Here is a 288,358-nt window from a genome sequence, read left to right as displayed (position 1 = left end):
AGGTGTGGGACAATGGGGTCCTGTAGCCAGTTTTCCTTATTGGAACACCGTACATAGGTGAAAGCACCCCTGGTTCTGGTTTCAAAACAATATTTGAGTTTGGACACGAAAGGAGACGAGTTAAGAGTAATTAGACAAATTCCTGTGAGATCTCAAAATATGTTAGAATTGCTTAAGGAAATGTTTGATTTATTAAATAGAACAGCCCCGGAGGGAAAAAAAAATTGGACGGAGGGGCCACATGAATTTAGTGCGGACAAGGTACCCATGGTCAGGCCTGTTGAAGGGGTTAAGGCATGACTAAGGAAAATTTTGGTACTGAAAGTGTTAAGTAAGTGGCACGTGCAGGGGCCAGAAGGGAGGGGGTAATTACCCTCCCTTAGGGGTATATAAGGAAGGGTCGTGGCCTATAGGGGCAACCATTTTAAAGAAAATTTTACCTTTTGTCTTGCAGGTTCCAGATGGCTTCCAGTATGGACTCCCTGCTCCGGGAACTTCAGGAGGCTGCCGGGGGTGATGTCGAGTGGCTCCGGGAACGGCTGTCCGGGGTCCTGTCCTCTTCGCCTGCTCCGGGCCCTTCGTCTGCTCCTGGTTCGTCGAGGTCCGGTCGATCCAGGGTCTCCCGTCCCCCCGTCAGACTGAGCCCGGAGGTGTCTGGCCCGTCCTTCGGCCCGTTCGGGGCCTACCAAGCGCCGGGGTTCCCGCCCGGCGAGATCCAGGAGGGCCGGCAGGCCTCGCCCGGAGGTGCAGCCGCACCGTTCATCCCCGCTGCAGTCTCCCTCCAGCTCCGGGGAGGAGCTGGGCGGCGCGGTTGAGGGATCCGTTGCCGGGGTGTCCGGAGCTGCTGGGGCCGCTGGCGCGGTTCCCTCGAGTTCCGGCGATGCAGGCCGCGACCGCGGCATTGATTCTCGGCGCCCCGGTGCTCGCGCCCGGGTGCGATCTTCGCGGGGAGACGCTTCCCCGCCGAGGGCTCCAACCTCCACGCAGGCCGGATCGCGGCCTCGCTTGCGGGCCAGTGCAGGGACCCCTGGAGTGCTGGGTGGCCGTGGAGGGTCAGGAGAGGCTGCTGCTGGCCGTCGCTCGGTTGCTCCACGCACCGAGGCGGAGGATGAGCTGCTGGACACTCCTGCTGCTTTCCAGCCCATTGATTCTGCTGCACATTCTCCGGAGGCTGTGCCTTCTACATCCACCGCTGGGGGCGCTGCATCTCAGGGTGAGCATTTGGTTCCACTGTTTTCTCCTATTTCTTTGCACTCTGCACCTGTTAGTGGGTTGGCTGGGAGTGGTGGGAGTTCTTCTGTGTTGCTGGGGAACTCGCCTGCGGTTTCTGGGGATAGCTCGGCGGTAGCGCTCCAATTGCTTTCGGTTTTTCGTGATTTGGTTGCGACATGTGGTTTGGGGGGTCAGGGTGCATCGCCGGCGCAGGTGTGGGGGACATGTGGGGCGCCTGGGGCTGGAGGTCTCAGTGCTTTGCGGAGTGGTGGTGTTGCACCGGCTGTGACTGGCGTGCCGTCTGTTCCTGTTACTGCGCCTGTTGCTGCGCCTGTTGCTGCGCCTGTTGCTGCGCCTGTTGGCGCTAGCAGCGTGTCTGCCGACCCGGCCGCTGGGGGTTCGCGCGCTGACGTTGATTCTGTTAGGCTGGCTGACGCTGCCCGTGGAGAGGTGTATGTTTGTTTTGAGGCTCCTTTGGGTACGCATTTAAAGCAAGAAGTGAGGGACAAGATTTGGAAGGGGGAATATGTAGAGATCTTTTCGCTCCTTCCTCTGGAGAAGTTCAATCTGGATAGGCCTTCTAAAAATGAGGCCACTAAGAAAGAGGATGAGGAGAAGCGGCGATACCGTTTGATTCCTCGCACCTTTTCTAATTGGCTGCAGGCTTTTGCAATTTTGGCCAGTGTAATTGGTCAGAAGGCGCCTGAGCATTGTTCTGGGTTGTTTTGCTACCTTGACTCGATTGGGGAAGCGTATCGGGTTTATGGTGGGCAGGCGTGGCTGCGGTATGATGAGCAGTTCCGTCAGCGCATGGCGGTGCGTCCTGGGGTCCGTTGGGACCATAAAGATATAGCACTGTGGCTGCGTGTGATGACGCCGGGTCGTCCTGGGTCTCAGCCTTTTCAGGCGGGTGCCGGCACTTCCGGATCTGGGGTGTCGGCTGGGCAACAGAAGGGGTACTGCTGGAAGTTTAACGAGGGTCAGTGCAAGTGGGGCACGTTGTGTCGATTTAAGCACGAATGCTCCGGCTGTAGTGGCGCACACCCGCTTACTAAGTGCCTCAAGCGGCAGAAAGGCGGCAAGGCCGGTGCTGGAAAAAGGGGTGACTCCGGTGCGGCTGGAGATGATGCTACCGTGGCTGATTAAATACCCCGATCGGGATGCTGCCCGGTTGCTGGAGGAGGGTTTTCGGGACGGTTTTCGCATTCCATCTAGGGTTGGGGGTTTATCTGCTCGGTCGCGGAACCTTAGGTCGGCGTTGGCCAACCCGGCTGTTGTTTCTGACAAGTTGCTAAAGGAGGTGCGGTTGGGTAGGATGGCGGGTCCGTTTCCTTCCCCTCCTATCCCTGAGTTACGGGTGTCCCCGTTGGGCCTGGTGCCCAAGAAGGAGCCGAACAAGTTTCGGTTGATCCATCATCTGTCATATCCCAAAGGGCAGTCGGTGAATGATGGTATTGACCCGGCTCTGTGTACGGTCTCTTACGCGTCGTTTGACAGGGCGGCGCATTGGGTGAGGGTGTCGGGTAGGGGGGCGTTGTTGGCGAAAGTTGATATTGAGGCTGCTTTCCATCTCCTGCCTGTGCATCCGGCTAGTTTTCATTTGTTGGGGTGTTTTTGGGGTGATGGGTTTTTTGTTGACAGGTGTCTTCCTATGGGTTGCTCCATTTCTTGCTCGTACTTTGAGAAGTTTAGCACATTCCTGGAGTGGGTGGTTAGGGAAGTTGCGGGTCTCCCTTCCATTATTCATTATTTGGATGATTTTTTGTGTGTGGGTCCGGCGGGTTCTTCTCAGTGTGCGGTTTTGTTGGCCACGATGCAACAGGTGGCGCGTCTTTTCGGTGTCCCTCTGGCTCCTGACAAAACTGAGGGGCCGTGTAGTTCCTTGTGTTTCTTGGGTATTGAAATCGATTCGGGGGACATGTCTTATCGGCTCCCTGAGGCAAAAGTGGTTGAGCTTCGTTTTTTGGTTGCGAGTTTTCGGCGGCTGCACAAGGTCACTTTGCGGCAGTTGCAGTCCTTGTTGGGAAAGTTGAATTTTGCGTCGCGGGTTATGCCGATGGGCAGGGTTTTTTCACGGTGTTTGTCGTTAGCGACTGCTGGGGTATCGGCCCCGCATCATTTTGTGCGGCTTACGGGTTCCCTGAAGGAGGATCTTGAGGTGTGGGATTTGTTTCTGCGGGACTATAATGGTCGGACGTTGTGGATGGAGGAGCCGGTCACTAACGTGGACCTGGAGTTGTGGACGGATTCCGCGGGAGCGGTGGGGTTCGGTGCTTATTTTAGGGGTAGTTGGTGTGTGGGGAGCTGGCCGGCCGGCTGGGCTCGCGCAGGTTTGACTAGGAATTTGACTTTTCTGGAGTTGTTTCCCATTTTGGTGGCGGTGGAGGTTTGGGGTGATCGGCTCGCTAATCGCCAGGTTCGCTTTTGGTGTGACAACCTTGCGGTGGTTCAGGCAATTTCTAACCTTACCTCTTCCTCGGTTCCCGTGTTGCGCTTGTTGCGGCGCTTGGTGTTGCGTTGTCTTCAGCTTAATATGTGCCTTCGGGCTTCTCATGTTCCTGGTGTTGACAATTGTATAGCTGACTCCCTTTCTCGTTTGCAGTGGGACCGATTCTTCGCTTTGGCGCCCGGGGCAGACAAGGTGGGCACGGTTTTTCCGGCTTGGATGTGGAGTCTGGGCGAGCTGGTGTAGATGTCCTTCTGCAACGTTCTCTGGTCCCTGCTACTCGTGGTTTTTACGATCAGGTTTGGGGTGAATGGAGTGCGTTTTGGGCTGAGGCTTCTGGCCTGGAACAGGGTCTCAGTAGGGCGGAGGGCCTGTTGTGGCTGGTGGGTTTTTGGTTTAGTAGTGGGGTATCTGTTTCGGGTTTGGGTCGCCGGATGGCGGCGCTGGCTTTCCATTTTAAGGCTGGGGGTGAGCCTGATTTCACGAAGCACTTCCTGGTCCGTCAGGCTCTGCGGGGGTACCGGCGGGGTGCTGTTAGCCGGGATACTAGGAGGCCGGTTTCATTCCCCCTGCTGTTGGATTTGGTTACTTTTCTTGACGGGGCTTGTGTGTCGCGGGAGGAGTTCTTGTTGTTTCGGCTGGCGTTTGTTCTCGCCTTTTTTGGTGCCTTCCGTATTGGTGAGTTGGTGAGCCCCAGCAAGACTGTCCCTGGGGGCCTGATGTTTGATGATGTTTTGCTCTCCAGTGGGGGTGTCCGGTTGGGTCTTCGGAGGTCCAAGACAGATCAGGAGGCGTTTTATTGTTTTGCAGTCTCTTCCCGGCTCTGCGGTTTGTCCGTGTGGCTGTCTGGAGGCTTATCTTGCGGTTCGTCCTCGGGTTGGGGGGCCTTTGCTGTTACATATGGATGGTTCCCCTTTGTCTCGGTTCCAGTTTATTGCCTTGTTTCGGCGGGCTCTTGTTAGCCTCGGTTTGTCGGTTAGTGAGTTTGGGTCCCATTCCTTCCGGATTGGGGCGGCTACGGAGGCGGCGCGATGGGGGTTGCGTCAGGAGGTGATTATGCGGTTGGGTAGGTGGGAGTCTAGCCGTTTTCAGTCGTATGTTCGTCCTCATTTGCTGTGATGGTTGATTTTTTTCTTTATTTTTTTTTTGACGGTTGTTTTTCTTTGTTGTTTTAGGAGCAGTTTGGATCCTGGGGCACTCCTATGTCTTCTGGGCGGCGCGTCGGGCTGCTGTGCGGCCGAATGGGAGGCAGCTGGGTCTTGATCCCGCGCTATTGCAGGTCCGCTGGCTCGGTTTCCGAGGTATGCGTTGGGATCGTGTGTCCCGGGAGGTGTCTCGCCACGTTCGGATCCATGGAGTGCCTCGGATCCTGCTCCTTCATGTCGGTGGGAACGATTTATGTTCGGTCCCTATCCGGGTGCTGATAGCCGATATTAAGGCGTGCCTGCTCCAGCTTTGGGCCGCTTACCCGGAGACTGTGTTTGTTTGGTCAGAGATAGTTCGCCGTTTGCGTTGGCGTGGTGCCAACTCATTGGCTGGTATTGAGAGGGCGCGCAAGCAGGTTAATAGGTCAGTTTCGCGTTTTGTGGCTTTTAGGGGGGGTGTTGTAGTTCGGCATAGGGACTTGGAGGGCGACGTTACGGGGTTGTTCCGTGACGACGGTGTTCATTTGTCCGACATTGGTCTGGACATTTGGCTGCTGGATCTTCGGTCCGGCCTGGAGAGAGACGCGGCTGTGTTGGGGAGCCGGTGAAGCGCAAGGGGGTCGCGTTCTCCGGTCTTGGCCGGGTACTCTGGTTTTAAGCTGGTACGGCGCAGGAGTTAACCATCTAGGTGCGGTTACTTGTGGTGCACAGAGGTGTAAGTGCAGGACACTCCAGGGGCATGCGCCTCTGTGAATCGTAAGGTCATGTGACTGCCGCGCTAGGGGACGCCGGCAGTTTCAGCAGGGATACAGGTGGACACGCCCATACCAGCAGGTTACTTATTTGGTTATTAAGTTGGTTATTAAGTGGTTATTAAAAGGTTTACAATTGGTTATGTTATTTATATATATTGTGTCAAATTGGTTGTGGTAATAATATTTGACACTTTGTAACATGTTAATAAAGGTTGAGTGTCGCGGTGCTGAAGTTATTTCAAGTCCGCACCGCGGACAAATAATTCCATATCTGACATTTAATAAAGCTTGTAAAATAAAGAAGTGTCTCTTGTTTTATTTTGTAAAGAGGTACCGAAACTGGACGCTACTACATTCATGATTCTTCAACATAAATGAATACATTGACAAATAAGCTGATGTTATGTCTTGTTACACTAATCTTAAATAATTCCTGGGGATATAAATTGAAATTAGTTTTGTATACAACAAACTGACTTCTATATGTGATCCTATTTCTCTCTCGTGCCTTCGACTTCCTAGGTCCTACTGAAGCTTGGATCTCCTCCGACACCACCTCCTCTGCCGTACTTTCCTTAGGGGAGACTTCAGCCACACTCCTAGGCCTGGTGATTGCTATCCCCCAAAGATCAGTCCTTCGACCTCTGCTCAATTTGGCTTTCAGTATCCGTTAACAGCAAGACTATCTCTCCTACTAACCAGACCCAATGCCTTTTGGCCATCTTTGACTCAACCCTCATATTCTATACCTAGCCGGATCCTGCTGTTTGCACTTAAAAAACATCTCTCGCATCCACCCATTCCACTCTATTAGTGGACTCCTAATGAGCATATCCAATGCAGCTACCAACTGTCCCAATTTTCCAGGGACAGTCCCAAAAACCAGGCTTAGATGCCAGCTGTCCTGGAAAATGCATGCAAAGTGCCCATGTGGTTGGGGAAAAGGACCTGGAGGATTCGGGTGTTGAACCGGAGAACCGGCGCTTGACCCAGAGATCTCCAGGTCATACCTGGGTGAGTTCCCAGGTATGATTTCTGGCACAAACACATGTGATGAAAGTATGTCACACCAAAGCACTAAATCAAGAGCTTTGGAGTCCATACCAGATTTTGGGCAACCATGCAACTCTGGTCCAAGTTAACTAAATGCAACAATAGGGAAATTATAACAAATATATATGACTTCAAAACTAATTTTGGAAACCGCTGGGTTCATGATTAACATTTTTAGATGTAAAATACTATTCTAGCCAAAAGCAGAATAGCCCTTGAATACATAGATTATATTTCTACATTTAATTGCAAAAATAATTCATAATAACGGCTACAGCCATGTAGAAATGAATTATGTATAATAAAATGTATTAAAACTTTTTTTTCTGAGTCTATTTCAGGTACAGAGTGACTGATTATTGCATTATACATACACTTTTTCTAATATCTATTACCGCTGGCAAGGTTTTCCGTAGGTGCTGGAAGCTTTGGCTTATTTCAATAAATTAAATTAAATTTGGGTGAAAAGGTAAGATATAATTGATTTCCAGAGCAGTTGTAGATTGGATTTTTTTTCATGTAAGGGTGTATGCTAACAGCTTACAGGTACAAATTGGAGGCGTAGTATAATTTAACTTAAAGGGGACAGGTCATACTTTCCTTTTAATAACATATGAAAACCGCTTAAAATCTAGTCTTTAATGTGCCTTTTTATGGCAACTTTTATAGTACAATAAGGGCGATGTGGAGTAAAGAATGTTATTTTATTTCAATGTTTTATTAAAAACTACATGAATTGTGTAAATATATATATATATATATATATATATATACCGATCAGCTATAATATTATTATGGCATTACACATATCATACACGTATATTAAAACTGAAGAATAACATTATAAAGATGCTTAAAACAGTTATTAGTTCAAAAACGACGGCAGTTGAGCACTCATTCTTTTGAAATACGCACCATAAACACATTCCCACTTAACAACATAAAAGCTTATGATACATTCATAACATAATACATAATATAACGTTATTAAACATTGTTTTTAACCCGCCTAGCAGGGGCGGTCTGGGCTGGGGGCAATTGCCCCCAGGCCGCCTGAAATGGCCGCCTAGTGATGGGAGCAGGGTGAAAGGGGTGAAAGACTGCTGGAGCACCGGATGTCGGGTCAGTGACTTCCTGTCAGCATAGAGAATGGCGGCCTGCAGCTACCAGAGGACGGAGGTCTAGACCAGGGGTGGGCAATTAATTTTCCCATGGGGCCACATGAGAAATTGGAATGGTTTTAGAGGGCCAGACCAACATACGAAGGCTTCATGCACATTGCCGTAATGGGGCCGTATTCCAGCCGCCCGATTTGCGGCCAGAATACGGCCGCCATTGAAAATGAATGGCGCTGTAATACGGCGCGGTGAGCAACCGGTGTTTCACCCCGTTTTACGGCGCGGCCCCCGTGTCTGCCAATGGAGAGGGGAGCGGTAAGGAGCACTCCCATCTCCTCTCCGCAGCAGCACGCCGTAGTTTCGCCTGGGTTACGGCCCGGGCGAAACTACAGCAGTGTGCATGAGCCCTTAACTTCATTCTACCAATACCTGTATACTGCATACATATACTATCCCTTCTTAAAAAAATGGTAAATGACGAGCGTGGAACGATTGTCCTGGCACTCCCCAAGGTCCGCAACGAGCATCCTGGCACTCAGAAGTTACAGTGGCATCACTTACTCAGCATCGGGAAGCAGTGAAACTACAAACTCCGAAGCCTTGTCCATTTTGTTAACTTATGTGCTGTTCAATAAAGTTATTCAAGCCTACGTCATTGGTAGAGGTGCTTGAATAAGTAAGGCCTGAATAACTATTAGCACAGCACAGAAGTGAACAAAATGAACAAGGCTTCGGAGTGCATAGTTTCGCTGCTTCCCGTTGCTGACACCGGACTCATTGGTGAGTCACCAGGACACTCTTTGCGGGCCGGTCCGAGCTATTCAGCGGGCCGGATGTGGCCCGCGGGCCGTGCTTTGCCCAGGTCTGGTCTAGACGAAACCCCCCCAAAGTGGAAGAAGTAGAAGGTCAGTAAACTAATTTATTTTTGTACAAACTGTATAATATTTTTTTGTATTCGTTAAAAACAAAACAAAAATCGGTATGTGTGTGTATGTAAGTGTGTCCGTGGGGGACAAACAACATAATGCTTTTTTAAATTATTAAACAAAAAAAGAAATCTCTGTGTCTGTATGTGTTCACAAGTTCAGCTCCCCAGTGTCACCTCTGTCCCCTTTCAGGCCCCCATGTCATTGCTGTCCCAATTCAGCCCCCATGACACCTCTGTCTCAATTCAGCCCCCCATGTAATTGCTGTCCCAATCAGCCCACTTTAAAGTATGATCCTGGTAGGGTACTCATATTAGCCTTTACAATTTTCCTGCTGCTGTGTACTACACTTCCCATAATCCTCAGCCAGTATCATGGGGGGGCATTTTTTTTAATTTTTTTTTTACTCAAATTCCGTTTATTGATGGTACAATAAATGCATGACAGTATCCACAGACATGGAAAGTAAACAATAGAGATACAAATTCCGACAGGTATACAGAAGTATAAGCAGTGCTTACATATGGTGAAATATACAGCAAGTAGGCATAGCAAAACCTGCGCAGATAAAAGGTACAATGTGTGTGTATCCTAAATTAAAAGAGTGGTGCAACAAAAAGGGCACCTAATTCGAAAGGAGTAACAGACGTCCCCCGTCGAAGCCTACACATCCTCTGTGGAGTATTGCAGACTAAGGGAATAACAAAAGGTACCATCCTGAGAAAAATGATCATGGGGGCATTTAACTGGCTGAGCATCAGGGGGACATTAGGTTTTGCCATCTTTTGTTGCTATCAAATTTACTTTTGTTAAACCACATTTGAATCATATTTGTATTTTTATAATCAATATGTGTTAGAAAATCAGGAAAAGATGGGCATGGATGGTGGATGATTCGGTGGCACAATGGGCCACTTGACTTGACTTGCCCCCCAGGCCTTAGGCTGCCAGCCCTCCCCTGCCGCCTAGTATAGCAGGAGAGAGCAGACACGGTTTACGTTTTGTATTAATAGTTTCTTGTACTTAATTCTGCCCAAACCTCCTTATTAGTAATTACCCTATGCCAAGTCCCTGCGCCACCTACTGTCCAAGAGGTAGAATAGCATCTGAGCAGCGCTTTATATGTAAGACTGAATCAGATAATTAGAATAAAGAAAGAATGGGTGTTTATTTTCCTCAATTTTTTTTAGCATTACCTCTACTATACCAGAGGTCCTCCCCAAACTTAAAATCTGGAGCGGATTAGTCTATATTACTTAAGAGGTAAAGGTGCCAATGTTTGAGACCATTCTTGGTCTGAGATGAGGCTCCCGTGTTGTTTTTCTTGCCCTAGATTATTCAGGGTATGTCCAGACGTGGATCCCTGGCTCACTGAGCCTAGAGGAATATCAGCCCCACCACACTGATGAGGCCTATGAGAGGCTGAAGCGTATGTCTGTGGTTGCTACTAGACTTGGCCACCAGGGGGGGGTCTTCGTGCTCGTCTTCGGCAAAAAAAAAAAATCTTCGTGTTCCGCGAATATTCCTGTCTTCTCTTCGGGCGAATATTTGTGGACATTCTTCGTCCCTGCAGGCGACCAATAGGCTCACTCGCACTGCCCTGTAACCCCTGACGGCGAACCTGCGGATTTCCACTTCCGTCAACTCCTGCGATGACGCGAAGATAAGGTAGGCTAGATGGGGAAGGGTAGATAGTAGACAAAGACGATCACGAAGATCTTCGTGGGGTGTGTCTTCGTCTTCGCCTACGTTTTACCGCCGCTCTCTTCTCTTCTTTGTGTCTTCGGAACGAACACGAAAACGCACTCTTTGTGTTCGTTTTCATGTTCACCCAAAGAAGAATGCACAAGTTTAGTTGCTACGTCCCTCGTGCAGGGGAGGCTTACCATGCATTTAGGGTCTGGACTGCCTTGACGGGTGGGAGAAATCTGATATACGAATGGAAAAGTCTCCTCTGTAATGGTGCAAGTGAGCATTAAAACGGTGATGCCCATCCAGAGTAAGCACCGTACTACAAGGCAGGATATTTTAGCATTGTCCGTTCTTGGTCTGAGATGGGGCTCCCATGTTGTTTTTCTTGCTAATGATTGAGACAGACAAGCCATCAAAAAATGTCCATTGTAAACACTTAAATACACACAATAATTGGTCCACCCCTACTCTATACAGCTTCTGCACTTCAGAGTGCTCTGCTCACTCGTACATTCTAACACTATATGCAAAAACTCAGTGCTAACACACTATACACCGAATTTACACTAACACACACACACACTGTAACACGTACATAGACACTTCATTACTCTATTACTGACTCCCTCACATACACCTTCCCTCCAACACCATACATTGACACCCAACACAGTCTAACACTATACACTGACAACCCACACATTCACTCTAACAACATACATTGTCAAGGGGAATGTATGCTAACACCCCCTCAGTCTAACACGGTAAAATCATACCCCACACGCTCACTCTAACACCATACACTAACACACTCTAACATTGTACACTGAAACTACCAAGGAAACACTGTACACTGACACACACACACACACACACACAGTTTAACACTATACACTGACATCCCACACATAAACACTCATTTAAACACAGTACACTGACACACCAGACACAGTCTGGCATTGTACACTAACACGCATACACTCATTGTAGCACTCTACTATGAGGGGCCGTTTATTATACATTATTTTAGTTTTTTATTGTTTGCGTTTCGGGAATTATATATGCGTTTCACTATATGATATATGTGAAATAAAAAAACTAAAATAATGTCCCTAACGGCCCCTCATACTCTACACTGAAACATTGTCTAACACTATACACTGACCGTTACCCAGTTTAACTTGTACACACACATAGTTATTCTAACTCTGTATACACATACTTATTTTATCCTTGTACACTGACACACACACACTCATTTTAACCAGGGATAGGCATGGTTCGTGGCAGATATTTTCACTCAGCGAAGAATCCCTGTTTATAGTAGTGCCCGTGGGTTCAAGTGTGCTAGAATTAATCATTGTATTCCCTTTAGACCCAAAATATCAATAGTAATGGATAAAATACACACATACACACTGCCTGCCTATACAAATGCATGCCCATACACACAAGTGCACACACCCTTACACTCAACCATCTTGGCTTACACTTGCCTTACAGCCACATGCTTACTTGCCCTAAGATACAAACAATTTCAAAACACACACTCTCTCCCCTTCCTCATGATCTCTTCCCTTTCACAATAACTCTTTTATTTCTCATTAGCACTCACTATCTCTCTCCTTCCTTATTTTCTCTCCTCTTTCTCATTATCCTGCCCCTTTCTCCCTCCTTTTTTTCTTTTTAACATAGCGCTCCCGCGGTAGGAGCCCAAGGTCCGTTCCTACAAACCTCTGTTTCGGTGCAAGCGAACACTGAAGCAAAGGTCTCAAGCTCCCTTAATTTTGGGCCGGTTAGAGGGAGATCCATGATGCCAGGAAGGGGAGATTATAGGTAATGTTTTTAGGATGTCGGTGGCAGTTTTTTGACTGAATGTGAGTTGTGAATAGGAGGACAGAATCAATTATAACTGAAGGCAGCGTGTGTGAGTGGGGAAGGGGTAATTATTGCACCACCGAAATGAAAGGAGACTGTTGAGTCATTTTGTGGGGCACACTAAGACATTTTATCTTTTTTACTCCTTTTATATTTTTTTTCTAATCACTCAATCCACACAAATCTATTTTTCCTTTTAAATCTCTCTTTGTGTTTATTTTGTCTTCTATTTCCATTTTAAGTCAGTTTTTAGCCTTTTCAGTACTTCTCCTTTTGCTCCCAGTCAAACACCAGGCTATTCCCTCGTTATCTTTTTTTGCATTCTGTTTTATCGGGTTAATGTAAATGTTAGTTCAGTACATTTCATTAAACATATGTTATTCTGGCATGTTTTGCTCCTCACAAGCTGATTCCAAGTCTAGTTCCTTTGTACCCTATGCCAAATATTTCATTCCCTGGGAGGATGAGTAAGGAGAAAAAAAGAGAGAGAAAAAAAAAGAAATTGTCATTATTTCTGCCAGATTATGAAATTCTCTGGTAACAAGTAGCAGAAAATGTTTTATTTATCGCTAATGAAACAAATTCCCTGACTGTAGTGAAGCCCTGAAAGGGTTATAAAAAATGTTATGTTTTATTTAAATAAGCTTTAAAAATTAAAAACCGGTTATTCTTTTCTATTGTATAGCGAATACAAAAATTCACTCCTTACAATAAAATTGTATGTACTTTATTTCATTAACTATAATATTGTTGACATGTGATACCATTTTACAAATCTTAATCAGCAATTTAACAACAGGGTAGAGATAGGTTTATGGGGAGAAATAATGTGTATTTATAGAATAGGAAGTGTAGATGATTGCTCCCATGGTATACTTCGAAGGTGGGTATTTTAATACATGTATATTGCATATTTAATTAAATATACACAGGAGTAAATGTTTATGGTAATAATAAAACTCATAATCACATAATAAAGGTGTTGCTGTATCTACACAAAACATACATTATCCTGTGTTATAAAAATAATAGAACATATTCATTATCTATTAACTTTAAGCACATTCCAAAACTTACCCGATCATTTATTTTATATTTTATTGTAACAGAAGCTTTAATTACATTGTAACAAGTATATGTGATAACAACCTAGCAGAAGCCACTTTTGTGTCACATGACAATTCAGTGTTCCCTGCAAAGCGTATGAATGGTACATGATTAAAGAATTATTTCGGGGAAAATGTTTGGCCATTCACCATAACTAGGAACTAGACATGTGCACGTGGACCAAAACCCATTTGTTTTTGGGGGAAAAAAAGAGTTTCAGGCCCTTTCAGCTCAAACGAAATTTGTAGTGGTTTTTTGCACTTTCATTCCCTCTCGGCCTATTTTTTCAACCCCCCCTATTGGTCCAACCTTTGTCTGGAATCATGCAGAATTAATATTAATATTATTTATTGTTTTTTATAGCGCCATCATATTCCACAGAGCTGTACAATGGGTAGACAGGACATAACAAGTAGTATATAACATAACAATTTGACTTACAGAGGAGCTTACAATCTAGAGAATCACTCCTTTTAAAATAGATAGCATACTGTTATAGTGATAAAATTTATTTTCAATGGTAGATGAAGGCACGGTATTTTATATTAGCCTTATTATAAACCTTATCACATACGATATATTTTGTTACGAAAGTTCTGTGACGGTGGTTTCGAAAAAGAACTGTCATCAACAAATTACATCATAAATTTCAGTCCGGAATTAATTTTTATTTTTTCCCAGTGATGATAAAGTGTGTGCAATTAATTCTCCTGTACCAAGCTGATTCAAATGCTAATTAAAACTTCAATTTGACATAAACACCCGATCTTAAAGTAGGGCTGTGCAAAAGTAGCAAAAAAAAAATACTACATTAAATATTAAATACATTAAAAAGAAAAAGTATTCAATGACATTGCTAAAAGAAAATATATAGTTAGATTAGTCAGTAACTAAGGACATTTTTACTTTTGGGTGAAGTCCATCCAGATCTTTGAAGGGGATCTCCCACAGTGTGCTTCTTACCTTACATTTTGAATGGATGTCCTTGGTTCCTGATCCCCTCCATAGGCACACCTTGCAGTAAATTCTGTCTTCGTTGCTCTTCAGGGTCGACTTTCCCAACTGGACTTAATGGGACAGATGCCCCATACATGAAGCCACATATTGGCAAAAATAATGCTACCCATATGAAACATTAAGGCACTAAGTATGTGTAACTTACAGTCAAACTGAACTTCCAAGAGACAACGATGTTCTAAATCAAGATATCTCCGTTGTCTTGATAAGGCGATGTCAATAAGCTTGAAAGCTTGTTCTAAAAGTAAGTGTCAGTTCAATAAAGAAGGAATCGATACATACTGTGATACTCATCTTTTGAATTTATACCAATAAACAATGGCATCGCTACAGGGGGGAAATTGCCCCCCCTAGGATATTACTTGCCCCCCCGCCGAATTTGGAGCCACCCAGGACAGTCTCCTTGACTGCTAACGACGGCATGGTGCCGTCGCTAGCAGTCCCAGTCAGGTGCTAACGACGGCACCATGCCGTCACTAGCACTATCTTACCTTGATGGAGGTCTGTGGACCCCCATCACCACCTACCCCAGCGATCTGCCCCTCACACTGAAGAGCATCACCAGGGCCACCCGATCCGGCCGGTGACGGCACGCACAATGACGCGATGACGTCACCGTGCAACTTTATTAATAACTGACAATTGTCAGTTAAAGCGGTATGGGGGCATGCTGCTTAGATGCCTGTATCTCAGGCATCTAAGCAGCTACAGACCCCCAGCATATACTGTTTTAAAAAATTTAAAAAAATTACATTAAAAAATTTAAAAAAAAAATGATTAAAACATAAAGTAGTTAAACTTTAAAAAACAAAAAAAAAAGTATTCTAGCTAAATGATCACTGTGGTAGCCAATGTGACCACAGCGATCATATAGCTATAAAAAGTCACATTCCCTTTTTAAAAATGGCCGATACTAATTTTTAATCCCATGACCCCTTTGATCATGGGATTAAATTTAGCCAATGGTAGAGGGAGGCAATTTTTGAAATCCTGATGAACTGCAAATATTATTAAAATCAGCCATTTAGCCTGTGCGGTACGTGAGTAACCATCTCATCCCTGGAGCTCCTTGCATTTTTACTGCAAAACTTATTTTTGCTGTAAAAGTGATTTTTTTTTTCTCCCTTTACCATCATTTCTTTGGAATTGTAAGGGGAAAGAATGGTGTGTGCTTCTGCGAGTGAATGTATGGAAAGTTTGGCGTGTGCTTCTGCGAGTGAATGGAGATATGAAAGGCATGTGAATGATCAGTAATTAGGGTTGAAGCCTTGACGCTCATGTAGGAAATTAAATTATGGCACAAAAAGTACAAATTTGCAAGAACTACACCCCTTGGCGCATCAAATGAGGGCCTGCATGTGTTTCTAGTACAAACCTGGAGTGCGCAATACACAAATGAACATGTCGCTATGGTTAGTCAAGCCCTGGATATTAAGAGGAAGGGCTGCATGACTGGGCCTAGTCTAACAGAAAGCTTGTTGCCAGTCCTTAGGGGGTCAGATAAAGGACACCCTATGGGGTTCCCCGGCTGGTTGGGTGGGGTTTTTTGGCTGTCTATTTAGGTGACCCCCTTTTTCCCGCCGCTGGTCAGATACTTTGACCAGCGCTTAAAGCAGTGAATCCCCGCCCTCCCTCCCCTTTTTTACTTGTCTCCTTCTTAATTTTAATTTAGCTATGGCGGATGTTTTGAGATAGGTATGCTGTGTTTTATTGGTTGTTATACCATTCAGTTATGTGTATTTCAGTTTCTCCACGGGTTCAGTCCCTGGGGGAACTTTAAAGGGTAGGGTGTTCCGACCCAGCGGTCTCCGCATGGTATTTGGCGGGATATCCCTACAAAATGTTATCTGGTTTTAAAATGTGATGTATGCATAACCTATCTCATATCTTCTTTTATTTCTTTATTTGTCACAGTAATAAAGCGCTGTGGCCTTACACTTTTCCAACGACCTCATGTCTCACGTGTTTTATTTTATGTATTCAGCTGTATGTTATAGATAGTGCCCGAGTCAAGGAAAAACCTATTTTCTAGCCAAAGCGACATATTCCATCAATATTTGTGCACTCAACTTTTGTCCTAGAAATACATGTAGCCCCTCATTTGAAGCTCCAAGGGGCGTAGTTTCTTAAAATGGATGAATTGTCTGAATGAGGGAGAGCATGAGTTAATGTGTGGATGCATTGTCTGAATGAGGGAGAGCATGCGTTAATGTGTTTGTGTGTATCATAGATGTATAATTGTGGAAGGGCAAAGATGGCACTAGCAGGATGTTTGAGCCTTGGGGACCGAGATGGCACAGGCAAGGTGTATATGGGACAAACATGGCAAATCGTATGTGTGTTATCTGGGTGCTGGCCAGGTTCTATGTGGACAGTGTGGATGCCAGGGCTGGCTTTGGGGTGTGCAACCTGTGATCTATGCCTGTAATTTAGGGGGTTTTAAATAAACCCTTTAATGCTGTGTTTTTATGTGAATTCCAATTGATCTGTACCTGCAAAGCTGGGTTTCTGTGTTATTCTGTAGATCCATATCTGCTATGCTATGTTTCCATACATTATTTATGTATACCTGCAAATACAGGGTTTGTATGTCTTGTTCAGTTGATTAATACCTGCAATGCTGTTTCCATGTATTTATTTGATCTATACCTGCGATGCTACGTTTCATATATTATTATTGTATACCTGCAAATACAGGATTTGTATGTCTGATTCTGTTTATTTGATATATACCTTCAGTGCTGAGATCACAAGTGAATTTCAATTGACCTATACATGCAAAGCTAGGTTTGTGTGTTAATGTATTGATCTATACCTGCTATCGGCAGCAGGGTCTAATATTTATATATATATATATTTATATATATATCGGCAGCAGGGACTAATATTAATATATATCGGCAACTGGGGCTAATATTAATATATATGGGCAGCAGGGGCTAATATATATATATATATATATATCAGCAGCAGGATCTAATATTAGGCCCTGAAATCATTTAGTGCAAACGTTAAGGTATTGTGTTGTTTAAAGGATTTCAAGGATTAGTCGTACTAAATTGTGGCTTCAGGCTTCCCATGTTGAATGATCAAATATTGTATTGCCCAATAACAAAAGTATCATTCCATAGCACATTACTTTTGGCAATATATATATATATAAATATATATATATGTTTTTTCGGTGGTATGATTTAATGGTGGAAATTATTAATGCCCCCCCCAGTTTGACTGTGGTATCTTGTGTGCCCCCCCTATATACTGTTTCTAGAGTCGCCACTGCCAATAAACCAATAAGGACAATCCCCAATGTCACGAGAACCCCCTGAGTCATTTGTACATGTGCTTGAAAGAATCACCAGAGGTTTCTACTCAGTGTGAGGTTGGGGAAAATAATCCAGCGTCTCGTTAGAGAGAGATTTTGTCCTTGACCAAAAAAGCTAATCATCGCTACATCATAAGTGTACAAACACGTGTAGCTAGACATTGTTTGTAAATGTATAATAAATATGTTTTATTGATGATGTTCTTTTCTCTTCCTTGGCCTTGACATAAAAAGCAGACACTAAAATCTTTCGAATTCTCCGGTTTCTTCTGACATTCTCTTTGGAACACCCATTGGGTTCCAATCTTTTCAGAAGCAATCTTGCGCTTCTTGGGAATGCATATGGCGCCCCTATGGCATCCAATGTGTTAACTGGTAATGAAGAAAGCGGAGGATAGAACTGTTATTTCAATTTCTTCACAGATTGTACTTCCTATGTACGGTGAAAAAAAGAATTAAATATTTATAGCACTGCCCTGGTGTGATCTCTTGAGGTACCTCGAGCTTCCGAGGGACTCTCCAGATGGTGCCGTTATTTCAGGCTATGTTCCTCCTGCAGGTCGCTAGCTGATTCAGTTCGTTTTGATTTTAATGAAAGTTATTCAGCGTCTCAGAGTATTGGCAGCTGTATGAAACACCTGTGAATTTGTAGTAGCATGTCTGGAGTGCCATGGTGTTAATTCAAAAGGGAGCCTTTTTATAATTGATTAAATCATTAATCATGTATGATGTAAAAAAAAACAACAACATACATTTTAAAGATTTCCTGAAGAGACATACCTATTATTTTAAAGTATGTTGACTCTTTAAATACGACTCTTTAAATCAATAATTTTTTTAAAGAATGACAAGAAATCCTGTCGTGAGTAGCATATTAGATATTATTTGTAAAAAAAATAATGAAATATAAAGAGGGCATATATATATATAAAAAAAAACAGTGTCAGAAATAACATCAAAAGGTGATATAAGTCAATAGTTGTAGCATATCAAATAATTTGAGAACTTTTTGTGTGACAATGTTTGTTTATTAAATTTGTCTCTTTGTTATAAAGCCATATAAATAAATAATATACTGTATTGGCTCGATTATAGGCCGCAACCCTAAAAGTTTGGTGCTATTTTGAAGAATTTTTTTTTTTTTAAAGAAAAAATATACATTAGTGTAATGGTAAAACAGTATTTTACCTAATACACAGGAATACATGTATTTTAACATTTTTGGTACCTATTATGCAGTTAGTCAGCATACGTTATACACAAACAGAAACTTGGAAAACCAATCCTCTCTTAATTCATAATGCACATTACTTATAGATATTCCCCTCTGCCCCCCAGATATGCCAGTCTGTCCCCCCAGATATGCTTAATGCCTCTAGAAATGCCAATCTGCTCCCCAGATATACTTTATGCCCCCCTGAAATGCCAATCTGCCCCCCAGATATGCTTTATGCCCCCCCCTGAAATTCCACTCAGCTCTCTAGATATGCCCCCCCCCCAACTTACCAATTCACCCCCAGACTCCCTGGTGTCTAGCGGGGCCAGCAGGTGGACGTCTGCATGATACACTTAGACAACCTCCGCTGCCGTCACATCCGCCTGGGCTTCTATGATGGAGCACCGGAAGGTTATGAAACGCATCTATATCCTACCTTAATTACAGTAATAAATATCTTTATCCACATTTTCTTCAAAGGAGAGAAAGAAAAATCCTTTGTGACTCTATGGTTATTCAGAATAAAACCTGGATCAACAAATTTCAAATTACAATGTGTACCCATGTAAATACTCAGGGCCGGCCCGACAATGGAGCCGAGTGGGGCAACCGCTCCAGGCGGCACTTTTGAAGGGGTGGCACTTTGCCGCCCCAAGCCCTTTTTTTTTTTAAACCCGAGAAGAGAGAAAGAGAGGGCGCCGAGTGGTTTTATGTTACCAAGTTGTCAGTGCCCGCTCGGCGCCCCTCTCTCTCTCCTCTGCGAGCCCTCTAGCTCGGTCTTGGTGCCGGCTTTTAATGTTGAGCGCCGGAAGATGACGTCATTTCCAACGCTCAGCATTACAAGCCGGCACCGAGACTGAGCAGGGAGACTCGCCACAGGACTGCTGAAAGGTAAGTACGGGGGGGGGAAGAGGAAGGGTAGATAATGGGGGGGCGGCAGGGAGAGGAAGGGTAGATAATGGGGGGGGGGCATTTTAAACTTCGCCCCAGGCGGCATTTTGTCTTGGGCCGGCCCTGTAAATACTTTCCTGCTAAAAAGACATGCAGTTTTTTGTTGAACATCTTCACAATACTGGAAGTCAGCCCTTGCATAGGTAGAACAATGAAGGCAGTTAAAGCCCTTACTGTTGAGGACATCCATCCATCGCTGTTAAGCTCTTCTAAACATAAAAAGTTGCCTCTTTTGTCATGTGCTCGGTCTAAAGGGTGAAGATTTCCTTCCAAGAAACTTCTCGCAGGATAGGGAGATCGGATGCCCCCATTTTCAAGGGACAGACACCCAATTGAGCCTTTCGTCCTTGCAAATATCCACTCAACCGCTCCTAAATCTAGCGCTAAATAAGATTTCATATTATGCACAGATATTTTGCTTTAAACCCTTTCAAGGCATTAAATATATCCGCTATGGTCAAAAATAAAAGTCCAAATATTTTATTGTATTGAATGTCAGTCTTAATATTAATAATATCGATTTTGAGAAAAACACATGATTATCGTAAATATTACTAAGTGTAGTTCTCCTCTGTTCCGATTGGAATAAGTAATATGGGCAGAGACCCTAAACTATACTATATCGACATTCTGTCCTCACATTACTTATATAACCGAATAAATAATGTCCTCTGATTTTCCTTACCTCTGGAGATCATGAAAAATGTATTTCGACACTGTGCATTATTCTGTATTCTTGAATATTGCACTAATAAGAATGTAAATATTTAACAAAAAGCTGGTAGGCGCTGCGCCCTGCTGTTTTCTGTTGTAATTAAAAAGTGATCTATAAAGCGCCTACATAATTAACGTTGTTTGTTTTAGGTCTCGAAAGCTACACTTAGCTTCAGAAATAACCAGAGGTGACATTTTCCCATTCTTTTTTTGTGTTTCCGCTACATAAGGTTCCAGTGGCGTATTATTCATTGAATTTTTTTGTGAACTTTAACTTCTTAATATACATTGTTTATGTTTTCTTCAAATTTTAGTCTATTGGTTAGTGCTGCATTGATCATGTCAACAATGTATCAAGCTAGTTCCAGAAGAGACTCCAGAAAACTGCCTGCAAGTTCAGAGTTTTATATCTGGCAAGTCGTTTAAAGTTTGTTTATCTGATTAATGATCAGAAGAGGGCTGGCAACATTTGGCTTGGGGGCAAATCCAGCCAAGTGGCCCAGAAATAAAGTACCCCACATCTGGCAGACAATACGCATTCCTCACTAGCCAATCCAGACTGCAAAGGCCAACATGGTCCTCTATATCCCCCGGTGGCTCTATATGGTATTGCAATGTAAAGTATAATAAAGTATAAGTCTTTAGCAGTGGCTCCAAGTATCTAAATCAGATCAGAAAGTCCCATACTCCCCCCTTGCACGTACTCCCCCCTTTCCAACCATCCCCCATGATAATGATATTTAGCCAGTAAATGTCCAAACATTTAACACAAACTCAGCATTATATGATGGGTGGGTGTTGGTATGAGATGTTTTAAATACAGATCTGAGCAGCTATGACTGTAGTATTTGATTCTGTGAATTATCTCTGCTTGAGATTTATTTATTTATTTATTTTCACAAGAAGAGGAATATTTTGGTAAAATTGAGAATCAGTTTATGTAACTTTTTTTCATAGTTCAATACTTTACTTTCAATTATTTTTCTCCTTTCTATTTTCACGTTAAGCAATGTGCTGATTTGCTGACTTTTCTTTTTAAATCAGATAAATATTTGAGTTTGATTATGTTCCTTTCCAAAACCACTGCTACCGATTCCCATTTGTTCTCCAATCCTCACCGCAGACAGAAACGAACGTGAGATCTAGCAAAGTTCCGAAAAAGGGACTAAACGGTTACATGGATAAAAATCCGATACAATTTCCGAAACTTTTAAGTCGAAGCTCCACATTTTCCAGAGTTATCTATGATCCTGTGCAGAAATGTAATGCCACATGTGTGGACACAGATGCTGACGAAAGGCTACGCTGAACATTGCGTGATTAAAACCCGGTAGCATGACTAATGAATTTAATATCCAATTACTATAGCTGTGTGAATTGCAGAGGGGAAGGATATCAGGTCAGTTTATCTAAAAATAATGTTCGCAAATTGCAGAATTAAAAAAAAAAAAAAGTTTAGAAGTACAGAAGTCAAAAAGAGTTTAGATTAGTCATTTTGCTTTGAAAACGTAATTGTGTTAAATGTGGGCTTTGGTTAAAAAGATTAATCCTATTGGAGAGGATTGTAGAGATTTATTTTACCTGCAAAGAGGTGAAATATGACAACGTACAACCCAAATGCAGCACCAAATTAAGTCTGCTGGGCCTGGAATACAGATGTCAGATAACCCACAGATATAAACATATTTATAGAATGCACTGAATGGAATAGCCATTAGTGGGACATAGAAAGGATCCAGGCATGGTATAAATACCACCTAAAGCCCTTATTGCTCTAGGCGGCTATATGTGGTGGCTATATGTGGAAACGCATATAAAAAAACATAAATCCAACGCAGGCCAATAGGGAATTTCCCCCCTGTCTCCCTTGACACCTCTTATATGGATAAATATCTGTTACAATGTGACACACATTTTAATGTGCAGCTCAAGATAAATGGAAAATTAAATTCTCTAGCATTTAGCATGTGCCCTTTTATCTTTCTTCAAAAGCAAGATTCGGTTTGCATGGTATCCATGGCAACTACCCTTTTAATAGTCTCAATATATAATATATATTATCAAATGAACACTTTATGTAAAGGTCCTGATCCTTCATCACAGTCGAGTGATTACATACCGCACAGGTTCTTACACAATTTACACGTTTCCAGAATAATGATCCTAATGGCCCTACAGCTTGTACGGTGTTACGCAGTGAATTACTTGGTTTAGTCCATGCCCAGTCTTTTTATATTAGACCTATTAAATTAATCATTTATTAATTTTAAACATAATATTCTCATGCTCGCATTGCTGGGATAGGCTTCCGATGCAACATTGGCCTCTAAGTATCGTCTAAAATAAATGTTTGCCATTAAATAATTGATTGTGAGAAAAAATATGTCTTATGATATAGGACAAGGGCGTCCAACATGCGGCCCGCGGGACCTTGAGGTGCGGCCCGCGTGAGATCGGCAGCCAGGATCACAAGAGCCCTGCTGCTTACTTGTGGGAGGTCTTATTGTCCTGCACAGAGGAAGCGGGAGGCCACGCCCCCTGCTGAAGTCTGTGAGCGGCATCGAGAGCAGGGCCGGCCTTTGGGGTGTGCGACCTGTGCGACCGCACAGGGCGCCACACTCCAGGGGGCGCCGCCGCCACACTCCAGGGGGCGCCGCCGCCACCATAGCGTACCGCTGCCGCCAGCAGCGTACCTAGCGGGGGGGGGCGAGCGGCACCCGGTGCCGCTCATCAGGGGGGCACCCGTCACCCCTCCAGAGACGGACAGTAATGTCCGCCGCTGGAGGAGCAGGCTCGCAAGGGAGCGGTATCGGAGGTCTTTAACAGACCTCCGGCTCCCTTGAGTGATTTTAATCCGGTTCAAGGTCCCGGCTTAAAATCACTCAAGGGAGCCGGAGGTCTGTTAAAGACCTCCGATACCGCTCCCTTGTGATCCGCGCGGCAACAGCTGCTGTGTGCCGGGGTTTGTTGTCAGATCCTGGCGCACAACACTGAAGCCGCGCCCACCGCTGTCCGTGCCCTCTGACCCGGAAGAAGACAGAAGAACTGAAGAAGAAGAGCGAAGAGAAGGAAAAGGAGCTGTAAGGAGAAAAGAGGAAAGGTAGGAAAGCATTCAGTGAGAGTGGATTGGTATGTGTGTGGATTGGTATATATGTGTGGATTAGTGTATATGTGTGGATTGGTATATATGTGTGGATTGGTATATATGTGTGGATTGGTATATATGTGTGGATTGGTATACGTGTGGATTGGTATACGTGTGGATTGGTATATGTGTGGATTGGTATATATGTGTGGATTGGTATATATGTGTGGATTGGTATACGTGTGGATTGGTATACGTGTGGATTGGTATACGTGTGGATTGGTATGCGTGTGGATTAGTATATGTGTGGATTGGTAAGTGTGTGAGAGTGATGGGTGTTATGCTGTACCATTTCCAATGTCTTTTTCATGATCTAATTATGCTCTAAAAGTACATCATAACTCCCATCATTCTATACTGTTCCATACAGTGGCAGAGCTGGGAGGCAGAGGCCTTGTACCCCCACCGCAGGACTCCTGAAAGGTAAGTGAACTTCAAAGAAGGGAGTGAGACAGGGGAAAGGGGGTAGATAGGGAGAAGGGAGTGAGAAGGGGTAGATACGGCAGAAGAGAGTGAGAAGGGGTAGATAGGGCAATCATACTCCTATCATGCCAAGTCTGCGAGTAAATCCTGGAATCTGGGTATGCCTGGGCATGATAGGAATGTGATTGCTGTTAATCATATATATATATGATATATATAGACCTGAAAACCGAGGTTGTTTGTGTGGTTATTTGGAAAGTCCCTGGAGTGCCGGTAACTATTTTTGGACTTTATATATATATATATATATATATATATATAATATTATTTAATTGTTTTCTCCTATTTTGGTGTGTTATTTACTTTAAATAAAAGTGTTAGATTTTTTATGGTGTTGGGGGGGGTCATATTCGGTTTTGGCCAGGTAAATGCTGCACTTTCGGTTTCAGTCCAGAATTCGTTTCGGTGCATCCCTACTACTAAGCCAGACAATTAAGTGGTAGGCCTAGACCACATCAATGTTTGGCGTAGTATATAGTGATTGGGGTTTTGTTACAAGTTTTGTTACAAGTTTTTATTCCTTTCTTTTTTTAGGATGGGGGGCGCCAGATGAGTAGTCCTCACAGGGCGCCAGAACACCTAAGGCCGGCTCTGATCGAGAGCTGTAGTGCAGGTAAGGGGGTGGGGGTGTTTGAATGAGTATGCCTGATTGAGGGAATGAATCTGTGAATGAATGAATTTGTGTGTGTATGTGTGTGATAGCATGGATGTGTAAGTGCTGGAATCTAGGCATGATGGGACTGTGATTGCTGTTAGCAATCACACTCCTATCATGCCAAGTCAGCCAGTACATGCTGAAACCTGGCTAGCTGCCCCTTGTGTATTAATGCTGCCAGCAGTATGGGGTCTGCACATCACTTACAGCCACCCTTTACCAGCATGTCCTGGCTGACTTGGGATGATAGGAGTGTGATTGCTAACAGCAATCGGCTAACAGCAGTCAAGTCCCATCATGCCTAGGTTCTAGCATTTACTGGTTGCCTGGGTATAAAAAGAGTGTGTTTGCTGTTAGCAATCACACTCCTATCATGCGAGGTCAGCCAGTACATGCTGAAACCTGGCTAGCTGCCCCCCTTGTGTATTGATGCTGCCAGCAGTATGGGGTCTGCACTTACAGCCACCATGTACTGGCTGACTTGGGATGGTAGGAGTGTTATTGCTAACAGCAATCTGCTAACAGCAGTCACAGTCCCATCATGCCTAGGTTCCAGCATTTACTGGTTGCCTGGTATAAAAAGAGTGTGTTTGCTGTTAGCAATCACACTCCTATCATGCCAAGTCAAATTGTTGATTTATTTTTTTTGTCCAATTGTGGTGTTACTTTTAACAAGTGTGGTTACCGCACTAAAATTGGACAAAAAAATACAATAACCATTTATTTATATATGATTGTTGACAGCAATCACAGCAATTTTGGGTTGTAAGAGCTTCTTTTTTGTCCTGCAGGGTGGTTCCAGCGGCAGAGGGATTGTTGGAGGGGATTTGTGCAGCTACGAGGCAGAGAGGATTGGTGTTATCAGTTTAAGCAGTGCCTATCTGTAAATCTGGAGAATTTGGTGGGACCAGATGGACCTGCTGTTGTGGATGATACTAATGATGGCACAGAAGGGTCAAGTAGCAGGGGGTCAGCGGGGGGACTAATGGCCTTTAAGCAAAACGGCTACTGTTACCCAATGTAACAGGGGTAAGGGATATAAGTTTAAGCACGAGTGCTCAGGATGTGGAGGTGCCCACAGTCTCAGAAGGTGTTTTAAGACAAGAAGGTCCTCCTCCACGGTGGGTGCAACCCGGGCAACTGGGACAGCTGTGAACTTAAGCACGATGCTTCTGTGGTTAAACTGGCATGGCAATTGGGAGTATGCAGCCTTGCATGCAGCCTTGCTGAAGGGCGTTTTTGCGAACAGGTTTTATATATCACTTTGTGATCATGTTAGTGGAGGGTGTCCTTTGAAATAAACTCCCCCCCGGTACTTAGTCAAATCCCTTTTAAATATTAAAATGTTTCTATCGCATTTCCCTGTCTCTTCTTTCCTCCAAGCTATAGAACTGCGGAGTACAATTCAGTCTTGACTTGGTTATATACCGTATTTGCTCGATTATAAGACGACCCTGATTATAAGACGACCCCCCAAAATCTGAATATTAACTTAGGAAAAAAAGAAAAAGCCTGAATATAAGACGACCCTAAAGGAAAAAAGTTTTACCAGTAAATGTTAATTCATGTAAACTATTTTTTTTAATAAAAGCTATGATTGAGAAAAATATTTTTTTTGTTTTTATTTCTTGTATTTTCCAACCTGTCCCCCAGTTACGCACATCTGCCCCCAGGCTTGCCACTCCAATATGGCACTGTGGCCCATGATATGCCTTTTAACCCTCTATATGCCACTGTGCCCCATGGTATGCCTTTTGACCCCCTATGTGCCACTCTGCCTCCAGAAATGCCTTATACCCCTATATGCCACTCTGCCTCCAGAAATGCCTTATACCCCTATATCCCATTCTGGCATTTAGGGGGTTAAAATGCATATTATGGGGCAGAGTGGCATATAGGGAGGTATAAGGCATTTCAGGAGGCAGAGTGGCATTAAGGGAGTTAAAAGGCATTGTATAGAGCACTCTGCCTCCAGAAATGCCTTATACCCCTATATGCCACTCTGGCATTTAGGGGGTTAAAATGCATATTATGGGGCAGAGTGGCATATAGGTGTATAAGGCATTTCAGGAGGCAGAGTGCTCTATTAAATGCCCCCTTAACGCCACTCCAGAAATGCCCTATGCCCCCATTTAACACACACACACACACACACACACACACACACCCTATACCCCCATTTAACTAACACACACACACTCTCCCCTCCCCTCCCCTCTCAGCCCTCTCTTACCGGTGCTTCCAGCCGGGGCAGCGGGTTGACGTCGCCTTCTGCTGCAGCCGGAAGGAGGTGGAGTTGGCAGCGGGGGGTTGTCTGCGTCCGTCGCGTATACTTTCCCCGGCTGTCAGAGATCAGAGTTCCCCGCACCGGTGCGGGGAACTCTGATCTCTGACAGTCGGGGAAGGTTTGCGCGACGGACGCAGACAACCCCCGCTGCTAGCCACACCTCCTTCCGGCTGCAGCGGACGTTGTCTACGCGGATCGCGTAGACGTCAACCCGCTGCCCCGGCAATACAGCAGGAAGCACCGGTAAGTGTGTGTATGATGGGGGGGGGGGGTGAGACAGGAGGATCCAGGTCCCCTGCAGCGGTGCGGGGGATCTGGATCTTAGTCTCCTAATCAGACTCTATTTGAGGTCTGATTAGAAGACGACCCCGATTAGAAGACGAGGGGTATTTTTCAGAGCATTTGCTCTGAAAAAAACCTCGTCTTATAATCGAGCAAATACGGTATTTTCCCAAGTGGGACTTGTTGGAGAAACTGTCAATAGTTTTACCTTACCAGAACCCTAGGTGCCAAGGGACTAGTAAAGTTTATAACCCACTTTGGCTCAAGTAGTATTAAGTTGTTAATCTTACCTATTTGGGTCTTTTCGCTAAATAGACACACAATATACACCCTCCCAGCATTCAACTACCGTTTTATAGCCCATCAGCAAAGTGATGACACTTTGAAACCGCAATCAGGGCCGGCCCGACAATGGAGCCGAGTGGGGCAACCGATCCAGGCGGCACTTTGCCGCCCTAAGCCCTTTTTTTTTTTTTAAGCCGAGAAGAGAGAGAGAGGGCGCCGAGTAGTTTTATCTTACCAAGTTGTCAGTACCGGCTCGGCGCCCCTCTCTCTCTCCTCTGCGAGCCCTCTAGCGAAGGGGGGGGAGGAAGGGTAGATAATGGGGGGGGGCGGGATTTTAAACTTCGCCCCAGGCGGCATTTTGTCTTGGGCCGGCCCTGACCGCAATTTCTATTTCCCTTATCCTGGACAACGCTCCCTTTTTTTCCTTTGTAATTGTAAAATTGTGAAAAAGAGTTTTTTTTATAGAATTTGTAGGTTTGGTTTTCTTTTGAGCCGTCCCTATCTGAATACACAACTGCTCCCACCTACAAAGAAAAGTTACGTTTTACATTTTGGGGGGAGATTTGATAGAAATGTCAAATAATGAATATGCTTGAAATCCCTAAAGAAGAATAACAAGGCATGACTGACATTTTTTTCAGTTAGTGAAAAAATATTAGGTTATGGTTTTTAATCATGGTGTATCCAATTGACATTTAAAACCCCGATAAACTCTTTCTTACCTTTGTTGTTGTACAGAGTCATGGGATATAATTGACATAATGTTGATAATTATGTGAAATTATATGCTTTCAAACATTCACTTCAACTCAGTAACCTTCTGAACGGTTCATTACAAAAAATAAAGTATATACAGGTTAAAATATTGTGCATATGACAGGGGAAAAAGGGCAAACTATACAGACGGAATGGTTCTTATCTGTCATCAAAGTCTATGTTTCTGTGTCCTAAATGGCTCAAACCAATAGTGATATTACAAATATAGTCTTTGATATAAATACTAAATGGCAGATTTTTTTGGCACCATACCTGGCTGTTGTCAGGGCTTGTCCCAAAGGCTCAGGGTTTTTCACCTCGATCTCAGGGTGAACGAGAAGAATTCTTTCCTACACTCCTCAAGGTCAGGTTTTTGAACCATATGGTCGCTACAATTCTTCTGTCTTGGAAGGGTTTCAGGGTCGGTTCACTTGGAATGTTTAGATGGTATTCTCAATGCCATCAAGCGCCCTGCCAATGCCATGGGGGGTGTTGTTATAGTTTGGTCTGGTCACCTATCAGCAGCTACTCTGTTGGCTTTGACGCTTCTTGTGTCTTCTTCACATTAATGTAGATTGGTTTAACGCACCAAACTAAACACACTGGGGACCAGAAAATTTTACATTAAATTTTAAAGGACCAAAATCAATTGATCTACCATCCACCACCGCCATGGTCTGAATTTAGAGAGAGGTTCGTAGATGCATGGACTCATCTTCCAGCTTAACTGGTGGAACTGTTATGTGTATTTTGAGACACACAGTTGTCCTGTTCAATTTATGTGATCAAGAGTCAAGACCAGTTGGTCCAGTTGTACAGGGAACAGGCAAACACATCCAAGGATTCTGAAGTACCATCCAAACTTTCCAGGTTTCCCAGGGACAGCTCCATGACGCTTCATCCTCCAACGGCAGAGTTTCTGAAATTGTATCAGTGTCATTTTATTGGTCTCACAATAGGGGGGGACCTATTCCCCTAAACTACTTATCCATGTTAGCATGTTTTCACACACAGTGAATTTTGCTCTGGCTACCGTTTTCGGAATGCCATGAATTATGTATTGTAATCTTTTTTTTCTCCAGGAATCTATTTTAGCATTACTAGAAGAAACAAGGGGGCATTTAAATAGTCGCACTAGCTTCCTCGGATCTGTGTGGTATTAGTGGTCTTCTCACTTTTGTATTTGTAAGTTTAGTATTCAGATGAATGCTAAATAAATGATTATCCTGGCAGCGAACGTAAGCTGGTTTATTTATTTTTTTGTCGTACCAGCACCATGAAAATGTTAAGGTTTTCTGTTTATTGAATTAATTAATTTTATAACATTAATAATAAAACAGTAGCCAACAGCAGCAATACAATTCTTCTATTTTTCCATTATGGAACATTCTTTTTGAGCTCCATGGATTTATTACTATTATTCAAAATGGAACTGTCACTCAAATCCATATATATAACATTGTATATTTTCATGTCGTGCACAAAAAAGAAACATGTATTACAGTAAATGCCAGTGCGGGGCCAGTAAAATGATACATAAAATTAAAAGGAATAGCATGCACTAGAAAATGGTGCTGCAACTTGTTTATAACACACCATCAGATTCTGTAGGGGAAAAGTGAAAATCAACAATTGACAATATGCAAAATTGACAATAACATTTACATACGATAGGGGGTATGGGGACAGTAGGAGAAGAGAAGAGGGCCGTTGTCCTGTGATCTTTCCATCCATTGTGTAGTTGAGGGTACCAAGCATGACTATGTAGATAAAAGAGGCTTGCTAGAGAGTTAGTAAGGGCAGAAATGGGCCATTATGCATTAGGCACAGTATTAGTACTAGGTCTTTACTGAACTTCGGAGCCCCTAGGCATGTGCCATGCCTAGGGGCTCCGAAGTTCAGCGAAGCCCTATTTCGCTAATGGATAATCTGCCCATGCACCACATTGAATGCATGGCAGTCAGCATGTGTGTCATGCAGCAAATGCAATTTTCAAGTTTGTTCAAAGTAAGCCTCTAACTCAACAAGAAAACTCTAATTAAACTTGAACAGTCTGCTTAATAAAGAATGGGAGCATTTTTTTTTTCTATTAAACTTGATAATACAATTGTGGGTAGGTGGGAAAAGAATGCTTCATGTACCAATTTGAAGAAGAAAAAGCAGCCAATCACAGAATTTAATATTTAATGGTCATTATTTATTGTTTAATATTTTAATATAGCGTCGACATACTCTGTAGCGCTGGGCAAACAGGACATAATCAAGTAGTTTATAACATAACAATTCAACTTACAGAAACGACAGGTACCTTCATTAACACAAAAACAAGACTAAGAAAATGTAACATTGCTGTTGCGTTGATTGCGGTCAAGATGGACCTTGGCTCTGACTGTGATCTGTTGAGTTAGCTTCGCGTTACGTTGAAGTTCAATAGACTGCTGCCAAACGAAGACTGACTTGTAAAGTTACAATGTGAGTTAGCGGTCAAGCTGGTTGTTGAGTCGTTTGTTTGTTTTTTTAGTTTAATTAAGTTGTGGATCAATAAGTCTGTTTTGTTATTTTTCTTTTTAGAGTTGAAGCGCTTTAGAGTTAGCTTTAACTTGACACTTTGTAACAGACCCTCTAGTTAAATCAAAAAAGATATGTAAAAAAAAAATACACTGCCAAAAAAATGCAAAACATGGTGAAGTTAACCTTCCCCTAATAATAATGCAGGACGAGTCTTGCATCCAGACCCAACCTGGCCGTTTGGCACACCAGGTAAATGCCCGATGGGCCACTTGCTGACACTCATCCAATCTGGTGCTTCAGTGGTAAGCCACAGGCTGAATATGTTGAGTGGCACACTACGTGAGTGTAAGAACGTAGTATATGGTCACACATTTACAGCCTTCGGCAACTCTTACGTCATCAGGCAACTGCTGGCCTTAAGGTGTCGGGCCGCCTTGTCTTTACAAGTGTGGCCCTCAGGGCCGGCCCGACAATGGAGCCGAGTGGGGCAACCGCTCCAGACGGCACTTTTGAAGCCCTTTTTTTTTTTTTAAAGCTGAGAAGAGAGAGAGAAGGTGCCAAGTGGGCACCGAGACTGAGCAGGGAGACTCACCGCAGGACTGCTGAAAGGTAAGTACGGGGGGGAGAGGAAGGGTAGATAGTGGGGGGGGCGGCATTTTAAACTTCGCCCCAAGCGGCATTTTGTCTTGGGCCGGCCCTGGTGGCCCTCATTCCATCGCTCTAGATAAAGGCATATCGTTGTGCTATGCCCAATGCAGCTACTATGGAGAGAGGCAAAACAGATCCTCTCTGCGGACAGACCACCACACAAGGAGGCGTTTGCAACACTTCTTGTAGGCGGCTTGAAGAAATACATCACTGTCATTCTGTAGAGAACATTAATTTCTCAGAAACATTCTTAAAAGCTTCTGTGACTTTATATTTCTTGAACAATAGAGCAATATCTGTTTTCAGAAAATATGGAGGACAATATTCTGAAACACTCACATTTTTACTTTTATTAGAGCATTTCTTCTCTGTTGCTGTAATTACCCGATGTTTATTTTGCCACAGCTGCCTGTGATTAAGGATCTCTGTATACCAAACATATGTTTTTCGAATTTGCATTTGATGAAGGCAGCCAGTATATCTGTAGAAACTCGCCGACTTTCATATTTGTTATTTTAATAAAGTAGTTTAATTTTTGTTATCTCTTTATGTGCCATATGCTCTTACACAGAGGACACCCCTGTTTCTGAGAGCAGTAATTTAGGTGCAGTTCTAATTATTCACATATATTGCCTCTGTGGCAGGTACATTTCCTTTCATCCTAATGAAGAATGTAATTCCTTCTTGTAAGAGACAATCTTTAACATTTGCAGAGGGCAATCTTCAAATTACTTTTTGTCTTCATAAGCATATTTATATATAGATATATATATAGCATATATCTAGAGGGTTAATGATTCAGATGGTAATGTACAGCAATTAGATGAGTGTATTTAATCTGAAAAGTTCATAGTAAAACTTATGTTAACTAGTGTATGTGCATCATTAAATTACATGCATCTTCTCTCTCTCCCCCCTCACTGTTCCTTTTTTTCCCCGTTTGCCTTCTTTCACTCTCTCTTATTTTCTCCCTTTCTTCTCTCCTTTTTTTTCATTCTCCCTCTGAGCAAATAACACCGTCATCTTCGCGCTGCACATAACATCAGGTAGCCCCTCTCACGCTCTGACACAATAATACCCCCTACCACTCTCCCACATAATAAAATCCAACAGCCCCTCTCCTCCCTGCACATAATGTGACCCAGCAGCTCCTCTCTTCCACTCCGCACTATGCAGCAGAGCGTTCATGGGAATACGTAGTCACACTGAGCAGGGCATTCAGTAAAGCTCCCATTTTGATTTATTTCCTACCCAGTGTGATTGACAATGTCCACGGTGTCAAGGCTTTTATATCTCTGAAGATCCCGGTGTGTTAATGTAAGATAAATAGCTCAAGGCTTTGCCAGTGATCTTGGAACATAGGGCTTGATATGCGAGCCCCTGTTCTTTTGCTTATCTAAACTTAGAACTTAGTGAAAGTAGTGAATGTTACTGGTAGATCTGCTTTCAGTCCAGCCGCTGGTACGTGACACCCAATGCCAACAGTGAATGAATTACTTTTCATTCATAGCTTGTATCCGTGGAAACAATGGTGCTGTGATATTCTTCCTGGTTTGATACTGGGTGAGCTCATTACTGAGCTCATTACAAATTTTTTTTCAAGTTTATGATAAACCATTTAAAATGGAAGGATATAGACACTCAAAAAAACCAAAAAAACGTTGCTTTATACAACACTTTAAAAAATAAAATGCTTGGCTCCATTTTAAAACAGCTAAAACTGCAAGACCTGTAGTTGGAGATCTCTGTGTCGCTGACACAAGTTGGAGTTTTCTATGTGGTCCTGAACATGAATCCAATCTTAATGCATGCTGGAAGTTTACGAGGAAACGGGCAACTTAAGAATATACAAAATTAAGTATTTGCCTGAAACCTAATGACCTGCTATCTTATATTTTAAACAATTCGACCACAATAGCTCTAGAAATTTTGGAGGGAAAAATAAAAACCAATTCTATCTATTATCATCATTTTAACATTGGAGGCTCTTGTCAAGGTAATCATTTTGGGCTGAAATTTGTTTTTATAGGTAAACCATTAAATGTTGATTTCCCTAACATCATTTTTTTTTTTATTTATACTGAAATATTGTTAAGATGTTACTGAAAACCCTTCTCTGACTATATTTCTAAAGAACAATTTGTAAAAAGGATACATTTCTTAAGCAGGAAACACTCTATTCTCATCATTTCTGATCCGTTCCTCGTTCCTTTTTTTCTTTCCTATTATCCAATAGATATAATAATTCAACTCATTTCACCAAAAACGCTAGAAAACGTATAAAATGCAGTTTATGGCCAAATACCTTGATATATCTTTTCAGCGGACAAATTGTACACAGAGCTCAAAGCACTTCCTTGAAAAATGCTTATTAAATGCTGACTAATTGATAATTAAATGCCAGGTTTGATGATGAACAATGAATCTGACATTTCAGGTGTAAAATGGGCTAATTGCGAGCTGTGCAGCTCATTTTGTCAAGAAGTTAAATGGCAGAAATAGGTTTTCAGCCAAAAGCCGGTCTTGTTGGCATAATATCAAATAATAAGGTAATCGTCTGTGGCAGATTGCTACTAAGAGTGGAGATTCCTGCCCAATACATCTTCTACGCGTCCTGTTGTAAGAAACAGCTGTTACCGTAATTACATTAATGAGGCTGTTGGTAGTCAAGGTATTTATATGAAAATAAAAAGAAAATATACCCTTAGTTGGAAATGGTAATTGGCATATTTTTACTGAAACAACTATAATATAACCGTATCTTTCATTTAGCTACTTAATATCCTGGGTGCTTATTTCACAATGAATGCGTATCCAACATATGCCCAAAAACACATCAGATAAAATAGGTTTGTTTTTTTACTGTAAATTGTTATTTTTTGAGCATTATTTTTTTGAGCATTAAATTTTTTCAGAAAAAGGAGGAAACCAGTGGTGGAAACAGAGAATCTGCATGGAACTTTGACATTTGTGTTAGAAAAGAATGATTAAAGTGACAATAATGTGATGAATGAGGATATTACTGCAGGTGAATAGACCATCAAGCCTAAAAAGAACAGAGGTAAAGATTACCTAAAACAAGATAAGATTGGAGTTTTTTTAACGACCGCCTAAATTAATAGTGAATAGAAAGCAAATTAACACTTTCTTTTTAAGAGGCTTCAATAAATGTAATTCGTTACTAGTGTAAGTCATGATACATTATTGCCATTTATACAATGTTTATAAAAAATGTACTTACCTTTCAGTAATACCGACGGGAAATTGAGAGAAACATGATCAAAATATAACATATCATGGAAGCTGCAATAGAACAGCATTAAAGCCGTTAAATAATTCACAAATAGTTATTTTCTATTCACTTTGTTATATTCTATATACTATATAAGGCAATGTCAGATGAAATTAATGACGTGGCGAAATGTATCTGAAAACTTTTTTGAGTTCATCTTACTCTCTATTGTCGAATCTTCTCGTTTTTCAGGAGAAGTTCACACCATGCACCGTGATTTAAGATAAAGTGGGAACTACTTTCTTTAGTATTATTATGTGTTTTAGTAGAAAATCAAATAATTATTGAAAAAGTTCTGAATAGATTTTCTCATAAGGCAAGTGAAAAAGTAAAATATTTTACAGATAAAGACTCTTGTTTGTATTGGCATGTCCGCGGATGAAGCCGATGTACCCAACTTGCTGCCGCTTTGTATGTGTCGTAGGCCAGAGCTAATATGGTTGACTCTGTGGGTTTGCACTGTAAGATCCAGGAATCACAGTGGATTTTGGGGCCCCTGCGCTAGCATGTAAGGTCTTGGTGCGGTGTTGCACTCTACCCTTGCTCACTCTGTTGAAGTTTATACCTTTTATTGGGCCAACACTGAAAAAATGTGCATCTGGAGAAGGCACCTGAGAGTTCCAGAAAGATTATAGAACTTTACATCTGTTTCTATGCTGGCTCAATAATGAGTGTTTAATATAATGCCTCTGCTCCAAACCTCGAGCAGTAAGCCAGTATCCCACTTCATGCTGTCCCGTTAAGAATGAGCGATTATCTGGCTTCTGCATCCGTGGAGATCCAACGTTTCGGCTCCAAGCCTTTCTTAATGGTGATCTCTTGATTTTTTTTTCTGTGCTTTCTCTGCTCTCTTGAATAATTTTTAGTATTTTTGGATTTTAGTGGATTGTGTGCACCTCCTGATTTAGCTTTTTGTCTGTTATTCAAGCTGCCTGATTGGTCTTGTTTGCTCTTTTACGTGTGCCTCTCCGTGACATATAGTTTTTAAGGCTTATATTTGCTCCAAGGGGTCCATGTATAAAGCAGAAATAGAGGCAAAAGGTGATCATTGTTGGCCGTACAGTACTTACATATACCTACCCAGAATCCCCTGCAGCACTACAAGATTTATGTGAGAAAAGCAGGTCTTCTGGCTTGCCTGGTGGATGATAATGGATTAAGAATGCCTCTTCTACCCGCTCGATAAAAGGCATTCACTTTTCTCTTTTTCCCTTTCCTCTACTTTCTGTTGGACTGTAATTAGGAGTAGATGTGGGCATACCCAAACTCATATCCCTGGAGAAAGTGTAAAGTGGCCCCGGAGACCCAGGAACAATCCTTCACCCAGAGACTCCCCGTCAAACCATGACGGTTTCCGCGTGTCGAAATACGGTTACGTCAAATATTTCTTATCAGAGTTAAATGCAATTTAATCAGCGCCAAGTTCTCTCAAACCTACCGAAGACGCCGGAGTTGAGAAACCCCGCCAAACCGCAGAGTCGTTTTCAAGAGAAACAAAACTAAAAGTCTCCAGCTGCCCCACATATTTGCCTCTCTGTTTCAAAAATGTTCTTTTATTTCATCGACTTCAGTAACAATGTGCGTTCTCCGGGAACTTGCAAATTAAAATGTTTGCTTTGACTGCTGCTTCTGAACATTGATCAATATCACTATCCCACTTGGCTGCCGTTAAATTGATGTTTCGTTTTACCCGCGCACTTATTCCTCCCCATTTATTTATTTATTTTGCGAGCGGAACATTTTTATATGTACGTGCGTCAGACTGAAGAGCGTTCTAGCATACTGCGTGGGATTAGCGCTTAGCATCTTCTTTCTTTCCTGATAAATGACGATATTCCCCTAAGAAGTATGTCGGCGCGGCCGACAAAAGATTGAATCAGTGGAACAAAAGGAATGAATTCTTCAGCCTCAGAAGAGAAACTACAATAATAATGTTTTGTCACTATTTTGTTTATTCCTGCACTACGCCAGATTCATGTCTGACGTTCGATAGCAATGGATTTTGTGACAAGTGATCTACTTTGTGTAGGGAGACAGTTTTTGAAGTTCGGCTCAATGAGAAATTAAAGGGATCTGTGTGTGCGAACCAGAATAACAGGATAATTCTATTATTCCCGAAATTGTAAAATATTAACCATATTCATGTCTACTTTGTCAGCCCCATGGGGTTCTTCCTTATGTTATTATGGAAGGATACGCTGGGGAGAGCGCTAAAAACCCTCGGGGCTGTCTCTGTTATTAATGGGCGCACGCGGAGGTGATAAGCAGAAGCTTCGATGCACACATTATACAGGTATATATAAAAAAGAAGATTCTTCTATAGAGGGAACAGTGCTGCTTATGTGAGCGTAAGTCAATTGTCAACTCGCATTCCCTTGCCGCGTTTCTCAGGAACCGAGGGGAGCCTGGCAAGTGCCCCCTCTTTCCGCTGGTGGGGGGGGGTGTCTGATAATTTGCCCTCTGGGCATCCCGGTCTCTCCCTCACCCCCTATAGAGTAGGATGAGCAGATAAAAAAGCAATTAACCCTCTGGATGGAATTAAGCCACTAATATATATATATATTTATATATATATATACAGGGGATTCATTATAATTTCTTTTTTCCACTAGTTTTTTCAGCATGGGGGGAGGCAAACTTGAGCAAGCAATTGAATGATGTATGCTCACTGGGCCTATTTTCCTTTTTGGCTGGGGGAATATTTTGGGATTTGTGCTTCCTTGTTCCAAAAATATTTTTATATTTCAGAAATTATTCAGCTAATTGATCCAATATGTATTCCAGCAACCCTTACAATGTCAATCTATAACTGGAGTACTAGCCATTCAATATATATACTGGGAATGTCAGTGCCTTAAAGCTCCTCACCCCTGGACCGGATACCAACCGGCCCGAGCTCACTCAGTCCCTGCACTCTAACTGAGTCTGAACAGTTCATGGTGCTGAGACGCAACTGAGGGCTGCGCGAGGGCTGCGAGGGAGCAAGAGAGCAGCCGGTGACGTCCCCTTTCTCAGCAAAAAAATCTGCGGTACAAATGAAAGGAAGTATACTGTATATTAGTGTGTGTGTTAGTATGTGTGTGTGTGTGACTGTGTTATGCTGTGTGTGTGTGTGTAAGTATGTTACTGTGTTTGTGTTAGTATGTGTGTAAGCATGTTTGTTAATGTGTTCCTAAAGTATGTTACTGTATGTGTGTATACTACATATAATTATTTGTAAGATATATGTATATATATATATATTAAACAGAAACACACATAAAGCAAGGTTACATAATGAGCAGTTGATGAAAAAGGGGGGAACAGAAAGACCCTGTAGTTTCCCCTTGGTGCAATGGTTCAATAGTCACTAATTTGGTATTCACGGCAACTTTATAACACATAAGAGCAGCGGATAGCGAGAATGTACTGTATACGGTTTATAAGTGTTTTTTCTGCCCCTTAAATGTCTGCCGTTTTCATCTCCCGTTTATGTTATAGTGGCTGAGATGCATAATTACTGTATCAGTCTGGCATTCATTTCTCAACTTCTTTTTATTGAAAAACTTTTTATGCTGCTATTGAGAAATTAGAGCGGACATTACTTTAATAGCCAAAGCCTATAAACCTACAGCATTGTCGATAATATACCTAGCATAACGTTGTGTTCTATCCTTAATAGGCCAATTTTTCATAAGGAAATTAAGTGTTAACCAAGATTCCATTTAATACAGTTTGTAAAACACTTTTCTTTTCTCTTTCTGAAACTTTGACAACCGCTAAGCTGCAGCATCCATTTATCCTGATATAACTTGTTAAGAAAGAAGAAAGCTGGTCCTTTTCTCCTCCACCCCAAATAAGACAGCGACAGCTTCACATTTTACTTAGTCTTTTAAAAAGATTTCCATTAATAATTCAGGCCTTTTTTTTTTATTTTTTAGCTTTTTTTACTTTAGAGGAAGATGTATAAGGAACAAAACAGCCAATGTTCTGTCCTTGAACCGATTTCAAATATATACATATAACAATTTGCCACGCGTTTAGCAACAAAACAAATGGAAAATATCCATTCCAAAAAGAGACAATACAAGCAAAATCCCTTTTAGGACATCATTCATCAAGAGATATTTTTATTCATCCCAGTGGTTTGCTTCCATTGCATTGTGATGCTGGCAGGTTATAATGGGTTAATATAATATATTTTTTTATTTATTTTTTTTGGTAGGGCAGACACAAGTAAAATGCTTCGGCTTCATCATCATTCTGGCTGAGGGTCATGGAAGATCATGTCCACAAAGCCCAGAATGTCAGGTATGAACCAAGGCAGTACAGAGACAGGCGGCAGTACGTGGAAATAGTTGTTTTCTTGTTTTTAATGACTTTTTATTGATTTGATTTTCTTTTGTATGCATCTCTAATGCTGATGGTTGCTGTCTAAGTTTATATGGGGAAATAATGTTTATTTTTCTTCATTTTTCTATTTTATTTTTTTTTTATTTTTTTTTTAGAATTTGCCTTGTCTATCAATTACTTAATTTGTCCTGGAAAACAAAACATTGATTTTAGTAAGTTAAGTGAAAATCACTATCCAGCCCATTGACTGCACTTTTCAGGTCCCAACCAGCAATAATCTGCCAAGCCCTCAAGCCTTCATCTTTTGACTCGGGGGAAAGGAGCCATCCAAAAAAAAAGTAACAAAAAAGTAAAAAAAAAAAAAAAAAAAAAAAGCCATATGCAAAAACCAAAGCAATGAAAGAAAAAAGCCATGACAGCTGGTTGTGCAGGAACATGTATAGTATATATACTCCTATGCACAGGTGGCCCTAAGTGGTTGCAAGATGGATGGACCTCCCACCAGGAGCACCGGGTATAAATGCCCCCCCAGGGGATTTTTAACTAGGTATAACCCCTTAATCCATCTTGGAGTAGGAGGGTGATCCATAACTTTCTCATGTAAGATATATTCATATATTTTGAGCCCCCATCCCTCTTTCACTTGGTGTCTATACACCAAAGGTAGCATTTCATTTGTCCTCATCTCACTACACACAGGGTGGTGATCATGGCCCCTCTTGGTTAAATTCGGGTCCTGGGGACCTTGTTTTCACTATCTTTAAAGTTATTATTTAATTTTATTTATTTTATTTTTTTCTGGGGGATGGGGGAGTCGGAAAGCAGAAGACCTTTGTCCAACAAGTACAAGTTCTCCGATGCAAAGCAAATTCACAAGCATTCGCAGTTTAGGGAATAGACCCCTTTGTGCCTCCCGCAGCATTGAATCGAGGGGTTTATACCCCACAGAGCTGAAAATTTTGAGGGCACACAACTGTTAAGAATTTTTTTCCAGAAAAAAAAAACAACTTTGATTGTAAGCTCATTTGATCCGTGCCCTCCTTGCCTCAATCAATAAATAAATGAACACTAATAGCAGTAGAGCTTGCCTGGCCTTTGTTAAGAATAGCCTTATGCCTGTCCCATGTATGCTTAAATCACATAGTTTAACAAGTCCTGACCTTTAGAATATAATAAATATATTTCAAATATCTCAAACCCTTCCCCATTGTCCTAGACAACGCTTACAATTTCCTATTGTTCAGAATGTAACTGACATCCAACCGATAACTAGAATAAAAACAATAATTTTATGCAAATTATTGTAATTGCATATTGCAAATTAACTTGTATCAGGCCTTTCGGGATAGTATAGGAATCAGATCAGAACTCAATTTCCATGCAGTGTCTCCTGTACATTTTCATAAATTAACATTTATAATAATTTTTATTATAATGGAGAAACAAACTGTGCCAAATTCAATCTGGCTCAACGGATCTGACCTTCTTTAGAGTTTGTATTTCATTTTGCTTTTATATTGCATAAGAAAGGGGAAAAAAAACTCTATACCATTAAATGCGAACTTTTTTTCTTATTAATATAACAAATAATTGCTATAAATTGATAGAAGCTTGGCTAACTCTATTTCCTGCACTAGTCAAAGTTTATCGTCCATTAGAAGAAAATGTGAGTATATGAGAGATATGTAAAAAAAAGCAGCTTCTCCAATCCACCTCACAATAGCACATTTTCTGCACCAAAATTAACTATTTATTAACTTGCAGTTTGATAGGTGAGCAACGGCCATCACTCTCAGCCTATGCTAAGCTAACCGTCACTGTCTCACACGCCAACTCTCATCAGTCTGGAACTGCTGCTACAGCTGTCGCTCATTGATGTCTATCACACACAGTCAGGGCCGGCCCAAGGCAAAATGCCGCCTGGGGCGAATTTTAAAATGCCGCCCCCCCCCTTATCTACCCTTCCTCTCTCTCCGTCCCTGCCGCCCCCCCCATTATCTACCCTTCCTCTCCCCCTCTCATCTACCCCCCCCCCCCCCCTTGTACTTACCTTTCAGCAGTCCTGCGGCGAGTCTCCCTGTTCGGTCTTGGTGCCGGCTTGTAATGCTGAGCGCCGGAAATGAGGTAATCTTCCGGCACTCAGCATTACAAGCCGGCGCCAAGATCAAACAGGGAGACTCGCCGCAGAGGAGAGAGAGAGGGGAGCCGAGCGGGTACTGACAGCTTGGTAAGCGAAAACCACTCGGCGCCCCTTTCTCTCTCTTTCACTTTAAAAAAAAAAAGGGCTTGGGGCGGCAAAGTGCCGCCCCTTCAAAAGTGCCGCCTGGAGCGGTTGCCCCACTCGGCTCTATTGTCGGGCCGGCCCTGCACACAGTCCCTTACACTTTACCTCGTCAAGGAGCCCCAAAATGGCTTGTAATGGCACCAAAATGGCAGCTACACGTGGCAACTTTTGCAGTTTGTTTTTGGCAGTTTCATCGGGTATTGAATGCACGAAACAGACGATTTTCATAAAAAAAAAAACAAGTTTGTCCAAATCCACAAGTCTACTACTATCATAAGAGGGCAGCAACAGGATGAGACAAGGTAGCCGAGATACAGGACAGGTCCCCAGAATACGGGACTGTACTAGGCAACTGGGGACCTATTTTTTTTATTTTTTTAAAATTAATTTTCATCTAAGTAAAGTTTCATTTACAGAAAAAGGCAGTTATAATGTTACAAAACAAAGTATTTCTGCCTTAAAAAAAACAAAACAAGCTCACTCACTCTTACTGCCGCTGGATCAAGCAACCTCATTTTGTACGAGACCCCGATAAGCCCCAGACTATATAGTCCATAAGCCATAGGACTTCACCAGAATCCTCATGTGGCTGTTCAGACGGTGATTACCCACGAATGCCTGATCTGTTAAGCTTTCAATAAGTATCGGTATTTGGATTTTGATATTTTTTGCAAGAGCCAAATCCTATTTACTTGGAAATTTCTTGGATGGAAAATATTAGACATAAAATTTGATTATAAATTATAAATCTACCAAATTTAAATTCGTATTGCACCGGTAATTATTAAATACAAATGTCATAAAACATAAATGTCAGTTATGACTGATTCTATACACATAAGTGGGAATAGTCAGCGTTTAGTCCCAAGTTCTCAGGGTCACAAAGTCAGGAGCTGACTAATTCCCATTCTTCTCTGAATTAATGATATCTGAGCATCTCAGCTGGTGTTTTTCTGTCTGTATTATCATAAATGAAATCACAGTTCGAATGCAGGTGACTTCATTCAGAATATATTTTCTGTCTAACAAGTTATGGTTTTCATGAAGACCAATTTTAGAGCCATTTTGGCTTCCACCATTAGCAAACCACCGTAACCGAATGTTTCTGATGGACGTTAATAGGTTTAATCCTCTGGGAGGAAGACCCTGCAGGTGACCAATAGGGCTCACTCGCACGGCTTTTTTAACTCCTGATTTCCACTCCCGTTAACCCCTGCGATGCTGCGTTGGATAACGGGAGCAGAAATCCGTAGGTTAAAGGGCCGTGCAAGCGACCAATAGGCTCACTCGCACGGCCCCTGACCACTGGTTGCTAGGCAGAAAAGAAAAAAAACCAACAACCTGGGACCCTTCTGCAACAGTTAAAAGTCCGTGCCAGCAACAAAGTCCCGGTACGGACATTAAACTGACACAGCGGGGACACCGCTGATCTCCCCGCTGTGTCAGTTTAATGTCCGTGCCAGCGACCAACCAAGTCGCTGGTATGGACGTTTAACTTGGCATAATAACTTATTATAACTTTGGGCAGAATGCTGCCTTTTATTAGTAAGATACATTGAGTAGCTTCATAAATTATTATGCTACTCAATGTATAACCAACAGAGGGCAGCATTCTGCCCAAAGATATATTAGCCATATGTGGCTGTGTGTTCATTTTCATTTATTAATTATTTAAATAAAATATATTCCCATGATCCGCTGGTCTCCCCGCTGCAACGGTTAAATGTCCGCACTGAAAATCCACTAATTTTATATAGAATGTAATGGTTAATCTGTGAGATGTTCCCTAAATTAGGAGAGGTTTCTACAAAGTATTAGAGGGAAATCAGTAAAGAAAATTATTTTATTATTTTTTTAAAAATATTAATCATACAAAATCCTGACGTTCTCTGCATCTCTTTTATTAGAAAATGTCATCAGTCTGTACGTTAAACATGCGCGGGAAAATCATACGGCTCCTGAATCCGAGACGAGACCAAGCACTGATTAAGTAGCAGGAGAAACGGGCGACTAGACGGGGGCCGGGTGGGGCCGATCCGCCGGCGGGTTTCTAATGAATGGAATTGAATTAAATGTTTGCTCTTTATAGGGTATATATTACGGGTCATGAAGGGGTTAATGTAAAAACCTATAAACTCATGGAATGGATGCTAAGGCGTTACCATGGAAACCTATGACATCCAAGCATCCTAAAGCTTTGTCTGCTCCAATCAGAGCTGCTTACCGTGACATCAAGCCAATGATGTCATAATAGCCTCTTTCACAACAAGTGAGGAGCTCAGCGAGAAGCAGATCGCTTGTGAAAATGGGAGGCTGCGGCTCTATCTCAGAGCTCCTGATCGCCCTGCTTTTAGTTTTGATCCCGTTACAGATCGATGGCGGAGGAGGCGAAACGGGGTCTTCTGGGGAGGAATCACAGCAGAAATACGCCGAGAAGTGTTTGCTGGTTGTCTGCTTGTTTGTCGTCCTGCTGTATTTGTTTCTGAACGTTCTGTTCTGTGTCATGTACCGCATGCTCATTGCGGGTAATAATAAGTAAGTTCCCCCGTTAATAATATTCTTATAAGTCTAAATCAGGCCCGGTGCGGGGCAGTAAGGGGGGTGCGGGGCAGTAAGGGGGGGCATTTACCAAAAAATAACTTATTTCACCCCTCGGTATTTTTAATATATTGAAGCAGAAGGTGGGGTTTTAGTAACTTTGGTTTTATTGAATATTTTCTAATGTGAGGCGGTCAGTCTGCCGTCAATCTCCCCGCACAGGGGCGGCCGGCGCGTCCCGGTACCGATGGTGTATTCGGTGATGACGGTGACAGCGCCTCCTCCGGGTGACAGCAGGAAGTCACCGGGGACTATCGGCCGTTACAATGTTACTCGCTGCTTCGCTTGTTTCTGCCATTAACTTCCAAACATTCTTTATCTCAGCCGCGGACCCAATGAATGTGAGAGAGGAGAAGCCGGACAAACGGGGGACATCGCGGCACCAGACTCCATTACACCGGAGACGGACTCACCGCAGTCCGGACTTGAGACCGAGACGGAGGACAGCGGCATAACGGACTCCTCGTCATCAGCCACAGGGTCTGAAAAGTCCAGTTCCGGTGAGTGGGTCACGGAAGAAATCATTGAAATGGACGACTCCTCAACATCAATGGAGTCGGCTCTCTCTCACCTGGAGGATGGCGCCCCCTAGTGTGCGGCGTGCGAGGCGTCTGCACGTTTGTCACGGATCGTCTCTGAATGTTATTTTATGATGAGTTAATAAATTAGTTGTTAGTTGTTGAGATGTTTCCTTTCTTGTTTCCGGCCCCCGGGTTCCGCGTCTCTAACAGATTTACCAGAGAGATCCAGAAGAACCAGAACCCCACATTGAAGAGATTTCCAGTTGGGCTTCAAAAAAGGTGCAAAACTCCTTCCTGCCTCCAAAAGAATCCTTGCCTGCCCAGCCCGTCAGTGGCGGATCTACCGGGGTCGCAGGGGTCGCGACTGCGACCGGGCCCTGGCGGCAGGGGGGCCCAAGCCAAGGGGCCGCCCGAAATCTTTTTTACGTTTTTTTTTTTTTTTTTTAAATAAGGCAGGGGCGTCCAACATGCGGCCCGCGGGCCCTCGAGGTGCGGCCCGCGTAAGATCGGCAGCCAGGGCAACCATTCGTACACGAGCCGCACCTCAAGCCCTGCTACTTACTTGTGGGAGGGTCTTCTGGACAGCACAGAGGAAGCGGAGTTCACGTGACATCCTACTTCCTCTGTGCTTTAGCAGAGAACGCAGAGGGAGGCCGCGCCCCCTGCTGAAGTCTGTGAGCGGCATCGAAGGGAGATGCAGTGCAGGTAAGGGGGTGGGGAGGGTGTTTGAATGAGTGTGTGTGATTGAGGGAATGAATCTGTGAATTAATGATTATATGAATAAATGAGTGTGTGTGTGTGTGTGTGTGTGATAGCATGGATGTGTAAGTGCTGGAACCTAGGCATGATGGGACTGTGATTGCTGTTAGCTTATCATGCTAAGTCAGCCAGTACATGCTGAAACCAGCCAGCTGCCCCCCTTGTGTAGTGATGCTGCCAGCAGTATGGGGTCTGCACTTACAGCCACCCTGTACCAGCATGTACTGGCTGACTTGGCATGATAGGAGTGTGATTGCTAACAGCAATCACAGTCCCATAATGCCTAGGTTCCAGCATTTACTGGATGGATGTGTAAGTGCTGGAACCTAGGCATGATGGGACTGTGATTGCTGTTAGCAATCACACTCCTATCATGCCAAGTCAGCCAGTACATGCTGAAACCTGGCTAGCTGCCCCCCTTGTGTATTGATGCTGCCAGCAGTATGGGGTCTGCACATCACTTACAGCCATCCTGTACCAGCGTGTATTGGCTGACTTGGCATGATAGGAGTGTGATTGCTAATAGCAATCAGAGTCCCATCATGCCTAGGTTCCAGCATTTACTGGATGGATGTGTAAGTGCTGGAACCTAGGCATGATGGGACTGTGACTACTGTTAGCAATCACACTCCTATCATGCCAAGTCAGCCAGTACATGCTGAAACCTAGCTAGCTGCCCCCCTTGTGTAGTGATACTGCCAGCAGTATGGGGTCTGCACATCACTTACAGCCACCCTGTACCAGCATGTACTGGCTGACTTGGCATGATAGGAGTGTGATTGCTAACAGCAATCACAGCGAGCACAGTCCCATCATGCCTAGGTACCAGCATTTACTGGTTGCCTGGGTATGATAGGAGTGTGATTGCTGTTAGCAATCACACTCCTATCATGCCAAGTCATATTGCTAATTTTGTCCAATTGTGTGTTACCTACTTTTATTAAACATGTGAGTTTTTATTATTATTTTTAAAGGTGGGGGTCATTTTCAGTTTTGGCTAAGTGAACCCTGAATGTTTTGGTCCAGAATTTTCATTTTAGTTCATCCCTAGAATAAATCTAGGGAATCCTGAATTTGTAGTTGCAAAACTTTCAAGGCCCAGAAATCAGTGAGAGGAAGAGTAAAGGTTTTGTGTCATTTTACTTTATTTTAATCTGCATATTTTATTAAAGGCCATATTTTTTGTCACAGTGAAAAATGAGTGGGGCCCGCGCACGTATACAATTCTGATGAAGTGGCCCACTGCAGAAAAAACTTGGACACCCCTGGATTATGCCCTTTGTACATGCGCCCCTTTTTCTTAGATTTTTTTACAGATATGATTCAATATGTAAATTGAATTTGTTGAATTAGTTGAAAAAAAATTGTTGGGTAAAAATCATGTTTTTTTGGGGGGGGGTGAGGGGGTGGGGGGGCCCTTAACAGATTCTCGCACCCGGGCCCTGAGGCGTCTAGTTACGCCCCTGCAGCCCGTTCTTATGTCTAAGTCACCTTATGCTCATTGGGGGGCACAGGATGATCGGAAAAATCTGTCTGGTCTGACCTAACCATGGACTCGTCGCCTATGGGGGTCCGAGACGCTCCATGGGCCTGACCGGGACGTAGCCACAAATCCATGGAACTTCAACATCTGCTGGGAGGCTGTTCCATTTATCTACCATCGGGACGATGATCCCTGCATGAGAGCAGTCAATGGATGTCCAATCCTATACCAACTATTCTGCCTGATCAGAGCTATTCCAGCAGAGGTTATTATTTACAGACAATGCGGTAGATAAGTGAAACAGCCTCCCAGCAGAAGTGGTAGAGGGCAATACAGTGATGGCTTTTAAACATGCGTGGGATAGGCAGACGGCTCCTGAATCTAAGATGAGACCAACGACTGATTAAGGTTTTGAGTCTAGACGGGGGCCGAATCCACCTACTGTCCATCTACTCTGCGCAGAAAGCTTCCATGTCCTGTTTGAGGATTCCTTCTGCCCTCATTTATTCCAAGAAGTGACTGTATATACTAAATACACACGCGTTATGGATATACAGATATACTACGGTCACTTAGAAATGTCCTTGTTTTTGAAAGAAAAGGCAATTTTGTCCATCAAAATAACAAGAAATGGATCAGTAATCCCATTTATCACTCCCATCACTCCTGTGTTCCAATGGCCCTTTATAACTCCCATCACTCCTGTGTTCCAATGGCTCTTTATCACTCCCATCACTCCTGTGTTCCAATGGCTCTTTATCACTCCCATCACTCCTATGTTCCAATGGCACGTTGTGTTCACTGATCCAAGTTTAAGTGTAAAAGGCTAATTGACAAAATATATATACCGTATTGGCTCGGATATAGGCCGCCCCCGTATATAGGCCGCACCCTAAAAGTTTGGTGCTTTTTTAAAGAAAAAGTTTTTTTCTTTAAAAAAGCACCAAAAAAACATGCTGCCACTCTGCCCCCCCCCGCGATATGCTGTCACTGTCCTCCCTCCCCAAGATATGCTGCCACTGTCCTCCTCTGCCCCCCGAGATATGCTGCCACTGTCCTCCTCTGCCCCCCGACTTACCGGAGCTGACTCCCGGGTGTCTTGCGAGGCCGGCGGGGGACATCTACGCAATACGCGTATACAACTTCCGGTGCCGGATGTGCCGGCACCGGAAGTTGTATACGCGTATTGCGTAGATGTCCCCCGCCGGCCCCGCAAGACACCCGGGAGTCTGCTCCGGTAAGTCAGGCGGGGGGCCAGAGGTAAAACGCATCGTGCGGTTAGACAACCGCACGATGCGCTTAGACAACCTCCCGTGCCGGCACCCCCCCCGTGGGAAGTGCTGGCAGGGGAGGCTGTCTGAGCGTATTGGGGAGTAGGATGCAGGTCCCCTGCACCGCTGCGGGGGATCTGTATCCTAACCCCGCTGCCTGCCCGGCGCCCGGGACTGCATGTCCCGGGCGTCGGGCGCTAGACCCCGAATATAGGCCGCACCCCCACTTTAAAGACTTAAAGTGGGGGAAAAAAGTGCGGCCTATATCCGAGCCAATACGGTACATTTAAATTAAATAATTAATAAAATCGTGATGAAGGCTGAACGCACGACCAAAAGTCCATAAACCGTCAACAACACTTTCTATGCTCAGAATGTTTGTATAAATAAATAAATAATCAAAACATCCAAATATACAGAAAAAGGTATTTCAGGTACGCGAGGCGCTCGTCCCAAACGTCTTACACTTCCGTGTTGCGATCACTGAATGGGCGGGGGGTCTGGCAGACGTAAGGGATCCTTTCTGGGCTCCGGCAGGTGGAGGAGGCAGTTTTTTCTTAGTTAACGGAGACTTGTTCTTGCTCTTAAATAACTTGTTTGGATCCAGCTTGTTGACAAAGGGTTAATACTGCTTTATGAAAGATGACCCAACATGAAATGAGTTTTTTTGTTCACATGACACTTTTACATCATTTTAAACTTGCTTCTATTCTATATCTGGCAAAAAATTTATTTTGGTTCCCACACAATCCTTGGTTTCGTCGGTCGAGGTCATTTCAGAACGACACTTTACTGGAAAATAATATACGGTAAAACAATTACCTATCTCCATGGGGATTGGGGAAAGTGTATAATATATAACGGCCAGGTAAAACGGAGTTTTGTCAGAGATTCATAATATGTAAACTGAAAATATTTGTATCATTTTTTTGTAGCGATTTTAAGTCATCTAATTCGCATGGAAAAATTGGATTTTTTCCAAATTTTGATTTATTGTAACCTTATTCGGGATAAATACATATTTTTATATATTTTTTTACAAATAAAAAAAAAAATTGTTCTGCTTATTTGGTTTAGCGTATACTGGGGAACAATGGGGGAAATATGCTTTATCTGATCACGGTGCGACAGTTTGCTTAAACTAAAAATTTATGAAAAGTTTTACTTGTCTTGAAACAGTATTTGTTTCCATAAGCTAGCTTTTTATATGGATACATATCCAGTTCCCAGGCACTTAAAGGGTTAAACGCAATGATTAGTGTTACCATAAAATTAACCAAAATGAGTATAAGGAATTATGCAATGAAAAATCCAAACCATTTGTATCTAATATTTATAATAATTATTACTATTATTATTATTTTTTTTTATTTTTTTTTAGTATTACTATTATTATTATTTCTTTTTTAGCATTATTCTAAGTTTTTTTTAGCAAATTAAGCAAATTTTGTCTCTTAATCTAGCTATGGAAATAATAGCTATGGTTCTATACCAGTTTTAAATTAATGGCTGAAAAAGGTAAAGAGACTATTAGCCAACAACATAGATGGAGCAGGCAAAATAAAGAACTTTTTCAGATGTTTCTTACGTTCATGACTTTTGACTTTTTGTAATATCTTTCCTGTAGGTTCGCTTAGGTTCCCTTTGCTTTAAACCCCATGCGATAGTGAATAAGATGAGGGTGAGGGGGGTGCACCCCCCAGGTACTTTAATTACCTCCCACCATACTGTGCCCAGAGTGGGGGAAGTTAATTGTCTGCCCCCCTTGGTTAATGGGGCGTTCTGGGGTCCCGTGTTAATTGCATTTAATTTTAATATAGCCAGGGATCGGAGGGACTTGCAAATCACCAGACAGCCGTATGTGGTTGAAAAGTGAAGTTTGGAGTAAATGTTGTAGGCAGTTGATGAATTTGCGATTTGCTTGCATTTTACAATCTCTACATGCAAGCAACGCTAAAGAACAGCCCCGGAGCATGAAATAGGTGTAGGGGCACCATGACCGGGTAAGGAACAAGGAGCACACCATGACCTAACAAAGGGTTAAGGGCTTGTTACATTTAAGCATCCTGTATAACTGTTTGCCCCCTGAGTGAACTTTTGCCCTCTAGTCTGAATATTCAGCGACAGGATGAAGGGGTGGGTACTGAGGTGCAAAAAGCAAATAAATTTGGGAACCTATGCTCAGTTAAGGTCGTAGGTTTTAATAAGTAGGCGGAATTGCACGTTATTCCAGAGAATTTATTCTACTATACCATGGAAGCCTTGCTGCAGGAGCTTCATTCCAGGCTGTCGACTGAAGGGACTGGCTTACTGAGAGATCGTGTGGCTGAGCTGTTGTCCGAGTCCCAACCCGATGTGCCGGTGTCCCCTGAGCAGTCTAGGGGCCTGCGCTCTACCAGGACCCGGGTGTCTCGCCCCCCGTCGCGCCTTAGCCCAGAGGCTTCTGGGCGCTCTAGACCCGTTTCTGGCGAGACCGGGAGTCCAGGCCACCCCACCGCCAAGCGGAGCAGAGCATCTACAAGGACTGGACGTTCCAGGGCGTCGCGGGCAACAAGACGCACGAGTCCGGAGGTTCCACCTACCTTCGTTCCCCCTAGCAGTGCTTCCGAGGATGAGATGGCGGGCGTGTCTGAGGATCCGGTGCGGCGTGCTCCGGCTGCGTCGTCTGTTCCGGCTGTGGATGTCCATCGTGGAGGTGGTTCCCGTTCATCACGCTCCGGGCCCCTGCCCGGAGGCAGCAGGAGTCCGGGGGTAGTCTCAGCGGCGGCCGGGATTCGCGTCGTCGCGGCAGAGTGGGCGGTCCTCGCGAGGGCAGAGCTGGTGACGGACGTCAGGATGAAGCCGTTCCTGCCAGTACAGCCGAGGACCCCGGTACGCCTGAGCTGTTCACGCCGGTGCCTGTCAATGTGTCAGCAGGAGAGGCTATGCCCTCTACATCTTCCCCTGCAGCTGGCCAGGCGAGGGGTGAGCATACTGTTGATCATTCTCTTCCTCTTTTATCTTCCCATCTTTCTAATGTTCCCAGTAGTTTTGGGGGGTATGCTGGGTCACAGGGGCAATTGGGGTCTCATAATTTTGGGGGTTCAGTGGTTGCTAGTAGTTTGTTGGGGTTTGCAGGGCCTTCAGGTGTGCATAGGGCTTTACCCCCTGGGGCTTTGGTGGTTTTTCTGTGCCTCAAGTTTCATCTGGGGTTCCGGTTATTGCACCTGGCCTTGTCTTACCTGTGCAGCAGGGTGCGGCCATTTCTGGGCAGACTCAGGGCGCTCATGTGACTCCGCACGCGGCCGTTCTGCCTGCTTTATCTCAATTTGTCGATGGTTTTAGAGATTTGTTGGTTCGTTGTGGTTTGCAGGGCTCTGGAACCCCTGCGCAGGCTTGGGGATCTTATGGCGTGGCAGGCGGTCAGGCGGTGTCGGGGCCCCCAGTGACGACCGTGGCGGGGGTTGGATCTCCTGTGGGTACTGCATTACAAGGTCCTGCCGGACCTGCGACACCTGTGGTGCCTGTTCCCTCAGGGCCTAGTGGTTCGGGTCCTGTTGTGGGGGACAAGCAAGGTGATCAGGCTGCTGTCCGTCTGGCTGATGCGGCCAGGGGTGAGGTTTACGTATGCTTTGAGGCACCCTTAGGTGCCCATCTGAAAGATGAAGTTAGGAAGAAAATTTGGAAGGGGGAGTATGTTGAGATTTTTCAGGAAAGGTTTGCGCTGGGATCATAAGGATATTTCATTGTGGCTCAGGGTTATGACACCTGGCCGCGGTCAATCCCAGCCCTTTCCAGCGGCGGCCGGTGACAATTCCAGTTCTGGCTCATCGGCCGGCATGCAAAAGGGCTATTGCTGGAAATACAATGAGCGGTTGTGCAAATGGGGATCCATGTGCAGATTCAAGCACGAGTGCTCCGGGTGCAATGGGTCCCATCCCCTCTCCAAGTGCTTTAAGAAGCAAAAGAAAGGGAAAGGGGTGGCTGGGGCAAAAGGGGGTGACTCCGGTGCTGGTAGAGAAGATGGTACCGTGGCTGAGTAGATATAGTGATCAGGAGGCGGCTTCGTTGTTGCTTTCCGGTTTTAGGGATGGTTTTCGGATCCCCTTTAGGGAGGGGGTGTCTACTACGGTTGTTCGTAATTTGCGTTCTGCTTTGTCCTTTCCCGGTGTTGTGTCCGATAAGTTGGGTAAGGAAGTGGCGTTGGGGCGGATGGCAGGCCCTTTCCAGACTTGTCCTTTGCCTAATTTACGTTTATCCCCTTTGGGTGTTGTCCCCAAGAAGGAGCCTGGCAAGTTCCGTCTTATACACCATTTGTCTTACCCGAAAGGGCAATCGGTTAATGATGGGATTGACCCGGAATTGTGCACGGTTTCTTATATCTCTTTTGACCGGGCCGTGGAGTGGGTGCGTTCCTTTGGTCGGGGGGCTTTGATGGCCAAGACAGATGTTGAAGCGGCTTTCCGTTTATTGCCGGTCCATCCGGATTGTTTCCATTTGCTGGGGTGTAAATGGGATGGGCAGTTTTACGTGGACAAATGCCTTCCGATGGGCTGTTCCATATCTTGTAGAGTTTTTGAAGTTTTTAGTTCGTTTGTCGAATGGGTTGTTCGGGAGGTGTCGGGTCTGCAGTCTGTTATTCATTATCTCGACGATTTTTTGTGTATTGGTCCTCCTTCTGGGTCTCAATGTGGGGTTTTGTTGGCTACTGTCGTACAGGTGTCTCGGGATTTTGGGATCCCTTTGGCCCCGGACAAGACGGTGCACCCTTGTACATGTTTACGTTTTCTTGGCATTGAGTTAGATTCCGTGGAAATGGTCTGTCGGCTGCCGTTGGATAAAGTTTCTGATATGCGTTTCGTGGTTGCCAGTTTCTTGCAGGTCCCGAAGGTCACTTTGAAACAGCTCCAGTCCTTGATTGGCAAGCTTAACTTTGCCTGCCGTATTATGCCCATGGGGAGGGTTTTCTTGCGGCGGTTGTCGCTGGCTACGGCTGGAGTCAGGGCTCCTCATCATTTTGTCAGGCTGACCGTGGCCTTAAAGGATGACCTGAGGGTATGGGATACGTTTCTATGTGGGTATAACGGTCGTTCACTATGGCTTGCGCCTCCGGTTTCGAGTTCTGACCTCGAGCTGTGGACGGATGCTTCGGGTAGCTTAGGTTTCGGCGCTTATTTTAAGGGCGAGTGGTGTGCGGGTCCTTGGCCTTCGGACTGGGAGGCAAGAGGTTTGACGAGGAATTTGACATTTCTCGAGCTCTTTCCAATTTTGGTGTCTTTGGAGCTGTGGGGGGTCCAATTAGCTGACAAACATGTTAAATTTCGGTGCGATAATTTATCCGTGGTTCATGCTGTCAATAATATTTCCTCCTCTTCGTTGCCTGTTTTGAAGTTGCTGCGGTGGTTGGTTTTACGTTGCCTTCAGTTGAACATTTATTTTCGGGCTAGTCATGTACCAGGGGTTGATAATGGTGTGGCTGACTCTTTGTCTCGTTCACAGTGGGACAGGTTTTTCCAGTTGGTGCCCAATGCTGCCCGCGAGGGCAGTCGATTTCCAGATTGGATGTGGACGCTGGCAGATTGACGGCGGAGCAGCTACGGTCACGATCGCTGGTTCCCTCTACGCGGGCTTTTTATGACAAGACGTGGAGGGAGTGGGAGTGCTTTGAGCGACTGGCCGTGGAGTCTGACGGTGAGGTGGACAGGGCTGAGGTGTTATCATGGTTCATTGGGTATCTTTTCAGCAGGAAGGTGTCTGTGTCCAGTTTAGATCGTCGTTTGGCAGCCTTGGCTTTTATGTTTAAGGACACGGGTGTTCCTGATGTGACTAAGGTTTTTTCTGTACGTCAAGCGGTCAGAGGATTTAAGAGGGGCCCCAGGGTGGGGGATTCCAGGCGTCCTGTGTCATATGGGATGTTGGTGGATATGGTGAGTAAGCTTCAGGAGATTTGTTCGTCCTCGTTTGAAGTATTGCTATTTCGCTGTGCTTTTTCCTTGGCTTTCTTCGGTGCCTTTCGGATCGGAGAGTTGGTCAGTCCCTCGCGGATCCTTCATGGTGGGATCCAGGCTGTTGATGTGGTTTGCAGCGGGCAGGGCGTTAGGATTTTGATTAGGCGCTCCAAGACTGATCAAGGAGGTAAGGGGCTGTGTGTAGAACTTATGGAATTTCCGGGTGGCCCGGTTTGTCCAGTAGCCTGCTTAAGGGATTATGGGGTTGTACGGCCTGATGGACCGTCATCCTTTTTGGTTCATGCCGATGGTTCCGCGTTGTCACGTTTTCAATTTCGTTCTGTTTTTAAGCGTACTTTGCGGGCTTTGGGTCTGGTGGACGCAGACTTTGGGACACATTCCTTTCGTATAGGTGCGGCCACCGAGGCTTCAAGGTGGGGGTTAAGTAAGGACTTGATCAAGAAAATCGGTCGTTAGGAGTCTACTAGATTTAGATCCTACATTCGTCCCCATTTGTTGCTGTGATTTGGTTTGTGTTGGGCCGTGCTATTTTTGTTTATTTTCTTTTGCAGGTGCTGTTCGTCGGGAGGTTTGGATTTTAGGGCATTCGTATGTGTTTTGGGCGGCCAGACGGGCTTCGGTTCGACCTTCTGGGCGTCAGCTGGGTTTCGACAGGGATAAGGTTTCTGTAAGATGGCTTGGATTTAGAGGTATGCGCTGGGACAGGGTTTCCCGAGAATTGTCTTGGCACATTCATGTGCATGGCGTACCTCATGTTGTAATTTTCCATGTGGGGGGTAATGATTTATGCTATGTCCCGCTGCGAGTGTTGGTGGGCAATATTAAGGCTGATCTTCGTCAATTTTGGACTGCCTACCCGCATACGATCTTCGTCTGGTCCCATATCGTCACTAGGAAGGTTTGGAAGGGCGCCAATTCACGGGATGGTATAGAGAGGGCCAGGCGTCAGGTGAACAAAACCATCTCCCGTTTTGTTGCTTTTCAGGGGGGGTATTGTGGTGAGGCATGTTGATTTGGAGGGCGATTTGTCGGGTCTCTATCGCAGCGATGGCGTCCACTTATCGGATGTTGGTTTAGATTTATGGAATCTGGCCATTCAATCCGGGATTGAGCAGGCCTTGGAGGTTTTGGGGGGCCAGTAACGGTGCAAGGAGTCGCACGTTACAGGCTGTGGCGTTTGGTATTATGTTGTGGTCATTGTTCAAATGTGGTTGGCTGGTTCGGTGCTTGAGACAACTATCTAAGGTATGGTTGTACTCGTGGTGCACATGCCTAAGGGCGGAAGTGCAGAACACTCCCTGGGCGCGTGCTCAGGTGATACGTTGGTTGGCGTGTGGTTGCTGGGCTTTGGACGCCGGCAGCCTCTACAAGTGACGTGGAGGATTTACGCCCTTACCAGCCTTATGGATCTAATGTGTTATACGGTTGGCGTTTTTAGCCAAGTTTGTGGTTAATTATGGATTTTAATAAATACGTTGAAGAATTATGATATAAGGAGTGTCACGGTTGGGGAGAATATTTTATGTTGACCGTGGCCAAATTTTATCCAAAATCGAATGATTAAATAAAGCATTTTATTTCACACACTGTGTTTATTTGTCTTATTGGGAATGGGGCCGAAGTTGACGATACTAAGGTCATGTGAATTGGCTGCAAACTCACATTGTTTGCCAACTCACAAATGTACATCTCATGTTAAAAATATACAATTTTACTATTTGGCCCAGGACAGAGCTATAGAGTATGAGTGTCAACTTGTCAGCGGTTAAGGCAACTCAACCCAGTTTAATGCATAACTCAATATGTCAACGCTACTCAACCTCTGTCAACAGATGAGTTGCAGTCATTAGATCTGTAACTGGAGGGAAAGATCGGACCCAACTCACAAAACTCAATGTCACGGTCATTACAGGGATGGAAGGTCCATGCGTACATATTTAATTATAAGAAAGAATGACTTTGTTACATATGATTAACCCTTCCCTTAAGTAAAAGTGTGCTACATTTATAAGTAGTTCTGAGGCAAAATTCTAAATGTAGAGAAAGCTCCATGAAAACCAACAGAATTTTTCCCGCTGATTGCTTTACATTTAGAATTTTGCCCGGCTCTCTGTAAATAGGGTCCAGAGTTTCCATAATAAATCCATTCTCCTGAAGCTTATTTTCCTGCAGCTACGTTTAGTCTTTCAAATAAAAATTCTATGCGTGTGACGAGTTTCCCAAATTAACCCAAAGTTAAGAAATCAAAGGAGAAATCAGTAAAAAAAAAGATTATTTTATTTTCCCTTTTTAAAAAAAAATATGAAATATAAATAATCCTGATGCTTTCTGCGTCTTTTATTAGAAAATATCATCAGTCTGTACGTTAAACATGCGCAGGAAAATCATACAGGACCAAGTTTGGAGGCTGGAAGGAGTTTTGCCCCTTTTTTGAAGCCCAACTGGAAATCTCTTCAATGTGGGGTTCTGGTTCTTCTGGATCTCTCTGGTAACTCTGTTAGAGACGCGGACCGCTGGGGCCGGAAACAAGAAAGGAAACATCTCAACAACTAACAACTAATTTATTAACTCATCATAAAATAACATTCGGAGACGATCCGTGACAGACGTGCAGACGCCTCGCACGCCGCACACTAGGGGGCGCCATCCTCCAGGTGAGAGAGAGCCGACTCCATTGATGTTGAGGAGTCGTCCATTTCAATGATTTCTTCCGTGACCCACTCACCGGAACTGGACTTTTCAGACCCCGTGGCTGATGACGAGGAGTCCGTTATGCCGCTGTCCTCCGTCTCGGTCTCAAGTCCGGAGTGCGGTGAGTCCGTCTGCGGTGTAATGGAGTCTGGTGCAGCGATGCCCCCCGTTGGTCCGGCTTCTCCTCTCTCACATTCATTGGGTCCGCGGCTGAGATAAAGAACGTTTGGAAGTTAATGGCAGAAACAAGCGAAGCAGCGAGTAACATTGTAACGGCCGATAGTCCCCGGTGACTTCCTGCTGTCACCCGGAGGAGGCGCTGTCACCGTCATCACCGAATACACCATCAGGGTACCGGGACGCGCCGGCCGCCCCTGTGGACGGCAGACTGACCGCCTCACATTGGAAAATATTCAATAAAACCAAAGTTACTAAAACCTCACCTTCTGCTTCAATATATTAAAAATACAGAGGGGTGAAATAAGTTATTTTTTGGTGAATGCCCCCCCTTACTGCCCCGCACCCCCCTTACTGCCCCGCACCGGGCCTGATTTAGACTTATAAGAATATTAACGGGGGAACTTACTTATTATTACCCGCAATGCGCATGCGGTACATGACACAGAACAGAACGTTCAGAAACAAATACAGCAGGACGACAAACAAGCAGACAACCAGCAAACACTTCTCGGCATGTTTCTGCTGTGATTCCTCCCCAGAAGACCCCGTTTCACCTCCTCCGCCATCGATCTGTAACGGGATCAAAACTAAAAGCAGGGTGATCAGGAGCTCTGAGATAGAGCCGCAGCCTCCCATTTTCACAAGCGATCTGCTTCTCGCTGAGCTCCTCACTTGTTGTGAAAGAGGCTATTATGACATCATTGGCTTGATGTCACGGTAAGCAGCTCTGATTGGAGCAGACAAAGCTTTAGGATGCTTGGATGTCATAGGTTTCCATGGTAACGCCTTAGCATCCATTCCATGAGTTTATAGGTTTTTACATTAACCCCTTCATGACCCGTAATATATACCCTATAAAGAGCAAACAGTTAATTCAATTCCATTTATTAGAAACCCGCCGGCAGATCGGCCCCATCCGGCCCCCGTCACCCGTGCGGCTCCTGAATCTAAGATGAGACTGATTAAGGTTTTGAGTCTAGACGGGGGCCGAATCCACCTACTGTCCATCTACGCTGCGCAGAAAGCTTCCATGTCCTGTTTGAGGATTCCTTCTGCCCTCATTTATTCCAAGAAGTGACTGTATATACTAAATACACACGCGTTATGGATATATAGATATACTATGGTCCAAAAGTTTGGGGTCACTTAGAAATGTCCTTGTTTTTGAAAGAAAAGGCAATTTTGTCCATTAAAATAACAAGAAATGGATCAGTAATCCAATTTATCACTCCCATCACTCCTTTGTTCCAATGGCTCTTTATCACTCCCATCACTCCTGCGTTCCAATGGCCCTTTATCACTCCCATCACTCCTGTGTTCCAATGGCCCTTTATCACTCCCATCACTCCTGTGTTCCAATGGCCCTTTATCACTCCCATCACTCCTGTGTTCCAATGGCCCTTTATCACTCCCATCACTCCTGTGTTCCAATGGCTCTTTATCACTCCCATCACTCCTGTGTTCCAATGGCACATTGTGTTCACTGATCCAAGTTTAAGTGTAAAGGGCTAATTGACAAAATATATATACATTTAAATTAAATAATTAATAAAATCGTGATGAAGGCTGAACGCACGACCTGTGCAGTCGGTGCAGATTTTCCCAAAAGTCCATAAATCGTCAACACTTTCTATGCTTTGTATAAATAAATAAATAATCAAAACATCCAAATATACAGAAAAAGGTATTCCAGGTACGCGAGGCGCTCCTCCCAAACGTCTTATACTTCCGTGTGGCGATCACTGAATGGGCGGGGGGTCTGGCAGACGTAAGGGATCCTTTCTGGGCTCCGGCAGGTGGAGGAGGCAGTTTTTTCTTAGTAAACGGAGTCTTGTTCTTGCTCTTAAATAACTTGTTTGGATCCAGCTTCTTGACAAAGGGTTAATACTAAACTTGTGCATTCGTCTTCGGGCGAACATGAAAAACACGAAGAGTGCCGAAGACACACACCACGAAGATCTTCATGATCATCTTTGTCTACTAATCTCCCCGGTCCCTTCCCCATCTACCCTACCATATCTTCCCGGCATCGCAGGCGTTCGCACGTTCGCCGTCAGGGGTTACAGGGCAGTGCGAGTGAGCCTATTGGTCACCTGCAGGGTCTTCCTCTGGCATTAACCAATTGGTTGATGCCAGAGGAAGACCCTGCAGGTGACCAATAGGCTCACTTGCATGGCTTTTTTAACTCCTGATTTCCGCTCCCGTTAACCCCTGCGATGCTGCGTTGGATAACGGGAGCAGAAATCCGTAGATTAAAGGGCTGTGCAAGCGACCAACAAAAAACAACAACCTGGGACCTTGCTGCAATAGTTAAAAGTCCGTGCCAGCGACCAAAAAAGTACGGACATTTAACTTAGCATAATAACTTATTATAACTTCGGGCGGAATGCTGCCATCTATTGGTCAGATACATTGAGTAGCATTGTTCCATATGCTTGAAATCCAAAGTTATTATGCTACTCAATGTATCTTACCAACAGAGGGCAGCATTCTGTCCGAACATATATTAGCCATATGTGGCAGTGAGCTCATTTGCATTTATTCCCATGATCCTTTCGTCTAACAGTTTAATACAAAAAATCCCAACATAAATAGAAAAAAAAAGTTTGAAAGTTCGACAGAATTAATGTCTGCGAGTGCGGACATTTAACCGTTGCAGCGGGGAGACCAGCGGATCATGGGAATATATTTTATTTAAATAATTAATAAATGAAAATGAGCACACTGCCACATATGGCTAATATATCTTCGGACAGAATGCTGCCCTCTATTGGTTATACATTGAGTAGCCTAATAACTTTGGATTTCAAGCATATGGAACGATGCTACTCAATGTATAACCAATAGAGGGCAGCATTCTGCCCAAGACTATATTAGCTAGATATGGTAGTGTGCTCATTGGTCACCAGAGCTTGCTGCGGTACGCGTTAACCCCGTATTAACCCCTTAACCGGAAAAACGAAGAAAAAACGAACACGAAGAATGTCCACGAATATTCGCCCTTAGAGAAGACGAAGCACGAAGACGAAGAGCCCCCTGGTGCCCAAGTCTAGTAGACACCAACATTGGTGGACAATGGACAATTTAATGATCTTCTATAGACCTTCACAAACCTTGCCACAGACAATGGTGTCCTTGTACGGACACTTTGCCCATCCCTGCCTCCAATGGTCAATGGTACCCTTGCCAACTTGCTATATTTTCCATGCCCATGTTTTAATGGCCTTAGAAGATACCATGAAATATATTCTCCATTCTCCTCTCTGCTCGTGAGTTGATCTACTCGTTACAGTGTATCTAGGAATAGAGTTTTAATCCAGCTCTTTATTTTGTAGCAGTTTAATAACACTACGTTATATCTTATACTGATCTGTGTGCTCCTTTCCTTTTCGTCAGAGAGCCTACTACTAAGAATACATTAATGTGTTGTGATTGTGGGTTTAAAACAGGAAGGCTTGAGATAAATTTGATGTGTCTGAGGTTTTAATTTCAGGTTAGAGCATTCTCAGTAGGCATCGAGAGGAAACATATTGTGTGCTGACACAAAGGTGTTTTTAAAGCGAAACGCCAGGGGTGATAAACAGTGGGAGTCTAGGAAAAAAGCAGATTTCTCACAGTCTGCCAGGATCAAGGTATATCATTTGAATATCAACAGCACTTGCTCAGTTCCCTTCAGCGCGTTTATAGTTGCATTTTTTTTTATTTCTTTTTTCACATTTTTATTTGTAAGCAGTAACTGAAGTATTGATTCTGAACCAATTTGTACAGTTATGGTCAACACCGTGTACAATATATCTCCTTTAAAAAAAGGAAAGAGTCGTGAAACAGCTTTGATCTACATGAATTCACAGGACAGGATGAACAAAATAACAATTAAAAAAGAAATGGGAGGAAATAAAGTATAAAAAATGAAAACATTGCCATGATACGATTATTGTTATTATAGAACTAGAATGCCATTGCTGTGAAACTAGGCTCACCTGTGATAAAGTGTTGGTGGTAAATTAATCAATGATTGATTTGAGGCTTAAAAAGCTTTTTTTTTCACAATGGTGAGGAAAAGAAAGCTGTCTGAGATCATAAGAAATGCTATTATCACCAAACCTACATTCCTACATTCATCGTGACATTTGGTTAAAGGTCTATTGGTTTAAAAGAGACTGGACATGTTTGTAGGGGGATCAGACTGCTATGATGTAATACATAGAGAAGGAACTTTGGAAGAATGACAGGACTCCAGTGTCTCAATAAATGTTTTAATGCCGTCTTTAAGTGACTGTGAGCATTGAGAAGAAAAATAAAACGGCAGAGGGGTTTATTTTGCTTTTCGTGATATGACGCAGCACTTATCTGGTGATATTTTATAATATGAATATATTTATAAAATATTATGTTTATCTAAATATTAAAAACATGTTCGTGCCGCCAGCATAATGCATTAACCCTCTCACGCACTCAAAGCCGGGCCATGAACTATTTTTTGCCCAGATGTGTACCAATTTAATTTCCTAATCCGACACACGCCATAACTGTTTAACCTACCTCCTTCTCACTCAACTATTCTGTGATTGTGGTTCAAAGTTTGAAAGGTGGTCTTTCACCCAAATATCTAATGGAATACTCCAATTATTATTGTTTGCTAAGATAATAAGACTTTTTTTTTCTTAACATTAAAATAATAATCTCTTTATATGCAAAATTTCCCAAATGTCTTACAATTTAAGAATACAAATTTGGAGAACTTTACAGACCAATCAATATGTTTAGAGTTCTGGCACCCATGGCAGTCTGTTTTACAGACCTTAAAAAAAAAAAAAAAAAGCATATTTTTACCTTTAAAAAAAAATAAAAAAAGTGGATGTTTGATCCTGGGAACGTCCCATGGTGAGCTACCCATAGCGCTTCCTGTTCTGGGGGAGTGGCTTTGTTAAAAGGTGGAGCTAATGGTGTGTGGAGGTGGCCCTGACAGCCTTTAGTGTGAGGTAAGTGGCCGGAGAGTAGGGTGGAAGTGGGCGGAGAGTAGGGTGGAAGTGGGCGGAGAGTAGGGTGGAAGTGGGCATGACCCAACGCCACTACCCGGCCTGGATAAAAAAGATACTGACCCACAGACCCCGAATAACCTGTGCTTCACCTGGAGACTCTGCGCCAAACCTGGAGTATTCCCAAGTACGCCTCTCAAAACAAAGCAATCTAAACCTATTTAATCATTTAAAAATATAAAGTATAAGGGAACGATGATGAGACCACTATCTCAAAATTGTGAGACCCACCTAAATAATAATAATAATAATATTAGAGAAAACAAGTCAGTGAATGCCACACGTTCTTCGGCATCAGTTTATCAATTCCCAGAAATATTTCTCATACGATATGATTAACAGATAAAAAAAAAATAATATTTATCTGCACAAACCTGATTTTGAGCAAAACTGTAAGGATCTGAAATATCTCTGCCGCTGTATTTTACAGAATGAAATTCAAGGACATTCAAAGGGCTGTAACAATTTTACAACAGACCATGGCCGACAGCAATAAAAAGCCATATTGCATAGAAAATAAAATGGAAACCAGTGTGGGTCAGCAAAAAAAAAAAAGATAAAAAATAAATATTCTGCCTCGATATTAGCGGTATAATAATTAATGACTTCGCTTTCATACGTTATAATTATATAATTGGTGTTGCGTACAAGGTTTATGGATAGTGACATGCAAATTTGCACACAGTAGGTGTGAAAATCCTAGCTTCCCGTCAACATTTTCATAGAAATTCCCTAACGCTTTATCTGTTTAATTAGCAAACTTGCACATTAGCCCGGGTCCATGAAAACAGAAAATACATGGAACTATGACCTCATCGCTTCATCGCATGGATCGCTTGGTAACAACATGAGCTGCGGTTAGATCTGGAAGGAGTTCCAAAGATTTTTAACGAGAATCTTAAGGGGTCACGGCCCTAAAGTAAAAGGCTTGTGCCCACACATGCTGTGTAGTAAACATTTGTTTGAAAAGAAAGGAAAGTGTCAGTTGTTTTACTTCATCATAAATGATCTGTATTGACATATGACATCATCCTCTTAACATTTTAAATGAGATGTCTGCCCCATAGCGACCTATTGATGATTATTTAGTATTTATGTTACTGAGAAAGGCGTTAAAAGCGTTTATAAACCCATTTTTCTTTTTTTTTTTAATACATATTATTGTAACTTTTAGAGCTGTGGAACACTGTGATCTACTCATACTCAGCAAACATTCCGAGAGCCTAGAAAAGAGGGGCATTAGGAGAGGAAAAATTAACATTTGGGGAACATGTACTATATATACACGCAGCTTTAAATATATATTTATACTTATGAAGTGCACTATATGGACCTTCATTGTGTGCCCCTACCCAGCAAGATTGACAATTTACACCAAGGCTCTGGTTGTGTACAAGGAGGATCCGTCATATCTTATGTGCATGGAGGAGGGCTTGCACGTTGTGTGGAAGAGGGAGGTTGGACAGTGTTGTGTTCGGGGGCTGAAGGGCTATATAAGACAGAAGAAAGAGAGAGAGAGATGAAAGAAACAAAGAAGAAAGATAAGAGAGGAATTAAAGAGAAAAAAAGGAAAAAGAGAGGTTGAGAAAGAAAGAAGGAAGGAAAGAAAGAAAGAGAGAAAGAAAGAGAGATGAGCGTGGAGAAAGAAAGAGGGGAGAGAAGAAAGGAAGAATAGGGCCAATGAATCGCATAAATAAAGCAGTCAATAAATGACATAGGTGCAGAAGTCTGTTACATACCATACCTGGAAACTCTCTCAGCTTCACCCTCTCTGGGTGACCCCACTCCCCGGCGTGTGTCTAGCGGCGTCAGTAGGACCACAAGGGGGGCTCCGGAAGGCCGGAGCCAGAGAGTTTCCAGGTATGGTTACATACACACGGCCACACACTTACACCTATGCAGCCATATATTAATGGAGGGCATCTTCTATGTGAGCAGCGGTAAAGGTAAGAGGCCCGCCATCATGGCATTTGCACAGTTCCCCAAATAGTCGGTCCGGGTCTAGTAAGGAATGCCCTCTCTTTCTAGAACTTATTTAAGAATGTAATTTCTTTGTTGTTCCTCCACAGCCGTGGAATGTTTTCCTTTTGTCCCGTAATGTCTATTTTTCATTTAAGAGGCTTTTATCTCACGTTGTTCTTCATTGTAACAGTTCCATTTAACCACTGAGACTATCCAGCTAACTGTACGTGGATTAATGCGTCTGATTACTAGCCGACGTTTTGCGTGTCTCTAAAAGGCTATTATTGACTTTGAAACAAAACTGATTTGAATTTTGTTCGTTAAAAGCATCATCGATAATCTATATTACCAGGAATCTTATCCATTTGAATACAATGGGCATTATATAGAAAATAAAGTGATTCTGGTACATTTAACAAAATATTCACCATAACAGCCAATGGGGTGTTCCTGATGTAGTTACTATAGTGATTAAATCAATTTTTAAACGCTGTATGCATTTTCCCCCAATATGTAGCTTTAGGGAAATTTTCCCTAAAAACGTACTCAAATGCCCCAAAATATAGAAACAATACTAAAGGACTTTGTTAAAACTAGTTCACTTAACTTTTACATTTCTGACGGCGAGATTCAGGAGTCATATGCCGATCCCATACATGTTTAAATGATTACTCTTAAACCCATCGAGGATTTTATCCTAGTGCATGTTACAGGCTCCTAAATAATTGTAGTTTCACCTTGATAAGGGTGTTTGTTCACGCCAAAACCGGTCGGTGTTTTCAGAAATAAAGAAAAGAACTGCTTTGACCATTATCCTGGCTGATGTTCCATTTGTATCCAGTGAGCTACCTACAGAGTGGAGTCCACGTCATAAGCAGCTCCGGTGATCGTTGGCTATATATCCTAAATAACAGAGAACAGAAGCACAAGATAAATGAGATAAAAAGTAGCGGATCCTGTAAAAGTTGATTGAATAATTAAACAAGAAAAAACACTCCTAGATAATTTGAAAACAATTTACAGTTACTCGCCAGAAATGAGTTTTCAGGAGTTTAATCATTAAAGCGTGACTTGTCAGACAATCATTTCTTGCCTAGCAGCTTCTATAAGAGAGATAAAGCGTTATTGTCCAGCATCAAACCAGCGTCCAGTTATGCAATAGGATGCGCAAGACAGAAAACACATCAAAATGGGGTTATGATATTTAAATAAAATTAATTTATGCTTCATCATAATAACAAGTGTAAAATATATCTAAAGTACTGGAATAGAAAATATGAATTGGGATTTAACTATTGGATGTAATCGGTAAGACGTCAAGGGTTAAGTAAGCTAATCAGACAACTTCAGTCACATGCCCTCATGTACACCCACCAGTATGCAAATTGTTTGCGAGTACATGTGAGTTTCTCATCCTTTGCCTCTTCCTATGACCCTCATCAGATGGGATGGTGGGGGTTTAAAAAAGGGAAAAAATATCATTGGCATAGAAAGCATCTATACCCCCCCCCCCATACTCTGCCACTTGGGGTAGGGTTTAAGTTCCAAATTAACCCTTGGAGAGGCATACAAGTCAGTGGAGGATGTAATACATCAGCTTTGCAGATAAAACATGCCCCTGTGTATCCAGCACCCATTTTAGTATCTGTTCCATTGGAAGGGCATTTGTTACGTATGTTTGTTTAAGCTTCTGTATTTTTTTTGTTTTTGTTTAGTTTTTAGATGCCACTTTTTTTTTTATGGGCGAAGATGTGAACTCAAGAGCTTTCTTTATCTTGACTGGATGGTCCCTAAAAGTAAGTGGGGAATTTTATTTCCGAGGTGGTGGTCAGGGAACTTTCTTGCTGACACCACAAGGGTGTTTAGTTGGACCTCATCCTCCCATCAACTCATTTGTTCCCTCCACCTCAACCTTGGTTAACATAGGGAACCCCTGTTTCTATTTATTTATTTATTTATTATTATTTTTACTTTTTTAAGGGTTTCTGCAACTAAAAAGAAACTGGTGGGTTAATGAATCCACAAGTTGGTTGCATTTTGACTTGCTTCAAGTCTGCAGGCGAGTATATGTGAGTTGTGAGTTGAGTGTGTATTTCTGGGCGAGTGGGCATTCCTGAATTTGCAGCCTGGACTTTAGTTGGATCTGTTTAGTGAATAAAGCTGCCCGCCCAGCTTTTAAGAACTGTATCATTACAGTATCACCCCCTATTTAACTTATTTTCAGAAGGGCAAGTCATAGTTGGACACAATGTATAACCGAAACAAACAAACTGCGCGTTTCCATTAACAGAAGATGTTACTTCCAGTGTTATTTAAATGATATTTAAAACCTTAAATATCAGCAACTTGATATATAGTGTATTATATGTCAGCAAGTTTCTTAAAATCCAAGTTAATCCTATTAATGAGGTCATCGGATTCAGCTTCAGATTAATATAATTAACATCATATTTAGAACTAAGTTTGACTATATTTCACTTATGAAAACAGCTTCAATGGCAAATACAGAAATATTCACACGTTTGTAAATGTAGTCATAAACTTTTCCATCTCCGCAGCCGTCGTTCTCGCTGCTGGGCTCCGGGACATGACATCACATCAGGTCGTCTTATTACTCAACATGATCAGTCCATAATCAGCATATGGAAAAAACATAATGGAATGCTTATAGCAAAACTCTTGCGGTGGTATGAATTAGGAATAGCCAGTGCTCTTACCCATATGGGCAGTCTGCAGTGAGACCTTAAACGGGTGCAGCCGCTCTGGTTCCCCTCCGACGCCAAATCAAAGATAAACATCAGCAGATGCGGAAAAAAAATTGTGTAAATACGCCAGAACGTCCATTAAAACCATAAAGCCTTAAGAGCAAGACAAGGAATCCGTGTCTTTCGCGTTTCGCCCATATGGGCTTAATCATAGTCTAAGTAAGATGTGAATCCTCTAGATTGTAAACTTGCGAGCCGGGCTCTCTCCACCTAATGTATCGGTTTGTCTTAGTCTGTCAATTCTTGTCTTGTGGTACCCCTTGAATTTATGTATTGTATTAAGCGCTGCGTAAACTGTTGGCGCTATATAAATAAAGGATAATAATAATAATACATTTTCTGTCTTGCTCTTATGTTTGTGTAGAAGAACAATAAAGCTTTATGGTTTTAATGGACGTACTGGCGTATTTACGTAATTTTTATTCGGAGTGCGCTGCACAATCTGCTCAGGTTCCATAACCCAGTAACACTTGGGCCAGTCTAAAGACTGCAAAGATGGAGGATCTGGAGGTAATGCAGTTTCATGGTTAGTGATAGACAATGGGCCTGAGGCAAAAGTAATTAAAGTCTTCTTTAAGCGCAGACAATGAGCAATACTTATTGGTTATTATTATGGGAATCTGAATGTTTATGCCTTTTATGTTTTTTAGATCAGCAGTAGAATGGGTCGTACTGAAGAGCTCAGTGACTTTAAACGTGGCCATAGGATGCCATCATGTGTCAGTTCATAAAATTTCTGCCCTGCTAGATCTGCCCCCGTGCTCTGTATCTGCTATTATTGTGAAGTGAACAAAACCTCATTGGTCCAAACTGCCTCTGGAAACAACATTAGCACGAGCGCTGTGCGTCGGGAGCTTCATGAAACGGGTTTCCATGGCCAAGCAGCTGCACACGAGCCGAAGACCACTGTGCACAATGCCAAGCGACAGCTGGAGTGGCGTAAAGCCACCGCCACTGGACTCTGGAGCAGGGTAACATGTTCTCTGTAATGATGAACTATCTGGAGGCCTGTTGGACGAATCTGGGTAGGATGGATGCCAGGAGAGCGCTACTCACCGGAATGCATGGTGCATAATGTAAAGTTCCAGCATGACTGCGCCCCTGTGCATAAAGCAAGCTCTGAGTGAGTTTGGTGTGAAGGAACTCAAGTGGCCCTGACCTGATCCAAGTGAACACCTTTGGGATGAACTGGAAAGCTGATTGCGAGCCGGACGTCTCATCCAACATCATTGCCTGACCTTATAAATGCTTTACTGGATGAATGGGCACAAATCCCCACAGAAACCCTCCAAAATCTTGTTTTCCCAGAAGAGTGAAGGTAGCCACAAATGGGAGCCAACTTTATATTAATACCCAGGGTTTGGGAATGGGATGCCCAACAAGCTCATATCGGTGTGATGGTCAGGTGTCCACATACCTTTGGCCATATAGTATGCGTAGATAAGATGTACAAAATAATAATAATAATAATAATTTAGTATAAATATTCTTCTTATTATTATTACTACGTTAGAGTCACCTTTAGGCTGCATCTATTTTTATCTATTTTTTTTTTTAACCCTTCTAAACCAAAATGTGAATGTGTGCAAAGATAGTGTGAACACAAACATCAGTAGTAACAAATGCAAATAATTCCTTAGTAAACCGCAGCCTCCCGCTGACGCACTTCTCCCCAAGGCCAAAACCAGCGAAAAACAAAACCGAAAGGGGAGCCGGTTATTTTTGTTTTACGTATTGCGCTATTGTGTATTATTTATTGCTTTTCAGGTTGTCTTAGTGCCCCTGCACCATCCCCTTTCGGTTTTCTTTAAATCATTCTGAATAGCCCTCCAAAAAAAAAAAAAAAAAAATTCAAAAACCAAGAACAATACGTTTTGTATCAAAAACTTTATTCAATAAACAAAAGAATGCACCATTGGGTTTACATTTCTATAAAAAAATGAATATGAGACTGTTCTACAGTGCATTAAAAAACCCTTTTTTTCTCCTTGAAGTAGTATACAAGATTGTGTGTAGAAACAGTCAGTTTTTTTTTTAAACTAGAAGCAAGTTTCCTTTCTGAGAACAAAATGTACATTTAAATATTGAGATCACTAATCTAATTATGTTAACAATGCTAAAATTGGACAATTTTTAAGAAATCTACTGGCTCGAGTTCACTTTTGCAAGTTTTCTTGCTTTTTTTTTTTTGTTTTTGCTGGTTAAAGCTGACGTACACCCATTTTTTTTTTCCGGGTTAAAAAAAAAATAGATTTAGCCACAGTTTTCTTAAGTACATTAAGGACGACGACAAGTATCATTGCTTCAAAAAAATAGATCAATCACTTTAAAAGGACCGTGACGGACAAACATATTTTTTTTTTATTTTTTTTTTGTAACAGCACAAACTGCCAATTTAGACATGCAGCGAACTTTAAAATACGTCACGTGGAAATTGGAACTTTCATTTAAATGGATGAAAAAGAATTACGATATAAATTCCAGTCCCACGTAAAAGGTTTTGAAGGCTCTTTAAAGGTTCGGTGATATACCTGCACGGTTCGCATGCTCTCAGGCTGCCCATACGATGAAAATGGGTGTATTCTGACTCGATTTCACATTTTTTTCTTTTTTTTCCTATAGATCTATAAGAGAAGGGGACTTTTTGTCGGCCTGTAGATACAATGGCAACTTTGGTTACCCTAGGATGGCGGAAACAGGCATATCTCAAGCAATCAATATCTACGATCTTAGGGATTTATTCACTAAATGGCGAGTTAAGGCAAAATCATCTCCCCAATTTTTTCCCCACTCAGTTTCACTTGTTTCTCACTGTTTGCATCACTGATCCCTGCCATTCACCTAACAATAATAATGTTAATATTTCCAATGGGTATTTTCTGACATTATGCTGGTATTTCCTTTTTTTTTTTTTTACACAATTTAAATGCACCCCCCACCTTGTGTCAAGGTTATAGCAGAGGTGGGGGTAGAAGGGTCGCAGTAGGTCAAATACCTAATAAATACCTATTAAAACAGAATAAAATAAATAAAAATGAATGCCTGTTTCTTTTACGATGCACTATAAACCGCCATCCCCAGCGCGTTTTGCATTTAGATAACGTTAGTTAAATCTTTTCTAAATATTTAAGTATGCATTATCCAGGTCCATTTAGCCAAGCTAACATTGACTGTTTCTAATGAATTCTTCCAAAACCCACCGTTCAGTGAATACACTCCGACAGTCCCCAATACACCCGAACCAGTCCCTCTCTCTCTCCCTTTTATCAGGAAATTCAATTCTGTTATTAGGAAGAAAAGGATTAGGGCAAAGAATTACAATAACTGGGACAATCTTTGTTATTTAACACCCGATTTGCCGCATTTGGTGAATAGAAGCAAGGCTGCCATCGCAAGCAGAAAGCGCTGTCGGAACGTAAAGCATATCCACATTGGCCAGTTAAAAAACAACCGATTTTGGCTTTGCAGTCGAATTGCTGGAATTTACCGTAAGATTAAATAGATAAATACACTACTATAAAAAAGACAAAACAGGCTGTGTACCCCAGCTTTAAGATCCAGCGCTAGCTATTTCAGAGATAAATTAATTTAGCTAAAAAAGGAAACATACTAAATAATAAATTAAATTATACTTATAAAAAAGCACACCCTCCCTCTCCCCTCCCCCGATTTCTGACAATTCCCTAAGATGGGAACCGACAGATCGACTTTACAATTATAAAAAATGTTGTTTTTTTGTTTTGTTTTTATTAAATCTACCGCCATTCTCTCTTGCACCGAAGACATGTGCAGCATAACGTGGACCATACCAGTTTAATCATGAGGGGTGAACCAACGAGTGGAAGGAACGAGGACATGATTTGGAACCAAGAAAAACCATTTGCTTGTTCCGAAGACAAAAAGTACTTTAAGGAGGCAGACTTTTGGAAACCTTTCCAGGAACGTTTTTGAGTTAAATGTCCTATATTTTATATTTTTACATTTTCTTTTTGGGAGGTAGTTGCGGATAGAGAAGGGGGAAAAGCCAATCAGCTACATACAAAGTTTGAAAAGTGATCTTGCCACTATTAGAGGTTTTTGAAACCACCTCCAAAACCAGGCAGAAAGTAGCACTTTTGGCCACGGGGAAACTGACGCAAAATAATTCTGTTCCCGTGCCGGTAGCTATGGTTACAGCTACTTTTAACACTTTCCACCAGAATAACTCAAACTTTATTAACGCCAAACTCCCCCAACACCAAACTAAAAAAAAAAAGAATGGGACTAAATGAATGGGATATAATTGTGCCATCATTTTCCAAAAGAAGGAAAAAATTTTTTTTGACTGCGATACAAATGATCAGGTCCTCCTAGAAATCTATGAGAGAGCTGAACATATTTCCTATTCAGATCTCACTATGGAGTGCTACAGAACTAGACAAGAAAATAAAACTGCGATAAAAATGTGGACTAAAATGGACTAAAGTTAGTCTTTTGTAAATGGTCTGAGCACGAACCAGATCGAGTAAATACTGGAGTGCCAGGCGTTTACTGCCGGTTGGCAATGTTCTGGTTCCAAGTGGACTAGAATCGCAATCATCGTAATTCCTCAAAAAGCCTTTCGGAGCTCGAATCCAGCTAGCTGAAGAAATCCACACAAGCTATGGCAGGAGGACTATCGATTCACCTGACCGGCCTGGCTGGCTTAGAATATATACGCCGAGGCAATCGGCAGATCTCTGGAGTGTAACGGAATCTGAAGGAACGGTCAAGCGTTTGTCTAATGCTCAACCGGAATGGTAAAAAGTTTGATGCAGTTTTATGCATAGATGGTAAATGGACTCATCCTAATAGGTAGATGATTGCTCTAATGAGGTTAATTGGCCATAATAGCTGTTGTGGAAGCTTCTTCAGGTTTTATCTTTTTCGTTGCCGAGGCAGTTATATAAACCGGGCGATTTACTTCTGGATTCATTGATGGAGGCATCAATGTTACATCCAAAGCAGATAAGGCTTCTCTTGCATCACAATTCGTTAACATTAAATTATATTAAAACCTCTTCTTGTATCATTAGTAGAACTGGGGGGAACTTGGGTGTCAGTATGGGAAGAATTTCAGAGCTGAGCTGAACCTCCCATTCTAACTTTTGGAGGGCTATTCACTAACGGGAGAGTTGTTGTTTCAGCAACTTGGCTTCACTATAGCTTCTGAAGGCCCATCAAAGGTGACCTTCTGCTGCTGGAAGAGCTTGGCTAGCCCAATCAAATGATCCTCCCAGATGAAATTATGCATTATGTAGGGCCAGATCTGCCCCTCTTGCAGTAGAAGCTTGACAGGGTTGGCCCTTCATAATAAATAATGTAATGAGGGAGGTGCATCTTCTACTTTCCTGCCAACCCTCTCTTTAGTGAATAAACCCCTTTGGGTCATCACTCCAAGAATGCACACGAGGGAGATCCTTTCTCTGCAAGCGTACGTCTCTGAAAGTGACGATAGGGTCCGTCTCATACATGCCTCCACTGTCTGTCTCTCTCTGTCTTCTTATGCGTTTTCCCCTGACTGTCCTTGTTAAGGGAAGAAATGTCTATAGCCTGAGTTAAGCCTTTAAGAACGTTTGACTATTTAACAGTCGTGCCGGTAATTACTGTATGGCAAAAAAACCCAAAAAACGCAGTGTGATAAATTGTATCTGTTCCCTGTTCCTTAAGTCAGATAGCAGATCCAAGTTCACTTTCTTCTGTCTGATATCAGCCATGAATCTTAACTACTAAAAAAATGCATTCAAAGAACGATGTGTCGATATTTGTGCTGTTGGGAAGAATTAACTGAATTTTTGATGTCCCAGCTGTGAAAAATAAATAATGTGAATTCTGCAAATGTTTTTTTGTTGTTGTTTAAATTGGCAAACTCACATTGGTAATATAAACCCTTTGAGTGCAGGAGGGGCGAGCTCTTAATGCCTCGCCCTACTAGCTTTACAGGGCACTGGATGGTTCACCAAGCTGGCAACCAAAAGGCAACCAAAGACACACATATGGAATAATACTCGGTTTTTCAACCCAAATATTCAGTGTCACAAAGCACACGCTGACTGTGGAATAGTGATGAGGCGCAAGCGTCCGAGAGGCTTTTGGATCTTGTAGAAAACGAGGTGAGTCCACGAGCCCCCCCCCCAAAAAATCGATACTGTCGTTTCTATGAGGAACCAGGTCAGAAGTAATGAATTATTCTCCGAGGTAAGACGAATCTTCCTTGTGTAGAGTAAATGGTAACAGAGGTTCTTTGAAAGAATGTTGATCCATGAGCGGGATTTTAAAACACTGGTAATGCTGCAAATATTCCTGGGTATTCAATTCACTATTTTTCTTTTTTTTGTGTCACCAGAACAACCCACAATCCATCGCGCTGCAATAAACTGCAGGGCACTCTGGCATCTAAGGAGTTAATTTCCTCTTCAATGCAATTAGAAGGCAGAGCCTGTGATGGCATTAAGTTGCTTCATCAAACCCTCCAAGCTTGCCATCTGTTCACTTAAATCATCTTGCTCGTATACCTAAAAAAAAACAACAAAAAATAGACAAAAATTGGAATTTGTAGGTTGAAACATGTTTATTTTCCAGAAATCATTGAATAACTTTGATGGTTTATTTAAGGGGGTCCAGGACACCTTGCAGACCCCCGTGTCCCCTGCCGATCTTTTTTTGAGCAGAGTAAATGGCACTTAATAGCTATTATAGAGGTCTAATATCCCCCCGAATATAGATGGCAGGGATGGACTAGGGGCCAGGGGCCCCTAAATCTTGAGGGGGGGAGGATAGAGTGGCAGCATATCGGGGGGGGGACAGAGTGGCAGCATATCTCGGGGGGGTACAGAGTGGCAGCATATCGGGGGGGGACAGAGTGGCAGCATATCGGGGGGGGACAGAGTGGCAGCATATCGGGGGGGGGACAGAGTGGTAGCATATCGGGGGGGACAGAGTGGCAGCATATCGGGGGGGAAAGAGTGGCAGCATATCGGGGGGACAGAGTAGCAGCATATCTCGGGGGGGTACAGAGTGGCAGCATATTGGGGGGGACAGAGTGGCAGCATATTGGGGGGTACAGAGTGGCAGCATATCTCGGGGGACAGAGTGGCAGCATATCTCGGGGGGGACAGAGTGGCAGCATATCGGGGGGGACAGAGTGGCAGCATATCGGGGGGGGACAGAGTGGCAGCATATCGGGGGGGACAGAGTGGCAGCATATCGGGGGGGACAGAGTGGCAGCATATTGGGGGGGACAGAGTGGCAGCATATCTCAGGGGGGACAGAGTGGCAGCATATCTCGGGGGGGACAGAGTGGCAGCATATCGGGGGGGACAGAGTGGCAGCATATCGGGGGGGACAGAGTGGCAGCATATCGGGGGGGACAGAGTGGCAGCATATCGGGGGGGACAGAGTGGCAGCATATCGGGGGGGACAGAGTGGCAGCATATCGGGGGGGGACAGAGTGGCAGCATATCGCAGGGGGACAGAGTGGCAGCATATCGCAGGGGGACAGAGTGGCAGCATATCGGGGGGGGCAGAGTGGCAGCATATCGGGGGGGACAGAGTGGCAGCATATCGGGGGGTACAGAGTGGCAGCATATCGGGGGGGACAGAGTGGCAGCATATCGCAGGGGGACAGAGTGGCAGCATATCGGGGGGGCAGAGTGGCAACATATCGGGGGGGACAGAGTGGCAGCATATCGGGGGGGACAGAGTGGCAGCATATCGGGGGGGACAGAGTGGCAGCATATCGGGGGGGACAGAGTGGCAGCATATCGGGGGGGACAGAGTGGCAGCATATCGGGGGGGACAGAGTGGCAGCATATCGCAGGGGGACAGAGTGGCAGCATATCGCAGGGGGACAGAGTGGCAGCATATCGGGGGGGGGCAGAGTGGCAGCATATCGGGGGGGACAGAGTGGCAGCATATCGGGGGGTACAGAGTGGCAGCATATCGGGGGGGACAGAGTGGCAGCATATCGCAGGGGGACAGAGTGGCAGCATATCGGGGGGGCAGAGTGGCAACATATCGGGGGGGACAGAGTGGCAGCATATCGGGGGGGCAGATTGGCAGCATATCGCAGGGGGACAGAGTGGCAGCATATCGGGGGGGCAGAGTGGCAGCATATCGGGGGGGACAGAGTGGCAGCATATGTATTACAAAACTTTTTCTTTAAAAAAGCACCAAACATTTTAGGGTGTGGCCTATATCCGAGCCAATGCGGTAATTTTCTAATTTCCATACTGAGCTAAAAGTGTTAACGTAAACCTCAGAAAATGACTGAGCCCTGTCAAAGCAACAGAAACCACAGCCTGATGTTGGACTACGAGTCCCATCATCCTTGTCATTCAGTTTAGCGTGACAGAACTAACCCTATTTTAGTCGATAATGCTCCGTATTACTAAATAAATTAAATAAGTGGATATATGGAAGTTTGGTGTGACTCCGCGTTAAGACATGCGGGTCGGGCTATTAAAACACTTACTGCTTGACATTTCTACGGAAACTTACACTGGCCGGGTCATCTGTATGTTTGTGACCCTCTTCTGAAACATCTGGAGCTGTTGGAACTGAGACTGGGAGTAGCGGAGATCTTGCTTTTCCTGCCAGTCCGAGCGACGCCGTCTTTACTTGCGGCTTTGGAAGGCTGGACCCTGCGAAAGACACATTATGGGTTAATTATCACAATTCTTGCATTATTCAAAGACTTAAACCTTAATCAGTCCATTGTACAGCGCCTCGGAATACGATGGCGCTATATAAAACAATAATAATAATACTTGGTTTTGTTTTAGATTCAGGAGCCATATGCCTATCCCAAGCATGTTTAAACACCCTTCACTGTATTAACTACCGCAGTAGCGTACCTAGCGGGGGGCGGGGGGGGGAGGTCCGCACCGGGTGCCGCTTATCAGGGGGGTGCCGGTGACAGTAATGTCCGCCGCTGGAGGAGAAGGCTCGCAAGGGAGCGGTATCCCCTTGAACCGGCTTAAAATCACTCAAGGGAGCCGGAGGTCTGTTAAAGACCTCCGATACCGCTCCCTCGCGATCCACGCGGCAACAGCTGCTGTGCGCCGGGGTTTGTTGTCAGATCCCGGCGCACAACACTGAAGCCGCGCCCACTGCCGTCCGTGCCCTCTGACCCGGAAGAAGACAGAAGAAGAGGAGCGAAGAAGACAGAAGAAGAGGAAGAAAAGGAGCTTACTGCTGTAAGAAGAAATGAGGAAAGGTAGGAAATCATTCAGTGAGAGTGACAGTGAGAGTGGATTGGTATGTGTGGAATCTGTGGATTGGTATGTGTGGAATCTGTGGATTGGTATGTGTGTGGATTGGTAAATGTGGATTGGTAAATGTGGATTGGTAAATGTGTGAGAGTGATGGGTGTTATGCTGTACCATTTTCAATGTCTTTTTCATTATATAATAATGCTCTAAAGTACATCATAACTCCCATCACTCTATACTGTTCCATACAGTGGCAGAGCTGGGAGACAGAGGCCTTGCACCCCCACCGCAGGACTCCTGAAAGGTAAGTGAACTTCAAAGGGGGGAGAGGGTAGATAGGGAGAAGGGAGTGAGACGGGGGGATAGGGGGTAGATAGGGAGAAGGGAGTGAGAAGGGGTAGATAGGGCAGAAGGGGGTGAGAATGGGTAGATAGGGAGAAAGGAGGGTAGCAAGAATATTGAAATAAAGAGTCAGAATGAGAGAGCGAAAATGAATGGATTAATGTGTGGATGAATTGTTTGAATGAGTGAGAGAATTAATGAATTTGTGAGAATGCATCAATGAATATGTAAATAATTTGTGTGAAAGAATAAATGATTGTGTGAATGAATTGTGTGAATGAAAGTGAATTAGTGAGTGACTGTAAAAGTGTTTGTGTTAATCATAGGTGTATAGTTGATTTGTCAAAAAGGCAAAGATGGTAAAAACAGGGTGTTTATGGGACAAAAATGGCACAGGTAGCGTGTTTATGGGACAAAGATGGCACAGGTAGCGTGTTCATGGGACAAAGATGGCATACACTCGGCTGTTTGGGAACAATGCTGACTCATGCTGGGCTGTTTGGGGGCAAAGCTGGCACGTCCTATGTGTGTGTAATTTGGGTGCTGGTCAGGTTCTATGTGGGCAATGTGGACGCTGTTTTTTTTGGAGGGTTATTAAAGAAAGCACTATTATATGTTCAGTAAATGTTATTTAAACGTTTTTTTTTACTTATAAGTTATAAATTTATTTTTTCAGATTTCTTGTTGTTTACAGTTGACATACAGTTTACAAATTGGTGCAATAAATATTCTTAACATAATTTTGTAGATGTCTTTACATTTGGTGTGGGGGGGTGCCACTTACAGGATCCGCCCCGGGTGCCAAATACTCTAGGTATGCCCCTGAACTACCGCTTCTGCTGGGAGGCTGACTGTTTCTCTTATCCATTGCTTGAGTACCAAAAAGTATTAACATTTGAAACTAATGTATCAGTCATGTATCAAGAATGCAACACACTGTGTATTAAATAATGTGGATTTGTAAAAAAAAAAAAAAATGTTTTTAATTAAATTATCAAATTTTCTTTAGAATTTGCATTAGGGTTGGATTGTTGGTTTAATTGTGTCTCTAATTAAATCCTATCCCTAACAGAAACCGTACTTGTATATACAATAAATATACTGTATAAAAGAGCCCTATATACAGTGTATATATATATATATATAAAACAATAAATAAGTTATATATATATATAATATATATATATAAATAAATATATATATAAAATATATATAAATAAATAAATATATATATAAATATATATTATATATCCTCATTGTAAGAATAATGTGGAATCCGAGTAGAATCTAATGAAAATAACAATTTAATTATTAATAATTGAATCATTTAATTATAAATAATCATTAATCTGTATTCATCAGACTCTCTCAGTCCTATTACCCGCATTCTAGCCTCAACATGTTTCTATCCTCCTAAGAAATAATACTCAAAAATACTTCGATTATTAACTCCGTTCGCCTGGCAAAAAGTGGAATGTCATCATTTGAAAGAGCCCGAAAGTAAGGGAATTAATTCGGCTTGGGTTTGCAGATTCTGTGCCAAAGAACGTTTCCTTGTCATCCCAACTAATTACGAGGAGCGCGATGGCAGCCAGCGGGAGGGGGACCGGGAATGAGCACATAATGAGATTGTGTCGCCGTTTGATCCGAAGACGGTAGGCTGCCAATATATAACATCCGATTGTTGAAGGAACGTACGGGACTGCCAGCCATCTGAATAACAAACACGCCGCGCGGGCGATATAATAGTTACAACAGATTTAAGACAAAATAAATAGGAAAGAAGAAACAGCTGAGCCTTAGCGTTCGCTCGTTGGCAGGTTTTTCCTGCGAAGATTTAATAAGGAGAAGTAAGATCCAGGCTTTCAGAAGCGATGTCCTTACAGACTGCGTACAAGCAGCTACGCTATTAAGTCACAGCGCGATACAAATATTCTACGTTACCACGTGAACGGGGCAAACATCCTTCCTTCTTTCGAATCAGATGATGGTATATAATCCAAATGGGATCATTTAAACCCAAACATGGATCAGACCCATCCGGTCCATTTTTCCCCGACCTTGATCGGTTCTTGGTCTCGATTCTTTATGCCCATCCCGAGTAAATGCATACCCTCCAAGTGTCCTCATTTTTATTGGGCAGTCCTGGTTATCAAATCTCCCACTTGTGGTTATAATGGGCGGGTTGGGAAGATCCTCTGATCTCGCTGATGGATCCAGGCAGCAGCAAAAGCGGCGGAGGTCTGTGCCGTCGGAAGGCAAACCTGCGTTGCGGCTCTCATGCAGGTCACCAGGGCCGGCCCGACAATGGAGCCGAGTGGGGCAACCGCTCCAGGCAGCACTTTTGAAGCCTTTTTTTTTTTTTTTTTTTAAAGCGAAAGAGAGAGAAAGGGGCGCCGAGTGGTTTTCGCTTACCAAGCTGTCAGTACCCGCTCGGCGCCCCTCTCTCCTCTGCGGCGAGTCTTCCTGTTCGGTCTCGGTGCCGGCTTGTAATGCTGAGTGCCGGAAGATTTCCGGCGCTCAGCATTACAAGCCGGCACCGAGACCGAACAGGGAGACTCGCCGCAGGACTGCTGAAAGGTAAGTACAAGGGGGTGGCAGGGACGGAGGGAGAGGAAGGGTAGATAATGGGGGGGGGGCGGCAGGGACGGAGGGAGAGGAAGGGTAGATAAGGGGGGGGGCGGCATTTTGCCTTGGGCCGGCCCTGCAGATCACCATGCGCCATGCGATGCTCTGCAGCTGCACAGTGAAGTAGCTCTTCGGGTAAGGCGTGCAGGTGCAGTCCCTCTCACCCCACAACTATTCTGCCTCAGACCCCATTTCTAGCCCGACATATAGTTAGGTGTCCTGGTGTTGGGGGAGGGGGTATAGAAACGTGCCTCAGCACTGGTCTGTCTTCACATTTTAGACATTTTTTATATCCTAGTGAAAGTTCGCTATTTTGGCAGAATACTAAGTATATTGCAGGTATTCGTATCGGGGACATGTTCCTTTTTTGCATTGTTCTACCACGCGTTATATTACGGAACATTTGTAGAAATATTTCTAAAAATTAAAAATCTCGAAATTTTTGTTTTTACTTAGTACGTTTAAAAGGTTTTGTGGTTTCTCATGGGAAGTATCCCAGGCGCTCGCGTCGGTCCGTGCATTGGGTGCCCCATACAGTGATCGGTTCTCTTCCAGAACATCCTGCAAATGAACTTATTATCAGCGCACCGTCTTCCCTACGCTGCAATATAGGCGATAATTGTACCACCTTTTTAATTTAGGTTTCTGTGAGCGACACTCATTTTGATCTGCATTAAACTGACTTATAACATCCCACAGACTTTCTGTTATACAAAAGGCTCTTTGCTTTTCGGGAGAAAGATGTGTTGTCTGTCTGAATACTTCTGGTGGCACGGACATTGGGGGCCCAAAAGACTGTACCTACTAAAGAGGGATAGTTGGGATGTACACTACTGTTCAAAAGTTTGGGGTCACTCAGCTGTTTTCATTAAAACAAGGGAGTGATAAAGAGCCATTGGAACACAGGAGTGATGGGAGTGATAAAGGGCCACTGGAACACAGGAGTGATGGGAGTGATAAAGGGCCATTGGAACACAGGAGTGATGGGAGTGATAAAGGGCTATTGGAACACAGGAGTGATGGGAGTGATAAAGGGCCATTGGAACACAGGAGTGATGGGAGTGATAAAGGGCCATTGGAACACAGGAGTGATAGGAGTGATAAAGGGCCATTGGTGTTTCATGTAAAGAAATCAAGACACAGTAAGCTGTTGGTTTGAGGAATCATGTTGAACTGCATAACTGCATCCAGGTCAGAGGTTGGAACAGGAAACAGGAAGTACAAGGCAATGCAATATTACCATAAACAGACAGTCACAGTATTTGCATAATAACTCCATAACATCTCCCCTTTTTTGCATTCAATACAGAATTTGCAAGCAATTAACCAAAAACAGATCCTGAACAGTCTAAAACATAACATACTGTGTTACAGGTAGATACACTACAGATTGAGTCTATCTGGTGGTCTTGAAACTCGACCACTACGCAGGGCCACAGGGATTTTGCCTGGGGGAAGCTGTTCAGCTCCAAAAGGCGTTGATAAGGGGCTGCCATTGTTCCTGGCTGGTGTGTTTGGCACAGAAGAACATACTGGTACATGCGGCTGCATTATGTCATCCTCGTATCCTTCTGATATGACAGCAGTATTGTCTCTGCCTTGCTTACGTGGTCCAGTAGGACTAGGGGCATTGAGCGCCTCGGTAGGGTCCCGTGCAGGATGTTCATAGGTTTGTTCGGTGAGTTGTTCAGCCACTCGCAGGTCAATTCGATTGCGGCGGTAGAGACTGCCTTCCACATCCACAAGATATGAGCGAGGAGCAACCCTCTGAACACAGGTACCCAGTCTCCAGCGACCAGTCCTGTCACCAGGGAGTGGCTTCATACGGATTGGCTCTCCAACACTTAATTCAGGTAAGTCTTTGGCAGAGACATCATATGTCAGTTTGGAGAGCTGTTTCCTCCGTCGCAGTTTCTCCAGTACACCTGTTACCACACAAGGTTCAAGTAATTTGTTGGCAACTGGCAGTGAAGTCTTCAGTCTCCTCGACATCAAGCGCTGTGCAGGACTACTGTCCATGCCTTCGGTTGGGGTGTTCCTCCAATGTAGAATGGCTTTCCATGGGTCATTTCCATCATACTTGGCCTTCTTGCAAAGATTCTTTACTATCTTTACAGCTGATTCCGCTTTGCCGTTAGCTTGCGGGTGCCGTGGGGAAGAGGTAAGATGCTCAAACCCCCAATCTGTAGAGAACCGTCTAAATTGCTCACATGCAAATTGAGGTCCATTATCCGAGATTACCCTGTCCGGCTGTCCATGACGTGCAAACTGTGCTTTACAACGCTTGATCGTAGTTTCAGCAGACAGATCGGGAAGGAGCTCAATCTCCCAAAAGTCAGAATAGTGATCAACAATTACTAGAAGATCTTGCCCTGCATAATTCAATAAATCCATGCTTACAATTTGCCAAGGCCGGGTGGGCAGCACATGCGACATCATGGGTTCTTTCTGTTGTGCCTGTGCATATTCATTGCATGCTGAACAACGACTAACAAAGTCTCTAATCTCATTCTGCATGTTGGGCCAGTATAAGGTATCTCGTGCCTGCCTATAGCATGCTTCTCCACCAATGTGACTGGCATGTATACGTGTCAGCATCTCCGATCTTAATGATCTTGGAATGATGACCCTTGACCCTTTGTACAGTACGCCATCCTGAATGCCGATTTCATCTCGGAAAGTCCAGTATTCTCTCACAATTAATGGCACCTCTGCTTTCGAATCTGGCAAACCATAAACCATGGGAGGAGGTTTAATTGCACCTCCCCCAACACATTAATCTGGTTTTGGTAGCAGTATAAACTGCTTTGTGTGCCCACTATGTAGGAGGTGAGAGTAGGATCTCACCCTATTGAGAGTGTGCCTTGACGTGGCGGGTGAGCTTAATTATGCTTTGGCCAATTCATATAACCAAAACCTCTCATTTATATTATGTTTATATATTTGTTGCCAACTTTATTAGGGTGAGAAGCGCAGACAGTATTTTGTTTTTTGTATACATTGTACAGCCAACACACTGTATTTGCAGCATGCTCACACTGTTTGGTAGGCCTTATATTATACATTTGTATTATTTGAGCCTGAGACTAGCTTAGCGCACCGACATTTTTTCTTTTCCCTGTTTGCACATATTTGAGGTTGTTGGCTCCTCATCAGTCTGGTTGCAGCTTGCTGTCCAGGGGTTAAATGGGAGGAGGTTTAATTGCACCTCCCCCAACACATTAATCTGGTTTTGGTAGCAGTATAAACTGCTTTGTGTGCCCACTATGTAGGAGGTGAGAGTAGGATCTCACCCTATTGAGAGTGTGCCTTGACGTGGCGGGTGAGCTTAATTATGCTTTGGCCAATTCATATAACCAAAACCTCTCATTTATATTATGTTTATATATTTGTTGCCAACTTTATTAGGGTGAGAAGCGCAGACAGTATTTTGTTTTTTGCAACCATAAAGAACAACAGACTTAAGTGCTTGCAAGCTCTCGTCGATTTCTGTGTGCTGTCTTATCTGAAGCAATCGTTGGTCTGTGACATTTAAATAGTCTGAATGATTAATCTGCGACAGGTCATCCAGGTGCAGCTGAACATTGCAAACTGTGTGTTGTGCACACTCAGGTGTACCACCCGCTGCTGTAGCTCTGCTAAGAGTGTCACTAATGTACATTTCAGGTCCAGGTTTATAGACAACATTTAGGCAATAGTTTTGTAATGTGAGCAACATGCTCTGTAAGCGCTTGGGTGCACACAAAAGTGGTTTCTTAAAGATTGATATCAGAGGCTTATGGTCAGTTTCTGCTGTGATCTTGTCACGACCATAGAGGTAGTGATGAAAGCGCTGGCAGGCAAACACAATACTCAGACATTCCTTTTCGATCTGTGCGTAGTTTTGCTCAGTAAGGGTCAGTGCCCTTGAAGCAAAAGCGATAGGCTGGTCAGCTTGCAATAGGCAACACCCAAGTCCACTTTTGCTTGCGTCACTTTGAATAGTTACAGGTTTTGTAACGTCATAGTACTTCAGGACAGGCGTATCCGTGACCAAACGTTTGATCTCCTGCACCGCATTATCATGCTTAGGAAGCCAATGCCAAACTGCATCCTTGTCCAGAAGCCTTCTCAACGGCTCGCAAACCTCTGAGAGATGCGGCAGGAATTTTGCTAGGTAGGTAACAAACCCTATGAAGCGCTGCAGGGATTTCACATTCGCCGGCTGAGGCATATGCAGTATGGCTCTGATTTTGTCCGGGTCAGCCTTCAAACCCTCCAAGGATAGTATGTGTCCATGGAAGCGGACCTCTTTGACCTTGAACTGCAGTTTTTTCACGCCAAGTTTTAGTTTCACCTGTCTACAACGATTCATCAGGTCAAGCAGTTTGCCATCATGATCTTGCTCTGCTTCCTCATCTGTATCCCCACAACCAACCACAAGGATGTCATCAGCTATTGGTTCAATACCACTGAGTCCAGCCAATAGTTCATGTTGTTTTCGTTGATACACCTCTGGTGCAACGGATACTCCAAAAGGCAATTTGAGCCATCTTTTCCTGCCCCAGGGAGTCCAGAAGGTTGTCATGTAGCTACTTGCATCATCCAATTTACATTGTAAAAATGCATCCCGGGCATCAACAAGTGTGAACAGACGTGCCTTAGGCAGCTTGTACAAAACATCCTCAAGAGTTGGCATGATGTAGTGGGATCGCCTCAGTGCCAGATTCAAGAATTTGGGATCGATACATATTCTTAGCTTATCAGGCTTCTTTACAATCACCATGTTACTTATCCAATCAGTCGGTTCAGTCACCGGTGCAATATGTCCATCAGCTTCATACTGGTCGAGTTGTGCCTTAACTGCCTGCTTAATGGCTACTGGCACATTGCGTGGTGCACATTGGACTGGAGGGACACTCACGTCAAGGTCAAAATGAACTTCCCCTGGTACAGATTCTACAGGTCCAGTAAAAACATCACTAAATTCCTGTAATAGAAGTTGTTTTGTCAAGGGCCCTTTGAATTGATTGTCCATCACGTTGAGCTCTGCAGGGATGGAGAAATGTATCAGCCCTAGACGCTCACAGGTTGAGCCGGATAACAGTGGCTTTTGGCAGGCTTCCACAATTTCAAACTCTAGATTGTGCCTTAGTCCACGTATGACACATTCAGTCTTGAAGAGTCCCAAAGATTTCATAAGGTCACCTGAGTATAACTTTAGTCTGGTGTCACTTGGCAGTAGACGTGCTTCTGGTGCTAACTTCATTTTGTCTCTCAAGCACATCACATCACATGTTGCTCCTGAATCAAGCTGGCAGGATTGGGGCTTATTATTCAAATTTAAAGTGACAAACCATTTCTTTCCTCTGGTTTGCACAGCGCCGATCAATGCACTGCTGTATATCATTTCAGCGGTGTGTGGTTCTTCCTCATATGCAGATGCATTCTCCATGGTGTGTAACTTTCCTATTGATGGCTGTCTTTTACTTGACAAACATACTTTAGCAAAATGATTTGTTCTGCCACAAGACCTACAAGACGTCCCATAAGCTGGACACTGCTCTTTAATTCTTTGATGCAGAGTCCCACAATATTTACACGCTGTAGGGTCGGCAGCATTTGTGCTAAACAGGCGGCGTTGTTGCTGCGGTTTGCTTATGTGGTGTCGCTGCATTGCAATATTTATGCTGTCGGTCTGCTGTCTGTCCTGGTCCATAACTTTCATACGCCTGTCAGTGAGCTCCGCTGTACGGCACGTTTCAATGGCTGTGTTTAAAGTTAAGTCACGTTCTCTTAGGAGACGCCTGCGTGTGCTCTCACTAGCTATACCGAGAACAATTTTGTCCCTTATTAATTCATCCCTTAGTGTACCATATTCACAAGTTGCTGCCTTTTCTCTCAAGCGTGTTACAAAGTTATCAAGAGATTCTCCCTCTTCTTGTTTGCAGCATCCAAACACATATCTTTCATATATGACATTTTTAGCAGGTTTGAAATAAACTTCCAGTGCATCTAAAATTGCTGTAACATTCTCTTGCTGCCCTACTGTGAGGTTCAGATTGTGCTTATACACATGCCTACATTCACTGCCCATGATTCTCCTCAGAGTTGCTGCTTGCACTGCTGCAGATTTCTCATTCAACCCTGTAGCCAGGGAATAATCTTCAAATTCAGCTCTGAAAGTATCCCAATTGCTGCTCCAATCCCCACTGATTCTCATGCCCTCAGGGGGAGGTATGCAATTCATGGCTGCCATGTTTAAGCCTCTGAGCTCTTAAATGTCAGAAAATCCACAAAGCACAGTCTTAGGTTATAATTCACAAACCTGTGCAGTATCCCAAAGCTGCTGTGCTCCAAACAAGAGGCTCAGTTCTGAATCTAGCCACTTCTGACACCATGTTTCATGTAAAGAAATCAAGACACAGTAAGCTGTTGGTTTGAGGAATCATGTTGAACTGCATAACTGCATCCAGGTCAGAGGTTGGAACAGGAAACAGGAAGTACAAGGCAATGCAATATTACCATAAACAGACAGTCACAGTATTTGCATAATAACTCCATAACAATTGGAACACAGGAGTGATGGGAGTGATAAAGGGCCACTGGAACACAGGAGTGATGGGAGTGATAAAGGGCCACTGGAACACAGGAGTGATGGGAGTGATAAAGGGCCATTGGAACACAGGAGTGATGGGAGTGATAAAGGGCCATTGGGACAGAGGAGTGATGGGAGTGATAAAGGCCCTCTGTACGCCTATGAAGATATTCCATTAAAAATTTCCAGCTAAAATAGTCATTTCTAACATCTGCGCTGGATTTCTGATCCATTTCATGTTATTTTAATGGACAAAATCTGCTTTTCTTTTAAAAACAGGGACATTGCTCAAAGTTTTGAACGGTAGTGTATGTCAAAAGGGGGGCAAATATATAGGTTTGTAAGCCGATATATACATAGAAGTAGCTTAAAAAAAAACAAAAAAAAAACATCCAAAAACCAAGACAACAAAATGATAAAGTAGATTTAAAAAGTATAATTTAAGCAGATAATATAGATATATAGATAGGTTGGGTGAGTGTTTAGTGAATAGTTTGTAACAATGTATCAGCAGACTTTATTCTAAGCGGACCCTGCGTTCTCCGCACCTGTTTCTGCCCCGAGCTTGTAGTCGGGAGACATTGATAAACGGTTTCCTCGCTGTCTTGTCTATAAAACCTTCCCGGTTTCTCGTAATAAGTTTATCCCCCATTGTTTCATTAACAAAACATTCTCAGCAGTTTTCAGACATATTCTGCATCCTAAGCACCTTTAGACAATAAGAGGTATTTTTGGAAGTTTTTGTCTTTGTTTTTCTGGCTGGTTTTATTAATCTTGCTCGTGTTAACAAACGACTGCGGCTGCATAATTAGGATTTCTTTTTTCTTTCGGTGACCGTGTATCTGTACCAGCAAAAGCCAAAGACCCACCACGTAGCATTCGAAAACGACATAAAACATTCTAAATATTTACATTTATCCCCGAAAATGATTGGCAAATTTGGTAAAAATGATAACTTCATTGACTAACTGAAACAGATTGCAAGCTTTTGAGACTATCTAGTTCTCTTTCCATACTATTGAGGTCTGTTTTTTTTTTTTGTTAAATATGCCTGAAGAGCCCGAGATCGTCTTAAAAGCTTGCAATCTATTATACTTCAGTTATCTAACAAAAGCGTCATCTTTGCCAAATTTGCTCTTTTTCCCCTATGGCTAACAATATATAGCTATATACTTTTATCATCAATTATGAATCAGCGCTTGGGCCGACACAGTGCTTTATTATTTAATCGAATTCTGTGATAGATTATTAAAGTTAATTTTTATTGATAATATTTTATTTTATCCATTGTGAAAACATCGGGAAAATGTGTAAATTGCTTATTCTAACCCAGATTGACTCAAACGAACAAAGCAGAATGAATACCCCCTAAAACCCCAATTAATACACTCATTACTCATATGATCATGCCACCATACCTCCCAGGTGTCCCGGTTTTCGCAGGACAGTCCTGATTTACAGGTAAAATCAATGTACAAAAATACAACGTATACAGCGCATTCTCTAGAATACCGCTAGCGTTCTAGATTTATTCCTTCTTGTCGATCAAATACATAACTGGGGCTTAAATCTCGCATCCCAGTTGAAATTCCCATAAAGGCTAATTAGTCTTAATAAATACGAGAGTTTAAATATCCAAATTCAGCCTAATAGTTAGCAACCACCCGGTAACGTTGATGATAACTCTGACTTTTTAATATTGATATTGCAAATTGATTTTCGGAGAATTAATATCTTGAACGCACGAAGGTTGACATTTGCTGAAGCTTCAGTATAATCCGTACAGAAATATATAATCGGCGGCCTCCAAAAATCATCTCATTTACGCACCGAGAACATAATATCAAGACGGGCCAACGATTTGCTGTAAAATCTCTCCCTTTCTTTAATTTAATTGAAAACAGGTTTAAAAATTCTACATTTGGTATTTCGCGGCGTTGGCGCTCACACAAAACCCTTCTGCATTCCAGACATTCAATATTCGGAATAACTTCCCGATAAAAGCTTCAGACGATGATAAAAAGAACAGATAATACATCAGAGTCGGTGTACGATCTGGGTGTAAAAATACAATCTTTTGATAATGGGAATGACGCTTCTGTAAGTGTTTCAAACACACCTTGGTACTTTCTTTTATGAAGCCCACGTAACAGTGGGTTAGAAACATAGAATTAGCCAGAAGATCGGCCCCATTCGGCCCTATCTAGTCAGTAAGGACTCCAACCTTAATTAGTCGTTGGTCTCGTCTTAGATTTAGGAGCCGTATACCTCTCAAAGTCATATTTAAATCCCCCCCCACACACACACACACACTGTATTAGCCTCTACCACTTCTGCTGGGAGACTGTTCTGTGTATCTATCACCTTCGCCCACCCTTTTGTCCATATTTGTATGTATCCACCTCGAAACGTTGGTGACGTCTCTGTTTGGTGTTCGGTGAAACGCAGCAAAAGGCAATGAGGGCATAACCGTCAGTGAAGCAGGCCTTGGCAGCGGTGTGATCTGGCCTGGGGATCATTAACGAATTTATTGACTTCATTTTTTTCTAGTTTATTTACAGATTTCAGTTATTATTAGACTCATTGACAATAATCGTTGCCGCATTCACTGCTATCCGAAAGCCGGAGGTCGTTAGGGGAAGAAAAGCAATTAATGGGAGGCTTTTATTCTTCTGGTTCCCATGGAATAAAAAAACAAACAAACAAAAAAAAACATAAAAATGTAGTTTAAAAGTTTGATCTGTATTTTCAATAAAGTATTCATTTAAATGGCTCGAGTGTAGCAATCCATCTGATCGATTCCGATTAAAGGAAAGTAAGCTTCTGGCGTCTCCCCCCGTCAATAAAAAAACAAACAGCGAGGATGGAATATAGAAACACGACGGGTACCGCAGCTTCGATAAAGAAAAAAAAGCTCAGCTTTCTCTTAAACATAGAAGCGGGCTCAGCGAAAGGCACGTTGCTGACAATCTCTGCCGATTATTAGGGATTCGTACCGCAGGCCGATCATCACAGACTAAAAGCCACGCATTGATTGCTTCATCTGAATGTCAGCCTCGAAACGCAGTTATCGGAGTTGGCGGTGGTTCAGACTCTCATTTCATTCATCGTTTCAATCATTCCGGTATCGGTACATGGAAGGATTCAGATACGAATTAGAGAGCGGCGTAATGTAACATTCGGCACCAAAAAATCAGGACTGTCTTGCGAAAGCTGGGACGCTTGGGCGGTACTGTATTGATCATACGCGCAATCATTGTTTTTATTGAGGCTGTAGGGGGTATTCGGTGTGATTTAGTAGTTACAGCCTCAGCTGGTTAATCAAAAAAAGTTTTTTGGGTTTTTTTCTTTTTTTCCCGAAATGGGACTTAATGCGATGTTTTAAAGAATCCTCTAATTAGCGATCCTCAGGCAAGCGATAATCTAATTAATTACACTGGAGTCAAAATAACCCGGATTTATAAACATAGATCCTCGCACAACATTTTAAGTCGTTTTGGACATTTTCCCAGGAAAAAAGAAGAGCTTGAGTATTTGCCGGCAGATCGGCCCCTTTTGGCCCCCCGTCTAGCCGCCCGTTTCTCCTGCTGTAAAGACTCAAACCTTAATCAGTCGTTGGTCTCGTCAGGAGCCGTATGCCTTTCGCATGCATGTTTAAATCCCCTCGCTGTATTACCCTATACCACCTCTGATGGGAGGCTGCTTATCTCAGTAAAGTTAAACTTCCTTAAGTTCCTTACATTAAAAAAAATATGGGGCCAACAGTTTTTGAGGGTTTTTAAAAGCACCTCACTATTATTTAATAACATTTTGCTTGTAGATTTTTTTTCACAATTTTTAAAAAAATGCGCATAAATCTTTTTAACTAGAAATTAAAAGAGCGACAAACGTGAAGCCAGTATTTTATTGTTATTTTTAGCATTTATGCTTTAGATTTTTTACATTTTTTTTTTTAAACGACAATGTGCTGTCCCGTTCTCTGTTTTTCTCCATTTAGTTTAAGACTGTCATTTTGCTAAAAAAATGCCCTAAAAATAACCCAGGTCTTAGGTCAATCGCTATGTTTCTCTGAAGTCCTGCTGTGACCCATCCAAACGTTCAGAGCAAGCGAGGATGTGAGATCACGGAGAGCATTTCACAGAAACACAGACAAAAAATTACAAATACGTAAAAAAAATGACTAATCCTTTAAAAAAAAAAAAAAAAAAAAAAAAGAAAAGTATTCTTTTTTATATTTTTTTGCCCTCATTAATATGTATTAAAGATGTTTTATTAAATATAACTGAATAGAAATATAAACTGACAAATATATTTCTATATTTTTTTAAATTCTTTTAATTATTTTTTAATGTTCTTTGTCATTTTGTGATTGGTACACTAGAATGACCTTTTAATATGTAAATTATTATTATAAAAAAAAATAGAACAGTTAAGCAAATATTGTGCTTTTACTATTACATTTTTGTTAAGGTTTTGTTTCATTTGTTAAAAAAAATATATATATATTTCTATTTGATAGCGTTCAGTACAAATCTAATCTAATATAATATAATAATATTTTAACATGAAGGCAAAAAGGGCACAACATAGGCCTAAGTATTAACCCCTTAAGGACAATGGGTTGTCCCTTAAACCCATTAAAACAATGCATTGTGAGGCCGTACATGTACAGGCTTTGTCATGAAGGGGTTAAAAATTAAATATATCAAATACTTCATTCTGCAATATTTTTTCAAGAATGCCGATAGCGACTTTTTCTATGAATGTCACAGAAAAGCTTATACAATCACAGAAAAAAAATCACAATTTTAGTTTATGTGAAATGTGGATTGTTTTATTAGCTTAACCCCTTAAGGACAACTTTGTTGTGAAGGGGTTAACGGAATTTCCCAATGCATCGCACATGAATGTAGTTGATATCAGATCTATACTGCCGAACCAGAGTCACGGTGTCCGAACTCCCTACCCAAGGACAGGTCACGTCCCGATACACCTAGATATCTTAGAACGGATTGGTTTCAGAAAAGTCATTTGTTACCTGATTGAGACAAAAGTGGCGTGTATGGGACTTTGGGTTCCATTGCAGTCATTGGCGGAGGCAACATGGGGTTAGCAAAGCTGCGGAGCGGATGTGTTGGCCGTACGCAGGCGGTGGGGATGGTTCTGCTTGGGACATCTTCGTTACTGGGATGCTCTGGTTGTGAATGTGATAGCACAGATGGCTGCTGGGAAGGTGGACATTCACTCACTGCTGGAAGAAGATGGGTAGAATGTCAATAATGTGATTTCGGTTACATATATGTCGCTTGTTTAACAAGGTAATATGTGTATAAATTAGGGCTGAAACAACGAATCGATAAAATCGATAATAATCGATAACGGAAATCGTTATCGACGATTTCCGTTATCGATTAATCGAGTGATCGATTCGTTGTTGGAGCACTCGGCTCCTTTTACTTACCTCCGCGAGCGTTCCCCGCTTCCGCTGCACTCTCCGCCTTCTTTTAGTTGCGTGTGGCTCCGTTCGCACAGAGCGGTTCGCTCTGTGCGAGTGGCTCCATTCGCACAGAGCGATTCGCGGGGGCGGGGGTTTCAGGGGATGCAGGGCAGAGTGGGGGTGGGGGGGCAGGCCAGGGTAGGAGACTGAGTGCAGGGCAGAGTGGGGGTGGGGATGCAGGGCAGGGTGTGAGTGTGGGGGCAGGGCAGGAGACTGGGTGCAGGCCAGAGTTGGAGACTGGGTGCAGGGCAGAGTTGGAGACTGGGTGCAGGGCAGAGTGGGTGCAGGGTGTGAGTGTGGGTGCAGGGCAGAGTGGGTGCAGGGTGTGAGTGTGGGTGCAGGGCGTGAGTGTGGGGGCAGGGCAGAATGTGGGGGCAGGGCTGGGTGCAGGGCAGAGTTGGAGACTGGGTGCAGGGGCACAGTGCAAAGTGCTGGGTGCAAAGTGCCAGGGCTGGGTGCAAAGTGCCAGGGCTGGGTGCAAAGTGCCAGGGCTGGGTGCAAAGTGCCAGGGTGCAAAGTTCTGGGTGCAAAGTGCCAGGGCTGGGGCAAAGTGCTGGGTGCAAAGTGCTGGGTGCAAAGTGCCGGGTGCAAAGTGCCAGGGCTGGGTGCAAAGTGCCAGGGCTGGGTGCAAAGTGCCAGGGCTGGGTGCAAAGTTCTGGGTGCAAAGTGCCAGGGCTGGGTGCAAAGTGCTGGGTGCAAAGTGCTGGGTGCAAAGTGCCAGGGCTGGGTGCAAAGTGCCGGGTGCAAAGTGCCGGGTGCAAAGTGCTGGGTGCAAAGTGCTGGGTGCAAAGTGCCAGGGCTGGGGCAAAGTTTCTTGAACAGTAATAGTCCACCTCTTTTCAGAATGTTTGGGGTTATTTTGTTTCATAAATATTGTGTTTGGGTTTTTGTACTTTGAACATATTGTTTTTTTATTACATCATAACAAAATAAGAATGTTAATGTAAATTTTAAGTTGTTTTTTAACATCCAGTTCATTAAATTTTAAACAAAAAATTTGCATATTGTTTTTTTTTATCCGATTAATCGATTAATCGAAAAAATAATCGGCCAACTAATCGATTATTAAAATAATCGTTAGTTGCAGCCCTAGTATAAATTAACCAAAACAAAAAAAAATGGCAAAAAAATGTCATTTTGTGAGAATGGAATATTTTGAATAACAAATTTGGAAATGGAAGCATGAATGTTCAGCAAGAGGCATAAGCAGCGGAATGAGCGAAGGGGGCCGAGACAGATCACCGGTGAGACCTCACGTATTCGATACAATACCGGAGACCTCTTATCTCTAGAAAGACATTCTAGAGAGAGAGAGACAAGAAAAGGGCTACTAAGATGTGGAATGGTTTAAATGCTTACATCATAGCGTGGAATAATTAAATTATTTCAATGTATACGGCTATGAATGAGGAAAGGGAGTGTAGGTAGCCGAAAGCGATTCCTCCGGAGAGCCGCGAAAGCAGAGTTTTACCAGGAGACTCTGGGTCAAACCCGGAGAGATCTTACAGCAGTTAGAAAAATAATCTCATGTGACCTCATAAGTGACTTGGAAATCTATGAATAATGTATTTATAATCCTTTTTCATTCATAGAATGCTGAATTTTATGTTTTTTCAAAATTTCTAGTAATTTTCAGGTTTAAAGCACAATATTTTGTAAATTCTTTCAAAATGACAGCTAAATGAGTAAAAGGTTTAATAACTTTTAATAAACAGACTTTAAGAAAAAAGTTAAATGATCTCTAAAGGTTTGATAATCGGATAATTATTGTTATGTGTAAAAAATAATTACAGGCAAAATTACAGATAAAGCTCTTTTTTTTAAAATAGAAACATGAAAATATGACTCAAAATGCCCATAATGTTAAAAATGCTGTACTGCTAAACTCTAAAATACCATAAAATCCATTCATAGCCCCGGAGTTAACATTAAACCTTATATTACGTGGCATTTATAACAAATAAAAAATGTAATAGCCTAAAACACTAATGAATATACCAGTAATCTATAATCAAATGCATTATAATTAGACTTGTGCATTCGTCTTCGGGCGAACATGAAAACGAACACGAAGAGTGCGTTTTCGTGTTCGTTCCGAAGACATGAAGAAGAGAAGACAGTGCAGGTAAAACGTAGGCGAAGACGAAGACTCACACACGAAGAATCTTCGCCTTCGTCTACTATTCTCCCCGGTCCCTTCCCCATCTAACTTACCTTATCTTCAGAGCATCGCGGGAGTTGACTGAAGTGGAAATCCGCAGGTTCGTCATCAGGGGTTACAGGGCAGTGTGAGTGAGCCTATTGGTCACCTGCAGGGTCTTCCTCTGGCATCAACCAATTGGTTGATGCCAGAGGAAGACCCTGCAGGTGACCAATAGGGCTCACTCGCACGGCCTTTTTAACTCCTGATTTCCGCTCCCGTTAACCCCTGCGATGCTGCGTTGGATAACGGGAGCAGAAATCCGTAGGGTAAAGGGCTGTGCAAGCGACCAATAGGCTCACTCGCACGGCCCTTTACCACTAGTTGCTAGGCAGGAAAAAAAAAATCAACCTGGGACCCTGCTGCAACAGTTAAAAGTCCGTGCCAGCGACCAACAAAGTCGCCGGTACGGACATTTAACTGACACAGCAGGGACACCAGTGGTCTCCCCGCTGTGTCAGTTAAATGTCAGTGCCAGTGACCAACAAAGTCGCCGGTACGGACATTTAACTTAGCATAAATAACTTACTATAACTTCGGACACAATGCTGCCCTCTGTTGGTTTTACATTAAGTAGCATATGCTTGAAATCCAAAGTTATTATGCTACTCAGTGTAAAACCAACAGAGGGCAGCATTCTGTCCGAAGATATATTAGCCATATGTGGCAGTGTGTTCATTTTCATTTATTAATTATTTAAATAAAATATATCCCCATGATCCGCTGGTCTCCCCGCTGCAACAGTTAAATGTCCGCACTCGCGGACATTAATTCTGTCGAACTTGAAAACTCTTTTTTTCTATTTATTTTGGGGTTTTTTTGTATTAAACTGTTAGACGAAAGCATCATGGGAATGTATTTTATTTGAATAAATGCAAATGAGCACACTGCCACAGATGGCTAATATATGTTCGGACAGAATGCTGCCCTCTGTTGGTTTTACATTAAGTTGCATAATAACGTTGGATTTCTTTCAAGCATATGGAACAATGCTACTTAATGTAAAACCAACAGAGGGCAGCATTCTGTCCGAACATATATTAGCCATATGTCTTCGGACAGAATGCTGCCCTCTGTTGGTTTTACATTAAGTAGCATTGTTCCATATGCTTGAAATCCAGTTATTTATTATGCTACTTAATGTAAAACCAACAGAGGGCAGCATTCTGTCCGAACATATATTAGCCATATATGTTCGGACAGAATGCTGCCCTCTGTTGGTTTTACATTAAGTAGCATTGTTCCATATGCTTGAAATCCAGTTATTATGCTACTTAATGTAAAACCAACAGAGGGCAGCATTCTGTCCGAACATAAATTAGCCATATGTCTTCGGACAGAATGCTGCCCTCTGTTGGTTTTACATTAAGTAGCATAATAAATAACTGGATTTCAAGCATATGGAACAATGCTACTTAATGTAAAACCAACAGAGGGCAGCATTCTGTCCGAAGACATATGGCTAATATATGTTCGGACAGAATGCTGCCCTCTGTTGGTTTTACATTAAGTAGCATTGTTCCATATGCTTGAAAGAAATCCAGTTATTATGCTACTTAATGTAAAACCAACAGAGGGCAGCATTCTGTCCGAACATATATTAGCCATATGTGGCAGTGTGCTCATTTGCATTTATCCAAATAAGATATATTCCCATGATCCTTTCGTGTAATGGTTTAATACAAAAAAACCCCAAAATAAATAGAAAAAAAGAGTTTGCAAGTTCGACAGAATTAATGTCTGCGAGTGCGGACATTTAACTGTTGCAGCGGTGAGACCAGCGGATCATGGGGATATATTTTATTTAAATAATTATTAGATGAAAATGAACACACTGCCACATATGGCTAATATATCTTCGGACAGAATGCTGCCCTCTGTTGGTTTTACTCTGAGTAGCATAATATTCTGCCCGAGAATATATTAGCTATATATGGTAGTGAGCTCATTGGTCCCCAGCAGGAGGCCCCCTGCTGGCGACCAATAGAGTTGCAGCAGAGCTGCTGCAGTACGCGTTAACCCCGTATTAACCCCTTAACCGGAAAAAACGAAGAAAAAACGAATATTCGCCCGAAGAGAAGACAGGAACGGGCGAATATTCGCGGAATACGAAGATTTTTTTTTTGACGAAGACGAGCACGAAGACGAACACGAAGAGCCCCCTGGTGCCCAAGTCTAATTATAATTAAAGATAAAGTGCAGTCCATTAAACCTCCTTAAGTGGTATTTTTTTATTATAATAAATTGCATTTTTTGGGAACTGATCTACGTTATTTGTTTTGTCCCGCAGAAAATATTTTGTGTTTGTTTTGGATCTTTTTAAGGAATAATTACTACATTTTGTATTGCATTTTCTTTACAGGATGGTAATGGTAGTCAAAGGTTGTGATGGCTTTCAATCGTGGTGGAACTTAAACCCCCAATGAATCCTCGAGGAGACACAGGCTGATTAATAACTTAAATCGCTGGAAAGACATCCATTATAAGAATTCTGGGAATGCGGTCAGCCCTTGGGTTTCTAGTGTTGTTGTTGCCGGGGGGGCAAGTCAAGTGAAGTGGCTCCGCCCCCTCGCACTCACCTTTCACCCCTCACGCTGCTCCCATCACTATGCGGCCATCAGATTGTTGGAAATCGAATCTAAACGGCCGCTGGGTGCTGATGCCGCCGGCCGGCGCTACTTTAATACTTTATTTATTTATTTTTAATATGGCAAGCCGATCCGGCATATTAAATAAATAAAAAAAAGGATTAAAGTAGCTCCGGCCGGTGGCATCAGCACCCAGCGGCCGTTTAGATCAGTTTTCCAGCAGTCTGATGGCCGCATAGTGATGGGAGCAGCGTGAGGGGTGAAAGGTGAGTGCGAGGGGGCGGAGCCACTTCACTTGACTTGCCCCCCCAGGCCTTAGGCTGCCAGCCCTCCCCTGACCATATGCCTCTTTACATCCGCAACTGTGAGAGATTAACATAGAGACTTAAAATCTGATGGCAGATCAGACCCATTCTGTCCGTCTAGTCTCCCCGTTTCTCCTGCTGTAAAGACTCAAACCTTAATCAGTCGTTGGTCTCGTCTTAGATTTAGGAGCCGTATGCCGATCCCATGCGTGTTTAATACCCTCGCTGTATTACCCTCTACCACTTCTGCTGCAAGACTGTCCCCACATTACAATGAATATGTTGGGAAATGCTTTAGACCGTTACGTGACAACTCTAGATCGGACGTGGGAGAAAGACTTCACCATTCCGCCTCAGAGGTAAAGAGGTGACAGCTCCTTAAACCATTTTGTTTGCACTCGTTATATTTTGTCTACACAGCATAATAAGAAGTATTACTACCAGCAAAATGTTGTCTTTGTTTTGAAGGGTAATCTGCTGCCGTCAGATGTGAAATTATACTCCGTGGTTTGTCTATTCCTATTCCAAGCCCGTGCAGTGTCTTCAGGTGATGCATTGAAGAAATCTTCTTTTGAAGTTATGTCATAATTCTTAGCACAGAAGAATTTCTGAAATCATCCCCCAAGTGTTCCTAGCTTCAATAAGAAGACCCGTCTCCATACCTGGGAACTCTTCTGTTTGACCCAGAGATTGCCGGGTGAAGCACCGCTTCTCTGGTTCAAGACCCAAATCCCCCACATATTTTCCCTTTAAATGGGGGGACTCCCACCGACATCAGGTGGAACTCCTACCGACGTCAGTGGGCAGTCTTGACTACGGGTAGGCTCCAAGTAGGCTCCTGGTAGCTGGAGCCTGGTAGCCAGACCCCGGAAGTTCCCAGGTATGCTCGTCTCTTAGAAGAGTCTCACAGTAGCCAGGTGTATACTTACAAAGAAAGAAAGAACCCAACACACCTTATTGTAAAGCCAAAGGAGTGTATCGAGATCGGTACACAAATACATACCGGGCCCATACAGTACAACATGGTACAATGTGTATGCCGTACGTTGGAACCTAGTGGCTTAGTCAACGGTTGGGCTAGCCACGTGAGGCTCACCATCTGTAATGGCAGGACTAGCGCCAGGTAGCTTTAATCCGTATGGGAGTGGGAAGGGAATAAGGTGGGGAGCGAGCATGCTTTAACAGACCCAGGGACAGAGCATGGTGACCCAGAGACTCCGGAGAGTTCCTAAATATGGGGGGGGGGGGAGACAGGTGCCTTCATCAAGGGAAAATATCTGGTATAAGATATTAAGGGAAAGTTTAATATTAAAGAAGAAATGATGGGAAAAGTATAACAACCAACACTGGGGGGAAAAAAGAGTAGAATCTTTAGAAAAAAAGTGTCGTCGAATTATTACTGTATTCTAAATTTCTATTTTTTTTTGTAAAGTCTAACGTTTTTTTACAATATATAGAACACAATAGTTGCGGATTGTGATAGACACACAATGCTTTGTATTTCATGGTCCAAACTGTAGCACTCATAAGGAAAGAAAGGTAAAAATGGAATTCGATGATCTGCCTTCCTTGTCCTTTTTATGTCTATAAACCACTAATTCCTTTACTCTTGGTGATTTTAAATAAAATATATAACTTACCTCGCCCAGCACCAAATCCTCTGTCCACCGAAAGCGTGGGAAACGGTACCGGCCGCAGGGTGAACTGCGGATGGGGGTAGCCACATGTCGGAGATGGGAGGATTCCTGGGTACTGCGCACTCTCTAACGTTGGAACAGGAATGGCACTGACAACAGCTGTGGCGTAGAAAAAAAGTGAATTGTAATTAGCTGGACAAGTTGCATGAATAACAGTTTTTGCGCAATGAAAATAAATTTACTTTGATACCCAGTTTTTAAAACTATTCAATAAGTACACTTTTTTTTGCTTTGTCTTTTTTGAAGAAAGGTAAAAACAAAAAAAATCAATACCTGAAATATTTATACAGCTAAAAAAAAAAATACAATAAAATCATAATTTAAACACGTATTTTCTCTCCATATCGTTATCAATACTTTTCAAAACTCAACTTATTTTATCTTTTAGCAGAATTCTGTTTATAAAAGTTAATTTGTTTCCAATGCTAATCTTTGCCATGGCCTTCCATACCAGTGTATTTTATAGTAAAGTGTTATTATATATATTATCTTTTTTTATATAGCGCCAGCAACTTCCACAACGCTTCTTACAGTCCATACATTCAAAGGGTCTGACAAAACTAGAACCGACAGACTGAGATGAACCGACACATTAGATAACGAGGGCCCGGCTCGCAAGCTTACACTCTAGAGACATAATTTCAGATTTGCAATTTAAAGACAAATGTATTAGTACATAACTGGAGCGAATTGTGGAAATCTGGTGCAATGCCCATGGAAACCTAGTGCACTGTTTTGTTAAAAAGGTAGTTACCAGGCTAATAGAGCCATACAAGCAGTGGCGTCACTAGGGTTGGGGTCACCCAATGCGATGACACATAGTGTCACTGACGGGCGGTCCCGCTGACGTCGGGGGAGTTCCCGCTGACGTCGGTGGGCGGTCCCACTGACGGCCCCATTTGAAGGAAAAAATGGGCGGGGAGCGGGGCGTGTCAAGACCCAGCTCCCGTGACCCGGAGGATTCGGGTCTTGAATAGAGTTCCCTGCATGGTGTGGTGTCACCCACTGCACACAGGTCAATACAGCAGCAATGAAAACACAGATATGCATACAGGGCCACATTGTAGGGGCTCCCTAAGAGACTAAATATGTTTTTCCTTTATCTCTATGCTCTGACCCCCGGTATATACATCTGATCATGGTGCAGAATATCCCCCCACCGTACAACCTCATTGGCTAATTTATTTTCAATGCAAGGGGAACGCAGACAGAGTTCAAAACATTTTTCTTTTTTTTTTAAAGATATTTCTTGTAAAGTTTATTTATTCTACCTGTTTTTTTTTTCAAAAAGTTGGGTGGTAATACGGGAAAATCAGGACGATGATTAACCCCCTGTGTGATAAGGGGTTAAAGTTTTACATAGCCCTTTGCATTATGGAAGTGTTTAGTAGGATGATATCTCCATATGGTGAAAATTACAGAGCTAAATATGCTTTTTTTTGTTTCCTTTTTTCTCAGCTATAGTTCAAAAAATGAACTTCATCATCATCTGTTTGGCTCCGACGGCCTTCTGAAGGACTGCGAGTTCGGCCTATGTTGTCCTTGGAATGCACTCATAATAGCATTGGTTTCTGATTGAATCTATATTTTCTGGCTTCTGACCCCATTAGTTAGCTTTTACCATTACATCACTACAAAGTACCGGTCAGCGGGGTTTTTTTCCCCCACTAAGAGAACCGATAGCCTCTGCTCCGCCGTAGAATATGGAAAGAGGTTCTACAAGAAGTAAAAAGCAAAAAAGGTTGCCGGGCGCAAGGTCCGTAAACAATTCATCAGAGAGACAGGGCTGACGGCTGCTCTGATCCTTTCTATTATGATAGTTATCTATGGTTTGAAAGATGAAAAGGAATGAAAAATTCCTTTATGTGCCGGATGGAGATTCCCCCGCGCTTGGATAATGCATCTTGATTTCCTATACGAATGCTAAAAAAAGAGCGTGTGAAGTTGCCGTGGACGGTCTCCAAATATCAAACAAGAACAATAACAAAAAAAAAAAAGATTAAAGGCCAATTCTGGTCTCTGTACTGATTTTAGTATTCACCGGCAGTCTTCTTTTAGGTGAAAGCTCCGTCTATGTAGGACTTTTTGTAAGCTGATGAAAAACGAGCGTTTGGAATTAATGCTTTTGTTTAAGAACATGGCGTTAGGGCGATAGTGTGATAGACGCTGTTAATTGTAAGTCCTGATAAGCAGTGTGTGTGATTTTCACTGTTGATTATATGATTACTGTACCTCCCAACAGGTCTTGGTTTTTTGGGACAGTCCCACTGCCCTGGGTAGCTGCGTCATTAACCCGTTGGGGACATTCTCGGATCTCCGATGACTAGCCCTAAAATATATGGAGGGATGTGCTGATGGCCACTTCTGGCACTGGCTCTGACCCTTCATCTCTTGCCACCCGACACCAACGCTTGGACACCAACGCTTGGACACCAACGCTTGGACACCAACGCTTGGACACTTAGAATGCTGGGAGGGTATATGATATATTGACCTCTTTTGATTTTACAGATCCCAGGGCCAGACACCCGTACCTCCTTCCAAAGAGGAATTTCAGCAAGCAAAATGTTACAGTAATTGCATTTTACCATTCCCTTCTCTTGTCTTCACTCTCGACAACATCTCATCTGTCCGTAACGTGATGTTTTACTGAAATGTTCCTGAAAATGCCTAATATGTATTCTAAGCATGCGTGTCCTCCTCACGCCTTGCCGATAGAAACAGATTTCATGCATATTCTCCTAAAACTCCTATTTTAGCTGTAAAAAAATAATAAAGCAGATTGGCACTTACGAGGGTTACCGCTGGGTTGTGTGTCCATCGGAATCATAAGTTTAGCACGGGTCGCGCGGCGAGCGGCAAGGGAGCGCTCCAGCGTCGAAATGTTACTTCCAACTTCATCGGTGTCACCAGCTAGAGAACATATGAAATTAATTCAGGAAGTTTTTAAAGCTTATAATGTATCACGCTGCTGTCTTAACGGCATTTTTTTCAGACTTGTTTGGTTTACTAATTGGGAATTAATTAATAGGTTTAATAAAGTAAATCAATTTATTGTCATGTTTGGTGTATTGTAATAGTAATCAAAAATGTTGGCTAAAGATGCAAATTTCTATTGTTGGAGATGTAAATTTCCATTATTAGAGCAAACCGCAACAAAAGAAACATTTTTTAAAATTCAATTTTCTGAAAAAATTCGAGTTAAATATGGAAATTAATTTCTGAATTTATAAATGACAATATAAGTAAAATGAACGGTTACCTATACATTTTAATTTGTGGGGAAATGAGAAGTATGGTAATGGGAGTTGACCTTTGGTTTCGTAGCTATTACAGAAAGAATAATTTACATTATTTGTATGCGAAAGTCATGGAATGTTGCATTACCTGAATGGGATCCACTCTTGCTACCCAGCTGTGATTCTGATTGGCTGTGACTAACGGGAGTGGAGTCTTGACAGCTGGGTCTTGGGGAATCTCTTCCTTGTGTGTCGGATCCGGAGGGTTTTTCTATGTTCTTCATTTCCATCTCCTCGTGGTGGATCCAGAGATCTGGGGGTCTTAGATCTTTCTGGCTTCCCTTCCTTTTACCGATGCTATGTGTGGCACGTTTTCTTAAAAAGAAATAAAAAAAAAAATGTAAAAATGTAAAAAAATGTAAAAAATATTTACTAACCGACATTCAAAACCGCCACTCATGTTCATGATTTAATGATAATAAGATCATTGGTGCTGTTTGAATTTTCTATATAAACTGAAATGTAAATAAGATTTGGAATGTTGCAAGTTTCTGGATAATAATTTGCAAGGATGACATTTAAATCCCCCCAAGGATGGGCATCAGGTGTCATATGACGTTCTCACCAGCTGCTTTCTGATCCATGAAAGGGGCACGAGAAGACCTTAGGGGCTGTGAAACACACCAGTCTTACCGCAAACCACAAGGTTACGCAACGCAAGATTGGAAGCTATTCATGCTTAGAAAACGGAAAATACAACAGTTTGGTGACAAGGATGTGTCAGGCGCCATTAGGAGTCCTTTTTTCTCCCCGCTGACAGGCAAGGAAATTGTCAAGCTTTATGGCTGTCCGAGGAATTCCTCTTTAGAACAAACAGTAGAACATCTGACACGTACTCAAAATAAACAGATTCTGTTAAAAATGGGTCATTCTGCAGCACAGAAGAGCCAATTTATTGATGTTCAATGAATGGACATAACCAATCAACCAACAAAATCTACCCATGCTCATAAAATAGTTTTTTTTCCCCCGACAAATATGAAAGAATTGATTTGCTTTAAATTTGTTCTAGTTTTCTATGGTCGGTGTTGAAATTGTCAGTCCGGCTACCCAAACCCCTAGCAATAAAAGTGCCATTATGTATCAATAGCGGTTTTGTTGCGGTAAGGCAACCGAGAGAATTGTCTCAGTAAGTAGGATTGTGTGTTGAAGACGCCCATGTTCTCAAAAGGTTTAAAGGTATTTTTAATTGTGAGTTCTATTGGCAGAGAATATAATGTATATAAAGCACAATATACGCTGATACAATGTATCTACTGGATAAAGGAGATCTAGAATCTAGGATCACAAAGGAGCTATCAATAGTAGCGCAAAGTTTTGTGCGACGGACAAATCTTTTCTTTTTTCTTATATTCTATCCTCGGCCTTATCTCTTTTTTTTTGACCTAAAGGTCCACAAGGGTTCCCCATTACCATTTTCAGAACATCTATATTCTGTGAATTTCTCCTTATTGTGACCTTATCTGCCGGCCTGATATTCTGCCAGTTGCTTTGTAAAGAGATAGTTGGATTGATTTCAGGAGGAGGTCAGAAATATTTTCTTACATTCAGAAACATCGTTCTTGCTCGATATTAAACGTGGCGTCTCTGCACCGTTCCGCTACAGTATGTGCTGAGACAAAGTTACACCAGAACGTTTCCAGCAGGTGTTGTTCGTGATAAGAAATTCATATCTAGCTAAAATATTCAATTTATTAAGAAAAATGTATATTTGAACTACAATTATTATTATTATTACTGCTACTGACTTTATGTATTACCCCGATCATAAACGTGTTGATTTGATCCTTAATCGATTGACCAGAAAGTGCTCTCAGTGATAGACAGGAGCAGATTCTGGACTGGGGGGGGGTAAGGGCGTTATATCTCTAATGCTTGGCTAAAAGATACATATTAAATAACGTAAAAAATGGCTTATTGGTGAAGCCACATGGAGTACTGGAGTGCCTCTTTAACAAAGCTTGTTTATATATATATATATATATATATATATATATATATATATATATATATATATAAAAATTCTTTGAATACTTTGAATGTTGGGTATTGGGCATTTAGTTGAGGATTAAAAAATAGGGTGTTTTTCTTGACAATATTTGACCCCCCCTAAAAGCCAGGTTACCATTGGTGTCCTCAGCACATCGACTAAATCCAAAGAGAGAAATACATTTTGATGCCTAAAAGGAAAGGCTTACTTTCTCTGCTGTGCTGAAGACCTTCGTGTGCAGATTATGGCCACGATGACCACGACCACGATGGTTATAGCTCCTACGGTGACCACAATAATAACCAGGAGGTTGCTATTTTTCTGCGGTGTGACGCTGCCATGAGGTGGGTGCATCTGACCTATCGGAGGTTCTGAAATAAAAATAAAAAATAATAAAAAAAATTAGATGAAAATAAAACGCATATTACCATTTTGATTCTTGAGCTACCGTTTTCTGGTCGGCGACCAGAGATACTGCAAATCTAATTAAAGAAGTTTTAAATGCAGCAGGGCATCTAAGATAGTCACAAAATAGTGGAATTATGATATTTTATGATTTAAAAATCATAAATGTATGCAGTGCATTCAAAAATTACAATAGGACAGATATAAAGCAGATAATAAATGTAAAGAAAATAGATTGAAAGTACGCACCTACGTTGTGCTATATTAAAAAAAAAAAAAAGTCAAAAAAGCAGGAAATAATAATAAAAAGTGTGTACTGGGCTGAAAAGGCGACATATAAAATATCACGACAACACCAGAGAAACATAGGGAATAATGGACCTGCAAATTCAGCAAATCTCGGCCATATTTCTCAATTCTGGGCATTTTCCCTCTATAGGTGATTTATTTAAAAGCCTTGGGATACACAATGAAATTCACCTTTTCATCTCGCCGAGAAATAAATACCGAGTTCAGGGCTTTGTTGCGCAAGTATGCGTGATGGACGATGCGTGTCCATGTTAGCTAAAGCCAGGATGTACCGATATTCACTATCATATAAACTATTTCTACAGAATTATTGAACGGTAAACAAGTTAATACAAGAAATACATGTTATTATTATACTGCATCTCATCACAGCCAAGTTCTTGCACTCTATTATAAATTCTGGGGCTCATCTATGGACTTTTCCTTGCTTCACAATGTGGTTGTTTTTTTGTTTTTTAGAAAAATCATTGATACATTCATTTCCATCTTTTTTCCCCAATAACATCCAGCTTCACAGGTGTTATGGGTCTCTCTGCTCTCAGAATTGGGGCTGGACGGTCATGTTTGCCCATTTCGACAATGTTCTGTTTTACAAGAAGAACCCGACAAAGCAGGAATAAGCCTTAACTGAGCTCAAGATGGTCCCATTAAATCCAGGACAGTTGGCAGGTATACAGGGCCAACCGGAAGACCCTCAATAACGAAGGTGTAAAAATATGATTTGCGTAATTAAAAGAGACAGGGTCGATGTCCATTATTTCTGGGGTGAAGATAGTTACTTAAACCTCATATTTAAAAACTGATTATTAATATGTTACAATACTTTCAATCAATCCACAATACTTAATAATATATATATATATAAAATAGAATAAAAATACAATTTTTATTTTATTTTGATGTCAATTCTTAAACAAACTCAACGTTTTTTGTGTGGTTTTTTTTTTGCTTTTAAGATGTTCTGTATAGAAAAATGTCTCTGCCACCGCTACGGTTGCGGAGAGGGATCTTTTCAGACGTTCCCGTTTCATTTTATCAAGAAGAATAGAAAGCTTCAGACACCGTCGCTCCCTTCTGTTTTACTGAAGGCTGAAAGGCGCTGGACAGACATAAAGGCGCATGACGCTAAATTCCAGGCTTATTATCATACGCTCTTCAAAAACAGCCAGCGAAGTCACAGCGTCTCGATGCGACATCTCATCGCTTTGGTGGCATTAATCTATATTCACGATCACGCTGATATACGAGCTGGATCCACGATATTCCAATGGAAGGATAACAATTCTAATGGTGATTAATGATGTCGGTATATCTGTCTATTGATCTGACTGCTCTTATTTGTTTATTGATCTATAGATCGATCCCTGCTCGGGGTTCTAGATATTTTTTCTTTGCAGCCTGTTTAATAAAAAGGGGGAGGGGGATTGCATATAGGTCAAATTCTATGCCTCTATAGCGCAGTCCCATGCCGCAGCACTGTACAATGGGTAAACATGTCAAGAAGCGCAAAACTAAATTTGCAGGAGCAGAGTCCTGCTCAAGCGAGATAACAATCTAGAAGGATTGACCCCAAAGCGGGATGAGTGTTGAATAATTAATTGTACATAGGTAAACTAATAATGAGATGATTGCTGAACTGGAAACATCCCTGTGGTGTCTCAGCTGGGATTAAATAATGAATTAGTCTTTATCCGCCCCTCTTTATTTTGTAATTACTCCGTGGATTCCATTTGGGATTCACGTTACAAATTAACGCAAGGACCTTGGAGGATGCTTTCGGCTCGCGTAAGCATCCCGCCAAGAAGAGGGCGACACATTTAAAGCTGATCTTATAACGATCCCACGCAGTCTATCTGTTTTAATCATCATGCTTTCCGGCCATTTCTATAACGACTATCTTATACTTAACGAGCGTTCTCTCCCAGAGGACTTTTCAAGAAAAAGTAATATGTCATGCTCATATTCATTTTTAAGTTTAGCTGCCATGCCAGACGGAGCGTTGTAAAAAATATCAATATATAGATTATAAATCAATTAATAAATAATATGTATTTGAGACTAATATTTTGTCTTTTGACTAATATTTACGATTTTACTGAATCTTTCTATACCATTTAAAACGTACAGACTTTTATTTATCGGCTTGTCATCTATTATCTACAAGGGTAAGAGATGTTTATCCTTTTTATAAGTATAAAAATATTAGAAGTGACTCTGGAGCTAGGAATAAACCATGGAGTCCTGTATGGATACCATAGATGATTTTTACCCACCGGCCCAGGTTGCCTATAGCAGATGCCCCTTGAGCTCCATTAACCACCTCCCAACCTGGTTCTAGGTGGTAAATCCTCTTCAACCAAAAATTTTTGAAGAACAGTCTACTTCTGCGATGAGTCTCTTCAAGACTCAATTTCGAGTTCCCATCAACATCAAAATCAATAAGAACGCAATCAAACGGCCTGGTTCAGTATAAGGCTAAGGGTCGTACCCTGAAAATGAACTGTTATTCCCTTTTATAAGAGAGAAGCGCGGATAAAATATCCAGGGACGCCATTTCTAAAGAGGGCTTCAACGTTGGTGCGCCTCAAAGGATTCAAGAACATGAATGCGTATGAAACACAGAATGTAACCGTAATGCAAGTAAGGTATTGTTATCAAGATCACTCAACGGTTATGATCAACAAAATTAGGTTACAAAATAAGAGTAAGAGTATATGAGGCACTACGTACAGAGAATATTAACCCATGATATATATAAACCCATTATGTATATGAGTTGAATCCATTTCTTTCTATATTTGGTTATTCTCTTCCATTTTATGTATTTACTTAACAAGGCAAGAAAAAAGTTAGAGGCTTTGTTCTATAGCTTTTTAATAAATAGAAAATCTGAACTAGAACATTTGTTAATGAAATTCATTATTAACTATAATCGCGTTAGTTTGCTGGAGAAGTGAATGTTAGAAGGTAAAAGAACGAGAAATTATTTTAAATCAGACCAATAAAAACAAAAAAAAGTAATATTTCTTGCCTCTCGTCAGGTGAGAACAAAACCATTTGCAATCTTGGGAAGGAAAAATTATTCCGTGGTTGCATTTTGCAAAGCATTTTGTCTCATTTTGGTTTATAACTGCACATACTTCAGTACATAATAACTACTTAGGATAAGGAGCTGCCAGAGACTAATTAATTTTCTTCAATTATCTTTTTTTTCATTTTCCATTGTTAATCTCCTGGAACCCTTATATATTCACAAAGTCCATACGCAGCAGTAAAGATCTCTATTATGTACTTGGTAACAGGCCATCCAGCGTGATGTTGTCAATGTCAGCTTAATGCAACTGAACAAATAACAAAAAGTCTACACGTTATTATATATTTAAAAAAAGAAAGAAAGCAGAAAGGACTATTAGAATAAACAGAGGATGATTCAATGAAATTAGTTTTTACTTTAAAACAGCCTTCATCAGGTTCATACCATCATCTTCGAAAGGTCTCACTCTACTACATTAAAGTACATCGTTTTTTTTGCCCCGTTAGAAGTAAAGAAGGCGCTGCACTTATTTCTTCTATCTTTTCTTGCGATGGACGATGTTCACATAACTCAATATTTCAGGTATCCAAATGGGGACACTTGTAATAAGAAGGGTTTTAAGAGCATACCTCGGAACTCTCCGGGTTTTACCGGAGATTGCCGGGTGAAGCACCGCTTCTCCGGGTCACGGGAGCGGGGTCTTGACACGCCCCGCTCCCCGCCCATTTTCCCTTTAAATGGGGGTGTTTCTCCCACCGAGGTCACGGGACCGCCCGCTGATGTCAGAGGGCAGTCCTGGCTGCGTCCCGCAAGGGAAGGCTCCGGGTAGCCGGAGCCCAGAAGTTCCCAGGTATGGTTAAGAGGCATGGAGCCGGAAGTTGGTGGGATGACGTCCTGCCCATATTGGCCACCTCATGGCGCTCGGTTTTCCAACGTCATACATGTTCCCAATTCTCACTGTGTTGTTACAATTCCAAGGGGTATTTTAAAATAAAATTTAAATCCCCTTGACGGAAACTTACTGAAGCGCCACTTACAGGCCGACATTTATCCTTCCTACCGCATTTTCCATATTAATGTAGAATTTAACTGAAACAGGCATTCTTTAGAATTATAGGATAATACCATTCTCACCGTTAAGGCTGCTCCTGTCGATCAAACCGGTGTCGACTGGCCAATACACTCCATCTCCATGACGACCTGTTGCAATAAATGGGTATGTTAAAGAAGAAAATGAGGCTTAAACAGTTGGATTTTTTTTTGTTTTAATTTAGATGCAAAAACAAAGGTTAATAAACTCAGTTTAACAGTAAAATACCATAAAACATCACAAATTAAAATAGACATTTTTAAATACCTAGAGGAAGGCTGAAGAAGTTCATAGGAGCTCTAAAATCCAATAGAGCTTTAGACTTTTAACAGAATATGTTGATCAACTTTTAATAAGGACATGGGGGGGTAGAATCGTCTTAGACTTTCTAGATATTTTGCAAATATATGTGCAGACAAACACGTTCTGATTGTGATTTGCTCACGATATCCTATATGCTATTACATGCTTTTAGCCAAATTCACGCTTTCAAGCACTAAATTGCATATATGAGCCATGTAATAACATTCACTAATTTACCCTGGAAATTTTAATAAGGTTCTTAAATTGCATGAAGACATATAATTTGACTCGTGCCTAATGGGGCCTCTCTTATGCAATAGAAATTCTGTCTGGTAAAACGTAAATAAATATGTAAGCCGGATATTAATGCTTTTACTTCCCAACGTTGAATTTTACACCTCAACAATGTGAGAAATTAAAAAAAAAACAAAAAACTGTGAGAAATAAAAAACAGAAAAGAAAAAGAAATTTAAAAAAACTTGAAAAATAAAAAACAGAAAAGAAAAAGAAATTTAAAAAAAACCATGAGAAAAAAAAACAGAAAAAAACATGAGAAATACAAAAAAAACTAGAAAAATAACTGTAAACAAATAAAAAATAACAGTAATGTACTGTCACAGAACAAATTATTTGGCATGATTCTTATCAGAGTGACAGCGAGACTGTTATACTTTGGTTTTGATGGAGCTGATGGAACAGAGCTATCATGTAACAGATGACAGAAGTAATGCATATTCCTTTCACATTGTATTTACCCGGCGTCGATGACACTTCTCTCGCACAGAACTTGTCTTTATTATCTCAAATTGTGACAGCAAATCCCAGCTATGCTATCTTCCTGGACCAAGATTTACTTATCACGGAAAATATGGCTGATGTCTGCGTTATACCGGCGATACGCAGGCCCATATGCCCCAACGGAAAGGTTTGAGTTGGTAAAGAGCTGAACTTTTTGACATTCTATTACGCGAAAATCGCCTTCTATAGACGTGATAAGAAAAATGGATGCGGCCGTGTCAACTGAAGAGAAAATGGAGTCTTTAGTTGAAGTCGCTCCTTTTATTGGGCCAGCATAGAAGAAAATATAAACTTTCATGGTATCAGAGGTCTCTTCTACAGATGGAATTATTCCAATTAAAGAAACCTCATATAACGCCAACTTTTTTTTCTATGTTGGCCCAATAAAAGGTACCAACGTCAACTACAGATATATCCATCACACTCTACGGCGCCATTTTGAATTTGTGTTTGGATGTCGGCTACAGTTTAAAGGACAGATTAATTTGATGCTGGATAAAACTCCATAATTAGAAAAATATATATCATAATTTAAAAAAAAACCTTAATAAAATGTCTAAACCAAGCATTATATAATCATAATTTAAAAATCTTAAATAAAACGTCTAGCAAACATTAAGCATAACCCTATGTTTCCATTACAGGACAAACACCGTCTTAGAAAGGTGAAAATGATTTACAATTATTTCAAACGAATATCTGGGATTTTAATCTACGGCTCGTGAAAATTCTGCAGAGGCAGCTTGCAAATTACGGTGAGTTTAATTATACTTAATGTGAATTATTCAGAAGAGAAGGAAGAGAGACAAAAATGTATTTCATACAAAAGAAGCTTGACATTTTAATTGGTCCTTCAGAAAAAAAATAAAAAATAATTTCCTCTCAAGGAGATTTACATATTCCCTATCAAAGCTTCAGGAAGTCTGAGCCTCGTGGAACTTCATTAACGAGATTAATTAGCACATCGGGGTCTGCCTCATCAGGTGTGTAGACCAGGTGGGGGGGAAAAAAAAAAAAGCTACAGAATGCTCGCTGTACATTGACGTTACATCTCGAAGGGCATTGATTTTTTATTTTGTGGGGTGGAAAAATGTTGAGAAGAAGGCCAACCTACCTTGGTCATTAGCCATTTTATCAGGGTGTTCCACTGCAAAGGAGAGAGAGACATTATCATTGCATTAGGATGGTTCTTCATAAGAGGGTTGACATACTAAATCAGCAATTTTGTTAGCAGGACTCGTATCGAGAAGCAGCTTGAAGGCGCATTAGACAAGACGAAACGACACTTCGCTTTTCAAAGAACGTGGGATCGTTTTTGTCGCTTTGGAAAGTCATCAATGAGAGAAAATAAGACAACATACAAGCTCGTCTCGACGTGCAACGGAGCTTGGCGAACGTACATACACACTGGCAGATACAAACATAGACAGATACGATGATGGATACAAAAAGACTGATTTGAGGCCTTTGTTTCCACGTAAAAATGAACATTCAATAATTTAAGTGCAAGGGCCGCGTTATAACTTTTTCTAAACTGCCAGGGGCCACGCACGGCTTTTAACATTTCCTATATGTGTATCTAAACATTTGCAAGAATGGATATTCCCAGCACACCCTCCGTAGTCGGAGCGCCGAGACATGGCGCCATACGCCAGCGCTCAGCGCAGCGGGCGGCAGCTGCGGACGTATGTAGGAGCTGGCACCCGGGGTGATGTCCTGGGTCAACCAAAATCTAGAACTGGTGGAACTAAAATATCTACTGGAACCTATAAGCTACAAGCTATTTAGATCTTTTTTTGGGGCAATTCTAGTGCATCCCTCCACTTTCAAAATCTGAATATTAAAAACTCTACAATATGTATTATCTACCGGAACACTATAATCATGACCATTATCCGCAACCATTTAGGGTGCCCTCTTATATAATGGTGATCCATAAACAATGGGGAGTATAACAGATTAGAACTCAAGCAGCCAATCAGTGGTGGGAAAGCCGTTCCATTGAAATCAATGGGAAAACCTCACATATGTGCATGGGGGGCTCTCAGATTCCCTGGTAAATGTTTTTTTTTGGGGGGCATCCTACAGAATCAATCCATGCATTTGTAAAAGGGGAGAAGATAATTTAAAGGGGGTGCACTTTTCCACCATATGAGCAGAAGTGCAGATGATGTCTGCAGTGTCCCTTTAATAAAGCAAAATTACTTTTTTTAATAAAAAGGTAAGCAAAGTAATAACATTAATAAGAAAATAAGGTCTGACAGTCGAGTCTGTCATGTTGGCTGGTGTGACATTTTGAGGACGCGGTGACTTCATCACACATCATTAACCAAAACGATACAGCGACGTGAAATGTGTCAGTGAAATTTCACAAATTTCCTGTTAATAATAATGCGGGTGAGATAATTTCCTCACGTCTGGTGTATATATATATATATATATATATATATATATATTCGCTACTCAGTACCCAATCTTAATTTGTATCTCAATATCTCATCAGCAACAGGGATACGACAGGGCTGGCCACCCGGAGAAAGCAGCCAGTAACTTATAAAGGAACTCTATAGGGATGTTGTAACAAGAAAACATGAAATTCATGTTATTAAAAGATTATTTTAAGTTGTGTGGCATCCTCACATCTTATTCTGTCATTTTTAGTAAAAAAAAAACCAAAACATCAACCACTGTGTTTCTATGACTGTGAAGCTTCGTAAAGTTCATTTACATTGTTCCACGAAAAACACAGCACTGAATGCTATTTTCAGTAAAAAAAAAAAGAAAAAAAAAAATATCCCTAATTTGACTTTGCATTTAACGGTCCGGATTAAATTGCCAGAAATAAAATGTATTATAGGTGACAAAATAGTAATCCTCGCAAAAACTGAAATAAAAAAAATATATAAAAGCGATACATTTTCTTAATGAATGAATCTGACCCGTTTCCACATGTTCTCCGTAGCAGTCAATGGGTTGGCGGATTGGTATTTAATTACCCTTGGAAATGGAAGCAGCACGTAGGCATAATTTCAAAAACTTCATGTCACCAAGAGTCCTTATCTCGTCAATATGTGTATTTTTTTATATTAAAAAATGAATGTTACAGAAATACAATTATTAAAATCTCGTGTAGGTTCAGTATCTTGAATTGAAATTAAAGTGGCAATAAAACACCGTATGGGGTTCAGCATTAGGTGGCGCTATACAATTTAAAATGTAGCCCTGGTCAACTGAACATCAAATGCACAAGAGCTTACACTCTGCCACACGGCTTTCATTTTCATATGTATTTTTAGCTATACTGATCTTAATGCTTTTTTTTTTATTTAACATCAATTTGCAATATTTTAGTGAATTTGCACAGGATAAATCCGATGATCTTCTAACAAAAGACGATCAGATTAAAAGATAGAGATATTAACCAAACCAGGGCTTTTTGGAGGTGTTGTATCGGTGCGCTGGAAATCAGGTTTTGTTGGGAGATATATTTCACACCGCAGCAGTGTTTTTTGTTGGGAACACTTAATTGTGAATGGATACAAAAGCAATCATTGGTTATTGCCATAGACACTAAGAAAGCCTTGAGTATATTGTAAGATTGTAAGGACAAGCCTCCCAATGTCATGGTTTCAGAAAAGGCCAGACAGAACAATACAGGCTGCTCTATGTACACATTAGCGTGTAGACATGGCATGTGCTTAGGGCGCCATATTTATTAAGGGCGCTAGCATATCAGTAGCCCTGCCAAGTCCTACCCAAACTTTTCACTAACCACGGCATACATTCCGGGCTTTTAACTAATGTTTTATTGATCTAGATTTTCAAAAAAGTTGGTTAGACTCTTAACAGGATCTTCCGACTCCTACCCATGCGGTGCCTAAAAAATGTCCCCAAAAATCCAGTATTCAATTTTTAATTTTTTTTTTTTTTTTTTTTTTTTTTTTTTTAAGTGATTACCGTATATACTATTTTAACATTTTACCGTTAATAAAGATAATAATAATGGTTGATTAATGTTGTTAGTGTTACAACAATATAATAACCTAGACATGCTATTACAAAGAAAAAGAAACGGCTGCACATAAAATGTGTGCACTTTGAAGTTAATTTAAATCCCCCAGTCTTATATAACGATATCTTTTTAGTGTGTAAAATGACCAAAGTACAAACAAAGTGAAATTTGACATTACCATTTTAAAGTATGAATAACTTAGGCTTTTAATAATTTCTCTAAGGAACAAATGAAAGGGCATGTAAAAAGCACAAGTTTTTTTTGATATCTTATTTAAATTACTAAAACACGCAGCGGGCGGTTTGTCAATTAAAGGAACCGGGGTGGTTTTCAGATTCACACATCCATAAATTGGCTTTCAGAATATTGATTAAAATGCGTATTTTTTTTTTCAAAGGTAGTTATTGCTAGGAGCTGAGAAGACCCACAAATTAACAAAACTGAAGTGAAAATATACTCAAGATTTAACACCAAATCACCACCTTTCGTAGAAAAAAAAAAAAAGACTGACTAATTAAAATTGAGATATTCCATGAATACATGACATAAAAAATGTATGTGCTGGATTACTAATACAATAAAAAGTCATCACGTTTGAACCTAATATGCTTTTTATTTTAGATTTAAAAAATAAATGTAATTTAAATTGTTCCATAAAACTCCATTGAGCTAATTTTTTGGGGGGATTTGTCATTTTTTGTCACCTATCTCATGTAATCCAACCCGATATAGTATTTCACTAAATGATTGGCAGGTCAATGACAGCCTCAAAAAAATATAAAAAAATAAATAAAATAAAAATAAAATATTAAATTATAATATTTTTTAACCAATCAGGTTTCAAGAATTCATAAATTGTGAAAAATCACATATTAGAGAAGAGGCATTTTAGAGGAAAAGTTGAATCTCTGTTATTATAGGGCTACAAAAATAAAACTCTCACCTTTAGGAGTTCTGAAGGGGATCGGATCAGAAAGAGGTCCCAACCCTTTCGCATTTCGCGCTTGGATTCGAAAGTAATAGGCAGTATCTAGATTGAGGTCCAGAATTTCATGTGTCAGCCTGTCTCCGCTGATCGTCTCCATCACCCAGTCATCTATCTGTAGGTTCTTGTCCAAGGTGTAGAACAGAATATAAGCTAAAAATATAAAAATATATATTTAAATGTCTGGCTTCTGGCATAACGCCTTAAATATTTATTGCCGATCATTTATAATCAATTTGAAATTGATTTATAGTAGATAATATTTGTTGTAAACACACAATATCTAAATGCTAAAATTTATATCCCCATTTAGAAATAGTTCATGAATTTTAACAATGAATAAATTGCATACACATTTTTTTATTTTTTTTTTTGTAGTCATGGCATTTATGGTTCATTTTAGTGTGAAAAGTTTGTATTTATTCGTTTTTTCTAATGCTAAATTTATTATTATTTATTATTTATAAATTATTTCATTTTGCAAGATATTAAGTGGAATTTAGACACGCTTGAACTATCTAGGATTGGTTTTGTTGACTCTTTCTACTGTTTTTAATAGATATTCGTAGAACAAGAGTAACAAACTAAATTCCATTTTTCTGTAAATAATAATATTTCTTCTGTTTTTTGTTCCCTGAAAACGAAAGGAAATAGTGAAATGCCTCGTTTCGAAAATAAAACTGAAACTTCTGCTGAGCATGCAAATTTACCAGTAATTTTGCCGTTGGCTTCAATTGGAGGCTGCCAGCTAACAATAACAGCTCGGGGCTTTCTTTCCCTTGTGATAACGGTTAAGTCCTTCGGGGCAGATGTGGGAGCTTAAAATGTGAAAAAGAAAAAAAATATATATATCAACACTTGGCTAAGTATGAAGTATAAATTAACAGTACACCATTCAAGAAGTGGATACAAAAGATCACAAGAGAAGCTGCAGACGGAAACATCAAGCCGAGCTGAGATTTATGACATATCTGACATTTTCTTGCCCTGAAGTTTGAAGTTAATAGTCCAAGAAGGAGACATTGGGTAAAACCATCAAAGAAAGAAAAATGATATTTCGCTCATACAACTGTATAACCTTTTCGCAGCGTACGATACTTTTGTAGCCATTGGATTTGTCCGGTTTTACTCCCAACCTTAATAAATAGCCATCAGGCTGAGCAGGTTTCTAAACTTTTGTCGTAAATTATGTAGAATTGACATGAAAATACATTGAATCACGTAAACCAAAAAATCATGTTTGTTCAAGAACATTTTTTTTAAATTAGAATATGAGGGATAAAAATATTAGACATGAATATGTTTATATGTTTGAAAAATCTAATTAGCGTTGTTTCATAATGACCTTATTAAGTTGCCGTTATTTTCTCTCGCTTCGGCGAAAAGTTTATATGTCAGTTGAAGGCGTAGAAATAAATGTTTTAATCTGGATATTTACCTGTCTCATACGTTGTAGCGTGAGCAGTCATGCTCCACGTGCTCGATCGCCTGCCTTTCGTGACCATGACCGAAAACTCATACATGGTGTTTGGCTTCAGACCCGTCACCGTATGGCTTAAAGATGTTGTGTCCGCAGACTTAAAGAGAGAAGAGTCACGCGATACATCAAACACCTCCATGCTATCGTCGTAAATACATTTTTAACCCCTTAAGGACAATGGGCGGTCCCTGAACCCATGTACGGGCTTTGTCATTAAGGGGTTAAAAGGAAATCTTCTACAAAATACCTTGTACTTGGAGTTAGTAGAGTAGCTGGTCCTCCATCGTATGGTATAGAATCGTACTTCGGTGGTCTTCTGGTTCTTAAGGACAGAGTTGTCCGCCCAGCTGACTCTCACGGCATCGTGTGTAAGCGCGACGGCCTGAACACCTACTGGTGGGAGCATGGGGGTGGACATATCTGGGACTGAGGTAGGGAAATCATCAATAAAAGGATAAAACTCAATTTCTAATGGATCAATGGGATCTGGGTCAAAAAAAAAACGTACCAAATAATATTTAAAAAGAAAATGAAAATAAAAATTAATCGGCATGCATAGCACATCACAATGGGTTAAAAATAAAACGATATTTATAAAAGATGAAAAGGGGCATGAAGGGGACAGAGAGAAGAAAAATGAAGTAAATCTCAAAATACTGAAATATATTGGAAAACTTAAAAGTAATACTTAAGTATAATTGATCCCGGACCGCCGGTTCAAACGTCCGATTCTCATTTATTAAATAGTTATATTAAAGTTTCAACTCAATTTCTGAATGTCACATCACAGATATAACTATACATTATACATGGTCCGGAGAGCCCTTCTTGCATGAAAATGCTTTTGGGTAGTTGAAATGTTCTCGCTCATACCTACTGCTGTCGTTATACACATAAAGCTTACATCATTTACACCAGAAAAAAAAAGTTTATGTTTCTTGACACACTTAGACAAATGGATAAAATGTAAAATTACAAAACATCCAATACATTTATACATCAATGAGCAAAAAAAAATAAAAAAAAATAAATATGAATAGTATCTAACGAGAGGCTATATATGTGCCTTAATGAATCATTTAACATAATTATATACATGGATGCATGATGAATATTCTATAATGGTTTTTTAAACAATATGATAAAACATACTGATTACTATTAAATTATATTTATAATTATTATTTTATTATTGTTAATATTATTCATATTATTTATATTTATTATTTATTTTTATTTCTATAATGGTTTTTTAAACAATATGATAAAATATACTGATTACTATTATTAAATTATATTTATAATTATTATTTTATTATTGTTAATATTATTCATATTATTATTTATATTTATTATTTATTTTTATTATTACATGTGCTAATGAACTATTTGTAAAGTAATTAACTTTCGTAAAATATAGATCGTATATAGATCATAAAAAAAAAAAAAAAATCAGGCTAAATTTACGACGATAGGACCCTTCCCAATTTAACATCCATTGGCCTGATTGGGCATAAGTATAAAATACGAGCAATGTCAAATATTAATGTATGATTTCATGGAGTCTAGCTGGAAATACTTTCTATTGGTTGGCGTAGCTATAGGAAAACTTGAGTTTTTAATCAATTCTGGAAGTAATACATGCCAGTTTAGACTACGGTAAGGTCAACCAAGCGGGCAATCCTTAACAATAATGGCGGGTCTAAGTAATATAAGATGACACGCGGATGACCATGAATATTAACTAGAAGTTAAAATTGAGAGGAGCTATACCATCACTTACAGTTCTGGCCTCCGTCTACTGAACTTAACCTCGGAATGAAACAACTCTCATTATTTCAAATACAATGAGAGACAGCAGTGAAAAAGAAAAAAAAAAAAGAAAAACTTCAAAGACTAGGAGAAGGAGCGAGAGAAAAAAGGATGAAAGAGGAATATAAAGAAATGTTGTAAATGAAAGTGTAACCATGGCATTATGTGTATTGATTTGTGTATTACAAGATCTCTTAATGCAATTTTATCCAGGAACGTGATATTTGCTGTAATATTTCAGAATGAAAAATAAATGTTATATTGATTTGGTTTAGGTTTATGAACAGTTGTGTTCAGAACACTTATAATCCCTCGCAAATTTCTTTTGGGAATACTCTGCAATATTTCCATGATACAATATTGCAATTTTCATTTGGTCAAATATTCTTTTTTTAGTCCCCTTTTTTGTCGGTAGACTGGTGTGCTCTCAGTGACATATGGACTTATAAAAGGGGACCGTTAAGAATACCTGATCAAAGGTTTGATTCCGAAACAAAGAGGTTAAAAAAAAGTAATAAAAATTATTACACCAAATAAGGAATACATAAAGTCCTCAAAAATAAAAAATTTTTTTAAAGATTTTTGCCAAAAAAAATCCAAAACACCTACCTCTTTGTTCCACCAAATAAATGAATCTAAAAAAATGTGAAACTCTTACATATGAGTAAAGCAGACCAGAAATATTCTCTGAACTTACCAGTTTGAGATCTAGTGGTAGCGCTTTCATAAAGAGGAACACCTTCCCCGACATTATTAAAGGCTTTTAGAGAAATGACGTAATGAGAACTCGGCTCTGCAGAAAAAAATAAAATAAACATAACGGGAAAAAAGACTTATTTTCAGAACACCAAATTGACTTAAAACTTGAAAATTGATCATGGTGGCTCTCAGACAATACGAAAGAGTAAGAATTTCATAAAAATTTATATTAAAAAAAAAAGACATTTTTTTTGTAAAGCCTGGCATTGCTCTGAAATAGAATGTTCAGATCCAAAATGCTGTCTAAAAATAAAACCTTTTTCATTGGAATTGAAATTTGGGCACTGCAATCAATAGTTTGGAAAGGAATCCAGAAGTTGCAATTATGTGAGCTACAGAAGACAATGAGTCAAGAATGAGTAAGATACAGGGAATCGATTCTGACCTGAACTAAACCAACACCATTCTATTAAGAATGATTTTCTTTCTACTTGGCTATGATTCACTTTATAGCTTCAAAACAAAATGTCCTTTTCGGCTAGAGCAGCCGCCATATACCTGGATCATCACCTCCTTAATTCCAGGGGTTCCTTGGAAGGGCCTATTATTTTTGTAAACTATCCTAAAGAAGTCTCTAGAATTATAAAGGGTGTCTAAATGCCCCTAAAAAGGTAAGGAAACCCCCCATGTGTGATAATTCCCTGTCCTTCTGGCACATTACAAAGCAAAGCTGAAGTAGACATCCACGTGGGACTCATGTAAGGCCGCCATATTGGTTGGAAAGTATATGTGTTACCTCTCAAACTTTTCGACTATATGAAAAATGTAAAATTTCAATTTTTTTTAAAAAAAAGGCATATTGTTTTGACTCTTAGTATGCAGTTCTGCTCCAGTGAACTTGAATGCTATACAACTTAACATCAATACAAAGATCTGTTACAAAAAAACAAAATTGAGGAAGCCTTATTGTCAGGCGAAACGCGTCAGTGATTACATATTTAGGAAGTGGAGCAGTGGCATTAAATAATTTGCTCTCTATGAGCCTTCTTCTGGACTTTTTCAGCTGGGTTTTACTCTATATTTGTGAGTCACCGGGAGTGGCGCTCACCACTACGCTTTGTTAGCACAACAATTTTAAATATTTACATTTTCAAGAAATAAAATATATATCCTTTTATCGGATGAGTTCAGAGTCCTTCATCATCTGCAAGTTTTATTATTAGCCTTTGATGAATTCTTTACATGAGCATTTGGTGCTCCATCCTATACGAGAGATATTCTGTGAAGTCTTTAATTTAAAATACCAGGTCATGCTATGTTATGGTGCGTTTTCTTTTTATTTATGGTAATTGGAAAATCATGGAAGGGATCTGAAGATCTCCGGTGATCCTGGACAGAGGATTTTGGTTTAAAAGTTTGGTGACTATTTTTCCCCTTTGTGGTGTTGGTATCACTTAATTTGGTGCGGATATATTGATTATTTATGTTGTTCCTTTTTTATTTAACAGGGAGAAGGGGGATCTCTGTTTTTAGGGTTATTCAAGCACTTTTACTATAATGCGCTTTTTTTATTATTATTATTATGTCATCTGAATTTAAACCAAAGTTTGTTGGTTTTATATGACTTTGGCTCTTGTGTTAGATAGTTAAACACAAATTGTAACATGAACAATGCTACCTGGTGCACAGGAGAGTAATTGACTTTGCAGAGGTCACATATATGTGATATGGAAGCATGGTTTTCTAGTTCATAACCAGATGCTAATGACCCTTATCCTGCCTCGGTCATGCTTTGCAGCGAGGCGGCCATAATTACTGTAAATCCTCTCCGTGCGGACCGTCACAGCATCGTCTTCGAGATCTAAAGGGGTTTAATTGTATAGTCCTTCCTGCGAGATTACTGAATAATTAATTAGATCGTGGTGAATATCATTAGGATCGCTGCCAGATTAATTAATAAACAATAGGGGTTTGATGTGAAACATCGCTAGATGCTTGTTGGAAATTAATTTCCCATCCATGAAAACAGATCCATTTAAACCCTTGATTTAGTAATAATCTGATTTCCCTCGAAATAACTTAACAAAATATATATTTTTAATACCATAAAGAATTTGTTTAAATTCTACGGCGATCATATTTGTACCCACTATCGTCCTAATGGATAATTAAAGGTTAATGTCTACCTGGAAAAATTGATACACGGTCAACCTACTAGCCCTCATTCTTTCGCTACGTTCATGCCTATACCAAATGAATGCAGCTGAGAACATGAGAACATAATATATGTATTAAAAAAGGATCATCTCTATAAAAAAATAAAATAAAATGGGTAGGCAAACCTAACGATTTACAATCTATGAGGTTTTGCCAGCAAATGAAAATCCCAGCATCTTGCAAAGAATTAGGTCAATTACAGTTTGTCAAGGGCCGTGACATCACGGTTTGCTACCCATCGGAAGAGGTTTTGGGTTTTTTTACATAAAAATTCCCAAATTTAATAGGTCTCCTTATTACATGTACTCTGCTTGTTGATTGATGTCTTATCCGCTCACGTTCAAAGCGAGCTGACCTTGAAACAACACCAATATTAACCTTTTAACTGCCCATCACCAATGATTATATGGTTTCTTGCTGTTGACTCTCTAATTGTTACATGAATAATCTATGGAAAAATTATATAACTTTCCTGGAGGAAAATAATGTATTTGCACAGTTTATGCTATAAACCCAGAAGAAGAATATATTTTATTTCACTATTTACTATTGGTATTCACATTATCAGGGTTTTTAGGGGTGTATAACCCTGGGATACCCTCATACCCAGCAAACATTCCGAGCTCCTAGAAAAGAGGGGCATCGGGAGATGAAAGAGGGACAGAGGGATCTATGTCCGAAAGAGTTCCTGTTCCTCCTAAAGATGACCAATTGGAATCTATGCAAGCTATTTAAATTGACCTCTGGAATTCTAAGGCTATTTAAAAAATTAAATATAATATGAATATTTTAGGAAAATGACAACACACAACAATAAATTCTTATCTGAGTCATAATCCATTTTCTAAGTAAATATTAGAGCGCTTATACTAGTTTTAGCCTTTAATGCATACTATGCAGGTTTTAACCTATGTTAATATGGTGAGGTTACAGATCAGAGCCTTATGATGTAATTTGCATCATTTATTTTCCTTTATATCATATATTTCAAACAGCGCAAACTTCCAGAGCTTATCTTCTGATCTATATCAAAGATTTGCTATGCAGGTATTGTAGAGTTCTATTAATCAACTACAAATATAGTGACAATGAGACGTCTGTTGCAGATAATGTATGAACAATAGCCTTGTTTGTTTATTTCTGTTCTTACATAGCGCTTTTGTTTTCTTCTTGTCTCATTAAATGTGTCAAGACGTCCGTCTTTTGAGAAGAGACACAAACAGGGCACACTAGCTGTACAATCTTCAAAATGAGGATCTGCCGAGTGTATCATGGCTGAGAATACGTTTTGATAAATTAGTCTGGTTTGTGGAACACGGCTTGAAAATAAAAATTTTGTAAGGAAGAAGAAGTTAGAACTTGTATTGTTTATTGTTTCAGACTATTGTTCCTGGTGCCATGTACTGCCTATACCTTTTACATTGAGTCTAGGAGCATTTTGGATCAGCTCTACCCTACCAATATCTCAAAAATCTAAATTGGTTTCAATTCCAGTAATTCACCCAACGTTAAAATATCAGCTGGCAAAGCGAGTTTGAGTTACGATTGCTATTAAGGAGAATACTTGTATCGCACCCTAGCCGATCATTATCTACTAATGTAGCCACCATGTTGGCATCTAAAAGTAGCGATTCAGCAGTATAAATTTCCCTATCATTTTATATATAAATGATTTGGACTTTAGGGCTGTAGAAAACGATGATACCCTCATACCCAGCAAACGTTCTGAGCGCTTAGAAAAGAGGGAGTTGTCCATCCCACTGAAGGACACTTTGAAGCTATGTTATTATCTAAATGAAATAGCCAAATGTGTTTTTGATCAGGAGCCCATCACTGTGTATTGCACCAATATAATTGTAATACTTCCCCCGCATTAGAGGAGACTGAATTCATATTGTCCATTCTCCAATATCCATGAAAATGAGTGAATCCGTCGTCCGCCAACTGAATTACTCACCTCTACAAGGTAGGCATGGATAATGTAAATAATATGTCTCTAGACTCTTATAAAGCAGATACAGATTTTAAAATTCATGAATATACATCAAAGTGATATATTTCGCAGGGCTAGAGATACAGGAAAGCAATACTTCCTTTGCTCTATCTTCTAATTTAGGAACTGCGGTGATTTGTTTTAAAGAAATTTAAGGAACGCTATAGCGATGAGATACAAGGTTGCTGAGATTAATTGTAACAATCCCCATAGGACATGTTTGGAATTGCAACTGTTGAAAATGATGAAGGTTATGTATAAAAAAAATTTGATTTTGGGTGCAAAGTTGTTAACACAGCAACCAATGGAATGCTTCTGCTGATTGGTCAATTGATGTGGGTGCTATGGTGATAAGACCACTTTGCACCTGAATCACATTTTAGTTCCAGCAATCTAAAAGATTTGGGTGCTGCCCTAGGCTTGACCCAGGGCCGGGCGCCCCAACTCCGTCCATGGTGGCCGCCCTCATATATATATATGTATGTATATGTAGTCTTTTCACACAAACGTAAATTACTCAAGAGTGCAGATTAATTGGTTATCTTAGACAGCGATAATTTATTAGAAAAAACTGGACAATTCAGGAAAACAAACATAATTTGCATTTTAATAGCTTTTAGTATCCAGAGATAAGTGGTGGTTATTGTTCTACCATTTCAATAATGATTTTATTACCCATGATGTTAATAGAATGATAATAAGATTTCAAAGGAAGGGTTTTGTATTTACAGGGAGAGAGAGATTTCATTTTCTTTGTTTTTGCATTTATTTAATGAGACACATATCTGTTACTTTTAGGAAATTCCAGCTGTGCCATAAGCAAGGTATTGGATTACATCCATGTGAGCCAATATGTATCCATTGTAACCGATGTCATGTTATTCGTATTTAATTTATTATTAACACGTAACATGGGAACATGGATTCATACTTTCACTGTATTTGCAAAAGATGACCATACCGAAGAATTCTCAGGGTTTAACCCGGAGTCTCTGGGTGAAGCTCTGCTTCCCAGGGTCTCTGGGTTAGTTTCTTCTCTCTCTTGGAAGGTGAGTGGGATGTGGCAATGCCCACTCCCCGACCACTTTTCTCTGTCTCTCTACAAGTTTCCACCCCACTTTTATTTTTTTTTAGCTTGCCTCACCCCCACATGGCCATTCCAGCAATACTATGAATCCAGAGGACCATATGGAATCCTAATCCTAATAGTTTGTACTTAATATAATGTACTTTTAACACTAATGAGTTAGCTCTTAAAAATATAACTATTTAAATAAAATGGGGATTTCTCATTTTGAAACTCGAATTATTACTTCTAGTCTATAAAGTATTAGCTATATATATATAATGTATAATTTCACTTGTCAGCACATTCATGTTCTTTTCCCCACTGCATTTAAAATGAAATATTTGAGTACTGTGTTGGCATAAACAAGTCTGATCGAATACAAGTGGGTGAGAAAAAATAATGTCATTGCTTCTACTGTGTTCTCAAAAACTCGTAAGATTGATATACGGATGTATTAAAGTTGTAATACAACCTACAAGGCATCTTAAACCAGAACGCAGTCATTTGTAGATGAGAGATAAGATGTTTGCTTTATGTTTCTTGAAAACTCATCACATTGATAATGACCACATAGTAGTGGGAGGTAATGCAATACAGCTTTTCTAGGTACCCACAGAGCAATCTATTAAATTCAAAATGAAGGAGGTGGGGAGGGAAAAGAGTCTGCTGATCCCTGAATGCACTTAATGCATTGTTAAAAAATAGCTGTTCATATCCATGATATCCATGATAGACTGGTGCAAATGGTCCAAAACTGATTTGGTTTAATTTGTTGTTTCGTTTTTGCTCCATTCATTTTCAGATGACTTTCGTTTCCTGACCTTTTCAGAGGGCTATTCATATTCATAAAAAATTTGTTGCGACTCTCCCTCATTCACACTCTCATGCTCTTTCGCACTCTCATTCATGTTCTCATATTCTCATTCACTCTCTTTCATGCTCTCTCCGTAGGTTTCTCTTCCTTCTCCGACTGCTTCCATGTCCCTTGTCTCCCTGCGCAGCTCCACTTCTACTCTTGCATTTTCTTGTTCGTCCATCTTTTTCTTTGTCGCTGCTCCAAAAAGTCTTCTTTCTATGTCAGCTTATCAGCGAACAACTGGTTAGCATCTGCAAAAGTGCAGAGCCTCCGGGCACACCCTCTCCCCACGAATGGCAGACAAGTGGAGAGGCTGTGCCTGTGGATCCACCCGTTTGTGTATGTCCTCTGGGCACACCAAATCACTGTTCCTCCAATCCATGGAGAGGGTGTGTCCGGAGGCTCTACCCTTTTGCAGAAGTTCTGTCTGCTGCTTTGCGTGAGCTTTAAGTGCCATTACTATGATGCGCTCAAAAATTCGTTCATATGTTTTAGACCACTTCCCAGAAGGTAGGGAGACATTCAGAGAGAGCGTAAGAGAGTGTGAATGAGCACAAGAGAGTGAATGAGGGTAAGTGGAAAAAACAATGAATTTCAAACGAAAATTCAGAGCTCTTCATTTGATTTGTTGGGATTCCCTTCTCGTATTTGGAGATTCGTACAAATTGATAAAACTGACAAATTTAATTTTGCAAAAGGTCTAATCCATATTGAATATACTTCACAACATACTAGGACAAGGACACAACATACAAGGACTGACGATCTATGGCTCCTGTTCTATTCAGATATATTTTATGGTTTTTTTATAGATTAGCCTGGGGGATATTTGGAGAATGGAAGGGAAAAACATACATGATTCTTCATGGACTACTTTTCAGTCTTTACAAAATACTTACATGTTAAAATGTTTCAGGAATAGAAGATGTAGTGTTTCTTACCAATAACATTAAAAGAGAAAGTTTTGGTTTCCATAGACGCTAATTTTATTCAGTAATCCACTTATAGTAGGTACTTTATATCTAAAACATTAGGTAGGAAATATGATCCAAGACGATAAGAGTCGGATTTTGTCACTAAGTTTTGGGTTGATCATAAGTTGGGAAGAAAACATGATTTAAGAAGTATTCTATTTCACTGACTTATATATGTACCAAGGAGAACCGTGGCTGAGTGGGACCTGAATAATGCATGGCTTAATCAGTGAGATGTCTTGAAAGATTTAACTATATATCCTCCGGGAGAACATTCTCCCTTCTTGCAGAGGAAGCCTTCTCTTTGTCATGCATAGGTAAGTTGATGAGAAGACAAGCTCATGGGTTAGTAAATAAATCTCAAAGTCTAAAGTGAGAATGTGGCTGTGTTAGACAGCTGTAAAAAAATCTAAGTTATTTTAAAATGCCTATATACAATATTTTCACTAATCAGTCACTAACCTCCCAGATAACCTAGCCCTTAAAATGTCTAGCAGTCAGCACCATTCAAAAACCGATCATTCGACTTATATGTTTTAAACAAACTTCTAAAATACAAACTTTTAAAATACAATTTTTTTTTTTAAACTAATTGGCGAGCCAGCCAAGTAGCTTAGCTCCATTGGAAAATTATTTTTTAAGTAAAACCACTCACCTAAATTTTCAATTGAATAATAACGTTGTTTGTTATCCACTCTCACTGTCTCTGCGTAAGGGCTTCCAACTCCATATCCAATGATGTATCCTCTAACAACAATGTTTGGGTTCAGCGGCGGGGTCCAGCTCATAATTATGCTTGTTGATAGTGGTCTCACATGTAGAGAACTGGGCTGGTCGGGCACTTGGGATTCTGAGAGCCAAAAAAAATAAGGCTGTTAATACCGTATACTGTTACTAATATCATTCCAAGGTCTTGTTAAATAAAGCTCTTATGAGTAATTTATGACTCTGGACATTGACGGACAGTCCATGCATTAGCACTTGAAGCAGGGTATTAATTAGAAGCTAGTAACAGACATTATAGGATGTAGTGCATGAAATGATACATATGATTTAAGTAGAGAAAATGCTATTTAGAGACAATGTCCTCTACAAAAAATAAAAATCCCATTACAGAAAATATGCAATTTACATATCAGAGTCTCCCAGAGATTCATGCGTGTAATTGGTTTATTTATTATTAAAGAAAATCAACAGACAAAACACATATAATAATGTAATAATATATACAATAAATACAATACAATAAAGTATAATATATTCTCAACTGGATTGTTTGGGAAAATGGATTGGCTTTACATACATGGGGAGTGTTGATGTAAATCGCCTATGACTCTTAAGCAGCTCTACTTTATGAGGATGAAAGGGGCTGGAAATTTTCAAAAACTTAAAACGTTTATACTAGTCAATACATTTTCTACCATCAAGGTTTCTGAGTCAACCATTGGAATCTATTGTCAATAAACAGGAAGGAAGAAATGTTTGTGCAAGAGCTGGTGATACACATACAGAAACTTTTAAAAACAGTCCACACTGTGATTATGTGCCGCTATTAATGGAGCAGTATAATGTTTAAAGCTGACTAGGCTATGGTTAGAAAGATACAAACAAATATTTGTAAAAACCAAAGCTAAAGCATATCTTTAATTGGTATTAATTAAGAAATTGGGCTACCATATCCTTAGCGGCTCTAAAAGACTTCCATACAAGCTTGTCCCTTTGAGAGCAGAAGAGACATGCTAATATGACTCAATTGAAGAAACTAAAAATATAGTAGCTATATAGAAGTAATGTGTAACATACACATCTCAAACCAAGTAAAGACATACTTGTGATTGGTAAGGTATTCCCAAAAGAAATATTATTAACTATTAGTAAATATATAACTACTAAATTATGCGGTATGTTAAATGAAAAATGGTGTTTTGAAAACAAAGCAAAAAACCAAAAGACATTCATTTACATAAATTCAGTAAGTATCATTTAATCAGAGAATGTAAGGAAAAGTTTAAACCTCTTGACCTGCAGTTCCTCATTTGCCCACTGAGGGCAGCCATCCTTCTCTAACTTGCATTTTTTATATTCATCTCTTTTTACTAAGTCCTTTAGTTTTGTTGCTCATTTTAGAGAACTGATCAGCATGTTCAGCATGGATACCTTTTTTTCCCCATGCAAAATATGGTTTTGGATTACAATGTTCCCAGGCCCTTAGACGAGTATCCCTTATGCTAAGAGCAATTCTGTAATTTATGATATCATATACATGATTAAAAATTTACTATACCTGGTATTGCCTGTTATAGGTGACATTTGGTTATAAGCTGATGTGTGTGTGTGTGTGTGTGTGTGTGTGTGTGTGTGTGTGTATATATATATATATATATATACACTAATAATTTCATAGGAAACATTTATTCTTATGTCTTTTAGCACTCAAAGTTTTAAAGAGATGATAACTACAGATGATTTTACGTTATAAAATCTTAAAACTCAAAGAGAACCAAACGTTTTAACCCTTTAAGCGCCAGGTCTGGTATTATGCAAAGGAGAAATGTATTATTTACTAGTTAAGGGAAAATTTACTTCCGACACATCATGGGATATAATCTAGAGCCTCAAAATAAATATTTAAAAAACTTTCCAGATGTCAACGGGCACAGGGGATCCCTGCAGGGAGCCGCGACTCAGCAGTAGTATCTGGTTGTATAATCACTTTAACAAAACACACTAATTAAAATGGATATCCACAGAGATTTTACTTGAGCAGTTTCTCCAACATATTGTTTATCTCACGCGTATTTCAAATAGCAGTACAGTAAAAGCAAGAGAAACTACACTGAAAGTGAGCGGACTATAAACTTTACCGCAGTTAACAATCTGTCTGCTAACACTATACAGCCACGTGACATAGTCAACATTCTCCGTACATAATCGGTTAACGGCGTATTCTACTTTAAGCAAACCATTAGAGTAGTGCGAATGATGATGTCGAAAAACATAGAAATGGGTCCTGGTAAGACAGATGTTACTGATAGGTAAAAAGCTTTTCACATCTGGATAGGGCTACATCATTTTCAACTTGTGGGATTAAATGCTAGAGAGGTGTCATCTACATTAAAAAGGAATAGAGAGAGACGAGGGATAAAAAAAAGTCAAACAAGAGTAGTTAGAAGGACTCAGAACCCAACATGGATAGACGGAAAAAGCTGGCAGAAGCTTCGGGGTTTCATTTTACTGAATTTAATTTAAATTATGGAACGCCAACCCCAGTGAGCTTCAGTTCCAAAAATGGCTTGGATGGCCCTGTATAACGCATATATTCTTGAAAGTCATATGGAAACGTGAGATTCCTTGAAAGTCACCTCATTGATTGAAGTGATTGAACCTCGACTGAATGGCTGCAGTATACATGGCCAGTTAAGTCCTTCTTGACAGGGAGGACCATTTGCAACACATAATGAATTCAAAGCGGTAAAGCTTGAGCGTTGTAATCAGAAATAGCTAAATTAATCCACTAGTCTAGGAAGTAAAGAACCAAATGTGTGCTTCCTAAATTTTTCCTTGTAACGAGGAATAAGACAATTAAAATTGGGCACAGACATTTCATCGGGCATATAGAATGTTAAGCATCATTATTCCAAATAGCAAAGTAGTTATCGCTATATCATTCCAAGAGGAGATTGAGTCTTTAGTTGAAGGCAATTTATTAGGGCCAACATTAAAAAAAATAAGACGTATAGTATATATAATATGCACTTTGGAAGACTCGCGTACGCTTTCGGGTCCTTGGAGGTTTCTTTATTAGAAGGAAGGTCTCCATCTGAGGAAGAGACCCCTCATTTTTTCACTGTAGTATCCTCCTGTTAACAAACTATGCTAAAAACATTAAATACAAATGAATGTAGAAGTTACCATCAAGATCGTTCTCCGGCGTTTCAGCTGTAAACCAATCTGAAGAAGGGCCGGTTCCATTTACTGTCATGGCGGAGACTTGAAAACTGTATTGGCTTCCTTTTTCAAGTCCTGTAACAGAATAATATACAGAAACATTAAACATTTTTGGGGCTTTAAAATTAGTTAAAGTTAATTTCATTTTCTTCCTGGTGAAGCTTAAGATATGGGGGTCCCAGCCTCTTGGGCTTTGGGAATACAATGTTATCTCCACGGAGAAATGTAGGATTCTACTGAATGTAGACCTTGGATGAATGCGGCATAGCTCAAATTCTGCTAGAAGTGTTATCTACCGTAATCACGGCTACACTTATACATATACTTATTTAATGGGACCCAATTTTGAGTTTGAATGGTCCTGATCAAGAAGAGAATTCCACAGATTTTCTCCAATTCACAGAGAACATTTCAGCCGTTCTCTTTTTATATTGCGCACCGTACTGAATTGTATTAACATTCAGGCTAAATGCCAAGGAATTCATCAAGGAGAAAAGGAGATTCCATTTGAAAAGAGCACTTTAAAGTTTAGTTATAAGACATTTTACTATAAAACTAATGCTAGTATTTAAAATCGTAAGTGCGACTTGAATTACCGTGTTATGGCAGATGTCTCGTTATTCTCGAAAAAACACACACCCAGAAAAGAAACATACGCAACAAAAAAGCCAGAACATTTACATGACGCACTAAAACAGGTTTTAATGGAAACTAAAAATGTTACTTAAATCAGAGTGAGAATCGATACAAGGTAGATTTAGAATTCTATCAGGGCTTGGCTTCTTAAAGTGGGAAGTAGCTTTGTTATTTGAAAGCGCTTAATAAGAATAGTGATAAAAATATAACATGAAATTAAATCCAGTGTTATGGCCACCAAGGTATGCTGCAGTAGGCTTGACCTTGGTCAAATGGCAACCATCACTTTCATCCTGTATGCTAGGAGCTGTGGTATGACATCATATGTTAGCATGCTGTACAGGAACGCTGGAACCGCCATCTTTGACCTAGTTGGCTTAAGCCGGAATATGTCATTGGCAGCATCCACCCTAAAACTCACAACTACTACTTTGTCCTAAGTTATGGTTTGTGATGCTGTCCAAATAAGCCCAAGATTCCATGTCAAAAGTGATATTCTACCTATTTAAGCTGAATTTAAAATTTTTCCCAACTAAATCTAGCCTTAGAAACCTCATTCCTAGATAAACTTTTTTTTACATTTCAAATCTGCAAATCTTTACACTGAAATGTTCTTGAAACATTAGGAAATTTTGTATCTCTGTTTTTCTCACACTAATCCCAGAGACGTTTTTCTTTCTGATTCGCGAAGTAATTGTGTACGGCAATAGAAGGTCAGCTCTTTGGAATGATAGAGTAAAGCATTTCCTTTATCAATTTTTCTCGTTTTTTCAATTAATTTGATCCAACCTCCCTTTTCACATATTTTGACAGATAACTCCACCATTACATTGAATTCCGATAATATTAAGTAACATACAGATCCATCTTGGTGATACATGGAGTCAAGGTGAGAGCGACGTACACTAAAAGACAATTTATTTGAATGAATTATTTTAACCAACGTGAGACTCTGTTGATAAACTGCTTCAGCGAAAAATGCTAATTGGAAAATTGAAATGAAAGAAATGTTACTCCCTTATTTTAATGATGATTTAATATATATGATAAAGACAAGACCAAGCAAAGATTAAGGTTTGAGTCTTTATATCAGGGAAATGGGCAGACTAGATGGGCCGAATGGGACTTATTGGCCATTGAATTCTATGTTTCTACATAAAAGAAAAACTTTAGTTTTTCTTGAACATGAAATACATTAGGATACTTTTCCATTCGTTGGCCAACTTGAAACATAATAGATGGACTTCTATTCGCATCCACAGACTTTTTTGTTATGGAATTGACCTACAACACTTAATTTTATACTATTCCCAAAGCATTCTTTAATGGCTTCACTACAAGAAAATAAGGATCCATCTGGAAGAGATGTTTTATAGCTCAGAAAATATCACCTAGTAATAGAATTGCCAAGTTATGAATTCTCAGGGAAAAAGGCAAAGACTTGCAGGACACTTGCTCCGTAAAAAAAAAAAGACTGACCTGTGAACAGGTACCAAAGGTTGTTTGGCTCCAGAGTTTCAAATTCTCCCCTGCGGGTAGTTTTCCTGTGACGGATTTTGTAACCAGTAATAAATCCATTTTGTGTTCCTGACGGAGGAGGCAGCCAACTTACTTTGATGCTCTGGAAGAAAAAAATATGTCCGGATAAAAAAATATATATCACAGCAGGTTACTAGGAACATAGTTTTATAATTCAAATCATTGCCAAAATCTATTCATCCATTGACTAATTCTGGGATCTACTATGTTGGAATAGAAGCTGATAAAGATTAAACGTCTTCCGGAGGAGCCCCTCTATTTTTTTTTTGGACCTCCAGCTCCTTTAATTTGACTATACCTGGGAACGTCCCAGGGTAGGCTGCACATAGCTCTACTACTCCTGAGGGAGTGGCTTAGTGAAGAGGTGGGGCTAGCTGACCAGGTAGCCAGGGCTAGCCCCAGACAGTACTGAGTAGGAGAGAAAGTGGGTCTGGTGAAAAAAAAAAAAAAAAATTAAATAAAAGAATTGACCCATAGACCCGGGGAGGCAGAGCTTCACTCGAAGACTCCGGGGCAAACCTAGAGACTTCCCAGGTATCGATTTGACTCTTTTTTTTGTTTTGTTTTACACTTTGAAAACGGAAGGGCATGTGTACCCAAGAAAACAACTAAAGATGAAGAAACTGATGAGACTTCATAAAAATCTATTAACCATGTCACATGATGTTTTTGTGGAATAAACGTTTTCCCAATACCTTCAAGACACCTTGTGAATCAGTCTTTATTTTTTATTACATTTACGTGTACTAGGTGCATTGTTATAAATACGGTAGAATTACATGTTATACCGGACACTGAAATAGAACCAATCCCCTGACAAAAACTGGCCTACGGAGAAGTGAATCCAGCACTGGATCCCATTTAATGCCGTTTGGTATTATAGTCTTTATTTAAAGTCCTGTATTTAAGTTTTTTCAGACTTAAATTCTTCTGCAATCATACCCATCAAACGTAGAGCAGGCTAGTTCCGTGCAAAATTAAAATTGTTTACATTTCCCATAGTCCCTTATTGAAGATTTATTTCTACTGTCGGCCCAAGCAGGACGTTGGTATTGGTTAAAAAAAAAATAAAAAATAAATAAATAAAAAATAAAAAAAAAAATTCAGCAACTTTTGGCCAAATTCAATTAAAATAATTAGTGGTATAATTATAAGGCCTTCCATAATAATTATGGGTTTTGGTGCAGAAGGTAGCAGGGAAACATAATCTACATAGCAGTCAGACAGAATATTTTGGTCACGTCTGTTTTTCTGCATATGTTTTAAAGGCTACATGGAATCAGTTGAATTTAATACATGTAAAACAGCGAATCTAATCAACTCCCTAATAAGCCAAGTCTGTTTTGAAACTGTTTTTACAACTCGCTGATTACGCATTGTGAGCTGAATTCTGATTTTTTTTTTCCCGAAGTTTTCTGAACGCAAGATTAAAACAATTTTAAAAATATTTCTAAAAGAGCATAACTTTTCTTGATCATTATGGAAATCCTCAGATGCTAAGACTCCGGAACCTTCTTAATCTGGCATGAATCTTTGAAATAGAAGAAGAATATATCTGATTTCGCAATGTATTTCTAAACATGTTTACTGTTGTTTTTTACACATTGTTGGGGCTTTTATGGCTGTAGAACCCTGCGATACCCTGGGACAGAGGGCTTTTGCCCTGAAGAAGACCTTTCTAATGAATGGCACTTGGACATGTCTACAGTAGCCAGATCCACATAGACGCTACTTTAAGAACTGTCCAAACATATCCTTTTTTTCATCAGTTTTAAAACATTATTATAAGTCAGAATCAATTCGTCGGTTCTTTATTTTTTTTTTTTATTATTTTTTTTATTTTTTTTTTTTTTAACAGTTTCTTTATGAATTTATAAGAAAGTCAAAAAGTTAAAACCTGTAGAAGTAGGTATGACCTGTGAATTCAGCTAAAAATGGATTCTCTTGACCTGAAAGTTTCAGCTTCATTGTCCCTTTTCTACGCCGTTCACATACACTATGCTTGTGTTCTCTGCTTTTACACTTCAGACGCACCACAGCCTATTCTGACACTTTCTTATTACTTATCTGTTTTTCTTCCAATCTTGTGAAGTCAAATTATTCTAGGTGTCCTGTAGCAGGAAATGTGTCAAAATCAAAGAAAAAATTATATATATATATATATATATATATATATAGTTAGCTACATATTTTCCGTCTTGCTTTTTGTTTTTTGGTAACACATTCGGCAGTGGGGTGTTGTGGACGCGGCAGAGACTGACGGAAGTATAATTGATTTCAGAGTCTGAAGGTAAATCTCATGAGGTTGTATAGTACGGCGATGCTTCATACTGTACAGGAGCTCGGGAAGAATGTTGCATTTTACAAGAATCCTTGGAAGCCAATTATGTTATGATTCCATCCATTTTTTGCTATTTAAGAAAACATTTTCTAAAATATATTTTGGTGTAATATATCAACACTAGCCTTTTTAAAAAAAATATATATATTTTAGTTTTTTTTATTTTTATTCTACCCCATGAACACAGTATGTATCAAGATATGACAAATCCATTAATGGTGCCCTAAATTAGCTGTTTGATACGCTCTTGGACCGAGACACCCTGCCTTTGAGTAGTAACCGTACCCTGGAACGCTCTTCTTCTGGCCAGGGGCTTTGGGTATCAGACATGACTGCTGGACCTCATAGGAGATAGATTTTTTCCTTGCAGAGAAGTCACATGTTGCTTTACTTAAGGTTGCTGTTCCACTTAGACAATACATTTACAGCACCCACTAATATGTTAAGAAAATAAACTTTAGCAGATCTGTCTTTCTTCTGAAAGTTCATGACATGAAACCAACACAGGGACCTTGAATATGTTTTTTTTTTTATTTTCTATGGCAACAGCCTATCAGTGCCTGTTGTGGTGTCACATGACTATTAAGTGAACCTGGCAAATAAATAAATAAATAAAAATATTATTATTCCGGGACAGGTTTGGGGATTCAAGGAACGATGTTTCTAATGCTGGTATAAAAATGTTACATTTAGAATGAGTACCTACATTTTCCATACTCCATGCAGCTTTACCTAATCACTAACCACTTTCTGGCTCACCTGTAAGCCCACTGTTTTCCCCCAAAAAATAATCATGAGGAGTAAAATAGAGGATTAAAAAAATATAAGCATTAAAATTCCAGAAGGATTAAGACTATTCCGCTATTCTATTCTTCCCCACAATCAATTCAGGTGCAACAGGTCCAGAATTAACATGGCACCCTTCTGAATTTATTTTTTTTTGGGGTGGTAGGTGTCCCTCTTATGAAAATATGCAAAATTATATTATTATTTGTATATATTGCTTTCTATTTCATGATGTTGCCTGATTTTCTTTCATTCAAAGGCATATTGATGTGTTGTCACCAAAGGTATTTAGCAAAGTGGCTTAATTTCGCCTCCGCGTAATATTCTAACTTCATATCAATCCATCAATATTATAGAAATACGTAGCCTCTCATCCCGCAGCGCGTTGGAAATCGATATCTCTCGGCCTGCGGACCTGACAGAATCATAAAACTTTCGTAAATAGTAACAAACTTTAGGTCAACGCATATTTCACTTGCTATCATTTAAAACGAGCTCATACAACGCCATTGTGCGCCTCTTAAAATGTCAAAGAGCCAATTAATTCTTCTACGTTGAGGTCTTCTTGTATCATTGGTGACGCCATGTATAGAGTCCGTAAAAGAAATAAATATCACCGTCCTTGTTCATGATGAATGATTATACTTGGTGTTGAAATGTATAATGTCACATTAATATATAATCATAAATTGATTATAGTTTAGGGTCAGGGAGATGACATCTTTAACGGCGTACCGGCTTTCCCGCTTGCTACGTTATGAACAATGCCTGTTTGTCATCCTACTTTAAAGGTCACCAAATAGATCCTATTTTTATTCTTCCTGTCTTAGAATTATTTTAGCTATTTATAATAATAGGGGGTATAGAGCACAGCCGTTATTGAGGCTACTTTTCAATAGATGATCTAGATGAACAAAACAGAACTTTAATTCTCTGAGAAAGTATTTCAAAGAGACCATAATCTAAAACTGTCAGAGGCTTAGATGTAATGTTAGGAAGTTTTACTTTACTGAGAGGGTAGTAGATGACTAGAGCAGCTTCCCAGCAGAAGTGGTAGAGGGTAATATAGTAAGGGGATTTAAACATGCATGGGATAGGAATATGGCTCCTGAATCTAAGCCGAGACCAACGACTGAGATTTTTACAGCAGTAATAAAATGGCTAGTTGGGTCCAATGGTACTAAGCTGTCATAAAATTGTGTACTTCTTTAAATTATTTCCCTTGTCAATACAGAATCTCTTTGGAATTGTGGCAAACATATACACTATATGGACAAAAGTATTGGGACCCCTGCCCATTACACCAACAGGGACATTGATGACATCACATTCTAGATACATAGACAGTAATATGAAGTTGGTCCTCACTATAACGGCTTCCACTCTTCTGGGAAGGCTTTCCACAAGGTTTTGGGGAGTTTCTGTGGGAATTTTCCCCCATTCATCCAGTAGAGCGTTTGTGAGGTCAGGCGCTGATGTTGGACGAGACGCCCGGCTCGCAGTCTCCATTCCAGTTCAACCCAAAGGTGTTGGATGAGGTTCAAGTCCAGGCTCTGTGCCGCCGGTCAAGTTCTTCCACCCCAAACTCATCCAACCAAGTCCATATAATGTATCTTAATGAACCTTGAATCTAGACAGATAGAGACTTTCTGTTGCTATGACAACGAGCGTGACCAGTATGTACTGTTACTTCTACAGCCCTTGTGAATTATGCAGTTCTATTATAGGTGATATTATGACCACTGATGGAAATTAAGGACTGATTGAGGATTCATTCTTACTAAGGATTACCTTACTAAGAATTAAACTGAAACCTTCCTTCTCAATAATTTAAAAGATTTCCATTTGAAACAATGATAATGTGCTTCACCGTGTTAAATAGTCCTCGCATCTCGAAACCCTCTCACGGCGTCCTCATCCAGCTAGTCAGCTGCTTCTCAGTGGGACGGTAATTCACGATATGAGTTTTGTATTTCCACGACAGCGGCGAAAAACAAATGCACCTCCGTCTTAATTAAAAATGCATGTTTACAAAATGAAAAAGGTTTTATTTATATATTCTCTTATAGCTGCGCAGGCATAATGATTACGAAATCCCTGCAGACAAATTTATGCAAACATTGTAAGCTTGCAAGACAAAATAATTTTACATTTTTAATGAAAACGACCAACGCGCTTTAAATTATTTCAATGTTTGGTTACATTAAAAAGAAAAATAGTATTACCACGTGGCAAACATAATCTTCAACTGTACCAAGGGTTTATTAAAGCCGATACTACTTAAAGGGAAAACAGGGAGAGCTACCGTGTTTAGACCTCGGCTGCAGGTCGACTTTGTCAATACCGCCAAGACAGGACGTCATATGCAAGTGAAGGACTTGGGGTGCTCTGAAAATATGCTACAGAGGGCTGCAGAGACCCTCAAAGTATAAATGAGCTGGTTCCCTGGGCTATCTCTGATCTCCTCAACTGGCCTTTTGAGAGTTGTGAACCAAGAAGGCCAACAGCCATGGTCCAAAGTAGTCCATGGTTTGTCGTCCCCTGGGAATGGTTGGCCAAAGTCTAGTTGACTTTGGCAAAGATAAGCCACATGGTTTTTTTCTGCTTCCAAAGCTCTCATCCAACGTAGAAGAATCTCATGGGGACACCCGTTATCATCTCAGTGTTCAAGGCTTCCTCCTGGTCCGCCTGTATGTTACATCCTGTTTGACAAATGTTCAGGGTCCCATATCTGGAGAGCATGTACTGTAACTTTAAATGTCGAGACATCTTGGAGAAAATACTTGCTGGTGTCTTCTGCTATCCCAGATCCCCATTACAGACTGAATTATCATAATCTGAGGCATTAATTAAAACCCCCTATAGCTTTTGCCTTTTTTTTTTTTTTAAACAAGTCAGATAGTTTACATTTTTAACTATTTTACATTAATCTGAGATTAGTGGACACAATGGTAACACCGCCAGAATCTAATCAACTTCCTGTCCTGAAGTTCTCTTCCTCCTGGTCACCGCACGCTAACAAAGGCTGCCTGAACCAATCAGCAACATTCAGCAACTTAATGAGAGTGAAAAGATAACTTAATCGTGAACAATCATGTAGAAAGAAAGGACAGGAAGCGAAGACGACAAATTAATCTAAGTATAAAAAAAATGTTCAACTAATTTCATAATGTGGAGAACACTAAGAATATACTGTACAAATTTCACTCATATTTTAATTTATTGTGTTTATATTTGTTATATTTTTTTGTCCAATGTATTCACCCAAAATGAGAAAGACATGGTGAACTTATAGTATGTTTTTCATGTTTGTATGTCGGATTGATAGAGGTCATTTGCAAGTTAATAGCTTTCAATCACTTTGGCTAGGAAAGCATTTGAAACATTTAATTAATATGTGAATTAAAAAACGGAACGTTAAGGATTGATCCAAAATATTTTGAAACACAAACCATCATATTTGTATTGATTTTACTGAACACAAATGTTACTACTGTCGAAACTAGCAGAGCCCCACAATGTTGCTATTTCTACATCATCTTGGATTTTCAAGAATAATAAAATATCAGAGTAATGATGTTTTAGTATTTTGGGCTACAATAGGTAAATAGCCAGGGGTCACTAAACAATGACGCACGGCCTATTGATTTCCAGTAAATTAATAGTTACTATATGGCACATCCGCTAAGTACAGGTCTTATCGTCCACAGCTATGATTTAATTAACCTTGCCATTGAAATTTAGCTGAAGACTGGAAAGTGTGTACACCAGCACTTTGCGTAAAGTAAAAGTATAAATAGCAACCTTTACTTATGATATGCCTCGGGCCCATGAATGCCGCCATGACCGCTAGCAAACAAAACATTAGTACGCTAAGAAAATATTTTGCTCTTGTCTGATTCTATCCAGTTGATGGATACTTCTGTCCACTTGGGGGTATATAAAGCCAAGTGGCCCTAGTCCCTCCTTATTGTTGCCGCACCAGTACCGCGGAGTCACATAACATGGCGTCATTGACCCACACCTCCTCAAACAGGGTGGTCGGAATTAGGCCTCGGGTTAGCCACTATAGTGTTTGAACTATACATTATAGGGGCGAGCTCAGGCCTTCAAATTCCAGCAATCCTGCAAAGTCACCTTCAAATTCCTGCAGTCTAGTCCCCATTCAGTCTAATTCCCTTCAGTCTAGTTCCCATACAACCCATCATTTCAGGCGTCCGAATCAGGATGCTTGTGTTGAGCGTGTGAATAGAGGTGGGAAGGGGCCACCCTTCTTCCTTACCCGACGAGCCACCTCACCGCAACCAGCTACAGAGCATCTCAAGCTGGCCAAGTGGGAGCTGCGATGGAGGTCTGTGCTTCAACACTACAGACTCCTATCGTTTTAATGCACCCGTGGCCAACTCTCCAATGGTCCCCACTGCAGGGAAAAATTGTGACTGTATTGTGAGGATAGAGACACTTGGGAGGTATGAGCTCATTTGCATTTGCTTTCAATATTTTGACTGCTGTGCAACAACAGTGATACATCTGAATTATATATATACTGTTTCTAATGGCAATTTAGCTAATGTCATGAACAGGTTTCAAGACGAACAATTCAAACCATTAAAGAGTAAGAAAATAAAGGTCTGGTGTTGTGACTGATACTGCTACATTAAACAGATTTTCTGCCCGAACAGATAGAAATGTCACAAATGCCTGCGTGTTATGATTTTCCTTCAGCTCGTTGTACAATTAGTTCTTAGCCCAAAAGACAGCTGTTACCCTTCACTGTCAGAGTCAAAAGGGTTTTCAGTGACCCGCAGCCAATGTGCTGTACGCCACGTCTATATTAATGCAAATAATTATTCTCACGCAACCAAACCAACTCACCAAGTCCTTAACAGCCATCACATTGAACTTAGGTGAACCGACAGCTTAATATCTCTGTTGCCTTACATAAAACATACATGGAATATCCGGACAACAAGACAGTTTTCTACTATTCTACTATACATCAACATATTAAATAGTGATGTCATAATGTAAAAAGGTTTTCTGAAACAATTAACAATTCTTCTTGGGAGAAATAGGAGAAAGAAGATCTGAATGTTTTTCAACATTCAATGTTTTCCAACATTCAATCCACTGACAATAAAAAAAATCACTAATTTTGGTAGAATAATTTTTATTGGCCCGATAAGTTAATTTATAGCGGAATTTTCTGTCTGTCGGAAAATAGGCTCGTTCCACCACTACCCGTGTGGGATGATGAAAGTGTTAAACCGTCACTGGGTTTAGATTCAGACCTATAATAGACTGAAGGGAGTTCATAACATTTGTTGGCACCGTGTGACACTTGCTTTTAACCAAGCATAAAATCCCTTTAATGCGGCAGCGTGCACCATAAAGCACTGGAAGGGTGTTTCGTGTTCTTTTATTGTCTAGCACTTCCAAAGCTCGAGGAAATCCATTTCAGTCTGTTTCGGTGCCCAGACTGAACTCACAGAAGATTAGGAAATTTTGTATCAGGAATAACAGACTTATTATTTTAGAATTTAACAAGAATTTAATATTTTTAAGAATTTTCTTTTTTTTTTTTTTTATCATTTTTTTAATTGCCACTTGCACAGAAGAAAGTAAGATAGAATTAAAAAATGTTGGTTTCATTAGGAAGGCTGCTTTTAGAAATATTAGATAATATTTTTGTAAAACTTTAATGTACACGGGGGATGGTTTTGATCAGGAGGCGGGGCTAGCCTCAGGAGGTGGGAAGTAGGTGTGACCAAGCATAATGCTTGAAAATGCTAACCTGAAATACGGGAAGTTCCCAGAAAGGACCAATACTTGGCTATGTTTGGATGTTCAATACCTGCTATCTTAACAAAGGGGATGATAGTCCCCTTATTTTGTGTATAGCCCCTTTGCTGTCCCATCAAATATCATTCCTAAGAGGTATCAAGTGAAACAAGGCAACAATACTTAAAGTTGTAACTTGGTTTACTAAAAAATTACATTACTATTTAAAATTAGTAATAAATGGGTTTCAGCATCACAAGGAACTTATAAGGGGACAAGTTAAACTTCTATGGGCCCTCAACGCTCTTACTCGGAAGTTCAGCTGGGTATATTCCGCTGCGCATGCTACCTGCTCTAAAAGAATCTGGTGACAGAGGAGCCAATGGAATCCAATGTGCATTTTGCATACATCGTAGGGTAAGGTGTTCCTTTTAATGGTACAGAATAACATAATATTATATTTTTGTTACTTACATGTTAGGTCATACAGGCTTGACTGAGGCTACAAGAGAAACATGTAGCAATAGACAAACCGAATCTAAGTTGTTTTTTTTAGTTTTTTTTTATAGTTCATTGTGCTGTCTTATTCATATGTCTGAGCCCAAACGTTGAAATATATAAGATCATTTGTATGGAAATTACATCACCTATGGAGTCCTTACAAGAAGAACTTATTTACTTTGGTCTGAAGATGAAAGTGTTTACCTTGTTTACGGTAGAAGACAGATAACTCTTTTGTCTCCCAGGCAAAAACCCAAAAGAAACTTTTTTTTTATTGATTTTGCTATAACTTTGATGTTAAAATTGGATTGCACTGATTTCCACAAAGCCAGGAGGACCTCAACCCTAAGGCAGTCCAAGTAAATTGCTTAAAAAAAATCTTTCTGAAAGAAAACAATAGAACACTCTTAATATTAATCTTGTTGCAGAGTAAATTTACCTCTGAGACGTCTTGGAAACCCTAGTCTAGATGCCCGCTTTCAAATAAAAATCAAATATTACGTATTCAGCGAGAGCTCTCAGCGACATCAGAGCAATAATCCTACAGAAATATCTTTCACACGAGAGTCATTTAAACCAAGAGCTACTTTCTCTTTTACGGCTGAAAAACAATTATATCTGTAGTTAGAACACAAACTGATTCAGAGATGAAATTAATCTGGTATAGAGTTAAAGTTTATTAGATCATCTTGCCATAACCTTGAATCTCTTCTGAGTGGGCTTCTAAATAGTGCTCCATCAGAAAGATGTGCTAGCCTTGGGGTCAAAGAGAGGTCTTTTGGATAATCCTATTATCGAACCTCTATGGTATTGGCAAAATTGCCGTAAGGAACCGGTGGTTCATTGACAGAACTTCCCAAAAGCAAAACGCCTCTTTTTTTCCAATCCCATCCCACCCAAATTTGGTCCCTGGAATGTTAAAATACATCTAATTGTCTACTATATTTGTAAAATCACAAATGTTGAAACTTTTCAAACTATCAGGGCCCCTCCCCCTCACATGACTCCAGCATGAATGAATAATTATCAGGGGATATGAAAGTGGAAAAATTTGACAAAATTAACATTATTATTTTGGGTTAGGATTTGAGAAAATTTAGTAGTTTGAAAAATAAAATATTTTTTTTTAAAAATGGATTTTGGGAGATACTCCAAAAAAGGTCACGTGGCGCCTACTCCCCACCTGAATTCCCCGAATCCCCACCCACATTCCCCATAAAAGGCAATCTTGGGCTAATCCCACCTCCTCCCTAGCCCCAAGTAAAGCCACTCCCCAAGAAGAAGAGCTTTAGGTAGTCTGCCCTGGGAAGTTCCCACGTTTGCTAATAGTTGGCCTTGAATTCAGTAGCCCCCCAGAATCTGAATTTAAATGCGTTTTAGGGAATGCTTCCCTTATTTATGTATATTTGTAGGTGAAGACCAAACCCTGGGGTTACGTACCCCACCTGGCGCCCAAAGGCCTCATTAATGCTCTGCAGAGAAGGCTCTAAATTGCAGGATGGTCTCAGTGGGTTAAACGGCTCCTTGGTAAGCAATCCAGCCATGTTATTGGGGGTACCTTGACGTAGTGGCGGGCTAAGCGATACTTGACCGTATAGCGTGATAAAATCCCCCCGACACTCATGCCGCAGACAGGTGCATAAATAGTATTTGCTGGGTGTTCACCGATTTCTAGCTTTTCTCTTGAGACAGCAATACAAGGACGATTTATGGAGAAACACGGAATAGGAGCTGGGTGTTTTGTGTATAGGAATCCATTTTTCCTTCACGGGATTTTTTTTTTTAAATTCATCTGGTGTAAATACCTAGAGGAAATGTTCTATAACAGCCGGTAGCTCCATCTAAAGACTTACTTAGCCTTTTGTCCTCCATATATTTCTCATAGTTTAGTTTTAGATTTAAAGTGATGAATCAGGGCAACCAGTTGATTAAGGTCAAGTTAAGTATGACTTGTGAAGAGATAATAGCTCACCTGCTTCGTGTCTCTTTCTTCCAATCTTTCCATGACTGGCTGCCTTTTTATTTTAGATAAGTAATATCTGAATCACAAGGAGGGTCACCAGCGGTTCACCAATGCCTTGCAGAAGATGGAGGCAACATACAACTTATCTTGGCAGCGTTGACCTTATGAGAACGCTTTGCCAATGACCTTAAATAGATCTTTCTATCAGCATACAAAAGTGTCTATATTTAAAGCACAAAGTTGTGCATTTCGAAGAATCCATATTTATAATTAATGAACCTTGCGGACTGGTATATTGAAAATAATCTATTACAGTAATTTGATTGGCTTGGTCAAGCGATTGCAGGCAGTAAGTGGTTAACTCCATATGTGATCATAGAATTCACTTGAATCAGATATCTCATACTCATTGGGTAACCTCTGTCTCTAAAGTGGAAAATATTAAAAAAACAACAAAACATCAATTCAGGAAGATCAATACTAGCAAGTAAATAAAGTCAAGGTATCTTCAAACAGTCAGGCTATTGAATTATCGTATTTGAGCTTGCTTCAGTTTTGAGCTGAATTAATGCAAATAAGTTTTTCTGAAGTTCTATAATAGTTTAGATTCTGGGAAAAGGTTTTCGGTTCCACAGGAAATTCAAGAGTAGTGAATTCTAGAACACTGGGCCTGTTCTGTACTGAAGAAAAAACCCAAAATTTTTTGAGATATCTGATCTATGTATCTATCTTTCTATATAAAACTTATGAATCTTTTATTTTTTCACATTTTTAGTCTTTTTGTTTAGACTAACGACAAGCAATTCTTGTTTTAGTTTTGTTTTCTCGGAAATAGCTTACTAGGTTGTGGAAACAAGAATTGATTCATCAGAGTGAGTAATTGAATGATCTAGAAGATTGGTCTGACACATCTAAATTAAGCAAATTACTTGACCGAGGAACACAGCAATAATGTGTTAACAAATAATCAGGTCTAAATAACCTGGTCAACATAACAATCCTCATTAGGTAGCAATAACATAATTAAGCACAAGCAATTTTTTGGAAAATAAAGATGATATGAATAATTCCTTTGGGTATTTGGGATGCAAGGCAATTTTTTTCTTCTTGAAAGATATGGTATAATTCATAAAGCACAATAGTTGATTAAATACACTAATTACCCAAAAGATTTAAAAACCTACATTAAAAAAAAAATATATATATATAGATATATATATATAAAGCGCAGTGGTTTTTCTCAACAACGTGTCTCGGAGGCACATTGGAAGAGATAAACAAAAGGCAGTTCAATGGTCTCTAACATCCCGACAGACAAATATAGTAGTACGTCAAATAATAACAGATTTTATGGTTGAGCTCTTCCAAAAGATATCAATCCTTCTCACACTTCATACCTACTTTATTGCAGACTAGGAGCTGGAGGTCAGACGTTGGCATTTATGAGACAGATATTAATACAGAAACAGCAACATCTTACAAACTGGACGGCGAACGTCTCTTGTGACTGATCGACATCAACAATAGAGAAGTGTTTATAGCTACAGTTTTTCATTCTACGTTAAAAGGATTGTGAATATTTTTTACATGGAATTCTATGGTTGTTTACATAAAAGAACAAATAATAATACTATATAATAATAATATATATATTAATAATTCATTATTATTAATTCAAACTTCTAGAAAAAAATCAAGTATGTTGACTTACTCTGGAGCTCACTACTTCCAAAGACACATTCTGGGGTGAAGCACTGGGTACTAGGGGAAAAAAAGAAATAAAAAAAATATATAAGATTTCACCTTTATTATATTCCTTCTGAAAAATACCAACAAAAATCAAAATAAAATACATACAGGTATAGTAATTATAAGTAAAAAATAGTTTTCCATTGAAGTTTTTAGTAGATTTAGCATCATTTTGTTAATCAGCAAACCATGAAATTGTCTCTGACTAAGGAAAAATTCTAATCTCAAGTTTCCCAAGACAAAAAAAAAAGCCTTGGCCACCAGGCATCCCCAGTGAAAGCAAATTAATAAAGGATTGTAGGGTATGCATTGCTGAGAACTGGGCAAAATGGGCAAAGTAGGAACAAAAGTTGGCAGAGCTACTGCCCATCAAGGTGCTCATCTTTAATAGCATCTCCAAGAAAACGTAGATATTATGGAATAAGTCCAAGGGCTACTACTAATAATTAAATAAATACTGTATATTTACCTGTGTGAAAGGTGAGAAGGAGGGGAATACTTAAGTACGTAAAAAGGTCAGGTACAGAAGGGATGTATGTTTCAAAGGAGGAGAAAGACTAGGACAAGAGGTAAATGTTTGGAGGCTAACAAGTTGAGATGTAATATAAGAAGCATTTATTTAATGGCGGAGGTGGATAATTGGAATGGGCTACAAATATTGTAGGGGTTAAAATGGTGGGGTAATTAAAACATGTATGAAATAGGCATAAGAGTATTTTATTCAATGCCGAGACGTATATATACGTCAATATGTGCATGAAATGAGCCAATGGACTCACAAAGAGAACATAAGTTACATTGGAAAATAATAAATATACTTGAAAATGCATACATGCAATTCAAAGAGAAAATATGTTTAAAGCTGTATGTGGAACCAGTATGTATAAATAAAATATTTATATGCTGAATTTTTATTTCAAAGATGCTTTACAAAACATGAGAGGAGATGATAGGAAAACATATTTTTGCCAGCAGGGAAGAATTACAGTGTTTAGACATTTTCAATTTGACCTAGTATTTTTTTATTTTTTATCGCTGTATGAAAATAAAATGCCCCGAAGTTTTCATTGCTAAAAATAAACAATTGGAAATACATAGAAACATGAGATATAGGTCATCGAAAGTATGACAAATCTGTTTTCTTTAGAAAAAAAAAATGAAGTTTTATCGGTTATTTAATCGTACAATTAAAGAATATTAGTGAAATGCTTATGTTTATGAACTCGTCAATTTAATGTAACAAGTTGAAATTCATGTAGAGGGAATGTAGAACGCGGAGAAAACATTAACTCAGCACAAATAATAATGTATGCTGGGAAAAAAAAGGAAAAAAAAGATTACAAAAATATATATATAAAAAATAATGTGATCAAAAATAATATAAGAAACAAAGTAAATACCAATAGAAATGCAAGTAAAATAGCAGAACAGCAGGTGCTTTGGAAATGTGATATACTGGATCAGGTTCTATTTGCAGAAGTTATTTGTAAAGTAATGAAAAGTTTCTTTACCTATTATATACATCCAAAAATGCTATTTTTTATGCCAAACATCTATAATTTATTCGCTGCAACATATCAATGTTTTTTTTTATTAAAATTCCAATAACATAATTAACCTTATTTATGGTTAGGTATCATTTTGGAAACTCTTCGTTTTCCGACCCTCTAGGACTACCACTGGACATCTGTGTTATCCACAATTCCATCCAGTAACATGTCAATCAAAATTTGGACTGTGTCTCAAGTCGCACTTACCATCAGAAAGGGTCACGACCGTATGTTCTTCGGAAGAGACACCGGGTCCATAAAGATTGTAGGCCAAGACTCTTATACTGTATTCTGTAAACTTTCGAAGCCCTTCCAATCTGTACGCGTGTCCATCTACTTCGATATTCTGGTGGGTAAAAGCCAACAGAATTATTACCGCTACATTAGGGATGAGAGCTGTGCTTCAACATTCAGCAGCAATGTGTGGCAGCGGCAATTACTGCATCTACCTAATGAGTAGTAACCTTTTACGCATTTACTGGTGAGGGATGGAAGGGAAGAGACTATCTGCCCATAGTGGTCTTATGCGGAAGCAGGCAGATTCTTGGCTCCATCAGAGAAGGAAGTCATAGATCTTCTAATGGAGTCATAGTTCTTCGCCGGCCACCACTGGACCATAAAACGGACATCTGCCCTCCGTCCTTTCCAACCCAACGTCTGCTGTGGCAGTGAAAGCCATCTATGATCTCCCATGCTGGAAAACGTAGTTTATTTGTTGGCCGAAATGTTTATATTTCGATGATTTTTGTAATAAAAATGCAATTAAATATTTAACTTATAACACACAAACTAGTGTTTGCAATAAAAAAAAACATGTATTCTAATCAATGTTGTTTTCCCATTTCAAAAAAATGTATTCTTGTACTTGGAACGTATCATGTATCTTCTTCTCAAAGACTGATAGAAAGCCGGTAATTTCGTAATGATAGATTTTCTTATTTTTAATAATAAAAGTTATTTGAAAAGGTAATAAGAACATATCACAACTCCAGGGGAATAATCTCAAAGTAACAAGCTTCAATCTTTAATTATCTCAAAGAGCTTTCTTTTTTTTTTTTTTTTTTTTTTTTTTGGTGTTAAAATTATGAAATTTTGTTACACTCTAAACCAATTATCTTTTTCAGGTGCTGAAATCTCTATCCCTAACATGAAGTGGTGCTTTCCAAACATCCATTTTCATTGCTCTCCTTCCTCGCACTTGATATTAAATGACTTTGATTTATGACTCTGCAGATGAAAGTTAAGATACATGAAGATGAACTATGCGGAATACCAATGAGTTGTTTTCATACTGGAGTAAAACCAAATTAAAATGCTGAAATCACTCAAGTTTTTTGATTATGTAATAGACAAGAGTGACACTCCCATTCAACCTTTAGAATGCCCTAGAAAATGGGTTTATTGGGGGGAGGGGAATGTTGCGATTAAACTTGACTGCGTCCTTGTGTTTTTCTCTAAATCATATTTTTGTAGAAAGCAAACTAGATGCATAATTAGATCATTAGATATATCCAGTGTGGGAATCACACACTCAGGGATTTTTTTTAAAAACATTTTTAACCAGTGTTGCTAATATGGGTAACATATTTGTTATTTTTAGATAAAAATAATTGGGTATTGATCTGGGGTTTTTGTTCACTGTATTGGGGTGTACCAGCGCCATTACAACAGTCAAAATCAGGCATGGACTGGCCATCTGGAGGCTAAATATGACATTCTCAACGCTACATGAGCAGAAAAAAGTAATGTGTTGCCATGCCTATCCATCAGGCGGCCACCATCCTTAAAATCACCAGTCCGGCCCTGGTTAAAAAGACCACTTAATCCTCAATCGTTAATCATTCCAAGAATTCCTAGGAACAAGTGCTACTGGGATAACTTAGTGCCACTCTTGATCCCCCAAGTCAAAAAACAGGTGGGATAAGTGAGATCTTGGGCTTAGTAAAGGTGAGTAGGGTCACCAGATCCAGTTTTTCAAGCCTAGTTTGCCTTATTCAAATAGAGCCTTGGGCAGATCTGATAACAGATTATAAAATGATGACACCTCGGGAACTCAAGCTCCAGAAAAATAAAATCACGTATTCAAAAAAATTCCAGTTTCAGCCACGATTAAGAAATATCCAGAAAGCCCGACTGTAGTCAGTTAACACTACCGACAATCTAATATGATGAGCTTTCATATAAGCCACATTACCCTTTACTATCACTGGTGTTTAATCACGTCTGCTAAGTGACTCAATATACTATAGTTAAATTACTCTTAAATCACATGCTTCCTAAATTTCTCATTTTCTCCATTTCAGAATAAAATATATGTATTCTTCTGGTATTTATTCATCACCTCTGACCATGTCCATTAGCTTGTGATCTACCTCATTGCTTTCATAATGTTCATGCATGTTTTAAAAGTTAACCATACAGCATGTACATTCACTTTCTTCTGATTACTTTGTATCCCCTGCTAATGATGTGACGTCTAGCTTTGCTCGTAATCACTTTAGGGTCAGTCCAACTAATGAAGTAAGACATTTCCTTTCTGCAGTAATCCTTCCTCCTTCCGATGGTTAATGGTTATTTCATCCAACGCCCCTTCAGGATTTTCAAAGCCCTCTTTTATATAGTGTGAATTACCCTAACATGATTATATTTCATATCAAGCTTATGGTGGCTGTCACGGTACCATAAGCTTGACGCAGGACAAAGTAAATGTATGTATTAAAAGACATGACGATTAAGAGATGAAAGGAAGAAAAGGAAAAAGGAGAAGAAAGTAAAACCCACATATAAAATCACGTAGTCTCTATTCTCTCCGGGAATCTCAATTTTTGTTTTGCATGGAAAGCAAAATGCAGACAATTTTTCAAAAGAAGTCTTGAGCAACTGGCTCACCGTTTCCAAATTAAAGTTAAAAAGAGCTATAATAATTGCCCGACTGGGAAAATAAATGTCCTTACATCCCAAAATAATAACTACGACTACCTTACCCGTATTCTAAAAATAAAGCCATTTTAAAAAAACTGGAGAATTTTCCCTATTTTACTAAAAGCAGAAATAAATAATCTAGTAATGCGGCATTATACAGTCTTTCTGCCAATTCATGTTCAATGATATGCAGGAAACTCGGTAGTATAGTAACTCCTAATAAAATGGAATTAGTGATTCTCTGTAATGAGGAACACCAATCCACACCAACCGCTATGGTTTGACATAAAGGCTAAGGTTCTAGTTAAGAAAATGTTCTTCTCCCACTTGTTGTACATTCCTTGTATCTTTCTGAGGGTCACCTTGAGGTGTCCTGAGTATCTCAGATGGCTCATGAATCACAGTTTGAGCCTCACTGGTCTCCAGAAAAAACTAGAAGATCTCGGTTGGTTCGGTTACATTTCAATTTTTTTTGTTGATTTGATTTTCATATATAAATTATTATTATTATCTAAATGTGGACTAGTAAATATGGACAATTTAATACTCAGTTCTTCAACTGATTCATGAAAATACAAGTGAGAGTGAATGATTGGAACAGACTATACATTTCAAATTCAATGTCGTGTATTAATATTGTATCAAGGTGAGTCATTTCCACACCTGATCCCATTCCACCATAATCATAAAATATTGATTTTTAATTTTTTTTAAAATTCGAATCGTCATTTTTGTTGCACATCTTAACATCCCGGTATGGTTAATTTTAGATTATTTTCCAGAGGATCCAAGTGAATTGATCAAATGCTTTTTGACAATATGATTATTCTGTCATAATCAGTTTGATGCTAACTATATTATTTCTATGAATATAATGTTTTTATTTAATAAAACCTTTATTCCTATTGTATTTCCCACCTGTTCTCTTCCTGAAATTGTTTCCGTGCAAAAGACTCTGAAGCCTTGAACTGGACCGTTTGCATAGGCCGGAGGTTCCCAAGAAATTAGGACTGAGGTAGGTGAGGTAGAGATGACTTGCAAATTTTCCACTGGTCCCGGAACTTGTACTGTAAGAAAAACAGATTTTAAGCATGAACAGGTGAACCATTCTAGTACCGCAGGCATACCTGAGAACTTCCACAGTTAGGCTAAGTGAAGCTCTCCCTTTTCTGGGGGAGTGGCTATAAGAGGGGGCAGGGCTTGTTGCACTTACGGATGGGCAAGTCACATGTGGGGGTGGGGCTTGTCACAAGGAAGTCAGGCTATCGCCAGATGTTTTAATGGGAGGGGAGTAGGCAGGTAGTGGGCGTGGTTGAACACCGACCCCCTGCCTGGAAAACAAAGAAGGTGACCCAAAGACCTGGGGAAGTAGGCCTTCACCCCAAGACACCGGGTCAAACCCAGAGAGTTTCCCGGTATGGCCAAAGAGCGGACATGTTTAAATATTAAACACAGTGTGATTATAAGGAGTCATGTGCTAAAAATATATATAACTAGGAACTCTCACGCTCATAGAATACATCCCTTCCAGTATAGGGCTGTATCCACCCAATGAAATTACCTCCCAAGTAAAAAAATTGTTGAGTTGGTTGAACACATCAGGAGTGGCATTAAAAGTGATTCTAATGACAAGTTTGGAAACAAGTGTAACCATCCTAGCAACCAACAGAATACTTTTGCTGATTGAAACCTAGCCGTGGTGATAAGACCACATTTCACCAGAATCATTTTTTATATAACCCCCATGGCGCGTCTATGCTATGACCCAATACAGGAAATATTTCTTTCTTTATGAAGTCATCAAGCAGGCTGCCAAATGGTCTTTTTACATAAGCATCCATTTGAGAAACTCTGTAGGTTCCATCCAGGACAGCATGCAATGGTGTATGGAGGTTGCTGCCGGTCATCGGTAAAGCGACTAATACACCCTAGAACACGCTGCCGACGGTATTCAGAATGAGTTCCTTGTTAGTATTAATGCAATTAACTAATCAGAATGTTTCCAATTATATTTGTTTCTTCTTATGGCAGGATCTTAATTCTGCTTAACGCTGGACATCACTCCTGTGCCAGCCTGGAACATGTAGTATTAACATGTAACCGACAGTAAACGTACGATTCAGCAGCCCTATTTCCAAGCCTGTGTCTGTAGCTAGGAAAATCTTGCAGCATATCAACCAAATTGTTCGTGGTTCCGTAATAATAGCACGATAAATTATTTTTTTGGCATTTATCCCTTTAAAATATAATTAGAAGTAATCTACAAGCGTTCTGTTGTCATCAGCACATTTGGAAAGCTATCAGGGTTATGATTTCATTATAGGCGATACTTTTTTTTTTTTTTTTATACCTTTAACGTTTCAGGAGACTTTGATAAACAATCCCTAAAGCCATATAATTTAACAACATTTTCTATACCTAATTGGTTTTGGTGACATTAATGAAAAAAACAGAACAATGTTAAATGCACGCCGAGACTGAGGACAATCTATCAGCGGCGAAATCATCTGTAAACATATAAAAAGAGCAAAATAGTGCATTTCATTATATGACCTGAATGCAAAATCAATCATTTAAACTGGTTTTTTTTTTTCCATTTATGCATAGAAATATTTTAATGTGCTTCTGCTTCATCGGCCCACTTTCTGTATTTAATATCTCTATACCAAGCTGCAATCATTCTTGAATTGATTCTATCTAAGAAAACAATAGCTTTGTATTTTTTTTTTTATTGTGTATAAAAATATTTTAAAGAAGAATAGTAATAGTTCTAATTTATCACATACAATGTCTGAATTCTCATTTTTTTTTATTGTCGGCTGGCTAAGCAAAACCATGTCATAATAAAAAGAAAATTCTCTTTCACAGATAATTTTCCTGCATCATAAAACCTTTTTTTCTGGGAGAAATTAAAATATTTGCTTTCATTCAAGGCAGAATGTAGAGTATGGCCTTAGGTCACTTATGTATTAACCCTTTCAACCTTGAAAGCATAAGAACATGTCTAGGGTTAGAAAAATACAACTAGACTTTTTTAAATTCACATAACTATGAAAATGTATCATATTAATTTTTGTTCCAAAAAATCCTGCTTAATTTATTTATTTATTTAATTCTACATGTTTGTTGTAGCAAATGGCAAATAATTTATTTATATTACTTGTTGTTTTAACGATTGAATTTTTTTATTTCAGTAGAAAACCTAATTTTGTTACAAAAATAAAATTTTCAGGACATAAAAAACAATATATAATGTAAATAATAAATTATAATGTAACATTAAGTCTGCCTTTTTTTTTTGGCTAGTAATTCAGACAGAAACAATTCAAATAATAATAAGACTGGATGGAAAACTATGTCAGTGCTGTAGAAATGATTTATTTTTCTACAAAATCTATCCACTGCATGTATCTGTCAAAACTGTGTGGGGTCCATTTATCAAGGCCCCTGAAAACTTGGGCTCTTCATGATTTATGGCATTATTAAGAACTGTATGACCATTGTTAGGGAAATCCAATTTATCACGCTGGGGTCCTTAACAAAATCTACTCGAGTCACTACAGACTAGTAAGTATAAAGTAGGCATAAAAGTAATAATCTTAAACAATGGGGTTGAAGTCTGGCTTATTTTTAAATACTAGAAATGCAAAAGATTTTTCCCCTCTTTCTTCTCCTCTTATGTTGGACAATTGGCATAAACTGGATAGTATGTTTTAAAAGAGATTTGTATCATATGTCTTATTATATTTATTGTATATTGTAAGTTTGTCTTACATATTTGTTTGTTGCCTGTCTGTTATTACCTTATTACCTTTCTTTTTTAAAAGATTTAATAAAGAATAATGTAAAAAAAAGAAATGCAAAATCAATTTTTTTTTTTTAAATAAAAGAATTAAATAAAAAATGGTAAATTGAATATGATGCAATAAATTAGAAAATTATGCAGAACCATTACTTGGACATAGAGGGGGATGGGTCATTTTAATAGATACATTAAATCCCACTTGCTAAAATGTTCATCATGACAAATTTCCAATTTCATCTAACTACAATTTTTATTTCTCGTCATGCTATAAAAATATACCTTCCATTAGCCCTCTATAGCTTGAGCTAGATTGTGTATGGTACAAAGCACTGAACTGTGTAGAGGAATTTAAAAGCCAATGACCCTGGGCTTCAAAATGATGGATTTGGGCTTGAATTAATGAATTGATTGACCCATTACTTCCCCAGGTCTTGGTTGCTCTTGAATTTCTAATCCTTGAAATAAATCTATTTTTTTATTTTTTTTGAAAGAGAATTAGAAAACTGCATACACAACAAACAGCTTAATGAAAAATATTTTTCTGATAAAAGTCACCGAGCTATTAAACACTTTTGACATTGAATCAACCATCGTAATTGGGATAATAATCAAAATTAATAAGGCTCAGGGTAACATTTAAAAAGGGAAAACTGATGTTTTAATCCTACCTTTAGTTTCTATAAGAGAACTATCCACCTTTTTATTTCTTAATACCGGACCTGGACTGGCCATGGGTGCCCAAGACCACCTTTTCTTGTGGCCATGCGCCATGTACACATGCAAATGGTTTGTTAGCCCAGGGCCTTAAAGTGCCAGGGCCAATTTTATTGTTTTAGGCACTGCTACAAACAAACACTGATTTAAACCTATGTCGTCCCACTATAACATGTTTGTTCTGTCTTCATGTATGGAACTGATGCCCTCTAACTTAATGTTCATGATAAGTTTTGTACTCAACTCCCCAACAACCTACTGTTACAGATTCATGTATGTACTTAACCCTACACATTAACAAGGACACAAGTGTTTCGAAGTTCCATGAAGTATGGTGGAGCCAGCCAATGTCCATCCTAAGCTCTTTCTTGGATGACATAGTACGTCAAAGGCCCATTTTACATATGAGAAATATATAGAGCTAGAAAAAAAAATCAGACACGGTGTATAGAAAAAGTTATATTTTTAAACGTTTGCTAGTCCAATGCCACTGAGACTGTCTACGTAAACACAAGCGCCCGTACGACTCTCTGTTCTCATGGCAGACAATAGCTCGGTAAAGGTGCTATCCTATACAATGACATTAAGTTTTGTAACCTTTAAACTTTTTGATAAAAGTACATATAATTGTATCTAACATCTATTGATCTGTCCATCTTTGTATATATGCATACCTGGGAACTACCCAGGACAGGCTCCCCAGAGTTCTCCCTCTTCGGAGGAGTGGCTTTGTATGGGGGCAGGGCTAGTGGTGGGGGGCAGGGTTGGCCCCACAGTGCCTTTCATGGGAGAGAAGGTAAGCTGGGATCAGGAGAAAGTGGCAGGTAAGCAGGTGGAAAATGGGCAAGAAGTGGGCGTGGTCCTACATTGTTGAAGTGGGCGTGGTCATACATTGCTCTGCCCAGGGAATGAAAAAACTGACCTGGAGACCCAGGGAAGCAGGGCTTCACCAGGAGACTCTAGATCAAACTCAGACAATTCACAGGTCTAACATCTATCAAGTATATTTAAAATGTTCTATATCAGTGGTGTCCAACCTGCGGCCCTCCAGCTGCAGCAGGACTACATCTCCCATAATGCTCTTTCAGCTAAGGGGCTGGCTGAGGAGTATGGGAGATGTAGTCCTGCAGCAGCTGGAGGGCCGCAGGTTGGACACCCCTGTTCTATATTGACTCTATAATGACTATTTATAATATTGCTGATACAGTAAAATTTACTGTACTATAACTCTCTGTTGACTCTGTGCTAGTTCTCCTCCAAGTCACAGTTTGTATAAAATTTCTTTCATTCTCAGGATTTAGAAGATAAGGAGTTCATTAACTTCTTGGCAGCCTCTGCCTATGCTGGAGATAAATAGAGAAAGACAAATAGATTTCTACATTAAATTATTGAGCAGAAGTTTGAGAGAGACTTCAATTAAGAATGAATCTTCTGTGTTGGAAGGCTCTGGGAGATTAGATCTTTTGTCTTCGAGTTAATTGATAAATCCTTTATGATTGTGTTGCCTAAGCATTAACTAAAATATCATAGTTTATAGCAGAATGGGCATTGTTTAATTGTATTTTTAGGAGTAATTACCTTATAACTTTATACTTACAATTCAACTTAAGGCTTATAGTAAATCTCTATGGGATGAAAGACTTTTAGGGTGACCATGTGAAACTATTGAAAAGTTACATTTATTAGTCGCCAACATTAAGTGCTTAACCCTTATGGCGCCTAGGGTTGTGGCTTCTAAAATGGGGTGGGATTGGACCTTTGTAGGGGCAAGGCTAGCATTAGATAGGATTTAAGAAACGGGGAGTAGGCAGGAATTGAGCATAATAAAATATTAATAAATAAAGTGGGTAAGTACAGAAAACAAATCTATATACTGAAAAATAAATATACATGACCCAAAAATGACAGATAAATACCACATAGTAAAAGAATATATATATATATATATATATATATATATATATATATAAAGCCAGCATAACCTGGATGATTAAAAAAAACGACCAAATTATAAATCATGGCAACTGAATAATTTAAATGGCAGGTTTAACCTGATATGATCAATGATTAATCAATACCTTTCTTAAGCATCCCTAAATCATTGTGTGACGTTTCTATAATGGTTTGGACATGATAATGCCTTTAGACAGGATCCTATATGTCCTTAAACTTACAGAATTTAATAATAATTATAAAAAAGGTCTGACCTTTGCAAGCTTAGTGAATGAGAATTCACGTTATTTAATTAATTCGGATGTGTGTCTTGGTCATTCATACCGCGGCCGGCGGGATCAAATGTCTCATCTCACTGGTAACATGTTTAGCGAATAAACCCCTAAAAGGTTTCCTTTTACTTTTAAAAGGTGAACTTTCCATTTTTACTTTACCGAGAGGGTGGTAGGTAAGTGCAGCCTCCCAGCAGAAGTGGTAGAGTGAAGAAGTTCCCAGGTATGGGTACCATACACTAATATAAGTATTAAATGGATGCAGACTGAAATACATACTTGTTTATTTTATCAAAATATCGTTATTTGTTAACATAAAAGTAAAAAAAAAAACAAAAAAAAAACAAGAAGATTTTGACTCGTTAAAACCACCATAGTGACTTTTTCCGTAGGCTAGAACCATCCATAAAAGTGTTTATGCTTTAGTTCACTTTTGTATGGAAAATTCTATAGAGAATTGACAAGAATTTTTTTTTATTTTTTTTTTAACTCGTCTTGTGTGCCCAGCAGCGATATTCCTAAAAGCTAATATTATGTTGTGTAACATCTGCTATGCCCGACGGCTGCCATGCATTTTCATATCCGACATGTGAACGGTAGATGCAGGGTAACCAGATGAGCACACAGTCCTCGGTATGAGATGCGAGCAGTTACTGAAGTTCTGTAGATCATGTTGACAACGTGCTGGATCACATTATGTGCAGAAGGTTGGCTCTTCTCTATTTTAAGCCAAGCTGTGAGCTTCGCACATAATTTCTTATCCATATATCTTCAATGCCACAAGAAATATAACCTCCTTTTGTTATGAAGTTGATTGACAGGAGGGAAGAGAGAAGACCATAGTGTGCGATCTGCTTAGTAGCCGTATGTGTACATAAAACAGGTTGGGCTCAATGTACTATTCATGCCTTTTTAGCTTGTGTTTGGACGCTGACATCATCATTCATTGAGTATGACGACGTCTGTTAAAGGGGAACTCCAACCAAATGTTTTCTGTCTCTATTATCCGGGTAAAAGTGGGTTTTGAAAAATATTGCACTATTTTCTTTTTTAAATAGTTTTAGTTTTTTTCCCCATAATATAATGTTTTCAGGCAGCTGCATATCTGAGCCCCAATCTACTGGACAAATACCCGGACTCCTTCTCATACTGCCCGTGAGGAACAATAGAATGGCTCTGTCTTAGTCACCCAGTTGGACACTCAAACTTATTAAAGTCTATGGGGAACGGACTTCATTAGTATTGCCATAAAGCATCAACTTAGTGTGGTGTTTGAGCCAAGAAAGTCACCAAAATATCACATGACTAACAATGGCCGCCTCCAGGTCTGCAGATAAAAAGAGTTTATTGGGACAAAATGAGCTAAAACAAGGTTTTTGTCACCGACCGATGTTACTGTATACAGCGCTGGGCTTATATTACTGTATACAGCGCTGGGGGTTATATTACTGTATACAGCGCTGGGGGGTTATATTACTGTATACAGCGCTGGGGGGTTATATTACTGTATACAGCGCTGGGGGGTTATATTACTGTATACAGTGCTGGGGGTTATATTACTGTATACAGCCCTGGGCTTATATTACCGTATACAGTGCTGGGGGGTTATATTACTGTATACAGCGCTGGGGGTGTTATATTACTGTATACAGCGCTGGGGGTTATATTACTGTATACAGCGCTGGGGGTTATATTACTGTATACAGCGCTGGGGGTTATATCACTGTATACAGTGCTGGGGGGTTATATTACTGTATACAGCGCTGGGGGGTTATATTACTGTATACAGCGCTGGGGGGTTATATTACTGTATACAGTGCTGGTGGGTTATATTACTGTATACAGCTCTGGGGGGTTATATTACTGTATACAGCTCTGGGGGGTTATATTACTGTATACAGCACCGGAGTGTTATATTACTGTATACAGCGCTGGGGGGGTTATATTACTGTATACAGCGCTGGGGGGGTTATATTACTGTATACAGGGCTGGGGGGTTATATTACTGTATACAGGGCTGGGGGGTTATATTACTGTATACAGCACCGGAGTGTTATATTACTGTATACAGCGCTGGGGGGGTTATATTACTGTATACAGCGCTGGGGGTTATATTACTGTATACAGGGCTGGGGGGTTATATTACTGTATACAGGGCTGGGGGGTTATATTACTATATACAGCGCTGGGGTTATATTACTGTATACAGCGCTGGGGGGGTTATATTACTGTATACAGCGCTGGGGGGGTTATATTACTGTATACAGCGCTGGGGGGGTTATATTACTGTATACAGCGCTGGGGGGTTATATTACTGTATACAGCGCTGGGGGGGTTATATTACTGTATACAGCGCTGGGGGGTATATTACTGTATACAGTGCTGGGGGTTATATTACTGTATACAGCGCTGGGGGGTATATTACTGTATACAGCGCTGGGGGGGTTATATTACTGTATCAGCGTTGACTTTTCCTTTCAAATTCTCAGGAAATAATGGTAGACGACTCCATCGCCATAATTAAGATGTATTTGTCTCCAAACATGATATATATTAAAAAAATAACATAAAAAAGTACCAACTCCAGCTAATATCGAGATAACATTTTAAAAATATTTTTTTGGGTGTGTGAATTAACTTCATTTTTTTTTATTATTATTATAGTCTTATGTTTAACCCACACATAATGTTCCATACATGACGTGTAGAATGCATTGTGTTAGTGTGACTACAGCAAAACAAACATCACATTTGCTCCTAGAAAAATATTTTTTGGCTGCGAGATTAAAAAAAAAAAGTCACACGACGTCTAATCAGCTGGCCCGCGGAAATAACAAAATACCTACAGCGACACCAAATACAAGGCTGGTTATTTATTTCGAATGCTCGGGATCTGTTCCCCACCTTTCTGCACGAGCGGCCAAGCAGATGACAAAATAATAACGGCAGAAAAAAAACAAAATGTGCCGAAAACAGGTGGGTGCAAACAGGCCTGCAGAAACGTACGGGGCGAGCAGTCTCAGTATCCGGGTGGTCGCCTGCCCGAAATTAATGTGTTTTTTAGTTCTTTCTCAATGGAGCTCAAACATCCTGCAATGCACCACAGTGTTTATGGCGGTTAACGCAGCGTCCTGAACCCTTTATGTGCCAAAATGGGGGGAGAAGGTTCGAACGCGTGCCCTGACATTACTTGGTTAATTCCGGGATCTTTCTCTCTACCATATTTGTGGGACTTGACTTTCCACTTGGTAAAGAAAGTGAATTTATAATAAAAATCTAGCAATTGGAAAATAACTAAATAGAAATGGGATGGGAAAAAACTCTAATTAAACAGAAATAATCGTATTAAGCAAGGAAAAATATTTTTTACCATTTACTGTATTTAGGATGAATTATTAATCATATGTTTTTACTTTCTAAGTAAAATACTAGATATATTATGTATATATATATATATATATATTTAATAATATATAATATATTTATAAAATTTGGATTTGAAAAAAGAGGGAGAAAGATCAGGGTCATTTAAACATTTTAGAGTTAAAAGAATAAAATGTAAAATAAATCATTTTTTACCCTTCCTTGAATATCACGTTTATGGAAAAGCTACAAAGATTAAATTATGTCTCAGCACCGATTCTTGCCATGATTGGCTGTTAGAAGCAGCCAATCAGTGGCAGGAAAATGCTTCCATTGATAGATGCAGTACAAATAAAAGCACGCAAATAAAAAAATACCCAAATATCAACACAATTCTCTAAATAGCGTGATTCCATTCAGTTCATTCTATAGGTGTTCTGCTTGTGTTATATTAAAAATTGTTACATTTTTTATTTAGGAAAATTCATGAAGAAAGTGGCAAAAAACAACGGTCAGGTTCTGTGTATAATACTATTATGAATTTACGTAAAACATTGAATATTCTTAGGCTGCATAATACATTTATCCAAAGAACAAACAATTGAACGTTTACTTATTTAAGCAAAACTAACACTTTTTAATTAAGATATTTTGTGAAATGGAAAATAAATGATAATTCTCTGGGTCGCAGTATGTGGCATGATAAGATTAGACATGTTCTGTAACTCCGGTGAATTATCACTTACATGACTTTGGTAAAATAAAATGAAAGAGGAAGATGGAGATTATTAAGATTTAATCTTGGGCTCAGAAAAAGCTTTCCATTAAAAACCCAGCCCTTCAAAATTTTATTAATATATATATATATATATATATATATATAAAAAAGACAGAATCCAGGGTAACAGATCTTTTAAAGAGATTATAGAAGGGTTTTTGAAGCAATTTTAACAAATAAATGGCTAAAATATTCAATTTCCAATCTTTTAACGTCTCATGATCTCCAATGTTCTGGCTCTGGTAAACTAAGTCCATACCCAAGTAAACAGGATAAATTAACAAAAAAATGCTATTAACCCCTTAAGGACAATGGGCGGTCATTAAACCCATTGAAAACAATGCACATGTACGGGCTTTGTCATTAGGGGGTTAAGAAAATAAGCACCTCTAAAGCTAAAAATGGGGATAGATTGTAAGCTCCCAAGACCAGATACCTCCTTCTCCTTCCGTTCCAATATATTTTAATGTGTGTTAATGTAAATTTCAATTTTAACTTGCCTTTGTTAAATATTTTCCCTGTGCCTATTGTAACCGCGCTATGGAATCTGATGGTGGTATATTTATGTTATGGAGTGTAATGGGGGAGGGGTATGTTTAATTCCAGGTCTTTACATCGAATAAGAAACTGTTCTTAGCCTACATTTTTAGAAGACTATTGTTACAAAGTAACATTGTAATTAAAGTCGATAAGTCCATCAAGGTCAACTCTTCTACCGATCATTCCTACTTTTCATCCAAAAGAAGGCAAAAAAAACCCCAGTAAAGCTAATTTTTTTTTCTTATTTTGACACTTAGAGTCAAAAGAATCCCCCCCCCCAAGAGGTAATCATATTTCTCATTGGATCTAAAATAATAATGTTTATTCTAGCATTTATAGCCATGTATGTTCTGCTTTTCATAAAGCAAAAGGAAGAATCGTGTACATTTTTAGATCGCTTAAAAACGCTACATCTGATCTATCTTCTCTGGGAAAAATAGAACAATAAACTATTGTGTTAAAAATGAACAATGCCAAATATATAACATATCCGAAAACTGTAGGTTTCCTGTAAAGTGTCTCTTTGGGTCAATGTACTGCCTACGACTCTTATAAAACATTCAGTGTAAGATGCAATCATCCCCTTCCCTACTTTAGAATTATTAAAAAAAGACAACCCCAGTCAAAGAGACGAAATAGTCAAGATTGTTATATTTTTTTCACATTTTCTGTTAAATATTATATAAAAAATTTGAAAAATAAAAAAATAAAGGGATCTACTATATGTTTTGTGTACATTTACAATTGCCAGCCTGCCAAGCATTAAAGAAAGAAATATAAATAAAAGGTAAAATGTTTTTGGATTTACTAAAGATGCTTGGAAATTCAGATGTCAAAAAATAAATAAAAAGAAAAAAATGAAAAAAAATAATAATAAACGTATTTGGACGTGAGACGTCAATCAGGCGATATTGTGAATATGTTCATTTCACAAATACATGCCAACGGAATGCAGCAAACTAACGCTTTATTTGTAGGTAATTACATGGTAAGGAAATAACGTAAAATATCTGTTAATCCGTAAAGTGTAATTTTATGTATTTTGTCATTTTTTAATACTCACAACAGCAGCAAATAGATGTACCTAGGAATGTGCATTTGCACATAAATCATGTATATAAAGGTGACATTAATGCATTAAAATAGAAATGATAGAACTTGGTGGCAGAAAAGAACCATGCGACCCGTCTAGTCTGACAGATTTTCCTGATGTTGAGACTTAAATCATTCTTGTCTTAGATCCAGGATAGCTTTATGCCTATTCCATGAACGTTTAAATTCCCTCATTGTATTAACCACTACCACTTCTGCCGGGAGGCTGTTCCATATACGCCCTCCCAGTGCTCTTCCACCCTCTGAAATGATTAATGAAAGTAGTAAAAAAAGGAAAAAATTTATTTTGCAATCAGTGTAATAATTATAGAGATTGTTTTTACAAATAAGATACTATTTTAACTGAGTACTATTTATCACTCCCATCACTCCAGTGTTCCAATGGCCCTTTATCACTCCCATCACTCCTGCGTTCCAATAGCCCTTTATCAGTCCCATCACTCCTGTGTTCCAATGGCCCTTTATCACTCCCATCACTACTGTGTTCTAATGGCCCTTTATTACTCCCATCACTACTGTGTTCCAATGGCCCTTTATCACTCCCATCACTACTGTGTTCTAATGGCCCTTTATCACTCCCATCACTACTGTGTTCTAATGGCCCTTTATCACTCCCATCACTCCTGTGTTCCAATGGCCCTTTATCACTCCCATCACTACTGTGTTCCAATGGCCCTTTATCACTCCCATCACTACTGTGTTCCAAAGGGACATTGTTTTTGCCAATTTCAAGTTTGTTTCAGCAAGAAATGTCCTTGTTTTCCATTAAAACAGCTAAGTGACCACAAACGTTTGAATGCTGGTATGTATATCTGTAAATACAGTAATTAAGGGTGCTAAATGGCAGAATGTATAATTTGGGAAAGTGAAAGATACAACTATAATCTTGTCATCATGAACTGTCTTCATCATTTTACCCAGAATAACCTGGATACACAATTTCAAAGCATACTTTTCTCTTGTAAAAACTGCGACCCCCAAAAGTCATTTTAATTTTTTAAAATAGCATCCAGCACAATTACGGCAGAGCGTGCACTTACTTTCTGGTTGGGTCACAACTTTAACGGGCTGGGAGCTCTCTCCAGGTCCCCACTCATTGTAGGCCACAACACGGAAAAAATAAGTCTCTTCCGGCTTCAGATTTCCCACGGTCAGCTGCAGTGTTGCCGGTTGTGATGTATTTACAGCCCGTTCCCTGTTTAAAAAAATAAAAAAAAATAAAAAAACAATATTCACAAGAGTTTTTTTTGATAATGGAAGCAGCAATCTTGGTGGGTTCCTTGGACGTACCTTGGGCTTGTTAATTTCCACTTAAACCTTTTAAGTACCGTAATTCAACCAAGAAGCCATTGGAATGCACCCACAGAAACGTGAAAAACCCTTATAACCCTTGGTCAAGTGTTTTTTTTTACCAACAATATTATATATAACTTGAAGGACTGAACATTCTCTGTTTAAACCACTTTTAAATTCAATAAGACTTTTTAGTGCTATGATATTTTGGGGCATTTTAGCAGCATTTAATCAACATTTACAAAAGGCTGCCTGAGCCAATCAACAACATTCAGCAACTTAACAATAGGGATGACTTGAGTTAAGTTACGATTGATGTTCCTGTGATCTACACATATTTTATAGTATACAATCTATACAGTATATTATATATATATATATATTTTATTTTTTTATTTTTTTTATTTTTTTGTTTATATTAACAGAATTTAGTTTATTTAGTGCATCTGTAAAATACATGAAAAAATAGAGTTAGAGAAATATTATAGCGGTGTTATATATTGTATATATTGGCCCTTTATGTTTCAGTTTTATATGAACAGATATGCTTCTAAGCACAAGTATGGTTTTCATTAAAAAAATTTATTCTTTGTACGGTTCTCTGCTTTTTCTTCAAATTAGACCTTGCAGAAAATGTGTGAATATGCCTTAAAGACAGGATCAAAAAAGTAACATTTTTTTTCCACACTGCAAATACATCCAGGCTCATATCTGCCTAAAAGCTTAAGTGATTTAATTGAAAAATGAATTTGTAAAGCAGAATAGAAATATCTTTTCACTCTATTTCAAGGAATGAGTCCACGCGTTATAAATCTTAATAGATATTTTTAGAATGTGTAGGCGTTTTGGAGCAGAAACAAATTAAATTAATAAAAAAAAAATGCATATATATCTCAGCTGTACACACCTGTGACACAATTATTCACATTTTTATAGTGACAAAAAAATAGTTAAAAAGAAATTAAAAAAAAAATAGTTTTATTAATTAACCACAAGGACGTTCTGTTCTCATTGAGTTGATATCATATTGTTTAATGCTTCCGCAACAGATGAACGCGGTGTTCTAGGCCAAGCACCCATCCTCTTAGAAATAAAAATACTTTTCTAGAAAAAATATGGAAATTTGTAAACTAAGCTGCAGAAAAATGTCAACATTTTTACAGGTTGGTATGTCTCTAGATCAGTTTTGGAGGCCATCTTCTAGTTTGTCGCATGTCGCTAACATGCCTTTCATCAGATTAACAATAAAAAAAACAAAACATTTTGCCACCTGGCATTAAAAAGGTACTCCGTCTCGATAAAAGGAATAGGAATTCGCCATTTCATTTAGAGGCTTTAATCTCTTTATCAAAGCCGGACATGAAACGCCCGCATACCATTAAAGAAAGAACACAACATTCTGCTACACTCATTTCAAACAATACTAAGCATAAAAAGAGCAATATTTTAGTAGAAAAATACTAAAATTGTGCCCAATTCTTCAATATTCCACTGTGGAGGGAATATGCTTATTTTTTAAATAAAATTTTATGTGAAATATGGAATATTTCTTCAACCTCTCTTTTCCAAACTGTTCTATTACAAACTGAATAAATAATATTTTATAATTTAATGTATTGTTCCAAATTCTATAAATTAAAAAAAAAGAAGCTTTAAAAAGCCCGTACGCGTTAAACCAGTGACAATTCAGTAAAAGGAAACATAGGCTATTTTTTACTTTTCCTTCATTTTTGCTCATAATGCTCCACTCAGCTGGAGATAAGCCTGAGAAACATTAAAGACTTAAACATTATTTTTTTTTTCTAAGTATTTAATGTCAAACTGAAAATGTCGCCACTGCCAAATCACCTAAAATTCTGCACTGTAAAGTGATTTCTGAAACAGTCCTTCTTAAAAAGAAATAAAAAAAAAAAAAAAATTGTTTTATTAATTAACCATAAGGGACGTTCTGTTCTCATTGAGTTGATATCATATAGTTTAATGCTTCCGCAATAGATGAGCGCGGTGTTCTAGGCCAAGCACCCATCCTCTTAGAAATAGAATTCTTTTTCTAGAGAAAATATGGAAATTCACACAACTAGGCTGCAGAAATATTTTTACAGGTTGGTATGTCTCTAGATCAGTTTTGGAGGCCATAGACCCAAGAATGTGATTGGCAAGCAATGTCGTGATGTAATGTCACACTAGGTGTTTGGATTATAACATGACATCACACCCTCCCACAAACTGGTCCTTGTTTGGTGTCAAACTATCTCTGATTCCAATCGGATGGCCCCATCCTTTTATCACGCAAAAGATATCTCTGACCCTACTGGTCACCATATCATTGTCTTTCTTAGTTATTGTAGAAAAACTGCTACATTGTGTTACAAAATAGAACCTTACCCTGGAACGCTATACATTTGGAGAAGAGCCTTTGATCTCTAGGTGGTTTTCAGTTCTTCCACCATGTTCCATCTGGTTTCCGACCAATTGCCTGGATAGTGATGGCTCTCTCTGAAATTCAGCCCACCAACCAAGTCTCTTTATAGGGAAGAGCTCTGGGGGACCAGTCCTAGGTCTCTAGGTATGACTATACGCCAGATTACCAACATATCATAAACACGCCAACGTAGTTTGCAGAAGGTGCCCCCCCCTGTATATACCACTGCTTTGCCGACACCGTGGCTAATTCTATTGCTGTCTGTCATTCCCTGTCTCGTTCCCCAGCTGCCTGTTTCTTCTGAGCTATCCTTGTAATTCCTTTGGAAATTAAATAACAGGCCGTCTGAGTACCGCTCCACATATCGACAGATCACTAGGGCTTCAACGTAAAGTTTTCATTATGCAGTTTACAAAGTGCATTACATAGGAGCGTGATGTAATTATACGTGTCCTGAGCATCTAAAAATGATGCCAAGACGTGTCAAGCACCTAATTAGCAGCCTCGAGGTGTAAAAGTCTCACTTATATTCCTCTCTGTGAACTGATGAACATTAACGACAATCACAGAAATTATTATTTTTACCTTTTTCATTTTCCATTTGCTTGTGTTTAACAAAATACAGATCGTCTTTCTTTTTAACAAGATGGCTTTGTTATGAATCTTTTTTTATCAAATATTTAACGTGAATTTTATCCTTAATTTCTTCTATTTTTAACTGGCAACGAATCTCAATAAACCGTTACATTCAAAGAAAAGTATTTACTATATAATGTATTATATAGTAATAGTATATAGGAATTGTAGTATCAACATGGAGAAACATCTCAAACCTACTTTGCCTCGTTTGCTGCTTGGGAATCCACTAGGACGCCATTAGCTCTATACCATTTAAATTGGTCAGTACATAAGACAGGGGTTATTATTAGTGCCTTTTGGTTAAATATGACGGCAAAGCACCATGAGTCGTATTTATCAAAGCTGATCTAGAGACATTCCACACGTGGTCTTGAATTTAAAAATGTTCATGGACATATTTCAAGGAAACAAAACATTTCTTTGGGATTTTCCATACATCGAGATGAACAGATTCACAAATCTGCCTCCAGAATCTTGTGTGTTAAATAATAAATAACACGTCTGGATCTTCGGGACGTGACATGTAACAATAACCTGATAATCTAAGAAGGACAGGAGGACTATGACTTCAGATATGTGAAAATATAATGTATCAGCGTAAGAACGCTAAGCATTTAACCATGGAATCTGCATTAAAGACATCCTAAAATACTTTACATATCAGACAGATATCAGAACATAGAAATATTTAACGTGTGTATTTCCTCCTTAAGTAGATCTGTCATCTAAAATGAAATCACCAATGACTTACCTATATAAACTAAGTATAAAAAGAATGTAAAAGTCTTCTAATTCCAACCCTATGCTCTTCCCAAAACTATGTACGAAGTAGTAGACACGTGGCTGCGTGGTAGACCGTGAAATAGCGGGCACAGGATAAATTTCACTAGGGCTATAAATACCGGTGGTCATAATATGAATGCTGCTTGCTATGCCCAGGCTTGGCCAGAGTTCTTAATAAGGTTCTGAGAATAAATTGGGCGTAATCCCAATAAATGTCCAGAGGGTTATACAGATATGTCATTTCAGTCAGTACTGGATCATTTCTGTGTTCTGTTTCTTACAGCTAGTCAGAACCGGACAAGATTTGCCAGAACTGATCAAACCTGCATTAGTGTTTAGGGACTCTTCTCCCCATTCTTAGCCCATTTATGACGCTGGAAGTATTTTACCAAGGTCCTGTGGCATATAAGCATACCTGGGAACTCTTCTGGTTTTGCACAGAGACTCTGGGTGCATAGCTGAGTCTCCGGGTCACTGCGTGGAAACTCCGGGTCGTGGGAGCGGCATTGTGGCACACCCAACTGCCAGCCCACTTTCCCCTACAAAAATGGCGCGTGATGCGCAACATCAGTAGGACGTCGGCGGGACCGCCCACTCACATCGCAGAACCGCCCACCAACATTAGTGGGACTGCCCACCAGGGACTGTCAGCCAGGTAGGCATATAGGGCACCACAATATGCTGATATTTATAATAAAACTCAACAAGCCATTAGATGAAAGCATAAGATAATTATCCTAGATAAAATATAGGATGGGGCGGTAGAGTAATCAGTTTTTGGACTCTAACAGGAAGCCACCATTTCAAAAATTAAGTACAATGTGAATTTGCAGCAAAAAAATATACCTTATATGCCCCTTCTCTCCTGTAAAATCACATTTAATCTGATTTCATGAATTATTACATGGTAACGGGTTTAAGGGAGGTAAACCTAATTTTGCTGTCACGCATGATTCATATGATATTACAAAAAAGAGGCTAAAAGTCCTCGTGTCTAGATTTCAACAATAACATTTAATCTGACAGCTTGTGTGCAGCTGCAAAGCAGGTTAGAGATTTTAAAATGTTTTTTTTTGCTTTCATTTTACTGCGTAAGGCGGCCTAATCTTTCACGTAATGCACTATTTTTCCGTCTGTTGGAACTCAATAAACAGAAGTAGAATCGAGTCAGTCGGATGTAATGTTTGTTATACCAGCTGATTACATAATAGAAGTCGTCCTTCACATTTGAAATATCCCTTGAATTGGTCCTTTCCTCATACCACAGCCTGCTAAAATATCCATTCCCTGGAGATTTCCCTTTTTGATTATTGCTTACCGGCCTCCCCTCTCCTGTCTTTCACCCCTCCATTCTATTCTGAACTCCTCTTCCAGACCAATCTTCCTACCCTGACGTTCTTCATCCTTGGGCCGACTGTGTCAGTGACTCCACTCAAGTGGTACCCTCAACAATTCAATTTAAACTCCTGACCTACAGAGTCTACAACACCTCCTCACTCCCCTATATCTCTGCTCCAAATACTCTCCTAACCGCCATATTCGTTCTTCCCACAACTTTGACCTGAATTCACAAGAATTGAACTCAAAAAGAACAAATTCATCGTCTCTACCTCTACAATCTCTCTCACAACAATTAAATCATCCTCAAGCCTCTCCATCCAGAAGCAGCTCCTCTCCTTCCCTCTCACAAGAGCAGGGCTCTCTTCTCTGTCTGTGCCGGTATCTCTAAACGATGCGTCAATCTTATTGCCAAATATAGTATTATCTCAATTTTAACATTATTGTTAACCCCCCCCCCCCCATTGTTACAACGCTACGGAATCTGCTGGCGCTCTTTAAATAAATGTAACTCAATACATTACATATTTACCTATTTTACTAGCGCAGGAAAAATGGGAACGGCTCTTTTAAATCCCACGATACGTAACCAAGGTGAATATTAAAACGTATACTTTGTATCATCTAGTTAAATGCATAAAGTAAATGGTATAGGGTATTCCTTCTGGGTTATAAAGTTTTAATCATCCCATTTCGTGAAGTGTGGTCACATGCTTTCATAAAGTGTGTTTTTATTAAGTGGTAGATAAATGCAACATCCTCCCAGCAGAGGTGGTAGAAGCTAATAAAGTGAGGGAACTTAAACATGCATGGGCATATGGCTCCTATGACAAGACCAAGGGCTGATTAAGGTATGAGTCTTTACAGCAGGAATAACGGGCCAGACTAGACGGGGCAGAATGGGTCTTATCTGCAGGCAAATTTCTATAAATACCCACAAGGCCAATTTTTTATATAATTGACTTTGATATAAAATATGCAAATACAAATGTTTACCAAGACTGACTACTTTTCAGCCTGTTCTGAGCTAAAAGTAAAACATTTGACTTTATTTCCTCTTTGAAACAGCTAAACAGTTATTAGCAACGCTAATAATAACAGGGTAATTTTCATTTGGAAGTTAATTGACATAATGATTGTCAGGCTTAATGGTCGAAACAGCACTTTTACCGCCAGAAAGTATGTTATCAGTCGATTTATTGTCACTGATATTAGTGAAGAAAAACATCTTTCAGCTTGATGAATAATAGTAATGTTTGCCGAGGCTTTCCTTTGGGTTATTATGTATATAAAATGAAGTTAATATGTCTAACTCTAAAAAGTTAGAGACAAAGGGAAAGGCAAAATACCTAATTAGATCTAATTGTATAACTTTCACTATTCTCATTTTTCTTTGTTATTTTCTCTGCTTTTATGCGTTTCTCCAATTCATTTCATGTACTAATTCCGGCCGGAACAAGCCTGCCCTCTAAAGGTGAAAGTGTGCAAGCGCGCTTGCCACATATTTGTATAATGTTAATTTTAATATAATAAATATAATAATAAAATTGTAAAATTTCTATCTAATTTTTTTATATAAAAAAAATACCCCAGAATACATACATTTTATGGCATTTTTTTTTTATGCAGAACAAAAAAACAGAATTATACAAGAAATGCCATAAAATGTATTAACCAATGTCAATGGCAATGATATTTACTTTTTTTACATTTATTAAATTATTATAATATAAAAAATAGAATAATTTATTTAGACATACAAGTGTGAGTCGTTTCAATCTAACAGGAACCTAATATAAATCAATTTTTTTTTTACAAATATATTCATATTTAATAAAGAAAAAGGGGGAATTCTAGGGATGATGAGTAGTATAGGATGAGCCAGTGATGAAGCTCATCTGACCGTATAAGAAAATAGTTATGGATGTAAGGACTAATGCAATCAAGTATCTTAGCCAGTATAGGTTTTCTAGCAATTCAACGTTCACGCAAAAAGCACTTTCCCTTAGCTAATTACCTTGATGAAAACATTGAATAAATTTCAAAATAAAATCTTTGGACTGTGTTTTATTGATACATTTGTACCGTGCTCAAGTAATTCAGTGGGTTAAGACAGCTAGTTAGGAAGATCAGATAAGTAATGAACTTCCTATTTCCGCGAGAAACAGAGAAATAAAAACATTGAACAAGAAAAACACAATTATTTGAATGTTTCATTTATATAGAGTGTGAAACAAGAGTAAAATGCCATACAGCATAAAGAAACACCCCAGTCCTAATTTCATGTTTGAGTCAATTTTGTGTTTTGCTGCACCCGATGCCGCCATTTTATAGTTATTGGAGTTCCTTTGTCTCATTTAACTCCTCCCCCAGCTGCCTCTACTGAAAGCAGGGAGCATACCTCAGTATGCTTCTCGCACATGCTCAGTAGAACTTACATTCTAGTCAACAGAAGCTGAGCTACCATTGGAGTAGCAGCTGCCAATCACATATATGCTACCAGAATTCTGATGTTTTCATACCCTACATGTGATTGGCTGCTGCTTCAGTGACTTCAATTGGCGTGCTACTGAGCATGTGCAAAAAGTTCACTTACTAATACTTCCTGGTTTCAGTAGAGGCTACCAGGGGAGGACAGAAGTCTTCTTTTCTAACCCCAATAACAAATCAATGGACCAATTTGCTTGCAGTAAAATGCATTGGAGTCCAGGCAAAATATAGCTTAACATACATTTTTTTTTAAAAAAGTACAATTTTGGTAACACACCAAAATGACTCTTACAGTAAGAGTTCATTTTATGAACGGGTGTTTTCGAATCCCATGGAACTTTAATCTTTTTTGACATAGTAATGATTATATAATTATTTTACAAAAGAAAGGAATTGGAAATGTAGGTAATGAGTTCTCTTTTTTTTCTATTTCAGGCTTTTGTTTTAGATCTAACTAACATCACAAAAGAATTTACCGGTATTAGTGAAATACAAATGACTTCTATGTTAATGCATTTTCTGATGAAACCTTTGAATACTGTATGCACACAAATAGTAATCATCCCTTTTAATGCAAGTCGGGTGACTCATTGACTAATGACTAGACCCCCGGCAAAGGATGGGTTAAAGGTGCTGAATTTAACACATTTCTAAGTGCAGCATTAAAAATATCATTCTTCTTGAATGTCAAAACCTTTATATTTGTAATCATGTAAAATGACGCATCATTCTTATTTTCAGTGAATGCTTAAACATGTGACACAGAGGCCAATGCAGATAGGATATTGCCATAGAACTACAGAACAAGTCTATAGAAAACACATTCATGTGCTGTATTCAATGAAAGAACGCATACCATGTTTAAATATACTCACTTTCATGCAAAAATCTGCATAACTCATTAGCAAATTGCTAACGTAAATTGTTCATCATATCAAACATTAAAACAAATAACCCGGTGGTCCTTCAGTCCTCGAGTTTCATCGTAATGTTCTTGTCCAATTAGTAATCCACTGTAATCTTTTGCATGTGGATTTATTAAACAATACTTTAAACACATGAAAAATGTCATAGTTTGGTAGGATAATGCCTTGGGGTAAAATGGCCACCCGCGTGGTATCCTCTAAGTTAGCTAAATCCCTGTTACAATCATGGCGTCTTATAATGGGCAAAGTTGGAAGATGTCACCAGTTTTAAGTACCTGCACCAATACCTATTATTGTGAAGATTCCGGAATAACAATGTTAAGTCATCATATTAAAATTCTTCCGCAAATAGTTTTATTTGTAGCCACCGCCCAATAAAATAAAGAGTTATTGGAGACTTATAATACAGAAATACAATATTTTGGACCGCGTAGTCTTTTAAAGAGCTTACCTGTAAGCTTCGTCTTTGGAGTAGTAGATGGTATAAGTCTGTATATTGCCTCTGGTTTCTACGGGCGGGCGCCAGCTGAGACGGACGAATCGACTGGAAACCAAAACGGGGACCACGTCTCGGGGAGCAGAGGGAAGGACACTGGAACTGGGGACAGCTGGAGGGGAAGGTGTGGATTTGATCAGAGAGGAATTTTTGGATGTCGTCGGTGATACATAGGTTAGAGGTTCAATAGGAAAAGGAGTGGGAGGCATGGCTACTTTTTTGAAAAACACAGGGCAAAGTAAAAAAAAAAACAAAAAAAAAACAGGAATACAAAGAGAATTAAGATATCTAATATCTAAAGAAGGCATGTAAAGGTGAAATGTATATATCTTTAACATATATATTACTTTTGTAAAAGCATAACAATAAAAAGGCTTTTGTAACAAGAGTATTGTATGTCTACAGAATTTGAATGTTTGTTGAGAACATAAATCTATTATTATCAACATCAAATGTTTCAGAAAAAGAAAATGCAGAGAAAAATCCCAGGAAAGAATTCAACATTTTAGAGAAAAAGTATAGAATATAGAACGCTGAATTCATCTGCTCAGGAGTAACCCCTGCTGTAGGTCATCGACTGAAGTCAACGGGAAGTCATCATGGGTAAACTTAGTGCTATAAGACCTATGACGGATCATTAATCAATAAAGCAATCAAAGGCCCTTTTAAGCCTTTACACTCAAGTTGCATTACAGATGACGTAGAATCAGAATTTGATGAGAGATAAAAAGCATTTGGTCCATCTAATCTTCCGGTTTTTCCTGCTTTAAAGACTCAGACCTTTATAAGTTCTTGGCAAGGTCGGGCTAAGGATGATGAGGGAGACCTGGCACTCTAAGGCTAGCGGCCACCAATTATGTAAGTATGGCTGATGGCTGAACAGGAGAGGTTGCATGTTGTGTTTTATGCTTATTCAGTGTGTGGCCGGCCATATACAGCCGGTGGCCGCATACTGCAGCTGATCGGGTGAGTATGGGGAAATGTCGGCCAGCAGCCCACCGGGGTTTGCCCAGTGTGCCAGATGGCCTGGTTCTCGGTCTCCTTTTAGATTCAGTATCTCATTCATGTTTAAATTCTCTCCCTGTATTAATACGGTTTTTAGTTGCCTTTTCAAGTGAAATGATACAATTCAATCTCTTATAATATATAAGAAGCAAACTGTCTGTAATACAGAGCCAACTGTTCTCTCCCTATCTCACCGTATACATGACAGGAGCCCACTTTATATCAGATAGAAAAAAATACAAATATGGGTTTTGAGTTACCATTTTTACATATTTAATTTTTGTGGCAATTATCGACTTGTATTATGTTCGGCGCATAATAGTCACATGCGGATAGTCCAGAACATGTTTCTGTAAGGCCCCATTCATACCTGGAAAACCATACATAGTATTCCATGTTGGACACATTGTAGCACACGTGGAGAATTCTAATTCACTTTGTACAAGGTATTAACCCCTTAAGGACAATGGGCAGTCCCTAAACCCATTGAAAACAATGCATTTTGAGCCCGTACATGTACGGGCTTTGTCATTAAGGGGAATACCCCTGACGTTAAAAAGGGTCCCGCCAAGAATTCTATTTCTTCTGACTACTACTTTTCAAGGATAAGCTAACGGACGTGCGTTCTCTGGTATTTTTTTTCTTACTTATCTCATGCTCACTCATTTGTTGGCTTAATCTAGGAATTAACAATCACCATCTCTTACATTGCAAGGGCTAGAGACATGAAGCTGTTGCCATGACCACAGATCCTTTATCTGTTGTCATGGAGAAGAAAAAGGCATAAATATGCACCAGTGCCACCCCGTTGAAAGAGGTAGAATACAGTTATTATATTAAAGGTGTTTCAGCTTTCTTTCAAAATAAAATATAATTGCAGTTTTGCCTACTGTTTGTAAAGCACCCATTGAAAGCTCAGCTTTGTGTATATATATATATACATGTATATACACACACACACACACCTGCTTTGCCTTTAATATATATTATATATTAAAGGCAAAGCAATGTTATAATGTTTTAATTTATAGAGATTTATTAATATCCCAGCAAAGTCTTAACCCTAACTCCATCTAGATTGTAAGATCCTTTGAGCAGGGCCCTCCTCACCTGTTGTTTCTGTAAGTTATGTTATATACTACTTGTTATGTCCTGTCTACCCATTGTACAGCACTACGGCATATGATGCCGCTATATAAAACAATAAATATAACAATAATCAGGACATTTCATGCAAATGTTCCTTCGATCCCGATTACCCCTAGGTGCGTTCGTTTCCTACTGTCAGCCCAAGCACGGGGCTGTGAGTGATTTCCCGGACTCTGCGTTTAGCAGATAGGAGTTAGGCTTCTAATGCTAGGGATTGTTTGCAGCCGCCACAGTTCTTCTGTTTCTCGATTATCACAAAAGAAAATCGGATACATTTTGTTTAAAAAGGATTCTCAAAGCTGTATGTTTTAGAACCCGCAAGCAACAAACTGCTGTATTGGTGTAAGGAAGAAAATCTTCCCAGGGCCGTGTTCTCTCCTAGACCGATCAGGCGTAGGACAACCGTATTAGGCGATCAGGCTTCCAGGAGCCTCCTTTGACCTATTGAAGAGATGACCTTACTCCATGCCACCCATGTAGCATGCTGAGATATGACATCATAGCTCAGCATGGTAGACAGCGACCGCAGCGGTAAGTGCTGCTCTGGGTCAAGTCTCTGTACTTTTCCCCCCCGCTTTAAAGACCAGTCTCCACTCGACGCGTCTCATGGACAGCTTTCCGTGAATCAGAATCGTGGGGATATGGAAGAAGATTTAGCTGCTCGGCTACAGCAGCAACAATTTCCAAAGAAATCGAATTATTTAATGAGGACCCAAAAAATTTAATGATTTCTTCTTTAATTCTTACAGTACATAAACATGTATAAAAACACCGGAAAGGCGAATTCACCATGAGACATATCGACCAATGATCATGCACTGTATGTGATTTCATTAACATTACTAGAAATATTTCACTATCATTCAGTTTTATTAAATAAATCGGAATATAACGTGACATTTGATTTAGGACTTACGTTGTATTGTATTAGACACAGAAATGGCTTTTTCAAGCTTTGTAGACACCCAAGCCTAGAGGATGATGAACACAGACGATAAAGGGTATTATTACTATGCAGGATGTGTTACTAGGTAGGCAGCAGGGCTTGGCTCAGGGAAACAATAATCCTTTGCACGCTTCACTTCATGGTGAACCGCGGAGAAGCCTTCTGTTTGGAAATTGCTCCATGAGCATACAGGGCGGAAAAAAAGTGTTACCTTTAAGCCGATGAAATTCAATTTCAGATATCTTCCTTCTAAAATGAATTTTAGGAACAATTAAATAGCTGGGGGAAGGTAGGATGGGTTATAGGTCTTACAACTGGAATTTTGAAATGTAGTTACTTGGCTCAACCCTAGTTAGTCTTGTTACTAATCAGTGCCCTCCATTGCTTGAATAGGTTAGCCCCTTGAACTGCCTACCAGATTAAGACCCTCTGGGTCCCTAGGAGTGAACACAAAAAAATCTCCTTCCCTTTCGGGCTCCTGGCTCCATTCCTCCATTCCTCCTTGTCCATGGCAAGAGCTGTAGCCTTAATAATTCTGATGGCCACCTTCTAGAGAGAGTTAAACCACCAAGGTCCCCCTAGGCATGTGTCTAGGATGCCTAAATGCTAGTCTAACAATGCAATGGAGAGCCGGACAGGGGTAATTTTATTTTCGGTGGTTATTATTTCAACCTTTTTTCCTCTTTCTGTTATCCATTCCTCGTGTCCACAGAGAAAGACTTTGAGCAACATTTACATTCTGACCAGATACACCATTTAAGGATGTTCTACCTGCCGTGAATGTGAGATGGACAGGAGTCTCGCGTTGAATGCCAAAAAATATTCGATCAGTATACTTAAGCTTGCCCTTTGATAAAAGTTCCCAGACCTTCTGTGCCCAAGCGGTTATAAATAAGGCTTCTAGTCCTCGTATTCTCGTTTTTCTGGGTTTCTGCTGGGATCCTAAGACTAAGTTTCTACTGTAGTCATTACTGTAAGCGCCATGCAGTCCCAAAGTTGCGTCCAGCCCTTGTACCCCGTATGACACGGTACAGACGGAAAAACTAATGACTTTTACATTTACTTGGATAAATTAGCGGTTTCACAGAATAAGTTTAAAAGTTTCAAGTGTCTTGTTAAGAGACTATATGAGATTTGAAGTACTGTAACTGCCGCTGATTGACAGCTTAATCAGCCAATCAGTGGAAAGAAATTTGGAGATCATGGAAGAAGATTTTGTGGCTGCAAATTCTGTGTCAGGTTAAGGATTTTATTATTTTTTCCCCCGTTTTGGAAGCATGCATAAAAAAGTACAGAGGGTTAGGGTTACTTTAAACATACATTCTTCTGTAGTAGGGGGTGTCATGTCCCTTTAAAACCATACATTTATTTTACCATTATGGTAAGTCACTGATGGATAATACCGGGTGGCATGTTTCAGGACCATCATCCATTTCCAGTACATGTTGCTGCTCTAAATGTCAACGGATACTATTTCAGAAACATTCAGGATGAGTTTTGTAGTATGTCGAAAACCAGAACGGCATAAAAAAAAAAAAAAAGCAACAAAAAAAAAAACAGCCACTTGTCCAAAACTGCAGTCTTTCCAAAACAAATCTCTTGCATATTAATTTATGTAAATGAAAGCACGAAATCACATCCTTGAAATAATCCACCGAATCGATTTCTGGTTGTTTTGTTCAGCTTAATTAATTTATTTATTTTTCTTTTGAAAAACCAAACTACGATGGTCATGCTATGGTAAATTCTAACACAATTTAATTGTACTTTTCCAAGTTATTATTCTGATGTCTACCATACCTTTTTTTTATTGTATATATAATGCCATAATTTATTTAACAATTGGCACTACATTTTAGATGCTGAAAACATGGATTTTAATATTGTAACAATATTTATCTATATTGCATACTGTACATGGTGTGTCATAGGAGACGACACTTCTTTCTACCATTAATTAATATCATAGCCGGATTTATAATATTTAACAAAATAATATTAATATTAATAATAGTATTTTTTATTATTGAACAAGTAGAAATGGGGAGAAATAAAATTCTCTAGGTTAATTTCATCTACGATGTCATCAATCCATCAGTATATGCAAATAAACACCTGCATGGGAATCTAATTTGCATATGATGTGACCGAAGGCTAGGGTTATCATGTGTGATGTTTGCGGGGATTAATTATCTTTTAAAAACTTGTGTTATATCTCCTGATACCATTTGCTTTTATTTAAATCATCATAAAATGAGGTTGTCTAAATCACCATAAGCTTCATATCAGGCAATTTTGATTATACATAAAATATGAGTTAGTCTAAATTATACGGGCGCTGCAGGTATCTCAACGTAAAATCTAGTTGGGGGGGTGATCATTAACAATCATCTGATCCGGCCATGCCTCCCCTTGTGTTATATATGTTTCTATAGGAAATAGACCTGAATACAACCCAACTCTCCCAGAAAACACTTACGTAAAGAGACTTTATATTTGATGTATATTTATATTATACATGCAATGCTTTCCGAGATATGCTTCATCAATTGAAGTCCTGGCATTAGCATCTTTTATTTTTTATTATTTTTTTTTTTACATTTTATTCATTTTTATGTAGCTCATGTCAATCATCTCACACTAGAATGCAAAATTCAATAAGGAACATTACCGGTCAGCCCTACACCTACTCAATCAATACGGTTTTTAATATCTACTGCAAGCCGCATTCACTTCTCCGCTGCGAGTGACAGCTGTCATAACCCATTAGTCTTCTTGAGAAACAAGAAGAAGGAAAGTTGTGGATTACAAGCAAACAAATCCTTTTGTAAACGTTCCCAAGAGGCAACCATGTTGGTTCAGCGCACGAGGGCTGAGCTGATAAATAGCAAACATTTTTTTTTTTTCATTATTTCAATTTTTGAGGTCTACATATGTTCTCTGGAAAATGTGTTCACATTTCTGAAACAAAATCTAATAAAGAAAAAAAATATTTTATTTTCAAATTCCCCATGGAATGTATATAGGAATATTTTTATATTGTATTTAACAGTGATTTTAAAGTAGAAAGCATCTATTAGATATTAGAAAGCTCAGAATTTGTTGGTTAAAATAAGATTGGTGGGACTGCAATCTGTTTCAGGGAATTTTAGAATGTAGGTAGACAATGTGATAACTAGCTACAGTATAGGTGCATTTATACACTCAAAATCTTGGGGGGAAAATGTTAACATGTCCACATTTTACCATTCGAAATGGGAATAGAACCTGACGATAGAGAAGTAGCAAAACCCTCAACCATTGCCATCAGTGGGGTTCCAGCTGTGGGGCCAGGAAAGAAGAATTTCCATGGCTCTGCTACAAAGGAAACCATTGAAATGCAAAATTCTTCTGTTGAGTTCTCAAGTGGTTGTGAATGGGTCAACATATCACAACCGAAGATTCTCAGATTTGGCCAAAACTCTTGGTCACAGGGAGGAGCCCAAGGCCCAAGGAAGACTGCCTTGGTCCCCCTTAGGGAGATGGACGGAATAGCCCTTCTCCAAGGACTACAGATTAAGTTGTGGAAGAACCAAAGATGAAGAGCTTCCAAGAGTAGTGAGAATATCATTTTAAAAAAATTTGGTTCTCTGGATTAATTTATTGCAGAATAAAAAGAAGCACAAAATATCAAAGCTTCAGGCGATGTTCAGTAAGCTTGAAACCCAAAGACAATAATATTTCATACATTGACGGATATATCATATTTTATTAATAATAAACCAAATGTCATGTTAATTGTATAATGTGTATATATTTTTTAAACAGGTATATATACTTTAAAGAGGAATGTTTGTACCAAGTATTACAAGGTCTCCAGAAAGATGTCTCACAAGGGACATTATGACGACTTCACAATACCTCCTGCTTCTCTGTATCGCCTACAAATTCTAACAGGTTAGAAGACTTGTGGATCACCACCATGGAAGACTTTTTGGCATTTCTAGAAGGGATATGGGGTAACATTGTTGACGACAACCTGGAACATACTGAAACACCCCTTCTCTTTAAGTATTACTCATGTGTGTCTTAGACACACCCGAGTAATACCTAAATCCTGGACTGCGAGGTGTGCCTTGAGGAGAGGGTTGAGGAGCACTGATGTACAGAACTAACCACAGAGGTGGTGGAGAATCCACTCTTGGCCCCGACGGTGAAGACCTGAAAACATCCTAGATTGCATCTGGGTCTCAACTGGAGGTGGTCTCCTTTTGTCACATGGATGGATAACCCTGGATTTCAGGACGGTGTGGCTTCCTGATCCTTTCAGAGATTACACCAAACCATAACTATTTCAGTCTTATATGTCACGGGTGATCAGACATTGCACACATAGGGCCTGGGCCAATTGTCTTAATGACATAATCCGGACAGCTGCATATAAAACGTATTACACGCATTCCACCGCATTCAATACACCATTCGGCCCTTTTTAAAGAAGGTTTTTTTGCACATTTTGGAAAATGACCTAACTTTATATGTTCAAATTGCGACAAACTGACAAAATAATATGTCCCTTGAGATGAAAGGGATATTTATTTTATCATATCTGGTTCTCAAAGGGCTAACCAAAAAAATGGCTGCTTTTGGTTATTCTGGAGCACGGCAATAGCTGATAACGACTCAAATTTGTATCACACAGACACATCCTTAGTGTTTCTCTTACTTCCTGAAATCTTAATTAACTTATTGGAGAGAATACATCAATAAAGATCCATCAACGCAGCGTTTGCTTTCTAGACAGCGTGCCTAATTGACATGACAAGGGAGTAAAATGACTGTTCGATCTAAATTATCTTTTTTTATTTATTTGCTCTAGATCTAAAAGATTGAAAGTTGGCATATTAGTTCATTTTACTCTAGAAAGAAAGAGAACATTTCCCAATGTATAAGTCAAGGACATAGTTCTAAACTGATAGATACTGAAAAGGGCCAGGCATTATCAGAAACACACACTTAATATCTGGTTAATCTGATATAAAATCAATGCATTTTGTCATTGAAATACAATGTATTTCATTAGCTGATTAATGGCTTTAATAACTTATCACACATTTCAAAGTGTAATTATTATTATTATTATTATTATTATTTAGCTTATTCATAAAAAGGCAACATATTACAACATTATACTGTTGGTTAGTAATGTACAGTCTAAAACACATTTTTTTTGTAATAATTATGGATTCTATATTGATTAGTTTTCTGAATTTCATTAGGGCAGCTACATAATGAGACGCAAGCAGGGTGGACTTATTATGCCCTTCAGGCTATCTTTTAAAACTCATTTGGGCCAAGGATTAGGACAATAAGCCAAAGGCGAAACGAGAGATTAATCAAAATATTAAAAAGAGCCCCAAATCCCACCTTCCTTCATTTCTGGACCAGCTAACTGTATACTAACCAAGAAAATAAATAAATAAATAAATAAACTAATACAAAGTTTCTCTTGTATGGCAACAAAATTAGTCCCGTTTAACCAGAAACAGAAGAAAACCATCTTGTTACATTGTTCAATAAAAAGGTCTAGTTTATATTATTCCATATGTTTAAGGGGAATTTTGCCTAAATTCCTTCTTTCTACTCTTAGCCTGGTTGGCACTCTCTCATAGGGTTTAGCTCAATGAAGTGGAGAATTGATCATTTTCATTACCGAAGAGGAGAAACGTTAGAATAAGAGGTCATAATCTAAAGCTGGAGGGTGAGAGGCTGAATTTAAGGAAGTTTTATTTTACTGAGAGGTTGGTAAATAAGTGGAAGAGCCTCCCAGCAGATATGGTAGAGGCTAATACAGTGAGGGGATTTAAACATGCATGGGGTAGGCATATGGCTCCTGAATCTAAGACGAGACCAACGACTGATTAAGGTTTAAGTCTTTACATCAGGAAAAGAGGGCAGACAACATTATCGATAAGATCATAGATGGTTGATCTTCATGGAACCATGAAGGTCGGTTGATGAGATACCTATTAGCTTGCACTTATAGTGTATCTAAGCCACCTCTAGGGCACTGACCCAGAAACATGAATCTATAACTTTTAAGCCAAAGATGCGTATTGCAATCATCATCATCATCATCATCATATCCCGCCGTCTTCTCCATCAACAACAAATTGATTGAAAAAGCTTATTTGTATGTTAGAAATATGCCGTAGAAAGGATTTACACATCCATGGATTTGGCACTTGATTATTATGGTAATCACGCAGACATTGTTTCTTTTGTCAATAATATACTTTTTCATCTCTGTCCCATTTGGTTTCAGATAAATGGGTTTGTGTTCTTTTTTCTCCTTGCGTTTGTGAACCCAACCATGAAGATAATCACACGCACGGGCCCTGGATGCTGGGTCTGTTCAGTATGAAATGAAGGGTTGATTTATCCTAAATAACAGGTATTCAGATTTGGGTGAACCATCCACATATGTTTGGCCTTAAAAAAAGAATATTGCTTTATTGCCCAGAGGGCTATGGCTTTACAAATCAAGGATTTGCAGGTAGCTATTGTTAAAACATTCTCTATCTTCCTAACCAAAAATGATTCTGTATTGTTTTAAATTCAGTATTTTTTCCCATCAAAATTAAACGTACAAAATAAAGAATGAAAAGGCTTAAAAATCCATCTTTCAGCACAAATTATGTTTTCATACAGATGCCTTTGGTTTGACGTTACCCGTGGAACTCTAGGGAACGTAAAATGTATCTGGCGGAGGGTTGTATTTCTATTGAAACGTTAGCAATCCTATGCAATCCAAAAGCCAGCAATTTAAACCTCATTGTAGTTCCCGTTTTCTATGTTGTGCCGTCCAAAACAAGCTGAAGGAAAATGAAAACCCTGTTAAAACCCCAAATCAGATTTTTTTTATGATATGTATACATCATGTTGATTGAATTTTGGGCTGGGGACTAACATAAAACAACAAACGCAGTTCAGCTCCTTTTGGATGGTCTTATATTTTTTTCTTGATTTCAACAGAGGTTCTTGTGCAAGTAATGAACTTGGAACCCAACTCCTTGATCTGTGAATTGATGACATTGTTGCTCCATGGATTATATAGAGCTGGGGAACTTACTGGGTTTTACCTGGACTCTCAGGGCAAATTGCCGCTTTACCAGAGCTCCAGGTTAGTGCCCTCAATATCACCCATTGCTGCCCACTCTTCACGTCTTTGATGTTCAGCTAGCCCAAGCATATTTTCTTTGGAACGCCTGGTTCCCTTTTGCCAAAGGCTGTGAAAACACTTACCTGATGGTTATCATCACCACCACCAGTACGAGTACGATTAATATGAGAGAGGAGAAATGCGGAAAAGGAGAGTTGGAGGCGCTAACTGAACCAAATGTATCATTTTGATCCCCTGAACCGATGAATAAGTAGATTTGTAAGTATGACCTAATGGCAGACCAGAAAACCCATTTAAAGAGAGACTCCAGCCATTCTATGCACTTTAATGCACATGATGGCTGAAAGGTCTCTTTTTAATTCCCATAGTGTTCCCCTTGAAAAAGTATGGGGGGATTCTCCAGAAACCAAGCAGTTAATCGTTGTCATAACACGTCGGTACACGAGGTGGGGAGCTGCAGCTTCTCTCTAAGGTACATTTATTCTTTAGGTTTGAAGATTTACAAAGTACTTTCATCTGCATTCAATGTTTGGGGGGGTGCCTTGCTATTGTTTATATATTATATAATATATATATATATATATATATATATATATATATATATATATATATATATATATATATATACACACATGGTATTTATTTACAGCCGCTATCAGACTTCCTTTTTATCGGAAGAATTTTATTCACCTCTGGCGAGTTAAACAAATACAGCCCCATGAATTAAAAAGGATCCATAAATCTAAGACAATACAAGAACATTCTGCTTGCCTAAAACAGCCTAGCATTTTCCGCTTTTGGTTCCTGGGTCATCTGGGTAATGCTGCGATATCTGGCAGACACGCTGCCCGAGGCAAAAAATAAAGTGTATATCTTCCATTCAAAGGTAGGTCACACCGGGATAATTCTCGAAGTCAGTTGTGATGGTAGAACAGAGAGACTTCAGACTATAAATTGTCAAAGAATGATAAGGAAATAATCTATCATCCATAAAGCTCCTCTCGATTCCCACAGCTGTGTAAATTCACGCGAGCCGGCATAACGCGGTGACAGTTTGTTCGTATTATTTAAAGGACAACGGTTATAATAATAAAAAAAAAGGCATTCTACCGTTCCATGCGCGGAATACGTTCTATATCTTTAGAACCGTACCGCTTGGAGGAAAGAATCGAGAGGAGAGAGAGATGTGAAGGAAAGTATATTTCAAAGGAGGAGAAACGTTAAAACAAGAGGTCATACTCTAACACTAGAGGGTCAGAGGGAAGTAGATAAGTGGAATAACCTCCCGGCAGAGGTGGTAGAGGTTAATACAGTAAGGGATAGGCGTGTGGCTATCCTGAATCTAACACAAGCACAAGGATGGATTAAGGTTTGAGTGATGTCATTCATATGAGATATTTTGTTCTGTGACGACATGAATGGGTGATGGTGGATGACCTGGTGAGATTAATGGGTTAACATGGATTACTCCACACAATAACCACTAAGGGTGATTAAATACACCCCCAAAACCCCTCTGGAGTCCTAAAAATCACCATATTATCACCGACAGTTACCCAGCAGTCATCTCCCCTTGATTTCATCCCCTACACCAGCCGTACATCATCTTACTATAGATCGCTTTACAATTTCGTTATGGCAACAGGCAGGACCAAGTTTCTGCAAACGCCCTGGGGCGTGCTTTATTAATTCATTACGCTGTTTGTAAGTAGGGGAGCATATTTAAATTCCCTCACTGTATTAACCTACCATCTAACCTAGTATCTACCACTATTGATGGAAGGCTGTTCCATTTCTCTACCACCCTCTCAGTAAGCTGAAAATTGCAAATATCTGCACAAAATAAAATGAATGAAACCTTAGTATGTTTTCTGCTCATGTTCTTTAATATATTAATATTTATTTATTAATATTAATTTATCAAAAAGTGTGTGTGTGTGTATTCAATAGTTTGGGGTCACTGAGCTGTTTTCATGGAAAACATGGACATTTCTGGCTGTAACAATTTGCAAAAGGGTTTCTAACCATCAATTAGTCTCTTAAACTTGGATCAGCGAACACAACGGGCCATTGGAACACAGGAGTGATGGGAGTGATAAAGGGCCATTGGAACACAGGAGTGATGGGAGTGATAAAGGGCCATTGGAACACAGGAGTGATGGGAGTGATAAAGGGCCATTGGAACACAGGAGTGATGGGAGTGATAAAGGCTCTCTGTACACCTATGAAGAAATTCCATTAAAAATCAGCTACAATAGTATACAACATTAACCCCGTCTGCGCTGGGTTTCTGATCCATTTTATGTTATTTTAATGGACAAAATTGGCTGTTCTTTATAAAAAAAATCAGGACAAAACTTTTGAACAGCAATGGATACACATATATATTTACACATACAGCATTCGACATGCATGCACAATCTCTTATTAATCATTCCCTTTTGGCTGCCTTCCATAGTCTTGGTTGCCGAGGCAACCGACAGGAAGCCAGAATCTTTCATCTGGGAAAGGAATGGCGGGATGGGATGAAGGAGTTATGAGCAAGGTCAGACACTTGCCGCCGAATACAAGTTTGTCACGCCTAATAGATGAAACTCTTTCGTTTCCAAGCCAGTCAGGCAGCGCCCAGCAGCCGGGGAGAAAATAAAAAAAAAAGACTTTCAAGCATGAATGGCAATCAGTTAATGCCGGCAACACGCATGTGTCCGTGTAAACCGCAGCGGCTGTGCGACACCAGGAGGGGATTAGATAAATGTCAATATTTCTGTATGGTCAGGTGGAAAAAAATTGTATCAAAAAAATATTTATTACAGAGTTTGTGTAAAGGCCACAGACGGAGTCAATGTACCGCTGCTTATCTATACCATGCATGCTTGATTTTAGTACAAGCTGAATCGCTAATATATTTTTTATTTCTATTGGACGGTTGCCAGTTGGAGACAATTATTATTTGGCATTGAGCCTGTTGTTTTTTTTGGGGGGGGGTTGCTATAAAGACTCGAACCTTAATCAGTCGCTGGCAGCGAGTCCCTATTTGCCCACCTTTGTAAGACACAGATATTGTATTTATATAGGCCCTGGCACTTTATGGTGGGGGAGGGTGCCAAATGATGTACGTGTGGCCTCCATATGTATACGTGCGGCCACATATTATTGTTTTTGGTGAGCCCACATACTGCGGGACCCTAGATTGGGTGAATATGGCCGGTAGCCCACGAGCCGTGCTGTAAGCAAGCCAGGCCTAGGGCTTTAGTATCAACCAAGCCAAGCTCAATACCAAAAATATAAAAACCCTCACAAACTCCCATGTGTACAGGAGGACCATGCGCTGTCTCGCACTCCTCCATTTTTACACATCCAGGCCTGGCCAGAGGTACGGCATAAGCCAGGTTTAAGTCCACATAGAACTCCTTTGGGCGATATATAAAAAGTAATTCTGGTGCAAAGTTCCAAGATGTTTATATCGCCATAGCAACCAACAGAATGGTGCTGTGATTGAATAGTCTTATCGATTGCTATGGTGGAAAGGCCATTTTTCTTCATCTCCTCTGTATTTCAGAACCAGGTTCAGCCGGCTCTGTAATCATAACCTATATTTCCACGAAATTCTGTAAAATTGGCACCTCGGCGCCGTAAATCCGCAAAGAGTTCTTTATATAGAACATGTTATACGTTTGATATGTCCTTCTCAGGCGTGTTACATCCTTTTACAAACAAAGGTTTGGTTTCTCACGCTGTTATAAAACCAAAAACCTAAATTATTGTTCAGTCGGAAAAGCTTAAAAATTTCAAAGCCATTTTCAGAATTTAAAAGCATTCTATAATTTCGGGGGTTTCGAAAGCAGTTACTGGGGGGGGGGGGTTCAAAAAGAACTTGTTTACGTGAAATAGAACTATTTATCGTAACCACCTGTACATTTAATGTGAGAAAAAGAGAATTTTTATTTATTTTTAGTTAGGTGTCAAAATCTCACGTTATCTGATATTTCCTCCCCCGAAGCAGCAAGATACGCTTATAAAACATTTAGGGTTATATATGCAAAATAGCTCTTCCTTGAAGAGTAACTATGAAATAAGGAAATTCACGTAGGAATTACTGCGTCTGATTAATAATAGATCAACGATCAGTCGAGACGAATTCGAGACCCGTGCTAGAAATTCATGCGGATCACGAAAAGACCACCAAATGTTTGGCCAAATAATATTGTATATGGGATTAACATTTTAATGTATTCAAAGCTTATTAGTCTTCCCTAGAAAAAAATCAATTACATTAATCCAACATGTTTAACCCACAGGTTACACACTGTATTTACTAGATTTTATTTAATTATTTTTTTAAAGAAAAACTACAGGTTTTACCATTAAAATATAACAAAGGGTTAAAGTATGTCCTATACATCCATTTCTTTATAATACTGCAATGCTTTTAGTTATATAATTACACTGATTGGCAATGGAAACGTATTCCTGACCTATTGGCCACGCTACACTAAAATTAAATGTCGTACAGGCGTATGATAGAATCTGGAGGGCAGATGGCATTAATGCATTTTTGTTTATTTTTCTAGATATTTTCAGAATCATTTGCGCTCGAAGTATAAACATAACGGGAAACCGGGTCATTGTGCTACGGCTGGAACGTGTCCGACCTCCCCGTTTGGGTTTTGTTTCTGTAAAATGTTTCTTTTACTTGCTATCCACCAAATGTATCACTTTATTAATCTACATCATTTTCTATTCTACTCCCGTTTATTACCTACTGTATGTCGAAAACGATATTGGCGTCAGTCGACGAGGATGATGGGCTGTGAAACCCCGAGCTGTTACAAGCACCACTGGTATTTCTTCCGATCTAACCTAAGTATAGCTAGTGGCTACAAAATGGGAACCACAAAATGAACGAGGACATAGAAACATAGAATTTGCCAGTAGAGAAGACCCATTGGGTCCATCAAGTCCGCCCATTGGTCCTACTGTAAAGACTCAAACCTTAATCAGTCCTTGGTCTCGTCTTAACTTTTTTTTTTTCACCAACGTGGGATATTTAGAAGTATCCTAAACCTCTCTGATCCATTTTGCAGATGCAGAACATGGACATTTATTAGAATGTTCTATGTCCTTCAGATATTGCAGACTATCCAAGTTCCTGGAGATATTTCAAATGTATTTATTCCGGAGGCTGAAAACCATATTCTTCTAAGTCTAGTTTAAGAGGGGGACATGTTTGTTAATCACCACGACAAGGGCAAATTTTAAATTAGCAGCTCAAGGATGCTATATATCAAGATTTCTTGACTTGTCATCTTGGTTTTCAATATGTTAGAAACATCGAGTGAATCGTAAGAAGGTTGTTTTGTTACCACGAAGCCATTAGAGATTCCAGGATGAATGATGGAGAGGGGGGGGGGGGCACAATAATGTATCTGAATTTAAAATGAGTGGAAGTCCATTATAATTATGGATCTGGTATTCAGTATACAGCACAACATCTTCTGCTGAGATTCACTTACATTACCATTCCCACCCAGACACCTTCTGGAAATTACATAGGACTCGAGATGCGGTTCTGGCCGGGAAAAAAAAAAAAATAAGATTGGTTTGTCGGATGAAATTGACACCTTTCCTGGTTCATCCCCCGACTTCAAATTAATTTAATTTCACTGAGTTTCATTGGACCATAACAGCTGAATAATTAATGTTGGAATAAATACGGCCAGATTGCCGAGTTACAGCTGATATGTCAAATGGGAATTCGTTTTAATGATGTTCTTTAAGTGTTAAAAAAAAAAACGACGTTCCAGAATAAATTTTGCCACTTGTTCCGGAAAAAAAGTAATTCTTTAAACAACCATGTGTTATTTGTTTTTGGGTTTTTTGTTAAATTTAATTGTTCAAGAAAATAAATTTAGGAGTATAAACAATTTTTTTTAGGAGGAAAAATAAGATTAGACAATATCGGGAAGCAGAAGGTAACATTGTGACCATAACAAATGGCTGGATTTTGCAAAACATGCTCAGGAAAATCAATTTGGTATACAATACTTCAATCCATAAAGAAACTATTTGCTCTGTAGAGTAAAGAAGAAAATAGTCGGGGCGATTTTGTGAGTTTGTGGAGGAATATAAAACAGTTATTTTGGTATTTTCCTTTCAAGTGTTTTACGCTGAATAAACGGCAATGCATATGTGAGTACCTGGCGTACTTCATCGGAACCATGCTCAGATTTAATAACGAGAGGACTCCATCTCAGTTAGAAACATTTCTTAAAAGATTTACAGTGACTTAATATTCAGGAGGATTCTTTCAATGTAAAATCACTCCCAATTTGGGAAATTTTTTTCTTTAGTTTCTTTCAAATTGACCCCTTTAAAATGACTGTATTTGAAGGGTTAAAGAGGCAGTATTTAATTTCAGCACTCCTAAAAGGTCCTCCTAAAAGCTAAATATTCTATTTTGGTCTTCAGGGTTTTTTAATACTTAATACTCGTGGATTGTAATTTTTTTTCTGATGGATTAAATGTTTTGGCTAATTATTACTTACATAGAAATATAGAACTTGGCGGCATTACAGACCCATTCGGCCCTTCAGGAGCCATATGCCTACCCCATACATATTTAAATTCCCTCGCTGTATTAACCTCTATAACCATACCTGGGAACTTGTGGGCTTTGGCTGCCTGGAGCCTATCCTTGGGGGTGAGTGGGCGGACCTGCTGACATTGGTAGGAGGTCCTGCTGCCGCCAGTGGGCATTCCAGCTGCCGCCATTGGGGGAAACACCTCCATATAAAGGGGAAACTGACGGAGAGTGTCAGGACTCTGCTCACGCGACCCGGAGGATTCAGGTGTTGACCTGGAGAACCGGAGAAGCAGCGCTTCTCCTGGAGTTATGGAGGCCAAACCCATAGAGTTCCCAGGTATGTCTATAACGTCTGCTGGAAGGCTGTTCCACTTATATACCACCCTCTCATTATTTAGATAATAAAGGGTGCATGTGAAATATAATAAATACATTTCAGGACAACATTCTAATGGTATAAGAACCATTGATATTTTTCCCATTGCACACTGGATGTGATTTATTGAACTAGACCAGTGATTATTAACCCATGGCATTCCAGCTAACGCTCCGTTCAATGGCGCTCCATCGGATTACTTCTTCTTCTCTTTTTAGTATGTTACTATGTTATTGGATACATATCCAGCGGACATCTTTAAATACCCTTGCGAATACACCCAATAGCACAGTGCTTGATTTAGAGTTATTATGACACTTGTCATCTCTGCAGGGTCTTTATGTTTAAGTAGACTTCACTTCTGTTATCTGTTTGTAGCGCGGCGCGTACACGGCAGAGGAATATTGGTGCGGACAGCAGTCAGCATTTGGCAGATGTGCCACTGATGACTCTATTAACTATTTCAGGGATCGGTTTATTTAGCCAGGCTCTGCGAGACGGCTGCCGCAGTTAACCATCTGTCTAAGTGCAGGGGACAGAGCTGTATGGAACAGATGTACAGTATGAGCTCACACTGCATGAGAAATGCAAGATGACTAACTTATCGACAAAACTGAACAGAACGAGCTGCTTTCCCACGGTGGTCCGGCCAACCAATTAATTTATATTTATAACTCGCTCCACTACTGTTTGTGCCTACTGGTCTTTTCCAAATCCCCACTGGGTTTGGAATGGGATCCTTTGAAGATCGGAATTTACAGCAAAGAAAAAGTAATCCATCATTTATAAGGGGCTGTATAGACAGTTTGAAAAGCGCCTTACAGATTTTAAAGTTCAGGGGTTGTTTTTTTTTTACTTCATAACCTTTAGTTGACTTAAAGAAACATTGATCAGCCCATGGGTAAGAATTGATGATCATTTGGGTTCCCTAGAGGTAATCCTGAGTCTTTGGTTAAAGAAGAAATTTTGTTACAGCAGTAACGGTTAATGCGCAGGGAGATGCATGAAACCGAGTGGGAGTGGGACTTTACCAAGACATTTTTGTTTCTTTGAAATATTAAGATTTTTTGGTACTCAATTTAATATATAAAAACATTTTATTGCTGTTCCTATACACTTTATTGTGACTTATAGGGCTGTAGAACCCTGTGATACCCTCATACCCGGCAAAGGTTCTAAGCTCTTAGTAAAGAAGGACATCAAGGAAGGAAAAAGATATCCCAATAAGATATCTGGGGACTTACCAGGGATTGCCTTATACCCAGGAAACATGCGATGTACCCTAGGTTAATATTTTCAATCTCTGGATAGGGGGTTGATAATTTGGTCATACCTACTCCCTGTTCTTCTTCTGTTAGTGCTCCCCGCCTTATTACTGCCTATCCACAGTTGCCATGTTCCCTTATCACAGCTATAACTGCAGGAAATAAGTGTCCCAATGTAGAAGGAACTTTCCCTTCTACTTTGGGACACTTTGGAGATATCCTATTGGCTTTATGCCCTAATTAGTCATTTGCAAGATGAAAAATTTACCCTCACCATATTAACTATGCATTATATATTTATAGGAAGCTAACAGACCTGGGAACTCTCCAGGTTTGACCCGGAGTCTCTGGATAAAGTGCTTCTACCCCAGGTCTCCAGGTCACTTATCCAATCTACTTCCTATCCTAGCCTGGGGCTAGCTCTGTCCCCTCGTGAAAACACTAACCCAAAGGAAGGAGAGCTCCAGGTAGCCAGCCCTGGACTACAAACCAATAAACACATAAATGTAATTGCACAAATCTTCAAAATCTATCTTTCCTTAGCATAATGATCCACTTTTTTTAGTTTCTTCAGTAGAAGTTCTACTTGTCCTATATGGTTAATTGTTTTTGTACTTAATCATTTCTATTGTAAAAAAATAATAAAAAAATAAAAAAATAAGTAGCCAAACGTTTCAAAAATATAATAAACAAAATTCTAGATAGCATAACCTAAGCAAAACATTAGATAATAGATAAAAGCAGGCACTATTTTTCAGCATGGGGAAGGGATTTTTAAGTGCACTTTCTCTCCTGAGCACTTCCTGTTCAATACAGTTCTGTAAACGTAAAAATGGGTGGGGCTAAGAGTAAGCCGAGCCCCTTTGCCATTATTGGCCCAGCTAAAAATAGGTTAACTCTTGCCAAGTTGCAGTTTTTCTAATGGAAAATGTACTTCTAAGAAAGGGATGTACAACCTCACTATACATCAAATGCTTAAAATATATAGCTTATTAATACAACTACATGATTTTCCATTCCAGTGGCGAAAAAGTCAATAACTAACACTCACACGAGGGCAACTCTTATGAAATTAACATAAAATGCAATGACTTCTGTGAACAAAAGATATAAAAGGTTTGAACTATGCGAGAGAATAATTTAGCAGCTAAACATAGGACATTGTAAAAAAAATATTGATTTTTAGATCACTTAATTTCGCTCTTGCATATGTTTTCTCTTTACTAATATTGTATGAACATACATTAAATTTCTAATATAATAATTATAGCAAAAAAAAACAAAACTGATTTAATGCCACTTACCAGGATCAGGAATAATGAGCTGTGCATACGTCTGAATATTACCAGCTTCATTTTCAGCCACACACTGATAATAACCTTCATCTGATTTTACTAGTCCTAAAATACGTAGATTGGTCCCATCCTAAAAAAATAATAAAATAATATAATCAAATATAACGTGCAAAAAAATCACCGTAGTAAAGAACTGAAGCAGATATATGAAGCAAAGCAATTACCATGAAAAAAAATGAAATTCTGCTTAACAAAGAACGCTTCTTTATTAAAGTTGGGTAAAGCCAGATAGCGGTGTGGTAATAGCCCTTCGAGACCCAAAATCCGATTGGCTCCAGTCCATACTCCTTATTCTTGACAAATTGGCTGAACCAGGCACATCGGGCTCAAGCTAGCATGGGTTCATGTAGCTATAGTCTTTTTTTTTTTTTTAAATATATATATTTTTTTATGTATATTAGTGCCCATGTTGCATTGACATCAAGGGATTTTATTGCACACACACAATGCTCTCTTTAGTTACCCGAGTTCAAAAATTGGGTTTGTTTCTCATTTTCCTCCTCCTTTTTTTGTACATGTGCTGTAATTCTCCCTTTGAAATCAATGGAAGTGGTGGCATTTCCAAACATTATTCTAAAGTACGCTTCTTGTCCCTCAGTGGGGGCAGCCACTAGTGAGGGAAACTGCTAAAGAAGTCTCATTTTCTAACCCCAATATCTTAAGTAACATGAAACGATGGCTGGAATGTTCCTTTAAGGGGAGAGACTGCTCCCCACTCAGGATAGCGGGTTTGTAGTTACCAGCACCCACCAGAAGAGGGCATCGGAAACACAGAATGCTTAGTGATCGAGAACTTGGGTTAAGAAAGACTATGTCTATATGGTATAGAAAAGTGATCTACAGGGCAGCAATGAGGATAGGTACCCTACCTTAGGATTCAATATTTCGGCATTAATACCCCTCACCCACTATCCAATATTTCTCTTAATATAAAGTGCCATTAAATGTTTCCAAGGATTCTCAGCAGTCAAGTATAGAGATTAAATAATAAAAATGTTTAAAAAGAGGCAGATAAAAAAAAATACTATGGAGGTTAAAAGCAGTACAAGTACGGTATGAACTCTTTCATGGCCAGAGGAAGCAATGCTTTGCTAGCGCGTTTGGGACTCCAAGGGACAGAACGCTAATAGGCCGGGTGTCTGTTCAATACCGTATCTCGGGCAGAAATTGTGTCTTCAAGCAAAGTGAAATATGAACTTGTCAAGTGTTCAGCGCACTGGTTTAGGCACTCATTGTCCCGATGGGAAAATCTCTGCTGAGAAAGTTTAATGGAAAATATTTTGCTGATGGGCAGACCTTTGAAATAAATGTCTACAATACAAATGTATGGCATGTTTAAACACTTGGAATGTTTCCAACTATGGGGCTTAAAATAAAAAGAGATACATAAATATATCTCTTTTTTCTCTATTCTGTATTTATATATATGCGTTTCTGTATTTATATATAAGCTGTTTCTAAGAATTCTAAAATACTAGTAGGGTTCTTTCATTTTTGAATAAATATATATATTTTTTTAATCAAAAAATATTTCTAATATTGGCTCCTCCATAATTACATTATTGAATATAGCCATGTTCAGGGGAGGGCAAGGGGGTGGATTTCAGGCAACAGTTTGAAGCTTTATTGTCTGTTTCACATGCAATTCCACATACAGCCACTAGGGCCTTTAAGGAAGAATTTACTTGTTGAATGTATCATTTCTGTGTTCCTTCTATCTCTGTTTATGTATTCCCTTTCTGTTAATGGTATTAGATCAGATTTCATAGTCAACAAGGAACACAGCTGTCTTCTAAATATGTTTTGGGCTACTTTATTACTAGGCCATCTAGCTAGAACTGCCCCCCCCAGCATGAATGTTGCAAGCACCCCGCCTTGACCTTGTTAGTCCAGTGGCATAAATGCAAAAAATGATTATTAATTATCTGTTTTTTGTCACATGCATTTCCACAAATTTCTGATTTTAATTCCTCTGTTTAGCTTTGCATCCAGCTTGATAAAGGGACATTGATAAGCAGAAATTAAATATTAGTCCAATAAAAAAAGGTATTTCCATAATAAAATAATATTTTTGTCATAGGAGAAATAATTAATCTGTTGCTTTTTTTTTTCTTGTAAAGACTTAGCCACTCGAGTGTAAAAATGTATATTAAATACATATTAAGGATTCTGTGTAGGTTTTATCATAAATTAAACATTTCTTCACCCATCTGGCACTTTCATCTCTACAACCAAATGATTATTAGATATCAAAGATGGAAAAGGTTCAAATTGATATTCGCAAAGCTCTAATTCTGTCCTTCATATGAAAAAGAGCATATAGTGTTTCTCGTGTATTGAGTACTCTCTAAATTGACCTTAACTGTGTCTACAGGGGATGCTTTATTGCAGGCATATTCAATTTAATATGCAGTCCTCATTTTTATAATGTATTCTCTTTAAATAAAGAAATTACTATTTTCACCGCACTTGTATTAAAAAGCACAACATGCTTTCTACAAGTGAACATATTCTAATTTTACTATAAAATAATTTATCAAATAATGTAATATTTTTATATTTAATATAAAACAATAAAAATATTCCAGAATATTTTTGTAATATATTTTTGTAATATATCTAATATAATTACATGTCTGCATTGAATGTAATTTTCACATAAGCAGCTGGAAAATGGAGACGGATGATTAAACACAAATAAAAATGTAGGTGGTCTATGTGATCTTTCCAATAAATAAATTATATACTACCAGCCACTCACTGATAACCTGTTCATTAATAAGATTGTATATTGAACAAGAAGTCTTCTATTGAGTCTTGAGGAAATTAATTGTCACTTAAAGCAGTGAAAATGTTTCTTTACAGTAAGAGCAGTAAAGATGAGGAATCCACTCCCTACAGACATTCAGTGGATGCCATTAAATAAAGGATGATAGGGTGATTTTTTAGCAGAGAAAAATATACAGGGATATAATGGGTTTATTTTTTTTTATCTAACGAGAAATCAGAGGCAGTTTTGATGTCAAGAAGGAATGTTTTCCCTTTTTGAGGCACAATTGGAAATCGCTTCAATATGGAGTTTTTCTGTTCTTCTGGATCAACGGAGGGATGGACCTGGGTCTTTTTTCAATCTAAGTTATTACCTACCAGAGTATTTTTTGGATGCCCAAAATTGCATCATCCATACAAGTCTAGAAAAATGAAGAATTTGACCATGTATCCAACACGTGACTTCATAGCTACACCCTGATGTCTCAATAATTCCAAAATCAATGACAAGGAATTAAGAAAATGCTTAAAAAACTCAATAAAATAATGCAAATGTATATGTTTTTTTGTGTGCAATTATACATCTCTTTTCCTAGTAGCCAACGGCTATTATGTGTTTTTTGGTTTTTAAACCCGTAAATTAGTTTTAAAAAGTGCGTTATATTTACCACTATCTGGAAATAGTCGCTGGGAATGACCACCTCTCCGTTTTTCGTCCACTTCACGGTTGGCGGAGGCTTTCCAGACACGGCGCATTCAAACTCAATGTCCATGCTCTCGTAGGCGTAGAGGTTAGCGGGGTGATTTCGAAACCGCGGAGGAACTAAACATATTAAAAAAAAATATATATATATAAATAAAAGTACTTACTTACAAAGTGTGGACATATTTTATAGTATTACGTGCCATTAAAAATATAAATTACAGCATAGGGAAGGCAGCCCTGAAACATCCCATATCGCTTCCCCATCTTCCATGTATCTCCTTCCAAGATTGTACTTTGGATAAAGAAAATAATATTGTCATATATAAGCAATTCTATTTAATCCTGATGGAAATATGGCTGAAAGGGCTCACCATTGCCTTGCAGTATTGATTCCGTTACTTATTTATGTTTTGTTTTTTTACAATTTAATCTCTATATAAATTTAAACCCATGTGTCGGGGGAGGGATTCTTGCCCACAGTATACAATGTTTAAAACATTTTATCTTTGGCAAATATGCCTCTTTTTTTTCTGGGGCTAATTATTACAAAAGCAATGAAGTGACACATAATACACGGAAATCCACTGAGGCTGTCCCTAGAAGATTATCCCTGAATTCTTGGATTGTTAAGAACGTGCATTATTAAAAGACAATCTCTGTTCCAAAAACGCCGCTGAGATAGTGGGCAGAAAAGATCAGCTTAGCATACATTAGAACATAATGGATTACAACGCAGCCCTTATTGCAATAAAGTGAACTGGCGTACGAAAGCTTTGACGGTCGTATATTAATATATTGTGTTATTACAGTAATATAAAGTTGTCTTTGTTACAATTTTATCAACAGAGCATAATATAGTCAATTTTCTGATCAATAGCTAAAAGTTCATTAATTAAGAGTATTAAAAGCGGTGCGTTGAAAGGGTTGAAACGCAGAACAGGGTAGGAGAACTTATGATCTTTAATACCTCTTACATGGATGTACAGAGGAAAAGAAGAAAGAGGATTGGGTCCGTTAAGGAGGATACAAGGTAAAATTACTAAAATGCAAGATTAAATATAGGAAGATAAGGAAAAAAAACAGAAAGCATATAACATCTTTACAGAAGTGCAAAAAAATCATAACGCTTAAAAGATTATTATCGACAGAATGCTTCTATACATTTACTAATATTATATATCCAAAAGTAAGATAGTTATTGTACAAGGTCCATGTAATGTGTTAAATTCTGGGTTATGGAAGATTATCTATGTTTTTAAATTGCTCAACAGTGGTAAAAACAGCAGGGTTAAGCAGACGTGTACTGGCAGATACCCAGTGGGCCGGTGGCCAGTAGGGTACCATATTTACCGGTGCTGCTGGAAGATCAGGTCCTGCAGTGTGTGGCCACCAGCCGATGCTGTCGTATTTCATTTGGCGGCCTCTGGCCTTAAAGTGCCAGGGCTACTTAGTCATCCCCAGTAAGGCCCTCGAGTGCAGTTGAGACCTTACACCTGCATTCAGGGAATCATTAATTCTTCATCAGTTGTGACCCTGTTCCATAATTCCTAATACTTTTCTCAAGAATAATTATTTCCTCGTGTAACATTTAGCCATTACTCATACTGTTTGCTAGGAACACTAAATTGTCATGTGACACAAAAGCAGGACTCTTAGTTGTTGGTCTCATCTTAGATTCAGGAGCCATTTGCCTATCCCATGCATGTTTACATTCCCTCACTGTGCTAACCTCTACCATTTCTACTGGGAGGCTGTTCCACTTACCCACCACCCTCTCCTGGCAGGGACTCCCCACTTCATTAGTCCTCCACTGGTATGCCGTATCATATCATCCAAAAGCCCATAATATGAGCATATTATCAAAAATATATGTGCAATTAAAAAGTTAACTTTTCTCATTTTGAACATTTTATAGTGCATGCAGTAATATTTCCATTTATCTAGAATAACGTAAAGACCTTTCCCATATTCTTTTTATTATACGCAGTTAAACAGAATTAATGCGAGCTCAAAAGCTTGACGCCATTATGTCGATTGTTTCCAAAGGTTTCTGACAAAGCTCGGAATTCTCACAAAATAGATTAACGCTTTAAACGTACTTTTATTCTACATTGGGCCAAATTAATTTAGATAGGCAGAACCCGCTTACTTTACTACCCACAATCCCAAGCAAAAAAAAACTTATCAAGAAGATAAACTGTTAATATCGAAACCTCCCATCACTCGAATATGAAACAATGTATTTTTTTTTTCCACACAAGAATGAACTCTTATGAGTTCTGCCTGAATTATGAAAAATACCAAAACGCGATAAATCAGATAATAAAACAGCAAAGAGAATAGGGATGGGGACAATCTCACGTGAAATCAAATTACATTGGCAGCTCCGGGCTTCGGTAGAAAAAGTTTTTGTTGATTATTCTCTGTCATGTTCAGTGAATTTCTTTATTAAGTATTTTTATACGCGCATGAAGCGATAATAAAAACAGCATTTGTTTTTAATCAGGGGCTACCATCTGGGTTGTAACTAGACAATAAGGGTCAGAATTAATTATGTCTATAATCTTTCATATATAATATTGCATATTTATTATTTAATATATATATTTTTTTTTTACTATATAGTATTATATATTAAATATATAATATTTTATGTCCATAAAATAATGTATTGACCTTTAGCCATTAAAAGATGTCTTACGTAGGTGTAAGTAGTAACGTGGTCAGCCAGGACATTTATAGGACACATTAATTAGGAAGAACCGTATATCTATCATTTAAAAAAATAAAACAGAAAATAGAACTTTGCTCACCTCATATTATTATTATTATTGTTGTTTTTTTATATAGCGCCCTCATATTCCACAGTGCTGTACAGAGGGTAAACAGGACATGTAGTGCATAACATAACAAGTTGTGTGTGTGGATGGTTGTGTAGGTGTTTGTGTGTGAGCAGGGATGTGTAAGTGGAGTGAGATGGAGTGTGGGTTAGAATGAATGTGAATGTATGAGTTAGTAAGTATGAGTAAGTGTGTTTAATCTGTGTGTGTTTACGGACGTGTGCCAGAATGCAAGGGGAAGGCAAGGGGCAAAGTAGGCACAGACAAGTTGTTTGGGGCGAAAGATGGCACAGACAAGTTGTTTGGGGCGAAAGATGGCACAGATAAACTGTTTGGGGACTGAAAAGTTGGAGGCCAAGATGACACAAACAGGCTGTTGAGGGAAAATGTGGTCTAGGATGGCACTCATAAGATGGTTGGGGGCAAAGGTGGCACTGTGAGACATGTTACTTTGTGAAGCTGGGGGCTATTTTCACCCTAGGGCCCGTGGTTTCTAGTTATGCCTTGTGGAGATGACGATGAAGTATTTTCACTACATTTCAAACATTTGGGATCAATTTTTGTTTTTTGAAAAAAACAAAACATTTTGTCCATTAAAAAACATGAAATGGATGAGAAATCCAGTGTAGACGGGGTTAATGTTGTAAACGACCATTGTAGCTGGAAATGGCTGATTTTTTTATGAATTACCTTCATAGGCCCTTTATCACTCCCATCACTCCCGTGTGAACTTTTGAACGGTAGAGTATACCCTGTCAGTAAGTGCTCAGCGCCTTTTAACAAGGTCCATGCAAACGATCAGCTGGCTACCGTCATTGATTCCTGACAATTCGATTGTAAGGGTCTTCCCTACTCACTCCCGCTATACGTAACGGTCAAAATCTTTGGTTACACTTAAAACTGCGAAGAGCAAGCGTAGCCTTAAAACGTTACAGATAACGGCAAATTCACAAGAAGGTAATCAAATTAGTCGAATCGGAAACAGAGTCAGTGCTCTGTGACAGAATAAATTCTATTTGTAATTAGAATTGTCCCGTAGTAGTTTAATATATGAATATTGTTCTTCGGTATGTTGGGAAAAGGGTAATTCAATTATGTTTCGTTACGATAATGTTAGAAGTTGTAATTTAAGTGAAATTGCTCTTGTGCGTCAGGCAGAGAAACGGAGAATAAATAAACAAATAAATAAAAAATGATATATATATATAATTTTTTATTTATTTGTTTATATATATATATATATATATATATATATATATATATATAAAGGACAAGTACAGTTACATTTTTTTGGAATACACAGAAAGACACGTTTGACCTAATTCTGCCTGCGGCTGTTTCTGTTCTACAAATTCTGAATATTTCTGAAGGATTATTTTTTTTTTTTCTCTTTATAGGGTCAAAATCACCCAAATATCCATTCCAGAACATCAAACGCAAAATATGCTTAGCCCCGTATACATGAGGTTTGATGGTTAGGTTACCAACATAATCTATTAAAATACAAAATATGTAAAACGCCCGTATGATATGAACCTGTCCACATAATTTACGTTGTAGAAAACATTTATTTACATCTCATTTGTCAAATGTGAGTTTTAGTTTCCGTATTTACTACCATCAACCGAAATTCAGTTTTTCTATTCTATACAGGTTGATACGATTAATTACCATTATGTTGGCTAATTAGCATTTGTGCCTGTCTGGTAATGTCACAAAGTAGCCAGGCCATGAAATGTCTTGTGTGCTATAGTCAGCCTTTCTAGAAATCCCATTAGACCTCTCACTTAGCCGGTCTTCTATTAACCTTTTGTCAGCGACGCTGGCATTTAAAGGGTTAAGCGCCAAGGATTAGCTGAAAGTGCACCTCTTTAGGGAAACGTTCAATAACTCCCATGACTCCTCTCCGGCTAACATAATTACTGTATCCTGTATCCAGTACCAACCCCGAGCTGTTCCAATAAAGTGTTATGTGACCTTACGGTGCAACTCCACAAATTACTTCTCATATTCTTCATCCTGAGACAGCTCCTTACGCCGACCTAGCTTATGTTTAACCATTGTTTGGATGTGGGTATCATAAAGCACCTTCCAACAATGACCTTTTTTTACACAGTTGGATAAAAAAACACCAAAATCTTGTTTAATTCCCTAGAGTTAATAATTTTTTTCTTCTCTGATACATTTGAGTTGTTTTTCTCTCTCTTTTGTATGGAATGTCATTTGTTTTTTGTCATTTTAAAACCTTAAGATTAAATTGGAATGCCCTCTGCCCTCCTTAATATAATTACCTGTGTGAGTAATCCATATTACCTTTATATCTCACTTTAATATTCACCTGGGGGCCGCATACGGAACACCAATCACATGTTTCGCAAGCACTTATTTTTTATGCACACGTGAAATTGATTTTTGTCACAGTTCAAATGGTCCAATTGCCAGGTCTCAGTCTTCTGGCTACAGACCTCGACTGGTCTTATGGTTACCCGCTTGTCTCCTGGCTACAGACTCAACTGGTCTTATGGTTACCCGCTTGTCTCCTGGCTACAGACTCAACTGGTCTTATGGTTACCCGCTTGTCTCCTGGCTACAGACTCGACTGGTCTTATGGTTGCCCGCTTGTCTCCTGGCTACAGACTCAGCTTGTCTTCTGGTTGCCCGCTTGTCTCCTGGCTACAGACTTGGCTGGTCTCATGGTTACCCGCTTGTCTCCTGGCTACACACTTTGGCTTGTCTTACGGTTGCCTGCTTGTCTTCTGGCTACAGACCTCGGCTTGTGTTACGGTTACCGGTTTGTCTTATGGTTGCCCGCTTGTCTTCTGGCTACATACTTCGGCCTCTCTTACGGTTGACCGCTTGTCTCCTGTCTACAGACCTCTGCTTGCTTTAAGGACTCTCACTTGCCCCCAGACTATCGGACTGTGTGTTTGGTGCTGTTAAATGCTTGGGTCGTGTCTACTGTTGAGGCTGGGCTGTGGCGCGCCCCTCTGCTCCGTGGCTCCATTAACCATTATCCCAAGCCTTGGTACACAACTATACCATTTAAAATGGTAGAAGTTTCCTCTTAAATGCAAGCCAGACAACTAAGACAACACACTCTTATCACTTATGTTAGACGATGCACCTCTCATAATGAATAGTCAGAATGGTTACTATCTAGCTAAAATATATCATAAAAGCGTCTATCATATTTTTTTAAAAATTCGTAACGCAAAGAGCAGTATTTCCCAGATTGTTGTTTCATGTAAACGTCTCACAATGGATTTCCTTGATGGAGCAACTTCGTAATTAAATACAATGAAGCATCGTCGACTCCGTATAGATCGCATTGTTCTCAAAGAATGAAAATACTCTGCGCAATAACGAATAGGAGAGCAGTAAATTATACAAAGGTCAACGGCTCTTCTTTCTGCAAGTACTGTTCTTGCAAATCATACGACACTCCGAAGACCGCGTAGCTCGGGGTAATTTATTGACCAAATACTATCTGAAGTGTGGACAATGTTACTCATTGCTCACTGTCCATTTTATAGCTTTGGTTAGACTGAAACTAAAGCTAATTGGGAATTTGACCAATGATACCAGATATGTGAGTAATTGAAAACAATGCCCTTGCTGAATCAGCACATTTTTTTTCCACCGGTGTGTTTAATGTAAAAAAAATGCTTTTCTTAGTTTTTTTTTAACCTATCAATGTATTGATTCGCAGAAAACTGTTGCTTTTTAGATTATCCCTGATCATTATTCGTATACCTACACACAACATATTACTCTTTTTTCCCCCCGTTTCACACAAATATTAATAAAAACAATATATATATATTTTTTTTTATTGTGCTGAAGGTGGCAGCTGCTATACCTCGGGGATGTCACATGTTCTAATCTAAGCGGATTGAGGATGTTAGAGCTGGTTATTCATTCATCTCCATATGTATGGGGTGGAAAATAACCATTTTCAAAGGATTCAGAGAAAAATGGAGTGGGAGTAGCTATGTCTTGCCCCGGCCTCCCTGTCAGCCTTTAGTCCTTGAGGATAGGATCTTAACAAATTCCCGAAACAAGTTCATGTCAAATTTCAACTTCTTCCAGTATGTCTTGGAGGTGTCCAGGCAAAGCTTCTCATGAATATTTACTGATATCGGTTTCTTTTTAAGACTGCATCTTTCAGAAAGGATGCTAAACTTTCAACCACATTCAATGAAGCAGACGAAGCTCCCAAACCATTCAGAGTCTGAAAAAGAGTCGATTTGGCTTTGGCACAACAAATCTTGCCATGAAGAAAACACTCTTCATTTGTATCGCGTGTGTCTCAAACTGAAATGCTTTGCTTCTAGGATGATCTCTCTAAGGTATTGTCCATCACACAATTCCCCTGGTTCGTTAATGATCCACCTTGGCCTTTGCGCCGTGAAACACACAAACGTGTTTCGTGGACACTTCTTCGAAATCGCTCATTCAATGCACATAAGCCCATACTGGGAGCAGATAGGCGATGCACCCCTAGCAAATAGTTCTTTTCCACCCTGTGTATTAGAACAGGACAAAGTCTACCAAAATTCCAAAGGTCTAACAAGCATCTTCACGCCAGATATTGAATTTGCTACCGAACATTTTTAACAGTTTAGCCAGAAACTGTCTTCTTAATAGAATTTCTTAATGTTATGATTAGCAGATCATTTAAAATGTTGGCTAAATATTTTATAATGTATGGCATCCAAATTATCTTCTCTTAATTAAATACCTGTCTCCTTTGTGTGTTTTATAGATAAGTGTGATTAAAAAAAAAACACACACATTTTAAATTCCCAAGCAGATCTGCCATTCATTCAAAAAGCCCACATTTATTTTAACTTGTTAATAAAATTGGAGTTTCGGAAACACACTGTTAGAATTAAGCGGATTTTACTGTCTAATAAAATTCCTTTTAGCTAAAATTGGCATCAATTAGTTGGCTTGCCATCCATTACTTTTGGGAAGCGTTGGATCTTTGAGCAACTTTTTGACTCAATTAGTAGCATATAAAGTGTCCGTATGTTCTAGTTATCAAAGTTTTGTCTAAACGAGACCTAATTCCATTGGATTAAAGGAATAAAGGGCCAGAAGAATACTTTCAAAACAATAAAAAACTAAATTAATTATTTGAAGCATAACCTCATATTTATCCACATATATCCTCATACTTTTTATTTTTTTTAGTGTGTTCATTAAATGGTTAGCGTCTGACGCTCATTGCCAACAATTTGCACAGGACTGACAGCGTTTGCCTCTGTGAAATGCCCACACCGACACAGACAATGCATTCTGCCCTAGCAGAAAGGTTTGGGACCCTCCCGGCACTTATCCGGCGCAATGTCACATGAACCTGGTCAACGTGTTAAGTTAAGTAAGCCAAAAACTGGCAAAGGTTTGCACTTAGTATGGCTATTGGAAGTCAAATAATAAAATGGTAAAAAAAAATTTTAATTTAAAATAAAAAAAGTTACTGTCTTTAAATATTTTCTTTTAATTATAATCTTTTTTTTTAAATTATAAAATATCTACCTAATTTTCTAAAAAAATTAATAAAAAAATAGTAGTCTATTGAGGTGTAATTTAATATTTCATTCGCATTCTGGACTGTGAATTTCACTTTAATTTAAATTGGATTTCAGGTTTAAGAATTTATTTTGCAGAGCTATGGGATTAGCAACCTAAAAAACGATTTTTAAGAATTTCTTGTAATTACGGTTACAATTAAATAGCTTGACTATTTCTAAAATACATACAATTAAGTATGAGCATATGTCAATTGTAGGATTTTCATATATTGGTTTCTTCAATTTAATTTTTACATTTTCAAGGAACATCTGGTATGTCACATTAAAACTGTAAGGGGGAAAAAAAACCATAAAACATAACCGCAAAAACATACGACAGAACGCAAAGTGTTGAGAAAAAATACAAATATTTTCTGTCGCTCATTTTTTACAGAGTAAAACTATTTCCTTTCCATTATTAGAACTAAATTAATATGTGGTCCACCACAACTGCTAAAGTAATTGAATGGTAACAATAAAGGACTATATTACATGGAGTTTGTCTTCTAATTTTGTATTCACGACTCATTTTAAAACTAGAGGGGTATTAATATCTGATCTGCATTGGAGGAGGAATAACCTCTCAGGCATTAGAGTTTCATGTTATAATATATAGGGCTAGATTCTATAATTTATTACAAACAAGTGCGGTTTTATCACGCGTGTCCTTTGTACATAATAAGGGGATATCTGGAGCTAAAATTAGTACATGGAAAAAGATAAATTTTTCATAGATAATGGAATTCAGCCTATAGAGATTACGTACGATCATTAGGAAGTATTTTCCATCTGCAAAAGTGCATAGTTACAGAGTTAATTAGGTTAACGAAAGACAAAGGGTCAATGCTTTCACGAACCCTTATTTGTTATAAAAATTACAGATGTCGTCATTTTGTTATCTATTTTTTTCCCTCTTTTAGAGTTTTCCATACGTTCTCCTTTTCAGACAATTCATTTTTATTTGCTGTTTTATTTTGATTGATATCCTTTGGTTATGGATAGCTTTCAGAATAGAAAAAAGTACATGAAAAATTATAAGATCTAATGTAGAAAAGTATTATTTTACTAAGAGGGTGAAAGATGAGGCTCCAGGTACCAAAGCTGATTAGCGAGCCTCCATAATAAAGGATAACCACACCCTTTTGTGATTCGCTTCCCTCCCCAGAACCTGTATAGAGCTATAAGGGGACAACTTTTGGTTCTCTAACTTTATTCCAAATTATATGGGAAGCTCCCGAATATAATGCGCTTCCAAAATATGGGGTTATGTTTTTTTAATTTAAAAAAAATTAAAATACATAAACAATGGAAACCCCCCGCCTTATAACGCCCCCCCCCAAATATCTCACATACTTGGAAAATATGTATTGGAATTGGGAAGATTTGCCATCAGGGTGCAGGAGACAAACCATTTGCTTCTTGTGTGTTTTATATCCAAAGGTTATAGTTTGATATTCATACTGACCTTTACAGGTTAGAAATTCCCATCAAACCTAGCAGACAGAACTCGCACTATAAAGGGGGCCCCTATAAAAGTACAGGGAAGGGACTTCTAATTCCGTCATGTTTTCTGAGTTACAGGCAGAATCGCTGCCATGACCTATTATAATGCAAAACTATGATGTGACATTTAACAGCTGCAATGCCTGGATTCGTTTGTGTCCCGGAGAACGCAGTCTTTCTAATACAACAGGATGGAAGCCTAGTCCGAAGTTCTAAATACACTGCACCTTCCGAAACAAAGTTTCCAGTTTCCTTTCTTATATTTTTTAAAGATTTTGTACCAAACCTACGACTATAATCTTGGATATAATTTACTTGGGCACGGCTGATTTATACGAGAATGTGTCTTCTAATGTCTGGAATATATAAAGTCAAGCATAGCAGGGGTAGTTTGTATCCTGAGATTTATTTGGAGAAGAGATTGGAGCCGAAAACAATTCGAAGAGCTTATAAATACTCCAGCATATGTTGCTTCGGTCTTTGTCAGTGCCAATACCGCAAGTAAATGGCAGCAAAAAGCAATCAAACTACACCTTGGTGATCTTAAATCATGAAACATCTCCGCACAAAGGTGCTAAATAAGACTAGGGATTGATGTGGATACTGAATTTTCAATGTCTGACGGAATGTGCTACATACACTCATACCTCCCAACAATCCTGTTATATTTTACGGGACATTGTCGATTTTCGGGCTCTGTCCTGATGTCCAGGGTAGCTGCCCCACCGTCCTGGTGTTGTGGGGATCATGGACTCATTGGGGTGACCTGATATAGGCTCTGATCTTGCTTGAGTGGCCCAGGTAGCGGTAAAATAACAAGGTTTCTGCCTCCATTGATTTTACAGCTCCCTGGGCCAGAAAAAAACATATCAATTCCAGTATAAAACAAACAATTATTTTTATACTTTAGAGGGTCGTTAACCTTCTACCATGACCTTCGGCTTTGACGAAGATCTACCTCCAATTGATACTTTGTTTCCATCAAAGGAAGGTGCTTTTTGCCATTGACCAGGCCTGGAAATTCATCTTCCTTTAATGCCCCAAACCCTTCAAAGAAATATCATTTAATGATGTGAAATGTTGCCTCAAAACTCTAGACCTTGAATCAAAAAAAAATTACCGTAAAACCAGATCACCATTTCTAAATCCACCTAAATTTAAGGGCACATAATAATCACTACGGCGGCTTTTATTTAGGTCAATACAAGCAGTTTATTTAGATAAAAATAGAATAGATTAAGAGGACACGGAATGGCTTGGATCAATACCCAAGAGAGTTTGGTTCGTGTCTGCTGAGACAACGTAAGATGCACTGATAATGATAAGTTTGATGACTATTGAAATAATAATGGACATTCCTCTCCTCTGACTAACGAGTCTTTACAAGAAGGACACTAACTGCCCTTCTTTAATCGGTTCCTTGGAATAAAGTTGGCTTTTTTTTCTTACTATGTGTATCCAGAAAGCACAAAAAAATAATGACGCATTTCTTGTACTGCCTGAAATTAATTAGTAGTAAGTAGGGCTCCGTACAGCTTGACCTTCAATAAGTAATAACCCTTATGTTTTTATTAAAGTAACCTGAATATGCAGATCTTATTGGAAGATTATTATAAGTAATATTTTTCTTATATTGTTCTTTTCATATTCTCATTTCTCGGCATGTACAATTGGGAACTTTGTCTGGGAACCTGGACTTATTTAACTGAAAAGAAATGGATGGCTCTCGTTAGACGTAGGGGGCAACTGCTCCCTTTCCTCCTCTGAATTGAGGGGGATGGGGGGGTGCTCCTTATTATATACCGTATTTGCTTGATTATAAGACAACCCCCCAAATCTGAATATTCATTTAGAAAAAAAAGAAAAAGCCTGAATATAAGACGACCCTATAGGAAAAAAGTTTTACCAGTAAATGTTAATTCATCTAAACTATTTTTTTTAAATAAAAGCTATGATTGAGAAAAATAATTTGGTTTTATTTCCTTCTATTTTCCAACCTGCCCCCCAGTCATGCACATCTGCCCCAGAAATGCCTTATAACCCTTATATGCCACTGTGCCCCATGATATGCCTTTTAACCCTATATGCCACTGTGCCCCATGATATGCCTTTTGACCCCCTATGTGCCACTCTGCCTCCAGAAATGCCTTATACCCCTATATGCCACTCTGGCATGTAGAGGGTTAAAAGGCATATTATGGGGAAGAGTGGCATATAGGGATGTTTAAGGCATTCAGGAGGCAGAGTGGCATATAGAGGGTTAAAAAGGCATTTCTGGAGGCAGAGTGGCATTAAAAGGCATTTCACAGAGCACTCTACCTCCAGAAATGCCTTATGCCCCCCATTTAACACTCCCCTGCCCCCCCCCAAAACTTACCGGTGCTTCTGACTTCCCTGTCATGTAGCCGGGGCAGTGTGTAGATCCCACGCACTTACGCTGCAGCCGGAAGGAGGTGTGGCTAGCAGCGGGGGTTGTCTGCGTCCATCGCGCAGACCTTCCCCGACTGTCAGAGATCAGAGTTCCCCGCGATGGACGCAGACAACCCCCGCTGCTAGCCACGCCTCCTTCCTGCTGCAGCGGAAGTTGTCTACGCGAGCGTAGACATCTACACGCTGCCCCAGCTACACACCTGGGGCCTCAGAAGTACCGGTAAGTGAGGCGGGGGGGGGCAGGAGGATCCAGGTCCCCTGCAGCTGCGGGGGATCTGGATCTTAGTCGTCTCATAGTCAGACCTATTTGAGGTCTGATTATAAGACGATCCCGAGCATTTGCTCTGAAAAAACCCTCGTCTTATAATCGAGCAAATACGGTACATGCATCTACATACAGACACATTTTCGGGAAGGCTTGAGACCCCAAAAAACCCTTAAGGACCCTCCACATAGTTAAACAATCGAAACAAGAATATTTTACAATATAATGAGTATATACAGCAACATACAAAACATCTCTTTTAATCGTTAGTATTGCTAGCTTTGATGTTTGACAAGAACCTTCGGTACGCCTCTTGAAAACCAATTCCAAACTCCCACTGATTCGTCAGATTGAAGCAAAACTCTTTTATAACTCAGCTATACGTTTCAGAACCGGGAGCTTTCTATTTATACCAGTTGTAACAACGAAGTGCTCCTCCATTCATCAGCATGCACCAACCTCCAATCCAACCTCAATGCCTTCTTCATTGGTTGGACCCGTCAGTAAAACACTTTATCTATGTTTGCCCAGCTTTCTGGAACACTTAAGTGCTAGAAGCCATGGAGAAGTAGCCCAAGCATTTCATTAGTTGCTGTTCAGAGCAGGCCTGGAATCAACATAATCCTTCAAGATCGTCTGGGATTTCACTCAGGTTTACGTCTTTACAACACAAATAACGGACACATTAGATGGCCCAAATAGTTCTCATTTGCTATTAAATTCTAGGTTCCTATGGAAAAAGAGGTAGGAAGTTGTTTGCCGTGAAGCTTTGTGTGCACCGAGCCATACTCATCCCCTATATCCCAGAAGTCTACACAGATGTCTGTACCGTTCTGCATGAAGAGCGATGTATCAAAGGGGCGAGATGCTTTGGTTGGCTTGGTTCCAGATCCGAAGCCATCTACTTTAGGAGCCAAACTGATATAGGTATTTGGCCCTACTCAACATCTAGCTGGCTCGCAACTATATTTTACTTAAATTCTGACCCAATGCCATTGCACATCACTACAGAAAACAATGGCTGTTTATAGAGCAACCGCACTTGTTCAGCTTCACGTCAGATCAAGTTACCAGCAAAGTTTTCCAATTAGTTTTTGTATCTTCACAAACATCGTCCTGCATCATAGTCTAGTGCTCCAATTACTTAGATTACATCTATGGAATTCCCATTAGAGGCAGAAACAGCCGGTGGTTCCAGAAACGCTGACTCTCCAGTTCAAGCAGAATCTATCCCCAAAACAATACGTAATTATATGTGTGTCTAACCGTAGCTTTATGTAATGCCTTTACCAGTAGCCTTATGTTGAGCCGCATCACAATATAATAGGTATAGGATTGTCACGAGCTGAGAACACAGGTTGATAAGGAGCCCAGGTGCAGGGGATACGAGGGGCTCTGTCTGTACCTCACGATGCATTATGGTCTGGGGTTGTTACAGACAGGCGCAGGAATAAACCACAGACAACAGATCTGGATTAAGAGTTGTATTGAATGCGATGGTACATCAATATATACAAAAAGTCACTCGACTTGGCAGGAAGCCCACTTGCGGGGCACACGGCAGATAAGCCCACTTGCGGGGCACACGGCAGATAAGCCCACTTGCGGGGCACACGGCAGATAAGCCCACTTGCGGGGCACACGGCAGATAAGCCCACTTGCGGGGCACACGGCAGATAAGCCCACTTGCGGGGCACACGGCAGATAAGCCCACTTGCGGGGCACACGGCAGGTTCTGGAACAAGGCAGGTTCTGGAACAAGGCAGGTTCTGGAACAAGGCAGGAACCAAACAGGTAGTCCTCAAACATTAATGTCAAGGCCCAGACTGCAGGGCTGGGCAGGTTTATCAAGGCTGACTTGATCAGGTAAGCCACTGCAGCTGGACCTGATAATTAGTCAGAGAGGTCCTGAATGGCCAGGGCGGCCACTAGTGGTCGGCAAATGAAAATGAACAACAAAGTTTGAACAAGTCCAGCTAGCGCATGGTGAAACGTGACAAGGATACCAGGGAAACTTTATTTAAGAAACAGCTTTATTTATGGTCACGTTCCGTGATAGGCAGCAACATTTGACTAAATGCCCCATAAGCAACAATGACCTTCACAAGCCTTCTCGTTAATGTTGGTGCCCAGGTAAGGACACTTTACCTATCCCCGGTTTCTGTAAACATCTGACTGTTAAAATTGCTTCAAATGGTTGATGATGGAAAGAAAGATTACTTTATTTTGTTTTTGTGATTGTTAGAAAAACTGACCATACAATGGCTGAATTGTTATCTGCTGGCTAGCAAAGGGTCTTCTCGCCATCTTGTTTCACCGGGCAGCAAAACACAAAGAGAGGCTGATGACTTTCCAGAATAGTTTTATGCTTTATTCTATGCATTTCTATTGTTGCCGTTGTGTGGACTGAATACACAGATGATGAAGAATGGACAGCGAGACTTGTAGCGACGCAGCACATGGATTGGCCCCAGGCCAGGGCAATGGGAACAGAATGGGTCGAGAGACGTAGGCTGGCCCACAGAACATCACAAATGGTAGTGGAGTAAGCAGAACTTAGAGATTACTGGGCAGGTTCTAACCCCAACCCAACGTTACTGTGTAGGTGGAAGATAAGTGGAAGAGGCTCCCAGCAGAAGTGGTAGAGGGTAATACAGCGAGGGTATTAAACATGCAAGGGATAGGCATATGGCTCCTGAATCTAAGACGAGACCAACGACTGATTAAGGTTTGGGCCTTTACAATGTTCAGGGTATGTGGGCTGAATGAGTCAGATCTGTCGGCAAATTCTACGTTTCTGTGTATTACGATTACAGTTGCCTGAATTTGCATAACTACATAATTCCCACAAAATGAAAGCTCATAATCTCACTGCATCTATGTTTTCAGTACAAATATGCAAATAAAAAAAAAAATGCATTTTAAAGTAGTACATACATGTAAAAATATGCAAATTCTTCCTTTTTTTGCTTACAGCGACAATCTAATAATGCTAAATAAATAGTATTTTTTTTTCTGCCTCCCCATCCCTGTGTCTGTAAATTAAAAAGAATATGACCTAAAGGGATGATAACGTCCTTTCTTGTTCCCTTCAAGCATGAATAAGACAAACAGAATATAAATTTATTTGATATTATGCGATAATGCCTTTTTTCCTTTATTCTTCTCCTTCCCAATCTAGATACCTTTTGTTATAAACATTAGTCGGGGATTTAAACTCAATCACGCTGAAGCCTATTTCTATAATACATTCATAGAAAAAGAAAGGGGGGAAAAAAAAGGACAAAAAGAATATATTTTAGTATTCTAGGATTTTTTTATAATGATTACAGTCGATGCCCGAGCATTCTAGGAAGCGTAAAGTGTAGGGTTTGTGGCAGGTTGTAATTTATTTTCATAAGACTATATTTGACACAACAGGGATTCTATCCACAAAATGAGTTCATGTAGGATTAACGATACCTACGGTGCTGGGTCAGAACTCCTCGTGGAGGAAAAAAAAAGCCTTATTGTTTCTGTCAATCATCCGGATAACCCATCGGAACGCAATTTCAATATTCTCTCGGAAGCGTGTTTACAATGGCAAATAACAAACCGCGGCACAAACTGATCTTTTTCTCCCTGACACTTGACATGAACCAAAAAAAGGTATCTTTATGACTCGCAACTTTATCCTTCGACAAAAAAGACAAACAAACAAAAAACGAAAAAACGATATTCGCATTTTAATTTCCCCAAGGAAGAGCGCTGATAATCCTTAAAGGCCACGAAATGTAAGCACATTATTTAAATGTTATTTATTTCCATTAATGTCCACCCGATGAAGTGACATTGTTAATGTATGTGTTATTGGTAATGGGGGTATATGTTAACCGTCTCCCTAAGGATCCGAGTATGGATTGCATTAGGTATGCAACATGCGCAGAGGTCAGAACGGGCTCAAGTGTGATATGTTAATTCAGCCATTGAATTTATAGAGGAACGTGAATAATCGGCGATGTATTTGTTCAACCACATGGTCCACGAAATCATTTTTTAAGCTCTTTTCATTCAAAGGCAAGTCATATCAAGACATTTTATTGATATATGGAAACCAGTTGAAACTGCTCCACTTAGACAAATATAATAATATTATTACTATTAATTATTATTATTAATAAAAAGCATTAATAAAAATAATAATAATAATAATAATAATAATAAATTGAGCTCTTTAGCATGTTAAGCCAAAAAACCATAGCAGATTTGGTATTTTTTTTCTTTATTACGTCTTTATTGTGTGTTTAATCATATAAAGCGCTCTTAAAGTTTTAAGTTGCTTTTCGGTTCCTATCAAAACAACCTATCAGTGCCTGCTTTTGCGCCTCATGACATTTAAGCATTCCCTAAAAAAATTATGAATGAGACAATTTGAAATTAGACAAGTATTTTGACGTTCATTTGTATTAGAAATAATGTTGTATTTAGTAAGTGTCAATTACTCTTAGGATAAAAGCTTGAATAGATTTTGCCGGCCAATCGGCCCCATGTAGAAGCCTGCTGTAAAAAGCCTTAATCTGATCTCATCTTAGATTTAGGAGCCATATGCCTATCCCATGCATGTTTAAATTCCCTCACCGTATTACCCTATACCACTTCTGCTGGGAGGTTGTTCCATTTATCTCCCCATCCTTTCATTAGAATAAAACTTTCTTACATGACACCTAAACCTCTGATCCTCCGGTTTTAGATTATCACCTCTATAATCACTAAAATAAAAATAACCACACTTTATGCATTTATTATCTTAAATTATGTTCCTAGGACAATATCAAAGACGCTCTATGAATGTTACATTCTGCTTTACAGTGTAAAACAATCTAATAATATAATATCTGTGTGTAATAATAAGTAGACATAACAGAATATACTCCAAACCGCACCACCATTTAGGATTATTAAGGTTACCGGTTTAAATTGTGATCACGCCGCAGGGTAAATATTCACGTTTGGAATAAAATGAACATCAAACGCGGCTATATTCTAATCCGTTTATTTTATGATCTGTTTACCGACTTCATTCATTTAATAGCACCGTGGCCCCGCTGATAATGAAAGCGGGCACGTGTTAGCATATTAAAAGCTTTTACAATGAATTATGCATCCCTGCTTTTGAAACAAAATCAATATTAGAGCAGAGCAAGCATTAGTTAAACTTAAACAGTCAATATAGAATTTAATTAATAGGGGAAAGGGGATGGGACAAGGTACTATAAAATACACAACATTTTGCCTATACACTGTGCCGGCCAATATTCCAGCATATGTATAGGGGAAGAGTTTATTTTCACCAGAAAATGTGTATGTTTTATCCCTAGCCCGTTATTTAACTATTTGACCAGGGCCGGACTGGGGATGACTAAGTGGCCCTGGAGACTTAAGGTCAGCCTTCAGCTGGCTGGATATGCGCGACGGGCATATCCAGCTGGCAACCACACGCTGTTGGACCTGATCTGTGGCTGGAAAAGAAGAAGATGATAACCATGTGTCCGTAGGGGCCACTGGCCCATCAGGGGCATGGTGTGCCAGAAGTCCAATGACTATGTGGCCCTGGAGATTGAAGGTCAGCCTTCCACTGCGGCCACACACTGTTGGACCTGATCTGCCGCTGGAGCAGAAGTAGCGATAACTATGCGTCCCTAGGGGCCACTGGCCCATCAGGGGCATGGTGTGCTAGAAATACAATCCAGGCCTACATTTTCCCTAAATCTCAAAGGACTATTCTACGGAATAACCAATAAACATGTAATTGCAGTAGGTTGTATTGTAATATTATCCAACATGTTCCATGTTCTTTAAGAAGAAAAGAGAAAAAATACCACGCAGAGAGTTAACGTATCCGTAAACCAACACAATGTCAAAAGACAGAACTGGAAAAATGAATAAATAAATGATCTGGAAGCAAATTCTTCCAGATAATTTTTTGACGGAGGTAATGATTATGTCAACGACACCACCGGTGTTCTAGCAGGGACTTCCACTGTAATATAGCAGTGGGAAAAGGTGGGGTTGGGATGTCTCCAATATCATTAAATCAGAGTAGTGCACCGTGGCGAAACTTCAAAACTACGTAAGCCTGAAAATGTGCCCGTTCAGCCCGAGACTCGGAGAACGGAGTAAGAACCCCGAGACTCAGGGGCGAACCCCAACACTTCCCATGTATGCTTATATGATGATAAAAATATAAAGTATGCCAAAGAAGTTTGCTTTTACTTTGTATCCTTGCAAGGCTACAAGTAACTAGTATTCATTAATGAGTATAAAATCTCATTTATCTTCTTTAGTATTCATTGTAATGGCGATCAAGCGCCCAATAGATTTTTTTTAAATCAACCTAAATTTCTTACTCCTAATGTTATTTACATGCAGATTCTGTATAGAAACCGGTGGCCTCTCCCGTGCCGTTCATTTGTTCAGTTATTCTCAGTCAAGTGGATCAAACGGCTCACTGTTTGCCAGCTGGGAAGCCAGGCGGAACGCCGTGCCAAGCTGGCAACGACAGGTAATGCTTTCCGACTCTTAAGTGAACGGTGGCATCTGCTGGGCTCTACCCGTCGTATAAACACGTTAATTACAGAACACTTATCCTTTTTTTTTTTTTTTAAAGTAGACATTTCAGATCTTCTATAAATGGGGAAAAATAGAATAACATTTCTTTAAAAAAACAAGATATTTTTCAAATAAAAAACTGGAACGTATGTAATGAGATGGGCGCTATGGACATTTTTTTTTCGAAATGATCCTCTGTTTCTTGTCTACTCACCAATTAAAGGGAAGTAATCTTAAAGAAGCAACCAATCAGAAAAGAGGAACTATGAACAAAACAAATACAAATCTCGTATTGCAGTTATCGTAAGGAATAGACAGCTAGTCCCTCTTTGCATACCTCCCAACAGTCTAGGTTTTCACTTTTTATTTTATTTTATTATTACATTATAAACGTATCCACATGCATAACAATAAAAAATAATGAATGTTTTCTCATAGCGTAAATACTTGTTGAGCGAGCCTTCCTAAAATATTTTTTAGAACTTCAGCCTTCTGTAAATAAATATATATATAAATTATAACAGAGACGTAGAGCTCATATAAAGAAGATAAGATGTTCTCTGAGGATTATGAACCTCCTATGAAGTTCTAAAAGATACTTGATGACTTCTACAAATGCAGACCCTGGTAATGGCCTTAAATACAGAGGTCTGTCTGACATTATTTTTCTACAGTCTCAGGACAAATTCAAGGAAATCTTGTCTCCTTTGATGAATCCCGAGTGCTTCTCAAGCCGTGAAACACCATTAATATCCATCAAGAAATCTTCTCTCTCTCTCTGGGAAAGAGGTTTTCCATTTTAATTGGCACAGATCCACAACAATACAATTCATATATATCTATATCTATCTACAGTATCTATATATATATCTACAGTATCCATATCGACATATATATGGATACTGTAGATAGATATAGATATATATGGATACTATAGATAGATATATATGGATACTGTAGATAGATATATATGGATACTGTAGATAGATATAGATATATATGAATTGTATTGTTGTGGATCTGTATGTGTATATGTGTATATAAAGGGATAGTATTGCTTTTCACTTGACAACTTGACAAAGGGAGCTTTATACTCTCTAATGCTCGTCCTTTATTACTCTATATTGCGGTACCCATTATATATATATATATATATCTATATGTGGCTAAAGGGCGGATACATCAAGATGTTTCAGTAAGCTCCCTACAGAAGACGGCTACAGTAGTTTGGAATTCTCCTTTAGAACGAGCGTTTTCTAGTCTATGATGATCATACGTCTACATCATACATTCAAGTGTCAGATATATAAGCTCAACAGCTGATACACAACTCTTTATCTGGATTTCAACTCTTGGTATCCTTGGCCAACCTATGACAACCATTTTTTTTTTTATTTACACAAGGCTAATTTATTTTAAAAATAATCTTATACATCGGGTGGTAGATAACTGGTACTAAAGGCTGACACTACTAGTAAGGGAATTTAAACATGCATGGGGTTCGCACAAAGCTATCGTAAATCTAAGACAACATCAAGGACTGATTAAGGTTTGAAGTCTCTAAATCGGGGGGAAAAAACGCAGACTAGATGGGCTGAATCAATCTTATTTGCGGGCAGATTCTATGTTTCTGTGTAACATGGGGCTGCTTAAGAAATGTGACCCTCACCGGGTTTGATTTCTCAGCACACAGTAATGGGAGTTATAGTTCAAAAAGACTTGGAAGGTCTCAGCTGCCCAGTCAACAGACAACATTTATATATAGATAAAGTCTACATTTATTTTCAACAGAGCGTTTCATCCAAGCCCTGCTTTGGTAGACTGATCATTTGGCCTAAATATTGCACAACATTTGTACCCAAGTCCTAAATCAAACTCATGCCAGAAGATAGAATATCTGGATCCACTTAACATTTTATATCTTCTTCTCTTTATTAAAACTTGTCCATAGCAAGTCCAAGTATACAATGTATTTGCCAAGTTGAAACAACTGTACTGTTCATTTTACTTAAGTAGAACTGACTGATGTCGGCTCCCATCGTGTAATTCTATTTCATTTGAGTGATTTTCACAATAAGGGTAGATTAATTTGCTGCGCTGGATGGTCAGCTTTGAGATGTTACTTAAAATCAGCGGTACCACCTGCTGTCTGACGTTAGCAAGAGCCAAATGAAAATAGCTGCTCGGAAATATCTCATTGTCCTCCAAAGAGAAATGGAACCCGCGCTTATTCATCTCCGGGCTATTTCTCTTTACAGACGATTCAAAACGAAGCTTTTTGGGAAGAAAAAAAATACTAGTATATCAGTGATCCTGGGTCCAGTGAAAAAAAGGTTTAGAAGGAGAAAATAGGTATTGGCCACATACAGTTGATGATGTAATGGTATCCCTTTTGGTGGGACCAATGTTTTCAGAAGATGATAGAGATATAGTCCTTCAACATCTCAGAGTTGATAACTTTTATTGAGCCAATATGGAAAAAGATGTAAAGTCACACAAACTATTGGGATCTCAAAGGTCTATCCCCAAGAGTAAGGAAGCTGGCTTGCTACCCCCTAAATTTTAAACATAGAAAATAAAAAGTTTATAAAAAAATGTTCATTCATCTTATTGCATGTGCGTTAAAACAATCCAAAAAATGGCTTCTCATGAGTTGTCAAACACCACCTTACAATACTATACTATCTGTATATTAAAGTTACGAGCGATAGGATTTCTCTAGGGGGTACCAGCATTATTAAAATTGTGACGCTGGGAGTTAACATGATTTCATTCTTATAAGGTTAATAAGAAGATTGTAAATGCAAAATACAAGGCAAGTAAAAGGGATTTGACCCTACTTGTCCATGACTCAATGCAATTAACATCTGGCTCCTAAAGCCTCAAAGGGTTCTAGGTCCTCCAATGTATATGAGACTCAACTAAAGCGAAGAAGGTCTATAGAAGATCTAATCCCCCTTCCCTCCTCGGATCTGGAACTCCTTGGTGAATAGTGACCTTTAGACAGAAAACAGTGATGGTTTGATTAATGACGGTCCTTCCGATAACGATGCTGGTGGTGATGAAAATAATAATCGCCTAAAAAAAGAAACTTGTTAGAGATGCGACATTGGTTTATTATGAAAACGATGGAGCGGGACTGTTATTTAAATTAGGGAAGGCTGTTTAACAATGAAGAAAAATCCAATGACAGCTTGCCGTGACATTTACTTTCTTAAGTTCAAACAAATGCTATTTGACTTTGTAAACAAATACTGTCACTTTTGCTAATGCTTATCGGGCACACGGCAGTCTGAACCGCTGACATTCATCTGTATTGTCTACCTAAAATAAGGAGATATTTCGGATGCAGGATTGGGGTAATGTGAGAGGCAGGTGGATGGAGCGGACTTTTTATTGTTGATTCCTACATGTACATTATGATTTCTTCAGTCTCACCTGGCAGAGCCAGGCTCTGGATAATGAGGAGGCCCCGGCACTTTAAGGCCAGTGGCCACCTAATCAGATAAGCGTGAGTGACAACTGGATATGAGAGGCTTCATAGTATGTTTCTAAGCACGCGTAGCATGCGACCAGTATAGATCGCCAGGCCAGCGCGGACCTGTCTGGAATGTTTGCATTTCATTGGGGTCAACCCCCTTATTGCCAACTAGGAACTCTTCTCCAACGGTCAGAGGTCACATTATTTCTTTCATTTATGCAAAATTTTGCTAAACGTGAGGTCCTTCATGCAGGAAAACATCGGACTTCAGACTTTGTATTTCCATACGAAGGACAGTTTTCCATCAAACTTCATGGACCTCTTCTTAAGTTCTTATTCTTCCTGGGACTTGATGAACCCTAAACCTGGCCGGGGTACGTCTGTGAGCCCAATGGAAATATTAAAAGTCCTCAAGGGTTATAGCCCTGAGAAAATTCTAAGAACACCATTGTCTCAGCTGCTAAAGTAGTAGTACTCGGTGCTACCACATATATAATACTGGTGGGAATTCTATGGTGCTGATACAATTGTGATACTTGTATGATTCTGTAACACTTACCAAATGATTCTTTATCTACATTATCCTTCACCTATCAAGCAGGACTCTAAAAACCCAATAATTTTGCGTGCCACTATATCTTTAAATCATCCATCACCACCAGTGACAAAACTCTTTTAGAATAAAATATCTCAATAATAAAATAAATACAATAATAAGGTCTGCATTCTCTATAGAGACACGGCAACTTTATTCCAAATCCTGTTCCGATAGCATCTTGTGTTATATAAAATGGCTGTTTTTGGCATGATTTTTTTTTACTCCTCGACCTCTGAGGGTTTTTGGAAAAAAAAAAAAAAGTTTTTACTGTTCAAGTATAAAGACCGATAATAAAACAAGTCATAAAGATTACTTGCTCTTTTATTTAGAAAACGTTTTAATGACACTTTTTTTTTTTTAATGCGGTAAAGTTTTATTGCTCTAGCAGCGAACACATGCTTAGCTGCAATTCCGCAAAAACATAATAGAGAATAAATATATATAAATGTGCATATTTAATGGGACTCTTCCGCCAATCATTGGCAGGAAAGTGCTCCCATTGAAATCAATGGGAACCCTTTGAAAGCATGGCATTTGAATAGTTTTAGACATCTGCTTAGAGGTGAATACGTTTTTTCTTAAAGGGCAGCGGAGGGTTAAATGCTGTACGTTGGCCATGACCTTTCGTTCTGTCTGCTTCACTGTGGCTTCAAAAATAAATACATGTGTACGCGAAACGGATGCCTCGTGTCCTAGTAAGTCTATGGCTAAACCAGCCTGAATATGCTTTGGGATGAGAAAATTAACCCTTTGGTAAACTAAACAGTTAGTAAGTCAGCTGTTTTTATACTTATTATCCTCAGCCAGCCCTTAACACGTGTCTTTCTTGTTGAACATAGGTGATCAGCTTAAGTTAATACATTTTAACTTTCTGTTAAGGGATTTACATGATTATTCCTCCCCATTAAGTTTCCCCCTTAAATGGCAGCCTGTATAAGAAGGGGGGAATCCGCCACGCTACTTTTGCCACTTTAAAGTCCATTTTAAAACAAATATAGGTCGTTTTAATGAATTAGGTTGGTTCTGCTAAAACCTTTTGCTCTTTAACACTTTCCTCACTGCTGGTTAAATAGGTAAACCCAGCTGTGCCAAGCAATGCATGCATCCCTGGCAATTAAAGGGTTATCGTTACCATTCTCCATGTAAGAAAACCGTACAAACGTGAAAAAGCTTTTAAAGCTGCTAATGTGTCTTGGGACAAAACTGTTTGAGTTTTTTGGGGGCATATTTATGCTTCTTGAGATATATTCACATGGATGAAGCTTCGCACCCCGGCAGGGGTCGTACAGCACCAAGGGTAACGCAAATGGCATCGGCAGATGTAACGTCAGCCCCCCTCCCATAGAAATAATTATTGAAAATGCTTAACTTTTAACTAAACGACCCCCGAGTAACGCAATAACCCGCAGCGACTGGATTCACAGGCAGGGCAAGCTGGCAGCCGGATGGTACATGTGTGGCCAAATGCCACCGCACACAAAAACTCTGTGCCGTTCTCCTGTATCTCAACATACTTGTTTTATTCAATAATAAGCGGAGAAATGCAGACCAGTCTTTTATGGATGGGATATATCATATTATGAACTGGGATAGCGTGTATGAGCACGTTACACGCTATAAAACGCACGCATCAAATGATAGGATCCCTATGACGTCACGGTTCCCATGTGTCCCCAAGCCAGAAAAAAAAGCTTTTCCTTATTACTACCGGTTTCTTACTCTTCCATGTTCACCAGGGCCTGTGATGGATGTCTAATCGGCCCTGGCACTTTAAGGCCAGCGACCACTAGATGACTTAGGTAAGGCCACCAGCTGGCAGCCGAAGGCTATGCTTTTATACTTCTGCGGCATGTGGCTGCGCATACCCAACTGGTGGACGGTCCTGGTGGGTGACATCGGTGGGTGGTCCCGCTGATGTCACGGGACACACATCATTTTTGGAGGGGAAGTGGGGGGAGGAGTGGGCTTTAACCTCAACAGCACTCCCACGACCTGGAGTTTCCTCGCAATGAACCGGAGACCTAGAGAAACGGAGCTTCACCCGGAGTCTCCAGGCTTTATCCGGAAGGGGTTCCAAGGTATGCTTCTCGCTACTACTACCGACTACTTTGGGCTGCTATATACTTCAGTTGCCTCCCCTACACTTGCTTGAACTCCTTAAATACATCTCAAGAGCGACAATGTCTTAGCCCCCAGAGGTACAATCCGTAACCCCCCAGGTGAGGTCAGAAATAAGGTAGGAAACATCATGTAATAGCTTTATAATGATGAATGTCCCACACCATGGCCGGGTCTTGATTTTATAGGCATTTTTGAACCCGTCTAACCTATAGCTACCAATAAACTGCTTTACTACTAATAATAATAATAATAAATAAAATCATAATAAAAATAATAACAATAATGGTCCTTTATTTCAGCCCTTTGCTATTGGTATATATGCAAGAAGCATAGAGTGTATCCATCGTCCATTCTCTGCTCAGCAATAACTTGTAGAACGTTCATAATAGAAAAAAATACTAAATTGTCAAATGTATGAATTTGTTTATTTTAATAGGTTTATCGTCTCCTAACAGACAGTTCCCGGCCAAACCTTGTCCTGTTTACTTAACAGATCCCCATTCCAATCCGCTTAGAAAAATCAATCCCCTTTTCTGTTGGGGCAGTTATATCATCCCCGCGTCTCAGCCCAGATATCCGAAATAGAAATGCAGACACGTATCTGTCTAATCCTTCACGTGCAGCGAAAGATCTATCAATGACGCAAAGGACCCGTCAATGACTTTATACAGGAGATGTCTTAAAAATGACCGTTCCGTATTATTACGGTGGATGGAGATGTCGGGGGGGGGGGAGGGGAGTATCAGAATGAGGTAGTGAACTTGGTCTGGGAACTGTCACTCGGAATTCTTCTACACAGCAGGGTTTGATTAAGCGCAGAGTTAATTAGGGAGATCCTACACTTTTGTGAATTTCTTCTATTGACACAGTTTGATGTCTTAATCTTGCCAACATTTTTCAGTAATGCATTAAACATAGAATGTGACGGCTGATCAGACCCATCCGCCCCCCGTCTAGTCGCCCGTTTCTCCTGCTGTAAAGACTCAAACCTTAATTGGTCGTTGGTCTCGTCATAGATTGATGATCCATATGCCTATCCCATGCGTGTTTAAATGCCCTGGCTTTATTACCCTCTACCACTTCTGCTGGGAGGCTGTTCCACTTACCTACCACCCTCTTGGTAAAGTTAAACTTCCTTACATTACAACTAAGCCTCCAACCCTCTAATTTTAGATCATTACCATAAATTTGCCTCCTGTAATATGTAAAATCCATTAAATTATTTCTCTATTCCGAGTCATGCAAATTAAAAAATATATAATAATAATAATAATAATAATAATAATATAATAATAATAACGAGTATTATTACCTTGGTGCCATTCAGGGTTTAAAGGAGATCAATTGGTTCCCAAATCCCCTATTTTTATGTTTCTGATTGTTGTTGATTGGTTCAGGCAGCTTTTGGACAGGTCGGGTAAGGAGAAAGAACTTCAGGACACGAAACAAACTTGCTAGTTTTGCCACCTTTTGACGCAGATTTCAGTTTCCCTAAACTGGAACAAATCCCTTACTTTTCAAGCAAATATTTTCAAACCTACTACACATTGGGCAGCGCTGAGCACAATCCTACGTTCTGTTTCGTCTGTGAAGCTTGTAGTTTAAGAGTAGTACCACTTCATTGAGAGGGTGGTGTATAAGTGGAGCAGCCTCCCTGCAGAAGTGGTAGAGGGAATTTAAACATGCATGGGATAGGCATATGGCTTCTGAATCTAACACGAGACCAACGACTGATTAAGGTTTAAGTCTTTATAGCAGGAAAAATGGGCGACTAGATGGGGACAAATGGTTCTTATACAATTTCCATGTTTAATACCCAAGATCAGGAAACACTATCAGTGTATATTAATTAAGAATGAAAAAAAAATGTCTTCTGAAGCTACAGAGCTCGGCCCCCGTACAGCTCTACCCTGGCAGTCAGCACCGGGTTACTAATTAACCCCTCGGGTTTGCTCCTACAGCTGTTCATTCTTTTGGCTCCGCTTTATCAGCATTTCACTTGTTTATGTTTATTTTTTGTAATTATACACAACGGTGATCCGCAACGACTGAAAACTAGTAGTTAGGGCTCTGAATAATTGTAAAATGTCAGAAGATTGACCCAGAAAAGGTAAACAGAGTCTGGACACGGCTCGGATGGAGGAGGCTGGCATCTGTGCTTTGCTCGTGCCGCGCATCGTAACCATTTTCAGTTACTCTCGATGAAGTCGTATCTCCATACCTGGGCGCTCTCCGGGTCACTGCGCTCCAGGGCAGTGTTTAGGCGCGTCCACTCATTCTCTTATTGCCCACCTGGTCCCATGCAGTTTTAAGATATCTGGGGCTAAGCCCGTCACTTGCCACTCCGCTCCAAAGAGGGGGTATCCGGGCATCCTGACCCGGGCAGCTCCCCGGTGTGCATATCACATACGTACATTATAGTTACCATGAAGTCATGTATAATATGCGCCCATGTCTTATAAGACTAAACATTGCATGTACCCTTACTTCGTATGCTTCTATAACATAGCGGATAAAGTGCTAAACGTCTCCCTGTTCAACACACGGGCTCATTCACATGAACAGACCAGTTTGCAAGCAGGGCGTTGAGGTTCTGTTGGGTTGAAACCAGAATCCAGCTACTCTGAGAGAATATGTTGTGACAGAATGAATACTCAATGCTTTGCAAGTGAATGAAGAGCTCAGTTTAATTCATCTCTTGCTACATCAAATGCTATACCGACCGCCAGCCAGGTCCAACACCGGCTTGGTGAAGAGTTCTGGTGGGCTCTAACGAGACCCCCTGCGCATGTGCTTTCATGCCACCGACTGGCTTCTTCTAGCAGCCAAAAAATTGTACTAAATTCCGACTGCTGGGATAGCAGTGCACTGCAGCTCTGGAGCTGCAGCTTCTCCTAAATTCTTTTTTTTTTTCTTCTGGTAAATAATGCATATTATAGTACTTACCATGGGGCTTAATATACATTCATGGTTGGATAGGCAGGATGGGACAATAAACTGCTCCAATATACCTGACATTTCTATCATTAAAGTATATAACTGACTTGCAGGTGTAGGATTCAAATACATAAAATCCTTAAATAAATTCAGAATGATTTTAATATTTATCCAGTATGAAAGTACATATAGAAGGAAAAGTTGAAAGCACATTGGATTCCAGACGCTCGGTATTCCCCCATTCCCGTGTCTCTATAATTTAAACATACATAATAGCATTGGTTCTGAACATGTAGCGACTGAACATCAATATGATTCTGTCCTCTTTCCCAATTCTCTTTTATGTCCGTTATATGCGCGGCATGAACCCAGAATGAAACATTTTATTACATTTGTAATCAAATCATGCCTCAGGGTCATCCAAATTTCTTACCGGCCTCCTGGTTATAGCAGAAAAGAAAGTTATCAAAGATGAAATCCCTCTATCATTTCTTTGCATTTAATCTAAATTAATCCAAAATAGGAAGTGTTGACACGGGAACACATTGGAGTATTTTTTTTTATATTATATTATATATATATAATTAAAGAGCGATTTAATTAGTTGAGAGAAATGGAATTATACAGTAAAATCACTACGGAATGATATTTCCACCAAATTACCCTTCTGAAATCTATTTAATATCTCCAGACCTGTAGCCGTTACGTTTTATAGCAATATCACAGAATTTGACAACGCACTTGAAATTCCGGTGGTAACATCATATTTCCATCAAACAACGTTCTCAAAGTCAAACAAGAAGATAAAAAGCGCAATCTTAAGCTACTGAAAACTTTTAGAAGAAAATCAAAGTTTACAATATAGATTTTTTTGCAGCAAGAAATTGGAAGTCAGAAATCTGACCCTTTGCTCTGAATAAAGGGATTTCCATGTCGACACACCAGAGTTTTTTCACTAAAGTGGTAGTTGGCAGGAGAGCTGCAGTTTCAACTCATTGGCTTTGCGAAGCTTTATAAAGGGCCATCCATATTAAGGCTGAGCTGGCCCTGCATAATGAATAGTTCAAGCAGTGAGGAGACTTTCAAAAAGCCTTACTGCCCAAAATATGAAAGTTGATCCAAGCTAACCTTGGAGCAGAAGCTGACCAGGGTTTGACCCGCATAACAAAGTCAATACATTGAACCTGAACACCATCCTCCCAACTTCCTCATTAGTGAATAAACTCCATTGGGCTATCTTGAGTATATATAGTTTATTAACATTTATCTCGAGGAGCCACGGGAAGATACAACCTTCCCAGCATGCTTTGCACGTGCTCATCCGCATGGCCCTTGTGTCTTTCCTTGATAGAGTGTGTCCAAGAAATAGTATCACAGTGTTTAGGGTTGTGTCCCCTTTAAGATAGATTTAAACACGGAGGCAGTCGTGTTACCTTCCTTAATCCTTTCTCTTTGATCTCAATGATGATTTCTCACTCATTAAACCATTATGACATTATCTCCCTACTGTAAAGTTGCTGATTGTTTTTGAGTGGCTCATGCAGCCTTTGTAACTGTGGTGGAGGAGAAGGGCGAGAACTTCAAGACTGAGAACGGATCACAGCTTCCACGGGGTAACACTTAAAACAAAATATCTCGAGCTGCCTTCTCTTGTGTTTCCCATAAGATAAGGCCTTGATAGGTTTAATATTTAGTAATTATACTTTGTAAATCCAGAGAAATATTTAAACGGATTTAACAAAAATACAAGAGGGTCAGAGGCCTAGATGAAATGTATGTTTCACTTTACTGAGAAGGGGGTAGTTAAATGGAACTGCCTCCCAGCAGAAGTCATAGAGACTAAAACAACGAGGGGATTTAAACATGCATGGGATAGGCATATGGTTCCCGAAGACGAGATCAACGACTGATTAAGGATTGAGTCTTTACACGAGGAAGAGCCAGCACACTAGACGGATGGACTTGGTCTTATCTGCCAGCAACTTCTATGTTTCGATAGACAGAGCGATCAATACTTAGGATGCTTTTGTTAAAAATCACCCCTTGAAAAGTGGTCTTATTACCAGAACAACCAATTAGATGTTCCTGTTGAGTGGGGCATTCTGTCGGTTGCTATGGCAATAAATATTGCAACAAATTACTTTTTTTATGTATAACTCTTAACATTATGTGGTAAATTGTAACCCCCCCCAAAAAAAAACCCCCTCAAAAGGACACGTTAGAAATTTTAGACATTGCATTTAAGAGAGCTGGATATATCTGTAACCGGATAATAAAAACAGTCAGTTGTTTTTGGATTCAATTCTGTAGAACCGGATTTTCTCTGTAGGGACGTGAACAATTTAGGAGAGAGTTACTACCTGGTAGGGGGTTAGAACAGCTAAAAAAAAAGATTAAAATGGTGGAAACATCTGTTACCTCGTTCACAAGTTTCAGTATATGGACGGCATACCATTTTTTTCAAGTTTAAATCAGAAAGAAAGAAAAACAAAAAACACTTTTCCAATTTCATGAAAAAATTCTAGGCAAAACGATAGATAAATTTCACGACATAAATAAAACTCGGGGAAATTGTCTTTGACACTGTTCACTTTGAGAGGAGTTGGATTACTTCCAAGTAGTAAGAATTTGTATGCAAGCCACTAGGTCACTGCACTCCAAGTTGCCCCTAGGCCTTGCATGGGTAAACATTCCCTGCGAGTTCACCCCCGGTGGGATATTGTTGATGACCACCATTGGCGGGCCGATGGTTTTCATACAAATTTGGCTGTAAATCCAGAGGCGAAACATTCTCACCGAGTTCCGTACTTGTAGACGTGTCAAAGATTTTAGCTTAAAATATATTAAAAATTTCACTCGGAACTCAAGTTCCAATGGAATTAATTCAAACTAGAAACGACCACAGAAAAACCCACAGAATAAATGTAATTTACAGGCCCCTGGGAATTAGCATATGTTAATGGACAGGGCACATGTATGAGAGCTGTTTGATTGGGGGAAAATATAACAAATGGTGGGTAAAATAAAATTGCTCAAAATACATATTTTTTATTTCTAGTTTACATCTATTGAGATTAATCCAACATAAGGATATTCAATTCCAATATATATATATATATATATATATATATATATATAATATTTTAAAGACTAAAAAAAGTTTTAGGAAAAAAAAAGCCATTATTGTCTCCAAACATTTTCTTTAACAAGTGGTAAATACTATGATGCATGATCTGTCATCTCGAGCTGAGTGCCAAATGTATCCATGTCGCTCTATACCAGTTAAATGCGTCAGTAATATATCACGGAACTACTAAACTATATCCACTAAAAAGAAGCCAACGATGTTTAATAAACAAATAATTGAATAAAATCGACATTGCCAATGGCTTATATAACCATAGTTACATTTAATCAAAGTTGTATCTGCTACAGACTATTAACGTGTTTCAAGAGCTGTTAATTTACCCATTGTACAGCGCTACGGAATTTGATGGCGCTATATAAAACAATAAATAATAATTTACACTAAAGTCTATATGGTTCTTGGTGGCTGAAAATGTAATCCACTGACCTTCCTTCAATAAATTCTTTATCAAGAAAAAATCATTAAGCAGGGAGAGACAGACAGGTAGACAGAGAGACGGGTAGGTAGATAGCACTACTCATGTAACAAGCGAGACTTACTATAGATAGATCTTCTGTATGTATACTATATAATATATATAGTATACATATATATTAGGCTTAAACTGTATAAATTATGGGGTTTTTTTCCAGGAATAGGAACAATTTATAGCTCACAATCCCAAGTGTATGATTTCATCTTGCAGTATCAGCAGGTATTGATCTGACCTTCTGGTTTGGGTTCTGGGAGACCCCGCTGCGCTGATACATTTAAAGTAGTTCATAGCCGGTAACTGGTTGCTCAGTCATGCATTTCATTCTGAAATAGCTTGGGGTTTAAAATCAAAGTGCAGTTCCATTCACACCTATATGATTAGCAACAATGTATATGTGTTGGTAGCCTTTGCTGTGATCCCAAAATTGCTACAGTCTGCAGGCACCTGCTTATTTGTTATAATGGTGGCCTCGTTTCTTCTGAATAATTCTGGATACTGATGCAGAAATGAGGTTCCTTAACAGGGAAATTGGAACAGAAGACGTCTCTGAACTAAAGCACCTCTCACTAACAAGTGGATGGTAACTCTCTCCCACTAATTATGCTAAGATAAGCAGCAAGGGCAAAATGTTGGACCTAAACCCTTTTAAAAGTAGGGGTACAGATGGACCCCCACATAGAGTAGGGCAATAGTCTCACTACATAAAGCAATAATTCTAATAAGACAAACAATGCAGAACTGTTGGGAAACCTCCATGCAGGAGAACGGGGGAGATCCAGTACTGTCGGAGAGACGGGAGCGTATCGTGACCCTGCGTTGAAACAGAGGCCGCTCGTACAGTGTGCAAGCAGCCAGATTAGCAACCTGCACGAGCTGCGAGAGGTAAGCGGGGGCAGGAGGGATGTACGTGTATATATATATAAATGTATGTGAGCATGGATGTGTAATTGTATGTGTGAGCATGGATGTGTAATTGTGTGTATGTGTGTGAGCATGGGTACGTAAGGGTGTGTGCGTGTCAGCATGGATGTGTGTGTGTATGTGCGTGAGCAGTGGCGTCGCAATTGCCCCCCCTAGGTTAATCCTTGCCCTTCCTGTTGCCCCCCCTGCCGAATTTGTAACCACCCAGGACAGTCCCGCAATGGGACTTTAACCCCTTGACTGCTAACGACGGCATGGTGTCGTCGCTAGCACTACCCTACCTTGATGGAGGTCTGTGAACCTCCATCACCACCTACCCCTGCGATCTGCCCCTCAAACTGAAGGGCATCACCGGGGCCACCCAATCCGCCCGGTGACGTCTCGCGCAATGACGCGATGACGTCACCGCGCAACTTTATTAACAACTGACAATTGTCAGTTAAAGAGGTATGGGGGCATGCTGCTTAGATGCCTGTATCTCAGGCATCTAAGCAGCTACAGACCCCCAACATATACCGTTGGAAAGGTAATCGCCTCACCTTAAAATATTAAGTTAAAAAAATAAAAATGTAAAAAAAAATGATTTGGGGGTCTCTAAAGGCAGATAAAAAAGATCAAAATTGCCTAGAGACCCCCAAATTAAATTATTTAAACATAAAGTAGTTTAACTTTAAAAAAAAAAAGTTTAAGTATTCTAGCTAAATGATAGCCACAGTGATCATATAGCTATAAAAAGTCACTTTCCCTTTTTAAAAATGGCCGATACTAATTTTTTATCCTATGTTCCCTTTGATCATGGGGTTAAATTTAGCCAGTGGTAGAGGGAGGCAATTTTTGAAATCCTGATGAACTGCAAATATTATTAAAATCAGCCATTTAGCCTGTGCCGTACGTGAGTAACCATCTCATCCCTGGAGCGCCTTGCATTTTTACTGCAAAACTTATTTTTGCTGTAAATGTGATTTTTTTCTCTCCCTTTACCATCATTTCTTTGGGATTGTAAGGGGAAAGAATGGTGTGTGCTTCTGTGAGTGAATGTATTTAAAGTATGGTGTGTGCTTCTGCGAGTGAATGGAGATATAAAAAGGCGTGGGAATGGTCAGTTATTAGGGTTAAAGCCTTGGAAGTTAAATTATGGCACAAAAAGTACAGATTTGCAAAAACGACATCCCTTGGCGCATCAAACGAGGGGCTGCATGTGTTTCTAGTACAAACCTGGAGTGCACAAGACACAAATGAACATGTCGCTATGGTTAGAAAAAACATATTTTCTAGCCAAAGCGACAAATTCCATCATTATTTTGTCCCAGAAATACATGTAGCCCCTCATTTGAAGCTCCAAGGGGTGTAGTTTCTTAAAATGGATGAATTGTCTGAATGAGGGAGAGCATTAGTTAATGTGTGGATGAATTGTCTGAATGAGGGAGAGCATGAGTTAATACGTGGATGAATTGTCTGAATGAAGGAGAGCATGAGTTAATATGTGGATGAATTGTCTGAATGAGGGAGAACATGAGTTATTATGTGGATGATTTGTCTGAATAAGGGCGTTAATGTGTTTGTGTGTATCATAGATGTATAATTGTGGAAGGGCAAAGATGGCACTAGCAGGATGTTTGAGCCTTGGGGACCAAGATGGCACAGGCAGGGTGTATATGGGACAAAGATGGCAAATCTTATGTGTGTTATCTGGGTGCTGGCCAGGTTCTATGTGGGCAGCGTGGTTGGGGTGTGCAACCTGTGATCTATCCCTGTAATTTAAGGGGTTTTAAATATACCTTTAATGCCGTGTTTTTATGTGAATTCCAATTGATCTGTACCTGCAAAGCTGGGTTTGTGTGTTCTTCTGTAGATCCATATCTGCTATGCTATGTTTCCATACATTATTTATGTATACCTGCAAATACAGGGTTTGTATGTCTTGTTCAGTTGATCTATACCTGCAATGCTGTTTCCATGTATTTATTTGATCTATACCTGCAATGCTACGTTTCGTATATTATTATTGTATACCTGCAAATACAGGATTTGTATGTCTAATTCTGTTTATTTGATATATACCTTCAGTGCTGAGATCACAAGGGAATTTCAATTGATCTATACATGCAAAGCTGGGTTTGTGTAGTAATGTGTTGATCTATACCTGTATCGGCAGCAGGGTCTAATATTTATATATATATTTATATATATATATCGGCAACTGGGGCTAATATTAATATATATGGGCAGCAGGGGCTAATATATATATATATATATATATATATATATATATATATATATATCAGCAGCAGGGTCTAATATTTATATATATATTTATATATATATATCAGCAGCAGGATCTAATATTAGGCCCTGAAATCATTTAGTGCAAAAGTTAAGGTATTGTGTTGTTCAAAGGATTTCAAGGATTAGTCGTACTAAATTGTGGCTTCAGGCTTCCCATGTTGAATGATCAAGTATTGTATTGTCCAGTAACAAAAGTATCATTCCATAGCACATTACTTTTGGCAATATATATATATATATATATATATATATATATATATGTGTGTGTTTTTTCAGTGGTATGATTTAATGGTGGAAATTATTAATGCCCCCCCCCCCCAGTTTGACTGTGGTATCTTGTGTGCCCCCCTATATATTGTTTCTAGAGTCGCCACTGTGCGTGAGCATGAATGTGTGTGAGTATGGATGTGTAATTGTGTGTGTGTCAGCATGGATGTGTAAGTGGGTGAAATGGAGTGTATGTTAGAATGAATGTGTTCATGTGTGTTAGTGAGTATGAGTAAGTGTGTGTAATTTGTGTAAGTGTGTTTACATATGTGTGCCAGAGTGTATGTTGGAAGGGGGGGGCAAAGAAGCCACAGACAGGTTGTAAAGTTGGGGGGTAATTCCCTGCCCTACACCAATGGCCAACTCTTAACATTGATTTAGTAGGCTTAATCATACAGAAGGTATGAGGAATAGCCGTATACTACGGTGGCATGGTAACACCATGGCAACTTCTACCAGCTTGATCATAATTCTAGAATGCTTAGCATTGACGGTACTCTTAACTCAAGAGAAAAAGGCCAAACTTCCCTTATAAAAAGTACTAAGCCCCCCATGAAAATTGGATTAGGAGTTAAATATCTAAGCTGTAGGCAGTCACCAAAATCGAATGATATTCTTTTTTCAGTTTTTAAGTTATAGGGAGAGATTTTTGAATCATATTCTTTTCTGATTCTAGATTGTGCTAAAAAGACAAAAGGAATAAGGAAATCTGATTGCTCTTTTTCATGCCTAGCAAAGTTATATTCCATTTTTCTGGTTTAGTCTTTTATTTTTCAGTCTAAGAGTGCCTGTACATAATTCATGTTTTATAAAAATAAAAAAATAGAAATGACAAAGCTGGGATATAGCAGAACAATGAAACATTTCAAATAATTTTAACAATAAAAAAAATGTTAGCACTCAAAAGGAACATATTGTGAACTATATGCTGTCTTTGTGTTTGCCAGCAGGACCTTTAAACAAATAACTCTCTTATATAACCAAATAATGTAAAAATATCTAGAAAACAATGTAAAAAAGCTAAGGTGGGGTCTTGTTTTATAACATCCATTGATTAGGCATTGATCATGTTATCACTCGAGATAAATGGATAAATGGACAAAAATGTCAGGTTCTCGACCCACACTTTCCATGCTTTTTAGGAGATATGGCGATTTGTTCTACTGTAAATATTTGCTAGAAGGCCATGGGCATACATGGGAACTCAGGGTAGACTACCAGAAGTTCTCCCACTTCTGGCCTAATAAATGGGTGTAGTTAGCCTTTAATGAGTGGCCATTGGTTAGGGAGTGAGCATGACCAAACAACTGGGGAAAGGAGAAACTGATTCGGAGACCCAGGGAAGCAGAGTTTCATCTGGAGACTCCAGGCCAAACCCTGTAGAATCGCCACTTATGCGTCTAGCTTAAATTCCTTTAGTCTTGTCATGACCAAAACACCCAACCAAAAACATTGTGTGGCCAACCATTCACCTTGAAAGATGAATACATTAAATATAATCCATACACGTTTCTAGAAGAGACGCAATACACCGGGATAAAAGGTTACAACTATACTTAAGGGAAGTTAATCTGTGTATCATATTGCGATCATAGGTGATCTACAAACACATTAATAGGTGATACACAATCTTAATTTAAATTGTATTATTTAACATTTTAATATATGTCAAGGAGGAAAAACCTAACGTCGTGGCAGATTAAGGGCATTCAACGAGAGGGGTGGATGTCTGACTAGATGCATCTACAACCCGGCACACCAAGCTATAGGTTAATTTGTTCCATGATCATAAGCTTACACAGGGATGTTCACTTAACGTTTTTATTTCTAATGTATCTTCTTTTCTTAAAATTCAACGGGGGAAAAAAGTAATTGAAAAATCTGAATGTTTGTATTCTAGCTAGAATTTTCATTTCACGAATTTGTGTAAACCATCGCTGTTGCATAACCTAGAATGACTGTAATACAACGTATAACGTTAGCCATGGAGATTTCAGCCCTAGGACATATCAATAATGTCTAGACGTGCATTTTTAACATGCGTGTTACCTAACTGCTAGACACATCATTCTACGCGCATGTTCAGGGTGATCTGAAATCTTTTGTGATTGTAGACTAAACATGCAGAACTCAATTATTCACATTGATAAAATAAATAAATAAAAAATGATAAAGGCCGACAAGTTTCATTGTATCTTGTCCTGATTAATTTACATTCTATCAAATGTTAATCTGAACTAATAATACTGATTCCTCCCCCTGTATAATGCTGTCTATACTCTCCCCTGTGAAAACCATGGCTAACTGGCTTTTATAATTTCTAAACCTAGCCATAAGGGGTTAATGTAATTTAATCGCTTCATGAGAATAAATAGTTAACATAGACAACACAGATACCCAGATAATGTCGATATCTTAAAAAAAACTTTCCACCGAATTCATTTTTTATACATAATTCTGAAAGATATCATAAGATACAACAATATAGTTGACTTAAAAAAGATTCCGGCTAGAATGCTTCCTCGTGATTCTGCAAGCAGTAGCGTTTAGGTGCTGTAACAGGCATGAAATACTAATCGATACGTCTCATTGAGTAATCGGAACAATAACCTGGTGCACTTACCCATCACCGTGAGCTCTGCCGAGGCGCTGCTGTTTTCGTTTTTGTAGGTGACCACGCACGTGTATGAGCCGGCGTCGTCATCCGTTACATTGGAAATAAGTAAATTGCTTCCTCCCAAAAGTGAGTATTTCTTTGCCCTTAGATATAAAATAGGACTGTGGGTAAATGTGTGTTCATTCCAGTAGTTAATGTTATAAAAAAATGTATCTCCAGGTGCAGGGGCATAACTAGAAACCACCGGGTTCGGTGGAAAAATGGCCCCGGGTCCCTCCCACCAGACTTCACCAAGAAACATGTCCCACGGTTTCAGCTTTGCCACCAAACAGGGTGCCAGTGCCAACGTTTGTCCCCAAACAGTTTATCTGTGCTATTTTAGCCCCTAAACAGCTTGCATGTGCCATCTTTGGCCCCTAAACAGCTTGCATGTGCCATCTTTGGCCCCAGCCTGTCCGTGCCTTCTTAACCAACCATTCAGCATGCAGGAAATGGATGGGATGTGACAGACAGCGTTTGGGGAGAAAGTCCCTCTAACTGCAGGTGTTACTCGCAGCTAGCGGCGGGCACGGTCGCAATTCCTACCATGATTGTTACTCCCCTGCCCAAAAGGTCAGGTATCAAAGGGATAGTTCGCACTTCTTCAACAGAGAAGCAGGCACTCTGCAGCGATACTTGGTTGTAACAGTCATACAAAAAAAAAAAATTAGCTGTTCCTTTAACAGTTTAAGTTTTATTGCTTTCAATGGGAGCTGCAGCTTTTACCTAAATTTAAAAAAAAAATTAAAACCTTTTTAAAGAATGCATATTAAAGTACTCACAAAGTACTTTATTACACGTTCTTCTATAGTCAGTGAGAATAACTCACAATTTGGTGAATAAATCCATTCAATCTAAATGATTTACAAAGTAGAATCTTAGGTCATTATAGAAAATGCGGCTACTTCTGGTTCAGGAAAAAAAAACACGTTTATTGACACAAACCAAAGCGGAACCAACGAATGCAAGCAATGCCTTTATAACTTAATGTAACTTTTTTGTGTATTTTGTTTCTTGGAAATCAACAGTAAAAAAATAGGGAATTTTTCTTTAAAGGTTAGATTGTTTTGTGTGGAACTGACCTAAAAACAGGCATTCTGTAAGAACTGTATTTATTTGATTGCTCTGTTCTGGTTTGCAGCATCTATCTATATCTCCTATTATTTCCCGCACTATACTTTGGTGACTAATACTTCAAAATACAATATTCGAGGTAAAATTGGACAATTTAATGCAATCGGATTTAGAGATAACGATATGATACTGAACGTTTCTCAGCTAAAGCGCATTTTCTTATTGAACGTCAAACAATGTTACAAAAAATTATTATTTTTTCTTTAAAAGAAAGACAGGCAACAGAACAAATCACTAGACTTGATCCGGAACCCAGTAATGGCCTGAGATGCGACCATAAACCCCAAAGATTCTGCTCAGGAAGGAATGCTTATTTTACGGAGGTTTAGCGGCTTATTGACTTATGTACAAAAACGCGCTGTCTCTCGGCTTGATACAGAGGATTTGTACGGAAAAAAGGTATGGAATGCTCATTTCACAATAGTAGAATTTTTCCAATAATTTTGCATTCTCACATTGACGCTGAACTATAGTTTGACCAATCTCGAGCTAGAAATACAGGCCTGTTTGTCAAAAATATAGATATTTTTCTTAAAAAAAATGTCATATTTCTATACATTGAACGCTTCGGACCCATTATGAAAAATGGCTTACTCTGGATCTGTATACTATATTATTCTATAAGTTTCTGTTAAAGAGAAGGTAATATTAAAACGTCAAAGCATCCCAGTTCATTCACATCACCTGTGTAAAGGTTAGAGGGTCACCCAGAGCCCCCCCGTTATTTAGATAATTCATGAAAATCACATACCTGGTTTGAATAACTTGATCTCCTTGCATCCAGAATACGGTTGGCGTTGGATATCCAGAAACGGCGCATTCAAGAACGGCATCTTGTCCTTCGACAGCCGATACGGTGGAAGGTCTCTGAAGAAAGATCTGCTGTCGATGTAAACCAGAATCTGGACGATAAGAAACATTCCGTTTAGTCTAATTCTGTCCCTTAGTGCCAAATAACCCACTTTCCCTTTAACATTTTTAACTCCATAAGAAATAGACAGTACGTGATACAAAGAATTTAAAGTCTGTTTTCCCGATTTAAAAGAAAAATTGCTATAATTCTAGGTTATTGCATCACAGTTTTCACCTCTTTAAATAAGAACACTGATGAAAAGAATTGTGGACAACTAAACTTTTAGATCAATTCTAGATTAGAGTCAGCAGCAAAATAATTAACAGAAAATAAAAAAAAATAATGGAGATGAATAATAATATAAATCCTACAAACATAACGTTAGAGAAAAAAATAAATATTATATATATATATATAGTTAATATTGGTCAGTCACTAAAACACAATAAGATAGATGTATATAATCTATAGAACTGCGAAATGTAACATTTGAACAAGTTAAAATATTTTTAAATCTGATTATCTCCTAAATAATTACATTGATTGAATAAAAAAAAAAAAAACATACTCTATAGATCGTTTTAATCAACTAATTTAGTTATTAAATCTCCAAAGGTGGCGATTTCTGCGAAATGTAACATTTGAACAAGTTAAAATATTTTTAAATCTGATTATCTCCTAAATAATTACATTGATTGAATAAAAAAAAAAAAAACATACTCTATAGATCGTTTTAATCAACTAATTTAGTTATTAAATCTCCAAAGGTGGCGATTTCTCAGTAAGGCCAGAGCTGTAAGGAAATTAACGCGTTAGTGGACGAGACGGATAGAACTAAGCAGCCGAGCAGAATGCATTCTTTCACAAAAAAAAGAATTTTATTTAAGGATTGGTTATTATATTTTTTTATATGATGAGAGCTAGGGTATGAACAAAGGGGATTTGGCTACATAGGGCCGGTTTTTACTCAGAATCTGCCAACACGTGGCTTGAGCTAACACGGCGGAGGCTACAGTAATACTAAAATGATAGCGTGACACAATAAGCCATGCGTCAAATGCACTTCTTTCTTTAAAAAAATGATTATACCGAATAATATTTTTTCGGTCATTTGGCTGGCTGTGGGATTAATGTGAATTGTTTGCCTCTTGTAAATGCTTTTACTGCTATCTACCGCGCCATCACATAATTGCCCACTGATCCACGTTGAATTGTGGAGTGCAAGCCCAGGGTTGAAACGTTGGGTCAAAAACACGCTTCAGCACAAGAGGGAAATAATAGCTTGCAGAATCATCTGAAACACTGGAACGGGTTTAACCGAACAAAAGAAAACACTTTGTGGAAATATATGTATCGGCAGGCCAAGATTAACGACGGGTGAACATTTCGTTCAGTCGGGCAGAATACGGCTGCAGCCAACGCCTAGAAGAACATAAGAAATAGAATAAGAAAGTGAAAAGAGCGTATAGAACCATTCGATAAGTATGGGGTAAGAACTTTTCAATATTCAGGCAAAAGTGCGATGGGAACAAGACTCTTAAATATTAAACCTTCAATGGCAAATTCCATGTAGCGTCTCATCAAATGACTCTAAGATCGGTCAGTGGAAACCTTGACTTGTTATTATTCAAAAACACACTTAACATGAATTTAAACTGGGATATCATCCTGGCCCGGATTGGCCATCTAGCACAGCAGGCAAATGGTCTGGACTGTGTGTCCCTTTTCTATGGAACCCAGAGATTGGCGCAAAATCCCTGAGACTCGGGGTCATCCTAAGTATGGAGAAGTCACTTCTTCCACCAGTTTCATAAGTCAATTATCAAGACAGGTAAGAAGGTATGGGGGAAGAAAGAACCAGTAATGATAGTGACGGGAGGCCACAAAAAGAGAACACAAAAGTCTCTTTCTTTTATGTATGGAAAGCAGTTACCTTTTGCCCCTATCTCTGCTCTAGGTTACTAGTTGATACAATGAATCACATTAACTATATACTGTAGTAGAACCATGACCACTTTTTTAGGAGGCCACATTATCACCAAAACAGCTGCCGCAAAATTTGGACGGCTAATTTATTTCGTATAAAGGCTGCCCACAGGGTTTGGGGGCCTCTTTGTTCTCTTTCTTAGGAAAACGAGGGTCCTGCTTGTGGTTTCTGCATCACGGAGAAGGTAGAGTGCTGGGATATGACATCATATCTTAGCGTTCTGCGTCACTCAGTGATGCAGAGGCCACGAACAAGAGAGAAAGAGAGAGATGGGGTACATAGTAGCACTGTGGGGCTCCTTTAGGTGTTACCCCGTTGCACCCCACTTGTTCATTTCTAAGGGTGGTCTTGGTTAATACAAATGTACCATATTCCAGCTTCCAGGTCTTTTAGAATACAAGAACATACCAGCTCACCCAACACTACCAGAGACTCAACCCTTACGGGAAAAAAAAGTAATAAATGGGACTGGATAATTATCCACTCCTAAAGAAACAAGACTGGAGCTCTAAACATCAACCATCTCAGCCAAATTCTAATTTTTGTTCTGTTGTATGTTTTTTAATAGCCGTTTGGTTATAAAGCTCCACGTAGTGAAGTTATATCAGTTTATAAAAGAGGTTTGTAGACATTACGCAGATAGGCTGGAGTGATAATGTATGACATTATGGGGTAAGGATAGGCAATGCCGTGGTTATATCTGGAGATCAATCCATGTTTACTGTTAACAGTTTGAAATACTGCATGAACATATGCTGGCTGGGAGAAATTATACTCGTTTATTATTATTATACATTATTTTAATAGGCACAAAACATTTTTGCATAGTGGACTATTACATCCTTAGATACTGCAACAATTTGAAATTAGTGTATACGCAAACATAGACATTATTACCAAAACTTTTATACAAGCATCTGAACTTTCTTTAATGGCCATAAAACTGAAAATGTATCTGAAATAAAGTTTAAATTAATTTAATGCTTTCATTTATATGATAATATTACCTCTAGCCTATGCGACGTCGTGTTTTGAATGGACAATTCGATTCCTGCACAGCCCCACCAACACAGTAACTTTTAAAAAGTTTTTATGGTAACAACCTATCAGTGTCTGCTTCAGCGTCACATGACAATTTAGGGTTCCCGACAAAAGTTACGAAATTCAACATGATTAAAAAAAAATTTCTGGGAAGGGTTCGGACATGCTGCTTTATAGTTAGAAAGTGTTAAATTTAGCAGGGTAGGTGGAACCACGAGAACTGACCCTCAGTGTACCCCATCATCTCTGCTATTCTATAGGATAGTTAGAGGATAACCATACAAGTGAGTTTCTAAAATGGTTAATAATATAATATGGACTCTTATGAGGTCACCTTCATCCCACCACAATGGGGCATCAACCCAGCACCCAATATCTTACAATCAATTTATTTGCCGCAATCCGTGATCCAGGGTTTGTTAGGGGGGAAAAATGAAGAATAGTCTTAAGTGATCTGAAAAAAGCTAGAACTTCCAATCAATTTTTAGTTTAGTAATTGTCTAACCTACCATGGGCAGACTAGATGGGCCAAATGGTTTTTATCTGTCCATCCTTCAGAGGCTTCTGGAATTAACATGAATGTGCCTTTAACTCGCTCATACACCAAGATAATTATTATGGCACCCATGTATTGTGGGAAGACCGATGAATGCCATACATGCTGGGTGTCCCAGCATGGCATGGAAGGTACCTAAGCAGGGAAAATTCTACCCTATATGCGCTAAGATGGTGGAGGGACAAGGCAGAGACATAGCCCGGGATGCCAAAAACCCTAGAACCAGCCTTGTTTTAAGTACAAGTTAGTTATAACTACTTCTAAGTGTATTTTTTAATACCCTTGTGGTATACAATTTATTTATCTGGCTAATAATACACCCCCCCAGTGATAATAGCAATAACTGCAGAAAATTACACTTTAATGGACAGAGACTCTGGAGCCTGGAAATTTACCATCTAAGTGGTCTAATAAAGACCGATGTTCCAACAAAGTGCATTTACTATAAGAGAAAGTCACAGAGTTCAAGCGTATATTGGCTAAGTGACGGAGTAAATCGTTGAAGGAAAAGATTCTTTAAAAAAAGGGAAACCTTTAACTGGCTTTAAAAAAAAAGGGAATTGAAGGTTATTGGTGAATAATGGACAAGAAGAAAGCTCTCGGTATTAGACAGAATTACTGGCTCAATCCAAAGGGAAATCCACCTTTTAGTGACCTGGTATTTTATAACAGAGTTCCGAGATAATTAAGTTATTTTAACCACATGGTGAGTACACATATAATTCATACGTGCCTCCTCCATGCGTTTGTCCGGCAAAATGCATCCCATTTATATGCCTTATTGGTGCATGCATAGATTTTATTATTATTATTATATATTATCCCACAAGGTTTGTATAAGTATCTGTTCCATAAACTACAAAAAAATAAAAATAAAATAAGTAAAAAAAATATATAATAAATAATAATAATAAGTGAGTACACATATAATTCATACGTGCCTCCTCCATGCGTTTGTCCGGCAAAATGCATCACATGCAAATGCCTTATTGGTGCATACATAGAATTTTATTATTATTATTATTATTTTTATATATTATCCCACAAGGTTTGTATAAGTATCTGTTCCATAAAGTACAAAAAAAAAAACATTAAAAAATAAAATAAGTAAAAAAATATATATAATAAATAATAATAATAATAAGTGAGTACACATATAATTCATACGTGCCTCCTCCATGCGTTTGTCCGGCAAAATGTATCACATGCATATGCCTTATTGGTGCATGCATAGATTTGTAATTATTATTATATATTATCCCACAAGGTTTGTATAAGTATCTGTTCCATAAACTAAAAAAAAAAAAAAAATAGTCAAAAATAAAAAATATAGATAATAAATAATAGTATTATTATTAATAATAAATAAAATACACAGTAGGAAAGCATAGAACTATATACAAAACATATGTTTAAAAGATAATGTGTTTTTGGTGATGTTAGTACAGTAATTTAACCTGTCAGCTTCCATTTGCTGAGACGTATATTACCATTAAACTCTCTTGGCCTTGGACATCAGCCGAGACTGAATTAATAAACTCCTGTCTATGAGTCTACGCATTTCGCTCATTTCTAATTTGCAATTCTTGTTCCTGAATATAAGGTGTTATAGGGGACAGACTTGAACTGCATGACAACTTGGGCGATAAGGATTACTTCGATTAAAATATTCAAGGGGAGGGCTCTAGATTTATAAGGGCCCCATCTCCAAAACAAGCGATAAAAAAGATAAATAAACTTAAGAACGTTTTACTTATGATCACAAGTTCACAAAAAAAAAAAAAAATTACATTAATGTGATATTGTTTTAGCAGAATCAACCTCCATGGGGGGGATAAACTAATATGAGGCCTAAAGAGCCACTTCATCTACTGTATGGTAGTGCTACCAATAAAAATACATATATATGAAATAATATGTAAAAAAGCAATTATGACAAATTATTTGGTTTATAGGCTGCATGCATCAAAGATCTAGAAAAAATGCGTGCCTTAACAAAAGTAAAAATGTTAACAGTTTGCCAAAAATATGATACAGAGATTATCTGTAGGAAAAAAGTTTGCAAATGCTTAAGGGACATTGTCAAGGATATTTCTCATTGTTAGAGACAGGTTTTTTTTTTGTTACTTTTTATGTTCTCCTAAATAAGTCTTCCAGGTCATTTTTATTTTTTAATCAGTGTAATTTGGTCGATTTAACCTCAGGATCTGTGGCAAAAAGGTGGCAAAACCAGCATATCCGATCAACTTCCTGTCCCGGAGCTGCCGGAACCAATCAACAACAATCAGCAATTTAACAGGAAGAGAAACAATTCAAGGAGGGATCTTGGGAACAGGAAGCTGCTCCCAAGTAATCCCCTATATGGAGCATATATATAATATATTCGCAATTTATTCAATTTATTCTAATGGATTCACATGACTCTAAAATGTATAATTTTGGAAGGTGATTAATCTCTTAATTACCGTGTAGGCTTTAATTCCACCAATTTACCCACTCAGGGTACCTATATAGTCACTGCCTTTTCTTCAAACCCTTTGTTTTAAGGAACGCCACCCTTTTGTTTTTATCATTCGTCTTGTAACCACGCTAAAGCACGTTCATTTTCAAATTCATTTATCCATTGTTCGGCACAATGAGCATTCATGGCTTCTATTGTGTACCGGCGGATACTCCTGTTGCTCTACAATTGTTCATCATGTCGAAATTACAAAGTAGCAGAGAGTAAAGACAACTTGCTCGGGAAACGCACCAATCCATTTACATTCCATTGTACAAGATTTCTTTTTATTTGAGAAATCAGCCGGTCCCGGCGCAGAGGCTGATAAATATGTGTTGTTTTATCAACCACCTATACAGAATTCTCCTAATTACTCCATTGAACGAAACAAATGGTTTTAAGGCATCTTCTAAGATCCTTTAAAAAAAGATAAGCGCTTAAGGAAAGATTTTGGTGATCGAAGAAGATAAAACTGTAAAGAGAAATTACAGAATTTCACGTGAAATAATGGTGGTTTTTTTTTATTATTATTATGTTTTAAGTCTAAATCGAATCTGTTTTGCCCTTTTTTCTTTACTTTATCACAGGTAAGGCAATGCAAATATGTTATAGTATCATCCAAACACAAAATAAGTACATCTATGGGTCCCCCCAAACCACCAAGTTTCGTTCCACCATTTTGGACGGCCTCCCTTACCGGATAAAATGCGTAGTTCTGCCTCATTGCCTGTTCTGGAGCTGCCAGGATTTTTAGCCAAGCAGCGGTAAACGCCGCCATCCGTCGGCTGAAGTCTGCTGATCTGTAACGCTCCCGAGGGCAGCACCAGCAGCCGGGTGTCTCCGGGGGTCAATATGAGGTCCTCCTGGTTCTTCTGCCAGCTGACAGAGGGCATGGGCTCCCCTACAATCTCGCACTTTAATAACGCCGTGTCGCCAACGAACGATGTGACGGACTCGGTCTGCGAAAGAAATCTCAGAGGGCCTGCAAATGCGAAACAAAAAAAGGAATTAAACATCATTTGTCGTGTTAAATTATATGCGGTTCATTGAAATAAGCGTTTCCTCGTTCCTAGACTAAGACGGTAGCTCCAGGCCGCAGCAACCCTTATGTCACATGCCCTATGGGGCAAAAACCGACACGGCCTCAGTAACAACTCAGTGCCCCTCGTTCTAAAAACAAACTATGATACGGTGCCATATTGTTATTATTTAAATATTTTGTATTAACATTTTGTTAATTTAAATAGCGCCATCATATTCCACAGAGTTGTACAATGTTTAAAAGAAATAAATAGTGAGTCACATAACAACTTGGATTTACAGAAACAAAAAGGTGAGGAGGCCGGGCCAAAAGAGCTTGCAATCTAAAAGATTCTGGCACATAGTATAGGTGAGGGCATGTGCAGAGGTCTCGGGTCATTCCTAGAGGCCATTGTAGCTGCTGCCAAAATAAAAAAACGTATTTGTGTGGTTTTTGGAGAGGAACACGCAGGCGACCTTTTGACGGAGAGACGTAAAGCTCATTTATACTCTTCGTGAGTTCCTTGCTGCTTCAACGTATCGCTCAATTTTCAACATGGTTAACTACCTTCCTGTTGGGTAACATCCTGTGGGTGAGCATAAATCCAGGAAAATCCTCATGCGCACTTTAGTGTTTATTACAATATATCATCTTCATTTGGCGTCAGGGTCTTAGAATCAGAGTCTATTCTACTTTTTCAGGATCATTCTTTAATAACATAGATTATACAATTAAGGCCACTATATTCTAAAAATATCCATCCCTTTCAATAAAAATATCATGTTTTCAATGTTTTACATGAACTAAAAAGAAGTTATGTACACATTTCTGCACTACAGAAAAAAATTTGGAAAAAAAGTGGAATTTGGCTTTTCCAGATACTTTGGGTTTTGGGTGAATTATTGGTGCCAACGTGATTTATGGTTATAATATTTATGTTACCCATATAGAATAGCACGAGACCTTCACACAGTTAAAAGAATGGGTAGAAGCCACATGGGAAATAGTTCCTATCGGAGGTAAAAAAATAGGTGTGAAAAACCTTTTTTGCTAGCCCCGACTATAACCAATATTAGACATTTTTTGCAATAGCGTAAGTGTTCCTTTCGGAAACATATCTAGAATTATTTTTTGTTACGCTTTATATATATATATGTGCCTGCTCTGATACTAAGCGTTAAGCTTTTGTCATAATGAACAATAGGATGGGAAGGCGGTTTGTAAACCTTGTTTTCTTTATAATATGGTGCTTAATCACATCAAACAGCAGGAACCCGCTATGTACAACGCTGTCATGATCCATTAGTTTACGGCTCGGAACAAACACACAATATTCCAAATACCCAAAAAATAAGAATAATTTCCTTCCTAATGTAAATGTGCGTAAAATACCGCTTCCAGGCCACTATTTATGCATTACCATGTAAGTTCTACTTATTTTCACTCGATTAGTCATGTAAAAATAAATAAAAAATATGTTTTCTTCCCCTGGGCAGAGCACCTTTTTCTTTATTTTATTTCAGCGTTCTATTAACTCCTCGGAAATCCACAAAAAGCAGATCTAAAAAAAATTAAAAATCATCAAATGCATCGTTTATAAGATCACATTGTGTTGTAATTAGCCGTGTTGTTCCATTTCAGATGATGTATACCATGCAATAATACAGTACAAAAATAAGTATCGCGGTTTCATTTCGAAAAGTTCCCGACGGATAATGTGCTTATAAATAAACCAACGGTTTAAAATTGGCCAGCCATTAAAAAAAAAAAACTCGCAAGGTTCTTACTAGCAGTCAAATCCTATGTTTCTTTGTTTCCGTTAAAGATTTACTTTGTAGAACAATGACAAACGAGGGCCACGGACTTAGAGTCCTTTTTTTTGGGGGGGGGGGATAAGTTGTGAAAGCCCATGGTGGTCTAGTTTTGAACGGGCTTTCATGCATTATAAGTATCCTCCGTAGAGTCTTCAAATTTGGTCATGGATGAGTATAGAATGCTTAGAAATAGGGAAAAGTAGCAGAGATAACCATTCAGCAACCCCATCTATTGCCCCTATGAAGCTATAGACCATTGTGTAGTATGGGGTATGGAACTGGAACGTAGATTACGTAGGAGGCTGTAGATTAGTGAATACCGGGAAGGTGTGCCAGTTAGCGGAAGGCGATGGCGCTCTGCTCATTGTAGACTCTTGTAAAATATTAAGAATAGAATTCACGTGATGTCATCACCAGCGTTTTCAAGGACTCATTGCCTTTGCATAGATCTCAACATTTTTGGCCAAAGAGGGACATTTTGGTTTTATTGTTGCGATTAGAAATATTGTATGAGGTCATTCAGAGACCTTTTTCGTGGCCATTTCTACATTTGTATAATTCAATGTATAAACACATTTCTTGCTTTTCCAATATACATTGTTGTGGATATTATGACTGTGGAACAACAAGCAAAACATTCTGAGCTCCTAAAAAAAGGTGGCAAAGGAGGAAGAAAAAGGAAACAGAGGGAATATGGACCCAAAGTGACACGGGAATGCATGTTTCGGTGTATCAATAAAATAACTTTTCAATTAAATGATTCCAGGTACAGTGCCAGGTTCACCAACGATGAGAAATTACTCGTGTGCATCACTACATCAACACCATGACCTCCACACTGCTATAGGTATAAACAAGTCAAGGAGAAGCCTCTTAATTAAATGTCTTAAATTTCATATTAAAATATCTGATCTGATCTGACTCCTTTTGATATCATACAGCAAACCCTAAACCAGGGGTAGGCAATCTTCGGCTCTCCTGATCTTGTGGACTACATCTCCCGTAATGCTCTTACAGTCAGAATGCTGGCAAAAGCATCAAGGGAAATGTAGTTCACAACATCTGGAGAGCCGAAGGTTGCCTACGCCTGCCCTAAACCTACTAATGCCGCCATCTAATGGTTACAATCCTTACCAAGCCCATGTTAAAAGGCATGTAGTCAATTAAACAAATCTCCTTTCCTTATTGCTCCGTTATTAACGTCTTCTTCTTCCTCCCAGCCTCTCCTTGGCTCCGGAACGTTGCCATCACCGCCGTCTTTTCAGCATCAAACCGTTTCAGGGCCCTCATTCTAGTATCTATATTTGCTCTGTTTATTTCGGCGCTACACAAAGCCTCAGATTACCTACAAAATGAAATCTTTTTCAATTTGCTTTCATACGGTTGCCCCCAAGGGAGACTTGTTTTCTTGCCCATGATTCAACATGTTCCTCCAATACCTGCAAATCAATTCTAATCTGGAAACGGTGCGCGGCTCTCATCTGCCCTACGGCGTACATCGCTGCCTATCGGGATTCCCGTCTCTCTCTCTCTCTCTCTCTCTCTCTCTCTTTCTCTCTCTCTCTCTACAGAAGGTATAATTATTAAGTAATTAAAGTTCACTTAATATAAATGCTTATCGTTAAGGGGACAGACCTCGGGATTCTAACGGGCGAATCTATTAACTATTCAGCGATTCTGCAGCACCGGGGGGTAGAGAAGCATTCAGTGTTCTGCTTCAAATCAAATATCTGACACTTATTTAACATCAAGACCTTCAAAATCACATTAAATAATGAAAAGTGAATTATGCGTTCAGAGACAAGAGCGCCCTTATCCGGCTGACCTAATCTGAGCGTTTACATTTTAAATCGTGAAAATGTTTTTTCGTTTAGGTGATTAGTTAACATTGTTTCGGTCTCCTGCTTGCAAAAAGTCCTATAAAATAATAATGTTAAAAATAATAATAATAATAATAGCTATATAAACCGATATAATGTCTATTTATTGCATAGCATAAACCAGTGTATACTGCAGACGACAAAGAGACTAAAAAAACACAATAGGCGTAATATAAGAAGATTTACTTAGAGTTGCAGATAAGTGGAACAGCTTCCCAGTAGAAGTGGTAGAGGGTCTTACCAGCAGGAATGAGTCTTACAATGGGTCTTACCAGCAGGAAAAAGAGGCAGACTAGATGGGGCTGACTGGGTCTGAACTGCCGGTAAATTCTATGTTTAACTTGAGTGTACTATATATATATATATATATATATATATATATATATATATATATATAAATGTTCTTTTTTACGCAAGCATTTCATCTTCAATCTGTTTTTCTTTCACCATCATTGTTTCTACACATTGTTCAATTTAAATGACTGCTGATATAATCTTGTTATTTTCCCCCGGAGGTTCATGTCCTATTACTGTCAGTAAAGAAATTGTATTTAAATTGGAGGAGCAGATTCTGTGTCTATGGAAAAAGTCATTGCCCCCATCATCTCAGCTCAGTGAAGCCCTCACTCGTTTGTATCTCCCGTGTTATTAGAATTATACCGAGCCTTTCTATTAAGGCTCCGTGAAGTGGAAGAACCTGATTCAACATCGTGGTAGACCCGTGACCCCTTAAGAACTACATTATTTCCCTCTTTGCGAAGTTAAAACAATTATATTGGAACTCCTCACGCAGGCGTCAGTTTCACACCTTCATAATATCGTCAAGAGTGTGAACGGTATTTATTTACACGAGTATAAAAAAAAAAATGATATCAATGAGTCAAGAAAAAAGAAAAATACAAGTAGAAAAAATGCTACATTTTAACTTAATGATTTGAAGTTCATATTTTTTCTAGCGTTCAACACACAGAGCCGGCCTTAGGTGTTCTGGCGCCCTGTGCGGAGTACTCCTCTGGCGCCCCCCATCCCAAAGAAAAAGAAAGGAAAAAAATCTGCCCCTTCTTACTGCCTCCCCCTTATGCCCCTTCTCACTGCCTCCCCCCCTCTGCCCCTTCTCACTGCCGCACAACTTTCCCGCACAACAGCAGCCCCTCTCCCCCCAGCACGTCAGAGCTAATGCGCCCCCAACAACGCCTCTCCTAACCCTAATAAGAAGGTGCCAGGTAGTTAGATTATTTTGTTATCCAGAGAAAATGCTATTATTTATATGATTTTATTAAGAGGGGGGGGATTTAATCTACCGTGGCTATGAATCACTGGGGCATTATCTCCCTCCGTTCGCTAATTGCATGAAAGCATTTCGAAAGCTTTGGGTTTAGCATCACTCAGTAAGACGCGGTTCTTTAAGAGCGGACGTGAACGGCCGATGCAAATTCTCCCAAATAAATGCAGCGCAGCAACATAAAATAGCTTGTTATTCAGCTTGTGAAGTTAATGCGCGGCAATCATTCACAGGCGTCCGAACGTTTCATCTTTGCAGGCTCTTACGGTGGATATGCTGGAAGTTAATTATACTGTATATCAAAGAAATGTCTAGCTAGGAAGATTTAACCCGTTAAGGACAAAGTCCGTACATGTACGGGCTCAAAATGCATTGTTTTCAATGGGTTTAGGGACCGCCCATTGTCCTTAAGGGGTTAAACTGTGCACAACTCCAATAATCTTAATGTCTAAACATTTCGTCGCACATCGCAGCTTCACGTTTTATGAAATAAAGTTGTTTTCTTTTTTTTTTTTTTATGGCCGCATTTCGGGGACCAAGTAAATGTGTTTAGGGGCGGCATTGTATCGATGTACGCGGTACACAGTTTTATGTCGAATTACTAGAATTTTCCTTATCTAAATATCTTATTCACCCGGCGAAAATCGTTCTGTATTACCATGTTTTATCCATAAGCGGAAAGACTTCCGATAATCTTTGGATGGTGCTCAGCAGCTTGATGAAAAATTATTTGTCCCGGTTATCTATGAACAGAAACTGCGAATATATCCATTTGGTGATGTCACATGATATCATAGAATGTAAAAATGATGTCATTCGTGATGTAACCGTAGCAACATTTTTTTGCCATCTAAAATATGTTGTGGCGTATTTCTAATGATCTTGGCTCCTGTCATGGGGTGCGGCTATTTATTCTATTTAATTAATTCAAAATATCCAGGTATCCAGAATATCCTTCTATAGAAGTGGTTCTAAATGTTTACAGGCTCTTAGAAAAGGTATTTATGATCTGGAGCTTGAGTCTTACAATACATTTTGTTATTAAAAAAAATAAAAAAAGCAGCTTAATGATTCGCTTTATGAATCCGCGGCCTCTTTATCCTCAGTTAGGGGCAACATCGACCAGTCGTCGGCCCAACCCAACATCACCTCGGCCATTGTTAAGCAAATAAACATCATGAGATGCGTCCTTTTATTCTTCGCTTAGCAGTTCAATCACAATTCAATTTCATTCCCTTGAAAGAAAAATCTTAATTCTAAATTATTTTTGCTTAAATATCTATTTCTAGGAAGGGTTAGGATATTTAAAAGTACCGGGAATAATATGTTTAATGTTACATTTAAATGTACGACGTTCTGTAGAAGAGGCGGAACAGCAGCTTAAAAATAATTATATGATAAAGAGAAGTTCCCCTGTGTTTTTCTTCTACTTAGTTCCAATATGGAGAGGCATACTAATCTCTAACAAAACCCTTTTTACTAATCCCTTCTTCATGTTTATGACTCACTTATAAGAACAAAATTGAACGAAGGAGTTTTTTTGGGTTTTTTTTGGTTTTTTTTAATACTTTCCTTAATTCAACATTAATGAATTTACAATTTACAGTATAGTCTACCGGTCATCAAGTCTTAGACACCGAAATTTCAAGATACCGTAGTATTATTTATAGATTGATCTGGGATTAAATGCTGGAAAAAAAATAAATCTGTCTATAGGACTCCGAAGAAGGTCAACATGATCTGTGATTCCAACCATGAAACAGAACACAGAAGGGAACTGGACCATACCGAGGGTCGTTAACAAGATATGCATCTTCTAGAAAAACCCAAGCAAAAATAAATGCAATATTCCCGATTGCCGGTGATACCAATATCACCTGATAGGGGTTTACGAGATGAAATTTCTTAGAATCAATTAACCTAGACATATCTTTGATAGCGAAGCTTGACCATAAATAAATCCCACGTTGAAGGTTGTATAAGTGTTGTAGGAGTTCCAGTTCTCATTCTTTTTAAGAAATAAACCTAACCATCAACATACGCAGCCTGTATTATCCAGCTTTTGAGAGAGGTCACTGCCTGACTGTGTAATAACAATAATAAAAAAATTATAACTACATGAAGGTAAACAGTTACATTCCAAATATATTTCTCAATTATTACAGAAGAAAATATTTTTGTACTATTTAGGAAAGGTAAATAGTAATTTTTTATATATGTTAAATTTATAAATATTTATTGTTTAGTATGATAGTAGGCTTTCAAATATTTGACTGTAAAATATGCACTTGTATCCTTTTTCAAATATATTGTACCAGAATATCCCTCTCCTTTGGATATAAAGCACGTGTTTGATGCAGTTCCCCTCCCAACCACTTGTGGTGCTGTAGGCAGCTCTGCTTCATGCAGAGACTCGAGGCCCATCTAGCAACACCACTAGATATTTATTTAGAAGAAAAAAAACCATATTAAATGGAATATGAAATACTAGAAAAAAGCCCATATTTAATAAGAAAAATAAACATTAGAGTAGTTCTTAGAACACAGTTTAACTTTGTTGTTCAATATCCTGGGAGCATTACATTGTTTGAGCTTCCATGTTTAACAAGTGACGGCCATGGCTTTGAGTCAAGGACCAAATCTCTAGCTCCAGATGAGACAATTATCTCTTCTTACTCTTTTTTGGCTCCTTTTTTCATATTTAACATTCATTCTTTGTCCAAATCCAAAAGAACTGGACATACCCATCCATCTATTCTCTATGATCATATAATTATGATGGAAGGCACACGAGGCAAATAGAGTTAATAAAAGCTGCAGAAAAAAAAAATCTAAACTTTTTTGGGTATAAAGGTGAAAATTGTTGTAAAGGATAATAAAGGACTCTGAGTGCTAACCTTCCTTTAACAATGGACAATTATAGTACTTGTATGAAAAGATGTGTGGTTCTATTCTAATTAACACAATTGTACAGGACATTTCACACTGATAATAGGCATAATTACTAGGAGTTATTTTTATATATCTATCTACCTATCTATATATATAAATATAATTTGAATTTGTTCAGCGTCTGGTTAGATTTTACAAAATAATATTTAAATTCTAAGCTTTGCAATCACTTAAAAAAACATTAAAACCCAAGCCTAGGCTACAGCCATTTAAACGTAAATCTAAACAAATACTTCATAGTAAAAATGATCATAAAGCCCTAATCGATCACTACAGGCTCCACTATAGTGTCCTGATAGCCGCTGAACTTTCTTTAAGCAAATCCGTGCATTTCCAACCTCTGTCTGGGCTTTATCCAAGGATTTCCCTTTACATGTAATGAGCTGTAGGCTCAGTCTGCATCTGAGCAGATAATTCCGGTCTCAATATTCGCGCTTTTATCTTAAAGAGAAAACGTGTAGCCACCAGAAAAGATCAAAATCTCAAACCCCCTTTTCAATAAGCCTATGGAACCGAACGGCGTTGTCATATCTTTAAACTAGATTTACTTAAACCTAAATTGGCTGTCAAAATAAGAAAAAAAATATAGGTTATAAAATGAGTGTCTAATAGCCGTCTCTCCCAGGTTTATAAAGCAATCGCTAAGACGTGTAACTATGTATCATACGTGACATTTGCGGAGTCGTTTCCAGCGCTGTTACATTTGTATGAAAACACTTAACTGTCTTTTCTTCCGGATTTTTTTTATTAATGTAGGCGACATGACATTATGTACCTAAATTATTACACAAAGAATTGACAAACTGCAGGTTATTCAAATACATTATCTGTAACTATATAATAATCACCGTTATAAGTGTTATTATAGAGTTTACCAGCTACATTCTAAAATTGTATAAGAATTCACAATTAATAACCCTGTGTCATTTTAGATCATACTAAATATTTTTATAAGCAGGCCACACATATCCAGCCGCTTACTTAATCAGGCGGCCACTGGCCTTAAAGTGCCAGGCCGGTCCTGTCGTTGCCAGTCTGGTCCTGTTTATAAGGGTATTTTCATATTTCAATTATGATTTCCTAAATATGTTTCTTAAATTAAAGCAAACACTCTTTCCTTGCTAAGAATCTAATGGCCGGTAAGGTATATGTATCTCTGTATCATATCATTGTTAAAACAATTTACTAATCTTGCTTCAACATACCTGATGGACCATCAAATCTATTTGCCTGGTTGGTATCAAACCAGTATAAATATAATACAGATTTGCAAAGTATTTCACTATTGGTACACTACTAGGATTTTACAGTTATTTCTGTACTTCGTGAAATTAGATCAATTTATGTAAAGGAAACAATGTCCACATTTCCACAGCTACCGACCCTCAAAGACCAGTGATGTCACACTTGGGTCCACCACTGACACGATGTGAAAGGTCCACCTAGCACTCTATATCCACTTTGGACAGTCTTCGATTAATGTTATTCTGTGTAATCCTAGCATTCAAGAATTTACAAGAATTATATATAGTACTGGGCTGTATTTGCCTAGGACTTTCTTCCAGCAAGAAAGGGTTATACCGTATTGGCTCGAATATAGGCCGCACTTTTTCCCCCCACTTTAAGTCTTTAAAGTGGGGGTGCGGCCTATATTCGGGGTCTAGCGCCCGACGCCCAGGACATGCAGTCCCAGGCGCCGGGCAGGGTTAGGATACAGATCCCCCGCAGCGGTGCAGGGGACCTGCATCCTACTCCCCGATACGCTCAGACAGCCTCCCCTGCCAGCACTTTCCACGGGGGGGGGGGGTGCCGGCACGGGAGGTTGTCTAAGCTTTACCTCTGCCCCCAAGACTTACCAGAGGAGACTCCCGGGTGTCTTGCGGGGCCGGCGTGGGACATCTACACAATACGCGTACACAACTTCTGGTGCCGGCACATCAGCTGAGTGCCAGCACCGGAAGTTGTGTACGCGTATTGCGTAGATGTCCCCCGCCAGCCCCGCAAGACACCCGGGAGTCTCCTCTGGTAAGTCGGGGGGGCAGAGTGGCAGCATATCTCGGGGGGGGGACAGTGGCAGCATATCTCGAGGGGGGAGGAGGACAGTGGCAGCATATCTCGGGGCGGGAGGACAGTGGTAGCATATCTCGGGGAGGGAGGACAGAGTGGCAGCATGTTTTTTTTGGTGCTTTTTTAAAGAAAAAAACTTTTTCTTTAAAAAAGCACCAAACTTTTAGGGTGCGGCCTATATACGGGGGCGGCCTATATCCGAGCCAATACGGTATGTCTTCTTTTAAATGGTCAACAGGATAACATTAGAAACCAAATAAATAGCTGGTGGCTGCATAATAAAAACTAATAAATAATAATTTAATTCAAGTAAAGAATCCCAGTGACATAGAAATATGGAATTTACTTGCAAATTGGACCCATTTGGCTCCATCTAGTCACCCATTTTTCGTCAGTCTCGTCTTACATTCGGGAGCCATTTGCCTATCGCATGTATGTTTAAATTCCCTCACACAAGTAAGATGGTCATATAAAAAATACACGTTCTACAAAATACAATCTAATATAATAACTTTGCAACATTAGAGCAAATTATATTTAATAAATATTAAATAATTATTATTCATGCAATAAGGAAAGTGTTGATAAGATAAAAAAAATAAATTACAATTTCAGATCTGAAATTAAAATGCCAAATTATATATTTGCATATATTTTTTTTATTTTTTTTTGAAAATGTTCATAATATGTGGATAATGAAACACTGATTTGAACTCAACACGCAGACAAATTATCTCCGTAACGTGAGCAATCTTGCAGTCCAACTAATTTACATGGAATCCAGACATTTTGACAATGTCATTCTGTTGGAACCATAGCAGATATTTTTCTTTTAAGAAAATCTATATGGTTTTCGGAGAAAACACTCAGTAAAAACAAACATGGCAAGGATGAGGGTGATTAAGTCCCAAGCATTTACAATTAGTAATCAGCAGTTACGGCTTCTTTCGTTAATTATCACAAGGAGTTGATCAGGAGGTAAAGAGAATGCTCGTTGTTAATGGCATGAAGCCATTTGTGTAGAAACCGTCAATCAACTCACAACAGAGTAATACGTAATGAGAACTATCGAACTACCCCGTCTACTTCCTGACCCCAGCTTGGACTACCATTTTCTCTGATCTCCGCTGGCCCCTGACCTATTGGACTGTTCCTGACATTGTTTTTGGACTATCCTCTGCTCTTACGCTCCAAACCCAATCCTGACAGTTTCTATTTCAGAGTCTTGATTGGAGTTGGTATCAGCATAGAAAAATATGTAAAGTTCCCCATGCATTTGGGACCTAAGGGGTCTCTTCTTTTAATGGAATATCTCTTAACGTCATTATGTTACGGTATATATCACTGCATGTTCTAAACGCAATTGTTCTTCGCCCCCATGTGCATCAGTGAGCCTTGGCCGCCCCGTGACCCAGACGCTGGTTCACCAGTTTTCCTTCCTTGGACCCCTTTTGATGATAGGTACTGACCCCTGCAGAAACACCCCACAAGAGCTGCCATTTTGGAGATGCTCTGACCCGGTCGTCTTGCCATCACAATTTGGCCCTTGTCAAAGTCGCTCAGTTCCTTACGCTTGCCACATCAGACTATTTTAATTATGGTTTAACATAAACTATAAATGGATTGTTTTTTTCATTTAAATAAGTATTAGGATTTTTAATTGGCTGAACTTCCAAGCCGCTTAAAGTTCAAGGTTAGAACAGCAGTGAATTACTAAATAATGTTAATTCGTTGGGTTAGCACTTTGAACTCAATCTCATTTGTGCATAAAGAAAATTCCTTCTTCCTTAATAGAAAATATGATTAGGATACGCTACTTCCAAAGCGCATGCACAATCTTGTATTGTCTGTGCATTTTGTGAATTAGGTAATATGCATTTCACATCCCCCTTAATACCGGCTTATTTGTCATATTCGTGTGTCTGCTCAATATATATATATATATATTAATGGGTGCACAGAGGACTGAACAAATCCCAAAAAGGGGAAAATGCATGTTGAGAGATTCTGCAGTATCCCCCCTCCCAATACATTTGACAAAAAAATTAAAGGGACCACACAGCCGTCATATGCATTAAAGGGCGTATGATGACCGGAGTGTCCTTTTAATCAAAGGAACAGGTGATTTTTCTCCTCTTACACCGTATGCCCGGCAGAGCTGCTGAGCCCTTCCCTATTACCCACCAGGAGAGGGCGCTATTAGGTTCCAACTGCCGTAGAGAGATGCGTTGGGGAGGTTTCTGAATCCACCCTTCCATAGCAAGCTCATATGCAAGATACTCTTATCTGCTGACAGATGACAGGAGCTTTAATTCAATTCTCCCCTTAAAGATTGCCTTGGAAGCCTAACAAACAACTGCCTCACCTGGAGCCTCCAGGGTAATCCATTAGGTTTCCAGGAATGCGCATGATTTAAGGCCAACTCATTCTTTGTTACTGAAGAAACTCATAGAGCTTTGCCCTACATAAGCTGCGCAGCTATAACTCGTATATTTTTGAGTAAATAAACCCAAAGTGTGACAAAACAGTCAAAAAACACCCAATATTTTGTAAACGTGGCATCAGATTAGTGAAAATTAACCTTTATTACGCTTCTTAATAAAGTATTGACACTGAGAGCTCGCACTTATTATTTACAAGAAAATAAAATTAGAAATTTAGGGTAAAATATGATATGGTAAAATTGGGCTTTCCCGATTTCCCATTAATATGTATTTTCTTCTTAAAATTCCCCTGGCCAAGTTAAAGGTAGAAAAGAACATATTCTATGTTGATTCATAAGTCACAAGTGGCAACATCTTTTTAAGTTAACCACCTTTCCAGCAAGGAACTTTAAAACCTTTTAAGCAAGTGAATAAAACTAAAAAAAAAAAAAAGAGCAAAAAATAAAACTTCCGGACACTTTTTTTGACTGCCTTTGTAACATGTAGACGAGTCGAGTCCTATACGTCTTAATATTGAACGTCCGACAGTAGGTCTGCCAGAGGTTAACGCATAATTAATTTCAAATGGGGTGTTAAAAAAAAGAAAACAAAAAGAAAGATTATAATTGTAAAAAGCACTGTGATACATTTTAACAGTTCGCACCGTGTTCCTCTACAATGCCACCATTCATGTGGATTCATGTACGATGGACAGCATGTCAATCTCAAAATTGTTCCTTGAACAAAGGTTGCTATGCTGTCCGTTGAGACTCTGTAGGGATTTTCCATTAAGCTATAAAAACGAAGATTTTTTAAAAGATGTCAAAAAAATCAAATCAAGTGAATAGCATGCTTAATAAAAAAAAAAATGAACTGGATGGAAATAAAACATAAGTAGTGCTTTTATCCTTCCCCTTTATCTCTGGCTGTCGTCATCATCTTATATTTTTAAATCTTCAAAAATTATTATTTTTCAGATAATTGAATAATAGCCGTATTAACTTAGGAATTCACTTTTAAAATCAAAATATTTTTTTGTAATTAATTGTAATAAGCACAAAATTGAATGTAATAACGTAAATAAAAATACACTGACCGGTTATATGTCAGACAGAACCTATTTATTCCTAATACCCCCCCCCCCCATATATATATGAAGAACAATAATACAGGTTTTAATATAAGGGAGGATATTAGCCTTTATTATTAGAACTAGGCTATCAAATCAGATAAATTATTAAACTGCCCTGAGAGGCAGAACCATCATTTTACATCAACTGTCTGGGGGGAATTTCAGACAGACAATGAAGAAGAAGGAGATCTTTAAACTAGACCATTTAGAAAGTTTAGGTAATTAAAGCAGATCCATCACTTTCTCCTAATCCTGCATTTTGTAGTTTACTATATCAAATAATAATATATTATTATTAATATATTAAATAGGCAACATGTACATAGCAGAAACCCAACATTATATATATATATATACATATATATATATATATATATATATATATATATATATATATATAGATAGATATATTGTCTCTCCCCTATGGCCGATTACTGGTTCAGGCAGCCTTTGTAAGCTACTTTTTAAATTATTATTATTATTATTATTATTAATTTATTTCATATAGCACCATCAGATTTCACAGCGCTGTACAAAGGGTACATTAAACATGAATGACTTTGGAAGACTGAATAAGCCTCTGTTGGCCTACACGTGACCCAGGGACATGAATCTCAATCACGTACAGATCCGACTCACATATAAAGCTATTTATTGGCCCATTGACTCTAATAACTCATTGGAATAAAAGGATGAAGAAAATTAAGTGATACATATTACATTCAACAATGGATAGCTGCATTATTGGGAATGACTGATATGTTTATGACTCATTTTGCGTCGAAGCTCTCCCCACCCTTACCACGTTAAGGCACAATATCATAACACTGATTACATACATCTTAGGGGGAGATGTAGAAGGGTTTGATAAGTTACAAAGCAAATATTACCAGTATATGGAAAGTCAATAGCTTCACCGTTAATGTATGTATGAATAGCTGGCTGGAATCTATTAAATTCATCCAGAAAACTCACGTGACCGACTCCATCTTTTTCTACGGTGGATCAATAAAAGGTATCAGCTCACAATAAAGATCCCAACTCTTCTTGGAACAGTACGGCTTTCTCTGTTATCCCTAATTAATTTATAACGAAGCATGTGGCTTGAAAGGAAAGGTTAGAAGAATTAATCGGCAGGTAAGGGATATTCCACCCATCTTGTCCACTTAAACCTCAACTTCTTTCGATCCGTGGCATACCTGGGAACTTTAGAGGGCTGTTTTTTTTTTAAGCTCTCCCTCTCATGCTCCTTCAAAGAGACAGAAAGAAACGGGGTGGAGTGGAGAGGAAGGGCTAGCTGCGAAGTGGTGCAAAGTGGGCAAACCCAGAATCCCACCCGACCAGAGATCAAAGCCTCCAGAATCAGAGCTGGTTACTGAGCCACCGGGAGAAAGGCAGATTTTTAGTTTTTAGATACATTCCTTGGTTTGTACTGCTCTGGGGCCATTGGAACACAGGAGTGATGGGAGTGATAAAGGGCCATTGGAACACAGGAGTGATGGGAGTGATAAAGGGCCATTGGAACACAGGAGTGATGAGAGTGATAAAGGGCCATTGGAACACAGGAGTGATGAGAGTGATAAAGGGCCATTGGAACACAGGAGTGATGGGAGTGATAAAGGGCCATTGGAACACAGGAGTGATGAGAGTGATAAAGGGCCATTGGAACACAGGAGTGATGAGAGTGATAAAGGGCCATTGGAACACAGGAGTGATGGGAGTGATAAAGGGCCATTGGAACACAGGAGTGATGGGAGTGATAAAGGGCCTCTGTACACCTATGAAGAGATTCCATTAAAAAAAAATTACCTATTTTGAGCTACAATAGTTTTTTTTTGTTCACATTTTTTCGTCGTTTAATGTGAGTTTACCTGCCGGTGTCTTATGTTCCAAATCCAATCACATTCCTTTTTTTCTGAATTTCTATCTTTTATCTTAGAATAATGTGTGTAAAATATTCTGAAAATAATATGTATTAAAACAGTTTAAAAAACAAAACAAAAAAACCCTAGAATTATAATAATTTTATTATCTTAACATCAGGTTTTTTGGAGCTCTTTGTAGCAGTTTTAGATTATTGCTAATTGTACATAAAAGCTGATTTCAGGGACAAACGCATCCATGAACTTCGTGTTTATTTTGCTCATTGTTTCCAACAATAGCTGCACTGATTGTTAAGGAACAGAATTAATTAAATCTGAAAGGGACATTTTTAAAACATTCCTAATATGTGTAATTTGCAGGGGGGGGGGGCAAACAAAAAAAAAGTGATGACATTTTTAACCAGATGGTGATTAAAGATTTAGAATAAAATAAAATGAACATTCATTCTGTTCTACCAGCGAGCTGGTGTCTGACAGAATAGAAAATGTCATAAATGAACTGGAAAGATTGTAGGGCTTGGATTAAGGTCACATTTCCCATTAAGATCGTTAAAACCAATCGGTTTCATGTATAGTAATGGGTCACTTTAAGGCCTCACCTTGGCTTTTTTGCCGTGTAATTTTTAGCATTTCGAATCCATGCATTTAGATGAACGAAATACAAAAGATGCAGATCGCTTATTATTGACGTGTTATGGATACGTTGTAGACTAATGTGAAGGATGTGAAGGATGTGAAACGTGAAGAAAATAAGAACATATTATAGAAAAATGAAACTTAACTCATGTATTATGCCAATGCCCACAAAGGTATTTACACCCCTCCACATAGCGAAACGTTGGGTTATAACATCATATCCTGTCGTTTTGTGTCATAAAAGCATAATGCATCATCTAATGCCTCCCATGGACGCCTTGCTGGCTTGGGAGACCTTCCATAGTATGAAAAGGCCCAGTTGGGGAGATCAGAGGTCTCCTTGTAACTGGCCCATTGAGTGGTTGCACAGCGTAGGGACATATTGCCGAAAAGGGCAACCTGTCCCTTGGTTTTGCTGCAAGGGGACTATCGCCCCTTCCCTGGACCTGCCACCCAAGGCCAGAATAAGTCACTGCCAATACCTAGGAACTTCCCAGAGTAGGCTACCTGGAGCACCCTCTCTTCCAGAAGGCTTTATTCAGGTGGCATGGCTTGCCGTTGGGGGCTGATAGAACCTTGAGGGACCATACATGGAGACTTTCCGGGGCTGGTTCCATGGAGATCCCTTTATCTTAAGGATGTGGCTGTGATAAAGCGGTGTGGCTAGCCCTGTGTAAGGGGAAGTGTGAACGCCTGTTAGACTTTAAAGTAGGTGGGCAGTGGATGGAGACGCAAGGAGTGGTCATCAATAAAGATGGCTCCCTCGGCTGGAGAATGAAGACTGTAGCATATCACCCGGTGAATCCAAGCGGCGGACATTGAAAGTTTAAATGTTTAATGCTTGATGCATCTGGTAGACCATGAGAAAAAAATAAATAAAAAAAAAAGTCTCAGCACTATATAACAAATAATTCCACTAAAAATAACGAATAGCGGGGTCATTTTTTTCTTGTCTCTAAATTCTCCAATCATGTTGTTTATTATCTTTCTTTATTCTTACTTGTATTTATTATTTATTCTAAATAAATAATTATGACCACGTGTGGATGGCTCTGACCAGCACATATACGCATCTATCTTAATTTAACGATTTTACACTTATAGGCTAAATCATTTGATGAAAAACCTACAAAAGATAAAAATAAAAAAAAACATTCTGCTGCCGCCACGTAAATAATTCATTTTTTTTCTTTTTTTTTTTTTTCCAAAGAACAGCTGTCAAAATGAATGAATCCACAATGTGTAAGTCCTTTTCAATGAGCTTCTTCCAATAGGTGATGGTATGAAATGAATAAAAGAAGTCTAAGTTCATATGACAGCAATGGGAAATGAAGGTCAAAAACTGCTGTGGCTCTTGACCAGCAGATCAGCCCGAGGTCAGGTCTTTTTTCATTGCGGCATACGGTTGGGATATGATGAGCAACATTAAATTGGACACCTGGGTTTAGCATTTATATTCTCTCTTCAGCTAGCGGCAAGTAACTCCTATCTCAAGAACAAGAGACTCCTCTCCCTAATGAGATACTTGAGACTCAACACAGCTAATTCATGTTTTGATAATAGGTTAATGTTAGCGTTCGGACACTTGGCCTTTTTTATATTAAAAAAAAAAACTGTCAAAAGAATCAAATGGCTATTTTTCGAAGTATTAAAAGGTGTTTTTTTTATTTATTTATTTATTTTATACAATGCACAGAAGAGTTCCTAAGAGGAAATGTTGAGAGCCTTGTGAAGAAGAACAAGAAGGATCCAGAAATACTTGCAGTAGGTATAAAATAATCCCAAGAATTAAAGAACTCGGAGTTTCTGCATAAAATGGAAAAATGGGTCAATCGTTTCTTATCGTTGGCTCATTGTTCCTATATCAGTGCGCGTATACGGAAATTGCTTTTTATTCATTTTGTGCAACATTAAGCATGCCCTGATGTTGTAATTATGGAAAACGCGAATTACGCATGAATACTGTGAGCGCAACCAAAAAGATGAGCAAAAATTATACATATTCACACATTTAGAAATTCAGTATTACCTTCTACTGATTAAACATACACAGTTTCCGAGTGTATCCTCTTTTAATTTTACCAGAATCGTCATGTCAGACATAACTCCCCCATTTACAAACTATTTAACTTTCTCGTGTTGCTGTTCTATTATCTATTATCTCTTTTTTTGTCCTAGACTTTTATTAAACTGAGTTATAGGTGCTCTACCGGAAACTAACAATTACTAGCTAGAAACACTTACATTATGCAGATTCTAAACATTAAACATACATACAATAAACCTTTGTAGCTATGATCTACATTCTTAATTTTTTCTCCTACATTAGTGGTCTAACGTCTTAATATCTCATAGCTGTGTGAAAGCTGCTTCGGAAAGCGCAATCAATAGAAATCAATAATTCTTGTAATTTTATATTTTTTATATTGCTTTGTTTCAGATGTATTTTATGTTACAGAATATCTAATTTTTTTTTGATTTTATATTATTTTTTTATTGATTTTTCAAAAAAAAAAATAGAACATGCATATAATACATGCCTTAATTCGGATGTATTTTTTTTAATTTCAAATGTATTGATTTAAAAAAAAAAAATCCCTATTTTGTGGTGTACATTTTTAATTATTTTTTAAGTTGTAGAATGACAAAAAAAAAGTGGCATTGAAGAACATTATTGTTATTTATGTAAAGGGTTAATTTATCTTTTCATAAGATCATGCCATCGACGGAAAGCTAGGCATTCACATATAGTTGTTTTTTTTTTCAGGAATACAATATATTTAAGATACTTTAGATAAAATAATTAAAATTCTTCCAAAATAAAAGTAATATAAGGCAATAACGTACGCCTTTTACTCCAGGCACTCGACTTAAATGGAGCGTCTCCCCTGAAACACCCTGTTTAAGGCTTCACTAAGTGGTGTGAGACTGTATGAAATCTGTGACAGTTCTAGGACTTAAATGCTTTTGTCAGAAAAGATCCAGAGGCAGAAGGAAGGATTATAGTGGAACTAAACTCCTATGACTGATTTTAATGAAAAAGTCAGTTGTTTGGAAACATTACAAAAAAAAACATTTGCAGAACCTTAAGTAGCCAGGGGCAAAAAGACATTATTTCCACCCATTTGTTTGCTTGCTTGTGCCAACACTCGGAAAGTGCTTCACTTTTGGCATATTGAATGTCTGTATCTATATATTTATAGTGTTAACTTATCTATTTCGATTGTGAAGGGCGTCAGCACAACGTACCACTTCAGCAGTTTCAAATATTTTTCCTTATTTTATTTAATATTTTTAAGCTACTCTTTTCGTCTACTCTTATTTAAAACTATTCTTCCTATTGGTAAAATAAAACTGAAAAAAACCCCAAAAAACGGAAAAACTGGAAAACAAAAGCCGATAAATAAAAAAAAAAAAAACATACGTCTTCATCATAATAAGTTATTTTTCCAACCATTTCAAAAAGAGTTTTATCAACCCTTTACACGTTCGGATATAGTGTTGATCAGGTTTAGGCAACAGTCTTTCCATTCCGTGATCCAACGGAAAGTCGAATAGGATGAATGATTAAGAAGAAAACCGATGCACAAGGGTCTCCTAGGGTAGTTAATACATGTCACACTTTAGCAGAACACGGTTAGAAGACCCAACTCTAAATTTATAGAGAAAGAAGCAAAAGTTGAAGTCAAAGTGTTATGGTGACCACGACTTGTGGTCTTAAATAGTTATCAATAGCTTACAAGATTACACAAATTCTTGGTAAAGCCTCATCCTCTTCCACACCTCTAACCATACCTCCTAAAACTAAAATCCCACTCTTCGGCCATTTGAAATGTTGGCTGGTGTGATTAGGTCTCATGAGATAATACACTCTATATCAGAAAAGTCCTTTCCCTTTTATCCGCTCACTTTCTTTCCCCCAATAATCTATGTGGTCTGTTAATATATACATAGCCCAGGGTCAACGGGAAACCAGCATAAAAAGTCTGTGTCTGTGCGGGTGTGTGAAATGAACTCCATTTTTCGTCTACAATATGACAGCTTTGCTTTCATAGATCGTATGTTCTACAATTAAAATTGATTCCGCTGTCTGACCTAGAGAGGAACGGGATGTCAGCTGAGACTCTGTCTCCAGAAACTGAAGGTCAGCTCATTCTCTGGATAGACAACTAAGATATGCTTAATAATTTCCTGAGGGGTGAATTGATCAAAAAGTATTATTTGATCTCCATCCGCCGCGGCCTGTCTGCATTCCGTATTGAAGTTTTATATTGATTCTTGTGGCCGGACAGTCATATTTATCAGACGTGTAGGATGTACAGATTTCTGAATTTACTGCCGTTGCTAACAGATAGATACTACGGTTGCTGGAGATTCGTGGCACTCAACGGGTCGGGTATTTCCACAGCGAGAATGTGAAACTTAAAGCTATGAATATTGTATAAAATTATTTCCGAGGCTCATGACCATCATCTAAGAAAGTATTGATGAGATGCTCATGTTATGGACTAACCTGGGATCCTTCAAAAAAATGGCTGACCCTGAGACTCTTGAAATATTACGCCTCTAATAGCTCATTGTAAAGTCTCTATGCACTGACTCACCAACTGGCTCTGATACCGGTCCACGTGGAGGCCTTGACTTGTCATTATGTAACAATACACTAAAGTTTATTATATTATTATCTCAGCTGAGTCTCTAACTACAACTCATTTGGGAACTCGCTCAATGTACGAGTGTCCATGGACTGAGGCAGTGAGTGATCCAGATAGTCCATCCAATACTTTATTCTCCTATTCACCTGTTAAATACTTTAGAGAGTGCTACATATCAACATTATGAGGTCAATACGGCCCTTAGTGAATTCATCTTTGAGTGATGGGACAGTTTAATGTAACCTGGTCCTCAGGAAAGAACATTAAAATATCCAAGTTTGTGAAACCATATATGATTAAGACAAGCTTCAATAGGTGGGCAATCAAGACAAACAGAAAATGCCTATTCCTAAGACCTAAGCATGGGAATTCCAGCCATAGTCTTCTTCCTTCTGCTACTTCGTGGGGGCCAAAAGGATATGGAGTCACATCGGGAAGGTAGAACAACCATGTGTAGGGCAGGGAGAAGAGGACGTCTTTAGTTAAAAGTTTATACCTTTCCTGGACCAATATAGAGAAATATATAAAGTAACATGAGCTTTCTGGACCTCAGAGGTCTTCTCCTTCGTCTGAATACATTTTAGTATTAAATGCAGGAATTAGTATCTCTTTCAGTCAAGTTTCATCTACATTAAGGAAAAGCGGTTATTGTCAGCGGTATCGAAATTTGCAAAACAGATGTATAATATCCCCCTTCTGTCAAGGAAGTGATTTATTTTTCTTCTTTCAATGAAAAGATATGATAATGCTAATCTCCACCAAAAATGATTGAGCTTTTAGTGCCTCTTTCACAGTTTATTTGCATCAAAGCAGATATTTAAAGTATTTAATAAGAACATCATACTTGAAGTTCTATAGTTGAAAGCTGTCAACCTACAAAGTGCGCGAGTTCCGCAAATACTTTATATAACTTCTTCCAACCTCAAAAGCAAATGTTCTTCAAAGTCAGGGGATGTTTGTGTATTTTAGGACAACACAAGAAAAAATGCCCCAGAAGAATATTCTTCTTAAATGTCAGCTAATATCTGCCCAAAGTTTTTCTTTCCTTTAATGCAGCCTATGGTGAGTTACAGTAATTTGACATTGTCTTTTCTTTAACAAACTTTTTCATTATTCTGTATGGAACGGTATGCTTAATATCTATGCACCCCTGAGAACTTCCCAGGCTATCCTAAGGCTCTCCCTCTTCTGGGGAAGTGGTTACATCCGGAGGTGGGGCTAGCCATGAAAGGGGCGGGGCTACCCATATGTGGGGTCGGGAGTTAGCCGAGTGTAGGGCTGGTTGAACATGGAGGCGGGGCTAAGCCAACGTAGCCTTTAATTAGCTGGGAGTAGGAGGAGAAATGGCCATGGCCAAAGCAGCGTTTTGTCAGTTTCTATGGCACCAAACCATCAGTGCCTACTTTTGTATCACATGACAATTAATCCTTCCCAAAAAAGGCTACATTTTACATGATATTTTTCTGGGTAGAGTTGGCGCTTTCAGGAGTTCTTAAGAAAAATTTTTGTAATGCTGTATTTATTTTCAAAAGTGTTGAATTCAACAGAGTAGGTGGAATGACACCTCTGGTGCAACGTTTTCCACGAAACTCTTTTCAGTATTCATGAATTCCTATAATGACTGACACAGAGTACTTTAATCAACTGACATTTTAATACTAGTTGTTTTTTCATACTATGATTTCTTTTTTTTCCCCGTGAAACAAATGAATTGTCGCAGGAGAAGCCTAAATTGTATGCAGACGCCTCGAAAAAAAATAAGTTTTTTAGAAGTTTATCTTTAGTTCTTGTCTTTACAGTCCCACAGCCATTCTCAAAGGTCAGCACTTCTGTGCGGTAAACAGTTTGGCCATCCTATTAAATGGAACCTCTGAAACTCTTATAGATTTCAAATAGAAAAGGTCAGAAATGCAGTAGAACTGAAATTGTCTCCATAGCAGGCTGCCCTGTGTGCCATCCTGACCTGTTGACGTACGGGTTTAGTAGAAATTGGCTAATGATCCTTTTTTTTAAGAAAATGCCATTATTGCATTTATAGTATTAATTACAGACAGATTCACACACACACAGTGACAGGCTTTTAGGGGTAGAACCTGGTTTTCTTTGAGAGTAAAATATAATGGGGTATAAAGTAATGTTTGTCGGCATTGGGAAAAACCTGGTTTTCTCTCATTTTGTTCCAATAAGCTACCTTTATCTGCAGACCTGGAGGCTGCTATGGTTGACTTTCCCGGCTCAAACACCACACTGAGCTGATGCTTTATGGCAATGCTGATGAGTTTCAGGCTTGGTGATTAAGACTGAGCCATTTTACTAGTTAGCACAGGCAATGGTGCAGTAGATTGGTAACAGAGCTAAAACCCATGGCTAATATATAACATATTATGCAAAAAAAAAAAACCCAAAAAACATTAATATGATTTTAATTAGATATTAAAGATATTATATTATTAAGGAGAGAAAGTAGGAAGGAAAGAAAGGAGAAAAAAGAAAGAAAGAAAGAAAAAGAAAGGTGAGAAAGAAAGAAGAAAGAAAGAAAGGTAAGAAAAAAACACTTTGTGGCATCCCATCTATGGCTACCCATTCTGCCATTTCTTCTAATATGTTTAACCCCTTGGTGCATTTATATATCATCTGTTGAGGTATAAATAAGGTGGCACCTTTGGGTGGGTGACATATAGCCCACAGGTGCCACCTGTCCACCACGCCATGTCCAAATCTCCATGCTGACCACTGCCCCATGTAATATACTGGTGTTATGTACAGATCAGCCAGTAGCAGAAAGTACAGAGGGACCACCATGGACGTGACACCGCTACAGGGCTGTGCTGGTATAAAATATATAGACTGTAAACCTACACACATGTGCATTAATTTAAATCCATTTTTGGAGATACTAAAAAAGGGGAATTTTTATCACCGACAATCGTTATAGTGATTAAGCCTCAATTGCGAGCTAAGAGATCATTTACAGATATAACTTGTTACAAATGCGCCTGAAATAATAATTTAACACGTAGCAATGCTACACTTACTTCAAACAGATCCGTGAGCTGTGTTATCTCCAAGACGTCTTCTGCAATCCGCGAATACTCCGGAGACTGGGGAGTTACTCACTAAACAGATCTTTGGATAAAATTACCGAAACACAGCTGTGCCAGCGTCAATCACTATAGTTACATTTACAGGCATTCTCCGATATTGTTGTACATAGGGGTAATTAAAAATTTAAATCACTTTATATTTAAAGTGCTTTTTATTATAGAACATGTGCGGGCATAAAATTATGTTGCGTTAACCTAAATGAGATAATGTCGGACTCAATTCGGTTTTTGCAAAAAAAAATAATTTAGACACGTACGGTGAGAAATATGTGTAGATGGGTAAGAATTTTTAAGACAATAGTTATTGGAAGCAAATACTTTATGAATAAGACATGTGTGTATGAATTGGATATTCCATTGGGATCTTTTGAAAGATGGAATATTACTATGGGAACGCGGATCTATACGGCGCCGGATTAGGATTGACTAAGCGGCTGGGGCTTTAAAGTATGCGGCCGACAAATAATATGCACAGCCACCGGCTGGACATGTGCATTAAACATGTCTAGTTTAGTATATCCAGCCATTGGCAGAGTTGACGCCATAAGCCAGCTGCTGGACTTGTAAGAGCCAGTTGTAGATTGGGTCCTGCTATGTGCAGCCACAGGTTGGGTATCCTTAACGGCAGGTGAGTAAAACAATGATCGGCTGTGTGTCGAGCCGGATGCTGTCAAGGGTGAGGGCCACCTAATTACCCCCCCCCAGTCCGATCCTGCTACTCATTGACAAGCTTTGGTCCTCAGCAGTGGAGTCTGCTTCAGCCTAGAGCGGCAGGTCCAGGGGACGGCATTCCCCTTGGCACAAAACCAGGGGGCAGATTGCCATCTTGGGTGATCAAGCACCCCCAACGGTGTCCTGTTCTCTGATCTCCCCAAGCTGCCGATTTACACTGTGGAAGCTGTGCCAGCCCAGCCCAGCCACCATAGACTTCATTTAAAGGTGCTGTGTGTCACATCTTCTCACCCCATTTCATAAAGGCACATAGCGCTTTTTATCGTATCTTTGACGCCGACCATGGAAGAAAGAGGCCACATGGGGCTCTGCCCTACATTGGGCCTATGGTGGCCTCATAGGTAAATACATTACTGGTCCACAAACCACCAGAGATGCCCAGAACCTTACCCGGTAATAGTGTTGAGATGGGATGTGTAAGTGCAAATGTTTGGTTTTGGATGAAATCCAAGACATCATTGCATGTTATCGTTATATATTTATTGGTATATATGGCAGCTACACGGGGTAGAGAGTAAGAAAGCGGACCTTGGGTTCCCCAGCATCTCTAAAGTGATCCCCAGGCACAATAAGGTAGAGAACCATTATTTTATATCATTAATAAAAAAAATAACAAAATCATTTCACGTACAGCAATTGTTAGCCTTCAGCCGAAGGAAAGCAGCATTTTTCTTTCTCTAAACAAAATAAAAAAAAATAAGATGCAGCTAAAAGACAAAATAAATGGTTTGTTTTGTCTTCCAGAGCTGAACTCAGATGCACGGAGCTCATTACAGACTCATCCTGGTAAACAGCGGCATGGGGTGGGTTAGTAACGAGGTCTCGCACTTTTCCCGTAGCCGTTTTGCAGGAAATAATTTGATACACGGACAGCTACGTCGTATTGGCGGGCAACGTATTTTTAGCTGTTCTAGATTCTTGGCTGAAAAGGACAGCCAATCAAATTCCAGCCGCCGGTTCGGACGCTGCGACAGCAGCTTAGAAGGACGTGTACCAGAAAGCGTTGGTTTCATAGACCGTTATGCCGGTAATTGATTTCTTTATGGACAGAATCATTGCGCGTAGGTGAGCAGGGGACAGCTCGTCAACAAAAGTGCTTTTCTGTAGTTTATTCCGAATTATATGTAAACAAGAATCAATCACCTCAAGCCTCTGCCTTCTCGTTCCCCGCTCGTTACTTTGTGTTAACAATACCAGCTGTCTGTCTATTTTTTTTCCCCCCGTTTTCCCCTTTATTTTGGCTAAAATAACAAAAGACGTTGCAGATAAGCTTTGGGACGTCATAGGTCTCCTCTTGAGATGGAATCCGGTTCCAAACTTCCCAACTCTGTGATACTTTATGCTGGGTTAAACCCAGTTAACGTCTATTGCACAATGAGCTTGGTGGGCCCTGCATCATGTATAGTTCAAACAGTTGAGTGTTTTAGACGATCTTCTCATAGATTTAACTAGACATAACGCGGTGCTGGCTTAGCCATTCTTCTAGGATACATCCACTGTGGTTGGCCGTAAACAGAGCATAATAGGGTCCATGAGCTGCCACGTTAGTGAATAAACCCCTCCAAGCCTGGCTTGGCCATCTGGCACACCAAACAGATGCCCTATGGGCCACTGGCCAACTGTACTCCATACTCATTGGGTGCTGCAGTGTGCAGTTGCTGGCGGACACACTTCCATCATGTGGCAGCCACTGGCTTTAGAGTGCCGGAGCCATCTAGTCACCACGGTCCGGCCCTGAGCCCCTTTGTTCAAAAGATAATTTTATATATATTTTCATCTAGACAACATGACTTGCACACAGTACCCAGCTTTAGAAGAATAGTTACATTAAAAAAGAATTTAGTCCATCTTACCTGCAACTAATACTTTCGCCGTCCGGCTAATGATGGCACCGATGCCGTCTAGGGACGCTTCACACTGGTAGATGCCTTCATCGGGTCTGTGATGTCTCATGTGGACCACACTCTGTATCTCCAGAGATCCGTTGGATAGCTGTCTTCTTCTGTCATCTATCGCCAGATTCAAGTAAACTCCGTCTTTCTTCCACTTAATGGTTGGGGGCCCGTGATCAGACTGTGCCGCACAGTTCAGAATCGCATTACTTCCTCGCATCGTAACCACATCTGAAGGTTCAGAAATGAACCACAACGACGTGAAACTTTTAACCTGTGAACCTAAGAGAAGAAAGAAAAAAAAAAAGGAAAGTGAGGACGTGTTCACAAAATTGTAGTTTAAACAAGCTGCTCCACCTTTTCTGCCGAGTTTAACACTTTTTTTAACCCAGTGTTAGAAACATAGAATTTGACGGCAGATTGGCCCCAATCGGCCCATCTAGTCTGCCCATTATTCCTGCTGTAATGACTCAAACCTTAATCAGTCATTGGTCTCTTCAGATTCAGGAGCCATATGCCTATCCCATGCATGTTTAATACCCTCGCTGTATTACCCTCTACCACCTCTAATGTGAGGCTGTTCCACTTATCCACCACCCTCTAGTAAAACTTCTTTACAACCCATCTACCCTTCTGGTTTTAGAGTATGGCCTCTTGTTCTAATATTTATACTCTTAACATAAATTTCCCTACTGTTCCTTGTTAAATCTGTATTTAAATGTTCCTCTCCACCCCCCCCCTTCTCTTCTCTCCACCAATCCTTACAGATAGAAAGTGATTTCTGATTATCTTTAGCCTGAAAATCAGGTTTTCACACAAAAACACAGTTTTTAATTTAGGTTCATACAAGCGCATGCAGCTCATTGGATTAAAAGAACTGTCACCTTTAGGGATTTAATAACTAAATACATGCGTAAAATGTTAATTCTCCCCCCTGACCCAACTTCATATATGAAACCCAAATGAAAAATATATTGATACAAATTAAAGAAAAATATTCTGCCCGGCAATAATTCTGTTTTTTTTTTGTTTTTTTTTTTGAAGTACAGGACGTCGGCTCCATGGGTGGCGAATAAGTAATACAATAAACTCATTTGTACTTTAGAACAGCATCTCTTTTTGTTCTTAAACTCTCAAACAAGAGCGCACTTTCTTCATTTGCATATATTAGCATAATGGTACATTAATTAAACAGCGCCTTGCATGGGATGAGCGAAGCACTTCAATCAATCTTAATAATTCACAGCAGGAAGTTTGGGGAAAAACACACAACCTTTACTTACTGAGAATCATAATAGATCCAAACAAATTCCCGGTGCCCGCGCGTTTGTGATTTATACCCTTCATCAAGGCGGAAAAAGCCGAAAATTACCAACAGACAAATACATATCAATTATCTCAGAGTTACATCCGCAATATGTTCCCCGCCAATACTTAATGCTTGCCGCTGCGTACAGCGCGCTCTTACCGCTGCCAAAAATGATGTGCTATGTTCGGCTATGAAACACGAACTGTCGTCTCTACATCACACAAATACACAACGAAACCAACGCAGGTTACTGATTATTGGGCTAGTTATCCCACATGGACACTGTTTGTGGTAGACCAGGACTAGTGAACACACGATAGACTGGTAGTTCTCGCTGCCTACTATTCACCTGCGGGTTCTCTCCAAAGTGCCAGGTCTGATTTTACTTCTCCAGTTCAGTCCAGTTCAGTCCTGGTTTGATTGGGTGGGCTCAGGGGTGACCCTGGGCTGCACCCCAGCCACCCGCCACCACCTACTTCTGCAGCCACCATCCATCATGCTAAGCTACCCCTACGTCATATCCCGACGAGCTACAGAGCGCCGTAGTGTATATGAGGCGGTTACAAGGCAGGCATCTTCCCAACCGGCCAAGGAGAAGTGCCACCCAAGGGAGCCCGATCGCCCAACCTGTACCCAGTTGTTCGACAGAAGGGCTCCCACTTCCCATAACCGCCTCCCTGGAACTAGCCCGCCTAGGCAACTATATGCCACTTAACGATGGGGTTACAAGCATGACCAGGGGCAGAACTTTACAAAGACGATATAGCAATCTATTTTATTCAAAACATTTATTAATACATTACTGTGGCTTTTATGGCTCTCCGATCCCCAGCAAACATTCGGAGCTCCTGAAAAAAGGGCGTCACGGCAGGTAAGTGGGGACCAAAATGTTTTGAATAATTTTTCCAGAAATCCACATAAAAGATATTGTGAACAAAATTAAGGTTAATTAGCGCACGCCATAAATATGTTACCAAACACGCATTAAAAGAATCCATGGTATGGATCATACCAGTGTCTGGATTCATCTAATAAATGAAAAACGATGCTTTAAAGTTACGTTTTATTGGTTCCTCATAAACTCTTAGCACCTGCTATCTCTTAAATCGTATTTCAAGAATGATCTTTTTTCTTGTAAAATCCAAAAAGACGCTTCATCAACACAACATCTTGTTATGTTTGTATGAAATAAAACTTACATTATAAAACATACCAGATACCCTACATATTTATAGCAACCCGATGGCTAGAGGGCATCACATAAATATGTATAGGACGAGAGGACAGAAGTAACGTCTTACAGTTTCGACGTGACACAGCTGTGTGTCTTTATTGGTTTTCAGAGCTCATCTGGGCATTTTCCTCTCTCTGAATAAGAAACGTCATTGAATGTTTTCAACAGCCAAGTGTGGTCACCTGGCTTCATCTTGGTGCCATAGAGATGATTGAGATGGATGGTTGCATGGCCAGAGACATGGTGGGGTCATCTCTAGATTGTAAGCTTAAGACCAGGATCCTCTCTACCTAGCATATCGGTTCATCTTAGACTGTCTATAGTAGTCTTTAAATGGTTGGTCTGTAAGAATGGATGGTCTGTAAGAATGGATGGTCTGTAAGAATGGATGGTCTGTAAGAAGCGCTATGGAAATTGTTGGTGCTAAATGAATAAAAGATAATAAACCCCAACACCAGGGTTGGCTCGCCAACAACATAAGGAAAGCAATACGTCCAACTATACTAACTATACTAACGCATAGTGAGTGATGGATTCCAATAAAGGAATAAGGGAAGATTGGACTTTTTATTTATGTTAATATATTGTTATATACACTGTATCTATATGAATCTTGATACTGTATACGTATGAAATCATTGTATATGTACTTTAGTTTAGAACGATCTGAATTTATAGTGATCATTCCGTTAATAACATTGTAACAAGTTTTCTATCTTTGTATTGCGCTCTGAGCACAATAAAATCCACATTTCAATATGGACGTATGCCATGATTGTCTCAAAAGCTTGCAATCCATTATACATCGGCCAATAAAAATATTATCTTTACCCAATTTGCTTTTTCTCTACAGAAAAGACAGACGCGAAGCACAAGGTACGATAGTTTTTGGTTCCTTATCTACCTACGTACAGCTGTGGTTGGGTTACCATAAGCATAAATAATCGTTGGCTATAGGATGTACGCATGTCTTCTGTTTTCATTGGGACCCAGGGTAAAAACCTATGAAATAACTAAAAAGCTAGGTGTAAAAAAATGGTTTAAAATATAGAGAATTGTAACGTATATCTCCCAAAGAGCTCTATAATACCAGCAAAATAACACTTATTGAATATCAGGAGAAAAGCTCCCCTCGGATATGATTAACAACAGTAAACATAACATTCACCGTAAAAATGGCGTTTGGAACCGAAACCAGTTGGGGTTTTGAGCGCCAATAAAGATCTCTTTCGCGGGGAGGGTGGCTTCTATCGGTATGAAGCAAATGTTTCTGTTCGTAATTGTGAATTTATAGCGGTTGCCTCGCTGAAACAAATGTATCATCTCAAAGGATAATGTATCTAATCCTCAACCACCAAGCTCCTTGGCCTTCAAAATACCGATTTAGTTCAGCGTGAACAATGGCGTCAACTCTAAGACATTTCTGGGGGAAATAAAAAAAACCATGGGTTTGGGTGAGGAAACAAGGAGTCCGATTATCCCCAAGATTCTTTTATGGGATAGGACAATAGTAGAAACTTGAGAATTTGGAGCTCTTTCCAACATACATATTTATCATGCCTTATATTGACTGCTTATTCTAAAACCCCATAAAATAATTATGTATAGCCACTTAAGGTTTGGATGACCTGATGACGGAAATAAGACATAACGCGTAAAAGTGGAGAAGGCAGAATCACAATTTTTTTTGTTACAAAGAGAAACAATTAACCGTCTTTCTGGATTCATTTCTCCTTTGAGTCTTTCTAGCGTGAATAATTCCTTGCTTTCATTACGGAAAACAATCCATGTTGATATTCTTTTATGAAAAATCCCAACCATGCATGGATACAATTAACTTTAATCAATATTTTGAATATATTAAATGGTCAGAGGACAAATCTTTTAACCCCTTAATGACAAAGCCCGTACATGTACGGGCTCAAAATGCATTGTTTTCAATGGGTTTAAGAACCGCCCATTGTCCTTAAGGGGTTAATATCTAAACTGTACAGTTATTTGTATCTAATCTTTACTACTTAATGCTCAGCTATACACTTAACCCTGTAAGGACAATGGGTTGTCCTTAAACCCATTCAAAACAATGCATTGTGAGCGCGTACATGTACGGGCTTTGTCATGAAGGGGTTAAATATAGGAACATAACAGCGGAGTGTGACACATTGAGATGTGTTGAGCAGAAATTGTCTACCGTATGTTAGTATTTGTCTGATTTCGCATCAAACTCATATGTTTAGACTGATATGATGGCGGTAGTTGTCTAAATAACGTGCCGGAGAGTCCTCTAACAGAGCGATTGTAGCAAGCAGAAAATTATGATAGTTTAATACGTCCTCTGAGGCATTCCAAAAGGGAAAGTGATTAGCCTCTAATTAGTAGAAGAGATGTATCAAGTTTGCATAAATAGCAAATATCTTAGCGGCTTCTGTAGACGTTCAGCCCCCCCCCTCATTATTGGAAAATAATAAAAGGGGGGCCCCAGTGGCTCCCAATCTGATTCATTGTAGGGGAAGGTGTTCAGTTATTGGGAGTTGGGGCCCTATTCTGTCCCATCTCCTTCCCTATCCCACATGTCATAAATTGGGGGGGGAGTTATGACAGCCTTGTCCTGAATTTGGGGGGGGGAAACAGCAGAAGTAAAACAAAATATATATTAAAGTACGAAATATGGCTACTTGCTACCATAATAATGTGGGAGGGGGGGGGTTAAAATGCCAGCATGAATTTAGATGCCCCACCCCTCCATTCTCCTTTATTGGAATCCATCACGCACTTTTGGAATAGGCATGGCGAGGGTGAAGGTTGGCTGGGGAGAACCCTTTGGCTCCCAACTTGTTAATAATCGGTAACTCTTCAGTCATTTACTCGCTAATAAGCTCATTGTCTATCTGTAACCGGGATGCCAGACTACTTTATTAAGAGGAAGGAGCCATTCTCTTCTTATTAATCCCCAATCCTGACTTCAATCCCAGATGACCTGTCCCCGGACCCCGATTTCTATTCGCAGATTGTAGATATTTCTGTCGTGGAAGCGATAGAGCCATTTGATTTTCTGCTTCATCATTACGAATGTTCTTTAATAGACTTGGGCACCAGGGGGCTCTTCGTGTTCGTCTTCGTGCTCGTCTTCGGGGGAAAAAAAATCTTCGTATTCCGCGAATATTCGCCCGTTCCTGTCTTCTCTTCGGGCGAATATTCGCGGACATTCTTCGTGCTCGTTTAATCTTCGTTTTCCTCCTGGTTGCCTAGCAGGGGTTAATACGGGGTTAATAACACATCACAGCAGCAGCAGCTGCCGTGAAGGTACGTGTGTGCAGCTCTATTGGTCGTTTCGGCAGGGGGCTGGTCTGGCATCAACGAGTGAATTGCAGAACTGCAGAATGCACTTCATTCGTTGATGGCAGGCGAGCCCCCTGCCGAAACGACCAATAGAGTTGCACACACATACCGAGGTGTACTGTCCATAGATGTTTAATAAAAGAATAGGGAATATTTTACATTTTTAAATTGATTTTGGACCACTTTACATGCCTAACATTTGCTACCTATTTACAATGGCATACTTTGCAACAACCCAACTTACTTATTGGACAGGACTGGAAAATAGCAGGACTGTCCACCAAAATCTTGGGTGTGTTGGCAGGTATGCTGATGGAAAAATGTTGGACAAGAACTAAAAAATAGCTTAGGGTTAATGTACGGTTATGTTTAAGATTAGTAGCAGTGCACTGGTTTGGTTAAAGATGGATTATGTCTAAATAATAATAATTTAATTTTAATGTTTTTTTTTAAAAAAAAATAGGGGTTTATTTAAATGTATTTTAAAGTTAGATTTATTATTTAGTACTTGATTATATTTATTAAATGTTTATAGTAGCGTTACCTACCGAGCTATAACTACCTATGTGTATTTGCATTTTGCATACCTAGTTTAGCTAAATTAGATGGGACAGGACTGGAAAAAAGCAGGACTGTCCCTGAAAAAGTTGGGTCTGTTGGCAGGTATGTGGATGGAAAAATGTTATAGGGTGAAGTGTGAGTTATAGTGTTAATGTAATGCTATTAGTGAGTGAAGGCCAGGGCAAATAACAAGGAAAAGGTCCTTGTGTTTTGTGCATTGTAAGTGTGTGTGTATGTGTGTTATGTGTGATGTCACTGTGTGTTATATGTGTTATATGTGTTATTGTGTGTGTTATGTTTGGTTGGTTGTGTATCAGAAGGAAAATAATGAAATGGAAAAGGAAATGGGAAAGGCAAATGAGTGGGCAATTGGCGACCCGCTCACCTGTTTCACCCCAGGGCAAAGCACCCAAACACTGTCAGTCTTAGACGTTTGGCAGCAGACTTCCAGAGCTCAGACACAAGGCCCTAGCGTAAGCTGGCCACTCCGGCGGAGGTAGCAGGCGTTGCCACACCGCAAACAGAGGCAGCCAGGGGGGAGAAACTGCCCTTACCATTAGGGACATTTTGGGCATGACTCTAGCCAGGAAGCGAACTGGCAGAGAAGAGATGCTGGCACCACCACCAGCAGCAGCATTGAAAAGGCGAATGAGTGGGCAATTGGCGACCCACTCACCTGTTTCACCCCAGGGCAAAGCACCCAAACACTGTCAGTCTTAGACGTTTGGCAGCAGACTTCCAGAGCTCAGACACAAGGCCCTAGCGTAAGCTGGCCACTCCGGCGGAGGTAGCAGGCGTTGCCACACCGCAGACAGAGGCAGCCAGGGGGGAGAAACTGCCCTTACAATTAGGGACATTTTGGGCATGACTCTAGCCAGGAAGCGAACTGGCAGAGAAGAGATGCTGGCACCACCACCACCACCACCACCACCAGCAGCATTGAAAAATTGGAAAGGCGAATGAGAGGGCAATTGGCGACCCGCTCACCTGTTTCACCCCAGGGCAAAGCACCCAAACACTGTCAGTCTTAGACGTTTGGCAGCAGACTTCCAGAGCTCAGACACAAGGCCCTAGCGTAAGCTGGCCACTCCGGCGGAGGTAGCAGGCGTTGCCACACCGCAGACAGAGGCAGCCAGGGGGGAGAAACTGCCCTTACAATTAGGGACATTTGAGGCATGACACTAGCCAGGAAGCGAACTGGCATCGAAGAGACACTGGCACCACCAGCAGCAGCAGCAGAATTGGGAAAGGCGAATGAGTGGGCAATTGGCGACCCACTCACCTGTTTCACCCCAGAGCAAAGCATCCAAACACTGTCAGTCCTTGGCGTTTGGGAGCGGACTTCCAGAGCTCAGACACAAGGCCCTAGCGTAAGCTGGCTACATTGGCGGAGGTAGCAGGCGTTGCCACACCGCAGCAAGTGCAACCAGGGGGGAGAAACTGCCCTTACCATAAGGGACATTTGAGGCATGACACTAGCCAGGAAGCGAACTGGCAGAGAAGAGACACTGGCACCACCACCAGCAGCAGCAGCAGCAGCATTGGAAAAGGCGAATGAGTGGGCAATTGACGACCCGCTCACCTGTTTCACCCCAGGGCAAAGCATCCAAAAACTGTCAGTCCTTGGCGTTTGGGAGCGGACTTCCAGAACTCAGACACAAGGCCCTAGCGTAAGCTGGCTACACCGGCGGAGGTAGCAGGCGTTGCCACACCGCAACAAGTGCAACCAGGGGGGAGAAACTACCCTTACCATCAGGGACATTCGAGGCATGACACTAGCCAGGAAGCGAACTGGCATTGAAGAGAGACACTGGCACCACCACCAGCAGCAGCAGAATTGGGAAAGGCGAATGAGTGGGCAATTGACGACCCGCTCACCTGTTTCACCCCAGGGCAAAGCATCCAAGCACTGTCAGTCCTTGGCGTTTGGGAGCAGACCTACAGAACTCAGACACAAGGCCCTAGCGTAAGCTGGCTACACCGGCGGAGGTAGCAGGCGTTGCCACACCGCAGCAAGTGCAACCAGGGGGGAGAAACTACCCTTACCATCAGGGACATTCGAGGCATGACACTAGCCAGGAAGCGAACTGGCATTGAAGAGAGACACTGGCACCACCACCAGCAGCAGCAGAATTGGGAAAGGCGAATGAGTGGGCAATTGACGACCCGCTCACCTGTTTCACCCCAGGGCAAAGCATCCAAGCACTGTCAGTCCTTGGCGTTTGGGAGCAGACCTACAGAACTCAGACACAAGGCCCTAGCATAAGCTAGCTACACCGGCGGAGGTAGCAGGCGTTGCCACACCGCAGCAAGTGCAACCAGGGGGGAGAAACTACCCTTTCCATTAGGGACATCTGAGGCATGATTTCAGCCAGGAAGCGAACTGGCAAAAGATACTGGCACCACCACCAGCAGCAGCGTTGGAAACGGAAAAAGGTGAATGAGTGGGCAATTGACGACCCACTCACCTGTTTCACCCCAGGGCAAAGCATCCAAAGACTGTCAGTCCTAGGCGTTTGGGAGCGGACTTACAGAGCTCAGACACTAGGCCCTAGCGTAAATTGGCTACACCAGCGGAGGTAGCAGGCATTGCCACACCGCAGCAAGTGCAACCAGGGGGAGAAACTACCTTAAACATTAGAGAGAAAAAATTTAACTTTCCAAGCTAAGAGCTGGGTAACCCAATTTGGGCAGATTGAATTTAAGAAAGGCAATCTGCTCCATCAGATGAGGTGCCATGCGTGAGCGCTGTGGACTCAGTATGTTTCCAGTCATAGAAAACACGCGCTCACTTTGAACAGTGGTTGGCGGACATGATAGAAGCTGCTGCGCAACCCATGAGAGTGCAGGCCACACACTCTTCTTTTCATCCCAGTAGCTAAGAGGATCAACATTAGGAGCAGAAGGAACTTCACAGAGGTAAAGTTTGACCATTTCAGCAGCACTACTCTCCTTTCTGCTGCTAGCTCTGTCAGATGGTCCAACTATACTGCCAAGTGCAGAGCCGGCCTTAGGCGTTCTGGCGCCCTGTGCGGACTGCGGACTACTCCTCTGGCGCCCCCCTCACTACCCCCCCTCTCTGCCCCTTCAAACTACCCCCCCATGCCCCTTCAAACTACCGCCCCTCAAACCACCCCTTCAAACTACCCCTCCCCTCTGCCCCCTCAAACTACCCCCCCTGCCCATTCAAACTACACCCCCCCGTCCCTTCAAACTACACCCCCCTCCCTCTGCCCCTCCTCTCTGCCCCTTCAAACTACCCGCCCTCTCTGCCCCTTCAAACTACCCCCCCATGCCCCTTCAAACTACCCCTCCCCTCTGCCCCCTCAAACTACCCCCCCTGCCCATTCAAACTACACCCCCCCATCCCTTCAAACTACACCCCCCTCCCTCTGCCCCTTCAAACTACACCCCCCTCCCTCTGCCCCTTCAAACTACACCCCCCTCTGCCCCTTCAAACTACACCCCCCTCTGCCCCTTCAAACTACACCCCCCCTCTGCCCCTTCAAACTACACCTCCCCTCTGCCCCTTCAAACTACACCCCCCCCTCTGCCCCTCCAAACTACACCCCCCCTCCAAACTACACCCCCCCTCTGCCCCTTCAAACTACACCCCCCCACACTTACCTTGTTGCCGGAGTCCTGCGGTGAGAGCGGGAGGCATCCGTCTTCTCGCTCTGCCGGCATTTCATGTTGAGAGCCGGAATAGTCCGGCGCTCAACATGAGATGCCGGCACAGCGACGGAGTCACGGAGAGTAAGGGGCGCCGAGCGGTTGCCGAGAACTTCACGAGCAACCGCTCGGCGCCCCTGACCGGGACATAGATTTAAGCATCGTTTTTTTTTTTTAACTTTATTTAACATGAATGATGTTAAATAAAGTTTAAAAAAAAAAAAACGATGCTTTAATCTAAGTCCCGGTCAGGCGCCCCTGCAACCATGGCGCCCTGTGCGGTCGCACAGGTCGCACACCCCTAAGGCCGGCCCTGGCCAAGTGCCTCTTCCCAAAACGCAGCTGCTCCACTCAGCTGTGTTGTGCTGCTTGTGGCACTGCTGCTGATGCTGCTGCTAGGGGTAGCAGACCACATCATCTCTTCCTCCTCCTGCACCTCACCCTCCTCGGACAGCATTCCCATTTTACGCTGCCAGTCACGCACCTTGTTGACCAATTGCTCCCGGTAGCTACTGAGAACATTGAATTTCAAAGCTAGCTTTCCCTTAATTCTTGGATCACAAAGGCACGCTAGCATCATTTCGGGACTCTCTTCCATTCGCTTGCGAAGGTGTACTTTTAGCAGATCCTTCAGCTTCCTGACTATGGCTGCTACGTCAGGATGTAGAGTGCCACCTTGAACAGCCTCACGGTTTCCAAGGAACACATCCATCTTGCTGCCTAGATGGGAGAACACTGGGATTACCTGGGCCAGACTGGCAGTGTTTGAGCTTAAATTTTCTGTGGCATCCCTGAATGGTTTAAGGACTGCCACTAGCTGGGCGATCACTGTCCAATCCTCCCTATTCAATGGAGAGGTAATCCCAATATTGTGCTCTGAGGCAAGATTATGGATTGCCCTCTGCTGCTCCAAAATCCTCTCTAGCATGTCTAACGTGGAGTTCCACCGTGTACTGACATCCTGACGTAGGCAGTGTACGGGAAGACCTGACCTCTCTTGCTCTTCCCTCAAAAGTTGGCTAGCCTTAACACTATGGTGAAAGTGCCCAGCGATCTTTCTGCAGCGGGACAGAACTACTGCTGCCACATTAGTTCCTTCTGACATTGCTGCCTTCACTACAAGATGGATGATGTGGGCTGCACAGCGCACACCAACAATATGACCATCTCGCAGCGCTTTCACCATATTGGCACCTCCGTCAGTTACCACAAAACCAACTTCAACATTGGTGCCCGCCTCTGCTCCCACCCAAAGGCTAAACATTTTCCTAATCGCATGCAGAATATTTTGGGAAGTGTGCTTTTCATCCATCACTTCTGCATGGAGAAGGAATGATCGGTAGCCTGCTGCAGCAACTTCCTTAGACACACCGGGCTGCCACCAGTGTGCTGTCAAAGAAAGAAAGGCATGCTGGGCGCTAGGTGCACTCCACAAATCTGTAGTGAAATGAACACACTGACCAGCAGCCTTGGAAAGCTCCTCTTTCACTGCTGCAACACAGGACCGATACAGCGAGGGGACAATGTTCCTGCTGAAAGTGGAACGTGACGGAACTGTGTATTGTGGAGCCACAGCCGCCATCAATTGTTTGAAAGGCTCCCCTTCAATCATGGAGAAGGATGCCCCTCCAACAGCAATGAACTGACCAATAAGTCGCGTTACTTTATTGGCCTGCTGTTTGGGCATCGTTCTCTTGGAGTGGAATGCCCCAAATTCTTCCAGGGTGGGCTGGGCATGCAGTGCTCCAACCTGCCTTGGTCTCTGGCTGCCAGCACTAGTTGCTGCTGCTGCTGCTGCTGCTGCTATTGGCTCAGAAGAAGAAGCTGTTGGGGTTTTTCCACGGCCACCAGCTATGCTGCCTGCACTAAGTTTTACCTCTGCATCTTTCCCCAATAGCACAGCGTTGTGTTGAGTGCTGAGGTGATGCTTCATGCTAGCACTGGTAAAATGGCCAGACACTTTCCCTCTGCTTATTAGCTTCCCACAATGTTTGCACTTTCCATAGCGCCCTTCTTCAACATTTTCAAAGTGCTCCCAAATTGGGGCGCGCATAGCCTTGGAGTGTGCCTTGGGTGCTGCTCTTACTGCTCGGGGTGGATGAACAGAGGCAGAACTAGTGGTGGTGGGACTGGTGGTAACAGTACTGGCCATAGTGGGACTGCTAATTGCTTTAGATTTGCTAGGTTTTGCTGCTGCTGCTGGTGGTGGTGATGATCGTAGCGGAGAAGGTGGAGGCTCAGGGGAAAATTGTGCACTAGTCATTTGGACACTGCTCCCTGAGGAATCTGATTCCTGACCACTCATCTCCTCTACTTCCTCTGGCTCATAGTCTAGCTCTTCATTAGCCAGATCGAATGGAATTCCTGCTAGGCTGGAGCTAAGACTGATATCGTCGTGAGACTCGTGACTAGTAGTAGTGCGAGCAGGAAGAATAGACTCTGCACTTGGCCTCTCAGTCTCAGGCTCCTCTGCTACCTCGCTAGGTGGAGTTCCACTATGTGTAGCCCTCTCTCTAACTGTCTTTACAAAAATTTTGTAAGGACTTGGTGGCTTGCTAGAGGTACTAGGAGGACATGGCGTGGCGGTACCAGTGGGAACAGTAGGCGCAGCACTAGTGGTGGTAGAGGCGGGGGTGGTGGTGGTGGTGGTTTTCCCTACAAAGGAATGAGATCGCTTTGGTTTGGGACCCCTCTGAGTCTTGCTGCTAATTTGGCTCTGCTTGGTACCTTGCATGCTGCTGGTGGATGGGGAAGATGCTGCTTGGGGCAAAAGGCACTTCTTTTTAGTCACTGGGCTGGTACTACTTGTGCTACCCTTTAACTTTGAACGTGCTTCTGGTGCTTTAGGCTTTCCGTAAAAAACCATAGAGCTTGTGGGCCTAGCCGCACTACTACTGCCTGCTTTTGGTGCCTTTCCTTTACTTGATGATCCTTCAAGCAATGCTTCCCCAAATGATAAGCGAGAGCTTGGCCTACTTGGCCGACTAGACTGACGCAAAGGCTGCATCTTAGAGCTGGTGGTGGTGCTGGTGGTGGTGCTGGTGGTGCTGGTGGTGGTGGTAGATGGAGCTTGTCCCTCCTTAGTCCCAAAAGGAGGATCCATTTCAAATTTTGTGTTGTGTGTGTAGTGTAGTGTAGTGTAGTGTAGTGTTTAAAAAACTATAAAAAAAAAAATAAAAAAATAAAAATAAAAAAAAGGAAAAACGAATTAAAGACAAAAAAATTAGAGGAAGTTCTCTTCAGTGCTACTGCTTAAAAAGTAAAACTATGCACTACTGCACTGTGCTGTGTGCAATCTGCCAAAATCCTAAAGTTATTGAAATTATTAACTCAAGATTAACTATTTAATAACTAGCAGTATTTTATTTTTAATTTGAATTTACACGGGCCTAAGAGCTTAGCCTACCACTATGCTAGCCTAAAGCTATATTTCCTTACTATAAGTCTACCTCTAGGCAGACGCTCTCAAACCCACTAAGCTAAAGTGAGGTTAAATCAGATTCAGTATATGATTTATTAATTAATATTAAGTTATATAATATTAATAGATTAGAACTAATTTACTTATATATTATGTATTATAGATAGAAGAATATAGATTATGAATTAGAATTTAGAATTAGAATTACTTATATTATAGATTATGAATTAGAATATTATTATTTATAATATATTATAGATTAAGATTAAAGAAGATTAGAATTATTTTAGTACTACAGCTAGTAGCTTGAAGCTTTGCTTAGTACAGCTCGTCACAGTCAATTTTTCTTGAAAAGAATTAGAAATAAAATAAAATGTCACAGCAAAACAGTTATCTTCACTGCTTGCTGCACTCACTAGCCCAACAAGTTCACTTCACTGATGGACTGAGGTGAGCAAAACACTAAGGGTACTTTTAATAAAATTGAAATAAAATGTAAAATAAATGAGAAAATCTTTGCAAAACAGTTAACGTCACTGCTTGCTGATCAAAAAAAAACACAGCACTTATGCGGCTGCACTCACTAGCCCAACAAGTTCACTTCACTGATGGACTGAGGTGAGCAAAACAAATGAAATAAAATGAAAGATTAATTAAGAAAAATTGACTTGGTCTCTTACTGTTGCTAAAACAAAGCACAAACTATAGAGCTGCAGCACCAGTACTAATAAGATTAGCTGAACTATACGCTAGTAGTAATTAATTAATATTATTACTTTTATTTATAGCTAATTTAATTAACTATTAAGATAAGAAAGAATTAGAGAATTATTGATATTACTGATTTTAGATTAGACACTAGTAGATGTTCTGAATGTCTACAGTACACTCTACACTAGTATACTATTACTAACTATAACTGACAAATATATATATAATTTTATAATGAATTCAATTATTAATTATATTAATTAATATTACTGATTTTAAATTAGACACTAGTAGATGAATGTCTACAGTACACTCTACACTAGTATACTATAGTATATATATATATATGACTGACAAATATATATATATATATATAATATTATAATGAACTATTAAATTATAGATTCTATTAAATTGTAATTTATAAATTCTATTTAATTTATTTAAGCAGGACAGGCAATAGGCACTAGTGCCAGCCCAGGGCAAGGGCACCCCAGTGCCACTGAGGCACTGGGTGCACTGTCAACTCAACAGCACTTACACTAAAGTTGATGACAAATTAATTTTAGAAAAATTAAATTAATCAAATTATTATTATTAAATATATTAATTAAGTAGCACTGAAGTGAGGATGAAGTACACAGTGAGAAATGGCAGGCTAAGGCTTACCAGTCTCACACAGAACAGAACAATCTCTCTCTGTAACGCTCGGATGCAGCACAGCAGTGTTGCCAAAGCAGTCACAGCGAAAAATGAATGGATCTCTCAGGCAAGCTCTGGTCTTATAAAGGCGCCTTCAGAATTAAAAAAACAGCAGCACAGGCATTGGACGAGACCCTTAGCGTTACGTCACAAGAGTGAGCTGATTGGACAGACGAGGATCAGCTCACTCCTGTTTGAAATTTTGGCGGTTGCGCGGCAAAAACGAAGACGATCACGAAGAATCTTCGATTCTTCGTGATTGTGAGTCTTCGTCTTCGCCTACGGTTTGCCGGCACTGTATTCTGTTCTACGTTCCTTCGGAACGAACAAAAAAACGGCCTCTTCGTGCTCGTTTTCATGTTCGCCCGAAGACGAATGCACAAGTCTATTCTTTAACAGCAGCTAGCGAGCCTCTTTAAAAATAATTCCATTGCATGACGCAAAAAAAAAATCTCAAAAGTCCCCAAATTAAAATTCTACAGCTGAAGATAAAGGATCAATACACCAGTCTTTAGTTCAAATCAATCCAAATAAATAAATGATTAAGATGCCGACAGATATTTTTTTCATTTAAAATTCTCCCTCCAGACAAAAGGATAACGACGTGTTATAAGTTAAATACAGCTCGATGTGACGTGTCTTGGGTTACACAAACACAGCCCTTTTGGATTCACATTTTATTTAACATTTTAGCTCTCAAACAAAATTATTAGGATTATTGAATTTTTCGAGTGAAATTAATGTGATCCACGTGACATCTGCTTTTGAAGATGTGAATAATTTCGTGTTACTGGGAAAGGCAAGAAGCTTAATTTTATGGATTTGCCTGTAATTGCAGAAGTGCAACCAAGCAGCGGGGGTCCGCGTGTCAATATTTCCTATTGCTGCCTCTAAAGGGCAATTAATGTGCGCCGGAGGTGCAATAAGCCTGTGGAAGGGCATAATCAGATCTGTAAAGACGCCAAAGACCTCTTTCAGTCTGCTCTGCTGTATTAGTGACCTGTCGTTTCTGTAAGTCTAATCGTTATGTTATATACTACTTGTTATGCCCCATCTACACATTGTACAGCGCTACTAAATATGTTGGTGCTATACGACACAATAAGTAATAATAATGACATCATACATTGAGATGTAAGGGAGCAGAGAGTCGATGGACCCTTATTGCAACTGGGGAAAGCCATTCTTAAAAACAGAGTGAGGAATGGGCTATGCCTATGACATCATCACTATATGTAGAATTGCATCACAGCTGGTCCCCCACAGATCTCCTGCTGGGGTATTGGGGAGCAGGGTTTCCCCCCCCCCCAATTATACAGGCTTTTGGAAAATTGACACTTCTTATATGTTAAGGTAAGCCACATGACTTCACACGGCTGTAACCCTCGGGCAAATCAGATCGCATTTTTATAATAATATTGAAATTTAAAAAAAGAACCTCTTTGCCCTCTGCTTGAATTATATTCATTCTCAATTCTGATATGTTACGTAAACGCTGCACAACGGGCCGGTCAACGGATAGTAAAAGGTTCAAACACTCTGCTCCCGATCCGCTTCCTCTATATAATTAGGAAGTCAGGAGCGCTGCTAATTAATGTCTGTGTCTTGCCGCTGGCGTACCTTTTCAGGAAGAGCCACACAACTTGCTGGCTACAAAGCAAAACGCATTAAACCCAACTGAGTTTACCAAACTGGACACGTGTGCTATCCTCATCCTGGGATATATAACAAAGAATCACCAACACGAGCAAATTAATCAGCTTCACAGAAGAAATAAAAAAAAAAAAAAAAGTTGATCCATGCATTGTGCTATCCCAGTTGGTAGCAAACGGACAGATCAAAAAATAAATAAATAAATTAAATATATACACACACATATATTATGTATATATAAATATATACACACACACACACACACACACTGTGGTTACTGTTGCTTTAAGAAAAGACACTCTGCACTGTTTGTGGGGAACTCTATGGTCAGTGGCCATTTTAAGTTTGAGTTCAGTTGACAGTTTGAGTTTATGTTTTGCATCTGAGCTGAATAAAGAACTGCTCTGTATAACTACTATCAAGTAGTGCTGGCTCCTGCTCTCCATGTTAAATACCACACACAGAAAACAATACACACACACACATATTATGTATATATAAATATATACACACACACACATATACATATATCTATATATATATCAGACCAGATGTTCTAAGCTCCCCACGACACAGGGGCTCATTTGGGGTAGGGGCACCAGTGTGTCTATCATCTGAGGGTCCAGACACAGCTGTATCTCCAAATCCCCTGCAGTTACAGCACAAAAGACATTCACAACGAACACCTGATATGACTCATTAACGAGAAGCGGCATTAGCATTCGTTTAATGGAAAACACTGCCGGTCACCGGTGATACGCAAGCAAAAAAAAATCCCGTTACAATACAGGCACTGCTTTCATTGGGTTTACAAGATACAGAACAGAAAGATGTAATAACATATCTGAGAAATACGATTCATTAACATTTTTTATTATTAAAGCTTTAGGGAGGACCCTCAAGGTCCATGAGGTGGTCCATCGACATCCTAAATAAATGATGAGGAACCTCGAGTGGTTTGGGGTTATTTGCTCCTGGAAGGGGACTGAGCTTCGACTGACCTTGGGGAACATCATATTGGGCCAACAGCCTCTCAGCAGAAGTGGTAGAGGCTAATAAAGTGAGGGAATTTAAACATGCATGGGATCCGGAATCTAAGACGAAACCGACGACTGATTAGGGTTTATGTAACAACTTTTTTTTTTGTATGTTGGTCCAATAAAACATATCGACTCCGACTTCAATTTCTCCGGGACTAGGATGGCTATATCTATTTGTTTAACCCACTTATAAATACACCACGAGTCATATTTAACCCTAATTAAATGAAATGAAAACAGAGATATTTTATTCCCAACTTAATAAATGACAGCAGAATGTTTACCAAAGTTAATTAGTGTAATTGTAAGATTTTGCTGTAAGGAAAATATTCATTTCGTATGTTGCGGAGAAGAAACATAACTACAACCCTCAAGCTTGTATTTTTATTTTTTTCCCTTAAAGCTGCCATAATTGTCTAAGCTTTTACACGACTAGGATGCATTCTGGGCTTTAATTAGAATACACAAGGCTGAAGTACCCTTACCAAAAAAAAGGGCCAAAGGTTATAAAATAAAATTTTCGTGTAAATTACAAGCATTTTCACATATAAACAACGTGTAGTGATTTTTACTGTGGCCACTAAAGAGACATTAGCTCTCACATGGTCCATTTCCACAAATTATTTCATCTAATTAGGGGGGGGGAGTTAAAAAGAAGAACCCTTGGTTCCCGAACACAAAAAGCAGGTTAAGGATTGAAAGCCAATTACGTAGGAAAGGAGTACGGAGAATTCTACCGACGGCCAATTGGTGATACATTAGATCTCTTATGATTCATCCTCTTTAGAGAAGACCTTAAACCTGGAAAATATAAGCATCGCGTTTCTTAATGAAAACCGGAATGGCGGCCGAGCTGGTGTGAGCTCGAAAGGAGATAAGGAGGAACAAACGTTTTTAAGGCAGATTCATCTAAAAGGGACGTTTTACAGAAAAAAAAATATGTATTTTTTTTCTCCTTGAGCTTAAACCTCGGTTCTGTACACAGCAATGCTAATGAAGTCCGCTTCTCCATAGACTTTCATTAGTCAAAGAGTCCAGCTGGGTGATTAAGACCGAGCCATTCCACTGTTCCCCACAGGAAGTATGATAAGGAGTCAGGGGGTTTGTCTAGTAGACCAAGCGAGAACTCAAATGGCTGATATGCAGCTGCCTAAAAATGAGAAAACTAGAATTGTTTTAAAAAGAAAACCCGAGAAAATAGATTTTTAATCTGAAAAGAGTAATAAAGGAATTTGGTAGGAGTTCCGATATACTTTTTTTTTTTTTTGCAGGAGGAAGTTCAGAAAGGTTAACCCTTCATAATGCATAAAGAACCAGGTAGCCCTTTATGTTTTAGTTATGTAAACTGATATACATAGAAACGCACATAAAAAGCAGTGAAATTAAGGGAAAATGGGACGTATTCTCGATATTCCCGATCTTTGGTAGATATCACCTAATTTAAACGTGAGCACTTGGGCAGCCTTCAAGAAAGAAGAAATAGCGGCTTTCTTTCCCGTCATCAAATGTGGGACCAAAAATAGCAATCATTTACTTGAAAGCCTGCTTTTTTAACAGGAATAATAACATTGTGTCAAGTGACGGCTGAAGGATTACTCACAAGAAGCGCTACAATCAGTTGAACGAGTTAGAAGACGGAAGCCGGATTCCAATAACCGCCGCTCAGCTCATCAGCTGCGAAGAGTAACCACGAGTGCCAAGAGCCGGGCTCCAAAGGGACAATTACCCTTCCTTTGGACCAGAAGTGTTTAACCCCTAAAGGACCAATAATGGGCAGCGCTGTCATGGCAATCTCAGAACAGCAACCGTATAACAACCCGGAACAATTCAACGCCGGATATTGCCGGGGGGGCGGAGCAGATTTTAACAGTAATATATATATATTTTAAAAAAAATTAGAATTTGGGACTATTCATTATTATCTTTTTGCTGATACCCGTAATATATTTAGTATATTTTGGTGCCAAATTCCGTTAGCATGTCTGTTGTGAAAACACGAATC

General features: G+C 39.7%; 1 protein-coding gene across 1 annotated transcript; it reads right to left on the bottom strand.

Annotated features, from left to right (window-relative positions):
• Window positions 1-73,175: 73,175 nt before the first annotated feature.
• Window positions 73,176-270,518, bottom strand: LOC149284213 (netrin receptor DCC-like). The gene is made up of 29 exons (XM_089496999.1): window positions 270,500-270,518; window positions 268,676-268,996; window positions 241,939-242,223; window positions 235,056-235,206; window positions 233,138-233,274; window positions 195,041-195,195; window positions 191,553-191,673; window positions 171,718-171,874; window positions 162,416-162,570; window positions 149,756-149,904; window positions 146,123-146,261; window positions 144,328-144,377; window positions 131,185-131,326; window positions 129,034-129,144; window positions 125,777-125,971; window positions 118,011-118,106; window positions 115,749-115,987; window positions 115,460-115,598; window positions 114,732-114,839; window positions 113,980-114,174; window positions 110,139-110,171; window positions 107,968-108,033; window positions 103,294-103,456; window positions 101,184-101,410; window positions 100,590-100,709; window positions 97,740-97,895; window positions 90,548-90,760; window positions 75,250-75,392; window positions 73,176-73,265 (listed from the first exon to the last, which is right to left on the bottom strand). The coding sequence occupies exons 1-29, from the start codon at window positions 270,516-270,518 to the stop codon at window positions 73,176-73,178; spliced, it is 4,275 nt and encodes a 1,424-aa protein (XP_089353125.1).
• Between the last annotated feature and the right edge of the window lie 17,840 nt (window positions 270,519-288,358).

This window comes from Sceloporus occidentalis, unplaced genomic scaffold, assembly GCF_023333645.1.
Source record: "Sceloporus occidentalis isolate IW3139 unplaced genomic scaffold, rSceOcc1.0.p SCAF_97, whole genome shotgun sequence".
NCBI lineage: Eukaryota > Metazoa > Chordata > Lepidosauria > Squamata > Phrynosomatidae > Sceloporus > Sceloporus occidentalis.
This window is presented reverse-complemented; position numbering and strand designations above follow the sequence as displayed.

Bases quoted from the DNA above. Each gene is read 5' to 3' on its own strand.
- LOC149284213 (XM_089496999.1), bottom strand. The intron at 242,224-268,675 runs GTAAGATGGACT...TCGCATTTGCAG, and splicing joins GGCGAAAGTATTAGTTGCAG to GCCCTCTGAGATTTCTTTCG. The intron at 114,840-115,459 runs GTAAATATCCAG...TCACATTTTAAG, and splicing joins CGCTACAACGTATGAGACAG to CTCCCACATCTGCCCCGAAG.